General features: G+C 36.4%; 3 protein-coding genes and 1 pseudogene across 6 annotated transcripts; 3 read left to right on the top strand and 1 right to left on the bottom strand.

Moving 5' to 3' along the window:
- Positions 1-65,567: 65,567 nt before the first annotated feature.
- ROCK1 (Rho associated coiled-coil containing protein kinase 1) lies at positions 65,568-193,515 on the top strand (the record flags this gene model as incomplete). Its single annotated transcript, XM_084252683.1, has 33 exons — positions 65,568-65,660; positions 103,254-103,335; positions 113,933-114,033; positions 114,553-114,690; positions 117,593-117,768; positions 118,649-118,733; positions 119,886-120,030; positions 120,326-120,464; positions 122,315-122,406; positions 140,470-140,629; positions 141,675-141,735; positions 145,394-145,482; positions 150,443-150,491; positions 154,242-154,377; positions 155,667-155,758; positions 155,853-156,099; positions 161,854-161,960; positions 163,128-163,278; positions 166,670-166,830; positions 168,377-168,561; positions 171,120-171,189; positions 172,791-172,894; positions 175,715-175,880; positions 176,374-176,467; positions 176,882-176,970; positions 179,945-180,133; positions 180,997-181,156; positions 187,173-187,243; positions 187,623-187,711; positions 190,308-190,386; positions 190,534-190,795; positions 191,453-191,660; positions 193,404-193,515. 33 exons carry the CDS (start codon positions 65,568-65,570, stop codon positions 193,513-193,515), a joined length of 4,182 nt encoding a protein of 1,393 aa, XP_084108809.1.
- A 12,597-nt stretch (positions 193,516-206,112) lies between these two features.
- USP14 (ubiquitin specific peptidase 14) lies at positions 206,113-250,645 on the top strand (the record flags this gene model as incomplete). 2 transcript variants are annotated; one of them, XM_084252378.1, is made up of 16 exons in its annotated part: positions 206,113-206,255; positions 209,841-209,986; positions 213,365-213,397; positions 223,598-223,702; positions 225,245-225,348; positions 235,012-235,070; positions 236,726-236,856; positions 237,896-237,976; positions 238,329-238,414; positions 239,268-239,382; positions 243,916-243,981; positions 244,138-244,230; positions 246,205-246,333; positions 249,000-249,060; positions 249,772-249,879; positions 250,497-250,645. In XM_084252378.1, the coding sequence occupies exons 1-16, from the start codon at positions 206,240-206,242 to the stop codon at positions 250,643-250,645; spliced, it is 1,482 nt and encodes a 493-aa protein (XP_084108504.1). In that variant the 5' UTR covers positions 206,113-206,239. The 2 variants fall into 2 exon arrangements, with proteins under 2 accessions (XP_084108504.1, XP_084108505.1); XM_084252379.1 differs by lacking the exons at positions 206,113-206,255; positions 223,598-223,702 and having other exon boundaries at positions 209,846-209,986.
- Positions 250,646-253,395: 2,750 nt separating this feature from the next.
- Positions 253,396-286,972, bottom strand: THOC1 (THO complex subunit 1; the record flags this gene model as incomplete). Of its 2 annotated transcripts, XM_084252530.1 has the most annotated exons (21): positions 253,396-253,784; positions 254,157-254,232; positions 255,049-255,196; positions 257,130-257,213; positions 260,713-260,778; positions 261,323-261,418; positions 261,832-261,902; positions 261,993-262,043; positions 262,242-262,308; positions 264,192-264,292; positions 269,554-269,685; positions 270,760-270,868; positions 274,645-274,718; positions 277,930-278,012; positions 278,754-278,849; positions 279,403-279,451; positions 279,891-280,009; positions 283,267-283,333; positions 284,558-284,618; positions 284,713-284,786; positions 286,904-286,972. In XM_084252530.1, 21 exons carry the CDS (start codon positions 286,955-286,957, stop codon positions 253,489-253,491), a joined length of 1,974 nt encoding a protein of 657 aa, XP_084108656.1. In that variant the 3' UTR covers positions 253,396-253,488. The 2 variants fall into 2 exon arrangements, with proteins under 2 accessions (XP_084108656.1, XP_084108655.1); XM_084252529.1 differs by lacking the exon at positions 261,993-262,043 and having other exon boundaries at positions 286,904-286,957.
- LOC311182841 (ran-specific GTPase-activating protein-like) lies at positions 275,745-276,385 on the top strand (annotated as a pseudogene). The gene has a single exon. The product of its transcript is annotated as a ran-specific GTPase-activating protein-like (transcript).
- Positions 286,973-288,358: the final 1,386 nt, after the last annotated feature.

Here is a 288,358-nt window from a genome sequence, read left to right as displayed (position 1 = left end):
CAACAAGAGATAGGAACTTTACTCCTACACTAGCATGAGTAAAAGACTTCATTCTCATGTCACCTGAGGTTTCAGGGAATGGGCAGACTCCAGGTATTGCTGTGTCCAAGTGCCACATCTTCAGTGGTCTCTCCATATCTAAGTTGTATTTTATTTTCACACCTCTATTACATACAGAGGGCAAAAAATAATTGTAGGATTAATTTTTATATAAAACTAATGATGACTGAAAAAAGAACAAACCCCTATTGTCCTCCAATTTCTCATAATGACATCCCCAAAAGAACTCTGATGGGCTTGACTTTGATCATGTGCCTATTGTTGGTGTACAGATGAGGTAGGTGTACAGAGAAAGGATATATTGATGGTGTACAGAGAAAGGATATATTCTGAGTGGTTGCTTGGATTATGGCACAGCCCATAACAATAAATGTAAAGTCATGTATGATTAGACAGTCCTCTCAGAATCATATGGAATTGGGAAAGCTCAACTCCCCCAGAAAAAGGATTACAATAGAGAAAAAAGGATGGTAATAGATGGCAACAGCTTCTTCTAGTTCACTAAACTAAATCTCTACATAGTTTTGAAATAAGTTTGTACCTTTTATATCTTAAAAGGGAGACTCTTAAAACTCTAAATTTCTTTTAATATTTTAGAATTTAAAGTTGCAAGAATAACTCAGCACCTTTTTGCCACTCCTTTACACTGCTTTCCCTAATGTTAACCAACCTTACCACAATTGCAGCCTTTGTTTAATTCAGGAAAAGAGAGAATCCTTTCTGAAACATTGTGACATGAATTACTAGTCAGTTAAGATGAGCTGCGACGGTTGTATTTAATAACATTCCTCTAAGTTAAAGAAAAATTTAATCTTTTTTACCCTCAGAAACAAGCTTAATTTAATCCTATTAATTTCTTTTAACCCCAATTTTAGTGAGATATAATTGATATATAACACTGTATATATTTAATGTGCACACCATAATGATTTAATATGTGAATACGTAGTCACACCTCAGAGATACTGCATGTTCAGTTTCAGACCACCACAATAAAATGAGTCACATGAATATTTTTGCTTTGCCAATGCTTATAAATATAATGCTTTTACTATACTATAATCTATTAAGTGTGTAATAACATATCTAAAAAATGTACTTAGCTTAATTAAAAAATACTTTATTAGGCCATATATGGCAAGCCCATAGCCAATATCATTCTCAGTGGTGAAAAGTTGAAAGCATTTCCATTAAGATCTGGAACAAGACAAGGATGTCCACTCTCACCACCACTTTACAATATAATAATGGAAGTCCTAGCCAGAGCAATAAGACAAAAGAAAGATATACAAGGAATCCAAATAGGAAAGGAAGAGTCAAACTATCACTATTCACAGATGATATGATAATATACATAGAGAACCCCAAAAACTCCACAGACAAACTAATTAAACTAATCAATCAGTTTAGTAAAATGGCAGGATAAAAAATCAACACATAAAACTCAGTAGCCTTCCTATACACAAACAATAAATCTGAAGAAGAAGAAATCAAGAAAACCATACCTTTTATTATTGAAACAAAAAAAAAATCAAATACTTGGGAATAAACCTAACAAAAGAGGTAAAGGACCTATACAAAGAAAACTACAAAACACTGTTAAAAGAAATAGAAGAAGACACAAAGAAATGGAAAGACATCCCCTGCTCATGGATTGGAAGACTTAACATTATCAAAATGGCCATCCTACCAAATGCAATTTACAGATTCAATGCTATTCCAATAAAAATTTCTTTTTTTTAAATTATAGACTTTCGGGCCTCCCCGGTGGTGCAGCGGTTGAGCGCTGGGTTGCTAAGCCGCCTGCGGCCTCTGTGGCGCCAGTTCGATCCCCAGCTGCTCCCCGGACATTGGAGGAGGGTCCCACATGGCGCGCAGACCTCTCCTGCGCCCGCTGATCCCCTCAGCAGTGTACTTCGGACCTTCTGCCTGCTCTGCTCCCCGCTCTGGCTCTGGTGAATTCTCTCACCCTCCCGCACTTCTGACTGTACCCAGTGCATGTATAAACAAACAAACAAACAAACAAACAAATAAATAAATAAAACATGCCTCTATTAAAAAATAAATAAATAAATTATAGACTTTCCTTTTTTTTAAAGATTTATTTATTTTTATACAAGAGTTGGGGTACAGGCCAAAGGCACAGGAGGGTGAAAAGATTCACTGGAGACAGAGCAGGAAGCAGAACAGGCAGACTACAGAAATACACTGCTAAGGGGAGCAGCGGGCACGACAGAAGAGGTCTGTGGCACCATGTGGGATTCTCACCCGCCAGCCAAGATTGAACACACACTGCCAAGGCTGTGGACAGGTTCACAGCACGGCGCTCAACCCACTGCATCACTGGGGAGGCCCTATTCCAATAAGAATTTCAATGACATTCTTCAAAGAAATAGAACAAATATTGATGAAATTCATATGGAGCCACCAAAAACAGCTGGGACTACATCAAATTAAAGAGCTTCTGTGTAGCAAAAAGACAGAGAAACAAAGAGAAACAAAGACAGAGAAACAAAGAGACAAAGAGAAACCCCACCGACTGGGAGAAGATTTTTTTCACACAACACTAATGATAAAGGACTGATCACAAAAATCTACAAAGAGCTGATGAGACTCAACAAAAACAAAGTAAATAATCCAGTCAAAAAATGGGCAGAAGAGCTAAAAAGAAACTTCTCCAAAGAAGAAATGCAAATGGCCAACAGGCATATGAAAAAATGTTCAACATCACTTGTAATCAGGGAAATGCAAATCAAAACTACAATGAGATACCATCTTATACCAGTGAGAATGGCACATATCAAAAAAACCAGCAACAACAAATGTTGGTGAGGATGTGGAGAAAAAGGAACTCTTCTGCACTGCTGGTGGGAGTGCAAAATGGTCCAACCACTATGAAAAGCTGCATGGAGATTCCTCAGCCTGCTAAAGATGGAGCTTCCATTATGATCCAGCAATTCCACTCTTAGGTATTTACCCAAAGGACACAGAATCATTAATTCAAAAGGCACCTGCACCCCTTTGTTTATAGCACCACTATTGACAATAGCTAAGGAAACAACCCAAATGCCCAAAAATAGATGACTGGATCAAGAAGATGTGGTACATATACACCATGGAATATTACTCAGCAATCAAAAAAATAAGCTCATGCAAATTGCAGCAATGTGGATGGAGCTGGAAGGGATCATGCTCAGTGAAATAAGCCAGAAAGAAAAAGAAAAATATTGGATGGTCTCACTCATAGCAGGAATTTAGAAAACCTAAATAAGGGACCAGGAAAATGACTAATTATGATAAAGAAAAAATCAAAATCAACAAGCAGCTATAAACCAGAGACACATTACGGGGGGTTGGGGGGAAGAGGGATTAGGGTCAAAATAAGGGGGGTGGTTATTGTATGGGGACTATAACCAAGATGAAAATGCATACATTGTGTGAAAATGAAAGTCCTAGATGGCATTTTCTTCCAACAGAAGGTTGTTTTGTCTACATTGAAAATCTATTGTTTGTTTCTTTTAAAAAATTTATTGTTATTTATTTATGCATACAAGAACTGGGGTATAGGCCAGAGGTGTGGGGGCTGGAGGTTGTGGTGGGAGGATTCACCAGAGACAGAATGGGGAGCAGAAGAGGCGGATCTACTGCAGACGCTACTGAGGGGTTCAGTGGGCAAGACAGGAAAGATATGCTGTGCCATGTGGGTCACTAGAGTCCATTGTAGAGTTAATATGTGTCCTACTCTCATTATTTTTCTCTCAGAAAATAGGGAGGCTTGAGAAGAAGAAGAGAGATGGGGGAATGACCAGTCAGCAGAGAAGTCAGAACACACATTTAATTAAGTTCATCCCCCAAAAGTTAACAGTCGTAACATCAAAGATCATTCATTACAGATCACCACAACAGATAAAATAACAATGAAAAAGTTTGAAATGTTGTAAGAATTACTAAAATGTGACACAGAAAGTAAGCACATCCTAATAGAAAAAAATGGCACCAATAGACACAGGATTGCCATAAACCATCAATTTGTTAAAAATAAAAAAGTTGTATCTGCAAAGCAAAATAAAGCACAATAAAATGAGGTATGACTGTAATTGCTTTGCTTTAGAATGCTGCAAAAGACAAGTTACCCAAAATAACACCTTTGTTTTGATACCAAAATTACTGTGCACAAGTACACACACACACACACACACACACTCTCATAATCTTATATACAAAACAGATATGAAAAGCATAAATTAAAACCAATTAACATTTTAAATATAAAATGAGCATAACAAAATGTTCTTCCTCTGCAAAATAAAAAGAATGAAAAAAAGTGGGCCTCCCTGGTGGCGCAGCGGTTGAGCGCTAGACTGTGAAGCTGCGTGCAGCCTCTGCAGCGCTGGTTCGACCCCCGGCTGCTCCCCGGCCACCGGAGGAGGGTCCCACATGGCGCGCAGGCCTCTCCTGCCGCCCGCTGCTCCCCTCAGCAGTGTACTTTGGTCCTTCTGCCTGCTCTGCTCCCTGCTCTGGCTCTGGTGAATTCTCTCATCCTCCTGCACTTCTGACTGTACCCAGTGCTTGTATACATACATACATACATACATACATACATACATACATACATACATACATAAATCTTTTTAAAAAAAAAAGAATGAAAAAAAGAGATGACTGAATTTTAGGAACTATATCAATATGGCACACCAAACAATCAAAGAAAATCAAAGACCCTATTACCTTACCATAACTCCCCTTTAAAAAAAAATCTTCTTAAAATTAAAGTTTTTTTTTAAAAAAAAAGATTGATTTATTTATGCATACAAGAGCTGGGGGTTAGGCCAGAGGAGGTGGGGGGTGAGAGGATTCACCTGAGACAGAGTGGGGAACAGTACAGGCAGATCTACTGAAATACACCCCCTGAGGAGAGCAGTGGGCCAGACTGGACAGGTCTGCTGGGCCATGTGAGTCACCTCCCTGGCCGGGGATCAAGCTCATGCTGCAGTAGCTGGTGATAGCTTGATGGTGCTGAGATTTTAACCACTGTGCCATCAGGGAGGCCCTAAATAGCCCTTTTTTAAATAATCCTAGGACAATTTTGCACGATCTGCTCTTGCTGTTTCAAAATCAGTTGAAACAGTTAGCCATCTCAAAGTGAGAAATTCCATCAGAGAATTTACTGCAGAATCTAGCTCAGTACACCTCTCCATTCCAAAATATTTAATAATAGATTATTCCTCACACTGCTACGAAAGTCTCTTAAATTCCATAAAGTCATCTATCCAACTGGGAAAGATTTTGTTTCTAAGACAATACGGTAACTTTTCCGCACTACTCAGCTTGAGCCTGACTCAAAACAGGTGTGATATACTGCACAGTCTACATATAGCATAGGATTTCTCACTTTCAAAGCTCAATTTTCACAGATCCACAGTAGTAAAGGCCTTATAAGTCATCTGTGAGGCACAATAAAGTGAAAGATAATAAAATGAAGTATGCCTGTATTATGAAATTATTACCATAATAAGTCTAGCTACTATCTGTCACCTCACATAGTTACAATATTTTTCTTATACTGAGAATTTTCAAAATCTACTCTTAGCAACTTTCAAGTATATAGAAGAATATTATTAGCTAAAGTCACGATTCTGAGTTACATTTACAGAACTTATCTATATTGTAACTAGAAGTTAGCACCTTCTGACCCCCTGTCCCACTTTTCCAATGCCCCACCCCCACTTTTTTATTTTTTATTTTATTTATTTTTTATTTTTTATTTTTTAAATAATAAATTTTATTTTTATATTCCCCATACAATTGCAGCCCCCCCATTCTGAACCCAATCCCTCCCCTCCCGCCCCCGCCCCCCTAAAAGTGTCTCTGGTTCATAGTTTTTTGTTGATTTTGATTTTCACTTTCTTATAGTTATTCATTTTCCTGGTCCCTTATTTTAGTTTTCTAGATTCCTGCTATGAGTGAGACCATCTGGTATTTTTCTTTTTCTTTTTGGCTTTTTTCGCTGAGCATGATCCCTTCCAGCGCCATCCATGTTGCTGCAAATTGCATGTGTTTATCTTTTTTGAATGCTGAGTAATATTCCATGGTATATATGTACCACATCTTCTTGATCCAGTCATCTATTTTTGGGCATTTGGGTTGTTTCCAAAGCTTAGCTATTGTAAACAGTGCTGCTATAAACATAGGGGTGCAGGTGTTCTTTGGAATTGATGTTTCTGTGTCCTTTGGGTAAATACCTAGGAGTGGAATTGCTGGGTCATATGGAAGCTCTATGTTTAGTAGGTCCAGAAATCTCCACACAGCTCTCCACAGTGGTTGGACCAGTTTGCACTCCCACCAACAGTGCAGAAGAGTTCCTTTTTCTCCACACCCTCGCCAACATTTGTTGTTGCTAGTTTTTTTAATATGTGCCATTCTCACTGGTGTGAGATGGTATCTCATGGTAGTTTTGATTTGCATTTCCCTGATTACAAGTGATGTTGAACATTTTTTCATATGCCTGTTGGCCATTTGCATTTCCTCTTCAGAGAAGTTTCTTTTTAGCTCTTCTGCCCATTTTTTGACTGGATTATTTTCTTTGTTGTTGTTGAGTCTCATCAGCTCTTTGCAGATTTTTGTGATCAGTCCTTTATCATTAGTGTTGGGTGCAAAAATGTTCTCCCAGTTGGTGCCACCCCCACTTTTTTTAAATAAATTTTATTTTTATACTCCCCATACAATTGAGACCCCCTTATTTTGACCCCAATCCCTCCCCTCCCCGCCCCCCACCCCGCATAGAGTGTCTCTGCTTCATAGTTGTTTGTTGATTTTGATTTTTACTTTCTTATAGTTATTCTTTTTCCTGGTCCCTTATTTAAGTTTTCTAGATTCCTGCTATGAGTGAGACCATTCGGTATTTTTCTTTTTCTTTCTGGCTTATTTCACTGAGCATGATCCCTTCCAGCGCCATCCATGTTGCTGCAAATTGCATGTGTTTATCTTTTTTTGATTGCTGAGTAATATTCCATGGTGTATATGTACCACGTCTTCTTAATCCAGTCATCTATTTTGGGGCATTTGGGCTGTTTCCAAAGCTTAGCTATTGTAAACAGTGCTGCTATAAACATAGGTGTACAGGTGCTCTTTGGAATTGATGTTTCTGTGTCCTTTGGGTAAATACCTAAGAGTGGAATTGCTGGATCATATGGAAGCTCTATGTTTAGTAGGTCCAGAAATCTCCACACAGCTCTCCATAGTGGTTGGACCAGTTTGCACTCCCACCAACAGTGCAGGCGAGTTCCTTTTTCTCCACAACCTTGCCAACATTTGTTGTTGCTAGTTTTTTTAATATGTGCCCATTCTCACTGGTGTAAGATGGTATCTCATGGTAGTTTTGATTTGCATTTCCCTGATTACAAGTGATGTTGAACATTTTTTCATATGCCTGTTGGCCATTTGCATTTCCTCTTCAGAGAAGTTTCTTTTTAGCTCTTCTGCCCATTTTTTGACTGGATTATTTACTTTGTTTTTGTTGAGTCTCATCAGCTCTTTGTAGATTTTTGTGATCAGTCCTTTATTGTTAGTGTGGTGTGCAAAAATGTTCCCCCAGTTGGTGGGGTTTCTCTTTGTTTTTGTTATTGTCTCTTTTGCTGTGCAGAAGCTCTTTAATTTGATGTAGTCCCAGCTGTTTATCTTTGCCTTCAATATCACTGCTTTGGGTGATGTGTCTGTAAAGATGTTTGATGTGCATATCATGGAGTGTTTCGCCGATATTTCCTTCTATGTATTTTATGGTTTCAGGTCTTATGTCTAGTTCTTTAATCCATTTTGAGTTGGTTTTTGTGTATCCCACCCCCACTTCTGGCACCCACCTCTCTGTCTCTGTTTCTGTGATTTCAGTATTTTTAGATTCAAAATATAAGTGAGAACATATAGTATTTAGCTTTCTTTGTCTGATTTAGTTCATTTAGCATATGTAATATCCTTAAATTTCATCCACACAGTCACAAATAGCAGGATAACCTTCGTTTTATAGCTAAATAATATTGTGTGTGTGTGTGTATCACATCTTTTTTTATTGAGGTCACACTAATTTACAACTTTGTTTTTGTCTTATTTATTTATCAATTGATTTACTTTTACATTTTAAAAGAACAGGTTTGTTAGGAAAAGGAGAAAGGAAAAGAGAGACCCCTGCGCAGGGGGGCAGGAGAGCTGCATTCGCCAGGGCAGAGATTGTACTGTGTTGTAGAGGTATAGAATCTCCTCCTGCAAGTGTTGTTTCTACACCACACTCACCACCAAAGAACCCACAGTCATCCACCATAGCCCAAGTCACTTCCACCCTTTGTTCTTAAGCCTCCACACCCCATCTGGTAGCTTCAGTTGTAGAGTCAGATTTCTAGGGTTTATTAGTTTGACTTTAACCCTTTGTTTTATTTCTTTATATTCCACATTTAAGTGACATTCAGTATTTGTTTTTATTCTGCCTTCTTTCAGTTAATGTAATTCCCTCAGCTCCATTTGTAATGGCAAGATTTTATTTTTTTAGTAGCTGAGTAATATTCCATACCACATTTTCCTGATCCACTCGACTGTCTTATGGCACTAAGCTTGTTTCCATAGCTTGATTCTTTTAAATAGGGCTGCAATGAATATGGGAGTCCATATTTCCCCCAAATTAGTGTTGTTTGTATTCTTCAGATATCTAGGAATGGAAATCCTGGGTCATATAGTTGACCCACTTTTAATATTTTGAGAGCCTTCCATACTGTTTTCCATAGAGGCTGGTTTAGTTTACATTCCCACTTACAGTGTAGGAGAGCTCCTTTCATTCTGCATCCTCACTAACACTTGTTTTTGGTTTTTTTGAGATGAGCCATTCTCACAGATGTGAGGTGGTATCTCATTGTGATTTTGATTTACATTTCCCTGACTATAAGGATGAATATTTTTCATGTGCCTGTTTGCCATGTATATGTCTTTTTTTTTTTTTTTAAGATTTATTTATTTATTTATTTATACAAGCACTGGGTACAGTCAGAAGCGCAGGAGGGTGAGAGAATTCACCAGAGCCAGAACGGGAAGCAGAGCAGGCCGAAGGACCGAAGTACACTGCTGAGGGGAGCAGCGGGCAGCAGGAGAGGTCTGCGGGCCATGTGGGACCCTCCTCCGGTGGCCAGAGAGCAGCCGGGGATCGAACCGGCGCTGCAGAGGCTGCAGGCAGCTTTGCAACCCAGCGCTCAACCGCTGCGCCACCGGGGAGGCCCCTATATGTCTTTTTTGGAGAAGTGTCTATTTAGCTTTTCTATTTATTTGTTTGTTTGTTTATTTATTTATATCCCTTCCACCAAACCATCCATGCACATGCCCCAGCCGCCTCCCTCCTCCATTCACAAAACCCTTTCCCCTATCCCCTCTGGTAACCATTATCTTCTTTTTAGCACATTCAAAATTTTTTTCCTATTGTTTGTGTGTAATTGATTTTTCTTGGGGGGGGGCAGTGTTTGTGTTCCACATATGAGTGAGACCATCCTAAATCTGTCTTTCACTTTCTGTCTTTCACTCAACATAATCACCTCAAGATTTGTCTACTTTGTCCCAAATGCCACCATTTCATCTTTCTCCATATTCCATTGAATATATGCTTTACAGTCCCTCTATCCATTCATCTATTGATGTGTTGGTTCCATGAGTTAGCAATAAACAGTGCTTCTATGAACATAGGTAGATCTTTTCATATTAGATTTTTTCATCTTGTTTGGACAATTACCTAATAGCAGCAGTGCTGGTTAAAATGGAATTTTCATTTGTATTTTCTTGAGATATCTCCATACTGTTTTCCACAGGGACTATACCAGCTTGGGAATGTAAGTTCCTTTTTCACTGCAACCTCATCATTTGTTAATTATGTTCTTTTTCATATAGACCGTTCTCACAGGGGTGAGGTGGTGTCTCAGTGTGGTTTAGTTTGCATTTCTCTCTCTCTTTTTTTAAATTTTTAATTTTATTTACTTATGCATACAAGAACTATGGTATAGGCCAGAGATACTGGGGTTGAGAGGAGTCACCAGAGACAGAGTGGGGAACAGAACAGGCAGATTGACTGAAATACACTGCTGAGGGGAGCAGCAGGTGAGTCAGGAGAGGTCTGCTGGACCATGTGGGTAGCTCCCTGACTGGGAATCGAACTTGTGCTGCAGTGGCTGCAGACAGCTTCATAGGCTGCATCCCAACCCCCTGTACCACCAGGGAGGTCCAATTTTCTTTTTTTATACTACCTTTGGTTTTGGGATCAAGTTAATGCTGGCTTCATAGAATATATTGGGGAGTTTTCCTCATTTCGATTTTTCTTTTTTAAGTGTGAGTAGGATAGGTATTAGATGTTCTTTAGAGGTTTGGTAGAATTCACTGAATAAGCCATCTGGTCCTCAGGGTTTTGTCCTTGGGGAGACTTTTTATTACTATTACTATTTCAATTTCAGTGCTTGTCTCTTTCATTCTGGTTAATCTTGGGAGTTAGGGACATCCCTGGTGGTCCAAAGGTTTAAGACACAGCACTATGAAGCAATCTGCAGCCACTGCAGCACAAGTTCAATCCCCAACCAGGGAGATACACACATGGCGCAGCAGACATCTCCTGACTTGCCCGCTGCTCCCCTCAGCAGTGTATTTCAAATGATCTGCCTGTTCTGTTCCCCACTCTGTCTCTGGTGAATCCTCTCACCCCCCACACCTCTGGCCTGTACCCCAGTTCTAATATGCATAATTAAAGAAATCTTTAAAAAAAATCTTGAGAGTTAAACTGTTAACTATCTTATTTTTATATGTGGACTTGTATTGCTATGAACCGCCCATGTAGCACAACTTTTAAAGCATCCAATACTGTCCGGTAGCTTGTCTGTAGAAATTGTTTGTCTCTTCTTTGATTTTTTCATTGACCCAAGAGTTGTTCAGGAGCATATTGTTTAGTCTCTACATGTTTTTGGTTATTTTTTTTTTTGTTCCAGGTTTCCTTTTATGGTTAATTTCTAGCTTTATTACATTGTGTTCTGTGAAGACACTTGATATAATTCCTATTTTTGCATATTATCTATGGTTTGTATTATGTCCTAGTATATCATCTATTCTTTATAATGTTCCATGTGCACTGGAGAAGAAAGTGTATTTATTTTTTTTAGGATGGAAAACTCTGTAGATGTCCAGTAAATTCATCTGATCTAATACTTCATTTAAGGCCTTTATTTCTTTGTTAATTTTCTATCTGGATGATCCATCAGTGGTGAGTTGAAGTTTCCACCAATCATATATTGTTTTAAGTCTGTTAATAATTGCTTTATAGAATTAGGTGCTCTTATATTTGGAGCATAAATATTAATAACAGTTATATCTTCTTGGTGAATTGTTCCCATTATGCCTTTACCATTATATAGTGTCTTGTCTTTGACCCTAATTATCTGGTTTTAGTTGGAAGTCTAGCTTATTGGATATAATACTCATTGAATTATTAGTATGTATGATTTTATTCCAGCCAGTTATTTTTAGATTTTTTTTTTGCCTTGTATTTTTAAATGGGTCTCTTTTAAACAAAGTATTGGAGGCTGGAATTTTTTTCACATTTGGGGTAATTATTGATATAAACATTTTGGTTTTACTTTTGATTATTTTATTTTTGCTGTTTTTTTTTCTCTTTGTTTCTTTCCACTCATTCTGGATGGCTTTCTTTAGAATTTCTATCAGTTTCTTTGCTTCTTCATGTGTGATGTCTATTCTGGATTTTTGGTTAGTGGTTTCCATAGGGGTTTTACTTAAATTAAGTAATTTTACTTAAATTATGTTTTAGATCCTTTATGAGCTGGAGTCTGCTCTCCAACATTTAACCATACCAGTTCTACCCATTTCTTCCTCACCTTTAGTATTTCATGTTGTTGGCACCTAGTATTCTTGCTCTTGGAGTTATTTTGCTATCGTCATTTTGCTGAGGAGTTTGTGCTCCAATTTTTCTTTTCTTGTAGTACTCCTTTGAGTATTACTTGAAGAGCCGGTTTGCTGGTGGCAAACTCCACTAGCTTCTGTTTGTCTGAGAAAGTCTTTATTAACCTTCAGACTTAATTGATAATTTTGCAGGACAGGGAATTCTTGGCTGGCAGTTCTTGTCTTTTAGAATTGCAAATATTTCCTTCCACTATCTTCCTGCCTGGAGAGTGTCTGGACTGAAATCCAGGGAAATCCTTATTTGGGAGCCCTTATGAGTTATTTCTTCCCTTGCTTTCTGCAAAATTTTTTCTTTATCTTTGATTTTTGATAGTTTTACAACACTGTGTCTGGGCATAGGTTTTTTTGCATTGATGAATTTAGGTGTCCTCTCTCCTTACTGTTCCTCCATATTCAATCCTTCTGTCAGTTTGGAAAGTTGTCATTTATTGTCTTTTAAAATAGGGTTTCTACTCCCATTTCTTTTCTCCCCCTTCTGGAAGCCCAATCATTCTGAAGTTTCCTCCTCTAATTGAATCTGATATTTCTCATGGAGTTTCCTCATTTTTCTTTTGTCTTGAGTCTTTTCTAAACGTGTAATTCATTCATTTACATTTTTCTACAGCTGAAATTCCTTCTTATGCCATTTAAATTCTACTTGAAGCACTAAGTATGTCTACATTTCATTCAGAGTCCCTTTGTGTGATCTTTTTAAATATTCAATCTCTTTAGTGAAGAAACTCTTTGTTCCTGGATCTCCTTTCTGAGATCCTGAGTCTACCTTTCTGCCTTTGACTGATCTTCCAGTATCTCATTTAGCATTTTTAATATTGTTGCTTTGAAGTGAATGTCAGATAGTTTCTTTATTTCTGTATCCTTTATAATTTGTTCTTGTCTTGAGATGTTCCTTGTTTCCTAGACATGTATATTTCCTTATTTAGAGCTGTGTGTGTGTGTGTGTGTGTGTGTGTGTGTGTGTGTGTGTGTGTGTGTGTGTGATGCTGGGGATTTTCTTTGCTTGTCTTCTACTTAGTTTACCTCGGTGTGAGTTGGAGGTAGGATGGGGAGTTCTAGGGTTTTTTGGTTTTTTTAAAAAGATTTATTTTTATTTATTTATGCATAAAAGAACTGGGGTGCAGGCCAGAGGTGCGGGGAGTAAGAGGATTCACCAGAGACAGAGTGGGGAACAGAACAGGCAGACTAACTGAAATACACTGCTGAGGGGAACAGCAGACAAGACAGGAGAGGTCTGCTGTGCCATGTTGGTTAGCTCCTGACCTGGGGATCAAACTCAAGCTGCAGTGACTGCTGATAGCATCATAGTGCTGAGACTTAACCCCTTGTGCCACCAGGGAGGCCCCTTCTAGGGTTTTAATACTCAATCTTGGTTGGAAGAGAGATGTTAGTCCCCTCAACCTTCTTGTTTTGTTTTACAGTAAGCTCTATTTTATGCTTAAATTGTCTTTACTTTCCTCCACACCTCCCTTTGTTCCTTTCATCTGAGGGGGGGAGGGGTCATGATCTATGAAGCATGGACCTCCCAGTGGGAATAGCAATATTCTGACCTCCAGATTGACACGCTGGGGGTAATTTTCACTTGGTTCAAAGCAGCACTGTGTGTGCAGAGGGAATGCATGTGCCTATTTAACACTATGGCTGCCCATAATGGCCAGCATTGCCCAGACCTTGCTTCAGCCACTGCTTATGCAGGGCTGGGATGTATAGGTGTCCTTGGTTTGCCTTCCCAGATGATATGTGAATTCCACTGTGGGGCTTGTTATGGAGTCTGGTCTGGCTTGGCCTGGCTTCTCTTTGCTCTCTTCCAGGAGGGAGTAAGGGATGGAGATTTCAGTGGCCATGCCTTCCCAGTTGTGAGTTCTCAATTTCCCAGATTGTACCCAGACCCGCTCTTGTGTCAACAAGATTTCTCCAAGGAATCTCACAAAGTCCTGGTTTCCCTCAGTGTGACTAGAGAAGTTGACCTCTAGCTCAGACACATTCCCCCTTGCCTCATCTTGTTCTTTCCCTTCAGTGGCCACCAACCTTAATTCTTAAACTCCTTCAGGATGTCCTGGGGCTGTGTAGGTGGTGCAAAGCATCTGCATTTTCGTACAAGCACATATCAATCTTTTTTATAATTATTTTCTTTTTTTAAAGATTTATTTTATTTATTTATGCATACAAGAGCTGGGAGTAGGCCAGATGTGTGAGGGGGGTGTGTAAGAGGATTCACCAGAGACAGAGTGGGAGCAGAACAGGCGGATTGACTGAAATACACTGCTGAGGGGAGCAGCAGACGAGCCAGGAGAGGTCTGCTGTGCTATGTGAGTTAGCTCCCTGTTTGGGGATCGACTCATGCTGCGGTAGCTGGTGATAGCTTCATAGCGCTATACTTAACCACTTGCTCCACCAGGGAGGCTCTTATAATTATTTTCAAGGGAGAGGACGATTAAAACTTCTCTATTCCTCCATGTTGTAGGGTGAGGCTCTTTTGCCTTTTGGATTGGGTTATTAGTTTTCTTATTATTGAATTATATGAGTTCTTTGCAGATTTTTGTATCAGTCCCTTGTTGGATGTAGGGTGTCTATTTGTTTTGGTGACAATTTATTTTACTGTCCAAAAGCTCTTTAGTTTAATGTAGACCCATTCATTTATATTCTCTTGTTTTCCTTGCTTTGGAGACAAACCCACAAAGACATCTCAGAAGTATTTTGCCTATGTTTTCTTTTATGTATTTATAGTTTCAGGTCTAACATCCAGGTTTTTTATCCATATCAGTTGATTTTTGTGTATGGTGTGAGCTAATGGTCTAGATTCTTTCTTTTGCATGTGGCTATCCAGATTTTCCAGCACCATTTATTTCTTAAGGAGATTATGCTAAGTGAAATAAATCACAATAAAGTATTGTATGAAGTCATTTATACATGGTATATAGAGATGCCAAACAAGTGGTCAGATAAAGCCAAACTAACAACAAACCCTAGAAAGTTCATTATAGTACAGATGCTACCAGAGGAGAAAAGGGAGGGAGAAGGGTGGGCAATAAAAATATAAAGAGTATCAGGAATATTCACCACCAACATGGCTACATGCTAAGCTATAAGACAAGTATCATGAAATTTCTAAATATTGAAATTTTGAAGAGTATGGTCTCTGACCACATGAAATTGAAGAATAGAAAGGAAGAAGTAAGATTGTCTCAGTTCACAAAAGATATGATCATTTGTACAGAAACTTCAAAATGAATGTACAAAATGCCTAGTAGGTTTAATAAGTGACTACTAAGGTGATGCTAATTTGCAAACATGTGTATGTAAGGCTATCATAAAAAATTAATTTTTTGTATACTGTCAAATATTATAATATGAAACTTTAAAATACCATTTATAATAATATCTAAAATATAAGTTAATTTTTAAGAGTTAATTACAAAAATTGTGTTCAAAACATGATTAAAATATTAAAGAAAATATTTGATTAAAATATTAAAGAAAATCCGAATAAATGGACAGTTATATCATGATCGTGGGTTAGAAGTCACAATATTGTTAAGGTTAATAGTCATCTAAATGTGATCTGTAAATTCAACACAATTCCAGTGAAAATCTTGACTTTTTTTAGAAATTCTAAAATGTATAGGAAACACGAAAAGACCTAGAATAGCTAAAACAATCTTGAAAATGAAAATAAAGCTAGAATACACATGCTATCTTATCATGATTTTGTTTAAACCTATAGTAATAAGACAGCGTGGTAATGATGAAAGAGAAATAGACCCACACTTATGGTCAGTTGATTACTCTGGTTCAATTCAATAGGAATTGAATTGGAAGTAATTCAATAGGAAGAGTAAAGCCTTTTCAAAAAATGTTGCTACACAAATTCTAGTTACCTTAGCCTCCCCAAACTCACCTGTCTCAGGTAACATGGGACAATCAAAGGGCTCACCTTATTGTTTCCTTTCTTTCAGGGATACCAATCCTGTTATACCAGTTGCTTAATATCTGAAAACATTGTTAAATATATTTTGTCTAGTTTTCTAGGATAGACAAAGGGAAACCCATATCCTTTTACTCCATTTTAGCTAAACCAGAAGCTGGAGATATATATATATATATATATTGCATAGAAGAACTGGGGAGTAGACCAGAGGTGTAGGGGGTGAGAGGATTCACCAGAGATAGAGTGGGAAGCAGCACAGGCAGATTGGCTGGCATACACTGCTAAGTGGAGTAGCAGGCAAGACAGGAGAGGTCTGCTGAACCATGTGGGTTAGCTCTCTGGCTGGGCATCAAACTCAGGCTGTAGTGGTGATAGTGCTGAGACTTAACCCCTAGGCCACCAGGGAGGCCCTGGATAGTCACCTTTATATGTGCTTTCTGACTGTTGTATAAAAATGGTTTATCATGGAGCGAATATGGAAGAAATAGAAGCAAAGGGTTCATTCAGCAAGTACTGCAACTGTCTAAGAGAAATGCTGGTGCTTAGACTAGTAGAGCAGCAGTCCAAAACAGGACTGTTCAACTGCTGAATGCATTTTGGTGTTAGAATTGGCAGTACTGTATGATAGATTGGATTTGGGGCATGAGACAAACATGGACATGAACAGAAATGTAGTTTGGGGGCCAGAAAAACTGCATGAATATCATTATGAGAAGACATGAAACTGCATGAATATCATTATGAGAAGAATATCATTATGAGAAGATTCAGGATTTTGGGGATGGGGAGGCAAAAAGTCTGAGAATTCCATTCTTAATCTGGAAGCATAAGAGAAAATTCATGTCCTTCTCCCTATAGGAATATATTTTAAAACTATATTATTATATTTTATAGTATATTGTAATATAGTGTTTATGTCTCTCTCATAGGCCAATAGCTCTTTGAAGAGCTTATTCATGTTTGTGTCACATATAGTGCACATAGTAGTCCTTTAATAATTGTGTGTTCGTGTGTGTGTGTGTGAGAGAGAGAGAGAGAGAGAGAGAGAGGAAGAATCTGATGAACTTGATGTCAGAGATGAAAGCTGAGGGTTCTGGGTTACAGGAGAGATAGTACTGAATCTCTGGAAAAGATCTAGAATCTTCTGCTATTCTTTTTTGGAAACCAACTTAGCCCAGTAAGGACAAAAAATGTGTATTCAATCATAAAAACCGTGTGTTTATATAACCTTAGATGGAAATAATGAGAGAAGATGCCTTGTGATTTTGATATCACTTGTTTCCCTGACGAATAAAAATCCTCTTTGAATTGAATAACACAGAGTGAAAAGGAGAATGGGCTCAAATATGTGTCTAATAACATGCCAACATATCTAAACATACTGCTTAAGAGCTAGTCTTTCTCAGCTTAGTGCTATAGTTTATAACAGAGCTCTCACAGAGCTTTTCATGGTCATACATGGTTTTATTTTTATCATCTTTAGCTACAATGTTAAATGCCAAATAGATGCCGCATTCTGCGGGGGTGGATGGGAGGAAAAAGGTAACCCTAAATGGCAATGAAATCCTTTGCTGCCTAAAACTTTTCTTGTATTTGAATATTTCACTCTGAGGCTCACTGTTTGGTTAAAGTATTGTCTTTAAAAAGAACCATTGAAGCTAGAAGGGATCATGCTCAGCGAAATAAGTCAGAAAGAAAAAGAAAAATACCGGATGGTCTCACTCATAGCAGGAATTTAGAAAATCTAAATAAGGGACCAGGAAAAAGACTAATTAATACAAAGTAAAAATCAAAATCAACAAGCAACTATAAACCAGAGACACACTACGGAGGTGGGGGGATGGGCAGGGAGAGGAAGGATTAGGGTCAAAATAAGGGGGGGGTGCAATTGTATGGGGAATATAACCAAAATGAAAATGCATACTTTGTGGAAAAATGAAAAATGATATAAGAATTATATAAAATTAAATATTAAAAAAAAGAGCCATTGAAAGTTTTTAAACGGCTTTTTGGGTGAATTAGCACAGTAAGTATTTTCTAAGGTAGGGAGTCTTTATGAGATGGTTAAAAGCATTTGTACTGCACACTTTCTTTGACTTGTTAACTTTGTATTCGTTGACAAAAAAGGCTTAACCTCTATAAGCCTCAGTGTATCCATTTATGAAATGGGACTAATAATATATCACACCAAGTTGCTAATAAATATTGAATCAATAATGACTATAAAGTTCCTCTAAGATAGTTCTGGAACATTTTGATAGCTAAGCAAGAGCAGAGTGTAATGAAATAAAACCCTGAAGAAGTAAGTTTGATGTGATGGAAGGGACTGGGAAAGGTCTGAAGCATAGGGTATAGGAAGCTACTTTGGGGGGGAAAGAGCAGATATTGGCTGAGAATATTAGGGAACGGAGGCCATGATGGGGATTCTGAAAGGCATGGGGGACACTCCAGAAGGAAGAGTTGGACACCATCAGTAAATGAAAACTGGGAGCTGGTACCCAAAATAAACCCATGGCTGCTCAGAAATTTTACTTAGGGCAGATCTAAATGAATATTTAGCTAATCTTAACATAGGACAGAGCCTTAAATTTGGAAATCATACAGTGAAAAAATTAACCAAAAAAAATCAAAATTCTGTACTTTAAAGATATTTAAAATTTTTTTAAAGATTTATTTGTTTAAGCATATAAGATCTGGGGTACAGGCCAGAGGTGTTGGGGGAGGGGGGTTGAGAGGATTCACCAGAGACAGAGTGGGGAACAGAACAGGCAGACTGACGAAATACACTGCTGAGGGCAATAGCTGGCGAGTCAGGAGAGGTCTCCTGCGCCATGTGGGTTGCTCCCTGGCTGGCCAGGGATCAAACTCATGCTGCAGAGGCTGCGGATAGTTTCATAATGCTGTGCTTAACCCCTTGCACCACCAGGGAGGCCCTTATTCAAATAATTTAAAAATTACTAGAAACTTCATTAAGAGAAATTTTTTTTTTAAATTTCACCCAAGTTTTTCCACATAAAGATAGTAGATTACACACTGGCATCTACTTTTTGTTCTCTCTCACACTACTAAACCCACACATGATGGAGAGAAAAGAAAAGATAAGCAGCAGAAGTAAGATTTTGAAACTAGAAAACAGATAAATGACTTAGCATCCCCTCTAAACTACATCTTCAGTCAACATCAAGGAAAACTGACAGCTATTCCAATTTACAACACAGGATCTCCACAGGCTCAAATGTAACATCTAGCACCTATGAAGTCAGGGAAGTGCAGTGGGAAGAGACTGAAAATAGGATGAATGGTTGAGCACCTATTAAGTAATTGGACCCTGGAATTCTCCCCATACTGCAGCTGGACCACTGTGCCGCCCCAACGCTGGTGAGACAGTGGAGATTTATTTGTGGGAGAGAGTAAACCAGAAGACACCATGCCTGGTTGAAAATGGGACATCTGGGACTGAAAACAGAAATGAAGCAAACATCTACATCCGGCTCCTGAAACACCATGGCATCTACCCCACTTTACAACCAGAGGCCCTGCCCTTAAGACAGGAGATGAGAAGACTTCTTTGGGGAATTTGATCAGCTCAACAAAACAGATCTAAACATACTATCAGGGGAGGTTCCCAACTATGCAGTCAGGCTAGTTCACCCCATTGTAAAGGTCATATTCAACATGCTTTCCCTCCCTCCACCCCAGCCTGCAAGCAGTTTTTTTTTTTCTTTCCCTACTTTTCAGGATATGAAAACAATCAGGGATTATCAGACATTCAAGGGAATTCTCCAATATGAAAAATGGAAACCAAAAAAGTAAACAAAAAACAACAACAACAAGGAAACAGACCTTGCAAGAGAAAAGAATACTTTTTAAAGGAAATGCTGCCATTACTATCCTGAGAGAGATAAGAAAAGTTATTTCCACATGAAAAAAAATAGGATATTATTTAAAAGAGGGGAGAGGCTGCTCAATGGAAAAAATCTCTTGGAACTAAAAATATAACACAAATAAAAACTCAATAAAAATGTTGAAAGGAAAATAAGGAAATCATCCAGAAAATAAGGTAAAAGACAGGCAGATAAAAGATAGGAAAAGTAGACAAACATTAGAGATCCAGCTGGAAAGTCTAAAATCTTTTTTAAAAAAGATTTATTTATTCATGCATACAAGAACCGGGGTACAGGCCAGAGGTGTGGGGGTGAGAGGATTCACCAGAGACACAGCGGGAAACAGAACAAGCAGACTGACTGAAATACGCTGCTGAGGGGAGCAATGGGTGAGACAGGAGAGGTCTGCTGCATCATGTGGGTATCTCTGTGGCCAGCCGGGATCGAACCTGCTCTGCAGAGGCTGTGGACAGCTTCACAGCACTGCACTAACTGCCTGTGCCACCAGGGAGGCCCAGGAAGGTCTAAAATCTTAATAGGGCTTCCAGGTTTCAGAAGTAAGACAAGGAGAATGTGTCAGAGAGTATTTAAAGAAAAATTCAATAAAATTTCTCAGAGCTGAAGCACATCAGTCTACATTTTAAAGAAGTCCTCTGAGAACACAATACAATGGTAAAAAACAGATCCCTACCCAGGCACATGTAATAGTTAATTTTATATGTCAACCTGGCTGGGCTGTCAGATGTGCAAACAGAATATTTGGTTAAACATTATTCTGGGTGTTTCTGTGTGAAGGTATTTTGGATGAGATTAACACACTGGCTCCCTTTAAGCAGATAGCCTTCCATAATGTGCATAGATTTCATTCAGTCAGTTGAGGGATGAGAAGATTGTTGCACAGTCTGACACACCCTTCAGCAGTAGGGGTTTTTAACCTTCTTCATGATCTGGCTTCTGTCATATATCTACCCCCATCCTTAGTCTATCAGACATGTGCAATTGTGAAGAGAATTCAGCCTTTTTCACAGGTCTCTTAAGCCCCATTCAAATGTGGAAATATGCCTGGGCACCTGTGTGACTGTGCAAACTTCCTGTTGAAAGTAAACATAAGGTCCTTGAAGGAGATGTTTTCTAACATTCAGGGAAGTCTGTCTCAATCTCACCTCCCTTCAGCAATGATAACTTTATTATACAAAACTGTTTATAATTACATGTGGTCTTATTTTATACCCTGGTTTTCTAAACTCTGTGACCATTTTATTTTATTTTTACATAATTATGTTCTAAGTGGATGTTTACCAATTAAGATATTAATGTACAAAAAAATGAGACTCATCATGTTGAAACTGAAGAACAGAAGCAATAAAATTATTCTCACACTAAAACAAATGGTTATAACATTTTTAGAAACCAAGGGCCTATTGACTGTCTCAAAACACATGCAAACCTTTGGCATTTAGTGGTTTGGAGGATTTAACCCACCATTTGGGGGTAGCAACACCTATTTATATAATCTTGATGATTGGTTTTATATATGTTAAACAATCAAGATGAAATTGTATAACCATCAAAGACAGACAAAGGAGGAGAGGCAATATAAGCTTCTAGAACCAGGAAAAGAATTATTAGAGTCACTTTCATTTTGCCTTCAAATTTGTTTTTCTGCCAAGTACTTTTTCCTGCGGGGCGGGGGGGGGGGGGGGGGTCACGTTACCACTAGATGGCAGCACAGTGGCATTCTCGTAGTTACCTTGAGATCGAGTCAGAGCCAGGAAACTGGCTCATCAGCTTGGCTGTAACTTAGAACAGACTCATCGCATTGTGTGCATACATACAAACAAACATGCATACATACATAAGTACTTGCAACCAATATTCATTGCCTTTAATATAACTCCTGATAATGACATTATTGCATTTAAAACAATGTTACCAAAACATTGGAAAAGAAGGAAAATAAATAAAATAATTAATTAACTAATTAAATTTAATGACTAAAGGAGACCAGAAAGGAAGGTAACAGAATGAAGAACATTGTTCCTGAACAACTGGTCTAGATGGAGACATCTAAAGGTATCCACTGGTATGTTTTTAAGGACCAGAAATCAAACACTGATACAAATGAGGAAGCTCTAAGGGCCGTATCTTGGGGTCAGAAATTCCAAATAATTCAAGGTCAAATCATTGAAACTACAAGAAGATAATCATCGTTAGAATCAGAAATAAATGGTCTTAGTTGATAATTCTTTGTGAATGCACCCAATTTTACAGAGATGTCATGTACATGGCAGTTGCCAGACAATTTGATGCCCAATTTACCAGTTTTTATTTGCCATGATGACACTGGAAGAATGACAAATTGCTATGATTCTCTGTTTGTAGTGCACCTTTGTCAGTAGCTAAGTTTCCTCTCTGGCTCTACCTCCAGTCAAAAAGGGGCCCCTATGATTTCAGCTTTTGCTGAATGACCCCAGCTCTGGGATCCAACAATACTATCATCTCCCATGGTCCTCTGGTCTAAAGGTTTATTGGTTTCTGCCGTTGCTAACTTTGCCTCATTGTCTTCTCAGCTTTTTTATCATTTGTGTAACCAGTTTCCTGTATTAAATTCTCTCCATTAAAAATGCACTGACTGGGCCTCCCCAGTGGTGCAGCCGGTTGAGCACAGTGCTGTGGAGCTGTTCGCAGCCTCTGCAGTGCCAGTTCGATTCCTGGCTGGCCAGGGAGATTCCCACATGGCGACGCAGACCTCTCCTGTCGCGCCCGCTGCTCCCCTCAGCAGTGTGTTTTGGTCCTTCTGCCTGTTCTGCTCCCTGTTCTCTCTGGTGTATTCTCTCACCCTCCTGCCCCTCTGGCCTGTATTCCAGTGCTTGTATAAATAAATAAAATCTTTAAAAAAAAATATACTGACTATGGCTTCTGTTTTCTTGATGCATTAATGTAATACACATATATAGATATATATATATATATACATATGATATGAGCAATTTTCACTATTCTTTTTACTCTGATATTTCCTATTCCTTTTTTAAGATTTATTTATTTATGCATACAAGAACTGGGGTACAGACCAGAGGTGTGAGGGGTGAGAGGATTCACCAGAATCCACCAGAGAACAGGCAGACTGAAATACACTGCTGAGAGGAGCAGTGGGCAAGTCAGGAGAGGTCTGCTGCACCATGTGGGTTGCTCCTGGCCAGGGATCAAACTCGTGCTGCAGTAGCTACAGATAGCTTCATAGTTTGCGTCTTAACTCCTTGCGCTGCCAGGGAGGGCCTGATATTTCCTATTCTAATCTATTTTACATTTTTAAAAATGCCAGTCACAACCCATTAAAATGAGTTCACAACTCACTGATGGGTTACAGCTTACTCCCTTTAAGCCCCTATCACTCACTTCTGAGTGTCTAAAAGCAGTGCTTTGCCAAATACAGAGAACAAGAGACCTGAAATAGCCCATAAGGTCAGGAAGAAATGTCTGTGAAACCCAAATTTGGGGACTCCTCATCTAACATCATTAAGTTAGACAACTATTGGTCTCTAAATCAACAAGATGTGACATGGGGATGGAAGGATCCACATCTCCTTCTTTATCATTTCGCCATTTTGTATGACTTTGGATTTTCAAAGCATGTCTAAAAAAAGGCAGCAGGGTACAATAAGAGGAACCCCGGATTTAATGACAGAACATGTTAGTACCAACTTGGAATTTGCCACTTTTTACTGACGTGACATAGAAAGTCACTGAGCATCATTTCTGTACCCTGGTTTCCTCTTCTATAAGAGGGTATATAATATGATTATTTCCCATTAGAATTCCTGAATCAATGTCACTTGCATTGCTTTCAAAATCAACATTTTATTATTATCTTATATATAAAATACATTTGATCATTCAAATACAGTTATTCAGATTTGAATTATATGAACTTTCTGTGATATGATAAATATGGAAATTATATCTGTGAAAGTATTTGTTATTGCTTATATAATAAAGACTGAGTTTATTAAACGCTGTTCCACCCAACCCCTGAATGTCAGTGCTTAATATTTACCAGGCATACACATTCTAACAGCCTTTGTGTTAGTATAATGGACCAGTCAATTCTACTTGCTTCTGGGGATTCAATCATACCCCACAAACAAAGATAGATTGTTTCCAATTAGTGTCTGTTGGGCAAAGATGTTCAATTGTTAAATCGCTTTAACTGTGAATGAATTTTAATCAACATGATCATATTGCTTTACACATTTCTCTTGTAGAATAAAACATTTCTTTACAAATTAGATAAGCTCAATTATTGATATATTTCCATATATTTAAATCACACTTGCAGCATATACCATCATTTTAAAAAGAAAATTCTTTTCAGGGCTTTCAGAAAACCATTTAAATTCTGGTGTTCTTTGGGCCTCCCTGGTGGTGCAAGGGGTTAAGAGCAGCACTATGAATCTAGCCGCAGCCTCTGCAGCATGAGTTTAATCCCCAGCCGGCCAGGGAGCTATTCCCATGGTGCAACAGACCTCTGCTGTCTCGCCCGCTGCTCCCCTCAGTGGTGTATTTCACTAGATCTGCCTGTTCTGTTCCCCACTCTGTCTGTGGCAAATCTTCTCAACCCCTGCACCTCTGGCCTGTACCCCAGTTCTTGTATGCATAAATAAATACTGATGTTCTTAAAAAGCAAAGAAGTACAACCTCAAAGGCTTTCCTGGTATCTTGGCCAATAAATTTGATAAGGGACCTAAAAATGATTATGTGTAATATTTATCCATCTATTCTATTGTAGAACATTTATTATATATTTGGAGTTATGTTGCTGAGGAAAGCAAAGATGAATAAGAGTGAGACGATCACAATCTATTAAAGTGATACAGATATAAGCAACTAATATAGATGTAATACAAAGGATACTATAACTAAGATATTAATTCATTGATACATTTTTCCAAATGAATTTAGTGCCTGCATGTATCAGACCCTATACTAGTTATTATAAATAAGAAATACTACTTTAAGAGCTTGTAACCTAATAGATAAATACAGGACAAATTCCTGAAAAGCACCTAAACTAACCTTATTGAATGGTGCATGAAAAGTCTGTCACAGAAGAAATTTACATAGAATTCTGAAAAACTAACAGGAGAATGAAGAGTAAGAAGAGAGATAATATTCTAGGCAGAAAAGCAGTTTTTACAAAGGTAAAAAGATGGGAAAAACTGGAAATTATTTAGTATGCCTGGATTCCGGGTTACATATTGAATGTATTAAGTCATAGAACTAGGATGAATAGAGGTCAGATAATGAAGAGTTGTGTGTGCTGTTGTAAAGTTTCCTATTTTATACAAACCATTGAAGGTTTTCAGCAGAGGATACACACACAGATATGTATATACATATGTGTATGTTCATATACATATGTTTGTATGCATGTTTTATTGAGATATAATTCACATACTATAAGGATTTTAGCTTATTTACTGAATTGTGCTACCATCATCACATCAATTTTAGAGCATTTCATCATTCCAAAAAGAAACTATACCCATACCAACAATCTTCCATCTTTTATCATGATGGCAGCCCCCTAATTTATTGTGCCTAACTTTGATCAGTAACTAGTATTTAGCAGAATAACTTTAAAACCTTGCCTAATTATTATTTTAATGTGAAGTAACCAGTCACTTTTTGTCACAAAGCTCACAAGCCAAATGTCTCAAGTTCAGAATTTTTTTGTGAAGAAGACTCCTAATCATAGCAAATCTTCATTTATTTATTTATTTTTTTAAAGAGAGGCATGTATTTTTATTTATTTATTTATTTATTTATTTGTTTGTTTGTTTGTTTGTTTGTTTGTTTGTTTGTACATGCACTGGGTACAGTCAGAAGCGCGGGAGGGTGAGAGAATTCACCAGAGCCAGAGCGGGGAGCAGAGCAGGCAGATGGACCAAAGTACACTGCTGAGGGGAGCAGCGGGCGGCAGGAGAGGTCTGCGCGCCATGTGGGACCCTCCTCCAGTGGCCGGGGAGCAGCCGGGGATCGAACCGGCGCCGCAAAGTCCGCAGGCAGCTTTGCAACCCAGCGCTCAACCGCTGCGCCACCGGGGAGGCCCAAATCTTCATTTATTTTGAATTTATCTCACTTGCCTTTAGAGCTTCTCTAACATTCTGTTTCCTCAACTTCTTTCTAAATTCTATTTGGTTAGCCTTTACTTTTCCCCTCACACTTGCAGTTTTTCCCAATTCCTCCTGAATTTTAAAATTCCAAATGGAATATATCCCTGATAGTGTAGTCCAGTATTATCTCAATACGTTAGAGCATACATTGTACACCTAATATTCTGTGAGAAATTAGTTTTCTTTCCTTCTATCACATGGCCACATGCTTTAATTACTAATGTCATCCTTTCCCACTGATAATATAGCTCAGATCACTTTTCTAAGTGTTGATGAGACTCATGTGGGATGGTATCAAACCCTCAAAGAGAAACTTATATTGGCTTGCCCTCCCATACAGGACCCAGAAGGAAATTAAAGTATTTTCACGTGGCTTGCATTCGGATGCACTATGGCATAATATGCTGCTGCCAACACATTTTCCTCTTTTCTGTTTGGATATATCTAAAATTTTTACTGGGAAAAATAGACATGTTTAAAAACAAGACTTCAATATTTTCAAGCAATCAATTCAACTTGCAGAATTTTTATGATACCAGAAATTATCTGGCCAAATTTTACTGAGAATTTGTAGTCTAGCATTCTTAAAACTTAATACAAGAGTTTTTAATCCTTTGGATGTTGACCCAAACAAAAGTAGTAAAGCTCTAAAAAAAATATCTCATGGTTGAATTTTTCCCCAATGATATTTTAAGGAAAAGTGGTATAAAATTTAGAAAACTGGTCAAATCAATAAGTATAATCAGTCTCTATCAGACTAATATTTTTAAGAGAGAAAATAATCATTGTTGTCCTGGGGAGAAGACAAGACAGGCAACATGGTAAAATGCAAAAGGGCAGCAGGCTCAATGTCAGGAGGCTGGATTCTAGTTCTGTTTCCATCGTCTAGCTGTGTTATTGTGGTGATTTCCCCCTCTGAAAGATGGAAGTAATGATGTTTACCTACCTGGCTCCAGAGTTTCTGTGAGAACCAAATTATTAATATGAAAATGTGTCAAATTTAAACTGATCAACAAAATTAGGGAATTGTTGCTGACAATATTTCAAGATGACGACTAATGTGAATAGTATAAAAATTTCAGGGGTTGGAGAAGAATGGCTATATTGGTAAGGGTGGTCTAGGCAGGAGTTCTGTGTATGGGCTCTCACAGACAGTGGTTACATTCTACTTTACAGTAGAAATGCAATTCCTTGCGAAAACAGCTCCAGGCAAACATGTGAAAGAGACCATCTATATTTAACATCAAGAAGATTGACTCTTAGGGCCTCCCTGGTGGCTCAAGGGATTAAGCTTGATCTTAACAGCTCTATGAAGCTATCTGCAGCCACTGCAACATGCGTTCAATCCCAGCCAGGGAGGTGACCCACATGGTTCAGCAGACCTCTCCTGTCTTGATCACTGCTCCTCTCAGCAGTGTATTTCAGTGGATCTGCCAGTTCAGCTCCCACTCTGTTTCTGGTGAATCCTCTTACACACACCCCAACCTGCATCTCTGGCCTGTACCCCAGCTCTTGTATGCATAAAAAATAAATCTTTAAAAAAAGGAAAAGAAGATGGACTCTCCATCTATTCCAGATCTTCTAACATTTCATTCACCATTTAGATTTTTGTGAGAAATATCCCATTTAAAAAAATCAGACCTGAGCCCTCCCTGGTGGCATAAGAGGTTAAGATGCAAACTATGAAACTCTCCACAGCCACTGCAGCACGAGTTCCATCCCCAGCCAGGGAGCTACCCACATGGCACAGCACACCTCTCCTGACTCGCCCACTGCTCCTATCAGCAGTGTATTTCAGTCAATCTGCCTGTTCTGTTCCCCACTATGTCTCTGGTGAATCCTCTCTCACACACCCCCACACCTCTGGCCTGTACCCCAGTGCTTGTATGCATAAATAAATCTTTTAAAAAATCAGACCTATATTCTTTGAGATCCAAACTTAACACACCTGCATTCACTTGTGGGTTGTTTGTACCACTAGACAGAAAGAAATTCTAACATTGAAAGGTTATGTGGAGCAGTGGAAAAAGCTTTAGAGTACCCCACACCTGCTAATATCCCAGTTTTATTCCCCACAGGTTGAGTAAGCTTGAGAAAGTTATTTAATATCTCTAATATTAACCTCCTTTTTCTGTAAACTAGGGATAAATGATCCCTGCCTTGCAAAAGTTCTTTTATATAACATAAAAAAGCATGTATAAGAATCTAGTACTTTGAAGTTGTTTAATATGTGGCCACCACTACTACCGCTACTGTAATTTAGTATCGACACAGTGGGATTTCCAGTATCAATCAAACTGTAAGGAAGGTACTAACGAAGACCTAAAATTGGTGGAACACTTTAAATACACCAATGAATCCCATTGTCAATGAATTTCATGACTGTAATTTATTGGATAATTGACTTGAGACATCAAAAATATAGCTATATTTGAGCAAAGATGCTCATTAAATCAACAGAGCAACATTAAAATTTTTTTTAATTTTAAGCCAGGGTTCTAATTTTTTTTTTAGTTGATTCCCTTTAGATTTCCCCCAGTGTTTCAATTTGTGTATTGTGTGAAATATATAGCAAAACTTCACTTAGTTTATAATTCTATGGAGAGAGACAGCAAAAAAAATATAAAAAGATGGCAAAAGGCAAACTGATATGAGTATTAGAGAACATTCCTCATCTCGTTATTTTTAGTCACAGCAAATAGTATAATTAAGTCCTTGTAAGCAGATGGAAAAGTTGATTAATCCTAATAAGGAAAAAAATCAAACTATTAAAATGGTTAATTGTCATTGTTATATCATTTCGCCTCCTAATTTCAGCCTGGAGACTGCCAAAACTTTAGCAACTTTGCCACAGATTATCTCCCTTTAAAATTGTAAGGGAGGGCCTCCCTGGTGGCTCAAGGGGTTAAGTACAGCACTGTGAAGCTATTGGCAACCACTGCAGCCAGAGTTCCATCCCTGGCCAGCCAGGAGCAACCAACATGGCACAGTAGAGCTCTCCTGTCTCACCCACTGTTCCCCTCAGCAGTGGATTTCAGTCAGTCTGCCAGTTCTCTTTCCCCACTCTTTCTCTGGTGAATCCTCTCATCCCCCACACCCCACACACACCCCTCTGGCTTATACCCCAGTTCTTGTATGCATAAATAAATTTTAAAAATAAATAAATAAAATTGTAAGAGAAATTAACTCTCCCAAAATATGTAGATTTATTTCTGTGTTCTCTATTCTTATTCCATTGGCCTATGTGTCTGTGTTTGTTCCAATAACATACTGTTTTGACAACTATAACTGTGGTAATATAGTTTGAAATTTGAAACTGTGATACCATCACTCTTTCTCTTTTTTATTTCTATTGCCTTGGTTGTTCAGAATCTTTTGTAGTTCCATACAAATTTCAGTAATACAAAAACAGAGCCTCCCTGGTGGTGCAAGGAGTTAAGACGCAGCACTATGAAGCTATCAGCAGCCACTGCAGCCCGAGTTCGATCCCCGACCAGGGAGGTGGCCCACATGGTGCAGCAGACCTCTCCTGACTCGCCCACTGCTTCCCTCAGCAGCATATTTCAGTAGATCCACATGTTCTGCTCCCTACTCTGTCTCTGGTGAATCCTCTCACCCCCCCACACACACCTCTGGCCTGTACCCCAGTTCTTGTATGCATAAATAAATAAATCTTTTTTAAAAAAAAATACAAAAGCACTATGTTCACTGCAGCACTATTTATAGTAGCCAAGTTATGGAAACAACCTAAATGCCCAAGGACAGAAAAGTGGTTTAGAAAAATGTGGTACACATACACAATGGAATACTACTCAGCTATTAAAATAAAAAGATGAACTCTTGCAATTTGTGAAAAATAGATGGAACTGGAAAGGATGATGCTAGGCAAAGTAAATCAGAAGGAGAAAGACAAATGTCAGATGGTTTTACTTTTATATGGAATATAGAGGAACAAAACAAAGGATCAGGCAAAAACAAACCAACAACAAACTCTGGAAATCCGACTGTGGAACTGAGGCTACAAGATGTGGAGGGGACTGGAAAAAAACAAAGTGGGAAAGGGGCACAATGGACTATGAGGAGGAATATGGGTGCTTTGGTGACAGGTGTGGTGTGATGACATGCGTCTGAGGAGGGTGAGCCTATACCCCTGAATGATATACAGCATTGTAAACCAATGTTAACTCAATAAAAATCAATCAATGAACCAAAATAAAAATAAGGGGAGAAAGAGACCAAAAATGGACAGAAAAGAATAAGGCAAAGAGGTTTGATGCCAGCCATGTTTATTCTGCTAGAGGGAAAGGGGTGCCTAAGAAATGTGTGCTGGCACTACAGTGGGGAAGGAGGGAGTAGAATCAAAACAAAGGGGGGTGGGAATTGTATGGGGACTATAACCAAGATGAAAATGCATACATTGTGCAAAAATGAAAAATGATGTAAAAAAATTTAAAAATAATAATTAAAAAACCTAAAAATCAGGAAAAAAAGAAAGAAAAATGTGTGCTGGATCTGAATAGTGAGGACACAATACAAAGGTGTTGAGAGATTCCTGGCACATATGGGTCCAATAAGTAGTAACGATAAGGATTAGTGCATTTCAGTCAATTTCCATGAAATAGATCTTCCAAATTTCTCTTAGCAACCTTCCTTTTAACTCTTATTGCTAACTTATAGCTGGAAGGCATTCTTAGAGTTCTGACAATTATTTTAATAAGGTGGGTGTCCTAGGATAAGGGAGGGGGAAATAAGGAAAATAGAGAAAGTAATGAATCAGTTTTTCTAAGTTAAAATTGAAGAAGATGAATGTCAAAGAATTCATGGCTATGATATCAAGATAAGTGGTTAGTATTCTATATTTCCAGACAAAGTTAAGCAAATGTGATTCATTGGTTTGCTAGTGCAGTACAAGATTTTTTGTGGTGGCAGAACTAATTCCATCTGTTTCAAAGAATTTTTTTTCACAATTACACCTTATTTTAAATTTTATTTACATAGAACAATCATATTTCTTTGTTTCATTCCCCCCCCAAGAATTTTAGGTCAGAGTAATACTATATTTTATGAGTTTCTTTATGTTTATTTTGATATATGATTGGGACAAGGTGTGTGCTTTTTCAGACTGTCTGGCTTCTGGAAAGAATCTTATTTTTTTTTTCTTTCCTGTGCCTTAAATCAGATGCTTAAATAGGTTGCCTTTTCCCCCCTTTAGAATGAAAATATTTTATAAATGGAGAAGGACTAATTTGAATAAATAAAACAATAAGTTTCAAAATGCCCCCATCCTCTTCTCTCCTTTGCACTTCATAAAGTATGTTTGATGCAATGAAAACACAAATTGGTCTTTATTGCTTGCTCATTTTGTCAGACCCTACTGCCCAATGACCTCTATCTAACACAGGTCTTTTACACTAGAAGTGTGTTTAAAAAATGCATTCATTGCAAATCAAAATTACAATGATATACCATCTTACACCAGTGAGAATGACACATATTAAAAAAACTAGCAACAACAAATGTTGGTGAGGATGTGGAGAAAAAGGAAATCTCCTGCACTGCTGGTGGGAGTGCAAAATGGTCCAACCACTATGGAGAGCTGTGTGGAGATTCCTCGACCTACTAAAGATAGAACTTCCATATGATCCAGCAATTCCACTCCTAGGTATTTACCCAAAGGACACAGAATCATTAATTCAAAAGGGCACCTGCATCCCTATGTTTATAGCACCACTATTGACAATAGCTAAGCTATGGAAACAACCCAAATGCCCAAAAATAGATGACTGGATCAAGAAGATGTGGTACATATACACCATGGAATATTACTCAGCAATCAGAAAAGATAAACTCATGTAATTTGCAGCAACATGGATGGAGATGGAAGGGATTATGTTCAGTGAAATAAGCCAGAAAGAAAAAGAGAAATACCAGGGCCTCCCCAGTGGCGCAGCGGTTGAGCGCTGGGTTGTGAAGCTGCCCGCTGCTCCCCTCAGCAGTGTACTTCGGTCCTTCTGCCTGCTCTGCTTCCCGCTCTGGCTCTGGTGAATTCTCTCACCCTCTGGCGCTTCTGACTGTACCCAGTGCATGTATAAACACAACAAACAAACAAACAAATAAATAAATAAAACATGCCTCTATAAAAAAAAAAGAGAGAGAAATACCAGATGGTCTCACTCATAGCAGGAATTTAGAAAACCTAAATAAGGGACTAGGAAAACGACTAATTATAATAAATAAAAAATCAAAATCAACAGCAACTATAAACCAGAGATACACTATGGGTGTGGGAGGAGGAGAGGCGGGATTAGGGTCAAAATAAGGGGGGTGGGAATTGTATGGGAATATAACCAAAATGAAAATGCATACATTGTGCAAAAATGAAAAATGATGTAAGAAATATATAAAATAAAAAAATAAATAAAAATGCATTCATGGGCAATAATTATATACTTCACACTTGTGATATTTGTGGTGGTAGAATATGTGATGCAACAAAGTTGGGCTAGTGAGGAAGAAATGAAGCTGGAAATCCAGGAAGCAAGAACTATATCTTCAAAACTCATCAAACATATACTGAATATTTTTTATGCATGGGGAATTTACAAAGGTATAAAAAAATGTAGTCCTTAACTTTGATGAACTTAACAATCAAATAAAGAGACCAGTCACATACCCAAATCACAGAATAAGTTATAAAAGATAATTGAAGATTGCGCAAGTTTGGTTGTTTGATGACAACTCTGTGGAGAAATAATTTATATGTGATAAAACATTGAACACATACAGTTGAGTGATTTTTAGTAAATTTATGCAATTGAGCAATTCATCACCACAGCCAGTTTTAAAACAGTTCCATCACTCCAGAATATTTCCTTGCGTGCCTATTGACTTCTACCATCAGTTTCAGGCAACTGTTGATCCGCTTTATCAGAATAGCCTTGAGTCTAGGGCTAATCTGAGCTCACCACTAGAATACCTTTCTTTTTTTTTTTTTAAACATTTTTAAAAATTATTTATTTATTTATTTTTTAAAGATTTATTTTTATTTATTTATTTATACAAGCACTGGGTACAGTCAGAAGCGCGGGAGGGTGAGAGAATTCACCAGAGCCAGAGCGGGGAGCAGAACAGGCAGAAGGACCGAAGTACACTGCTGAGGGGAGCAGCGGGCGGCAGGAGAGGTCTGCGCGCCATGTGGGACCCTCCTCCAGTGGCCGGGGAGCAGCCGGGGATCGAACCAGCGCCATAGAGTCTGCGGGAAGGTTCGCAACCCAGCGCTCAACCGCTGCGCCACCGGGGAGGCCCTAGAATACCTTTCTGAGTTACTGGAGCGCCTTTCTAAGGACTCAATCCAGTACTGGTGGCAGCATGGACTATTCCCAGCCCCATCAAATTACCTGCTAGAGATTTTTCCTTCTGCCCCTTTTCTGTCCTCACCCTCTTTTCCTCACACTCAATTTGAAATTCAAGAGGCTTCTCTGCAAATCTTTGACAGCAATGATTCTGTGAAGCTCTCCTTTCTCCAAAGCTTTACCCCATAAAATTTTGTTGCTTTGGCCTCCTCAATCTCTCTCTACTCTTTTTTTCTATCTAGTAAGACTATTGGGCTTCATTTGTGTTCCTCCTCCTTGTTTTGCAACCTGAAAGATGGGTATTTGTTGGGCTCACACCTCATTTGTTCCCTCATATCAGGACTGTGATCTGTGCTTCCTGTTGTCCAAGGTCGGAAAACCATTGGGGGTGTGTTGTGTGTGTATATACACTCATACACATTTAACTAGTTTCTAGCTATTCGTAGTAAGAAGGTAAATCCAGGCTCTGTTGGTACATTATGATTAGTAGACGTTCTAGTTTTGTGGGTATGTTTTCATTATTTATATGTATCACCTACCTATGACCAATTCTATAAAATACAATTAATTGTCAACAGGTCAACAATGGAATAAAACTAGTTTTGAGATAAATATAGGTATACCTACAGACACACTCACATATATGTATATGTTTAAAAATTTGTAAAAATGATAATGAATCAGCAAAAACCTTACATATTTTTATGAACTACAGCATTTGCAGGATTATGCCAATCTAGTAACAGTCCCTCCAATCATATGTAGAAACATGTAATCTTGAATTTCATATAGAAGGGTGGGTCAAATGAGTCACTCATTTTTTAATTTAAAAATGTGTTTCCTTTGTACCTTCTTATATGGCACTACAAATTTGCTTAGTAGACAGGAAAGGAACGGCAGTAATAGAAACATGGGTGTGCTGAGCACCAGAGTCACAAGCTATATGATGCATGTACATGTTCTTTCTTCCAGATCAATGCATTTCATCACACTTTTTAATCACATTTACAGAATGTCAGTTACCATTTTATGATTATTAGTTTATTATCAGTTTATGATTACTAGTGGGAGTGACTCTCCACCCAAAGTAGATAACCAAAAAAGGGAACTAGGTAGCTAATTAAACTGAAGGTCCATTAGTTTCAGATGTGTCTGGATACAGAAGACCCAAAGATGTCATCAGCTTTCTTTTTCCTCTTCCAGTCTGGCTCTATTATCTTTGCTCTTGCTGATCTCAGATAGTTTCTCCCATCCTGGTTGCAAGCTGATTGCCTAGGGCTACATATTTCCACTTCATGCTTCCAACTATTCCAAGCAAATGTCTCAGGGTTCACTCCTGACCAACGTAGGTCATTTTTCTACCCTGACTGCCATGGCAAAGGAAATGTAATGCACTGATTATCTTAAGCCAGGGTCACGGACTTCACCTGAGGCTGGTAGAGAAATAGAGCTCCTTTCAGATAACATGGCCTAAAAGTGGAAATCAGTCTTTGGTTAGAAGATGAATGAGTGGTTGCTGGAAAGGCAAGTAATAAATGTGCTGTCTGTATACCAGATGTAATTGTATCTAGGCTAGTTTACGTGATATCCACTTCCAACCACATTTTGACCAGTGTGTGTTCTCTCTTCCTCCATTCTTGCCCCCCACAACATTCATAGATTTATTTAATTATTTGAGACCTAATTATTCTTGAAGGACATTTTACAATAGGGAAACAGATGAGACTATATGTAATCAGACAATGGCGATCTTGGAAGACCTCACAGAAAAGGGAGAACTTCAGCATCAAGAGATGAAAGGAGGATTACCTAGAAACTAAGGGAAAACCTAGAACAATGAAATGGTGAGTGAAAGCACAGGTTGGAGGTCAAGAGTGAGACTTAAAAAAGCTGAGGAAAGCTGATGCAGGTTCTTGAGTCCCAGGCTAGAAGATTTGAATTTACTCTGAATTTGCTAGTACAGGCCTACAGTATAAAATTATTCTAGAGGATCACAATTTACTTAACTCTATTTCAAAGTGAGTGTGCCCTATCAAGAAATGCATAATAAATGTTCACCTGCTCATTCTTAGTTCACAAGCTACACAAAAACAGGAAGCTAGAGTTGACCCTCTGCTTGTCATTTGCTGACCTTTCCATGAGGGAATCATTTCAGGTTTTGGAGGACAGGTGATCTCATTATAGTATGTTGGTTACATCAGGATGAGACAAACTGGGGGCAATAGACTATAGGCAAGAGACAATAAGAACCTAAATTAGAACAGCATGTGTTTGGGTTGTTGTAGGGTCAGGAAGGACCACGGAGCAGGTTTTCTATGATCCCGCAGACCAGGTAAAGGAGGAGTCAGAGTCCTCAGTGGCTTTTGCAGGTCTTTTATTGGGATTACCAGGTACACGGCATGCAGGGCGCTGGGGGGGGGGGAGGCTGTCAGGCCTCCCAGCCCCCAGCAAGTCTTCACTCTGGGCTCTCCAGCCTTCTCTCAGCTTCTGCTTCTCTTGCCTCTCTCTTGGCTTCTGCCGCTTCTTTCTTGGCTTCTCTTTTGGCTTCTGCTGGCGTCCCCGTGATGCCACCTTAAAAGCCCAGTCTTAGCCCAGGTGAATCCCATCTACCTATGCCCACACCCTACTCCAGGTGCCCGCCATCAGGCATGCATTCAGGACTGCAAGGATCCATCATCTATCCTGCTGGCGTGAGGGCAGAAAAGCCTGACATTTTCCCTTAACCTACAGTTGTCATGTTTAGGGAAGCAACTAAAGTGGAGCAAGTAAGAATCTTGGGTGAAGCCAAAGTATGATGGAGCAGTATTAACTACTCAGATGGAAAAACTTTTCTTGTAAGGGTTGTAAAGGGCTGGACTGGATACAGTGCAGGTTTTCTGATCCCATGCAGACCGGGTAAAGGAGGAGTCAGAGTCCTCAGTGGTTTTTTGCAGGTCTTTTATTGGGGTTCACCAGGCATATGGCAGGCAGGGGTGCTGGCTGGGGGGCTGGGAGGCCCCTGCCAGCCTCCCAGCCCCCAGCAAGTCTTTACTCTATCTGGGCTCTCTGGCGTTCGTTCTGCTGCTTCTCGGCTTCTCTTTCGGCTTCTGCTTCGGCTGCTGCTGCTGCTGCTGGCGTCCCCGTGTCGCCGCCCTTAAAAGCACAGTCTTTACTCAGCTGAATCCCATCTACCTATGCCCACACCCTATTCCAGGTGCCCGCCATCAGACATGCATTCAGGACAAGGATCCATCATCTATCCTGATGGCGGAAGGGCAGAAAAGCCTGATATTTTCTTTACCCTACAGGGTTCGCTTCCTTTTCTATTCTATCTTGACTGTGTGGTGTCTCTTTTTGTATTGGGGGAAGGAGCTCAAATACCTGTAGGCAAGTAACTCTGAAGCAGAGTAAGAAAAACTAAGAGAACTTCAGAATAAAACATTTCATAGATGAATTGTCTGCGCAAAAATAAGGGAAATTCTCTGAGCTCTGTTTTCAGGCACTGCAGAAACCCTTTGAAGGAAAGAAATAACTTCTTTCTGAAGCTAGCATTGTAGCTACAATGAGTCATCACATCTTTCCAATCCAGTCTGTTTGGTTATATAATCTTCTCAACTGGGTCAAACTCTCTGTTATCTAGTAGACATCATAATAATCAACTGTGTTTAATGCCCCAGTAAGTAGAAACTGTATCAAGTAAAGCTGCTTTCCAAAAAGTGGAACTATGTACTGTTGAAGTTTCACTTTGAACTTGAACTTTATACATCTAGAATCTATGGTGAACAAGTGGGCATGTTTCAAGAAACAGTGTCTGGGCACTAGAAATCTGTTTACAAGGAGGACCAGGGGACAATGTTGGTAGAGGAATATTTCTGAATGTCTATCATCTAAATTGTTCTCCAGACCAGATACCACATACTTTCGCTTGAGTCTTATGAGTTTTGTGGAGACAGTGTAGAGGGACTTAAAATTGACTTAAGAGGGCCTCCCCGGTGGCGCAGGCAGTTGAGCGCCTCACTGTGAAACTGTCCGCAGCCTCTGCAGCGCTGGCGCGGCAGACTTCTCCGGTTGCGCCCACTGCTCCCCTCAGCAGTGTATTTCGTCAGTGTAGGGTAAGGAAAAATGTCAGGCTTTTCTGCCCTCCTGCCATCAGGATAGAAGATGGATCCTTGCGGTCCTGAATGCATGCCTGATGGCGGGCACCTGGAGTAGGGTGTGGGCGTAGGTAGATGGGATTCACCTGGGCTGAGACTGGGCTTTTAAGGGCAGCGTCATGGGGACGCCAGCAGAAGCCGAAACAGAAGCCGAGAGAGAAGCAGAAGCCGAGAGAAGGCCAGAGAGCCCAGAGTAAAGAGTTGCTGGGGACTGGGAGGCTGGCAGGCCCCACAGCCTCCCAGCCTGCCGTGTACCTGGTAATCTAAATAAAAAACCTGCAAAAAACCACTGAGGACTCTGACTCCTCCTTTACCCGGTCTGCTGGATCCTAGAAAACCTGCGCAGTGGTCCTTCCTGCCCCTACAGTCAGTCTGCCTGTTCTGTTCCCCGCTCTGTCTCTGGTGAATCCTCTCACTCTCCCACACATTTGGCCTGTACCCCGGTTCTTGTATAAATAAATAAATCTTTAAAAAAATAAGCAAATCTTTTTAAAAAAATAAATACATCTAAATGTGAATGTTCACTGGATGGAACTTTAAAAAAATTGACTTAAGAGGTTGACTTAACCTTAGTTATTAGTGATTTCCTTAGTGATTGGAAACTAGTTCTTGACAAAGATCTTGGCACCTTTGACTTAGATATTTAACACTTTAAGGTAGATATTGGCAACAGGCCAGATGCGCAGGAGGGTGAGATGATTCACCAGAGACAGAGTAGGGAACAGAACAGGCAGATTGATGAAATACACTGCTGAGGGGAGCAGCAGGCATGACAGGAGAGGTCTGCTGCGCCATGTGGGACCCTCACCAGTCAGCCGGGATCGAACCAGTGCTGCAGAGGCTGTGGACAGCTTCACAGTGCAGCTTCAACCACCTGCGCCACCAGGGAGGCCCTATGCTTTTGCCTCTTTGCCTCTTTAAGCCACAAACACCTGAGGAAAGAAGAGAGAATATATTCTGGTAATGATTTGAAGGCTGTGATTTCTCTTTTCCCACATATTTTCATTACATTTCCTAAATTCTGAGCATTATTAATATTTTTAATATGTAAAATGCTCAAAATATCTCATGAAACCCATAAGAAATGATTAAAACTAGCTATGGCATAGCATATAGGGCAAGTTTTCTGAGACCAGTACAGAAGATTTCATAAGATTTGTACCTTGCCCCCTAAGCCCTCTTTAAAAACCCCTTTCTCTTCCTCTGGCTCCTTTTTTCATATTTATTTAATATGTGTACTGAATCATCATTTCTTTCTCTACAATTCTGGAGATTATAAAAATATTAAGTATCACCCAAACAAAAACTGAATTTAAATTCAATAACATTGATTAGCTTAATGTTAGATCTATCCTCAGAGAACTAGACAAATTGGAAACTTCAGGGTTGCTATTGGGGAATTATGGCTTTTTAATGCATTATTGTTACAGGGCAGGGAGAGGGCCACCCCAGAACCCCCAAACCTGCCTGCACTAAATAGGCGTGCCATCCGCCACGTCAACATAAAACATATGAGACTTTAATGGGAAGGAACTTTAATACAATTAGTAAACAATACAGAAAAGACAAAGAATATGGTTTTTAAATCAAGCACACAAAGTTACCCCTTGTGTGTAAAAGTCCACCCAAACAGGATTGGCCCAGAGCAAGGCCCAAAAGCCCGCCCTGAGGCTAAAACACCTTCTGTCAGGGACTCATAGGAAAGGATCAGAAACAACCAGAAAAGTCTGGGAGGAAAAGAGCAAAATCAAAATCAAGATAAAAGCTGCCATTGTCACATCCCCACGGGTCTCTTTAATTTTTTGAGTAATTTGAATCAAAATGATATCCTGAAGTCTTAGTGAATTAGCATTTTATTTTATTGAGGTAGCATTGGTTTACAACACTGCATGTGAATTAGAGGAATAGATTTACACTTCCTCAAATGTAGACCACACCACACCCACCACCAAAGCACCCATAGTCCTTTACCCTTGGCCGTTGGACTCCCTTGCCCCTTTGTTCCCTCCCCCATCCTCTCAGCCCCTCTAGTAGCCTCAAGTCTGCAATTGCCTTTCTAGGGTTGGTTCTGATTTAATTTTGTCAGTTCCTTTGTTTTGTCTCTCATATGAGTGATATCTGTGATTTGTCTTTCTCCTTCTGATTTATAAACTAGTGTTTTGTTTTTTATTTTAAGATTTATTTATTTACGCATAGATGAAAATAGGGTGTAAGCCAGAGGTGGGGGGCGATGAGAGGATTCACCAGAGAGAGTGGGAAGCAGAACAGGAAGATCCACTGAAATACACTGCTGAGGGGAGCAGCCAGCGAGACAGGAGAGGTCTGCTGCACTGACCAGTGTTTTAAAAAACTAATAAGCAGACAATTTATAAAAGTAGTTTAAAAATTCCACTCCGTGCCTGAAAAATGTCTTTGGTAACTGGGAAACAATTGTTTATGACACCGAACACATTTAACAATATTGTTATCAATGTGACAACTTGGCCTTTTAAAATATAGTTTGCACAGAAGGAAATAATTTCCTACCTCCAAGTGGTGACCAAACCACCAGTTCAGAGATTAAAACTATAAGTGAATTGTATTATATTTCAGCTCATTATAGTTAATTAGCTAATGAAATGAAAGCACAAATAGATGAGAGAGAGGGTTTTTTTATTTATAAATATTTTACATCATTGTTCATTTTTAAACAATATTTGCTTCCCCTCACCCCTCAGGTGTAGTCCCCATAGAGTTTCCTTCACCAATGCACCCGTGCACCATCACCTCAGTCCCCTGTGCTCCTCCCTCCCTCCCTCTGATTCCTCTCCCTCCACCTCCCCTGCAGGATGTCTATGGTTTATAATTGTCTGTTTGTTTTTGTTTTGTTGTTTTTTGTATTATTTTTTCCCTTGATGTTTTGGTTTCCCTATATTCCTCCTTTAAGTGAAACTATCCAATTTTTTTTTTTCCTTCTGACTTACTTCACTGAGCATAATTCCTTCTAGCTCTATCCATGTTGCTGTGAACAGCATGAGTTTATCTTTTTTGATTGATGAATAGTATTCCATTGTATATATATATATATACCACATCTTCTTGATCCAGTCATCTATTTTTGGGCATTTGGGTTGTTTCCAAATTAGGTTTTACCTAATATAAACAGTGCTGCAATAAACCTAGGGGTACAGGTGTTCTTTTGAATCAATGTTTTTGGGTCCTTTGGGTCAATCCCTAGGAGTGAAAATGCCCAAAAATAATTGCCAGGTCATATGGTAGCTCCATTTTTAGAAGACTGAGGAAACTCCAGAGTGGTTGGACCAGTTTGCACTCCCACCAGCAGTGCAGGAGAGTTCCTTTTTCACCACATCCTCACCAACATTTGTTGTTGCTAGTTTTTTTGATATGTGCCATTCTTGGTGGTGTAAGGTGGCATCTCATTGTGTCTTTGTTTTGCATTTCCCCGATTATAAGGGATGTTGAACATTTTTTCATATGCCTGTTGGCCATTTGCATTTCCTCTTTGGAGAAGTGTCTTTTAAGTTCTTCTGCCCATTTCTTGACTGGATTGTTTGCTTTTTCTTGTTGAGTCTCATGAGCTCTTTGATTATCTTTGTGATCAGTCCCTTATCAGTTGAGATAGGGGTTTTTTTGGAGTCTGATTGATAAGCAAAATAATAAATGATGCTGAGTAATGGTATGAAGCAAGTTTCAGCACAAAAGAAGGAGGAAACTAGGAAATAAACATAGAAAAAGCTAATCAATGTAAGGGCAGGATATTTTTGTATTAATTAATTAATTAATTTTCTTACATCATTGTTAATTTTTGTACAGTATTTGATTTCTTCCCTCAGGTGGAGTCCCCATAGTCCTCCCACCACCATAGCACCAATGACTAAGGCAGAGTCTTAAAGAGAGCAAAGATAAATTTTGTTAAAAGTAAATAAATAGAAAGTTAGAAATATTTATGTTGTTGATAGCTGAACCACCCAAATATATTTTAAGTAATGCCTTTAATTGAATACAAATGGCAAACTAAGTAGTTATGCCAACTTCTATTTTAGTAACATGTCTAAAGCAGATTACAAATCTAGTAACGATGTAGCCACAGTTTTTCTTGAAAAAAAATGTTTCTCTTTAACAGTTGGATCTGAAAGGCAATGTATTTGTAGAAACTTAATTGAACACCAGAGTTATTATTTTGTAGGCAAAGGATATGAATTTTGACTTGCAGTACACTCACTGAAATGCATTTAATTTTTCAAAGGACAATTCTACACTAGGTTAAAGAAAAAGTTTAACAAACTTAAAGTCCTGTTAAAGATTTCCTAAGAGTTCTCATCCTCTTGCTTCCATTGACTTCTGCTTCTCTGTGGTCACTACTACTGCGCAAGAAGTAATTTTGCAAGCACTTATATGGCTATGAGCCATGTATGAGTCAAATAGATTGTCTATTATTTAAATCTAATAGTTTATAGAACACACTAACCCCTTCTCTCACACCACATCAGGCCTGGATTCTGTCCTTTTGAGGAAGAATACATTCACCAAAAAATTTTTTTCAAAAAGGCATCTCAATGGGATCAGGGCAGAAAGTATCATACCCTTCTCCTTTTCGTTCTTTGAACATGACATAGAAACTCTTTTTTATCTATTTGAAACACATACATGTGGTCAGAAATAGTAATTATTCAGTAACAGGACCCAAGAGATTTTCTTCATCCCTATCGCATACTCTTATTCTAGATTTGTTTTATATTTACTAAGGCATGTTGCTTCTAAAAATTGCAAATAATTCAGCAATCAAAAAAGATAAACTCATGCCATTCACAGCAACGTGGATGGAACTAGAAGGAATTATGCTCAGTGAAGTAAGCCAGAAGGAAAGAGAAAAATATCGGATGGTTTCACTTATAGCAAGAACATAGGGAAACCAAATAAGACATCGTGTAAAAAAATAATAACAGTACAAAACACAACAAAGCAAAAACAGACCATTATAAATCAGAGACAGCTTGCAGGGGAGGAGGCGGGAGAGGGATCAGAGGAGGGAGGGAGGAGCACAGGGGACTGAGGTGATGGTGCACGGGTGCAATTGTTAGGGAGAAATGATGTCCTGAGCTAATCCCATACAGGCTTTGTGGACCCACCCCTACTCCAGACTAAAGCCATCAAGACATTGGGAAAGACAAATCCCATCACCACCAAAGGGAGGGTGGCTGGGACCTGAGGATGGAGTTAAGCAGCCAGGTTGGGTATAAAAACCAAACACATGGGCCTTGGGGTGGCTCGTTATTGCTCGCCTCCTGGCTTCATGGCTCCTGGCTCGCAGCCAGCTCTCAGAGTGCCATTTTGGGATTCCTGATTGGCGGATCGGGTAGGAGTCATTTAAAACTTTGTCTCCCGGGCCTCCCTGGTGGCACAGCGGTTGAGCGCTGGGTTGCGAAGCTGCCCGCAGCCTCTGAGGCGCCGGTTCGATCCCCGGCTGCTCCCCGGCCACCGGATGAGGGTCCCACATGGCGCGCAGACCTCTCCTGCCACCCGCTGCTCCCCTCAGCAGTGTACTTCGGTCCTTCTGCCTGCTCTGCTCCCCGCTCTGGCTCTGGTGAATTCTCTCACCCTCCTGCACTTCTGACTGTACCCAGTGCATGTATAAACAAAACAAACGAATAAATAAATAAAAACACATGCCTCTTTATAAAAAAAAAAACCAAAAAACAAAAAAAAACTTTGTCTCCCACTTTTTTCCCTGAGCTGTACATTTTTTCATTTCCCCTTCCCTTGTAAATAAACCTTTTATTAACTTTTTGCATGTGCCTGCAGTAAAGCATTGATAAGTCCTTTTAAGCGCGGGTGAGGACCCACAGTTAGGCACCCCGTTTTGTATCAGGGTTGTTCTACAACATTTTGGCGCCCAGAGTGGTTTCCAAGTTACTCCGCGGTTGACCAGCCCAAAGTAACATTCCTTGCGTTGGTCACCATAAGCACACTAGTTGAGCTGTACATTTCCTCATTTCCCCTTCCCTTGTAAATAAACCTTTTATTAACCTTTCGCGTGTGCCTGCAGTAAAGCATTGATAAGTCCTTTCAAGCGTGCGGGTGAGGACCCACAGTTAGGCATCCCGTTTTGTATCGGGGCTGCTCAACAACACATTGGTGAAGGAAACTCTGGGGACTACTCCTGAGGGGGGTAGGGAAGCAAATATTGTTTAGAAATGAACAATGATGTAAAAAAATTAATATAAAAAATAAATAAAAATTGCAAATAACTTCCCATAAGAAACCCACATTAGAAGGATATAGATTCATATAGCTAGAATAGAAAATCAGTGATGTGAGACATAGTCTGTTTAATATTGCTCTGGCTCTGGACTAGTATTTAACTAAGCTACATATATAATGGATTAATAATAATATTAGCATAGATAGTACAAAAACAGGAGTTAAAAAAACATTTTTAATCGCCTTTGGAGGCAGAAGACTTGCCTGCCTTCCTCTTTTCTTCCTTCCTTCTGCCCTTCATTCCTATGTGCTGATCAAGCTAATATTAGCATTAGTTTGCATTTCTGAAGTCCAGGGCAGTGAGCTGAAAGAAATTCAGCATGGAATTTCTGCTTTATTTCATGAAAAATATTTGGTCTGTCTTGATATATTTTTATTTTATTTTTTTAGGTTTATTTAGTTTATTTCACAACTTCGCAATAAATATTTTTTTTTTTTTAATTTTCTAGAGGCATGTCTTGTCTTATTTATTTATTTATTTATTATTTGTTTGTTTGGTTTATACATGCACTGGGTACAGTCAGAAGCGCGGGAGGGTGAGAGAATCACCAGAGCCAGAGCGGGGAGCAGAGCAGGCAGAAGGACCGAAGTACACTGCTGAGGGGAGCAGCGGGCGGCAGGAGAGGTCTGCGCGCCATGTGGGACCCTCCTCTGGTGGCCGGGGAGCAGCCGGGGATCGAACCGGCGCCGCAGAGGCCGCGGGCAGCTTCGCAACCCAGTGCTCAACCGCTGCGCCACCGGGGAGGCCCCTCGCAATAAATATTTTTGAAGAGTTTTTGCCATAAGCACTTTTTAAAAAAATTCTTACCATGTAGTTCATTTTATTTTTTTATTTTTTTTTCAGTTCCAAGAGAATTTATTTATTTCTTTTTTTTCTTGGAAATTCTTTTTTTTGTCTTGATATATTTAGATGCTATTATATTCTAAATAAATACTCTGAATGAGTCAATACAGTAATAGAATGTTGTTCATTGGCTCCGTAGGAGTAGGAATTGGATCTCTTTTTGCTCATCAGTATAACTCCAAATCTAGCAGAGCATGGCATAGAATAGGCACTCTGCATATTCAAGGGTAAAGTGGCTTGGGTTTACCTTTTGTGAGCATTTATAAATGCAAATAAATAGATAAAATAGCATTAAAATAGCCATGCTAAAACTACTTGCCCATAGCAAAACAGATAATGTTCTATCTCCCAGTATTTTGACACTTAAGCTTATTTGATGTAGAATGTCTTTTAACTAATCTATAGATTTCTACATAGATCTTAAATTTCAGATGGAGGACTAATACTCCTGGATGCTTTCACAGACTCCTCTGGTTTGTGATATTTCTTCTTTACACGCACGGTGTCTTATACATACTGCTTTTATATGGCATTGAGATTGCTTATTAACCTAAAAGCGTATCCACTGCTTAGGTTATAAATTACCTAATGGTAGAGAACATAGCTTTTCATCATTGTAGCAACAATCCTAGCATGGGTCTGATTTGTTACAATTTAGGCAATATCAATTTAATGAAGAACATTCTCTTTCACATCCCAAAAGAAATTCAGACACCCAAGCAAATAACTGGGATAGTAACATAAAGCATCTGATAGTAAAAATAAGGTACAGTAAGGCCCAGGTACAGTAAGGAGGAAATACTTTTTCTTTCTGCAGGTTGGGATTAGATTATATAAAAGAGGTAATGTTTGACCTGTACTTGGGAAACAAGAAGGAGTTCATCATTTCTTTATTTTTTATTTCATTTCTTTCAGATGGACATGGATTCTCTTAGTTAGACTTATTTGATATATTTATTTCTCCTTCATTTCTGAAATATATTTTTGGTAGATATGGAATCCTGCGTTGACAATTCTTTTTTTTTTTTTTAAGATTTATTTATTTATTTATACAAGCACTAGGTTACAGTCAGAAGCGGGGAAGGTGAGAGAATTCACCAGAGCCAGAAACAGAACAGGCAGAGTGACGAAATTCACTGCTAAGGGGAGCAGCGGGCGGCAGGAGAGGTCTGCGCGCCATGTGGGACCCTCCTGTGGCCGGGGATCGAACCGGCGCTGCAGAGGCTGTGGGCAGCATTGCAGCCCAGTGCTCAACCACTGCGCCACCAGGGGAGCCCCAACTGGGTTGACAATTCCTTCCCATCATTTAAACATAAACAATGTTGATCTTCTGTCTCTGGCCTCAATACTAGGAAGTTCATCATCATTATTAATATCATTGTTTTCCTATATGTAATGGGTCATTTTTCCTCAGCTGCTTCAAAGATTTTTTCTTTACATTTAATTTTCAGTAGTTTATAATGTGTCTGTGTGTGGTTTTCTGAGTTTATTCTGTCTTATGTTCACTAAACTTCTTGAATCTGCAAGTTAATGTGTTTCACCAAATTTGGGAAGTTTCCAGCCATTGTTTCCTCAAATATTTTTCTGAATTAATTTCTTACAGGATTTCACTATTAAAAATATTAGAATTTTGATGTAGTCCCTGAAATTTTATTCCATTTAAAAAATTGTTTATCTTTGTTCTTCAGATTGGATAATTTCTATATATCTTCAAGTTTACCAACTCTTCTCTCATCTTCACACTGCTATTGAACTTAATCAGTACATATAAAATTTCAGATATTGCATATTTTAATAGTATGTTGCTCTTTTGTTACAATTTTACTTCCTTGCTGGTAAATTTTATCTTTCTATTAATTTCATTTCATGTGTGTCTATCTTTACCTCATGGAGTTTATTATAGTACTGCTTTACACTGTCTTACAATTTCAATATCTGAGTCATCTTAGGGTAAACATAGATTGTCTTTTCCTTTGAGAAGTGGCCATCTTTTCATGGCCTTTTGTTTAAAGAAATATCTGGACTTTTGGAATATTAAACTGTATAGCTAGTGAATCCTGTTAAAATTTTTTAAGGGATGCCATTATTTATTATTATCATTATCCTCATCTTCATTTTCCTTATTATTACTGTTTTAACAGGTGATCAACCCAGTTAGCTTCAGACTGCAAGTTTTAAAATCACCTTCAAGACATTGGGCAAGACAGCGGGGTGTGCAACATCCTCAAACCCTTCAGCAAACACTCACATCCTCTGAGCCCCAGAGACTCCAGCCCATGCTATGGAAAATTCCCTCAACAAATGTGTCAAGTGCATCAAATCACTGCGTTCTCTAAAGAGATTTCTCCTGCTCACTGAGATTATTTTATGCTTGGTGATAATATACTTTTCTATGGATTCATCAAAATTATTGGTCATTGTGGCCATAGTTGAGGGAATCCTTGCTTCTTGCTTCTATCATATCCAGTGGTGTGATGTGGCAAACAACTTACTGTGTATCAATATAACTTGGTGTGATTTCTTTCGAGCCTTCACAGCAGCAATCTTATTGCTGTGCATCTCCATTCTTGTCCTTGTCAGCAAAGAAAGTCACCAAAGACCCCAGAAATAACGAGCCTACTTGCTTCATGCATATTTGCTGTAGATACCTTTGTCACCTGTCCTCTGCAGCAGTAAAGATATACAATGACACCTCCAAAACACTCTAATATTGCAGATGGCCCTGTGAAGGTGAACTCTTCATTCCTTTCTGCAAAATAAGTCCTCCATCAAATAATCCATCAAACTCCTTCCAGCCCCTGCAATACTTGCAGCCAATTCTTAGATCTTTATTGAGGTAAAAGTGCCTTTATTTGAAGAATTTATCTTCTAGGTTACCTGTCAATCCTCTGGGTTTGGCTGCGTTAATGGGTATGCTTAGGTCCCCCTTCTGTCTTCAGTATCTAAAAGAAGATATCATTTCCACTTGGATTATGTCCCTGACTAAGTCACAAAATCAGGGAGGAATGAACATCAAATATCAGATTGCACTCTCCAGGCTGTGACCTACTCCAGAGAATCTTCTCAGTGGGGGGAATAGTTCTGTGGATGAATAAATGAATAATACACAAACTCAGAAAATCTCCTTTTTGTGGGCACTGATTCCAATCAGTTCAGTAGCCAAATCTTATTAATGCTACTCTGGGTCTATTCAACACATCTTTAAGAGTTTAGTCTGCGATCTGGTTGGAAGTTTAAATCTTAGTTCAATTCTCAAGACTTTTGCTATGCAACTTTGGGTCTGACTCATGTATATGCAATTCATGGGTAAACTGGGGACGCGTATACTTTCTTACACAATGTTAAGGCATTCTCTTCAGTTTACTTCTCTCCAGGATTCCGCCTATCCTTTCTGTCTCATTAGATAGCCCTTTTTCCAGTTCCTCTGTGCAGAAAGATGAAGTTTCTTTTAGAGTTTTAATGAGCCATTGTATTACTGTTGCTGAGTGGAAAATGTACTTGGGGTCTGAAGGACAGGATATAAAGGGGAAAGGATAGAAAACCAACTCTCAAATGTGTTATTTATTTGAGTTTTGACTCCATTCCACAATTTGTTTGATTTTGTTTTAAACGTATTCAGGTAATTGCTTTTGCATATTTGGTCCAAAGTTTTCACTTGTAATTAGCAACAGAGATAACTCATAGTGAGTATACGCCTAACTTGGCCACATTCTGATAATTGATGTAAGAAAAAATATTTAAGGATGTTTGCAAAAATATGTAAAATGAATATAATGGAAGAGTAAGATCTTAGAATTCACATAGTCTAGTGGAACTGTCTCAGAGGTTACTTGGGGGTAGGAAAAAAGTAAGAGTGCTAATCTAATGTAATTGTAAAATAATTGACAGAAATCAGAAGTCAAGAATTCTAGTTATGCTGAGATGACTTGATGATGTCCTTTTAAATATTTTTCATCAGAGGGTAGACTTGAATAAACATCCCTCATTGATGTCTAGGATAGTGATTTAGAGATTATGATACTCAGAGTTCTAGGGATTCCAAGTGTGTGAACACTAAACAATGCAATATTAGCTGTCATCAGCTTTTGTGTTTCTCCCCCACTCCCCATTGCCAGAGTAAACTAGCTTTGCTTTATGACTTAATGTTATCAAACCATGATTATACTAACTTGTTTTACTTCCCTTTTTGGAGAATCAAAAGTACCTAACACAAAGAAATTGTTTTAAACCTGTGCCTAAAGTTATCAGGCTAGTGGGAAAAAAATATTCTTCCTTCGTTATTTTATAATAACCAGGTTATATAAACTAAGTTATACAATTTTGGGCCCACATTTTAGGGTTAGGATGATGGTAATTAGTAATGTTAATGGAAATTCATAATTAATAATTCTCCCAACTTCCTATTAAATATTCATGAAATAGTACAAAAAGATAAAAATACATAACAATCCCTGAAATAGGGATAAAACTCAAACATAAAGGAACTTTCTGAAAGTATTTCGATTATTGAATTTTCAATAGTACCGAACTTAAAAAGACTTAATATGAAGGCACATAGCATCATTTTTTTTTTTAAGATTTATTCATGCATACAAGAACCTGGGTACAGGCCAGATGTGCAGGAGGGTGAGAGGACTTACCAGAGACAGAGCTGGAAACAGAACAGGAAGACTGACGAAATACACTGCTGAGGGGAGCAGCGGGCAAGACAGGAGAGGTCTGCAGTGCCATGTGGGATTCTCCCTGGCTGGCAAGGATGGAACCCGCGCTGCAGAGGCTGCGGACAGCTTCACAGAGCTGTGCTCAACCACCTGCGCCATCAGGGAGGCCCCCACATAGCATCTTTTGACTCATGAAAACATAGCTGGTAAAAGGGTAGAAAGAACTGTGTCATGCTTCTCATTGGGTCCCCCCACTGACTGCCCAAAGTCTGAGAACACAGAGCTTCTCTAATGAAAACAAGGTAGCCATGGCCTTCACTATGTGAAACATTTCAGAACAGTGTGTCCCTTCCTGTCATTAACAGTCCCTTTTAACCAATTCAGTTTATATATTGTCCAGTGCATAATAAAGTTAAGATAAAGAGAATGGAGACCGTGGGATAAGTAGTCCTCACAAAGGTAAAGAATTTCAAGTGATGTAATCAGGGAAATGCAAATCAAAACTACAATGAGATACCATCTTACACCAGTGAGAATGGCACATATTAAAAAAACTAGCAACAACAAATGTTGGTGAGGATGTGAAGAAAAAGGAACTCTCCTGCACTGCTGGTGGGAGTGCAAAATGGTCCAACCACTATGGAAAGCTGCGTGGAGATTCCTCAACCTACTAAAGATAGAGATTCCATATGATCCAGCAATTCCACTCCTAGGTATTTACCCAAAGGACTCAGAAACATTAATTCAAAAGGGCACCTGCACCCCTATGTTTATAGCACCACTATTTACAATAGCTAAGCTTTGAACACAACCCAAATGCCCAAAAATAGATGACCGGATCAAGAAGATGTGGTATATGTACACAATGGAATATTTCTCAGCAATCAAAAAGGATAAACTCATGCAATTTGCAGCAACATGGATGGAGCTGGAAGGGATCATGCTCAGCAAAATAAGCCAGAAAGAAAAAGAAAAATACCGGATGGTCTCACTCATAGCAGGAATCTGGAAAACCTAAATAAGGGACCAGGAAAAAGAATAACTATAATAAATAAAAAATCAAAATCAACAAGCAACTATAAACCAGAGACACACTATTGGGGGGGAAGAGGAGGGATTGGGGTCAAAATAAGGGGGGTGCAATTGTATGGGGAATATAAAAAAAAATCTTAAAAAAAAAAAGAATTTCAAGTAAGTAGAGGTGAAGTGATCTTAAAAGTAGTGAAAGGTGAAGAAGAGGTATAGTTGTCATGCACCACTCAGTGTCAGTAAATGCAGTGAAATTCTCTAAGCTAAACATCTTTTTTTAACTGAATCAGGAAGCGAGTCTATTTCATTTCAAAGGAACTATACAAGATAAATGCCTGTTAAGCAATAAAAACTAGAACAAGGCCTGTGTGTTTCAAATCACCGAGTATCTGAGGAAAGTTCATCAGTACCTAAGTTAGTGAGGGAAATGAATAGCAAGATTCTGTACCTTATCTATTTTTGAAATTTGAGTCTAGATATTTTCCTTTCAGTTCAAATTTGAAAAAATGGGGGGTGGTGGTGGAGGAAATAGGGGCCTATGGAATACATTTCTCAATATAAGACAAGGAAAATAATCTCCTAGAAACTTAACAAGAGTCTAGAAATATTGTTTAAAAAATGTGTACGTCCATTGACAGAAGAATGGATAAACAAATAAATCTTTTTGAAAAATGTGGTCCTTTCATATAATAGAATATCATTTAGCATTAAATGAAATGAAATTTTTACACATACTGCACTACCTAGATTCTAGTACTTAGAATAAATTCATAGAAACAAAAAGTAGACTACGAGTTGCAAGCAGCTGGGAGAAGGGGAAATTGGTGTTTAGTGGATACAGAATCTCAGTTTGCCAAAATGGAAAGTTCTGGAGATGAATGATGGTAATAGTTGCCGAACATCGTGAATATTCTTTTTTTTTAAAGATTCATTTTTATTTATTTGTGCACACAAGAACTGGGGTGTAGGCCAGTGGTGTGTGGCAGAGGTGGTGTGAGAAGATTCACCAGAGAAAGGGTGGGGAACAGAACAGGCAGATCTACTGAAATACATGCTGAGGGGAGCATCCAGAGAGACAGGAGAGGTCTGCTGGGCCATGTAGTTAGCTCCCTGCTGGGAGATCGAACTTATGCAGCAGTGGCTGGCGATAGATATCCCTGAGACTTTAAACTCTGAGCCACCAAGGAGGTCCCAGTTGTGAATATTCTTAATGCCCCTGAACTGTACACATAAACAATTATTAAAATGGTAAATTTCATGTTACCTGTATTTTATCACAGTGACAAATGCAATAAACTAATATAGAGGAAATTTCACACTTTTGAAGATTTCCCTTTTAGCAGGAAAAAAAAAAGTATGAGAGCCACACTAAGATTATCCTAGTGAAGTTTTTTAATTTCAGAAACACACAAATAATCCTAGAAGAGTTAAGAAAGTATTAAGTACAAAGTAGCAAAATTGGGCCTCCCTGGTGGTGCAAGGTGTTAAGTCTCAGAACTATGAAGCTATCAGCAGTCACTGCAGCCACTGCAGCACAAGTTGGATACCCAGCCAGGGAGCTAACCCACATGGTGCAGCAGACCTCTCCAGCAGACCTCTCCTGTCTTGCGGGCTGCTCCCCTCAGCAGTGTATTTCGGTCTTTCTGTCTGTTCTGCTCCCTGCTCTGTCTCCCGTGAATTCTCTCACTCTCCCACACCTCTGGCTTGTACCCCAGCGCTTGTATAAATAAATGAATCTTAAAAAAAAAAAAAAAAGAGTAGCAAAACACAGGTTGGTGATTTACTTTTCCTCACTAGCACTATGTTTAAAAAAGTTAATGGAGCAAATTTAATGAATTTTTAGGGCAAAATTTTGTGGAGCAAATATATATGTATATATCTTTATATATATATAAACAAAACACAACCTACATCTATCCATGTTGTCTTTCATGTGAGGAATAACATTTTTAAGACGTCTATTTGTAGGGTACTGGTTAAATAAATAGTTATGCTTGCAAAAAATGAACTACTCTGTTGATGTTTTAAAAGAATAAGATAGTTCTACAATCCCTACAGAATTCATAATGGCATTATTCAAGGAAATAGAACAAATATTACTGAAATTTATATGGAACCACAAAAGACCCCAAATTGCCAAAACAATCGTGACAAAAAGAGTGGCGATTTCACTATACCACAAAGCCATTGTAATCAAAATACTATAATACTGGGCTAAAAATACACCAATGGATTATAATTGAGAGCCAAGAAATAAGCCCATACTTGTATGGAGAGTTTAATCTATGACAAGGGGGCAAAGAGTATACACTGGAGAAAGAAAATTCTCTTTAACAGATGGCGTTGGGAAAACTGGACAGGCAGATGCAAAAGAACAAAACTGCACCACTACCTCACACCATACAGAAAAATTAATTATAAGTGGATCAAAGACTGGTATTTATACCAGATATCATGAAATATATAGAAAAAAACATTGACAAACACTCCACAACTCTGGCTTCATGAAGTCTTTATGGATTGGACTTTACTATAAGGGAAACAACAGTAAAAATAAACAAATGGGACTACAAACTAAACATCTTCTGTACGGTAAAATAAATTATTAAAATGAGTACCCTACTGAATGGGAGAAAATACTTGCATATTATTCATCTAACAAGGGGCTGATCGCCAAGCTACAAATAACGTATACAACACATACAAAAGAAAACAATTAAAAAACGTGCAGAAGACCTAAAGAGACACTTCTCCACAGAAAACATACAGATGGTCAGCAGACATATAAAAAAATGCTCACCATCACTTACTGTCTGGGAAATGCAAATAAAAACCACAATGAGATACCATCTAACATCTCTAAGAATGACCCATATCAAACAACAATTGTTGGTGAGGATATAGAGAAAAAGGAACTTTCATACACTGTTGGTGGGAATGCACTCTGGGGCAACCCCTATAGAAAACATTATGAAGGTTTTGCAACATATTAAAAATAGATCCACTATCTGATTTAGAAATCCCACTCCTAGGAGAATGCAACAACACTAATTTGAAGGGATGTCACACACTCTTATGGTTGTTGCAGCACTATTTACAATAATTTATGGAAACAACTTAAATGTCTCACTAACTTAGGCCAATTTAAGGAAGATGAGTGGACAGATGGGTCGACTAAGAAGATGTGGTATATACACAAAGTAAAATAGTCCTCAGTGCTCAAAAGAGACAAAATCTTGCCATTTGCAACAATATGGATGGATTTGGAGGGGTTATGCTAAGTGAAACGAGTTGGAAGGAGAAAGACAAATATTGCATGATTTCACTTATATGTGGAAACAGAGAAAGAAGACAATGGTACAGGAAAAAATGAAATGAAAACAAACCCTCAGAAATCTAACTGCCGAACGGAGGCTACCAAAAAGGAAATGGGCATAAGTAGCAAAGTATGGAGGAGGCACAATGGACTATAGTGGAGGACTATAGGTGCCTTGGTGGTGGCTGTGGTGTGGTAACAAACATCTGAAGAGTTATGTATTTATACCTCTGAATAATATGGTGTTGTACACAAAGTTCCCCTCGATTAAAAATACAATTTTTTTAAAAGATTTATTTATTTATACAAGAACTGGGGTACAGGCCAGATGCGAGGGAGGGTGAGAAGATTCACCAGAGACAGAGTAGGGAACAGAACAGGCAGATTGACGAAATACAATGCTGAGAGGAGCAGCGGGCACGACAGGAGAGGTCTGCCATGCCATGTGGGATTCTCCCTGGCTGGCCAGGATGGAATCCGCGCTGCAGAGGCTGCAGACAGCTTCACAGCGCTGCGCTCAACTGCCTGCGCCACAAGGGAGGCCCAAAAAGTAATACAATTTTTTAAAAGAACCAGGATATATTGTTAAGAAGGGAGGAAAGCATGGTGGAGAAAAATCTATATAATAAATGTAAATGATTGTGTACCTGTGAAAAGAAAACAAGAAATGCAACCGCTATTGTCTTTTGTATAATAAACCAAGTGACTTGTGTACAGAAGTGGGAGGAAGAATTCCGTTTCATTGTGTACCATGTTGTATCTTTTGGATATATGTATTCATGTGCACTTATTAACTGTTCAAAATAATATTTTTTTAACTTTTTTATTAAATTAAACAAGTACATAAATATTCCGTAAAATTTACAGAATTTGAATTGGAACTTCTCAACCTATGTTAGTACTTAAGTTGTCTGTATGTGTATGATGCTGAAGCTGCTGCATTTGACTTATGTGCAGGGGGAATTAGAGAAAACCAGTTGATGGACATAGGGAAAAGAATAACATAGACCCACAGGAAGAAGGGATGAGAGCCATTTAAACCTGTAACGACTGAGAGAGTATCCTCAGTCATCAGAGCTTCTCCATTCATGGCTTCAATCCCTTTTGATGATCAACTGTACTTTCTGCTCTTCCTTAAGTTGGCCTAAGTTAGTTTCTGTTTCCTGTAACAACCATAACAAAATTCCTAAAACCTTGGCAATACAATTATAAATATAAATAGAAAAATCCTAAATAAACAATTAAAAAACAGAATCCAATTGCATATTAGATGCATGTGTATGTGTGTAACATAATAGTAGGAATTTAATTTACATGAATCATACATTATTAGCTTAAGTAAAAACAAAAGCTATGAAATAAGCTCAACATTATAACAAAACAGTGTTTGATAAAAAAAATGAAGCACATTCCCAACAAAGTTTTAAAATAGATTGGACAGATTATTTTAGATATGACTCACACATAGTTTTAACTATAGTGAGAACATTAGTCTATTTCAATTCTGCTTGTAATGTGATTACTTCCAAGAGAAAGTTTCAGTTTGGTGCATTAGTATACTTGCTAATGTCCCCCCTCCTTTTAAAAACAAAACAAGGAAGAGTTAGTATTAAGCTCAGAGCCTCAAGCAACAGAAATAAATAGAATTTTATAAAATTGTTAGTAACAATTGTTACTAACATAATTTGTTACTATCCCCACCTTTTGGTAGTACAGAGAATAATTTTTTTTGAAGATTTATTTATTTATGCATACAAGAGCTGGGGTACAGGGCAGAGATGTGGGTGGGGGGGTGGCGGTGAGAGGATTCATTAGAGATAGAGTGGGGAACAGAACAGGTAGACTGACTGAAATACAATTTATATATTTTTATGGTTACCTTCCATTTAGGGGAAGTGATTCTGTTTTCCAGCTACAATAATATAAGGTTTCCTTTTGAACCAATGTACATCTAACAAGTGATATGATTTAAGAAAATTGTTAAGCAAATAAAAGTACATCATGTAGGTGAAGTTAATATTTGACTGACAGCAATACATTCGTGAATAAAAGGCACCATCTTAGCATGATAAAGAGTACTTTAACCAAAAGTTAGCACTGCACTAAAAGATGAATTATTTCTGAGGAAAACTGGCAAAGAACTAAAGTGACTGTCATATGCCTCTAATCACTCTGGTTAAAACACTAAGACCTGAAATAGATATGAAGTATGATTATTGAAAAGAAAGAAACCAAATTATGACTATTTAGAAATACATCTTATTAAATCTAAGATTTTGCCATTTTCACCTTCCAAAATGGAATCAATGGTTTTTAGAATCAATGGTTTGCCATAATTTGTTAGTATCCCCACCCTTTGGTAGTACAAAGAATAATTTTTTTTGAAGATTTATTTATTTAGGCATACAAGAGCTGGGGTACAGGGCAGAGATGTGGGTGGGGGGGTGGCAGTGAGAGGATTCATTAGAGATAGAGTAGGGAACAGAACAGGTAGACTGACTGAAATACAATGCTGAGGGGAGCAGCGGCAAGACAGGAGAGTTCGGCTTAGCCCTGTGGGTTGCTCCCTGGCTGGCTGTAGATCGAAATGAGGCTGCGGATTGCTTCATAGTACGGTGTGTAACCCCTTGCGCCACCAGGGAGGCTCCCATAGAATAATTAATTTAAAATATATTATATTTCTTATAATAGGTGAAATATGGTTGTTATAATACATATTTTAAAATTTGCAAATAATTGAAAACATCTGACAGATTCAATAACAGTTCAGAAAAATGGTAAAAGATGCTAAATATATCATACTCAACAATACTCCTTTATGTCAACAATCCTGAAATAACCAAAAGCAAAAGAGTTAATCAGGACAGTAACAAAATTTTAGCATATCCAGAAGTAATCTCATTGAGAAATATGTGTGGCCTAATTGATAAAATCCATAAAACTTGATCAAAGTTACATTTTTAAATTCTTTGAATAAAAGTTACTAATACTTGGTTGGGAAGATGGGATACAATACAGATTTTCTTCCCAAATTAAGTTATAAATTTAAAATATTTTCAGTTAAAATGGCAATGGAATAGAGAGTAGAGTGGGAATGTTTGAGAATCTGTAATAATTATATGTAAGAAAAATTGGTTAAAATAGTTTAACACATTTTTTTAAAGAAAAATAACAAAGGAAAACAAGCTTTTCTGGGTTACTAAAAGACACCTCATCTCTGTAGTTATATTATTAAGCTGGGAGAATAAATATATCTATAATAGTATACACTAGTTCTGGAACAAATAGAATTACATATTACCCTCAGTGTGTAATGAAAATAACAATTGTTAAGGAAAGACAAGCTTCTTAATAAATGGGGTTAGTAGAATTATTTAGCAGTTTGAAAGAGTACATTCAGATTCTCCCTTTGTTCAATATATCCAAATATATTTCAATTGGGTTTTTTTTTAAAGATTTATTTATTTATTTTTGCATATTAGAACTGGGGTGTAGGCCAGATGTGCAGGTGTGTGTGTGTGTGTGTGTGTGTGTGAGAGAGAGAGAGAGAGAGAGAGAGAGGATTCACCAGAGACAAAGTGGGGAGCAGAACGGATGAATTGTCTGAAATAGACTGCTAAGGGAGCAGCAGGCAAGACAGGAGAGGTCTGGTGCATCATATGTGGGTTAGCTACCTGGCTGGGATCGAACTCAGGTGTGGTGGTGATAGTGGTGAGACTAACCCCCCATGCCACCAGGGAGGTCCTCAATTGGGTTTAAAAGCAAAACAAACAAACAAACAAAAAACCATAGCAGTGGAGGAGTGGAGAAAGAAAAAAGAAGTAAACATAAGTCAAATTTTTAGTAGGTGGAAGAACTTTCTAAACATACAAATAAATAAAAGTTCTTTATAAAAGTTTCAAAAAGCAGGGCCTCCCTCGTGGCCAAGGGGTTAAGATGAAACCTATGGGGCTATTGACAGCCACTGCAGCATTGAGTTCGCAGGGAGCTGCCCACATAACCTCTCCTGACTTGCTCCTTGCTCCCCTCAGCAGTGTATTTTGGTCAATCGGCCTGTTCTGTTCCCTGCTCTGTCTCTGGTGAATCCTTTCACCCTCCACACCTCTGGCCTATATGCATAAATAAATAAATCTTTAAAAAAAGTTTTAAAAAAGCAAAGATTTTGGATGTCAAGAAATACATTCAAATTTTTGAGTTAGTAAAAATGTTCACTTTAAGAAAAACTATAATAAGACCCAGTTGATGAATAGGCACAGATCATAAACTAATTTCATAGAAAAAAGAAAAGTAATTGGTTAACAAACAGCAAAATATTCAACCTAACAAAGATATGGAAATTAAATCAACAATGAGGTAAAAGGTCAATAATGACACCCCAGAGCTGGGGAGAGGATAAACAAAAGGCACAAAAACATTAGCAGTGGGAGAGTAAACTTGCATTATTATTTTGTAAAACACTGGCAAACATTAAAAAGTATAAAATGCTTTAACCCACTTCTGAGTATCATTTCTAACAGAATAATTCTACAATAAGAAAAACTTTATGTACAGGAATGTTCATAGTAGCATATATACAGAATGACAGGATGAATAAATACATTATGATAAATTGCTGTGCAGTCGTTAAAAGTTATGTTTCAGGGCTTCCCCTGGTAGCGCAGGGGCTGAGCGCTGGGCTGCTAAGCTGCCTGTAGCCTCTGCAGCGCTGGTTCAATCCCGGCCGCTGCGAGGGTTCCACATGGCGCGGCAGACCTCTTCTATCTCGCCCGCTGCTCCCCTCAGCAGTGTATTTCCTCGGTCTGTCTGTTCTGTTGCCCGCTCTGGATCTGGTGAATTCTCTCACCCTCCCACGCTGCTAACCTTACCCCAGTTCTTGTATAAATAAATAAACACATTTTACAAAAAATAAAAATAAAAATAAATTAAAAAAATAAAAGTTATGTTTCAGGTAAATATGCTTACAAGATTATGGAAGCTGAAAAAAAGTATATAAGAATTATATACAGCATGTAAAACAAACAAACCTTTGCAGGGGAAAAAAGATTAAAAGAAAAATTTCAACAATATCAATAGTGATTTTAATTAGAAATATGAGTGACTTTTGTTTTCTGTCTTTTCATAATTTCCAAAAATTTTAAAATAAACAATGTACTATTTTTATAATGAAAAGAAAAACATGATTAATGTTTTTAAAGCCCTAGCCTATGCCCTAGGGAATGTATGACGCAGCAATGACAAGAACACATAAACAAAAACAAATGTATAAATTCAAACAGCAGTTTATTTACCCTGTCTACAAATAAAAAGGGGTAAAGTGCATAAGGTGTCATGGTTATTAAGAAATATTATACAGAGTGCATATGTCTATACATATATAGGTAATATCTATGTTGATGGGTGGATATGAGGAATCAGTGTCTCCCAGTTACAGCGATTTTGGGGAAGATATTACATTTCAGGAGGTGCATGAATTGTAGAGCAGGGAAGGGAAACTGGAGAAATATCAGAAATAGATACTTTTCTGTTTCCAGGGGGTTTTACTTAGAATTTTTAAGTGTGAGACTAAGATGAGTGAGAAAAGTAGCAGTGAATAAAAAAGGGAAGTAAACATTGGGTGAAAAGCCCATCACTGCCAAAAAAGGCAAATTAGCCAACTTGAGAGCCCTAAAGAGGAACATAAAAGAACCTAAAATGCAATGGGTCAGAAAGTACACTCAGACCTAGGGCTCAGTAGAGTAGTGCTGGGAGGAGGGGCATGTTTGAATAGGAGGCTGTATCAAAAAATGGGAGCATATGTGACCAACTACATGTACCAGTTATTATCTCCTTGATCGGGGCTTCCCTCTACTACTATGGACACATGCATCATTTCAGGGGGTGCACAAACCTGTTTCCTCCTGTAGAATACATCCTACTATCAGTCATTTGGATGCTTGGGCTTGTGAGTGTGCTACCAGAGATGGTAAATGGCATCGAGCAAGGCAACAATTGTTTTATAGAAATCTGTTTCCCTCTATTTCTCCATTCTGTTTCTAGGGTCAATGCAAGTATTTTTGCAGTTGAATGGAACAGCAGCTTCTAAGAAATAAAAAGCAGATGTTAGAGGAAGGCATTCCAGGGTGAGTCAGGAGAAGCCCTTAAGGGCACTCCATGCTCACTGATTGCCCTACACTTTTCCTTGCTATAATCCTGATGGAAGTCCACACCCCTAATTCTGCCAAAGCAGCATGAAGGCTGTCGTAAAATGTCTAACTACACTAACTTGCAAGCCTTTTTCTTGTAAAATGAAAAATGGCTTATCTCAAAAGGAGCACTCTGATGTAAAGGAACATATTCTTCCTCATTCACTTCTCAGATCTAGAAAAATATGTACATATAAACTACTTAGGGACAAATATTAATCATATAAAGCTAACCTCTTAAAATAGAATGGAAGCTAAATCTTTATAACTTCTGTACTAAAACTGCTGAGAATCAAGAGAAGTTCTACATTTAAGATAATTTCCTTATGGAAAGTTATATTAAACATATTAAGTGTCATACTTTCTTGGGAATGTTAGCTAAAGTTTCTGTAGGAAATTAACCACATCATTCTTAACACATTTGTGGTATGCATTTTTGAAATTACATGAAATTTATGGGACTGAATTACAACTGATGTCTAGTTTGTGGTATGTACCTGAATTTTTGGTATATTTTTGATGTGGAATAGACATGATTATGCATTAAATAGAGAAAAGGTGTTTATATGGGAATATGATAACTTTTTAATACTTACAAATCTGGTAGCATTTTATCTGTTTAGAAAACTTTTACAGTTCTTTTCTACATAGTTTTACTTTAAGACAGTAAACACGAGTTAATTTGTCATTATAATGCTCCACTGTGAACAGTTTCCTTGCATATAGGATTATATAAAAAGGTATAATGGGCAATCCCAAAGTATATCTATATTCATAATTATGAATAATTTTTTTCCTGAAACCTGTTTTAGCTATCTATTTCTGATACCCTAAAACTAAATGGCTCAAAGCAAAGAGCTATTTATTATTTGCTCATAATTCTGCTATATGGGCAGTGCTTGGAGGGATTAACTTGTTTCTATTCCATGTGGTATCATCCAGGACATTTCAAATGGCCAAGGAATGCTAGGATGACTCACCTTGGGTCAAGTCTAGAATCTCTGTTCTCAAGGTCTGTTGTGTTCTTCAGTTATCCTTCAGGGGATCTCTTTGTGTGGCTAATTAGTTTGGGGTTCCTCACACTATGGTGAAATCAGTTCAGCTGGACTTGGCAAAGCACTAATCTGTGAGATGCTAGGCAGATGCTCAAAAGTTTAGACCTGATGCTGGCAAAGTGCACTTTTGCGGCATTCTATTGATTAAAGCTGGTCACAAGACCTCAGGCCAGATTTGGTCTAGGTATGAACTTCACTATGGCATGAATACTGGGAGTTGTGGTCCATTGGGTGCCACATTTGGAGGCAGACTGCCACTTCAATGTTTATAAGAGAAATTCCCTCTTAAAAATTAAAGTACATTTAAACATTAAACTGAGTGTATTTCCTACTAAATAACCAAAAGCAAAGAAATGTTCTACTTGTCTTTCACTATACATAAATCTAAACCAAAATTCTGTTTTTTTCATGATCTCACCCTAATATTCCTCATTCAAATTCTTTTAGCAATGCAGTCTCTCTCTCTCTCTCTTTTAAAAAGATTTATTTATTTATGCATATAAGAACTGGGGTACAGGCCAGAAGTGTGGGGGGTAAGAGGATTTCCCAGAGACAGAGTGGAGAACAGAACCGGCAGAATAACTGAAATACACTGCTGAGGGGAGCAGCTGGTGAGACAGAAGTCTGCTGTGCCATGTGGGTAGCTCCCTGCCCAGCAGGGGATTGATTGAACTCCTGCTGTAAAGGCTGTGGATAGCTTCATAGTGCTGTGCTTCACACCTGCACCACCAGGGAGGTCCAATGCAGTCTCTTCATTAAGTTGTAGTATGATTCTCATCAACATAAAACATTTCCACATGTCTGAATTCCAAAAACCAGAAAAATTAAGATATAACTACCTTAACTATATATTTTCATGGATGCCAAATTTGTAATTTAAAAATTTCCAAGTAAGAATATTAAAAAAACTGTAGGAAAGTACAGTATTATATTTTAAAAAGTATCAAAGGGAATTTCAGGCAGAAAGATAGTCTTAAATTAGAACTTGTTACTTTATGAAAACATATAGAATGTCTTTATACTCACATTGTTACAGGTCAGGAAAACTCATGAAGGACTTACACTGGTTCTTAGATCAACTGTTTGGGAATCTCTAGTCAAACCACTGTTATTGAGGGCCTCCCCTGGTGGCGCAGCAGTTGAGCGCTGGGCTGCAAGGCTGCCTGCAGCCTCTGCAGCACCGGTCCCACACACACACAAAAAAAAAACAACAACAAAAAAGCCCACTGTTTTTGAGCACCATTAAGTTCCTTTTTTCCCCAGAAAATTGTAAAATCATGTCATATCTTTTCCTAGGGATTATGCTGTGGCTCTGCTAGGGAAAATACTGATCACATTGCAAATTCTGTAATTCCCTCTTTTACATAAAATTTCTTACCTCTCTGATAATATAAATATAAATAAATGCAAGTGTGAAATATTTGTCACTCTATAAGGTTTTGCATACTCAGTAGTTAGGAGTGGGAACTCTGGAATCACATTGCTTCTGTTCCAGTATTGACTGGTCATGACTTTGAGCAAGTAACATATTTTTCTGTACCTCATTTCCCCTATCTATGATGTAGGTACTATCATAACAGAGCTCTTTTGAAGTTTTAATGAGCCACTATGATTAATGCACATGGAATAGTACACATGGTCAGCACTCAATATATATAATTAATATTACAATCTTATTATATTTATACATATCAGTACTTTGCAATTGCACTTAGGATCTTAATATATAGTTTAAGAGTGATCAAATAGCCACAAATGTTTTTGAAGAGATTAGTTCCAACTAGGTAATAGAATTTTTAAGATTGGAACTATAAAGTCAATGATTCTGTACTGTTATAGATGAGGATTTTTTTTAAAAGAAATCAATAGAGGGTCTTCCTGGTGGCACAAGGGGTTAAGAACAGCACTATGAAGCTATCCGCAGCCACTGCAGAACTAGTTTGATCCCTAGCCAGGGAGGTGACCCACATGGCCCAGCAGACCTCTCCTGACTGGCCCACTGCTCCCCTCAGCAGTGTATTTCAGTCAATCTACCTATTCTGTTCCCCACTCTGTCTCTGGTGAACCCTCTCACTCCCCACACCCTCTGGCCTGTACCCCAGTTCTTGTATGCATAAATAAATAAATCTTGGGCCTCCCCTGGTGGCGCAGAGGTTGAGCACTGGGCTGTGAGGCTGCCTGCAGCCTCTGCTGCGACGGTTCTGTTCCCTGACCTCCAGGGAGGGTTCCCCCCCCACACACACACACAAAAAAATCTTTTTTTTAAAAAAAGAAATCAATACAGTTATCTACCATATGGTAAAAGACAACTAGTGGTGTGTTACAATCATTAGATAAATCTTGTAGAAAAGTAAAATATGTAGATCCCAGATATGTTTCTGGTAGCTTTGCCAGATTGCTTTTCAATTCTACTTACATTTATCAGGACAACGTATTATCTTAGCTACCTGCACTTCTTCATGTGTCCAAATGGAAAACAACATAATGTTCAGTTCTCTGAGAAGCAACAAAATTCCTAAGAATACCTAAAAATGGTAATGAAAAAGCACAAGCAGGGTTTAGGAAGTTTATTTTAGTGCTACTGCCAAATTTATTTTAAGCCCTATGCTTAAAAATAAATTTAATTCACATGACTGGCTTAACATGCTGGTGACAAGAAAAGTCACTGAAGAAACATTTAATGAAAAAAACTGAATTTTTTCTTATAGGCTTTAATATTTTTGTGAAGATTTACTTTCTATCTTGATCTATATATAGGACTTCATATCTAAACAGTCCTTGTACCTTATAAAATGAAAATAGAATAGGCATTTTCCAAACAATACCTTTTCTTAACCTGTGCACGCACACAAGAGCATTGGTTTAGATGCTGTGCTAAGCTTGACATACAGAAACAAAGTTGTAGCATTTTTCCAGTATGGGGTAAAACAACCCTATTTTCTACTTTTGGCAAACCCTAATTTGACCTATAGGCAAAACTAAAGATTGATCATAATTAATGCTGAAAGTAGTGAAGAACATTACTGTATCAGCAGATTGAGCAACAAGTCTTCCACTTTTTCTCACCACAGTCAATGAAGCAATTGAATTAGCAGGAAATACCCATTATTTTCCTGTTCTACATTAGTTCTGGTAAAATCACAATTCTAGGTTTAACTGAAGTTTTGAAATTGAAACGGCAGGATTACACATTAACAAGAAAATTACAGTGCCAGTGTTAATAGTGTGGGAGAACAAGTATGAGTAACTTAGAAATATTGCTTTATTTCCATGACATTATTTCCCTCTTTTGTTTTAAACTAAATTGGGCCTGACTTCTAGAGACTAGATGGGTCAAACGCTTTGGGGGGGTCACCAGGGGCCACGGTGCGGCATTACTGAAAACCAATCTCCGCTGGTGCTAAATCGCTGATAACCTGTCGGCGAAAAGGCAACCTGCGTAAAAGAGAACCTATCTCCTCTACAACAATAACAAGCACTTTTCCTTTCTTCTCAGAATTCCGCGGACCGCTTGCAGCCCAGAGCAGATCCCAAGCAGTTGCCCGCGCGACCGGAGCGAGGCCAGAACTCCACCCCCGCCGGCCCATCCCTGCAGCTCCGCGCCCCAGACGCTCCCCACAGCAGTCCCAGGCCATCTAGGGCGGGGCCGCTCGCCGCGCCCTGTCGGCTCCTCCCAGCTGCCAGTCTTCCCCGAACGCCCCGCCCCCCGCCCCGGCAGCCCGCCCCCGGGAAGACGTTGGTGTGCGCGCGCGCGAGGGAGCGCGCGCGCCTCCGCCGCGCCGGGCTAGTTCCCCAACGAACGTCCGCGCTGCGCATGCGCAGTGGCCAGCGGACTGCATTTGTTTCAGCGGAAGGCGGACATATTAGTCCCTCAAGGCCCCCCTCGCCCCACCCCCCCCAGGCATTCTCCTCAGAGACTCGCCCTTTACCAAGCCCGGACTGCAGCCCCTCCCAGGAGCTCCCCGTTTAGCCGTCGCCGGGACCCGACTCTCTTCGTTCTCACCGCCAGCTCTCCAGCCTTCCGTCTCCGGATCTGCATCGGGCACCGACCTCGCCCTGCCCAGGCGGTCACCGCAGCGGCAGCCTCAGCGGCGACGCGACAAAATGGGAGAGTGAAGCTGTGCCTCGGGGACTAGCTCTTGGTCGTGACGGATCGGTACCTCGGGTCGGACCTAGTAGAGCCAGGGATGCGGGACTAAATCGCCTCCGGCGCCTCCGAGCAGAACGGGCCGGGCCCGTGGCCCAAGCAGCGGCGGCGGCGGCAGCAGCTGGCACAACTCTGCACCCGCCCTTTCCTTTTCTCTTCCCCCTCCCCTCTGCCGAGGAGTCTCCACCCTGCTTCTCTTTCTCTGTCCTCCTGCCCATCCGGGGACCGCGAACCCTCGGTGGTCGCCGGCGGCACAGGCCCGCTAGGCTGACGCACCTCGCGGGAGGGACGGGGCCCGTGGCTCCCGCGCCGTCGGCTGTCGGGAGGGGCTGCCGGGTGGGATGCGACTGTGGGTGTCGGAGCGGCTGTGGGTCGCTGTTGCCCCGGGCCCGGGGTCTCGAGAGCGGAGTTCCCCTCAGTGAGGAGCAGGAGGGGGAGCCGGGCGCACCTGGTGACCCTAGGTTTCGGCCCCCGGCCCTGCCGCAGCCAGCGCACCCCCGGAGGAAATTGGCTGAACTTGCTTTCCGCTGCTGTGGCTGGTGTCGGGTGTTGTCGCAGCAGCCGCAATGTCTACTGGGGACACTTTTGATGCGCGGTTTGAAAAGCTCGATCACCTGCTGAGGGATCCCAAATCGGAAGTGAATTCGGATTGTCTGCTGGTGAGTAGTAGCGCTGGCCTCTTATTCGTCTGGGGGTCTAGAGTGTGTTTTTGTCTAGTTATGTGCGGGGAAAACGTCAGGTGTGCATCATCTCGGGGAACGCCAAGAACCTGGTGTTTCATCCGAAGAATTTGGGAGTACCACTAATATCGCGAGCGTGTCCCCGTTTATCATTGGTTGGTATGATACTAACGGTTCTGAATTCCTAGCCGTGATTCAGTTCATCATTACACAAAAAATAGTTATAAACTACGATTCCAGGCATCATATAAGAAGTTACCACGTCAGTGTTATTTTTTTACCACGTATATAGACTTGAGTGGCGATCTTAGTAATATTCATCTTTTGGTCAGCTTGATTAGTAATGCTGGAAAGCTTACTTTCTACTGACAGCGATTTAACTCCTAAGGGTCCAGTTTTTAGACTTGGAACTGACAATGGAGAATCGATATTGAGGAAGTGATTTTTGAGCCAAAATGTCGTAGGTGACTGGAGTCTGATGGGACTTTTTACTGGCCTGTTAAGTGTAAAAACTCGAGATAACTGATGATAGATCATCTCAGTATTAAGGTCTTTTACAATATTGTAGATTACAAAAGTACCACATATTTTACCATAACTGCCTTTTTTGGTAATTGACAGTTGTTTCTTTTAAAACATTTTAAAGTTTATGATTTAAAAAGACAGAAATTCTATTTTAAAAATCTTTCACTGGTTTATAGCATATGCAATTATACGTAAATAATTGGGGTTCTCAAGTTTTGTCAGTTTGCTTACAAATTCTGTAAGCAAGTTTCTCCATTTAGTGAATAATTAAAAATTATAATTCTGCTTTAGTAGAAACAAAACCAGTCTCTAAAATTGCAGAAAGTATGTATATGAATAGTAATTTACTGCCTCTTCAGAAAATTAATGTCAGATATAAACAGTATTTCAGATTAAGTGAACAAAATAATGCCATCCATAGAAATAATACAATTTAAAAATCTCATCTTGAATCAGGAAAATCATGTAGCCTGTTTAAAATTAGCATTCATTTCAGGGTTTCTAAAAACCCCTGTAGATTTTTAAATGTTTATAGTTCTATAAGAAGGTTTCTCCCAAAAGCTTTCAAAATTACTCTTACATGCTTTTGAGTGTGAAATAAGAGTATTGTGGGTTGTGTTTCAAATATCACCCACATTACAGATACTCTTCATATTGAGAAACAAGAAGATTAATGCTTAATGCAATTTAAAACATTTTATTGAATGAAAGAAATGGAAGGTTTTAGGACACATCTTTCTATTTAGCCAATTTCCATAAAGTTTGATTTTACTTTGCTTTTTGATTTCCAAGTTCCATGAAGTGGTACTGTAGGGAGGGTTTAGTAGTTGTTTGTTTTTCTTCAGTTGTCTTCTAGCCTCTTGGTATAGTTTCATTTGGTGATTTACTGAAATGTGGAGACTACAAGGAACTGTAAGTCATGGATATTTTCCTTGAGAGTCTAATCTATTTGAAATTGCTGGTCTGGCTACAAGCACCTAATCTCATGTATACAGATCTAACAAGACAAGACCTAGTTTCGTACATGCACTGAAAAAAGCAAAGCACTTCACAGATTGAGAAAATTGATGATAAATTTCAAGTAATTGGTATAGGTAATATAAGCTTTGGAAATGAAAAAGAAGGTATCACTGTGAGTTGAGAGAATCAGTATGTTTTTTGATGGATGAATAGGATCTAGATAGAAGAGATTCAAAAGGAGGGTAAAAGATACTATAAGTGAAGGGTGGAGACATGACTATGACATGTTTAGGGGAGCAGAAGATAAAGTTTGGGATAGATTTGTGTTTGATTGCTAGACCTAGGAATGTTTAGATTTTCTTCAGTATGTTGTGGCTCTTAAATATTTGTAAACAAGACCGTGCCAGGATGAATGAAGAAGATTAATCTGGCAGTTGTGGGCAAAGAGACTGTAGATGGGCTAGGACTGGAGAGTTTGTAAATACTTTTATTAACAGTCCAGAAATTATTGAAGCCCAAAACTGGGGCATGAGTATGGGAAGGGAGTATTGCTGAAACATGATTGGCAAGGTTTGGTAACAAGAGGGAACCAAAGAAAGAGAATCCATGATTCTAAAAATTTGAGCCTAGATTATATAGAATGATGAAAAAACATGGGCGAGAACAGCAAAGTTTTTTGAAATTGCTTGGAAAGAATAGGTAATTTTAGATGTGGTGGGTTGGGGGGATAGTGGAACAACCATCAGTAGACTGGAGATACAAAACTGAGTTCATAATTAAACGATTTGGAAACATTTGTACAGTCGTGCAAGTTGAAACTGATAGGATAGAGACCTTAGAGAACTAGGGATAAAAGAGGAAAGTTTATACAAAGTGGAAAAGTCAAAGGCAATCAAGGGTTTTCAAAGTTAGAATAGTCAGGTATCATGGAGCCCAAGACTTTTTTAAAGATTCATTTATTTATCCATACAAGAATTGGGGTACAGGCCACAGGTGCAGGAGGTGAGAGTATTCACCAGAGACAGAGTGGGGAACAGACAGGCAGGTCGACTGAAATACACTGCTGAGGGGAGCAGTGGGCAGCAGGAGAGGTATGCTGAGCCATGTGGGTAGCTCCCTGGCTGGGGATCTAACTGGTGATGCAGTGGCGGCTGTGAGCTTCAGAAGTTGCTTTGAGCTTCAGAGGTTATGTCTTAATCCCTTGCGTCATCAGGGAGGCCCCGCCTTTGTTGATTTCTGTAACTGATATTTATTGAATGCACTTTATGTGCCATGTGCAGCACTCTAGGTTTAGGGCTTTTGGGGGAAAGACTAAAGTTGTCAAATTAAGTTTATTTACTTTTTTGAGCAGCGCCACTTTTCAGAAATGAAAGTTCCAAGCCTTTTGATTTTAGAAGAGTTTGCTGACAAATGTTTTTTGAACCACTTTGCCCACAAAACATTTTTTGTTGAGAGACTAGTTGTAGTACTAATAGTTGTAAAGTAATGTGGCTTCAAGAAGCTCTGATAAGTGGTTATCCAACCTTTCCTTGAATACATAAAATTTATTTCAAGAACTTGATAAGTCTAGTTTTCATATTGCTAATGTAATGCTGAAGTATTTTGCAGATATTAAGATAACATTATGGTAACTCTTCACTTCCTAGATCATTCAATTACTCAATCTTGGTTTTCTGTAAGTTAGATTCTTTCCAGTGCCCTTTCTTCCATATTATCAAGAGCTGTTTTCCTTTTCTCAACTTTTTTTTTTTAACCTGAGAATGATAACAAATTGTCAGTAGTTTTGAGTACCTTTGAAAACAGAATAAGGGATAGAAAAATAGTCTTAATTTTTCCAGAGGGAAAAATGCATATGATTTGTAAATTAAAAAAGAAAAACAAAAGTAGGTGGTAGGAGGGTTAGGCATGTATTTGTCTGGAAGTTTGACATACGTTTCCTGAAAATACAGCTATCTTGCCTATAGCATGTTTACTGTACTTTTTAAGGATACAATAAAGCATGATGTTTCCAATTTTTGTTTTTTGTTGGTGGAGGTGTAGCAATAGATGAATTGAAGGGAGAGACGGGAATCAATGTTAGTTCAGTAGTACTGAGTTTTAACAGTGCTGTTTCCTATGTTCATATTTATTACAACCATTTCCCATTAGTTTTTTGGAGTGTGGAAAATAAATGTAAATCAAGTTTCAGGTGATTGATTTTTTTTAGTTTTCTTCATTTAAATCCTTTCCTGGATTTCCTTGATCCACTGCTTCCCATCTTTCCATTACTGACTTCTTTTCTCATCCTCAATCTTTGGCCTATAGTACTTAACTTTTTCTTGAAGTTCATCCATTCTTGTAGCTATCATCTCCATGCTAGTGATATCCAAGTCTTTAATTTTTTATCTGGTTTCAGGTCCTGAATATCTAGCTGCCTACTAGGCATCTCTATTTAGATGTCATCTTAGTCATATTCTTTCTCTTATATGCTTAACTTGTTTTGTTTTTAATGTCACTACTATCCCTGTCACTTGAGTAGATTTTTTGCTGTGAACATTAAAGTTGACAATCCTGGGCCTTATTTTGGATTATTACAACAGAAGTTGGCTAACTTTCCAGATTCTAGATTGTCCTTCTGTCCTACTAATGGAATTGATTATATTAGGGTTTATGTCACTTTCGGTGGAATGAAAAGACCCGAGGTCATGAAATCTTTGGACCTTTAAGCTATATATACCTGCCAGTGTTATGAATAATGGGTGCTGCCAAAATCAGTTGCATATCTGGTTAGTTTTGATTGATGTTAATATGTTGCAAGAACTTTAAAAAAAAATAAGTTACTCTGTTAGTTCATTTACTTAGCAAATCTTTGTGTAGGGTCTAAACTTGGATTCAAATCTAGACTCTGTTGTGTACTTTGTAGGTGAGCTATTTTAACCTCTTAAAGCTGGTTACATTTTCAGGAAAATAGGGGGGTAATAGTACTAGATTGTTGTAAGGATTAAATAAAACAGACAAACCAATTATATGACACTAAATAGGAATTTGCCAATGACAACTATTATTTTTGTCACATTTATGGTATTCCCATTACATACTACTCCCTGTGTTTAGACTGGAAATCATATTGTTTTCTCTGAGTGAATAATAATTTATATGGCACCTCAGAGCCTTGTCCATAAATTCATAACCCAAATGATCTTCCTTGTAACTGAAAATGGAGATATTTAGATGGGATTCAGTACAATGGGGAGGGGCTTTTGGAGTCTGTCTATTGACTTAGTTATGATTTATAATATACCTACTTTCTGCCGAGGATTTAGATTAATAAGAAGGGGAGTTGGGAGCTGGTTTATGGAGATTTAGTTGTTACATTGCTCTCTTTCTGTATTTTTTGTACTTTCAAGTTGCATGCTGTAAATAGGCCCTCTTACTCTGCAAGCATCCTGTGGGTGTATAGGGAGGTGGCTCAGAGTAACAGCAGAGACATGAATTGACTCATTCATTAATCTCTTGAGTCAAAAATGTTTTTAATCCAGAAGAAGGAAGCACATATAAAATTTTATAATGAACAAAGAATAAATTATCCATTTTAGATTAAGTTTTACATAACTTTACAGTTTAGTTTTATTTCATGGTTGTAAATTTTGGTATTGTGTATAATATATGTTAAAAACTGAAATTGTTATGATAAATGACAGAAAAGCCCATGTATCAAAAAATAGTACTTATGGAGTTCTAAAACTGAAGGTTGTTCAATAGCGGTATACCCTCATTCCCATCCCTGCTTACAAAAAGGGTATATTGGGGCCTCCCTGGTGCGCAAGGGGTTATGGCACAACCTATGAAGCTGACCGCAGCCACTGCAACATGAGTTTGATCCCCGGTCAGGGAGTGACCTACATGGCGCAGCAGACCTCTCCTGACTCTCCCTCTGCTCCCCCTCAGTGTTTAGGTCGGTCTGCCTGTTCTGTTTCCCAATCTGTCTCTGGTGAATCCTCTCACCCCCACACCCCCCACACCTCTGACCTGTACCCCAGTTCTTGTATGCATTTTAAAAAAAGGGTATATTCATTTAGTTTAAATCCTGAGTGTGAGTGTAGTGATGGTTACCATACTTGTATGTCCAAGATGTGCAGATAATACTGCATTTCACAATGAAAAAATATGTTAGCTTTGTGTAATGAAAGAACATTGGATTGGAAATTCAGAGGATTGGCATATCCTTGTTTTACTATTAATTCTATAAAGTGAATCTTTTTTGTCTTTGGGCTTCAGTTTCCCTCTTTGTAGAATGAAGAGTTGGATTATGTAGTAGACTTTCTTTGTGTGTCTAAAAAAATTTTCTTCTCTAACGTACTTGGCTCTCCCTATTTGGAATTGTGAAATATGAGTACTTTTTTTTTTTTTAATAGTTTCTAAATTAGAGGAAGTTAAATGTTCAGATTAATGTACAAAGTATATCTCAGGGAGGTTTATGTAAACTTGTGTCTTATTTTATTTTTTTAAAGATTTATTAATTTATGCATGCAAGAACTGGGGTGTAAGCCAGAGGTGTGGGGGTGAGAGGATTCACCAGAGAGTGGGAACAGAACATGTAGAAGTACTGAAACACACTGCTGAGTGGAAGCAGGAGGGCAAGAGGCAGGAGAGGTCTGCAGTCCTTTGTGGGTTGCTCCCTGACCTGCTGAGGATGGAACTTGTGCTGCAGTGGCTATAGCTTGATAGCGCTGTCTTTAACCCCTGTGCCACCAGGGAGGTCATTGTGTCTTATTTTAAAATGTAAGCTAACCTATGCCCCCTCTTTATACCCATGCTTATTTATTTTTATTTTATTGTTCTTCCCCTATTTTATTTATAGTCTTTGTTCCATACTCTTTATACTGACTTTTGGCAAGAAATAGACATTTTATCTCAGATTATTTTCTGGAACTAATTTTGAATTGGTGAACTGCAGTTGACTTTTTTTTTTTCCTTTGCTGTTATTCTTCCATTCAACAAATGTTTTGTGTCTACTGTGTGCAAGGTATTTTGAGAGGCACTGTGAACACCATGAGCAAACATTGTTCTTGCTTTTGTGGAATTTACTATCCTGGGAAAAGGATAAATTATGAATAGATAGGAAGGGGAGGTAAGAGATGTGATCATATCTTTCCTTTAAAATTTGGAGGATAGATGTGATCATATCTTTTCCTTTAAAATTTGGATAAAATTTACCTCTCCGGTGGCACAGCGGGTTGAGCCCTGCGCTGTGAAGCTGTCCGCAGCCTCTGCAGCGTGGGTTCGATTCCTGGCCGGCCAGGGCGAAACCCACACATGGTGCAGCAGACCTCTCCTGCCTCGCTGCTGCTCCCCTCAGCAGTGTCTTGGGTCTGTCTGCCTGTTCTGCTCACCGCTCTGTCTCTGGTGAATTCTCTCACCCTCCCGCGCCTCTGACTTGTACCCCAATTCTTGTATAAATAAATAAATCTTTTTAAAAAAATGGAGGATATATTTAAAAACTTGTAAAATGGTCTCAGTGAATAATTTCAGATGTGAGTCTGTACATTGCCTATCAGATTCATTTGAGGAACTTGTTAAAAATGGAATTGGGCCCATGTGTAGACAAAATCAGAATATTTTGGTATTATTTTTAGGATTCTGCGTGAGATATGGATTCTTAAATGCACTCAAATTTGAAAACTGGATTTTCAGTAGAGAGCTTATTGATCTGACAGGAGAATCAGGGGTATATGTCCCCTGCCCTGATTGGCCTCCTACCCTACGCTCTCCTGTTATGATTTCCCATTGCCTAACAACTGAATATGCTAAAGAATCCATTCATCCGGTCCATAAGAGTCAGCAAACAAAATATACTCAGAATTTTTCTCTCTCTTTTTAAATTTTTGTCATCATAGAAACTATTTAAAAATACGTATTTTGTATGTTTCTCAGTTTTTGTCATCCCTGCTAGTGTTCTCTTTGTTGATATTTCACTAATTGGAAACGCTTTCTGTTGTTTTATATCTATGACCCTAATAATTTTGATACAGTTTACTTGTTATTTAATGAAATAAGGTGCCCGGACTCATCTTACACAATTCTTGCCCCAGACTTGGAAATCAGCCAAACTTTTTCTTTTAGTTGGAATGATATTGTGAGATCACAATCCAGATACTAGCAGTACTCATCACAACTAGGTTGAAATTGTTTCTTGTTCTTGTTTAATGAATAGAGCTATGGAATTTTATTTTTGAAAAAGAGAGAAACACTTTATGCTGGTAATTCTAATTTCCGTTTATCATTACTTCGTTTTCTTTTACACGAAAAACTAGTTCGAACAACATTAACAGAATTACTCATTTGTTTTATCCTATATATAAAAATATATCTCGTAGTAAGACTACTAAATGAAGTTTACAGTTTTATTGTACCTCTATTTGATTTTAGAATGTTTAATTTGAGAAAATGTGATCAAAATACTATGTTCTGAAGTTACTTTAAGTAATTTCTCTGTTATTGTCACCAACTTGACATCATTTAGGCTCCTTCACTTCAGTTTTCAAATTTTAAGAATTGCTTTCTTTTTGGCTTTAATGTTAGTTTTTTATATATGTAAAACATTTATGCATTTTAAAAATAAAAACTATACAAGATATGTATGGAAGATTCTTACTTCTACCCATGTCATCTCTACCCTGTTCTTTTCCCTCTTCCATTTTTTTTTTTAAAAGATTATTTATGCATACAAGAGCTGGGGTACAGGCCAGAGGTGTGGGGGGGGGGTGAGAGGATTCACCAAAGTGGGGAACAGAACAGGCAGATTGACAGAAGTACACTGCTGAGGGGAGTAGTAGTCAGAAGAGGTCTGCTATGCCATGTGGGTTGCTCCCTGTCTGGCCGGGAGTCGAACTTGTGCTGCAGTAGCTGCAGATTGCTTCATAGGTTGGATCTTAACTCTTGCCCCACCAGGGAGGCCCCTTCCATTTTCATTTTTTGATTTAATATTTCATTGTTTCTTATTACAAATATAAGCAAATATGTGTGTGCGTGTATTTCTATTTCTATGTGTATGCCTTTCTGCCAGAAAATGTGGCACACACCATTCCCCATATTGGTGCATGGAAATCTTCCTTATTCCTTTTTTTTAAAAAAAACAAAGGCCAAGTTTTTTTTTTTTTTTTTTAAAGATTTATTTATTTATTTATACAAGTACTGGGTACAGTCAGAAGTGCGGGAGGGTGAGAGAATTCACCAGAGCAAGAGGGGAGAGCAGAACAGACAGACTGATGAAATACACTGCTGAGGAGAGCAGCGGGTGGCAGGAGAGGTCTGCGTGCCATGAGGGGCCCTCACCCAGTGGCCTGGGATTGAAGAGGCGCTGCAGAGGCTGCAGGCAGCTTTGCAACCCAGCGTTCAACCTCTGCACCACCAGGGAGGCCCCCCCTCATTCCTTTTTGCAGCTGCTTAATGTTCCATTTTGTGGATGTTAGCATTGTTTGTTCAATCTCCTATTGATGGACATTTGCTATTTAAGATACTGCTGCTGTGAGTAACATCGTATCTAAATAATTTCATACTTTTGCCAGTGTGTTTTTGAAGTAGACTCTTAAAACTGGGATAGCAAGATCAAATTTTATTGTTGCAATGCTTTCCCCCTCCAAGATCTTTTATTTTAAATGTCTGTCCATAATATATGAGATTGTTTGTTGCCCTCACCAACAACTTATTGATTGATTGATTGATTGATTGATGTATTTTTTACATCATTGTTCATTTTTAAACAATGTTTGCCCTCCCCCCCAGGTGTAGTCCTTATAGAATTTCCTTCACCAGTGTACCCATGCACCATCATCACAGTCTCCCTCTCCCTCCTCTTCCCCTACAGGATGTCTCTGATATATAATTATCTGTTTTTGTTTTGTTGTGTTTTGTATTGCTATTTTTCCCCCGATGTCTTATTTGGTTCCCCTATGTTCCTCCTATAAGTGAAACCATCTGATATTTTTCTTTTTCCTTCTTACTTATTTCACTGAGCATAATTCCTTCTAGCTTCATCCATGTTGTTGCAAATGGCATGAGTTTATCTTTTTTGATTGATGAATAGTATTCTGTTGTGTATATATACCACATCTTCTTGATCAGTCATCTATTTTTGGGTATCTGGCTTGTTTCTAGGTTTTACCTATTATAAACAGTGCTGCAATAAACATAGGGGTACAGATATTATTATTTTTTAAAGATTTATTTATTTGTGCATGCAAGAGTTGGGGTACAGGCCAGAGGTGCAGGAGGTGAAGAGGATTCACCAGAGACAGTGGGGAACAGAACAGGCAGATTGACTGAAATACATTGCTGAGGGGAACAGCGGGCAAGTCAGGAGAGGTCTGCTGTGCCATGTGAGTAAGTCACTGGCCGGGGATCAAACTCATGCTTCAGTGGCTGCAGATAGCCTCATAGGTTGTATCTTAAACCCTTGCGCCACCAGGAGGCCCCAGGCATTATTGTATCCTTTGGGTAGATCCCTAGGAGTGGAATTGCTGGGTCATATGGTAGCTCCATTTTTATTAGACTGAGGAACCTCCAGACAGCTTTCAATAGTGTTTGGACCAGTTTGCACTCCCACCAGCAATGTAGGAGAGTTCCTTTTTCTCCACATCCTCGCCAGCATTTGTTGTTGCTAGTTTTTTTGATATGTGCCATTTTTACTGTGTAAGGTGGTGTCTCATTGTGGTTTTGATTTGCATTTCCCTGATTATAAGGAATGTACCAACAACATACTGTTTTGAAATTTTATCAATCTAATAGACGAGAAGTGTAATTTTAATTTCTGTCCCTCATATAAGTTAAGATTGAATATTTCTTCATATTTTAAGGGCTGTTTGAATTTCTTTTCTGTGAACTACCTGTCCATATTTTTTGTTTATTTTTATTTCTTTTTCTCAACTTTCAGGAGCGTTTTATAAATATTAGGGATCTTAACTGTTTTTAACTTACAAATGTCTGTTTTTCTTTTTTTTTTAATTCATTTTTTTATTTTCTTACATTGTTGTTCATTTTTGTACATCAAGTATAGTCCTAATTTTCCCACTACCACAGCACCTGTGAAGCATTACCGTAGCCCCTTGTGCTCTTCCTGTTATGGGTCAGGGAGAGGGGCACCCCAGACCCCACAAACCTGCCTGCTCTAAATAGGTTCTGTCATCAACACAAAACATATGAGACTTTAATGGGAAGGAACTTTAATACAATTAGTAAACAATACAGGAGAGGCAAAGAATATAGTTTCTAAATCAAGCACCCAAAGTTACCCATCCCTTCATGGGTAAAAGTCCACCCAAGCAGGATTGGCCCAGAGCAAGGCCCCAAAGCCTGTCACAAGTCTAAAGCATCTTCCAGTGGGGACACACAGAAAAGGATCAGAAACAACCAGACAAGTCTGGGAGGAAAAGAGCAAAATCAAGATAAAAGCTGCCATTGTTAACCTCCCCATTGGTCTCTCACCCACATCTGTTTCAGCCAGACCACGACCAGAAGGCAGGTGCAGTTTCTTCATGTCTCTCTGTTCCACATGCCTCCTCCAGCTCTTCTTGCTCTCCATCCTGCTTCCTTCCTTTCTCAGTCTCCTCTGCAGCTTCTTCTCCCTGCTCAGCTACACCCTCCCTTGGGTGGAGCAGGGAACCTGGATCCTCCCCCTTTCCTGGGGACCACCCTGTTACATTCCCGCCCCCATTTGACCCATCTCCTTTCCCTTCTCTTGCTGTATGCCTCAGATCTGTGGTTTGCCTGCAAGTTTTGTCTTTTTCCTGACCCTTTGTTGGGTACCCTATAGTCCACCTATAAGTGAAATGATCTGACAATTTTTTTCCTTCTGACTTATTTTGCTTAACATAATCTTAGGAATCTTAACTCTTTATCTTTGGTATAATTTGCAAATTCACAATTGTTTTTATTGATATATAATGACATATATTATAGTTGACATTTACATTTTATTTCCTTCAGGTATACAATATAATGAATTGATATGCTTCAATCGTGAAATGGTTACCACCGTAAATCCAGTTAACATTTATCACTGTATAGAGTTAAAAAAATTATTCTGTGATGAGTACTTTAAAGATTTATTCATGGGCCTCCCCGGTGGCGCGCCGGTTGGGCGCTGGGTTGTGAGGCTGCCCGCGGCCCCTGCAATGCCAGTTCGATCCCTGGCTGCTCCCTGGCCACCGGAGGAGGGTCCCACATGGTGCGCAGACCTCTCCTGCCGCCCACTGCTCCCCTCAGCAGTGTACTTTGGTCCTTCTGCCTGCTCTGCTCCCCGCTCTGGCTCCGGTGAATTCTCTCACCCTCCCGCGCTTCTGACTGTGTCCAGTGCTTGTATAAATAAATAAAAATAAATCTTAAAAAAAAAAAGATTTATTCTTTTGTCAACTTTCAAATATGCAATATAGTGTTATTGGCTATTGTCACCATGTTATGTATAACATTCCTATGATTTACTTATTTTGTAACTGGAAGTGTATCTTTTGAACCCTTATATATTTTGTATACCCTTCAATCTTTGTCACCCACCAGTCTGTTGTCTGTATCTATGAGCTTGGTATAAAAAATGGCAGGATTTTATTCTCTGTTTTTGACTGAATAATACACACACACACACACGCACATTTTTTTTCCCCATTCATCCATTGATGAAAACTTAGGCTGTTTCCATATTGTGGCTATTGTAAATAATGATGCCATGGCCATAGGGGGTGGAGATACTATCTTTATGGGTTAGGTTTTTCATTTTCTTTGGGTAATTACCTTTAAGTGGTATTGCTGGATCATATGGCAGTTCTCCATAGTGTTTTCTAGTGACTGTACCAAGTTACGGTCCCATCAGTATTACACAAATCTTCCTTTTCCCCACATCCTTGCCTATATTTATTATTTATCTTTTTGATAATAGCCATTCTGACAGATATGGTCATTTTGGGGTCTTTTGGGGTTCCAAACAAATTTTAGGATTGTTTGTTCCTTTCCATTTCTGTGAAAAATGCCTTTGGATATTGATAGGGATCACACTGAATCTGTAGATTGCTTTGGATATTATGGGCATTTTAACAATATTAATGCCTCCAATTCATGAGTGCAGAATATTTTTCCATTTATTTGTACTTGTATGGGTCTTTTACCTACTTGGTTAAATTTATTTCTAGGTGTTTGATTCTTCCTGATGCAGTTGTAAATGGTACTGCTTTTTTAAATTTCTCTTTCTGATAGTTCATTATTAGAGTATAGAAATGTAACTGATTTTTGTATATTGATATTACATCCTCCATCATTGATTTTTTAATTAATTAATTAATTAATTAATACAAGCACTGGGTACAGTCAGAAGCGCGGGAGGGTGAGAGAATTCACCAGAGCCAGAGGGGAGAGCAGAACAGGCAGACTGACGAAATACACTGCTGAGGGAGCAGCGGGCGGCAGGAGAGGCCCGTGCGCCATGTGGGACCCTTGCCTGTGGCCGGGGATCGAACTGGTGCTGCAGAGGCTGTGGGCAGCTTTGCAGCCCAGTGCTCAACCGCTGCGCCACTGGGGAGGCCCAACTCTAAAGGCTTTTTAGTAACTTTCAAGTTTTTATTATCTGGTAGTACAGTTCTCTACCTCCCAGTCCCATTCACATACACTTTGATATTTGAGGAACATGGTTTTTTCCAGTCAGGGGTAACTACCAATCCTGCCTTTGTTATTTACCAGTCCTTGGTCTTTGGACAATTTACTCAGCCACCATAATGTCTGGTTATCACATCTCTGGAATGGGGATAATGGTAACTACCTTAGGAGATTGTGAGGATAAATGACATAAGCACAGCTCTCTTGTCAATTACTTGACAGCCCAGTAGATACTTAATGTATACATTAATTTCTAAGAAAGTAGATATGGTGTGATATAATAAAAGAAAAACTGAAGTGGGGAATTTGAAGCCTGAATTCTACTCTCTAATTGTGTAAACTGTAAATTGAAAAATTGTATGATCTTGGACAGATAATCGTTCACTCTCTGAACCTTTGTTTTCTTTAGAACTGTAATTTAAAAATAACTAATGTTAAACCATCTTCAAATGAATTATCTTTATTACAAGTTTATTTAAATTTCCAACCTTACCAAAATTTGTTTTACAAGTTTTCTTTCTTCTCTTTTATTGATTGCTTGAATTTTGCTACTTCTTTAACAGCAGGACAAAGAAAATGCTCCTCTGACTTTTATCATCTACTCTAAAGTTGTTTGTGTGCTCATTGCTTCCTAATTGTGTTTCCTTTGCTGATTTCTACTGAGGTAGTGTGTTCATTTGTAGTAATTTCTGGTCATGGAAGCAATATAGCATAGTGGCTAAGAGTATGAGCTCTGGAGTCAGATTATGTAATTTTTTTAAAATATCATTTGTTTACAGTAAGTACTGTATATGATTCACGAATATAGGATTCTGCCTCTTCAGGTATATTTTACCATACCACATCCACTACCAAGGTATCCATAGCCCTCCAAGGTTCCCATAGTCCATTGTGCCCTGTTCTGCCTTCCTCTCCTTCTTCCCCTTCTGATAGTCTCAGTTTTACAGTCAAATAGCTAGGGTTTGACTTTGGTTTGGTGTTGTCTGACTCTGTTTTCTCTGTATTCCACATGGAGCAAAGACATCTGGTATTTGTCATTTTCCTTTTGTCTTGTTTTGCTTAGCTTAATTCCTTCATGTTCATTCATGTTGTTGCAAATGGCAGGAGTTCATCTTTTTTAAATAATTGAGTGGTATTCCATTGTGCATATATATACATCACATTTTTTTTTTTAAAGATTTATTTATTTATTTATACATGCACTGGGTACAGTCAGAAGCACGGGAGGGTGAGCAGGCAGAAGGACCGAATCCTCTCATTTGTCTCTGAGCACTTAGGTTGCTTCCGTAACTTGACTATTGTAAATAATGCTTCAATGAAGGAATAAATATGTCCCTTCAAATTAGTGTTTTTAATTCTTCATTGTTTATTAATATTTGCCTGTATTACTATATATTTACCTTTTAGTCCTGTTTTTGCTGCATCCCATACGTTGTTGCAGTTTGTGTCTTCATTTTTGTCTCCAGGTTTCAAAAATTTTTTTCTTCAATACTCATTAATCCAGTAGCCATTCAGTAGTATATTGTTCAATTTTCACATACAGAGGTATTTTCTGTTTTCTTTATGTGATTGATTTCTATTTTGAAACATTGTAATCAGAGAAGATATTTAATATGATTTCAAATTCATAAGTGTATTGACATTTGTTTTATGACCTAACATGTAGTCTGTCCTGTGGAATGTTTGATGTGCACTTGATGAAATTGTCTACGCAGGTTTTTTGGGTGCAATTACCTGTATATGTCCATTTATCCTGTGTGGTTTACGTCCTCATTTAAGGCTTTTGTTTCTTTGTTGATTTTCTGTCTGCTAAATTTGTCCATTGATAGAGTGGTGTGTTGACGTTTCCTACAACTGTTTCCAGTGTCTATTTTCAAGATTAATAGTTATGTTAAATATTTGCATTCTCCATTTGTTATTTGTTGCATATATATTGAGGAGTGTCATATTTTCCTCATATATTGTTCTCTTAATTATTATATAATGACGGTCCCTGTCTCGTCATCTTTTTTAGGTAGATTCTATTTTATCTGATATGTTTGTCATGTCTCCCCTTTCTGGAGTTTTTCCCCAACCATTTACTTTTCAGCCAATTTTTACCTTTGGCGCTCAGGTGGGTCTCCTGGAGACAACATAAAGTTGGGTTTTATTTTCTTAGCCAACTGGCAACTCTGGGGCTTTTGATTAGTGAGGTAAGTTCATTTATATTTAGGGTGATTCTTGACATATGAGGATTTGCTACCACCAGTTTTGAGTAGTATTCCATTGTGCATATATATATACACAATGGAATATATATATATATATATATATATATATATATATATACACACACACACACACACACCAGTTTGTCTTCAGTTTTCTGGCTTTATCTGTTTACTTGCTCAGGTGTTTTTGTTTTTGTTATTTTTTGCTTTTTTTGGTGGGTTTTCATCTCTTCAAATTAGATAGCAGAACTTTCAACATTTCTGTTGTAGATATGTAGTGTTTGCAAACTTCTCACCTTCTTTTTGTCTATAAAGGCCTGTATTTCTCCCTCCTACCTGAAGTCTTGTAGGATATAGTATATTCTTGGATGACAGTTTTTATCTTTATTTTGAATATGTCATTCCATTCTCTCCTTGTTTCTGTGGTTGCTCCAGAGAAGTCTAATGTCAGCTTGATGGGGGTGATTTCATTGATTATATGCTTTCTTCCATCTGTCTTCACTGCTCTTTCTTTGTCTTTAACTCTTGGAAGTTTAACCGGTTACGTGTTTTGGTGTAGGTCTCTACATTTTAGATAACCAGGCATTTAGCTTGTATTATCAGTTCCTTCTCTGGGTTTGGGAAGTTTTCCTCAATTATTTCTTTGAATAATATCTCTTGTTTATTTTCCTGTCACTTGTGCTTCTGCAATACCCATTGTTCTTACATTTCCTTTCTGACTGGAGTCCAATAATACTTTTTTTTTTTTAAGATTTACTTACTTATGCATATGTAAGTAAGATTTACTTACATAAGATTTACTTACTTATGCATACAAGCACTGGGGTACAGTGCCAGAGGTGTAGGGGTTGAGAGGATTCACCAGAGACAGAGTGGGGAACAAAACAGGCAGATTGACTGAAATACACTGCTGAGGGGAGCAGCAGGCAAGTCAGGAGAGGTCTGCTGTGCCATGTGGGTTTCCTCCCTGCCTGGGGATTGAACTGGTGCTGCAGTGGCTGCTGATAGCTTCATAGGTTGTGTCTTAACCCCTTGTGCCACCAGGGAGGACCTGAGTCCAGTGATTCTTAAAGTGTTTCGTGTGTGTGTGTGTGTGTGTATTTATCTTTCTAACAACCTGGTTTCTTTGTGCATTATCATCTTGAGGTCCTTGATTTGATCTGCCATTTGATCTGATTCTCCAGAATTTTCTGTCTCCTCTGTTGATCTTTTTACATCTTGCATCTGTGTTATTTTCTTATATAAATTTTCCATTTATGTTCTTTGATCATTGGAGTTATTTTCAGGTCATTCACTTATTTTTCCGAGTTTTCTTCCAGTTCTTTGAATTTTTTATGATGGCAATTTTGAATTCTCTGTCTGATAGGAGAATAAAATCTCCCCCTTCTTTGTGGTTTGGATTCTAGAAGTTCTGTCCTTGTGATGACACATTCCCTTGAGGTGTCATGATTTCATGTGTCGTGTATCGCTGTCTGCCCATTTTGCTTTAAATTTTCCTATTTTTTTTTTAAGTGACTGTACTAGTAACTGAGAGGCTTTTCCAGTAGATGGTGGATGGTGCTGTGGGTTTTTTTTTTTTAATTTCTCCCAGCTTTATATGATTTTATATGTTGGGTGTTTCTTGTCTTCTATAGATCTGGCAACCTGGTATTGCAGCTGGTCAATTGGACCAGGTGCACATTTTCCAGGAGTCTAGATGTTTGTGGAAGTGGGGACAGGGAGTTGACTCATGCCTGTGGCAGCTCCAGTATTGCACCTCTCTGTGGTTCCAGACCTGAATCTCTGTGTACTGTGCACTTTGAGCTCCACAAAGTCAAAACCATCCTTGAAGAGTGGAGGGGAGGGGATTATAGTCCAGCACACTGTTGGGAACTGGATCTGCTAGGAGCACCCCAATTTCTCCTCATATATCTTCCTTCAGTCAGTGGTCTGTGATTTCATACCAGTGAATGCTCCCCTTTCCTGGGCTGTTAACCAGGCAACAGAACTGTGATTTGTTAGGCAGCCTCCCATTCAGGACCACAACTTCTAGGTGTTTCTCCCCACCCACCTTTTGTGTAATGAAGTGTGAATCTCTTCTGGTGCTTCTGGTGCTGTCCGCACTGGTCTTCAGTATCCATGAGGTGTTCCAATTTCACTCCAAGTCAAGGGACCATCGGTTGCAGCACCTCTTTGGGTTAACTTTCAGATTATTCTCTCAGTAGCAAAGCCTGGAATCTACTCTGATGCCACCTTTGGGTTTGTGTGATTTTGAATCCCAGCTAGGTCAGTCACGAGACTTTGGGCATTCTTAACTTATTTAGGACTCAAGCACATCATGTTCAAATAAGATTAGTCATAGACTCTTAGAAAGCTGTTAGGAATATTAAATGTGATAATGCATGTAACATGCTCTGCATAGTTCCCAGCATTTAGTAAATGGTAGCTTTCATTATCATCATTGTCATCATTATCTACTTCATAATTTGTCCTGGGAAAAAGGACGTTTGTGCTGACCAAGTGGATTATTATCTACCTCCTCACTCCACAGGCCAATTTTTTATTTAGTTGTGTGATCTTGGACAAATTATGTAACTTCTTTGAACCTGAATATATTTAATCTGCAAAATGAGAATCATGATAATACTTCTTAGGTTTTAATTATTAGGATTGAATGAAATAATGTATATGCAAGGGTTGTAGTGTCATACAGGTGTTATACTTAAGAAGTTTTTTTTTTTAAGATTTATTTATTTTTTATTTTTTATACAAGAACTGGGGTACAGGCCAGAGGCACTGGAGGGTGAGAGGATTCACCAGAGACAGAGCAGGGAGCAGAACAGGGAGAGGACCAAAATACACTGCTGAGGGGAGCAGTAGGAGAGCTAGGAGAGCTCTGCCACACCATGTGGGAATCTCCCTGGCCGTCCAGGAATCGACCCCACACTGCAGAGGCTGAAGACAGCTTCACAGTGTGGCGCTTAACCCACTGCACCTCCGGGGAGGCCTCAGGTGTTAGTATTTATTTCTTTTCTTGCTTACCTATGAAGGTTCTGCTATAGTTAGAAATGTGAGTTGGAAATTTGGGAGAAGAGTAGTATGGGATTATTTGTTTGAAACATTTCTTGATCTGATCTTTGCTTTCTGTTATTGCTACCATACCCAAGTTCAAATTTTCAACCTAATGTTAGTGGATCAGTGAGGTATCCTAATAGTTTGCCAGTATAATCTATACTGTATCTTTCTTTTTCTTAACTTTTTGTCATGTGGTTTTTATATACTATTTACTTGGTAATAATTCCTACCACTTCGTGAAATGGACTGTGTGCTCCCAATGAATTTTCTCACTCTCTGTAGCATGTTGCTAGCTCTCAAAATTCTAGGTTCTATCTCTTTCTGAGTGCTTACCTATGTCTTCCCCATTTTTCTTATCTTTACAGACTAACGAACGTCACAACTGTTTTACATTGCTGCTTTCTATTTTGAACTCTACAGTATTATAATTTCTCATTTGCTAGAACTTGCTTTCATGAGTGAGTTTGACTTGAGTTTTAGTCTTCCCTCTCTAATAAGAATTTCTGGAGGACTTAACAATTCTAGGCATTATTGTTCAGTTAATACTTATTACTATGAGTGACTAGCTTCCCACCCAATATCCCTGTTTTTTCCCATTTGCTTTTTAATTGAGTTACTATTTTCTCAGTTGTAAGTGATATTACCCAACTTGAATTTTCTTAGGCAAGAACTTTTAGATTCAGGGAAAACCAGTTGTCGTTAACAGTAAAGATTCATTTGAGCTTCAATGAAAACTATAATTTGGGCCTCATGGGCAAACCAGTTTTCTCTGTGTGTGTCTTTCTTTCTCTCTGTATGTGGGGGTTATCATTCACTCTGATTGTAGACTGATTTTAGTCACCTATGTAAAATATGACTTTTATGTCTAATAGCTCAACTTTAACCACTAGCTTTAAATCTTTGAGTTTCAATCCAGAGCTCTGGGTTAGCTTGGGTCAGGTGCCCACCCCTCAGTAATCAGTTGTGATAAGAAAAGAGGGTAGAATCTCCTGGGAACTCTCTCAATGGGGGAAGCAGTTTCTAGGAAAAGGAGGGCAGTGTAGACAGTAACTTAGATATTCATTATGTCACCCCTCCTTGCTTCCCTCTTTTCTTTGACCTTGGATAAATCATCTAAACTCTCTTCAGTAGCAGCTCACTCAATTTGTAAAATGCAGTTAATAATAATTTACTTCATAGAGTAGTGGTGACTGTTTCATGTGTAATCTGTGAAGCAGGGTTTGAAACCTCAGAAAAACAAGTATCAGCTGATGATAAAAGGCTGCCCCTTTGTCTATTTTACTTTCATACCTGTGCTTATCTGTTCTGGCCCCAAAACTTTTTATTTTTATTTATTTATTTATTTTTGCCTGTTGGAGCTTATCCTGCCACTCCAGTTTGCTGACTTCGTGGTATTATCTCTCTTAATACCATCCTTGATAGCATCTACCATTTTTGAAAAGAAGAGGAAGAAGTTATTAACTTCAAACAGGTTTTTCAGATAGTCTTAGTGTAAATAAGTATTTATTATAATTAAATGAATTATAATGATGGTAGAAATAAAAGCAATGGATTTGTTTGGTGATTCTAGCATTTAGCTCAGTCCCTACTCCTTTCTTATAGTAGTTTAGAGCAGCCATTGACCAAATCTAGTGTATTGGTGGCTAAGGGCTTATTGAAACTTCTTCTCCTCTTTACCTACATTAATAAGGAATCTTTTTGATGGTAAAGGACTAAAATTCAATCCAAATTAGCTTAATCAGTGAAGAATTTTTTTCCCTCTTACTATTTCATAGGTCGATTCTAGCTTTTGAAATGTCTGAATCAGGGACCTACTGATATCACTCAGCTGGTTTTCCAGAACTGCTTTGTTAGTATTGTCTTTTTTCTTGGATGGACAACTTTTGGTATTGCTAGTTATCTTTCACCACTACTTGTTCTTTCACCACTACTAGGTACTTCCCACTACAGTTTTCTAACCTTCAAATTGACTTTCTAACTGATCTGACCAACTCAGATCATGTACACATACCTGAAGTAATCATTGGGGTCAGAAGAATGGTATGCTAATAAGTTTAGGCCACCATCATGTGCTCCAGTTTCAGGACAGGGGAGAAGTCAGCTTTTATCAAGACGTAAGGATTTCTTGATGGGGTTGGGTTATAAATCAGAATTCAGTTACAAAGAGAATGGGAAATGACATGCTGCGTAGTCCAAAACAACAAATAACTACTATATTAGGTGAAGTGGAGATTCAGCACCAGGAGTAACTCAAGTAATGATAGTTTATTCTTCTTTTTCTTTTAATGTGTTTTTTTTTTTAACTGAATGAAGTTACCTGACATTGAAATTAGATTAAGAAATTAGATTATGGGTTCTCTCCACTATCCAAAAGTAGAATGTGCATGTTTGATATGATTTGGCAGATTTCTGTTCAGTGTGGGAATGTATTCCTTCTTCAGATTTTCCATATAAATCAATGGTAATAGCATCTGCATACCCAAAGATAGCTTATTAAATCATATCAAATAGGAACATACTACTTTTGTTTTTGTTTTTGTTTTTTTAAGATTTATTTATTTATTTATACAAGCACTGGATACAGTCAGAAGCCCCGGAGGGTGAGAGAATTCACCAGAGTCTGAGCGGGGAGCAGAGCAGGCAGAGGGACCGAAGTACACTGCTGAGGGGAGCAGCGGGCGTCAGGAGAGGTCTGCGCGCCATGTAGGACCCTCCTCCGGTGGCCGGGGAGCAGCCGGGGATCGAACCGGCTCTGCAGAGGCTGCGGGCAGCTTCGCAACCCAGCACTCAACCGCTGCACCACCGGGGAGGCCCCCATACTACTTTTGGATAGTGGGTGGGGACAAACCTGTATTGCTAACTAGTTGCCAAAGGCTGCCAACTTCATATCACAGCTTGGATAACATTTAGTCCCTTAATGGAAAGATGCCTGTGTGCTACTTTGCCATAATGATAAGTCTTTGAGTGACATAGTGAAGGATTCCCAAATATTTGTTCATAGATTAACCATGTCAGAACCAAATAAGATTCTTATTTCTCATTACAGTCTTTTACCATATGGAAATTTGGGTTAGAAGATTAAGTGTGTTGAAATTTGTATTCTTTTTCTCCATCTTTATAGTAGTTTCATTTTTATTCTTTCCCCCATAGATTATTTATTTTATTTTATATATTTTTTACATCATTTTTCATTTTTTCACAATTCCTTCTATGAGTGAGACCATCCAGTGTTTTTCTTTTTCTTTCTGGCTTATTTTGCTGAGCATGATCCCTTCCAACTTCATCCATGTTGCTGCAAATTGCATGAGTTTATCTTTTTCGGTTGCTGAGTAATATTCCATTGGGTATATATACCACATCTTCTTGATCCAGTCATCTATTTTTGGGCATTTGGGTTGTTTCCATGGCTTAGCTATTGTAAATAGTGCTGCTATAAACATAGGGGTGCAGGTACCCTTTGGAATTAATGTTTCTGTGTCCTTTGGGTAAATACCTAGGAGTGGAATTGCTGGATCATATGGAAGCTCCATCTTTAACAGGTTGAGGAATCTCCACACAGCTTTCCATAGTGGTTGGACCAGTTTGCACTCCCACCAGCAGTGCAGGAGAGTTCCTTTTTCTCCACATCCTCGCCAACATTTGTTGTTGCTAGTTTTTTTAATGTGTGCCATTCTCACTGGTGTGAGATGGTATCTCATTGTAGTTTTGATTTGCATTTCCCTGATTACAAGTGATGCTGAACATTTTTTCATAAGCCTGTTCGCCACTTGCATTTCCTCTTTGGAGAAGTTCCTTTTTAGCTCTGCCCATTTTTTGACTGGATTATTTACTTTGTTTTTGTTGACACTCTTCAGCTCTTTGTAGATTTTTGTCATCAGTCCTTTATCATTAGTGTTGTATGCAAAGACTTTCTCCCAGGGCTTCTCTGGTGGCGCAGGCAGTTGAGCGCTGCACTGTCAAGCTGTCTGCAGCCTCTGCAGCGTGGGTTCCATGCCGACCGGCAAGAATCCCACATGGCGCAGCAGACCTCTCCTGTCTTGCCCGCTGCTCCCCTCAGCAGTGTATTTTGTCAGTCTGCCTGTTCTGTTCCCCACTCTGTCTCTGGTGGATCCTCTCACCCTCCCACACATCTGGCCTGTACCCCGGTTCTTGTATAAATAAATAAATCTTAAAAAAAAATTTCCCCCAGTCAGTGGGGTGTCTCTTTGTTTTGGTACTCTCTCTTTTGCTGTACAGAAGCTCTTTAATTTGATGTAGTCCCAGCTGTTTATCTTTGCCTTCATTATCACTGCTTTGGGTGATGAGTCTTTAAAGATGTTGCTGAGATGTATGTCATGTAGTGTTTTGTCTATATTTCCTTCTGTATTTCCTTCTTTTATGGTTTCAGGTTTTATGTCTAGTCTTTAATCCATTTTGAGTTGGCTTTTGTACATGGTGTGAAGTAGTAGTTAAGCTTCATTCTTTTGCATGTAGCGACCCAGTTTTCCTAGCACCATTTATTGAACAAACTTTCTTTGCTCCATTGCATATTCCTTGCTCCTTTGTCAAAGATTAGTTGACCATAAATCTGTGGGTTTATTTCTGGATTTTCTGTTTGGTTCCATTGGTCCGTGTGTCTGTTCTGTTCCAATACCATGCAGTTTTGACTACTGTGGCTTTGCAGTATAGTTTGAAGTCTGGGCGTGTGATACCTCTGTTTCCTTCTCTTTTTTTTTTTCCAGGAGAGCTTTTGCTATTTGGTGTTTTTGGTGTCTCCCTATGAATTTCATCAATATTTGTTCTATTTCTTTGAAGAATGTCATTGAAATTTTTATTGGAATGGCATTGAATCTGTAAATTACTTTTGGTAGGATGGCCATTTTGATAATGTTAATTCTTCCAATCCATGAGCAGGGGATGTCTTTCCATTTCTTTGTGTCTTCTTCTATTTCTTTTAACAGAGTTTTATAGTTTTCTTTGCATAGGTCCTTTACCTCTTTTGTTAGGTTTATTCCCAAGTAGTGGATATTTTTTTTGTTGTTTCAATAATAGAAGGGATGGTTTTCTTGATTTCTTCTTGAGATTTATTGTTTGTGTATAGGAAGGCTACTGAGTTTTGTGTGTTGATTTTGTATCCTGCTACTTTAACTGATCCACTAGTTTAATTAGTTTTTCTGTAGAGTTTTTGGGGTTCTCTATGTATATTATCATATCTGCAAATAGTAATAGTTTAACTTCTTCTTTCCCTATTTGGATTCCATGTATGTCTCTCTCTTGTCTTACTACTCTGGCTAGGACTTCCAGTATTAAAAAGCAGTGGTGCGAGTGGACATCCTTGTCTTGTTCCAGATCTTATTTATTTATTTTTTATTTTTTATTTTTTTTTTCTATGTATGTCTATCAACTATTTATTTATTTATTTATTTATTTTTTTAAAATAAATTTTATTGTTATATTCCCCATACAATTGCAGCCCCCCCTTCTGACCCCAATCCCTCGCCTCCTTATTTATTTATTTTTTAAAGATTTATTTATTTATTTATTTATACAAGCACTGGGTACAGTCAGAAGCGCAGGAGGGTGAGAGAATTCACCAGAGCCAGAGCAGGGAGCAGAACAGACAGACTGATGAAATACACTGCTGAGGGGAGCAGCAGGTGCGGGCAGGAGAGGTCTGCGCGCCATGTGGGACCCTTGCTGGTGGCTGGGGATTGAACCTGTGCTGCAGAAGCTGCAGGCAGCTTCCCAGCCCAGCGCTCACCTGAACCGCTGCACCACTAGGCCCTTGTTCCAGATCTTAATGGAAATGCTTTCAGCTTTTCACCATTGAGAATAATATTGGCTATGGGCTTGTCATGTATGGCTTTTATGATGTTGAGGTATGTTCCTTGTATCCCAAGAATTTCAAGGGCCTTTATCATAAATGGGTGTTGTACTTGTGGAAAGCTTTCTCAGCATCTACTGATATTATCATATGGTTTTTATATTTCTTTTTGTTGATGTGTTGGATTACACTGATTGAGTTTTGGATGTTGAACCATCCTTGTCTCCCTGGAATAAATACCTCTTGGCCGTGGTGAATTATCTTAGGGATACATTGTTGGACTCTTGATAGCTAAAATTTTATTGAGGATTTTGCATCAGTGTTCATTAGAGAGATTGGCCTGTAGTTTTCTTTTTTTGTGTTGTGCTTGTTCAGTTTGGTATTAGTGTAATGTGGCTTCATAGAACGTGTTTGGTATTATCCCTTCCTTCTCACTCTTTTGAGAGAGTTTATGAAGAATAGGCACTAATTCGTTTCTGAATGGTAGAATTCATTTGTCAATCCATCTGGTCCTGTGCTTTTGTTTTTGGGGAGGGTTCTGATTACCATTTCAATTTCACTGATTGCAATTGGTCTATTTAGGTGTTCTATTTCTTCTTTATCTAGCTTTGGGTGATTGTAGAGTTGTAGGAATTTGTCCATCTCTTCTAGATTGTTGAGTTTGTTTGCATATAACTGTTCATAGTAGTTTCTGAAAAATAAGGAATGCTTCGCAAATTTGCATGTCATCCTTGCGCAGGGGCCATGCTGATCTTCTCTGTATCATTTCAATTTTAGTATATGTGCTGCCGATGCAAACACTGAAATTTGTGTTCTTAACAGGACCTAGGTGGTTGCATAACCAGGTTTGGAAGGACTGAATACTTTCCAAATAACTAAAGATTATGCCTCATTTGGGAAACTGCTGTGAGGAAAAAAAAATAAACTGAAATAGAATTGATTAGAAAAGACCTACCTTCCATTTAAGAAACTCCTTTGGTTTCAGAAAACAGGTTATTTGTAAGTCAGTGAACATTTTCTGAAAAATCTGACTTTTATCTCAGATTTTTATCTCAGAGTGGTGAAGGTAAGTCAGATTTGATGAAGAATCCAAATGTCATCTGTCATCTTTCTAACTCCCCAGTACCTTGTCCCTTTTCTTGTCAACAGGAAAGGATTGGCTGTTTTCTTAGGAACTTATAGAAAATAGTTTAAATGTGAATGGGCTGTAAAAAAAGAGTTTGCTGTGTAGAAATCAGAATTTTTTTTGTTACAAAATCAAAAGATAATGGAAATGTGCTTTTCATGCGAGATTAAAATGTTATTCCTAGATGATTTATTTATTTATTTATTTATTTTTTACAATTTGCTTACCTACAGAGCTCTGGGCTTTTTAGTAATTGTATTTTGAGATGTTGTTTCTCTCCATGTAAGCTCTATGAGGGTAGGTACCTGATTGTTTTGTTCACAGATGTATCACTCGTTTTTTTGGAACATCAGTGCCTATTGACATATTTAATGTTTCCACAAATACTTGTTTGTTGTTGGATTACTAGAGCATGTCTTCTCTTTGTTTCTGTGAAGAAACCAAGAATGCCTGACCTAATGTTAAATGATAGGGCATAATTGGTAATTTGTTTAAATCTGTGCTACCTCTAGTGCAGTCAGATAACATTTTAAAATTATAAGCAGTACAAAGATATAGGTTGGGTTTTCCCTTCCTGCTGTCTCCAATTTTTTTAAGATTTTGCACCTTCATTAATTTTATCTTTTTTATGATAAAACCCCCCTGGGATTGGGTGAGGCGGAAATTATTCTCACTTTGCAAATGAAATTTTTTTTTTTTTAAATAGAGGCATGTTTTATTTATTTATTTGTTTGTTTGTTTGTTTGTTTTGTTTATACATGCACTGGGTACAGTCAGAAGCGCGGGAGGGTGAGAGAACTCACCAGAGCCAGAGCTGGGAGCAGTGCAGGCAGAAGGACCGAAGTACACTGCTGAGGGGAGCAGCGGGCGGCAGGAGAGGTCCGCGCACCATATGGGACCCTCCTCCGGTGGCCAGGGAGCAGCCGGGGATCGAACCGGCGCCGCAGAGGCCGCGGGCAGCCTCGCAACCCAGCACTCAACCGCTGCGCCACCGGGGAGGCCCGCAAATGAAATTTAACCTTAGGGAAGTTTAATGAATTGCCTAATAGCATATAGCTAGTAAGTGGCAAACTTTCTGATCCTTAGGAAAAAACACCAAAATTGTAGATAACATACCACAAGAGAAGTGTTACCATAGCACTTAGGAGAGTGCTTTGTACACAGAATGTTCTAAATGGAAAATATTTAAATTTGCTGAAAAGAATGGGGATTAGTAATAGAATAGGAAGCTGAGATATGAAATAATAAGGAAAGGTATTAAGAAGTCTATTTTTACTAGATTGGAGAGGGAAGGTAAGTCTTATTTCAAAAGCAGTGATCTCAAATTTGACATACAAGAGCTAGAAGCCAGTTCTTTGAACCTGCAGTATATTATTGCAAAGTTCTAATAGCTGCCTGCTGAAATATCTTTGTTGGATTTGATATGTCTGGAAAGTGTTGATAAGCAATCTAAGCTATGAAGCATGGTGATCGGATGTAGAATAATAATGAATAGTTAGCTATGGTGATTATTAATGACATTGTTATACACATCACTTAACATTAGACAGTCGTTTTTCTGGATTGTTAATGAGGTAAGATACTGGGTGGCTTTGGGTTGATGTTTAAAAAAAATCCTTGTATTTGGTAAAGGGGTTACTGTCTTATGACAGAAGTAAACATTCATCAGGGGCTAGTGTGAGAGGGAATTTGACTAGATACAAGGAAACATTTGGGGTGATACAGGTGTTCTGTATCTTGATTTGTGGTGGTGGTAGTTATACAGCTGTGTGTTTGTCAAAAGTTCATAGAGCTGTAAACCCTGAAAAGGATGCATGTCATAAATCATCCATGAGTAAGAGGTACACTCAAAGTAGATCAGAAAAAAAATAATTATAATAAATTAAAAAGTTAAAAAACAAAATTAACATAAATCAGAGAAGTTCTACAGGGGAGGGGTAGGAAGAGGGATCAAAATGGTGATGGTGCATAGGTGAATTGTGGGTGGGAATTTTACAGGGACTATACCTGAGAGGAGAAAGCATGCATTGTACAAAAAGGAAGAATGATGTAAAATATATATACAATAAAAAAAATTGGGGGCCTCCCCGGTGGCGCAGCGGTTGAACGCTGGGTTGCGAAGCTGCCCGCGGCCTCTGCGGCGCCGGTTCGATCCCCGGCTGCTCCCCGGCCACCGGAGGAGGGTCCTACATGGCGCGCAGACCTCTCCTGCCGCCCGCTGCTCCCCTCAGCAGTGTACTTAGGTCCTTCTGCCTGCTCGCTCCCCGCTCTGGCTCTGGTGAATCCTTTCACCCTCCCGCACTTCTGACTGTACCCAGTGCATGTATAAATAAATAAACAAACAAACAAACAAATAAATAAAAATATATGCCTCTTTAAAAAAAAAAAAGTTGGGGTTTAAGTCTCCTGTTTGTTTTGTGCTTCTTTGCTTTTTTGTGCCCGTTTCCTTTTATTCTTAGTTTTCCTTCTCTAAACGTTTTTATTTATTTTTTTTTTAAAGACAGTTTATTTTTATTTTTTTAAAGATTTATTTATTTATACAAGCACTGGGTACAGTCAGAAGCGTGGGAGGGTGAGAATTCACCAGAGCCAGAGCGAGGAGCAGAGCAGGCAGAAGGACTGAAGTACACTGCTGAGGGGAGCAGCGGGTGGCAGGAGAGGTCTGCGCGCCATGTGGGACCCTCCTCTGGTGGCCAGAGAGCAGCCGGGGATCGAACCGGCGCTGCAGAGGCTGCGGGCAGCTTCACAACCCAGCGCTCAACCGCTGCACCACCAGGGAGGTCCCTCTAAATGTTTTTATTTCTTCATTTCTAATGGATATTTTCAATGGCTATAGAATTATGGGTTGACAGTTCTTTTGACACTTAAAAATGGTGTTCCACTTCTTTCAGAGGTCTCATATAGTTTCTGATGAAAAATTTGCATTTTTCCAATTCATTCTTACCCTGTAAGTAATGTGTCATTTTTCTGTGGTTGTCCTCAAAATATTTCTTTGTCTTTAGTTTTCAACTTTTTTATTGCAGTATCTGGGAATGGATACTTTTGGGTTTATCATGTTCAGAAATGCTGAACTTATTCAATCATTAGGTTTATGTCTTTCAGAAAATATGGCATTCAAATATTTCTTCAAATTTTTCCCCTGCACTGTACTCTTTTTCTTGTCCTTCTGTAACTCAAATAACAGAAATGTTCCCTTTTTTAATGTTGCTATATAATGTCGTGTAAAAACAATTTTTTTTTCTATTGTTAAGATTGTATAATTTCTTTTGACTGCTGCTGTGGAACTTCTTGACTGTGTGTTTTTAATTTTGGTTATTGTCCTTTTTTATTATAAAATTTTTGTTTAGTTCTTTCTTTTTATTGCCTATATTATCTAACTTTCCATTAATTAAAAATGGTTACCCTTATTTTTGGGAACAATTTTTTAATAACTGTTTTAAAATCTTTGACAGATCCCAGTCTGTGTCATTTTTGTGTAGTCACCTGTTTTAGCTTGTAACTTTTATTTTTAATAATTGTAGATTCATAAGAAGTTGTAAATATAGTGCAGAGGAAGACTGCACACCTTTCATCAGTTTTCCTCCAATGGTTATATTAGTTTGCTTGCATTTTGGTCAGAGAACACACACTTTGATTTTAATTCCTTATGAATTTATAGAGGATTGAAGTATGGCAAGGATATGTTCTATCTGTTTATGAGCACTTGTAAAGAATATATTTTGCTGCTGATGGATGAAATGTTTTATAAGTGCCTGTTAATTCTGTTGGCTTATGGTACTGTTGAGTTTTCTTGCTGCTTTTCTTTCCAGTTCTATCAGTTGAGAGGAGTTTTGTCACTAAAATTATGAATTTGTGTATTTCCCTTTTTGTGTATTTTTTTGCTTTATGTATAATGCAACTTGGTCTAGAACATACACATTTAAGGTTGTTAATGACTTGGTGGATTGATTTTTGTCATGTAATTTTCCACTGGTAATATTCTTTGATGTGTAGTCTACTTTATTTCATAATACTATAACCACTTCAGCTTTCTTATGATTACAGCTTGTATGATATATCACTATCATTCTTCCAACCTATCTTTATTAGTACATTTGACATGAATTTCTTATCTATAGATAGGTCATATTTTGTTTATTGCTTCTGTCAATCTCTTAACTTGAATTGCTGCTGTTTGATGTAGTTGTTATGTGACAAATCTACTTTTGTCTGCTGAGAATATTATATATGTATTTTTCAGGATATAGAATTCTAGTTTGACAGTTTTGTTGTATCTTTTGCCAAATTAGGGAGAAATTTTAGTTTCCTTTATTTAAGTCCATTTTAGCCTGTTCTCTTCTCTCATTTGGGTCTCCAGTGATATAAATTTTGAACTTTTTGTTACAGTTTTACAGGTCTCTGAGCCTCAGTTCTTCTCTGCCTCCTGCCATTTCCCAGTGATCAAAATCTGGTCTTAAAACTTGTATACAAGATTTATAACATGATGACGATTAGCTGGTGTTTAAAAAATGTTTTTATATTGCTGCTAACTAAATGTGTGGCATCTGTTTATTCTTCCCCAAAGAAGAGAATCAGACACTTAAAAGACCAGTTTTTATTTTTTTAACATTTATTTATTTACGCATGCAGGAGCTGGGGTATGGCCCGGGGGCAGGGGGGGAGGCGTGGTGAGAGGATTCACCAGAGACAGAGTGGGGAACAGAACAGGCAGATTGACCAAAGTACACTACTGAGGGGAGCAGCGGGTGAGACAGAAGTCTGCTATGCCCTGTGGGTTGCGTCCTGCCTGGCTGGGAATTGAACACATGCTGCTGTGACTGCGGATAGCTTCATAGGTTGCATTTTAACCCTTGCGCCACCAGGGAGCCCTTAAAAGACTAGTTTGAAAGATGACAAACTCAGTCCTCCAAAATAAAATTGAACCATCTGAACTTTACCAGTTAGTCATCCCAAAAGAAATCTTAGTTTGTATTCACTCATATCTATATACCTTTAATGTAATAGCAAGGATAATCCTCTTTGAGATTATCCATTAATATATTTTTATGATTTATTAGGATATGTCATTTTCTTACAACAGTCCCCTGTGGTAGTTACTATTATCATCCTTATTTTGCATATGAGAACATTGAGGCTATGATGGATTGAATAACTTGTTGATGATATATGACTATTAAGTGCTCTGTCTTAAAATAGCACTTCATGTTCTTTTGACAGGATACACCTTACATAGAAATATTTTCCTATTATTTTACAAAGTTAGTATCTCCACTAGATATCTTGATTCTCTGCTCCTGTAGATGTTTTTGAGCCTCATTTTTTTCTTAAAAATATGTTTCTTCTACCAAAAATTATTCCATCAAGTTCACATTCTAAATCATGTAAACATGTAATCTTTTCTCATTTCTTTCAGCCATTATTTCATTTTCCATTAACTTTCTACCTTCTGTAAGATATTGTAGGCCCTTTCTACTCTCATGAAACATTTTCTTTAAGGTTGATAGTGACCCTCTTTTTTTTTTTAATTGTAGTAATATATATATAACAAGACATTAGCCACTTTAACTATTTTTAAATATACAGTTTTGTCATGTTATGTCAAGTATGTTTATCACCCCCTTTTCTAGATTTCTTCATTATCTCAAACAGAAACTCTTAATCAGTTTAAGTCCCAACCCTTTACCCCTTGATAACTTACAGTCTACCTTTTTTGCATACACTACATTTTGTTTTTCCATTCATCTCTTGATGGGCACTGGGTAGTTTCCACCTTTTGGCTATTTTCAATAATACTATGAATATAGGTGTACAAATACTATTCAGGTCCCTGCTTCCCACACTTTGGGTTGTATATTTTGAAATGGAATTGCTGGATAATAATTCTTTAACATTTTCACACCGTAGTTACACCATCTTACTTTCCCCTGAGCAGTGCAGTAGGTTTCTAGTTTCTTTATATCCTCATCAATACTTGTTTGTTTGTTTTTTAACTTTGTAATAAGTCAGCTTAAATGAGTGTAAAGTGGTGTCCCTGTGATTTTGATTTGCATTTCCCTAATGATTGTTGATATTGAGGACCTTTTCATGTGCTTCTTGGTCATATCTGTTAGCTGTCTCTGGAGAAATAGTTATTCAAATCCTTTGTCTATTTTTAAATTAGGTCATGTGCTTTTTGGTTGTTGAGCTGTAAGAACTCTTTACATATTTGGATATTAATTGCTTCACAGATGTGTTATTTGCAAATATTTTTTACCATTCCATTGGTTGCCTTTTTACTCTGTTCATATTGTCCTTAGATGTACAACAGTTTTAAATTTTGATTAAGTCCAATTTGCCTTTTTTTCTTTTGTTTACACATTTTGGCATCATGCCAAATCCAGTGTCATGATACAAAATTCCTTTATATTTTTCTCAATGCATTTTATTTTTCTAACTTAGGTTAAGTTTTTGATCCATTTGTAGTTAATTTTTGTATTTGGTCTACAGATAAAGGGTCTATTTTTGTGCTCATACATGTCAATATCCAGTTAAACACCATGCATTGGAAATCCTTCCTTCCCTGTTGAATAGTTTTGGCACTCTTGTGGAAGTCAGTGGACTATATGTTTGAGAGTTTATCTGTGAACTCTTTATTCTTTTGATTTTATGTGGCTAATGCTAGAATCACACTGTTTTGATTTTTATAGCTTTATGTCCTGTGTTTTGAAATTAAAGTCTTCCAATTTTTTTTTTTTTTTTGACATTGTTTGGCTATTTGAATTATTTGGAGATTCTCATATGTGTTTTATGGTGGGTTTTTCTGTTTCTGAAGAAAATCATTGGAACTTTGATAATGATTTGCATTGAGCCATAGACTATTTACCATAGTATTGTCATTTTAATATTTAGTATTAATATTGTCTTTTCATTTGTCTTTAACTTCTTTCAGCAACATTTCATGGCATAAGGAAAATAAAAGGTCACTATCAACCTTAACAACTAGAAGGGGCATAAATCAGTTTGCAGTAGAAAAGTTTTTGAAAAATGAACACATGAATTAATGTTTGAGAGAAATGTTATTAGAAGATTACATGATTTCGAACCTAAACTTGATGAACTAGTTTTAGTGTGAAGACACATATTTTATAGAAGGTAAATGATTAAATGAGGTCCCCAAAAATGTAAAGGAGGACAGAATCAAGATACCAAGTCTAGACATTAACCTTGTAAAATAGTAAAAGGACATAGTAAAACGTAATCATATTCCAAGATGTAATGTTTACTAGTCATGCCCCCACTTTCATTCTGATTTTAATAATTTTGACTTCTCTCTTTATTCCTAGTCAACTTAAAGGTTTTTTCAGTTTTGTTGGTTTTTTCAGAAGACCACCTGTTGGTTTTGTTGGTTTTCTTTTTTATTCTATTCCCAATTTTATTAATCTCTATTCTAGTTTTTCTTTCTGCTAGCTTTGGGTTTAGTTGCTCTCTTTTCCCCCTTTGTTCATTAAACTGTAAAATTAGATTATTGATTTGAGATCTTTTTTCTTTTTTTAATATAAGTGCTTATAGCTATACATTCTCTCTCAGCATTGATTTCCCTGCCTTCTCTAAGATTTGGTATGTAGTGCTTTTGTTTTCATTTGTCTTGGGCTGTTTTCTGATTTCCCATGTGATTTCTTGACTTACTGGTTGTTTTAAGTGCGTTTTTTTTCCTTTCCACATATTTGTAATTTCCCAGTTTTCCTTCTATTACTGTGTACACAGTAATTATTATTGTGTACACAGTAATAATATATAACTTATTTCTTTGTAATAATTACTGTGTACACTTCTATTTCCTTCTACACTGTATTAGTGTGTAGTTTCATTTCATTATGATTAGAAAAGATACTTTGATTTCTTTCTTTTAAAGGTTATTAAGATTTGGGCCTCCCTGGTGGCGCAGGGGTTGAGCGCTGGGCTGCGAAGCTGCCGGCAGCCCCTGCAGCGCCGGTTCTATCCCCAGCCACCACTGAGGGTCCCACATGGCGCGTACACCTCTCCTGCCGCACCCTCTGCTCCCCTCAGCAGTGTCCTCCGTCTGTCTGCTCTGTCTCTGGTGAATCCTCTCACCCTCCTGTGCTTCTGACTGTACCCAGTGCTTGTATAAATAAATAAATCTTTAAAAAAAAAAATAAAGGTTATTTAGATTTATTTTATGGACAGTGTCCCATGTGCACTTGAGAAAAAAGTGTATGCATCCATTGTTGGTTGAAGTACTGTGTATTTCTGTTAGATCTATCAATAATTGATTATATGTTACTCTTTTTTAAAAAAAAAAAAGACGATTTACTTATTTATGCATACTAGAACTGGGGTACAACCCAGAGGTGTGGAGGGATGAGAGAATTCACCAGAGAGAGTGGGGAACAGAATAGGCAGATCGGCTAAAATAAACTGCACAGGGGAGCAGCGGCTTAGACAGGAGAGATCTGCTGTGCCATGTGGTAGCTTCCTGGCTGGCAGGCAGGGGATAGAACTGGTGCTGCAGTAGCTGTTGGATAGCTTCACAGTGGGGTGCTTAACCCCCTGGGCCACCAGGGAGGCCCTGTATGTTACTCTTTTCTTATTGATCTTTTATCTGTCTGATTTGTCCAAAGTTAAAAATGGGTAATTGAAGTCTCCAACTATTATTTGTAGATTTGTGCATTTCTCATTTAAATTCAGTAAACATTGTGTATTTTGAAACTTAAGTTTGGTTTATAGGTTTGTAATTTTTATATAACCTCTTAATTGAATGATGTTTGTTAATATATAACATCTGTTTCTTTTATTCATTTTGACATAAACTCTATTTTGTTTGTATGAGTTTATAACCATTAGAGGTTTTTTTTAGCTATTTGCTAAAATTATTATTTTGTCTTTTTACTTGTAAACTATTTGTGTCTTTAGGTCTAAATTGAGTTTTTTATAGACAACGTGTAGTTGTCTAAAAATCCACTTTGTCAGTCATTCTTTTAATTGGATGATTTAATGCAAAATAATTACATTTTAGCTACAAAATTTGATTTTAAATTTTTTTATTTCATTGTTGACATTCTCTTTTACTCACCTTGAACATTTTTAAGAGTTGTTTTAATGTCTGTCTAGCAAGTTTAATGTTTAGACTTCCTTGGAATGGTTTCTGTCCATTGACTTTTTCTCCTCTGAATCAACTGTTTTCCTTTTTATTTCTATGTCTTGTGATTTTTTATTACTGCAAATTGACCATTGATTATTATAATTGGTAACTTAGATATCAGATATTTTGTCTTCTCAGTTCTTTTGTTTTTATTGTTGATAGCTATAGTAATCCATTTGTTTTGAGACTTTTTCAAATTGTTTTTGCAAAGACTATTTTTTATTGTATCTGATTACTGAGATCTCTTCCTCCAGTTCATCTTTAGCTAATGTTTGGACAGAGATGTTCTTGAATACCACATGCTAAGATAAACAAACAAAAGAAAACACATTCTCTGCCCTCTCAAAAAAAGACAGAACCACCTCTTCCAGTCTTTGTAGATTGGCTCTATTCCAGGGCACTCCTTTGCCACTTAAACTTGCTCTGAATTTAGGATCAGTCTGAAGTGAAAGGTTAGGGTTTTAGGACTTAGTGTATATTTTTGCCTGAGTGTTTGCATGACTTTCTAAATTCCCTTGTATTCATAGCTGCTTTTGAATGACCTGCTTTCTGAAAGAATCTCACTTCAGTTTATCCCCTGGATCTAAGTGATCTCTTGTATGTCTCTACTGTAATCTCTTGCCTGAGATAACTGTGAGTTTTGCCTAAAAATACATGATTTTTATGTATAGTATATCATTTTTTCCTTGTGTCACCGCATTCTCATACCTAGTAAACAAGCATGTCCTTACTAGTGCATCTAATCCTGAATGATATTTTACCAGGAGTCTTATTTTTGTAATTCAAAACTATCCAGAGAACTAAAATTTACAGCAGTATTCAGTTGAGTAATTTTCTTCTGCTTCGTCTTTTGCTTAAGTTCTGTTGAGAGATAACATAACTGGTTCTTTCTCCGTCCTAATTAATAGCTGACACTTAAGAATTGTGAAATGTTCATTCTTTAGGAATTCTTGTAAAATGTTATATTTGCAACTAATTATACCTATCTTTGTGTGTTCATGTGGAAGTAATTCTTCAATGTCACTTGGCTTTTTTCAAAATACACAACTATAATTGGTCTCCTATTAGAAGGCAAAAGATTTAGTTTATTGTAATTCTATGACATTGATTGGTTTCTCACTGTTGATCATCTCCTCTACAATCCTTCAATTGATGATTAAGCTGTATGAAAGTAGAAGGAAGCTTTGCTTCATGCCTAAGTCATAAAATTAAGTGGAACAATAGGACTATATGCTTTGGTTGTTATTCCTAGTAAATTGTTTTTGTGCTTGGATTACTATTAATTTCTATTAAGGGCTTAATTTCTAATACTAGAATATGGACTTTAGGTTTGGGGAAGTATTATTCTTCAGTATTTTATAAAACTTTAGAGTATTGAATAAAAGGAGTCATTTCCCCAATTTTATGATTGGCTATAGATATCTCATGTATTGTATAACTTTTCCTCTACATTTAAGTGGAAGCCTGTGACCCTCTCCTCATCTAAGTGTCTTGATTCCCTTTAGCCTCTCGTGTGGTAAGCTTTAGTAATGCTAATAGATTGCTTTTTGCCCATTTTATTTCTCTGATAAAAGTTCATATAATTTTTGTTTATGGATGATACTGAAAAAGCTAATAAACCATTTCACATGACTATAAAATTAAAGTGTATAATGATACACTAGGTTCAAACACCTAGTGGCCATGTACAATTAACAGAGGTAGCTGGTTTTCCATTAACAAATGCTTGGTCAAATTCTATGGTCAAGCAAAAGTCTGATATCCCTATGTGAAAACAGAAATCATAAATAGGATTACTGAATTGGAGAAGGATTTAACATAATGACCTAAGAATTAAAATATAATCAGTTTTTTTGATATTCATTTTAACTTAGTCATTTATTAGGAGATGGTGAACTCAACTACAATATTGATTTGATTTTTCAAATCAGCATCAGCTGATCTTCCTAAAATTCAAATTGTCATGTAAAGTTAAAATATTCAAGTGAGCCTTATATTCTAAAAGTCAAAAATATGTATCACAAGGAAAAAAAATTTTTCTTCAGATCTGCACCTCTGAAATTTGAAAAATAAGTGTAGGGTGGGTAGGTTTTTTTCCAGGCGGTAAACAGAATTGATATTATTAACAATTTTCTCCATGATCAGTTCCCACTTGTACATTGATACATTTTAAAAACCATTTAAATTGACTCTACTTTTTGGTCTTCTAAGAAAATATTTTAAGTGTTCTAAAATCGAAGAGTGATTTACACCTGTGACTTAACAAAGAGTATAAAGTTTATAATTGTCTGGTTTTAATTTCTCTTTCAACTTTTTCTAGTTATGACTGTACATGGTCTGTAGAAGGTGGATCTTAATTTGTTGTTTCTTTTTTATTCTTGAACTCTGGAGAAGCAAACTGAATTTTCCTAACTAAGTTAAATGAAGAATACTTGGGATTATTTGTGTGTTACTCCTGCTCCTGCCACACAACACAGAATAATGTGAATTTATGTATTTCCACTTAACACTGGCTGGTACACCTTCACATTGCTATGTACTTGCTTATATTAAATCTAAATAACCACTTCAGAACAAAAGCCCATGTTTCTTCTTTACTAATGACATCCTTAGAAAGTGCTTCGAGAAAGAGAACCCTTATGAAAACCCAATACATTTTTATAATTAAAAATGTTTAAGTTCAGAATTTTTTAATACTAAATTCTACATTTTAGAAATTGCTTTTTACTTATTGCCTTATAAAATATTTGTAGTCACAAATATACGCCATTTGTTTTTGATGAGTGTTTCTCAAATGAAGATAAATGCAGTAGTAGTAAGGGAAAATGAAAAGTATTTGTTTCATTTCTATATGAGGGAAAGAGAGCATATGTTGAAGTCACTTGCATAGTCAGTTTGTGGTGATTTTGCTGTTTTTCTACCTTAGAAAGTTAGAAGGTAAAAAAAAAAAAATCTATATATGGAGTAAAAAAGAAATTTTCTCTTCTCCCAGTACTCATGTAACCTTATAGAAGATGTTAAGTACATATAATATGTAACGGAGAGGGCAAATTAATGCTTAAGGTTATGCTTTATTCTTAAAAGAGGAAGTGCTTATAGTATGATCCAAAAACTAACTGTGTGTTTATTTGTTTAGGATGGATTGGATGCTTTGGTATATGATTTGGATTTTCCTGCCTTAAGAAAAAACAAAAATATTGACAACTTTTTAAGCAGATGTAAGTAATTTTTTGTGGTGGTTAATGAAAGACTGTATATAACTAAATCTTGACTTTAATATAAACCCTTTTCCCTGTACTTTAGATGCTTTGGTTATTTTGCTAATAATTCCTATATAAAATGAGTAGGAAATGTGAAAGAAACCTTATTAGTTTGGATCCTATCAGGAGAATCTATAAAATATTTTGTAAAAAAGAAAATGAAAGTTATTTAAGTTTTATAGATGTTCTTTTCTAAAATACTTTTTTGATTTGATAGGATACTGTCATTCTAAAATATGTTTAAAAAACTAGTGATAAATGTTAAAAAAATAATTATACAAAAAATAAAATATGATTAAAAACTTATTAAAATAGTTTCATACTTTTGATTTTAAGAATTGATAATAAAATTTAGATCATAAAATTCTCCCCATCCCATTACTTTAATAAGTTCCTAAGCCATACCTGTTGATACCCTTAGGTAGGGTTGGTTTTAGTTTTATCTTTCAATTTTGGTTACATATGTTTGGCTAGAAAGTTTTATTTTTGTAAATAGTCAGGATTTTACATTGTTGTGATTTTTTTTCATCATTTCTGTACTTTGTAATCTTGCTTTGAAATCTTTGTGATGTGTGTATAAAGTATACTTTCCTGTACTTTGAAAAATTTACGTACTGATTTTACATTTTTTAAATTTTGTATTTTATAAAAATATTTATTAATCCTTAATTTTACTTTGGAATATGTTTGCAAGATTTTGAATTTTGAACTTTTTACCTGTAAAAGTTTTCTTAATTTCTTACATCTTACCAATTGCAGGAATGTTTTATTGCTGTCCACATTATTTACCCCTCTGCTTGGCAGTGTAGTAAAAGAACTAAAATGATGGAGAAAGATGACCATTTCTCATTCAGTGGGGGGCGGGGCAAAGAATAAATGTGTATTAGCACTAAAGGGGGTAGATAATTTTGTATAGATGACATAATAAGGAAGTAGTGGTATCCCAGAGGAAGGCGTCAACCCAAGTGCTTGAGGGGATAAGTAGTGGCTGAGGAGGCTATACAGGATTAGATCTTGTTCAATAAGTAAACCGGTCAACTAAAATAGAGGGGCATGTCATTTTATTTATTTATTTATTTTTTAATTTTCTAGAGGCATGTCTTATTTATTTATTTATTATTTGTTTGTTTGGTTTATACATGCACTGGGTACAGTCAGAAGCGCGGAAGGGTGAGAGAATTCACCAGAGCTAGAGCGGGGAGCAGAGCAGGCAGAAGGACCGAAGCACACTGCTGAGGGGAGCAGTGGGCGGCAGGAGAGATCTGCTCGCCATGTGGGACCCTCCTCCGGTGGCCGGGGAGCAGCCGGGGATCGAACCGGCTGCAGAGGCTGCGGGCAGCTTCGCAACCCAGCACTCAACCGCTTCACCACCGGGGAGGCCCGGGGGCTTGTCATTTTAAGTTGGTGATCAACATCTGCAAAGAACTGGAAATGTGCAGCAGTATGCAGTTGCAATATCTAGGCACTGCTAGAGTATTATTTGAAAAATACCTAGAAATAAAACTGCAGAATTAATACAAATATCTAAAAACTCTTTTGTGCTATTTTTTTTTTTTTGCCGATCTTTTTGTCAGATTGGGTATGTGGATGAGAGATCTTGAATTTTATTCGAAGGTTTGGGCACAAAATAATTTTTTTGCATTAAAACAGATTTTTATATACTTGAATCATGTAATTTTTTTTTCAGATTAGTTTTTGATAATTTTAGAGCTCATTAGGACTACTTTTGACTGCTTTAGAATTATGTATGGTATACTAGGTTTCTTTAGGCAAAGAGTAGTAGTATTTTGATCTAACAGTATATTATGTGTAACTTTTACTACCGTATTTTGCATTCTGACATTTTTGAAACATTTTTAACAATTGGGGTATGTCTGACAATCTGTAGTGGTACATAAATTTATGATGCTTATAGTCTAGACTCTTATGCTAGCTAAAATATATTATTTTCTTGTTAGAAAAGCAATATAGAATCATTTTAAATTTGAAATATAATAGAAAATGTGAGAAATAAAATAATATGTAATTCTATCACATTCAGAGATGACTTGGGGTTATTATTTTGGCATTTTTTCCTTCTGATCTTTTTTCTATTTGTAAATATCAATATATATATTTGTGCTTTTAGAAAAACTCAGTTTCCATACCACATACAGCTTATTCTGGTTCTTTGCTCAATATTGTATGTTGAAGCTTCCCAAGTGGCCTAGGGATTAAGTCTCAGTGCTATCACTGCTATGGCCTGAGTTTGATCCCTGGCCAGCGAGCTAACCCACATACAGGCACAGCAGACCTCACCTGTCTCTTCTGCTGCCCCCTTTAGCAGGGTAATTCAGTAAATCTGCCTATTCTGTCCCTCACTTTGTCTCTGGTGAATCCTCACATCTGGCCTACACCCTAGTTCTTCTACGTAAAAGGTAAGCACTGTATGTTGAGCATCTTTCTATGTAATTAAATATTCTTCAACAACAATTTAAAATATTGCCTAGTGCTCTCATATATAAATATATATATATATATGAAATTATTGGATCTTAACATTGAAAAAAATAAGCATTGTAGAGATCTGTGCTCCATAACATATCTAATTTTCTTAGGACAAGTTCCTAGAAGTAGAATTTATTGAGTATAATGTGTGGTTTTTAAAATGTTTTGGATAAAAATTACCCCCCCTTTTTTTTTAGAGAATTAGATTGAACAATCTATGATTGACATCTTTCAAAAATTTTTGTGATCCTAAAATTAGAACTTCTTAACTTTTCTGCCAAGGCTTCTTTGCTAATTTGTGACTATTTAGAGACCAAATAGCTAGTTACTGGCCTGTCAATACTTGTGTTGTCTATATATGAGATATGACTCCATTTGCCTTTTTCATTCCTTGCTAATTTTGCTTTGTAGTATTATCTCCCTTATGTGAAACTGCCTTTCTAGCACCATTACCTGACTCAACTCAGTTGATAACCATAAAAACAATAAAAATACTATTCATTGGTCTTATAATTAAAGAGGGCTTACCATATATATAATTTTGCAGAAACAAATTCTAGTTTGATGTTTACTATGGAAAAAATACAATACTATAGGAAAGCTTTGTCATTCTGAGAATTTTGCAGTTTTAGATAGGGTGACTATGGTAGAGCACACATTTGAGAAAAGAATTGTTTGAGAGAGTTAGCCATGCAGATGTTTGAGGGAAAACAATAGCATAGAGGAACAACTAATGCAAAGGCCAATGTATTTGAAGAGCAGCAAGGAAGACATTGTGACTGGAAATTATTAAGCAAGAGATGATATCAGAGAAGTAAGGGAATATGGAGTGCTAGATTATGTAGAGAGTTGTAGGCCTTTATAAGATCTTTGACTTTTGCTCTGCATGAGATAGCAAGACACTGGAGAGTTTTGAGCAGAGGAGTAAAATGGTCTGACTTGTGTTTTAAAGAATGTCATCATGTGTTAAGAATAGAATTTGGAGAGGCAAGTATAGACACAGGGAATAGGTTAAGAAGTGGTTATAATAACCCCAGGAGGAGATGATGCTCGCTTGTTGCAGCATGGTCAGTGTGTAGAGGATAAAAAGAGATTTGAAAAACAGAGAGAGCATGTTTTCCTGGAAGATGTATTGTGGAAGGGGGTAAAAAAAAAAAAAGGAGTCAAGAAGTCCTCTTGGCTTTGTCACTGATAAAATTGAGCTATCAACTGAGATGTGCAAATCATAGGTAGAAATTTGCGGTGAAAACATCTATTAAATTTCAAACATTAAATTTAATATGCTTGTTATTCAAGTACATGCCTTTTGTAAACAGTTCAACATAGAGCACACAGAGGAACAAGGTCATGAAAAAGTGTATGTATAGCTGTTTCTTCTGTCCTTGGTCTCTATCTTTCACAGAGCTTTTGACTACGCAGAGCGTCCTGGAGTTCAACAACTCTGTGGTCTGCAGGAGTCACTATGTGGAGGGTTCAGGGAAGGATTTGTCATTTTCAGTGGAAAACAAGTGTGAGTTACTAATTATGATGACTGTTCTTTGGTTTGGCATTTGCTGGACCTTCTTTATAGTAAGATACCAAATGCTTAGGAAATAAGGACATTTTAGTTCATCCATGAAACAGATATGAATAGGAACATTTTAAGAAGTACAGTCTCTGAAAAATTGAACTCTTGAGCTCAGCATACTGGAAATGTTTGTAAATAAACAAATGGCACGAAAAACAATTGCATGTATAAATGTGAAGAGAAAAGTCTGAACTCGAGATAAAAATTTGGGAGCTGTTGACATGTCAATTTTTACAACACATCAGAAAAATGAGTGTCAATAAAGAAGAAAACATCATCAAAGACTTAACTTCAAGATGCTTTGGTATTAGTAAATCTGGGAGAAGAAGAGGAACCAGAAAAAAAAACGGAGAAGTAGCAATTAAGATTGGGAAAAAACATAAAAAACTCTTAGAATTGTTGGAAGAATGTGATATCCTAGAAGTCAAGAGAGTATCTCAGGAAAGAGTGATCAAGCTTTCAAAAGCTGTTATCAAAATGAGGACTGAGAATTGGTTGTTGGATTTAGCAACATGGTGGTCATCTGTGACTTTGATAAGCAGTTTCTGGTGGAAAGCCTTTCTGGCATGGATTTAAGAGCAAAGATAGGAAAGATTTAGAAACAAATGATAGGCAACCTTTGAGGAATTTTGCTGTAGTGGAATTGAGTAATGCAGTACTAGTTGGTGATAGAAATGGGATCAAGTATTTGGTTTTTTTTTTTTTTTTTTTGCTTGTTTTTTTGACAGTTTGATTAAGATGGAAATGAAAATAGAATGATAAGATTCAGCTAGAAAGGGAGAAGTTTAATTTGTTTTACAGGAGAAAGAGGGGAGAATTGCTGGAGCAATAATCTTGCATGAGTGAAAAAGGATATCACTCATGGAGGAAATGATATAAAGAGCACCACTTTGCTATAGTAAAAAGTGACAAAACCAGATATACGTTGACAGTTGAAAAAAACTTATGTAATAGTAAGTTTATGGTATTTTTCTTTCTTTTGTTTCAGGGTAGTAGCCAGCAAAATCATTAGCTGTGCATATGAGGATCAGTGGGAGAGCTGTGGGAGGTTTGAAAAGAAAAAAATGAAATGTCTGTAGCAGAGTGGGAGAGTGAATAGACTAGGGCAATAAATGATTGCCAAGTAGATTTCTAGGCCAGCTTTCTGTTTGTGATTTTTGAAATTAAAATGGGATTAGAATATGGTCTTTTGTTTGTATATAGACATATTCAACAGTTGGGTGCTGATATTTTTAGTTGGAGAGTTGGATTTCACTAGGATTGTGGTTTTCACTATAGTGAGATGGAAGAGTGAAGGCATTGAAGTTGTATATAAGTGATTGGTTAAAGTAGGTAAAGAAAAGCTATCAGTGTAGTGAAGTACAGTAAGGGTAGGATTAGTGGATTATAAATCTTGGTGGGGTTGTAGATTGTTAGAGTTAGGATATTAGACAGAGTGAGCAGGAACGCTAAGGGAGTGCTTTCAAGAGTATAAGATTCGAAATGGAAATTATAATTACTAATAGTGACAAGGTCTAGTATATGACCATGAAATGAGTGGCTGAGATAAGATATGAAGGATAGTGTTATTGAAGGAAAGAAGTAGAAATATTGACAAATTGGGCTATAGGAAATATTTATGGGCACATAAAAAGATGCTTGTCATCACTAATTATTAGGGAAATACAAAATTTTAGTTGAGGTTTCAACTCAACACCTGTAACACCAGTTAGAACGTCTGTTTTCAAAAAGACAAGAATCTACAGGTGTTGGTGAGGTTGCGAAGCAAAGGGGTTCCTTGTATATTGTGGTTGGCATGTAAATTGGTGCAATCACAATGAAAAACAGTATGGAGGTTCAGTAGCCAAGGTATGGAAACAACCTATGTATCCATCGATGGATGGATGGATATAGAAAATGTACACAATGGAATGCCACACAGCTATAAAAGAGTGTGGTATTACTATTTGTAGCAACATGGATGTGCCTTGAGAACATTATGCTAACTGAAATAAATCAGACAGAGAAGGACAAATAAAACATGATTTATCTCACAGATGGAACATAAAGAAAAAGAGCAAATAAAGCAAAAGCAAACTCTTAGATACAGAAAACAGATTAGCGATTACCAAAGGGAAAGAGAGTTGGGGTAGGGGTGGAATGGGCAAAGGAGGTCCAGTGTATGGTGATGGAAAGTAGATTTGATGGAATAATGATGTAGTGTGTATATATAGATCTCAAATTATATTGTTTTACACTAGAAACTTAAATAATGTTATAAATTAATGTTACCTTATTAAAATTTAAACAATATAGCAATAAAAATTGCTAGATTCTTGACAAGATTTCTTTCCCAAAAGTTGTTGTAAAAATGATTAATGCATGGATTGAAATAAAAATTTACAATAGATGTAAAACAAGTAATAAAGGCAAATAAATATTTAAAAAATAAAAGAATTACAATAGGAGAATATTAGAGTGATGGTCAGTAAACCAGGAACTAATATTTGGTAGCAATGAGATGTGATGACCTGACAGATTACAAAACCACAATTACGTGAAAATCAAAGCTGACAGATTTAGGCTGGGTTTGTAGTGATAGCAGTGGAGTTCACCTATTCTACATTCGGAGCCAGTGGTGTAAAACCAGGGTCACTGGCCTTCACAGGGAAGCTCAGTTTCTCTTAGAACAGGGCTTGATAAAGTATAGCCCACAAGCCAAGTCTTGCCTTACTTCTTATTATATGGCTCATGGACTGACTGTAAGGCTTTTTGCATTTTCAAACGATTGATTAAAATGTCAGCTGAGGGCCTCCCCGGTGGCGCAGTGGTTGAGCGCTGGGTTGCGAAGCTGCCCGCGGCCTCTGCGGGCGCTGGTTGGATTCCCGGCTGCTCCCCGGCCACCAGAGGAGGGTCACACATGGCGCGCAGACCTCTCCTGCTGCCCGCTGCTCCCTTCAGCAGTGTACTTTGGTCCCTCCGCCTGCTCTGCTCCCCGCTCTGGCTCTGGTGAATTCTCTCACCCTCCCGCGCTTCTGACTATACCCAGTGCATGTATAACCAAAACAAACAAACAAACAAATAAATAAATAAAACATGCCTCTATTAAAAAAAAATTAAAAAAAAATAATGTCAGCTGAGAAACAGTATTTCATAATGTGAAAATAATAAGCAATTTAGAGTCCAATGTCAGTAAATATTTTTATTGGGACATGGCCATGCTTATAACGTTTATATGTTATCAATGGCTGCTTTTGTGCTACAACAGCTGAGTTGAGCAGTTATGATAGAAATTATCCATGGTATTGTCCTTTCTTCACACTGCTGCTTAACAAACTATAAATGAATCACAGTGACACAGTTAGAACTCACTAGTGTACTATGTGTATCACCATACCACATTTTATCTCTTACTACCGTTTTATACCCATGGTGTCAAAAAGGGGAAGAAAAGTTATCTGAATGTTATCATTTTGGGACACAATAGAGTTTGAGTTATTTTATCAATTGTCAATTGAAAAACAAGACAAACAACTGAGAGTGATTTTCTTTGACTCTTTTACTGAGGAGTCAATGCTAAATTTGAAGTTACTAAAGAATTACCTTCTGTGTACAGTCTGCGTGGAACTGGTATATGCAAAGACGTTGAGAAAACACTAAGTACAACTTGAATTAGTCTAAGATGTGTTTGAAGTAGAGTCAAAGGTGTGTTTGAAGTGGTGGTAATGAAAATTATATATGGTTTAGAAAAAGGCTTAGTTGACAAACTTAAAAAGCTTGTGAAAACATAGATTTTAAAGGTATTTATTGTGTTATGCATCAGCAGGTACTTTGTAGAAAGTAGTTGCGTCTATCATGTGTTTATTGAACTGGTGTGAATGGCAAACATAATTCTCATGGACTTAGCCATCAATTCTGGAAATTTTTGTCAGAAACTGAAACTGAGCATCCCAATTTAATTGTAGCATACAGCAGAGGGTAACCTTTTACTGTTATCTGAGTAGTTTTATGAACTAAATTGTTGTCTACCCTCGGCTTCATTTATTGAAGTCCTAACCCACTGTATGACTGTGTTTGGAGATAAGGCCAATACGCAATTCAGGTTGAAAGAGATCCTAAGGGTACCACTCCGATAAAGATAGAATTAGTGATAGGATTAAAGTCCTGTTCCTCCCAAGAAGCCAGGAAGAAAGACCATACCAGAAACCAAACATGCCTGCCCTTTATCTGGGAATTCCAGCCTCTACAACTGAGGAAGCGAATGTCTGTTGTTCAAGCTATGTAGTCTGTGGTATTTTGTATGGCAGTATGAGTAGACTAGGACAAAGACTATTATGAAGGTTTTTTTCTAACAAGAAGAGCCATTTTCAACTCTCATTGTGAAATTGTGCGAACATTGTGGTGTTCCATGGGGGTAAGGAGTGGGCAACTACCTGACTGCAGACCTGTCTCCCCACCATGTTTGCTGTGACCAGGCAAGTCCTGCCAGTGCCCCTGCCAGAGAGCTAGCAGCCACAAGGGCTACTCTTAATAACTGGTTTAACAGACTTTGAAAATTAATTTTTGCTTCAGATTTAATGTTTCTTAATGAATTCAACTTCAAATTTAAAAAAATAAAAGGAAAAACATTTTCCTTTTTATGCAAAACTTAATTTTTTGACAACTAATGTTTGAATTATAAGTAATATCAAACTGCTTACTATACTTCCTGTGCTGTTAGGAATTAAAACAGGAAGCAAGAACTCCATTCCCACACAAATTTGCAGCAGATATATTTTCTGAGCTCGAACTACAAACTTTGTAGCCTGTTTATGACTCTGAGCCTCCTATAACCAAAGCCAGGGATTCTTTCTCATCTTCACAGTCTGTTAAATAACACATTATCCTGGTTCAGTACTTTTAAACTCTTTATCTGGAGTATTACAATATTTTTAAAATTATCTCCTGCCTCCAGTCTAACCCTTATTGAGTTCATCTTTTACATATTCCCTAGAGTAGTTTAGCTGAAATGTAACTTTTGCTTATCTGCCTTATTGCCTTTCATGACTTCCAACATGTGGTAGTATTCAAATTGTGCTTCTCAATTCCATATGAATCCTACAGGCTTCTCAAAGGCTCCATTATGGAAGAATAAAGGTAGATGAGGGTCCAACCCCTCTCCAACACTCCTTATCACCAATACCCTCATGGAGCAAAGTACTTTTATCCATTTTACCTATTGAGCTGTTTTAAATTTACTGTGAAAAGGATTTTTGATGATTAAATAATTTGTAATTTCTGACCGACAGTTCATCTGTGCTATGACTTACTTACATTGCCCATTGTCTGTCTTAACTCTCTTTTCCACGCTAGACTGACCTTTTTCTTCATTTTAGACTACTTTCAGCAAGTATCATCTCTAGAAAGAAAACTCTGTATGCTTTTAGCCACCTTCCTCCCTTGGGTTAGGTGTCCTCCTTAGTACTTTAAAAACTTGTGCTAATCTCCCTTATTGTGTTTTTTTTTTATTCTTTCGTTTCCTTGTTTGAACTCCTTAAAAGCAATTACTGTTTTAAAGTTATCTTTATGATCTACAGTGAGCTCCTGCAAAGTACATATTTGTGTAGCAGATTATTGTTTACATCTCTCTGATAATTCCTACAGTAGTAGATACATAGCCAAAAAATGAAGGTACTTATGTTACACCTCTGTGAAAATTTGCTCTCTGTTGCATGTTTTTATTGCTCTTAATGTATGCCAACACTTGAGTTTAAATGTACATTTTAAAAGAAAGACAAAAGTATTATATGCAGCTTTTATTAGAAACTAGAACTAAAAGTTTAATAGCTGTTCTGTATTTTGTACAACTCTGAAATGTGAGGCTTTTCCATGTAATCTCATGCCAATGTTGACCCATGTGGATTAAAATAGCCCTATTTTAATCTGTGACCAAATTAGGAATTAGAATATCTATCCAGTGAGGGTTTGTAAATTATTGTAGTTTGTAGCATGACAGTTTTATATAAATAATTGTAGTGATTCCCACTGTGTATTTTAAGTTGAAAAATCTAGGTTTAATTAGTGAAATTTTGTGACTTAAGTATATAATTCATGTTTGCCTTTTGATATGTTTATACCTTTTTAAAAGATCTTCGAAATTGAATTTATAAAAAGAAAATTTTATTTCATTAATCTAAAATACCAACCAATGATCCCTAAATTCAAATTTGATGTGCACTTAAAATAACAGAACTAATTAATTATCCACAGTGTGTGTGTAGTATAGCATAGCATTTGTTTTGTAAAACATTCTATTAAGTCCGACTTCAGTGAAAACATTTTAAAAGCTATAGTGAATTCATTCCAGAATATACTTAAAGCAATTCTTAGTCCATTAGCCATTTCTCTATTTTATGACGTTGCATACTTATATATTAGTAATGATTTCTTTGTTTTCATTGTGTCTCAAAAACTTGAATGTAAAATAAGTTGTTTCAGTTATGTTTCAGTGATTTAATATTATAAACTTTTCTTTTCATACAGATAAAGACACAATAAATAAAATTAGAGATTTACGAATGAAAGCTGAAGATTATGAAGTAGTGAAGGTGATTGGTAGAGGTGCATTTGGAGAAGTTCAATTGGTAGGTTATTTTAATGAGATTAAAAATCTTTTTGAAATTAAAAAATCCATTTGTGTGTTTGACATATTTTTAGGGAGAGTATCATATTTATAAAATTGTTACTTTAAATTGCTTGAGACATTGTTTTCTAAGGATGGGAAAGCCTAGAGCCAAATGGCAGTAATACAGCATATTTTACTCAGACGTCCATAGGGAGAAAAGTTATTTCAAATAGCACAAATCTTTATTGTGAACAGACTGTCTGAAATGTTATGTCATAGTAAGTTTTATAAGTAGGAAGCAACATACAAAGCAGGGAGTGAAAGTTAAGATTTTTTCCCCTAATGTTCTTTACTTCTGGTAATTAAAGCCTTGTTATTACCAATTTTGGATAATTAATTGTAAGAGAAAAAAAATAGCTTGAGCAATAATGCAGAATTATTTAACAAGGTCTTAAAATCATTTAGTAAATTTTTTTTTGGAAATTCGTGCTTTCAGTGTTAATGAAAGGTTCATTATTTTCTGTTTTCAATTTTAAAGGTAAGGCATAAATCCACCAGGAAGGTATATGCTATGAAGCTTCTCAGCAAATTTGAAATGATTAAGAGATCTGATTCTGCTTTTTTCTGGGAAGAAAGGGACATCATGGCTTTTGCTAATAGTCCTTGGGTTGTTCAGGTATGATTTGCTACCATTTCGTTATTGCTGTACTTGTTTGTAATTAAATATATTTGAGATCTTATCTTGTTTTTTAGGACGTAATAGCAATTACTAATAGGCCATTACTTTTTAAATCATAAAATTGTACTGAATCATCTCTTGCAGGAAAATAAGGTCAAAGCAAAATTATTCATGTTTCTATAGAATTTAAATATTAAAAAGTCAATCTGCTCTGATTTGAGAAGTCATTTGATTATACTCTAGGTAGATACTTTTATTTAATAATTGAAGTTTAATTTTTTCCCAAATATGAAATCTTTATTTTGTCTTTCTCATTTTTTAGAGAGGAAGGAATGGGAGAAATTAAGGGAAAAGTGAGTTAGTTTTGCCTTCAAATATTGTATGGGCTGTAAGTTTTTCAGTGAAAAAAAAAATACAATAGAAGTCGGTAGTTAAGTCCTAGTGTTGACTGCCAGAGGCCTATGAAACAGTGGCCCAGTTCTTTACCCTCTCTGAGCCTGTTTCCTTCCTCATAAATGTTAAAGTTGGCTTAAATTAGTCAATTGTAGAGATACTTCAGGTGAAGTCTTGGAACTTGGGTTGAAGGAATTTGGGTAGGTATAATTCTAGGTTTTCTATTTCTGCTTCAACTAGAACAACTCCTTGTGTTTTGTTTTTTCAAATCTGTTTTAGATATTGGAGTCTTTATGTAAGAATTTGTATGGAGACGTAAAGTCCTTTGTTTAAAAAAAAGGAAAAACTATTGTTAGACTATTTCTAAATTTCTAGCATGTATTTTGTGATTTACTTATAGTTTATAATGAAGATTATTCTAAATAAGTGTACTAATAGTTCAGATAAAAAAGATACGGAAAATTTACAGATATGTATTACATAATAAGACTTTATACTTAAAATGTCAGCTCTGTTTTTGTCAACTGTGTAGGCCAGGGTTTCTCAGGCTCATTACTATTAGCTTTTAGGATCGGATAGTCTTTTGTTGTCAGAGGCTATCCTGTGCATTATAGAATATTCAGTAATATCCCTGACTTCCGTCCAAGTGATGTTAGTAGCAGCTGTCCCTACCCCACAAAACCAAATGTGTTAAATAACCAAAAATGTGTTTAGATTCAGATATTATTGAATGTTTTCTTTGTATAGGTAGAGGGTGGGACTGGGAATCACAATTAATTACTTATATAGATAATATTCAGTGTTCTGTAGAGTAAAAGACACAGTTGTTATTTTTAGGGTTAAATTTGCAATTTAGGTACTTGAAGCTACATTTTCTTGTAACTAGGGTAGAATGCTGACATCATTTATTTATAGTGCCCAAATTATAAATTGTACAGTTCAATCTAGGATAGTCATGAGATGATACTTGAATTTGTAATCCTTCTCCAAAATACATTTTTAATTAAAATAGCTAAATGTATAATTAAAAGCATTGAACTCTGTTGGAAAAAATGAAACGTGAAAGGAAAATTCTAAGATGTCTTTCAAGATATCTAGGTAAATTAGTTATTTTCTTCAGGGCTTATTTTAGTTCTAATTTTTTTCAGTTTAATTAAAATGTCATTTTGTAAAGTTGCTTGTCTTTTAACTTCAACCTTAGACCCATATATTTATCCCTGGTGTTCTTGCCAACTTCATAATCAATGGACTTGACTCCTTTTGCTTTGCCTCTAACTGCTAACCTTTTCCGGCTTTGTTGACTGTATTGCTCCTCCTCCTGACTGCTATTGTTTTTTGAGAATCTTTTGTACTAAGTTCTTTCAATATTTGCTAATCTTTGAAACTAATCTTAGGTTCTTTAAGCTGAAAAGTAGTTAATTCTTACTAAAGATTAAAATTAAAATTAAAGATTAATATTGTGGGGACTACACCTGAGAGGAGAAAGCATACATTGTACAAAAAGAATGATGTAAAGTATATATAAAATTAAATTAAATTTAAAAAGTAAAATTAAAGATTAATAAATGTTAATTTTTGTTTTGTCATTTTATTCATTAAACATTTATTAAACATTTGCTAATTGCCAGTTTTCCAGATGCTGATTGAGCAGAAGTTATGAAAGTCAAGAAGACATCTTTACATTTTAAGGGGATTGTAGTTAGGTTGCAAAAACTTAGGCAGGTTAAGTAAATTGCCCAGTCACACAGCAAATAAGGGACCCCTGAAACTGTACTCCAATATTAGACTTCTTGAGAATTGTGGTGTTGATATACATTGAAAAATAAAATGCACTATTGCACGTTTAAATTAGAACTACATTATGTCTTTGCTTAGGAGACGTGTATATTCTTTTTTTTTTTTTTTAAGTTATTTATTTATTTATTTATTTATTTATTTATTTATTTATTTATTTATTTATTTATTTATTTATACAAGCACTGGGTACAGTCAGAAGCGAGGGAGGGTGAGAGAATTCACCAGAGCCAGAGCAGGGAGCAGAGCAGGCAGAAGGACCGAAGTACACTGCTGAGGGGAGCAGCGGGCGGCAGGAGAGGTCTGCGTGCCATGAGGGGCCCTCACCCAGTGGCCTGGGATTGAAGAGGCGCTGCAGAGGCTGCGGGCAGCTTCGCAACCCAGCGCTCAACCGCTGTGCCACCGGGGAGGCCCAAGACTTGTATATTCTTTATTGAAATTATTGTAATTAAATTTTCAGTTAAAAATTTCAACTCATATAGAAAGGTATAGATAGAAAAGGCATAGATATAAAAATTTTAAAGTTAACTACGTTATTAGTTCATTTGCATATGCAAAGGTCTTTGTGGTATTAATGTTTTGTGTTTCTTTTTTAAGTGTACTTAACATTACTGCAGTTTGATTATGTTAATTAAATTCTACATTAGTATTTTTGCCAATTCTGCAATAAAATAATTTTGCTTAATCATAGTTTGGTTTTGTATTTTTGTAGCTTTTTTATGCGTTTCAAGATGATCGTTATCTTTATATGGTGATGGAATACATGCCTGGTGGAGATCTTGTAAACTTAATGAGCAACTATGATGTGCCTGAAAAGTGGGCACGATTCTATACTGCAGAAGTAGTTCTTGCATTGGATGCAATCCATTCCATGGGCTTTATTCATAGGTAAAGATAAAAATGCTTTAAGTTTTTTCATTTGTTGAAAAGTGAAGCTGAAAAGTACTTAAAACCTTATTTGATTAGTATTTCAGACTCTAAATCTACTTACTCTCCTCCCATATGCTCTAAATGGTATTTCACAATTTAAAATTTTGAAATTCATAGTTTTGACAGTTGATTAATGTTGATATTTTGTTTTATTTATTATCCTTTACTATGGTTATATAGCTTTTATCTGGTATTCTAAACAGTAAAAATTATAGCTTCTCGGCCTTTTGGCTAAGATCAAGTGTAAAAAGTAAATATTATAAGCTAGTTTTCTAGTGACTGTGCCAGACTATTAAATTTTATATACAAAAATTTGCTTTTGATTTTTTTTTATATACATTTAAAATATATATTTGTTTCTGATTAGTGAATAGGTCATATTTATTCACTAGAAGAATAATTTCATTTGTTTGCAAACACCAGTGGAATCCATTGCATAGTTGCTGTGCTAAGTGCCAGGGATACAAATAATAAAATGACTTAACCCTGTCCTGGGGTTATCATGTACTTTTCTATTTTGTGCCTTTATATTACTTTTTAATGTTTTTTTTTTTTTTTTGTGGTTATTCTCAATGATTGGATTTTCCTCTGGAATAATTGAAGTACTTAAAAGGAAAGAGAACATATGACTTCTGATGCAGTATATATGAAGGAGTTTCCCTGATGAAGTTTAATTTATAAATATGGCTCGAGAGCACTAAGTAGCTCAAAGATGGCTTTATCTAGATAGAGGATACATGACCTAATATAAGCACCTCGTCTAATTTTTATCAGTGTCTAATCTGTTTCAGTAAAATCTGTTTCAGTAATACTCTCCTGTTTTTTTCCGCCCCCTCAGAGATGTGAAACCTGATAATATGCTGCTGGATAAATCTGGACATTTGAAGTTAGCAGATTTTGGTACTTGTATGAAGATGAATAAGGTTAAATAATTAGATTTTAATTTATTTTTTCCAATTCCCACTAGATGCTTTTTAGAAAACACTGTAGGAATTTACTAATCATAGCTTGACTAGTACAGAATTGATGTGAAATGTTTTATTTGTTGAAAGAGATGCCATTGCTTCAATGTTGTATTAGTAATGTGTTAGATGACTTTTTCCTGTCTATTAATTTCACAAATAATAACCAATGTTAAATTAGACTTTCATAAAAGTGAGATTTCAGTATTATGTATATTTTTAAGTGTTTTACTTCAGCCTTTTGTTAGTATGTGGAAGATCTTACTACTTATTTTAGGAGTCAACCTTAAAATACCTGTCCTTACTGTTTATGTAATAAATAGCATATACTTATCTGAAGGAGCAAGTAGACTATTTTATATTCAGTTGAAACAGTTTATGTTCTTTGAAAGTTATAATTTCAGAATAATCTCCATGAAGTTGCATTATTATTTTAAAAGGAAATTAATTGGTTAGAAGGAAACATAAGAGTTTTTGTGTGGAAATTTAATTATAATTATGTTGCATTATAATTAACAAATATATAATCAATAACTAACAATATTGTATCATTTTTCTGCTTTTGGAGAGTGTTAAAATGCATATTAGATAGAAATTCATTGGGTTTAATGATTATATTTTTTCTCATACACATCATCATTTTTTTATTTGCATGGTCAATTCTTTGTTCTCTTTGAAATTTTTAACATGGTTAAATCAATTGACTTCCAGCAGCAAAACCAAAATTACCATTTATTTATTAATGGTGTCAAATGATTCATCCCACCAGGCACACAATCTCTTTGCATGGGCTTATACACTGTTCTCTGCTATTAAGATGAGATCATAATGTTGCCCAAACTGGGACAGTAATAAATGGTGGCAGTGTGACTTTCTGATGAGTGTTAATTATTATGAAATAAGAATAATTAATATATCCATAACACACACAGTTATGAATATATTGCATATGTAAAATGTATATGTGATTAAACTCTTTGTTAATTTTTGGCAAGTTTGCATTAGGTTTTTATATATATTATCCAAACATTTAGAGGTAGTATTAAGAAGAAAATAATTTAAAATAAATGAAACTTTAGATCCTAATTTAAATTTTGATCTGCCCCTTCTTAGGAAGGTATGGTACGATGTGATACAGCAGTTGGAACACCTGATTATATTTCCCCTGAAGTATTAAAATCTCAAGGTGGTGATGGTTATTATGGACGAGAATGTGACTGGTGGTCAGTTGGGGTATTTTTATATGAAATGCTTGTAGGTGAGTAAAGCATGGTTTCCCAAAACTTACCACTTGGCTTCTTCCAATAACATTGAGAGTACTTATTTTGTTTGTAGGAAGCAAACTGATGTAAATTTCCTTTGTGTTTTCAAAAGCTATTTAAAGGCTTAGAGCAATTTTGTGTTGTGTTGCTTTTTTTTATTTATTAAATGTGTGCTTTTAGTTTAATGAATATTTAATGCTCTTTAAACAGATAACATTGACTCTTTTCCTTTGAAACTGAGTTTTAAAACTGTATCTTGTTTTGCCTTTACATTTCCTATTGATTTTTTAGGTGATACACCTTTTTATGCTGATTCTCTGGTTGGAACTTACAGTAAGATTATGAACCATAAAAATTCACTTACCTTTCCCGATGATAATGACATATCAAAAGAAGCAAAAAATATTATTTGTGCCTTCCTTACTGACAGGTAAATATAGTCTTAATATTAACTCACCTCTTTATTTAAATATTTTGGGAGGTTTAATACTTTTAAATATTTCAATTTGAGATTCATTTTAATTAAAATTAACTTGTGTTAATTTTCAATGTGTCCTTACAATGTCTGAAATGTGTATATCAAATTTACATTTTCATGTAAGGGCTATCTAAATAAATAAATATATATATATATATATATATATATATCCTGCTTATATCCTGATACACACACACACACAGTGCTTTAGGTGCTCACGATACAGAAATGAACAAGACACGTAGTCCCTATTCTCCACTGTCTCATAGTCCTTTGGAAGAAACAAACAAGCAAATCAGATATTTATCATACTGAGAGATAAGTATTCTGAGTTAAGTAATGTGTGCCACAGAACCAGAGTGGTTTCCTACTCCAGTCTGGGAGAATCAGTAAAGGTTTCTTGAAAAAATGTCATATTATACTAAAGCAACTTATCTTTTAACTCATTAAAAAAAATTGGAAGTCAAAGTGTTCTTATTGTTTATAAGCTAACTAGAGAACAAAGGACATTGAGTTTCTATTTCCAAATCAGCTTCGTAGCCACATATTTTAGACATTTTATCTCCATGCTCTCTGATGAGGACAGGTATCAATAACTTGTTCCTTTAAAGCTCTTGATTTTGTCATAATGTCAAGAGTTAGATGTCATTGATTTTTGATTGGTCAAAAATAATAGACTATAAAATGGAAATTTTACTGATAAATTTATTTTATGAAATGGGGCTTTATTTATATATGAATGTCTGTATTAAAGGACATGTGGGACCAGAATTCACAGACCATATGCGTCTATATTATTTGCCCAAACTCTGTTGGTCTCATTGCTAATCAAGTGACATCTAATTATAATTAAAATTCATTTTTATTATTTATTTTCATTATGACTTTAATACATGGGCAGTCCTCATTTGTGTTTCTCCTATTTAGATTTGTTGATCAGTTTCCTTTTTTAAAAGTAATTAATTTAATTAAATCGAGGTATAATTGACATATAACTGACATATAACACTATTAGTTTCAGATTTACAACCTAATGATTTGATATTTGTATCATTAAGTGACTACCATAGTAACTCTAGCTAACTTCTGTTCCAATACATTTTATTTTATTTTTAAAGACTTATTTATGCATACAAAAACTGGGGTATGGGCCCGAGGTGCGAGAGGGTGAGAGGATTCACCAGAAACAGAGTTGGGGAGCAGAACAGGCAGATCTATTCAAATACACTGCCAAGGGGAGTAGTGGGCAAGACAGGAGAGGTCTGCTGTGTCATGTGGGTTAGCTCCATGCTTCCAGGGATCCAACTCGTGCTATAGTGGCAGGTGATAGCTTGATAGCACTGTCTTTAACCCCTGTGCCATCAGGGAGGTCCCCATGTTCTTATACATTTTAAATTTAAGGTATTTTTTAAGAGTTTTTGTTAACTTCTGGTGTGAAATAAAGTTGTTGATTGCAAGAAATTTATAACTTTACTGTTAAAAAATCAAGAAAATGTATTTTATTGTGCTAATTAATCAAAGTGAGTGATTCATCAGGATTTTCACTGTCTAAAAGTTATGGAGTATCAACAAATAAATATGTTTGTTTCTATATTTTTAAAATATTTTAAAAATACTTTAAAATAATCTCAACTTATTTTTTATTTAAGCTGAAAATTATGCTGAGAAGCAGTATAATTTCAAGGTGATATGGGAGAACTATATTTATCATTCTGCAGAGTTTTTATGTCCACAAATAAATCTGGGCAGGTTATAATAATACCTTAAATGATTAATAACTTTTGCCTTTCCTTTCTATTCAGAGAGGTGAGATTAGGGCGAAATGGTGTAGAAGAAATTAAACGACATCTTTTCTTCAAAAATGATCAATGGGCTTGGGAAACACTCCGAGATAGTAAGTTATATTTTACTGCACTTTTCAGCAAATATTTTAAAAGTAGTTTGGTAAATAGTCTGTTGAAACTGCCTTATAATATATGTAATATATACACTTGAGCCCCTTATCTGTGATTTTGCCTATTGTGGTTTCAGTTATCCATGGTCAACTGTAGTCCAAAAATATATAAGTATTTTGAGAGAGAGAAGGAGAGTCCACAGTCACATAACTTTTATTACAACATATTGTTAAAATTATTCTATTTTATTATTAGTTATTATTGTAAATCTCTTACTGTGCCTAATTTAATTTCAAATTTCCTATATGTATATATAGGAAAAACAACAGACTGTATAGGACTCTGTGCTCTCTATATTTTCAGGTATCCATGGGGAGTTCTTAGAACATGTCCCCCACAAATTAGAGGGGACTACTGTATATTATATCAAAATTCAGAATATACAAATGCTTTTTGGTTTAAAATTACATTTTAATATGCACTTAAAGAGGGAATATTGGATAATATTGAGAAAATTGCTCTGCTATTTCTCTGATATCCCACTCAAGATACTAAGATGCAATAGTAATAAACACATAATGAATTTGAGCTTAACAGTCATAATTTGATATTTTCTTTCTATTTTATTGCTCTTTTAGACTTTAATATCTCATTGTAGAGAAAGATTATAGAGAGATTAAAATATAATTCTTTTGAAAAGTTATTCTTTGGTCTTTGCTAAAAATATACAGAAGTTCTATTAATTAGTATCAGAATTTAATTTGTATGAGTACCTAGGAAATGCAGATATATTTGATTTGAAGCTTGTAGTTCAAAAATAAGAATAGGCCATATGCAAGAAGTTCAAATTTTCAGTCACTTTAGAACATTTCCCTATTAAAAACCTAAATTGTAAAATATTTTCCAGAAAACCTTGTTTAGCATACCTGACTCAAAATTATAATGGCATTGAAAGTTCCCATCATCTTCATGGATTTGGGAGGTCAAGAATTTTTCTTTCCTTTTTTGAAATCTTGGGAATTTTTTCTCCTTTTCAAGCATCAGAAAAGGAATAATGAATATTAGTCCCTAACTTTAGCAATAGCAATGAATAGTTATAATGAAAGTGAATTCAGCTGTGTAGAGTTAGAAAGTAAGTATTTTGAAATTCAGAATTTGTCTTAAGGATTGCCTATCTCATTGAGAAAGTGAGAGTTAATTTTGGAGAGAAATTTTACTAATTTTGTTTAATTTGAAGAAATAGATCATGGAGATTTACCAGTATTAATGAAGTATACTAGCTATCATATATTTTTTAAAAAACACCTTTATATTGCCTCCAAGTATAATATATTGTACTAAGCTATAAAATTACCTAGAAGGAAACAGCATAAATAAGAAACTCTTTTGGAAATTAAGAAATTATCCTACTACAGAGAATGATAGGAGCAGTTTAACCTTGAGGAAATTTATTAACTGTGTTTAAACAGGGAAATAAGGCAATTCTCCTCATGTAATTGTGACATCATTCTTGTCTTCATTCTGTAAGAGAAACTTGTAAGAGAGATGTGAGTTGATGAAAAGCTTTGTTTTTTATTGAAGTTATGCTCTTAGTAAAGTTTTAAAAAGTCTGAAAACATACAAATATGATTATAAATCTGATTGGAATCTAAGAGGGGACTGAAGAAAATATAAAGTATCTCTTGTATTGCTCTAAATTCTTTCTCAAAATAATGTACAAATAACTACAGCAGGTATCAAACCAGCAAAAGCTCTTTGCCTTGTGGAACTCTTTTTTTTTTTTTTTTGTCTTTTTAGATTTTTTTTTTAATTTGACAAAGTTTCTTATGAGCTATCAATTATGCATGAAATGAGCTTTGGATTGCAGGCCTACTTGCTCTTTTTTAAAAAAATGTTTAAATAATTTTTTACATCATTTTTCCATTTTTAAACAATAATTGCTTCCCCTCACCTCCTCAGGTGTAGCCCCCATAGAATTTCCTTTATCAATGCACCCATGTACCATCACCTCAGTACCCTGTGCTTCTGCCCCCTACCCTCTCCCACCTCCTCTCCTGCATTATGTCTCTGATTTATAATTGTCTGTTTTTGCTTTGTTGTGTTTTGTACTGTTAATATTTTTTACACTGATGTCTTATTGGTTCCCCTGTATTCCTGCTATAAGTGAAACCATCCGATATTTTTCTTTTTCCTTCTGGCTTATTTCACTGAGCATAATTCCTTCTAGTTCCATCCACATTGCTGGGAATGGCATGAGTTTATCTTTTTTGATTGCTGAATAATATTCCATTGTGCGTATACACCACATCTTCTGGATCCAGTCATCTATTTTTGGGCATTTGGGTTGTTTCTAGGTTTTATCTATTGTAAATAGTGCTGCAGTAAACATAGGGGTACAGGTGGTCTTTTGAATCAATGTTTTTGTGTCCTTTGTGTAGATCCCTAGAAGTGGAATTGCCGGGTCATATAGCTTTCCATAGTGGTTAGACCAGTTTGCACTCCCACCAGCAATATAGGAGAGTTCCTTTTTCACCACATCCTCTCCAACATTTGTAGTTGCTTGTTTTTTTGATATGTGCTTTCTCTTTTCTTTTTTTAAAATTTTAAAATTTTATTTATTTATTTTTGATATGTGCCATTCTTACTGATGTAAGGTGGTATCTCTTTGTGGTTTTGATATTCATTTCCTGATTATAAGGGATGTTGAACATTTTTTCATATACCTGTTGGCCATTTGTGTTTCCTGTTTGGAGAAATGTGTTTTAAGTTCTTCTTCCCATTTCTTGACTGGATTGTTTATTTTGTTTTTGTTGAGTCATGTGGATTCTTTGTGTATCTTTGTGCTCAGTCCCTTAGTTGAATGGAGTGTAAAGATCTTTTTTCCTGATGAGTGGGGTATCTCTCTCTTTTGGTTAATGTCTTTTTTGCTGTACAGAAGCTTTTCAGTTTGATGTAATTCCAGGTGTTTATCTTTTCCTTGACTATCTTTGCTTTGGGTGACGAGTCTTTAAAGATGTTATTGCGATGTATGTCGTGTAGTGTTTTACCTATATTTTGTTCTATATATTTTATGATTTCAGGTCTTATGTCCAGTTCCCTTATCCATTTTGAGTTGATTTTTGTGCACAGTGTGAGGTAGTGTTCTAGTTTCATTTTTTTGCATGTGGTGGTCCAGTTTTCCCAGTACCATTTATTGAACAAACTGTCTGTGTTCCATTGTATGTTCTTTGCTTCGTTGTCAAAGATCAGTTGTCTATGTAAGTGTGGTTTATTTCTGTGCTCTCTGTTTGGTTTCATTGGTCTGTGTGTCTGTTTTTGTTCTAGTACCAAATTGTTTTAATTATTATGGCTTTGTAGTATAACTTGAAGTTTGGAAGTGTGATACCTCACTGTGATACCTCCTTTCTCCTTTGTTTTCATCAGTAGGACTTTGGCTATTTCTGGTTCTTTTTAGGTTTTTTTTTTTTTTTTTTGTGGTTCCATATGAATTTCATCAGTATTTGTTCTATTTCTTTGAAGAATGTCATTGAGATTTTTATTGGAATAGCGTTGAATCTGTGTATTGCTTTTGGTAGGATGGACATTTTAATTATGTTAATTCTTCCAATCCATGAGCAGGGAATGTCTTTCCATTCTTTGTGTCTTCTTCAGTTTTTTTTTTTTTTTAAAGATTTTTATTCATTCATTCATTCATTCATTCATTTATTTATGCAAGCACTGGGTACAGTCAGAAGCACGGGAGGGTGAGAGAATTCACCAAAGACAGAGCCGGGAGCAGAGCAGGCAGAAGGACCGAAGTACACTGCTGAGGGGAGCAGCGGGCGGCAGGAGAGGTCTGCGCACCATGTGGGACCCTCCTCCGGTGGCCTGGGAGCAGCCAGGGATCGAACCGGCGCTGCAGAGGCTGCGGGCAGCCCCACAACCCAGTACTCAACCGCTGCGCCACCGGGGAGGCCCTTCAGTTTCTTTTTTTTAAAAAATATTTTATATAATTCTTACATCATTTTTCACTTTTGCACAATGTATGCATTTTCATTTTGGTTATATTCCCCATACAATTGCACCCCCCCTTATTTTGACCCTAATTCTTCCTCTCCCCCCTCCCTACCTTCTTCAGTTTCTTTTAACAGTGTTTTATAATTTTCTTTGTATAGGTCTTCACCTCTTTTGTTAGGTTTATTCCCAAGTGTTTGATTTTTTTTTGTTTCAATTATAAAAGGGATGGTTTTTCTTGATTCCTTCTTCTTCAGATTGATTGTGTATAGGAAGGCTACTGATTTTTGTGTGTTGATTTTGTATCCTGCTACTTTAGTGAACTGGTTGATTATTTCTAGTATTTTTTCTGTGGTTTTTAGGGTTCTCTACTTATATTACCCTATCATATGCAAATATTGATAGTTTTACTTCTTTCCCTATTTGGATTCCTTGTATGTTTTTCTCTTGTCTTATTGCCCTGGCTAGAACCTGCAGTATTATATTGAAGAGCAGTGGTGAGAGAGGACATCCTTGTCTGTTCCTGATCTTAAAGGAAAGGCCTTCAGCTTTTCACCATTGAAAATAATATTGGCGATGGGTTTGTCGTATATGGCTTTTATCATGTTAAGTTATATTCCTTCTATCCTGAGAATTTCAAGGGCCTTCATCATAAATGGATGTTGAACTTTGTCAAATGCTTTCTCAGCATCTGTTGATATGATCATATGGCTTTTATTTTTCTTTTTGTTGATGTGTTGGATTACACTGTTTTCGTATGTTGAACCATCCTTGTGCCCCTGGGATGAATCTCACTTGATTGTGGTGTATTATCCCTTTGATGCATTGTTGGATTCTGTTGGCAAGGATTTTGTTGAGGATTTTTGCATCAGTGTTCATTAGGGAGATTGGCCTGTAATTTTCTTTTTTTGTGCTGTCTTTGTTTGGTTTTGGTATTAGTGTAATGTTGGCTTTGTAGAATGTATTTCGAAGTATTCCTTCTTTTTCAATTTTTTGAGTTTGTGTAGGATAGGCACTAATACACTGCTGAATGCTTGGTAGAATTCATTTTTGAAGCCATCTGGACCTGGGCTTTTGTTTTTGGGGAGTGTTTTGATTATTGCCTCAATTTCGCTGCTTGTAATTGGTCTGTATAGTTGTTCTATTTCTTCTTTGTCCAGCTTTGGATGATTATATTGTTCTAGGAATTTGTCCATCTCTTCTAGGTTGTTGAATTTGTTTGTATATAACTGTTCATAAAAATCTCTGATAATTCTTTTGATTTCTACTGAGTCTGTTGTGATTTCTCCTGAGTCTGTTGTGATTTCTCCTCTTTCATTTATAATCCTATTTATATGTGTTTTCTTCCATTTTTCTTTGTGAGCCTTGCTAGAGGTTTGTCTATTTTGTTTATTTTTTCAAAGAACCAGCTTTTGGTTTCATTGATCTTTTGGATTGTTTTTTTAATTTCCGTTTCATTTATTTCTGCTTTGATTTTTATTATTTCCTTTCTTCTACTGGCTTTCAGGGTTTTTTTGTTGTTCTTTTTCTAGTTCTTTAAGATGTGATAGGTTGTTTCTTTGAGTTCGTGTTTCTTGCTATATATTTTCCTCTTAGTACTGCTTTTGCTGCATCCCATACATTCTGGAAAGTGGTGTCCTTCTTGTTGTTCAACTCAAAGTATTTTTTAATTTCTTCTTTGATCGCCTCATTAGTCCAGTGGTCTTCGAGTAGTGTGGATTTCGATCTCCATGAAGTGGGAGGGTTACTTGTTTTCTTTTCTTGATTTATTTCTAGTTTTGATGCCTTTATGAATAGAGAAAATAGTTGGAATGATTTTGATCTTCACATATCTGTTGATTTGTCTTCAAGTACCTGTTGTTTGTGTTGTGGCCCAGTATGTGATCAATTCTGGACAATGGTCTGTGCACGCTTGAGAAAAATGTGTACTCAGATTTTTTTTTTAAATAATAAATTTTATTTTTATATTCCCCATACAATTGCAGCCCCCCCCCCATTCTGACCCCAATCCCTCCCCTCCCGCCCTGTACTCAGATTTTTTTAGGTGCAGTATCCTCTAGATGTCTGTTAAGTCCATGAGTTCTATGTCTTTATTTAGGGCTCTAGTGTTTTGTTTATTTTTTATCTCATTGATCTGTCCATTGGTGAGAGTGGGGTGTTGAAGTCTCCCACTATATATGTTTTTTTTAAGGTTCTTTTTTTTCTTTTTTATACAAGAACCGGGGTACAGGCCAGATTTGCGGGAGGGTGAGAGGATTCACCAGAGACAGAGCAAGGAACAGAACAGGTAGACTGACGAAATACACTGCTGAGGGGAGCAGCTGGCACGACAAGAGAGGTCTGCCACACCATGTGGGACCCTCGCTGGCCTGCCGGTATCGAACTGGCTCTGCAGAGGCTGCGGACAGCTTCACAGCGCTGCACTCAACCACATGTGCCACCAGGGGAGGCCCTATGTATTTTCTTTAATGTCTGTTTTCAGAGCTGATAATAAATGTCTAAAATATTTTGGTGCTCCTTCATTTGGTGAGTATATGTTGATAAGTGTTATTCTTCCTGGTGTATTGTCCCCTTGATCATAATGTAGTGTCTGTCTTTGTCTCTTTTTACCTTTTTTAATTTGAAGTCTGTTTCATCTGATATAAGTATAGCTGTCCCTGCCTTCTTTTTTTGGTCCATTTGCTTGTAGGATTGTTTTCCAACCTTTTATTTTCAGTCTGTGTTCATCTTTTGTGGTTAAATGTATTTCCTGGATACAGCAGAATGTTGGATTTTGCTTTTTAATCCAGCCTGTTACTCTCTTTTTATTGATGACTTTAATCCATTTACATTTAGAGTTAATATTGATATGTTGGCATCTGTATTTGCCATGTTGTTTGTCTTCTTTGTGATTTAATTCCTTCTTTATTCTGTTCTTGTTCATTCCTCTGTTGGTTTTGGCTTTAGGACTTCTTGTAGAATTTTTTGGAGTGGGGATTTAGTTATGAATTCTTGGAGTTTCTGTTTGTCTGAGAAGATCCATATTTTTTCTTCATAGAGGAAGGAGAGCTTTGCAGGGTATTCTTGGTTGTCATTTGCTGTGTTGAAGTTTGTTGAATATGTTACTTCATTCTCTTCTTGCCCGTAGTGTTTCTTCAGAGAAGTCTGAAGTTAACCTGATTGGTTATCCCATATAAGTTATCGGTTTCTTCCCCCTTGCCCGTTTCATTATTTTTTCCTTGTCTTGGATTCTTGCAAGCTTTCCTATTATGAGTCTTGCTGTAGTTTTCTTTTCATTGTGGTAATTGGATGTTCTTCTTGCTTCCTGTATGTCTATATTCATCTCCTTTTTCATGTTTGGGAAGTTTTCTTCAATTATCGCCTCAAATAATTTCTCAGTTCCTTTGTCTCTCATCTCACCTTCTGGAATGCCTGTAACTCTTACATTTCTTCTCTTCATGGAGTCTAATATCGAAGAATGTCTTCATGTTTCTCCCTTTGCACTTCTTTCTCTTTTTTTTTTTTTTTGGCTCCTTTTATTTCTGTATCTTTCAGAGTACTGCTCCATTCTTTCATTTCATCGATTTTGTTTTCATTGCTTTTCGCAGAGTTCTTTATCTCCTCTAGTAGTATTTTAATCTCCTGCATTTCTTTTATTTCCTTTCTTGAGGTCTCAATTTCGTTCTTCAGTGATTATTTGTCTCAAATCATTTTTTTCTTTTCATTTTCTTTCTACTTTTTAATCATGATGATCATTAACCCTTTGCACTCCGAACCATTTTACGATATTTTTATTTAATTTCTTGTGCCATTTCAAGTTAAAACTTCAGGGAAACATGCATGTCTCAAAAAGTTGAGTTGAAATAATCTTAATTCCCTGTAATCACTAATAAATTGCAATGTCCCCTGAGAGGGGACATCCGAGTGATATGCTAGAATTCCGATGTCTCCTGAGAGAGGACAGCGGAGTGCAAAGGGTTAATTCTCTATTTGACAGGCCAAGAAGTTCTTCCATGTCATTGTTGAGCTCTGGTGACTGTGTGTGTGTGGGTGGGTGGGTGGGTGGGTGCGTGGTGTGTCCTCCTGCGGGCTTGCTTGGTTATTTATATTTTTCCTTCTCCCTGCTGTTTGCTTTCTAATTAGCTCTGTGCGTTGTGACGGTGTGCCACTGGTGTTGAGGGGCTTCTATTTGGGGTGCTCCTTCAGTGGTATTGGAAACTGTTTACCAGACCGAGTCCAGCACTGTATGCCAAAACCCCACCAGGGCTTGATGCTGTGTTGTTGGGCACTGTCCCTTACAGTTCCCTCCTTCTGTATTTACTCAGATACAGCAGAGAATCAGCTAGCTGGTGATTTTGTTCTTGTCCCTAGGTGGCGCCAGAGACCTTTACTTGATGACCTGTGCTGTTTCTCAGTGGTTCCCTGAGAAACGGATGCGGGGAGGGGAACACCTCAACACAGGGACTCTTGTTCAAGCTGGGTGCTTTGTCTGCCCCATGCTCATCCAGTGCTGTGCCAGCAGCTGTATGGCTCCCATGCCCTGAATTCTGTGCTCTAGGTCTCAGTTCCAGGGCTATCAGATCCAAAATGCTTGCTGTTGGGCCTCCCTGGTGGCACAGCAGTTGAGCGCTGGGTTGCGAGGCTGCCCGCAGCCTCTGCAGCGCCGGTTCGATCCCTGGCTGCTCCCCAGCCACCGGAGGAGGATCCCACATGGTGCCCAGAACTCTCCTGCCGCCCGCTGCTCCCCTCAGCAGTGTACCTCGGTCCTTCTGCCTGCTCTGCTCCCCGCTCTGGCTCTGGTGAATTCTCTCAACTCTCCCGCGCTTCTGACTGTACCCAGTGCTTGTATAAATAAAAATAAATAAATCTTTAAAAAAAAAAAAGCTTTCTGTCACCCTGTGCTGTGCCCACTGTTAAGGCGGGTCCCACACCCAGGATCCTGTGCTTGGCTCTCAGTTCCAGAATGGGGTCTTGCTCCACACCTTGTTTCCCGTCTTACCCCAGTTTGCATGCCCCACCCTCTCTCAGAGCCTGACCATGGTGGTTTTGGGATCCCTGGCTTCCAACTATCAGGAAGTTGGTGATTTTGTTCTGGTCACTAGGTGGCACCAGAGAACTTATCTAGTATCCTTCCAAAACTGCGTTTTTCCCTGTGGGTCTCTGGGGAATAGAGTGGGGGTGGTGTGGAGCCCCTTAGTGGCATGGGGGAGCTATGTCTGTCCCATGCCCCACCATCGTGGGGAATCCCAGGCCCCGGATTTCGAGCCCCGGTTCTCAGTTCTGAAGCCCTCAGATCCAGGATGGGGATGGTAGCCCAGTTCAGTGTCCGCAGAATGTCGCCTTTTGCACCCCGCGCCTGTGCCCAGGCGCCTGGTTTTTGACTACTCAGTGAGGGTCATTCACCTCAGTGACCGTTCACAAGTGTCTCCCCACGAACCTAGTCTCGGGGATGTGGGGACCTGGGAACCTGTGATCTGCGTATGCTTTTCCAGAGGGCATGCTTTTCCGCACAAGCTTAAAGGCTGGCTTTGGGCTATTAGCAGGTCTCTCTGCAGAGTCCTTCTCTTCCTGTAACGGCGCCCAGAGCCGTTAGCTCACCGCAGTGGCGATTCCTGCATGGTTCTCCACAGTTCCCATCCGCGTGGTGCGGTGTCTGCTGTAGTTCCTTTCCACTCATTGTCCCGCTTGATCTGTAGTGTGTTCTTTTTTTTTTTTTTTTTTAATAGAGGCATGTTTTCTTTCTTTCTTTATTTGTTTGTTTGTTTATACATGCTCTGGGTACAGTCAGAAGTGCGGGAGGGTGAGAGAATTCACCAGAGCCAGAGCGGGGAGCAGAGCAGGCAGAAGGACCGAAGTACACTGCTGAGGGGAGCAGCGGGCGGCAGGAGAGGTCTGCGTGCCATGCGGGACCCTCCTCCGGTGGCCGGGAAGCAGCCGGGGATCGAACCGGCGCCGCAGAGGCCGCGGGCAACTTCGCAACCCAGCGCTCAACCGCCGCGCCACCGGGGAGGCCCTGTAGTGTGTTCTTGTTGTTGTTTTTGTTTTTTATTTTTCCTTTTCCTCCTTTCTGTTGGTCGGAGTGTGCCGGCTTTGTGGGTGGGGGAGGGCAGCAGGCTTCTGAGCTTTCATCCCTTCTAGTCCTCTTTTATGGCCACTTTTCCTCTTCTGGCACTTTGACAGAGTCGCTGTTTATCTTCTGTGTCCCGGTTCTCGCAGGGACCTGCTGCTTTTCCTCCCTGTAACTTTTTTTTTTAATGGAAGGACTTACTGGCAGCGTTCCTCCCCCCCCCCCCCCGTGTTGATCCTCTCCCTAGTTTTATTTAAAAAGACTCCACTGCCCAAATGCCCAAAAATAGATGACTGGATCAAGAAGATGTGGTACATATACACAGTGGAATATTACTCAGCAATCAAAAAGATAAACTCATGCAATTTGCGGCAACATGGATTTGCACTGGAAGGGATCATGCTCAGCAAAATAAGCCAGAAAGAAAAAGAAAAAGACCGGTTGGTCTCGCTCATAGCAGGAATTTAGAAGACCTAAATAAGGGACAGGAAAAAGACTAATTATAATAAAGTAAAAATCAAAATCAACAAGCAACTATAAACCAGAGACACACTGAGGGAGGGGGAGGAATTAGGGTCAGAATAAGGGGGGGATTGTATGGGGACTATAACCAAGATGAAATGCATGCATTGTACAAAAATGAAAAATGATGTAAAAATATATATAAAATAAAATAAATTATGAAAAGTGAAAAAATATAAAAATAAATAAAAAGACTCCACTGGGTGAAGCAGGTTGAGCCAGGGCAGAGATGGTGCTGACTGGTCACCACTATGGCACAAATAGGGACAGCACTAGGAAAGCTGCCTTGTGGAACTCTTAGTCTCGTAGAATTGGAGAGTCTAAATCAATGACAATTTATGATATGATTATACCTCTTATATAACATCGATGAAAAGGGTAGTGAATTACTTCATTTATGTAAATTTTATTTCAAGAATTAATATATTTGGTGATTTTATTAGGTTATTGTTGCTTTCTACCTCTTAAAAATCTGTATTATCATCTGTGGTTTTGTTGTAGTATGCTTATATTTAGCATACTTATAAACATTTTGCTATCTTTTTTAAATCCGAATAGCCCCTATTTTGTGGTTATTAAAAAGGAAAAAATGAAGTCTGCAGAACTTTTCTTTCTTACCACTCTTCTTACCCCTTCTCTACTTCCCACCCCTAAAATACCAAGAATGCTTTTATTCTGAGCTGACCTCACTGACCTAAGTTTAAAAAAATTATATAACGCAATTCTTTGTATTTTTTTCTTTAGACTCTCCAATTTTCTTTGGCAGATTTGCTTACTTTTTAGTAAATAATCCTTTTGATTGTTTTACAACTTACATGTCTACAGATTGCAGTGACACTCTTTACCATCTGTTCCTTGGTGTGGGAACTGGTAAAAACTAGTTTGATTTTTAGCAGAATTTCCATGAATTTCTTACTCTTAATTTAGAGACAAAAAGTGTTAAGATTGTAAAATTACTTTTTCCACTCATTTGAAATAGAGGTGAAGAAGTGACAAGAGATTAAAGATAGAATGCTGAAGAAATGAAAAGCCTTTTGCACACCATTGTTCAGAGAAATATCTTTCACAAAAACTTGCTACAGGTCACACTGCTAGGAAATGACAGTGTCAGTATAATGGTCATAGTCTCTCTGAATCCAGAATTGTTCATCTTCTGGAATACCATGTACCTTTTAAGATTTCCAGTATTAGAAATGTAGGGAATTGACATTTGTTGGCAGTTTATTTGGGGCAACATAACATTTATTATATAAAGTAGCATTATCAAATATTATGTTAAGTGTAATGCTTGCAAAGCTTTACCATTCTTGATCTCACTAAGATAAGATATTACCATTACTCTTGTAACCTATAGTTGGTGGGAAATACACAAAATGATAACACTGGTAACACTGTCAGCTCATGTACTAAATTTTCAGTTTAGTTAAAAACAAACAAAAGAAGGATGGGAGAGAGAGAGAAAGGAACGGAAAATGTATTTTAAGAAATAATGGAGAAAACTTCTCAAACCTAGAGAAGGGAGTAAATGTATAAATCTAGGAAGCTAAAAGAGCCCTGGGTTGTCCAAACAAAGTCAGAGCTACACCAGAGCATACAGTAGTGAAACTTCCAAGAGTTCAAGACAAAGAAAGTATTGAAGCTGTCAATGAGGAAAAAGCAGAATTATACACCGTGACCAAGTGGGATTCATACTAGGAACACAAGGGTAGTTCATATTTCCAAAAATAAATCAGTGTAATTCATCATCAACAAAAATAAAGATTAAAATCATATGATCATATCAGTGCTGAGAAAGCATTTCATAAGACCCAAGATCCATTTATGTTGAAAAATGGGGCATAAATGGAACATGTCTTAACCTAAGAAAAGCCGCTTACCGCAAACTCACATCTAATATTCTCAGTGGTGGAAAACTGGAAGCTTTTCCAGTCAGGTCTGCTACAAGCAAGGATGCCCACTTGCACCATTACTATTCAACGTATTGAATAGTATTTGGAAGTCCCAGCTAAAACAATTAGACAAGAAAAAGATGTTCAGGTTTCCTATTTCTTCACTATGCATCTTGAATAATGCTACAGTTCTAAGAATTTGTCTACCTCTTCTAGGTTATTGAATTTGTTAGTATATAGATACCATAGTAGTCTCTAACTGTCCTCTAAATTTTTGCAGTATCTGTTATTTCTCCTATTTCGTTTTTGGTCAGTTGATTTCAATTTTGATACCTTTATAGTCTGAGAAGATGCTAGATACAATTTCAGTCTGCGTGAATTTGTTAATATCTGTTTTGTGACCCATAATGTGGTCTATTCCAGAGACTGTCCCATGTGCACTTGAGAAAAAATTGTATTCTGCCTTTTGGGTGTGCAGTGTTATGTAAATGTCTACTGGGTCCATGTGGTCCAATTCTGTGTAAAGCTATTGTATCACTGTTTATTTTCTGTCTTGTTGATCTATCCATTGTGGAGAGTGGGGTGTTGAAGTCTCCTCCCACAGATGTGTTTTTTCCAGCCTGTTTTATGAGTTACTTTAGCTGCCTAATGTATTTTGGTGCTCCTTCATTTGTTGGGCATATGTTGATGAATGTTATGTCTTCTTGACATATCATTCCCTTATCATTATGTAGTGTCCACCCCTGTCTATTGTTACCTTTTTAAACTGGAAATCTATTATATTTTGTCTGATTGAAGGGTGGCTGTCCTTCTTTCTTTTGAGAGTTTACTTCGGAAATAGAAGGTTGGATTTTATTTCCTAATCCAACTAGATACTCTATGTCTTTTAATTCCTGAGTTCAGTCTACTTAGATTTAGAGTGACTATTGACATGTGATAGCCTGTTGCTGATGTTTTATTCTTAATTTTTATGTGTCAGTCTATTTTCTTATTCACATTTTTGTTTATGTTCTTCTCTTTGAAAAGGTGTATATGTTCCTCCCTTGGAAAAGTAGTTTAGTGTTTGCAAACTTCTTGAGTTTTTCTATGTCTGAAAATGCCTTTATTTCTCCCTCATATTTGCAGTATAATGTTTTCTTGGCTGGCAATTTTTATCATTAAGTATTTGGAACACATTGTTCCATTCTCTCTTCATTCATAGTGTTTCTTTAGAAAAGTCTGATGTTAACCTGATTGTGGTTAACAGTCTACTTCTTCCCCTCTGCCAGCTTCAATATTCTTTTATACTTTGTTCAGAATTCTTGGATGTTTTATTAATATATATCTTAGTTTTGGCCTCATTTTATTTAGGTATGCTGGGGTTCTTTTAGCTTCCTGGATTTGTACATTTATTCTCTTCTCTAGGTTTGGGTAGTTTTCCTGTATTTCTTGAATTACATTTTCTGTTTCTTTCTTTCCTGTCTGGTATCCATTTTTCTTGTGTTGCCTTTCTTCATGGAGTTGAATAATTCTTGGAGTGTTTCTTCATATTTTTTCACTTTGTTTCTCTTTCCTTTTCTACTTGGCTTCTTTGTACATTTGCATCATTGGTAACAGTAACTCATTCTCCCAATTTATCTTTTCTACTTCTGTGACTTTCTCCTGAATTAGTCATATTCTGTTTTTCTCTTTAAATCCTAAAACTCGGGCCTCCCTGGTGGCGCAAGGGGTTGGGACGCAATCTGTGGAGCTTTCCTCAGCTACTGCAGCGCAAGTTCAATCCCCGGCCAGGGAGCTGCCCACATGGCACAGCAGACCTCTCCTGACTCGCCCGCTGTTCCCCTAAGCAGTGTGTTTCAGTTGATCGGCCTGTTCTGTCCCCGCTTTGTCTCTGGTGAACCGTCTCACCCTCTGCATCTCTGGCATGTGCCCCAGTTCTGTATGCATAAATAAATAAATCTTTAAAAAAAAAAAATCCTAAAACTCCATTTTTATATTATTTAGAGCTTCATTTTCTGTGTTCAGTTAATTGATTTTATTTCTAAGGACATTCTTTTGTTTTTCTCTGTTTTTTCTCCCATTTTTTTAAATTTATCATGGTAATTTTAACTACTGTATTTGATGGAAGAACATATTTTCCAAATCTTTGAAATTGGGTGGGTTCTGGATATTTGTTCTTTCTCTGTCTTATATTATTCCTTGAGGACCCATGTTGTCATTTGTTGGATTTTACCTTCTCCCCATTATTTGCTTTGGGGTCCAGATACTGTAGATGGGGCTTCGTATAGGCATGACTCTTTTCCCCTTCACTGGTCAGAAGTCTCACCTGTTTGTGCAAACAGCTGGTTGGGCCTCACCAGAAGTCACAGGCTTATGACTACTCTGGCATCTCCTCTGGCACTGGTCCAGGGCCTCACTAGTTTGGGTGGACACTGATGGAGTCTTGCAGGAATTTGTGAGGCCTCTGGCTGCATGCACCCTTTAAAGTACATTATGAAGCAATAATAATTAAAACAGCCTGGTACTAGAATAAAAACAGGCATGCAGACTAATGCAATAGAATTGAGAGCCCAGAAATTAATCCACTAACTATATAGCCCGTTAGTCTGTGATAAAGGGGCCAAGACCATACAGTGGAACAAAAGTAGTTTCTTCACTAAATGGTATTGGAAAAACTGAACAGCTGTATACAAAAGAATTATACTTGACCACTCTATCTAACCATATGCAAAAATCAACTCAAAAACAGATAAAAGACTTGCATGGAAGGCGTCAAGCCATAAACTACATAGAAGAAGACATAGGCAAAACATTTCATTACTTAAACTTCAGTGATGTCTTCAGGAATTCATCCCCCCCAACAAGGAAAACATAAGTGAACATAAACAACTCAGACTATATCAAACAAAAAAGCTTCTGCACAGCAAAAGAAACTGCAAAATGAAAAAACAACCTACTGAATAGAAAATATTTGTACACTATATATATGACAAGGGACTTAAGTCAGAGATCTACAGGGCGCTCATACAATGCAATAGAGAGAAAACAAATAACCCAATCAAAAAATGGGCAGAAGATATAAAGAGACACTTCTTCAAAGAAGACATCAGATTGCATATAAACACATGAAAAAATGTTCATCATCACTTATCAGGGAAATGCAAACCAAGACCACAATGAAATACCTCCTCAACCTGTGAGAATGGCTCGTATTGAAAAGATCAGAAAAAACAAACCCTGCTTAGGATATAGAATAAAGGGAATCCTCTTTTGCTGATGGTGGAGATGCAGACTGGTCCAGCTCTTATGGAAAGCAGAATGGAGGTGTCTCAAAAGATTACAGATGGATCTGCTATATGGCCTAGTAATTCCACACAGGCATGTATCTGAAAAATTCAATAGTACTAATTCAAAAGGAGACTTGTATCCCATGTTTTTTGCAGTGTTGTTTACAATAGCCAACTTACGGCAAAAGCCTAAGGGCCCAAAAAGAGATGATTTGATCAAGAAGATATGATGTATATATACAATGGAATATTATTCAGTAGTCAAAAGATAAAATCCCTGGTAATTGGGGTGATAAATGTGGAGTAGAAGGGATAATGCTAAGTGAAGTAAATCAGAAGGAGAAAGATAAATACTGGATGGTGTCACTTACATCTGCAATATAGAGGAACCAAACTAAGGGCCAGATACAGACAAGCTTAAAAAGTAACCCTTGAAAGCTGACAATAGAACTGAAACTTACAGAGGGGTAAGGGGTGTGGGAAAACAAAGACTGAAGGAGGCACAATGGATTATGGTCATGGACTATGGGTGATTTGGTGGTGGGTTCACTACAGTGGTGATACCTGATAGTGGGTTCCTATTGTTACCCCAAATTTAAAAAGTTTAATAAAGTTTAAAAATACTTTAATTGAAAAAAAACTATTCTTCAATAGTATCATATATAAAAAAACTAAATTTATCAGAAGCTATAAAAGAATATGCACCCAAACTAGCTCTGCTGCCTTTTAAAATCTTACTTGCATGATAATTTTAATGCAGGATTTCTCAATCTTGACCTTTGGAAGGTAAATCTTTTTTTTTTTTTTTTTTTGGTTGGTTTTCCCTGAACGTTGAGTATTTTTAGTGGTATTTCTGTTCTCTGTCCACTACTAGATGCCATTAGAACATTTCCCCCATTTGTAACAACCAAAAATACACCCAAGCATTGCCAAATGTGACTTAGGGTATATTTATTTTCCCAACATTTATCATATTGAGGAAATTCTACATTTGTTGACTGGGGTTTCTTTTTAATCATGAAAGGGTATTGAATTCCAGATTTACTGTTTTAAAGTAAAATATATGTCAAGAATATAATTGATTTATATACTTCTCACAAGGAGAAGATGCCCTTTTATTCCTGTCGCTTTATAAATAAGTATTTATTACTAGAAAACTAAAATTGTTGAGTCAGGCCATTCTCTAGGCCATTAAGAAAAGAGAATGATGGAAAAGCTCTTTTCTCTTTCACTGTTTTTAATACTACAGCTTCTTTGGGTTGAATGTTGTTTTATTCCTATCAAGTAGTTCAATGTATCTGAAATTCACTACATTAGTTCTTTTTGCGTGAAATACCTAGATGATTCAATAGAAATATGATTCTGTTACTTAAATCTTTGAAATCAGGTTTTTGTTTTTTGTTGCTCATCTTTATCTTCTTTCTTAAGATGAATGAGATGATTGTGTGTAAAACAATTATTCAATATTTTGATGATATTTTGTGTTGTTTATGTTACTTGTATTTTTAAAAAACATTTTTCAAAAATATATTTTTAGAGATATACTCTAGCATATTCAAACTTCAAAAGAAATATTGGTAGCATTTGTTTTATATAGCATTTTCTGTGTTACGAAGATTTGAACATTGCATATGTGACTTTATAGTTAGTATATATGAACCTTGCTCCCCATCAGGTTTATAACTCTTGATTCTCTGTCCATGTTTGGTATCCCTGCCCTCTTTCCCTAACAACCACTTCACAAATACTTTAGTGAATTGTTCCTTAATCATCCATACAATTCAGAAGAGGTAATTTGTCTAAAAATGTAATTCAAAATACTGTGCTCCTCATGATTTAATATTATACTAGGGGGTAATATGGTCATCATTTATATTCTATTTTTATTATTTGGAAATACAGTCCAGTAACAAATTATTAATTGTATCCAGAACACTAATAACCAACCTTTCTAGTCTTCTGTAGAGCTGATTAGTGAATAAAATGCTGTATTTGAAATGGATCGATTTTAAAGTATGGCTTCTGAAAAATTTCTGTAGTCCTAATTACTGTTGCATATTTTATGCTACGATGTATTATAAAACCTTAAAATACTTGACTTATAATATTCAAATTAAAATAGATGATAATCTAAATGACCTTGAGGACAATCATTTCATAGAATTACATAATGATCAATACCAGTTGATTGACAGTAAAACTCACTATAATGGGATTCAACCCATTTGGAATTTGTGGTTCACAAATTATTTGTATATGAAAACCAATAGTAATTGGTATGGAATTTTTGCTTCACTTTATTTTTGTATTAAATTTGAAGTGAACTAATTTTACTTCTGTATTCAGCTGTAGCACCAGTTGTACCTGATTTAAGTAGTGACATTGATACAAGTAACTTTGATGACTTGGAAGAAGATAAAGGAGATGAAGAAACCTTCCCTATACCTAAAGCTTTTGTTGGCAATCAACTGCCTTTTGTAGGATTTACATATTATAGCAATCGTAGGTAAGTATGCTGAATATTGATGTGTTCAGGTGGTTTCCTTATATTGCAGTTCTGCATTTAGAGAACCATATATTACTAACTTTGTAGTTATAACTTCAGTTATATAGCATACTAAATTTAGAAGATCTCTTAGAGATAAAATGCTCTGATTTCTTTTTTAACTCATATTCCACTGGCATGTTGTATTTGTCTTTATTTACATTATGTAATACATATTGCATTCTTTGACACATTAACAATCAGTGTGATTAAATGGCATCACATCAGGATTTGTCATTTGTTAATCGATCTCTTCTCTACAAAACTGCTACATAACCCCTATTACTATCTTCTGACTACTAGATTCTCTAATTAATCTGAATAATTTTCCAAGAATAACACAGGAAGCAACATTTTTGTTTCTATTAGAGCACTGTTATTTGTTTAAAAGTACTTAAAGAACACTTGATTAGCTTCTGTTTTTCACTTTGAATATCTGGTACATTAGTAGTTTCTCCATAATAGCTGTGAAACATACTGTATAGCTTTTGATATCTTTTTGAGAGAGCTCTACTGATTAGCCAAGGTGGTAACTGTGGTTGTGATTTAGTTGTGACTGTAATAGTAATAATGGTAATTGTAGCAAGATAGAGATAGTAGCAGAAGCAGCAGCAGTACAGTAGCAGTCCCTTTATATAACATTTGATAGCTTAGAATTTTTCAATAAAATCTGTTTGATAATCTCATAAAATGTATGAAGAAGACCTTTAAAGATCACTAACAACTTGTCTTTATATGTTATTCTAATTTTATACTGAATTCAGAGAACTCTGTAATACTTAAGAGTCCCAAGTTTTGCTGCTTCACACCTAAACAGTGGTTTTATGTATCATTTCTCTATTATGTTTCTAAAGTGAAAATTATAAACCACACTCAATTTAAAAAAAAAAACAGTATAAGATTGGAAAAAATCATTTAATATTTCTTACTAGTTATTATATATTAAAGATTGAATAACTTAAAAGTTATTGAATGTTCAAAGTTTTAAAAACTTTTTTCCTCCCAGATACTTAACTTCAGCAAATCCTAATGATAATAGAAGTAGCGCCAATGTGGATAAAAGCTTGGTATGTATTTTAATTTTTGTTTAAATTTATGGTCAATCAATGTATCAGAGCAAGGGTCTTAACAGGAAAGCATCATATTCAAAAGATTTAAGAGAGTTTTATGTGTGACAATAGCAAAATTTGCCATTCTAACCATTTCTCAATATACAGTTCAGTGATGTTTGCACCGTCACATTGTTATGCCACCAGAATACTCCATTTCCAGAACCTTTCTTCATCGTAGACTAAAACTTTGTACCCACTCTCCAATATACTCACCCTCCTAGTAAACACTATCCTACTTTCTGTCTAGATACCTCACATAATATTTGATGTTTTGCGGCTAGCATATTTTACTGAGCATAATGTCCTCAAGTTTTATTCATGTGGAATTTTTCAGAATTTCATTATTTTTTAAAATTGAATATATTCCATTGTTACATATATAGGATATTTTGTTGATTTATTAAATGAAGAGAGTTTAATGAAAGGGACTACTGATAGATCTGTGGGTAAGGTTGAGGGGAGCAGTAAATAAAGGGCACTAAAATCACCCATTGATTAACAGCAGTGATAAGCCCTTGCCCCTAGTCTGAAAGGACAGGAAGAAACAAATCTTGTTACTACAGTTTAAAGAAAGCATAGAGTTAAGGAAGAGGAAATATAGAACATAGACCACTGCCAGAATCAGGGTAAAGCAAGAGCGTGGGGAGAATAAATACTTCATTTCTCCCATCTTCTGATTTTCTGCTGTTATCTCCCACATCCTGAAGCCAACCTTAAAATCAGAACTGTAGAGTCTAGGTAATGTGGTCTGTAGATTTTCAAGCAAAGAAGGGCAGAGGATTTATCTTCAAGACTGACAGGGGTTGGGAAGGGCGTTAGATAAAAACCATTACCTACAGTCAACATTATCTAATTTGTCCAATGAAAAGTAAGTTGTTAAATAATATTAGAGATATGAGTGCTTTCTATTATGGGGTTCATGAGACAGAGGTTAAAAGAAAATCTTGCTTACAGTTGAGAAGATCCTTTTGGATTAACCAGGACTTCTCTTAAAAATACCAGAAATAATGGGCCTCTCTGGTGGCGCAGGTAAGGTTGAGCGCTGCACTGTGAAGCTGTCCGCAGCCTCTGCAGCGGAGCTCTCCTGTCTCGCCCGCTGCTCCCCTCAGCAGTGTATTTCATCTCTCTGCCTGTTCTGTTCCCGCTCTGTCTCTGGTGAATCCTTTCACCCTTCTGTGCATCTGGCTTGTACCCCGGTTCTCGTATAAATAAATAAATAAATCTTTAAAAAAAAATACCAGAAATAATGACCTTAGTGCAGTCTGCACACTCTGTGTACTATAGCCTTCGTATTTTTAATTGAGGAGTAGAATAGCTAGCAATTATTTTTTTAATGCTGACATAATTCTTTCTCTGATATATTTACTCTTAAATGTAATAGAACATGTGATAGCAAGGGAAAATGGAATAAAGGGGCCATGAACCAGTAGAGCTATTTGCTACGTCATATAGCTGACAGGGTCTCAGAAATAAAATTAAAGCACCTTTGACCTAGGGAAGATGATGATAGGGAGCTGCTATAACTCAGTTCTTATTGTATTACTTGTCTCTTGGATTAGAGATAAATTAGAACTTCAATTATATTCAGTGGGATCATGTTGTCTTAGGACTGATCTTACCAATGGTGATTGCTCTAAGTTTCTGTCAGTGACTGCTATCTTTTATCTTTCGCTCTGGTAAAATCACAGGGGAAGAAGATATTTGTGTCACTTTTTATTGACCCAGAACTAAGTAAAAAGCTAACTAATTTTCAAGCTTTTCTTAAAAGCCTTCTAGAAGACTAATGAACAACTTTATAGTTGTCAAATACAATAAGCTATTTTCATGCATATCTTATTTTTCTTTTTTACTGCATCTGATACTGATTAATCCTTCCTCAACTGAAACGTCAAACTTCTTTTTTTAATTGGGTAAACATAATAAGAATGTTGAATTATAACACCATATACCTAAAACCTATATAATGTTATAAACCAGTATTATTTCAGTAAGAAAGGGGAACGTCAAATTTTTCTGATTCTTTCATTCTCATCATTTCCTTTCTTTTTCTTCCTGCCTCTTTGAATTTTATTTTCAGTCCTCTGCAAACTCGTTATCCCCTCTTCTACCCATTCCTCCCTCTCTCTGTTCCCTGCTTATCCTCCCTCCCCCTTTCTTTCCATCTTCCTTTCTTTCTCCTCTCATTTCTCCCTTTAATTTTTTTCCTTTTTTAAAAAAAGACTTATTTATTTATGCATACAAGAACTGGGGGGTACAAGCAGAGGTGTTGGGAGGGGGTGAGAGGATTCACCAGAGAGAGGGTGGGGAACAGAACAGCAGACTGACTGAAACACACTGCTGAGGGGAGCAACGGGCGAGAAAGGAAAGGTCTGCTATGCCATGTGGGTAGCTCCCTGGCTGGGGATTGAACTCATGCTGCAGTGGCTGTGGATAGCTTCATAGGTTGCGTCTTAACCCCTTGCACCACCAGGGAGGCCCTCTCCCTTTAATTTTTAAATGTTTTTCAAGAATCTGATCTTGGCTTTCTAATAATTTTCTGCAAATGAACATCTGATGCTGGTCTACTTTGCTTCCTCTGAATGTGTTGTTTGAATCTCTCCTCTCTCGCTACTCTTCGTGCACATCTCTCAGGCACTTCAGCTGAGTCCAGAGGTAAACTCAAGAGTTTTCTTCATATTCTCTCAGCAGTTCATTTTGTGTTTACCTATCTTTTGTAATGCTACTGTGCCGGCTCTTTTTACTTTAATCAGTTGCTAGATCATAAGTTGTTTTCTTGTTGATATTTATCCATATTCTCTTCATTCCTACAGCCTCTGCCTTAATCAGACCTATGTACTCTCTTAACAGAACAGTCTCAGTAAGCTAGTAACTAGTTGCTTTATCTAGAATTTCTTTTTCCTTTAATCTGTTTATTATTACTGAAATGATGGTTCTAAAATGCCCGTACTGTGTCATGTCCTTTTTTAAGATGCTTACCCATTTATGTCCCCAAATTCTGTTTTTGCATACAAGCATCATGGTCCCACTAACCTTTTCAGATTTTATTATGCCATTCTTCTGTTAGGTTTTGTGCTCTGCCTATACTAGCTCTCTTTCCATTTTCCAAATATACCATCTTTCGTGTCTCTACTTTTAGACTTGTTTATTCTTTTTTGTGCTTTCTCTGCTTGGTACTTAATGTCTTTTAAGTCTCACCTCAAACATATCTTCCTCTCACAAGCAGATATGACCTCTTGTTTCTTTCAGAGCACCTTATGTGTAATTTTATTACTTAACCACATTGTAATTAAATGTGTTATGTATATGTTTTTAGGGTTATTGTAGGCTTAATTCATCATCCTATTCCTCTACGCCCCACTATGTATCTATTAACTTCATAAGAACAGGAACCAAATCTTATTTTTTGTATTGCTAATGCCTACCACAGTACCTGACATATTTGTAGATGTGGAAAAAATGCTGTTAAAATAATATAAAAAAATTTGGATAGAAAGGACGGGGCTGAGATAATAATTCCCTCTTAACCAAGTATAAAGTACATAAACTTGCTATTCTTAAATTCTCTATGCATATTCTTAATAGAATGAGGTTTTTTGTTTGTTTTTTATTACAGCAGGAAAATTTGCAAAAAACAATTTACAAGCTTGAGGAACAGCTACATAATGAAATGCAGCTCAAAGATGAAATGGAGCAGAAGTGCAGGTGAGAATATATTTATATGTTCATCATATTAAAATTTATATAGCAAATGCTTATTTTCAAGCTTGTACTCTATAAACACTTGAAAAGTACACACAAATAGGTAAAGTTGTAAAGTTTGCTATTGATGTACACTCAGTGAAGAGTATCTTGGCTACATTTGAAAAGTAGTATATATGTTAGCAGATTAGTTATAGATGTGTTTTCCTTAGAATATTTAAAGTACATTTAATTTGCTGCTGACAGTCTTTTTTCTTAATATAATTACAGTGATGATTCACTTACCACCTGATCAGTTGCTTTTCTGTCGCATTTAATTTTCTCACTGAATGGACAGTTATTTACATTAAATAAGGTGCTTTCTAAAAGATGAAATATTGTTGAAGATTAAAATTCACTAAATTTTGCTGTAAGCAAAATTGATTATATTTTCTTTGTATTATTGATTATATTATTTGATTATATTATCTTTGTATGCAGAAACTTCTCAACAGCTATACAATAATTATTTATCCATTTTGTCTCATTTCCATATTTTGCATTTAGAAATTCCATTCCAAACCTTGGAATGGGTTATACTAACTTCCATTTTTAATTCTCTAGTGCAGTAACTAAAGTTTTTTCTCTGTGAGTCTAAACCTAATAAGAGCCTAAGTATTTATGAAAATATACAATGGTCAAGACAATTTTAAATAACCTAGCATAATACTGAGTTGCAGTTTTTATAATTATATTTTTAAGGGATAATATTGACTAAATGATACACTGTTGTATCATGTTGATTATGTATTCAACAAGTGGAATTAGGAATATTGGTAATTTTCTTACTATGGGAGAGAGGAAATAAGTAAAATTTTCATGGGATACCATTTCTAATAGACAAAATTAGGTAAATGTATAAATACAAACATTATTTATTTATTTTTTTAATTTTATTTTTATATTCCCCATACAATTGCAAACTCCTTATTACAAACATTTTTTAGAAAAAATCTTGAATATAAATAACCCATTCCAAGGTTTGGAGTGGAATTTCTAAATGCAAAATATGGAAATGAGACAAAATGGATAAATAATTATTGTATAGCTGTTGAGAAGTTTCTGCATACAAAGATAATATAATCAAAATGAGGCAGATGACAGCTGGTGATAGTGGTTGTAGTGGTGATTCAGTTTGAGGAAGAAATAAGAATGGCCCAAGTGATCAATGTAGGAAAGAAAGGCCTGAGACCAGGATAGGAAGGTTGACAGAGTCTGATCTTTGGAGGATGTTGTTTTTGACAAGGTAAGATATTTGTTATTTATGTTAAGGGCAATAGAAAACACATTAGAAGTTAATTAAGCTAATAAAAAAATGGCTCAGATTTACTCTTTAAAAAGAATGCTGTTTAATTGGCATCACTTGGTATTTATCCAATTAAATGGGAATAAGGGAGCAAGATGTGTTAAGGGTGATTCCCAAGTGTTGTCCTTTACTGGGGGGATTGCTAGAGCAGAAGCTAATTGATACTGAGGGAATGGATGGAGAGCAGAAGGGAATAAATTAGTTTTGCACATACCAAATGATGTATTTGATGAGACATTCATTTGAAAACATTGCATATATAGATTTGAAGCTCAGAATTATTTCTAAAGCCAAAGTACACGAGTTATGATGAGATAATTAACTTTCAGTTTATCTCAGTTTATTTGCCCAGGTTTCCAGGTGGTATGTTGTATTTGAAATTTGCCACATTTCTCTTCATTTATTTAATCTTGTATTAAAGTTCAAGTGGCTAATTTTTTTTTATAGTAGCAAATATTGCATGAGGGAGTTTAAGGGTCTTTACTATGGAATTCATATATTTCCTGCCAAAAAGTCCATGGATAAAACTTGAGATCCTTAAATTTGGACGAGGAAAAAAAATATTTTCTCTGATAACTTAATTCAGCTTTCCTACTATTTTGAACATGGGCAATAATCCACAATTAATAGTAGCTGTGAATTTTTATTACCAGTGAAAATCACAGATATAGTCTTATTTTTCTGATTTTTTCTATGATTTATGCTTATCATACTTTCAAATCCTGTCAAGTAGATCTTGTGATTTATTATATTAACAAAGAAACACATTTTCAATTCATTAGACATTTTCTAAAAGTTTAAGACTATATTTCAATATAATTTTGGCTTCTTTTAATCCTATGTATTTTATGCTTAAAAATACATTATTCTGAGAAAATTCCATAAGCTTCACCAACTCCCATAGGGATTCATAGCATGAAAAAATGTTTAAAAATCTAAATATGTTATGAATTCTATCAAACATTCAGAAATGAATGAGTGCCTATCCTTCATAAACTCTCTCAAAAAAGTGAGAAGGAAGGGATAATACCAAACACGTTCTATGAAGCCAACATTACACTAATACCAAAACCGAACAAAGACAACACACACAAAAAAAAACTACAGGCCAGTCTCACTAATGAACACTGATGCAAAAATCCTCAATAAAATTTTAGCTATCAGAACCCAACAATGTATCCATAAGATAATTCACCACGACCAAGTAGGATTTATTCCAGGGGCACAAGGATGTTTCAACATCCAAAAATCAATCAACGTTATCCAACACATCAACAAAAAGAAATATAAAAACCATATGATAATATCAATAGATGCCAAGAAAGCTTTCGACAAAGTGCCACACCCATTCAGGATAAAAGCCCTTGAAATTCTTGGGATACAAGGACATACCTCAACATCATAAAGGCCATATATGACAAGCCAACAGCCAGTATCATTCTCAATGGTGAAAAGCTGAAAGCATTTCCATTAAGATCTGGAACAAGACAAGGATGTCCACTCTCACCACTGCTTTTCAATATAATACTGGAAGTCCTAGCCAGAGCAATAAGACAAGAGAAAGACATACAAGGAATCCAAATAGGAAAAGAAGAAATCAAACTATCACTATTTGCAGATGATATGATAATATACATAGAGAACCCCAAAAACTCCACAGAAAAACTAATTCAACTCATCAATCAGTTCAGTAAAGTGGCAGGATACAAAATCAACATGCAAAAGTCAGTAGCCTTCCTATACACAAACAATAAATCTGAAGAAGAAGAAATCAAGAAAACCATCCCTTTTATTATCAAAACAAAAAAAAAATCAAATACTTGGGAATAAATCTAACAAAAGAGGTAAAGGACCTATACAAAGAAAACTATAAAACACTGTTAAAAGAAATAGAAGAAGACACAAAGAAATGGAAAGACATCCCCTGCTCATGGATTGGAAGAATAAACATTATTAAAATGGCCATCCTACCAAAAGCAATATACAGATTCAGTGCTATTCCAATAAAAATTTCAGTGACATTCTTCAAAGAAATAGAACAATTATTGATGAAATTCATATGGAATCACCAAAAACCCCGAATAGCCAAAGCTCTCCTGAAAAAAAAAAAAAAAGGGAATGGAGGCATCATACGCCCAGACTTCAAACTATACTACAAAGCCATAATCATCAAAACTGCATAGTATTGGAACAAGAACAGACACACAGACCAATGGAATCGAATAGAAAATCCAGAAATAAACCCACAGATTTATGGTCAACTAATCTTTGACAAAGGAGCAAAGAATATGCATTGGAGCAAAGAAAGTTTGTTCAATGAATGGTGCTGGGAAAACTGGGTTGCTACCTACAAAAGAATGAAGCTTGACAACTACCTCACACCATGCACAAAAACCAACTCAAAATGGATTAAAGAACTAGACATAAGACCTGAAACCATAAAATACATAGAAGGAAATATAGGCAAAACTCTACGTGATATGCACATCAAAGACATCTTTACAGACACATCACCCAAAGCAGTGTTAGTGAAGGCAAAGATAAACAGCTGGGCCTACATCAAATTAAAGAGCTTCTGCACAGCAAAAAAGACAGCAACCAAAACAAAGAGAAACCCCACCGACTGGGAGAACGTTTTTGCACACAACACTAATGATAAAGGACTGATCACAAAAATCTGCAAAGAGCTGATGAGACTCAACAAAAACAAAGAAAATAATCCAGTCAAAAAATGGGCAGAAGAGCTAAAAAGAAACTTCTCTGAAGAGGAAATGCAAATGGCCAACAGGCATATGAAAAAATGTTCAGCATCACTGGTAATCAGGGAAATGCAAATCAAAACTACAATGAGATACCATCTTACACCAATGAGAATGGCACACATTAAAAAAAACTAGCAACAACAAATGTTGGCGAGGATGTGGAGAAAAAGGAGCTCTTCTGCACTGCTGGTGGGAGTGCAAAATGGTCCAACCACTATAGAAAGCTGTCTGGAGATTCCTCAACCTGCTAAAGATGGGGCTTCCATATGATCCAGCAATTCCACTCCTAGGTATTTACCCAAAGGACACAGAATCATTAATTCAAAAGGACACCTACACCCCTATGTTTATAGCAGCACTATTTACAATAGCTAAGCTTTGGAAACAACCCTAATGCCCAAATATAGATGACTGGATCAAGAAGATGTGGTACATATACACCATGGAATATTACTCAGCATTCAAAAAAGATAAACACATGCAATTTGCAGCAACATGGATGGTGCTGGAAGGGATCATGCTCAGCGAAATAAGACAGAAAGAAAAAGAAAAACACCGGATGGTCTCGCTCATAGCAGGAATCTAGAAAACTTAAATAAGGGACCAGGAAAAAGAATAACTATAAGAAAGAAAATATCAAAATCAACAAACAACTATGAACCAGAGACACTCTATGGGGGATGGGGGCGGGGAAAGGAGGGCTTGGTGTCAAAATAAGGGGGTTGTAATTGTATGGGGAATTTAAAAATAAAACTTAAAAAAAATCTATATATGTTAGATAGTAAGGAATATGGTCTTTTATCCTTGTATAAGAATAGATAAACATTTCTAATCTATATTGTCTTTGCTTTTACAGAACTTCAAACTTAAAACTAGACAAGATAATGAAGGAGTTGGATGAAGAGGTACTTGTTTACTAATCAGAATTTCTCTTTTGAGAGTTTCTTCTTATTTCAAAAAAAATTTTTTTTTCTGAGAAATTGCATTTAATCCTTGGGTTGACTTATGGCCTATATTGATAGAACAGAACCAAAAAATTATAATGAAAGCCTCACTAACTTCAGTTTGGAGCTGTAGATTCAAATGGTGCAGATTACGGTGTACTCTAGTTTTTTGGTTTAGTTTTATTCTAGAATCTTATTTTGGTTCTAATCATGAAAATTAGTACTTAAATTTCCATTTAGTGAATCTTAGTAGTTGAAAATTGAGGAAGAGGCAAGAGAATCAAGAGATTAGAAATAACAGACAGAAACAAATATGAGAGTAGGATGAGTATAACTTAAATAGAACTGACAAAACATAATTTCAGTTAATCAAATGAGAACTATATTGATTATAGAATTCATATTTTCCAGTCACCTAGCTCGAACTTTTTATCATCAGGAAATACAAGAAAAACATTTCATGAATCAGATTTTTGTTAACAAATATGAAATACATTTTCAATCCTTTAGTGTGCAAATATCTTTCTACTGTATATATGAAGAAGCCCTGAAAAGATATATACTCCCTAAACTTTTCTCATTATTAATTCCTTTGTACTTTTTAGATTTAATCTTTCTGATGTTTATTGTGTTGCCTTAATTTTTTCTTGAGGAATTGTATCTATCACTGATGTTTTATTCATTGGTAGGTTTGGATATATATATATCTGGAAAGACTGAAATAATATTTTACCACTTGTCATTGGTTAGTATATACTTGACCACCACTGTTTGATTGTAAGAAATCCTTTTTGCCTGGCCTCTACTTTCATTTCATTTCTAAAATATAAAATTCAACTGTGGTAGTTGTTAAGCTTTCCAAATTGAAAAAGTAGATCTTAATTATAAAATAAGGATAGTCCTGGAAAGATGGAATAAAAGGACTTTCCCCATTCCTCCTAATAAGTACTGCTAAAAACCCTAGACATTAGGGCTTCCCTGGTGGCTCAACGGTTGAGCAGTGGGCTGTGAAGCTGCCTGCAGGCTCTGCAGCGCCGGTTCGATCCCCAGCCCCCGGCAAGGGTCCCACATGGCATGCAGACCTCTCCTGCCGTGCCCACTGCTCCCCTCAGCAGTGTATTTCGTTGGTCTGCCTGTTTTGTTCCCTGCTTTGGCTCTGGTGAATTCTTTCACCCTCCCGCGTTTCTGACTGTACCCAGTGAGAGAATTCACCAGAGCTAGAGCGGGGAGCAGAACAGGCCGACTGACAAAGTACACTGTTGACGGGAACAGCGGACGCAGCAGGAGAGGTCTGCACACCATGTGGGACCCTCACCCCGTAGCCGGGGATCGAACTGGCACTGCAGATGCTGTGGGCAGCTTCGCAGCCCAGCGTTCAACCACTGTGCCACCAGAGGAGGCCCTAAATAAATAAATCTTAAAAAAAAAAAACAAACAAAAAAAACCCTAGACATTAAATATAAAACAAATATAGAAAGATTCTGAAAGATGAAGAAGACTGACGTGCTGGAGTACAACGACCCAAAGAACAATATAGGAATGAATACTATGGGTTGTCTTTCTTCTGGCATATATTCCAGACCAGATGCTAGAGAAGCTAGCTAGCTACCTGGAAATACCAATAAGCACAAACAAGGAAGGCAGTTCAACTAAAGGACTAAAAAAGTAGCAGGCAAACAAGTCAGAAGACTTTCACACAATCACTGCTCTCTGTAGATAACCAGAATGTGACAAATATAACTCCATTCCTACTAGGAAAGACTGAGTGGGAAACCTAGATTTCCAGCTCTATGATTTTAGAAAAGGCCCAGCAGAGGAACTTCATTTCCCAAGACATTGTCACCCATGTGGGGAATCTTGTCTTCTATCAGTGCTTGCACCCATCAGTAATGAGATATCCCATCACTTTCTACTAGTGTGGTTCAGAAGAGACCAAGTAGAGAGTCCAAACTTTCAACACTGAAATAACAAGCTATCCACCCCCACAGTAGTGTTTGCATGAGTTTATCTTTTTTAATTGCTGAGTAATAGTCCATTGTTTATATGTACCATATCTTCTTGATTCTGTATCTATTTTTGGTCATTTGGGTTGTTTCCATAGCTTAGATATTGTAAATAGTGCTGCTATAAACATAGGGGTGCAGGTACCTTTTTGAATTAATGATTCTGTGTCCTTTGGATAAATACCTAGGAGTGGAATTGCTGGAATTTAGAAAACCTAAATAAGGGACCAGGAAAAAGTCTAATCATAATAAAGTAAAAATCAAAATCATCAAGCAACTGTAAACCAGAGACATACTGTGAGGGGTGGGGAGAGAAGAGGGATTAGGGTCAAAATAAGGGTGTTGGGAATTGTATGGGGAGTATAACCAAGATGAAAAATGATGTAAAAAATATATAAAATAAGATTTAAAAAATTTTAAAAAACACCATGAGATAGCACTGTATAACCATTAGAACAAGTAAATAAAAAATAACTTCAGGCTTCTTTTACTGAGCATAATTCCTTCTAGCTCCATCCACATTGCTAGGTATGGCATGAGTTTATCTTTTTTGATTGCTGAATAATATTCCATTGTGTATATATACCACATCTTCTTGATCCAGTCATCTGTTTTTGGGCATTTGGGTTGTTTCCAGGTTTTACCTATTATAAATATTGCTGCAGTAAACATAGGGGTACAGGTGGTCTTTTGAATCAATGTTTTTGTGTCCTTTGGGTAGATCCCTAGGGTGGAATTGCCTGGTCATATGGTAGCTCCATTTTTAGTAGACAGAGGAAACTCCAGACAACTTTCCATAGTGGTTGGACCAGTTTACACTCCCACCAGCAATGTAGGAGAGTTCCTTTTTCTCCACATCCTTGCCAACATTTGTTGTTGCTTGTTTTTTTTTGATATGTGTCATTCTTACTGATGTAAGGTGTTATCTCATTGTGGTTTTGATATGCATTTCCCTGATTATAAGGGATGTTGAACATTTTTTCATATGCCTGTTGGCCATTTGCTTTTCCTCTTTGGAGAAAAGTCTTTTAAGTTCTTCTGCTCATTTATGCTCAGTGAAATAAGCCTGAAGGAAAAAGAAAAATATCAATGGTTTCATTTATAACAGGAATATAGGAGAACCAAATAAAACATCAGTATAAAAAAAACAATAACAGTACAAAACATAACAAAGCAAAAACAGACAATTATAAATCAGAGACACACTGCAGGGGAATGGGGGGAGAGGGATTCGAGGGAGGGAGGGAGGAGAACAGGGAACTGTGGTGATGGTGCACGGGTGCATTGGGCAAGGAAATTCTATGGGGACTCAACCTTGGGGGGGGGTAAGCAAATATTGTTTAAAAATGATCAATGATGTAAAAAAAAAATACCATTAAAAATAAAGAAAAAAGGGAAAAAAAATAACTTCAATACCAAAAACATGATGATGTGGAGAAACTGGATCACTCATACATTGCAGATAGAGGTATAAAATGGTGTAGCAGCCATTCTGGAAAATAATTTTTGCAATTTTTTAATATACTAAATATGTAGTTATCTTGCAAAGCAACAAGCTAGTTCTATTATTAGGAAGCTGTTTCTAGGAGGTACTGATTTTAAACAAAAATTCCATTGTAAATCTTTGGGTTGATTTTTATAAAAAAGCAAAAGGTTGCCTCAAATCAGAAAGTGTTAATTGCTTTGATAATTTTTGTTGCAATTTTAGGGGAATCAGAGAAGAAATCTAGAATCTACAGTATCTCAGATTGAGAAGGAGAAAATGTTGCTACAGCATAGAATTAATGAGTACCAAAGAAAAGCAGAACAGGAAAATGAGAAGAGGAGGAACCTGGAAAATGAAGGTAACTTGTTACCTCTTTTGAAATTTGTTTTGGAATTTCTGCCTAACACTGTGCTTCAGGTCTTCGTCATGAGGTAATCTTAAATTTAAGGTGTACGATATAGTTTTGAAACTACAATCCTAAGACATCGCATGAGCTAAAACACCCAGGTCCTCCCAAAAATTTATGACAGTTTAAAGTCAGTGGTAATATTTTAACTAGAATGGTGTTTTTAATCCATGTGTATATATTGGAAACTACGGTAAAGTTTTAAAGACTACTAATGCCTAAACTCTATAATTTATCTAGACATGTGGCCGCTATATTTTAATAAGTTCTCTAGGCAGTTCTGACAAGCAGCATATGAGAACTAAAATGGAATGTCATGTTTTTTAATGTTAATGTTGAAAAATTAGAGATGATTTTTTACATCGTTTGATCCAGTGATTTTACTTCTAGGAATTTATTTTACATATTTACCTGTGTACATACATGATGGTATATAAACAGGATTATTCATTGTAGCTTGTTTGAAGTGGCAAAAATTATAAGCAAGGTAAACATAACCAATGATATAAAATTTTGGTGTACCTCTATGGTAGACTGCTATTCAGCTTATAAAATAATAAAGTATCTCTATATGATGCTATGAAAGGGGGGGGTATAAGGTATATATTTAAATGAAAAACAAACAAACAACAAAAAAACCCACAGATGGTTTGTCTACAAAAAGAATGTTGTTCATATGTGCTTAATCATATGTTTATTTAGGCTGAATTATAAATATGCATTTTAAATCATATATATGTATATATATAGTGTGTGTATATATTTATATATATTAAGGTATGGTACCCAGTATTTTAGGAATGATACACAAGAAATAAGTAATAGTTTTTGCTGGGGAGGTGAATCAAGGGACTGACAAATGTGGCAATGTGGTACTATTTGGTACCCTTTGCACTTTTAATCATTTATTTTTTTCCCCAAAGATTTATACTGTTCAAAAGTAAATAATATTAAAACTAGTCTTGCAATGTTTAACTAATAGATTGACCTTATTAAGGAAATAAAAAAACTTGAAATATTACAACAGTGGAAACATCTGTTTTTGCATTCTATATTATAAAATAATGCTCTCCTTTTAGATAAATTTAAATGTAAGTACTTCCAAAATGGAATTTGTTTTTGGGAATGAACCTAAAGTAATTGACTATTTTGATCTAAGACTGAATTCAGTTTTTAAAGGGATTTGTATGATTCCCTATGAAAACTTTCTGATTTCTGTATTCTATTCCTTAATTTTCTAGTTTCTACATTAAAGGATCAGTTGGAAGACTTAAAGAAAGTAAGTCAGAATTCACAGCTTGCTAATGAGAAGGTGGCACAACTGCAAAAGCAGGTAAGTTTTTGGAATGAGGTTTTTAAAATATTATAATTAAAATGAGTTTGTATTTTGGTCAGAAACCTATTTTCTTGCTTTCTTTTGTAAATAGCTAGAAGAAGCCAATGACTTACTTAGAACAGAATCAGATACAGCTGTAAGATTAAGGAAGAGTCACACAGAGATGAGCAAATCAATTAGTCAGCTTGAGTCCCTGAATAGAGAATTGCAAGAGAGAAATAGAATTTTGGAGAATTCAAAATCACAAACGGATAAAGATTACTACCAACTGCAAGCTGTATTAGAAGCTGAACGGAGAGACAGAGGTCATGATTCAGAGATGATTGGAGACCTTCAAGGTAGTATCTTTTTTTACTATGATAAATATACTTTATGTAAAATTTATCTTTTATCTTTGAGAGTATATATATATATATATATATATATATATATATGGCTTAAAATACATTTCACAGTATTGTGCAATATATCACAACAACTCACCTCCAGAACTTTTTAAAATTATACTAAAGTAAAACTGTCCATTAAACTATAACTTCCCATTCTCCATTCTTCTCAGTAATGGTAACCACCATTCTACTTACTGACTCTAAGATTTCACCACCTCATGTATTCTTTTGTGTCTGTTTCACTCCTCTTCGCATATTATCTTCTAAGGTTCATCCATGTTGTATCTTGTAGCAGAATTCCATTCCTTTTTAAGACTTAATAGTATTCCTTTGTATGTATGTACCACATTTTGTTTATTCATTGATCAGTGGAAGGTAATTTTAAAAAAATAATTTATTGTGGTTAAAAACATACAATTAATACAATTTGCCATCTTTATTGTTTTAAAAGTAATATAATGTAACTTTTATCATATTGCCTTCATGAAGAAAATGACTTTGGTGGAACCGGAAATGGTTTCCATTCTTTCTCTTTCAGGATAATGCCTGCATTTGTATCACACTGTAATTTCTTCACTTTCACAAGCCACTCTTGTGAGATAGGTAGTGAGGATATTTCTAATTTGGAATTAGATTGCTGAAAACTTCATTTTAAAACATATATAATTCACAGATGCCTTACACAGAGTAAGACTAATCTCAGCATAGAAGATTTTTACTGTTAAAACTAGGAATTCCTCGTGTATTGTTGGTAAAAATAGAAACACAGTTGCAGAACAGAATCCCATTACAAATAAAAATGTAGTCACTTAGAAAAGGTAGTATTAGAGATATTGGCAATTTTTGTGAATCTGAAAGGCAAAAGATTGTGCAAATGAAAAATATTTATAATAGTAATAAAATTCAGTTTGTTTTAAAAAGATGTCTAGTAGTGCTACCCACTTCTTATGTATTTTTTTCCATTTTATATTCTTATTAGCAGTAGCATCATACTGCCTAATCAAAATAGCTATGTATGGAAGTTTCCAGACCTCTCAGGAAATAATTGTCAGTAGGTTTGTCCATTTTTATCTTAGTCATAGCATAAGGCCATACCATAACTGTGGGATCTTATGGGGTTTGGTGATTACCTTTTTTTCTGTGGAAAGAAGTCATGGTCAGTTTTGTGACTGTAAAAACAGAAATTAACATCTCCTTTTGGTTGTTAGCTGAGGAACCTTATTTCTTGGGATTTAGGCTTAGATCTGTACATAACCAAGAAAGTAACCTTATAATATGTATTTAAAAGTCTTATGCTTGACCTCCATAAGTTGCTTTTCTTGCGTTTTTACTCACTGCTTACTAGCTGTGTAAAAGTCACTTCATCTGCCTTTTTAACCTATAAACCAAGGAGATTAGAATAAGTGATTTCTATAAATCCATTTAATTATAAAATGCTGTAATGTAATCTGATCCTTCTAGATATGATTAAGCTTTGAAATGCTTGCTCTCAAAGAAGAGACTGTTTATCCATTTGTTTATCTACTGTGGCTTTAGGTGAATCTACTTTTTTTTAGACATTGGTTAAGTTAAAGAAAATTTGTACCGTGAGTTATGGTTGCTATTTGTTCTTTTTCAGTGCTTCTTTAAGGTTTAGTATTTATTTAAATGTGAAATAAAGCTCATGTGCATTAAAAAAAAACACAACTTATGAGCTTCAACATACATGTAAAGATACATTCTAGTTAAAGAACAGGAAAAAAAGCCCACAATATTTTATAGTCACTAAGAAATTTCAGATCCTGCAGGTATACATTCCTCACAGTTTGGAATGCTGGGCTTCTTCTAGCAGTCATTATTTCCTTTTTGAATGTCCCACATGTACACTAGTAGGTGGAAGCTTCTTTGTGTGTATGGGAAATGACTTCCCAAATACAATTGGTTAGTAAATACTTTAGACTTTGTAGACCACATGAGCTCTATTTTAACATATACTTTTTTACTTTTTACAACCTTTTAAAAATGAAAAAGACATTCTTAGCTTTATATATACAATAGACAGCCTTCAGGTCTGAAGTTTGTCAACATTTGTACTGGTGTATTGGTGAGGTTGCTGTGAGAGACAAAAGTTAAGACCATAGTGGCTTGAACAAAATAGACAACAATCAAAATGTCATGGAGGAATGAAATTTTTAATTGAATTGACAGTCTCTTCATCTCATAAGTTTATATGTGATTCTTCAAATTGAAATGCAAAGAAAAAAAGCCCTTTAAATCTTCAAAAGTCTATTGCTTAGTTGTTTTTTTCCTCCAACTTTTTATTTTGGCAAATTTCAGATATATGCCATAGTAGAATACTGTAATGATCCTTTCAGTCCAGCTTCACTAATGTTCATCTAGTAGTCAGCTTTTAATTTATACCCACTTTCTCCTTTTCCCAGTCTTCTCACATTAAATTATTTTGAAGCAGATCTGAAACATCACATTGTTTAATTTGTAAATATCTCAGTATCGCAAAAATAAAGACTTAAAAATAATAAACACAGTATCACTATCAAATCTTGAAAAAAGTTCATAGCTATTATTATAAAATATCTAGTCAATGCTCACATTCTTCCAGTAGTTCCATTATTTTTGTTGTTTTTACTTTGCTTGAATGAGAATCCAGTTAATGTTTGTACATTGCAAGTCATTATTGTGTCCTTTAAGTTTATTTTAATATATATGTTTTTCCTGCCTTTTTTGTTCTTTGTAGTTTGTGGTTACTGTTGGTTGAAGAAACCAGTTTTTTGGGGTACTATTGAGTATCTCCTATTCTGGATTTTGTTCATTCCATCTACTGTTGTCAGTTAACATGTCACTCTGTCCCATGTAGTTCTAGGATCTTGATCTATTTACAACAAAGGACTTTAGCAAGAATACTTGATAGTATTATTTAGACATTGGAAATTATGTGAAGTCTGTCTTTTTGTTGTATTAGCAGCCATTGATAATGATTACCTAGATCCTGTGTTTCTTTAGGAGATTGCCATTATCCACTTTTTATTCTTCCTCATCTATTTATTAACTGGAATGCTCCTATAAACATTTTCTCATCAATTATATAGAAAGGGTAAATATTTGTTTCTTTTCTTTACCATTTTTCAGAATGGTAACTTCAAAGGTAACCATTGACATTTTTTAATATATTTGTGAATTTATGAGTTTTAATATATTTGATATGTGTTAGCCCATTCCACTATTCTTATTGAAGCTTATTTGAGGCTAGTGAGAATCTCTTCAAATTGAGACCCTGCCCTATTAGTCTTAGGTAGATCTTTTCCTTTTGTTATTCATATTATCTTTTCCTGGATTACTTTCTATTCCAGACTTGAACTCTCCCATTTTCAAAGGAACCCTAGTCCATTTTGTGGCATATGATATTTAGAGATTAACCTAGATTCTGTGGATACTCACTGTTATTTTATTGGTTAGTTGTAGGACTTTTTAATGAATAAAGGCAGGAAGTACTCTAATTGCTAATATCTTAATATATAATGATTAGAAACTTACCAGATTTCCATTTTTTTAAAAAAATTTTAGTTTTCTTTTTCTGAATTAGTTCATAATGCATTTTTGTTTTATTTATAACTTAACAGGGACATTTGGAAATTGTGTAGGTTTTTTTTTTTCTTAAAATGTTTTTAGAAGGAAGACAACAGATCGCTTTTCTAATTTAATCAATCTGTTTTCTAAACTGTTTATTCTTTGACTCTTAAATCTACCAAACTTTGAAACATGTTTTAAAGTAACCACTGTGACCCAAAAATAGACGACTGGATCAAGAAGATGTGGCATATATACACATATTCAGCAATCAAAAAAGATAAACTGGGCCTCCCTGGTGGCACAGCGGTTGAGCGCTGGGTTGCGAAGCTTTCTGCAGCCTCTGCAGCGCCGGTTTGATCCCCGGCTGCTGGACGAGGGTCCCACATGGCTTGCAGACCTCTCCTGCCGCCCGCTGCTCCCCTCAGCAGTGTACTTCGGTCCTTCTGCCTGCTCTGCTCTCCCCTCTGGCTCTGGTGAATTCTCTCACCTTCCTGTGCTTCTGACTGTATTCAGTGCTTGTATGAATAAATAAATAAATCTTTAAAAAAAAAAAAGATAAACTAATGCCATTCGCAGCAACATGGGATGGAGCTAGAAGAGATTATGCTCAGTGCAATAAGCCAGATATCAAAATATCAGATGGTTTCACTTACAGGAAGACTATAGGGGAAACATACAAGGGATCAAGGAAAAAATAATAACAATAAAAAACACAACAAAACAGTAATAAACAGACAACTATAAATCGGAAACATTCTACAGGGGAGGGGGAGGGAAGGGAATCAAAACCAGGGCGGGAACAGCACAAGGGACTATGGTGATGGTGCATGGGTGAATTGGTGGTAGAAATTCTAAGGAGACTATATCTGAGAAAAGAAAGGAAACATTGAAAAAAAATTATGTAAAATATATATAAATAAATATTAAAAAAATAAAATTACCACTATGGTGGTTTTTTTCCCCATAGCCTCCTTGTATTCTAAAAACTTTTGCTTTTAATATTTTTTTTATTAAAGTAATACTTATATAACAAAAGTAATCATTTAAACACATATAATTCACTGGCATTTAGTATATTTATAGTGTTGTTTAATCACCTTTTTGTCTCATTCCAGACATTTCCATTATCCTAAAAGAAAACTTTGTAACCATAAGCCATCCCTTACTATATTATATATTTTAAGAAACAGATAAAAATAAGGAAAATAAGCTATATTTTATTTTAAATGTCCTTCACAGGGTTATTAGGAGTTTGCAGTGGATTCAACCCATAAATTTTCATCCCTATTTTCTTAGGAGTTGATTTACATAAACTTTTACATGAAAACTTCAGTTTAATCTAAATTTATTGTCTTTATACAGATCTTAAAACATATCACTACAAATGCAGTTGTAAACATTTTTAATAGCACTTTAACATTTAACATCTTGCCACATTTCATGTATCCTTGCCTATATAAACACACAGATACTTTGTATTTTGGTTTAATCATTTAAAAGAAAATGCAGGTGTTTCTTTCTCATACATGAGCATATCCCTATGAAAACATAATGTCTTTATTGTGTGTATAGTTTCATTGCTCTCTATATCCTAGAACTGGCCTCCCAGATAAGTATTTTCAGGTGCTAACTGTAAATTTTTTCCTGGTCCTTTGGCATACTTTATTCATTATTCTGTCAATTCCTAAACCACTTTGAAACATAAAATAAGAATGTAGATTCTTTCTTTTGAACTCTACAATATAATTAATTTCATTTATGTTAGAGTCTACATGTATTAAGTGTGTGTGTGTGTCTGTTAAATATATATGCTCTAGAAACCTGTAAGGTCTAAAGCATGTTTTAATGAGGGGCTATATTGCTAATCCCATTGCATGGCATGAATCTCAAGTAGGTTAAAGCTAGACTTTGTTAGAGCACTTCAAATTCTTAAAACTCAGTTTTCTATAAAGATGGTTCCATTAGGTTTACAATTAAACACTTTTTCATAATGTTTGACACATAAAAAGCACTTACATATTTCTCTTAAGTAACTAAGAAAAAGATGTCACTCTTAAAATGGTGGGAAAGCATTAATGGTTGCACTGAAAACACTTTACTTTGATGACGGACTTGAAATTTTTTTCTATTTGATAGCTCGAATCACATCTTTACAAGAGGAGGTGAAACATCTCAAACATAGTCTTGAAAGAGTGGAAGAAGAAAGAAAAGAGGCTCAAGATATGCTTAATCATTCAGAAAAGGTAAATTAGCTCACATGCACCATTTATGAGATGGTTTTTACAGGTTATCATATGTTATAAGGTGATTTTATTAAGTAACATTCATTCCTAATATTTATTTATATTCGTAAAACTTTTTATGGTTGATTGGTTACCTTGTGGGGGTATATGTATGTTTTATTTAGTGCTTCTTAGTGTCTTTTTTTTACTTGTTTGTTTTTAAGCCTTGAAGGGTATTGATGCTTGATATTACCTGATCATTGCAAATTGCTTTGGTTTGGAAATACCTCTTCGTATAGAATATTCTTTCATTTTATTATATTTGGATAAGATGAACCTGGTAGCCTTATGAAGAAGGAAAATGAAGGATCAGTAGATCGTAGACCATGCATGCTTTATTCCTTGTAGTTGGTACCAGTTAGAAAAATAGAAAAGAGCATAAAGTAGACTTTGCATGTAGAATTTCTTAAATAATATATTATTTGTAGCCTCTGTTTCTACCTTGTTAGAAAAGGATTAAATAGATAATATTCAGATCTTGCTCTTACTTTGTCAGTGCCTCTGAAATGTTATAGGCCAACCACATCTTCAGATCAGGAAATCCACCACTTTACCTTGTCCTTTGGACATGTTTTAGGATAATCAAAATATAGTTTTCTGATGTCTAAATCCAGTGTAATTGTGAAAATAGGATGATAGAAGGAAGAATAGAAGAAACAATCAGACATTTTGACTTGTTTTCTTGTCAGTAATGTAAACCTAGGTATGGATGCAAATGTAGAATACAATGATTATTTTTTAAGGACCTGAAGAATTGTCCCATTCATTTCTGGTCCTAACAATAAAATCTCTTATATATATATAACTACCATCACAGCTCTGTCCTGCCATCAACCATATACAAATGGGAAGTGGCAGGGGTTTTAAAAAAGTAATATTTTGCTTTTAATTATATGCGCTCACTGTGATTTTAAAAGTAAGGCACTTTATATATATATATATATATGTATACATATATGTGAAACATGTCAGAAAGTATAAAACATTAAAACTATAAGCTAAATAGAAATATTTAAGTATGTGGTGTCATATATCAGGCCAGTGTGATCATATATTATCATAGGAATATTATTTAAGATTTAGTAGTGTATTTTTTGCACAATGTATTATGTTATTCTCATTTTACAGGAAAAGAATAATTTAGAGATAGATTTAAACTACAAGCTTAAATCATTACAACAACGGTTAGAACAAGAGGTAAATGAACATAAGGTAACCAAAGCTCGTTTAACTGACAAACATCAGTCTATTGAAGAGGCAAAGTCTGTTGCAATGTATGGTAAGTGTCAGTTTTAATATTTTTACATCATTAGTTGTTAAAAATTGGCCACAAACATTTTTCATTTTGATCAAAATTTCATTTTATAGTAGTGTAAACTTAAAAACAATAAATTTTGATCTAGAAATGTGATTGCTTTTTTTGATGCCTTCCATTTTTTTAAAATCGCAATTTCACCATTCCATTTCCTTCCTTTACTATCTTATACTCCTTTCACTACCTTATATACCCTATTAAAGTCAGTGGCTCATTTCTCCCAATTTTTCAGCCTGTTCCTTTTTATTTTTTATCCATTCTGGAGCATTTCTTACTTTCTACTCTGATTTTTCCCATTCCTTTGTGTTTCTGTTGGATTATGCATCTAAATAAAACCATAGAGCAAACCACTTCCAATAGTTCTTCAGATTGATGTTAGCCCAATGCATTATCATCAATTTTTTTTGACATAGCAATCATCATTTCCTTCTCCCAGACTTTTATTTCTCTTCTCCAGCTTCCTGTGCTGTTTCTTTATCACTCTACTTTTAGGTGAACTTATCTCCTGTTTCAAAAAGAAATGAAAACATAGGTGTGAACTCCTCAAAATCTAGATAATCAACCTGTCCTACTTCTTTTCCCCTATTAATTATTCTTCCCTCTCATTTTGGAAGGTGATATTTTGTCCTGGCTAATGCCTTCTAGTTGCACTCAGATTCAGTCCCCTCTTTTCACCGCTTAACTTACCTCTTTTGTTCCTCTTTATCCTTAGCTTTTCCTCTTCTACTGAATCCTTTCTTGTTGGAAACAAGTACAAGTCTCTTCCACTTTAAAAAAAATTTAAAAAATTGGCAAACCCTTGCAGCAACCTGGGATCCTTACTAATTGGCACTGTTTTACTACTTACCTTTATAGCAAAATTTCTAAAAAGATGAGCCTTCCTTTGTTTTCACCTTTTATACCGTAACTTCCTACAAACTGGAAATGTCACATAACACCTTAAATTTGGTTTGTTCAAGGAAAAACTTATATCTGTCAAATCTGCTTCTACCCTTTATTTTCACTATCCTGGTTAATGATTATATATTATGGTTTTAATGAACCCAGGCTTGGACAAATCTATTTTGCCTTTTAGCCACTCAAAGACTATTAAAAAAAAGTAAAATGAGAAAAAATGTATTTGAAGTGTCTGTGCATAGAAAGCTTTTCAATAATTGGGATTATTATCATGGTTGTAGATGTTGGGTAATAGTCACCATCCAGAAGCCCATGCTAAAAATTTTGGAAATATTTAGGAATTACATTTTTTAAAATTACATACATTGTAACATTCCTTTTACATTTATGGTAATGTTACCACTCTGCTTTATCTGTTGCAATAGAAGTAATTTTTACTATGCCAAGATTTGTTTTATTTACCCTTCTAATGTTGTTACTTAGACCAGCATGTGCTTTTTAAAATTTAAATCTTACTATATTAGTCCTTCTTAAAATCCTTTTTAAGGCTTTTTACTGTCTGCATATCAAACTCCTTATGATATACAGAGTCTTTGAATTCCCACTTAACCTTTCTTTACACTTTTACTGCTTTGCACTTTTAATGTGTGCATCAGCTGTATTGAACTCCTTTTATTTCTTTCACATAAGGTAATTATTGATGGCCTACCATAAGCCAGGAATAAAGCAGAGACTAAGACTGATAGGAACCCATCCTCTTAGAGATATATTCTGAGGGTAGTGATAGACCAATAAAAGCAAATAAATGAAAATACATATAGATTGTAATCACTAATGTGAAGGAAATTTAATGCGATAGTTAGTTGGTGGTACTCCCTGAGCTGCGGTTCTGAGGAAAGGCCTATGTGAGGTAATAATATATTAGGTAAGAACTGAAGTCAAAGAGCTGATGAAAGAGTGGAAGAAAGAATATTCCAGGCAAAAGAAAATGGTAAATTCAATACTTTTAGTCTAAGGATAATAGGAAGCCATTGTAATTTTTTGAACTGTACTGGGATGTATAATTTATGTTTTTAAAAGGCTACTTTTATTGCTGCATAGAGAATGCTTTTGAGAGAGGCAACAATTTAAAAAGGGGAGATCAGTTAGAAGGCTGTAGACCATAGACATTGGTGATAGTAGAGCTGGAAAGACGTGTATATACAGAAGACAATAGTTTATGATAAATTGGATGGAAAAGGAAAAAAATGGAATTACACCAGACTCAGGTTTTTAATTTTAACCACTTGGTGGATGGTAATATATTTTGATATGGATATGACTGAGGTCAGAAAAGAGGAATCATCATAATGGTGCCCTAAGAAAGTTTAGCATTGAAGGTCAAGTAGAACAGGAAAAACCAAGAAAAAAACAGCTAAAGAAATAGTGGAAAAACCAAGAGAACATGGCGTTAGAATCTCAAAGAGTAATTATTGAAAAAAAAAAAAATGAGGAAATGGTTCAATGTATTGATTCTGCTAAGGTCATTTACTATGAAAACATGGATATTGCATGTCCTTTGAATTTTGTAAGGTTGTATTTCACTTGTCAAATACAAAGAGCAGTTTTAGTGGAGTGGTAGAGATAGAAGCCAAATTGTAAAGAGAAGAATATATAGTGGATTAGATACTAGAGATAGTAATTATAGAGAACTTTTGCAGACATTTGGCTGTGAAAAGAGATGGGATGGTAGATGTGAGCTTTGTGAGATCATAGAGGATATTTTAGGAGGGAAAATGGTTTATTAGTGTATTGTGTTGATAGGAATGATTCAGTTGAGAGTGAGAAATTGTTGGGGCAGGAAACAATTGAAGGAACAAAGTCTAGAACAGAAATTGATGGATTTGTATCTGATTAGAGACAGGTGTTGAGAGGAATGATCGTATTGGTACTTGCAATTTTGTGGGTTTGGGAAGAAAGACGAGGAAATTCCATTCCATTGGTCTCTATTTTGTCAATCTTTTGGAGTAAGAAAGCTGATTTACTAAGTTTGAATCCCAGTGGTGTAATCTACTAGTTGCAGACCATGGAAAAGTTAACTTCTCAGAACCTTAGTTATTCTACCTCAAAAAAGGAACCTCATTATAGACTATACCTTCTGGTAATTAAAGTAGATGTTATACTACCATGGAATCTTTTTTTTTTTTTTGACTTGCATAAATTAGAATTCCTATCATATCTTTAAGCCTCTTGAAGTGTTTCTGGAATAATGAAGGGTATAGATTAGTATCTCTCCCCAGAGGTCCCACTATATAATTATCAATACTTCAAATAACATTAGCATTTAACATAATGAATAGCTCTATTGGAGTTAAAACACAGTTGGGAATTTTGGTACCAATTTATCTTATAAGCCTATGAAAATGAAAAGTACTATAGGGTCTTTAAGTATATGTTTGTAACTTTTTTTCTTTCACAGAAATGGAGAAAAAGCTGAAGGAAGAGAGAGACGCTCGAGAGAAGGCTGAAAATAGGGTTGTTCAGATTGAGAAACAGTGTTCCATGCTAGATGTTGATTTAAAACAATCTCAACAGAAACTTGAGCATTTGGCTGAAAATAAAGAAAGGATGGAGGATGAAGTAAGAAAAATGGACAGTAGTAAATTTGTTCATCTTACAAAAGATAAACAATCATAAGTTGTGACTGAAAAGTCAGTTGTCTATCATTTAAACAACGTGAAAGAGATTTGAATGAAATGAACTATATTGATTTATGTTAACTGCTACATGATCATCACTATATCCCTAGCTCCTAAAATTTACATCTTCAAATATATATTGAACATTCACACCTCAGAGTCTATACCACTTTGCACTGTGACTATACAGTTGTGTGTAGAGGTGTATAGAGGTGTCATTGCTCCTCCCTGAAATAACTGAACAACTGCTTTTTTTTTTAAGATTTATTTATCTATCGATCGATCGATTTATTCATTCATTTATTTATTTATTTAATTATTTATACATATAAGCACTGGGTACAGTCAGAAGCATGGGAGGGTGGGAGAATTCACCAGAGCCAGAGCGGGGAGCAGAACAGACAGACTTGATGATATACACTGCTGAGAGGAGCAGTGGGCAGGCAGGAGAGGTCTTTGCGCCTTGTGGGACCCTTGCGGGGGGGATGGAACCAGCACTGCAGAGGCTGCGGGCAGCCTCTCAGCCCAACGCTCAACCACTGTGCCACCAGGGGAGGCCCACAACTGCTTTTTTAAAAAACAAAAACGAAACTCTATTATAAAGACTGTTGTGGTCCCAAAGAGGAGTTTGCTCTTAGATTTCAGGGAATGTAAAGCTGCAGTCCTGACCGTATACAGAGCACACATTTATGAATGAAAAAAAGGACATTATAGGTTTGTTATTATATGTTTTTTATAAATTATTTGTAAGTCTTGAAAATAACTAGTTTACATATGTAAGTTAGAAAAGGGAGAAAGGGGAAACCAGGATAGTCAGGAAAAGCTTCATTCACAAAGGTGAAAAACTTCATGGATTGTAGTCTACGAGTACATTTAAATACTCCCTAGGAATGTCTCCCGAAAAGTGGCATCAGGGCTTCCCCTGGTGGCACAGGTGGTTGAGCGCAGCCCTGTGAAGCTGTCCTTAGCCTCTGCGGCATGGGTTCGATCCCGACCGCCCAGGGAGATTCCCACATGGCGTGGCAGACCTTTCCTGACTCGCCTGCTGCTCCCCTCAGCAGTGTATTTCATCAGTCTGCCTGTTCTGTTCCCTACTCTGTCTCTGGTGAATCCTCTCACCCTCCTGCACATCTGGCCTGTACCCTGGTTCTTGTATCCATGAATGAATAAATCTTACAAAAAAAAAAGTGGCATCATACTTACCTTCTATTTCTTCTATTCCAGAATTTCCATACAAATGAGGGGTAGAAAAAAAACATATTCCACCCCTGTTCTCCCCAATATCTCATATTTAAATTTGGAAATTAATTTGACTTAATAGTAAATTCTATAGTAGTAAACACCTGAAACATTGGAGATGCTTTAAAATACCAATATTCTCTATTTGTATAAGTAATTATAATGTACTTAAGGTTTGATTAATTTTCTTTTAAATAATGTCTGATTGTTAAAGATATTTAAAGTCCAATAATTTTTCTCATTCATAGGTTAAGAATCTAACACTGCAACTGGAGCAGGAATCAAATAAGAGGCTGTTGTTACAAAATGAATTGAAGACGCAAGCATTTGAGGCAGACAATTTAAAAGGTCTAGAAAAGCAGATGAAACAGGAAATAAATACTTTATTAGAAGCAAAAAGATTATTAGACTTTGAGTTAGTACAGATTACAAAGTAAGTCTCAGAGACATTTTTTGTTTGCATATTCATTTAATTTTATTGGTTTACAATAATGTACATGGTTTTGGGAAACAGAGTCACAGCTCCTTAGATGCTTGTCACTATACCACACCCACCACCAAAGAACCTGTACTCCTTTACCGTAGACAGTTGGGCCCCCTCTCCCCTTTGTTGCCATCCCCACTCTCCCTTCCCTTTTAGTTGCCTCAACTCTGTACTCATATTTGTTTTGATTTAGTTTTGTCAGCTCCTTTGTTTTGTTGCTCTAGGAAAGAAACAAATTATTCTATAAGAAAAATTATCGAGACTACTGACTTTACAGAAATTTACTTATGGTGAAAAAAGCTACAGTTTTCTCATAAGATTTCCATATCCACAAAAGTCATCATGTTTCTTCACACTAGAATAAAAAAATAAGAGATAAACTACTTTTTAGTTATGATTCAGTGCTGGTACTGAATTATGTATTATTTTTATTATTTTTTAATATATATTTTTTATAAATATTTATTGAAAAACTTTATTATTGTGGTAATATTGGTTCATAGCACTGTATATATATAATTAAGGGGAATAGTGTCACACAGATGGGTATATCTTATGCCAACTATGCCAAGGTGTTTTTATAGCTTCAAAATTTGTTATAATATCTTCAATTACAACACAGTAATTCATAGATAAAATTGCCAGTTTTACGTTGGTGAAATTCTTTTCCCCTTTAATAGCCAGCATTTTAACTAAGTAATAATGTGTTTTATAATTTTACTTCTCCCCAAATACCTTTTTTAAAATTTTTATATATATATATATATATTTTTTTTTTTAGATCATTCTTTCTTTTTGTACAATGCATGCTCTCACCTTTCAGGTGTGGTCCCAGCAAAATTCCCATCACCAATTCACCTGTGCACCATCACCATAGTCCCTTGTGCAAAAAACACTCTTTTAATAGTTGCCTGTTAATTTTGCATTTTAATTTATTATAATTATTTTTTTTTCCTGGTCCCTTACTTGGTTTCCCTACATTCCTCCTGTAAGTGAACCCATCCGCTATTTTTCCTTTTCCTTCTGGCTTATTTCACTGAGCATATTTCCTTCCACCTCTATGTTGCTACAAATGTCATGAGTTTATCTTTTTAGATTGCTGAGTAATATTCCATTGTTTATATATAATACATCTTCTTGATCCAGTCATCTATTTTGCCCCAAATACTTTCAATGAGCATTTATCATGTCCTTTTATGAATTATATACCTTAGGAGTTAGGATTTGAAAATACAAAGTTATTAACATATATTAAAACCTAGCAGCCACAGATGAAATTATTAGTCCTTGAAAATCAGTGTTTGGGAAATATAGTCTGTATGTCTTATTGAGTCTGTTCCTCCCTATGTGAATTATATTTATGTGTGTATATTTTATATACAAATGTGTATGTAGGTGTCTGTGATCCTGTTTCTTTGCCAATTTATTGTTCTTGCCTCCCTCCTCATTTTTATCCAATTAATTCATTTCCAGTAGCATTCTATGTTTAATTGGCCATAATATGTAGTATGAATTATTATTGTTATTATTATTACTTGAATTTTTTCAAGTCTTGTTTTTAATTGCTTACTTACTAGATAATACATTTAAAATATATCCCTAAGGATTTACCCAAAGGACACAAAAACATTGATTCGAAAGAACACCTGTACCCCTGTGTTTATTGCAGCACTATTAACAATAAGTAAAACCTGGAAACAACCCAAATGCCCAAAAATAGATGACTGGATCAAGAAGATGTGGTATATATACACAATGGAATATTACTCAGCAATCAAAAAAGATAAACTGATGCCATTCGCAGCAACGTGGATGGAACTAGAAGGAATTATGCTCAGTGAAATAAGCTAGAAGGAAAAAGAAAAATATCAGATGGTGTCACTTATAGCAGGAATATAGGGGAACCAAATAAGATATCAGTGTAAAAAAAATAATAACAGTACAAAACACAACAAAGCAAAAACAGACAATTATAAATCAGAGATATACTGTAGGGGAGTAGGTGTGAGAGGGATCGGAGGGAGGGAGGAGCACAGGGGACTGAGGTGATGGTGCACAGGTACATTGGTGAAGAAAACTATGGGGACTACACCTGAGGGGGTGGGGGGAAGCAAATATTGTTTAAAAATGAACAATGATGTAAAAAATTAATAAAATAATAAAAAATAAAATGTATCCCTAAGAATGCTTTTCTCTGTAAAAATTTAAAAATATTTATTTTCAATTTTGCTGTTTAGATTAATGCACATTTAATAGTCTCCTGAAACTGACCTTCACTAGGAAAGGGAGGGTTCCCTTTACTTTGCATAGTATTGTTTCATAAGGAGAAAATGGAACCAGACAGACAGTATGATCTAATCAAATACAAATAGTTACTTACCATAATATAATGAATTATGATTTTTAAAAACTGTTAATAAACCTTTTTTACCATAGCACTTTTAGTAAGCAAAATAAAGTTCTAGTGTAAATAGCATGTATTTTCTATTTTCTCTTTTTTTCTGAAGACAATACAGAGGAAATGAAGGACAGATGCGGGAGCTACAAGATCAGCTTGAAGCAGAACAGTATTTCTCGGTGAGATACATAAAGACTGTCAAAACTTGACTAAAAAGAAGGTGTTTAGAATTTTCATGGGAACTGTGATTCTTTTTCAAATGACTCTGATGTGGCTTTCATTCCCCCATCTGTACATTTTATTTCTGAATCTGAGTTTGTGGTCTGTTTAACTTACAAAGAAATGACCATTATATGCTAACTTTCCAGAATGCCCTCAACCTAAGGTTTCTGTTTGCCTGATAGCAAGCTCAGGTGATTTAGCGTGCTAGTATTATCAAGTATGATTCATGAATACACATTGCATTTTTAAGTATAACTAATACTCAGAAGCTTTTTCCTGTTTTAGGCCTATATGCACTTTATAGATCTGCTTTGCACATAGACATTTTCCTCATTTGCTGCAGGCCAATTATTTCCACTACTGCTATTGATGAGTGTTTATAGTTAATGCTTTGAGAATTTATTGAGTACTCTGAATTTTTTATTTCTTTGGGACCTTTATTGTTATATGCTTCCCTTATAATACTTCCTTTGCTCTGTCTCATATGCTCTGGACGGTTGTGTCCTCATTATAAATTGTTTCAAGGTGTTTTTAGATTTCTTTTTTGATTTCCTCATTAACCCAGTGGTCTTTTAGTAGTGTGTTGTTCAGTCTCCACATAATATGGTATCACCTGGCTTTCTTTCTTTTTTTTTTTTTTTTAAGCCTCAATTTCCTTATCTGTAAAATGGAGATAATTATATTGCCTTACCTCATAGGGTTGTTGTGAGAATTAAAAGAGCTGAGGGTGATAAAGAATTTGCATTATTCTTAGCACATAAATCTTCAATAAAAAGAACTAGTTTTATTTTACTGGTAATTCATAAAATGTTTTGTTAAGCTGACTTCAGATAATTGCTTCAAGTGTCCTCAGTGATGTTTTTATCTTACGTGAATATTTTAAAAAATATAACCTCATCCAAATGAGACTATTCACCTGGCTTTCTTTTTGTGGTTGATTTCTAGTATACCTTTATGGTCAGAGAAAATTCTTGGTATGATTTCCGTGTTCATATACTTAAATTGTTTGTTTTATGACCCAGTATGTGGTCAATCCTGGAGAGTGACCCATGTATACTTGAAAAATGTATTTTCAATTTTGGGGTTTTACCATCCTATAAAAGTCTGTTAGGCCCATGTGGACTAGATCTTTGTTTAGGGTAATTGTGTCCCTGTTTATTTTCTGTCTCATTGATCTGTCCATTGGTGGGAATGCGGGGGTTGTAGTCTCCTACCATGTATGTACTTTCCTCTGATGTCTGTTTTCAGAGACTATAGTTATTGTGTAATGTGTTTGGTGCTTTCTCATTTGGTGAGTATTGTATTGATGAGTGTTATATCTTCCTGGTGTATTGTCCCTTTGATCATTATATAGTGTTCATCCATGTCTCTTCTCACCTTTTTTAGTCTGTTTTATCTGATATAAGTATAGCTGCCACTGCCTTCTTTTGGGTGCCTTTTGCTTGTAGAATTGTTTTTTACTTTCAATTTTTGTTTATCTTTGGAGCTGTGTGTCGTCTTTCTTTGCTTTGGTATTAGAGTAATGATGGCCCCATAAAATATTTCACTTGTTTTGCAGACACTTTATAAAACCCAGGTAAAGGAGCTTAAGGAAGAAATTGAAGAAAAAAACAGAGAAAACAGAGAAAATTTAAAGAAAATACAAGAGCTACAAAATGAAAGGTATGACTTTAAAACAAGAATCAGTAGCACAACAAAACATTCTTAAATTTAAGTTTAATGAGCCAGGTTGTATCAGAACAGACACTGGAAATAATTTCCATGTTACCACCTTTGAAAGAAATTTTAACTTGTTGAATGAAGCAAACACATAGAATAGCTGAACATGTATAATGTTATGAATATGACAAATACCATTATAACCACCACCCTTGAAAGAGAAAGACCTTGTTGTCTACGTCATTAGTGTACTGTATTCCCATTCCTAATATTCCTTAATTCCCTGCCCTACCACAGTAGTCATTATCCTGACATTTATTGAAGGAACTGGATTATTTGTCTTTTATAGTTTCCCTTAGTTGTGAGTTTTCTGCTTCTATTTTCATAGTTAGTTGAACATTTTTATTCTCTTCCTGTGTTTCTTGTGAATCAGTAGTTAATGTGGTACTGTGCAATATGGTAGCCACTAGTCATATGTAGCTGTTTAAATTTAAACTTTACTTCACTTAAATAAAGTTTAAACTTTTGTTTCTTGGTGTACTAGCCACGTTTCAGATGCTTGATAGTCATATATGGATACTTTGTAGAATATTGAACAGCACAAGTATAGAACATTTCCATCATCATGGAATGTTTAAGTGGGCACCCCTTATCTGAAAATTAATCAGATTGAAATCTTACTTTTCAAAGGGGAGAAGACTATCTCATACCTAACTTTGTAATATTTGGTTATGTCTTTATTTGTATTGCTAGCAGTCACTGACATTCAATATTTAGATTCATATTACATTAAATGGAATCTAAGGCACAAAGGCACAATTAAGTATATTTTCTGGTTATTCTCTGTGATAGTGGTAATCTGTTCCCTATCATCTGTATGGTATATTACACAATCCCATGTTGTATGCATTCACTGTGGAGGAGAGTACCCGATATTTGACATTCTGTTGTTTCACAGGGTTATGTTTGTCCTTGTTTAATCTATTTAAGAGAAATGTTTTCATCATAAGTATTGTGCTAAGCACTGTACTTCATGCCAGTGATTTAATTAATAGTAAATTAAATTAATTAAATTATTAAATGCTTCAGAATCTAGTCTAGAAACATGGTATACCAACTATGGCGAAGTGCTAATGGAATATTTTGAAGGACTGTATACATCATCTTACTATGATCTCAGGAATTCAGAGACCATTTCCTCGGTCGTAACTAAGAAAAAATAGAATAGGGAATGTACCATTGTACAGAGTCCAAAGCCACTCTGTGATTTAGAGAACAACAAATGTTTTAGTTTGAGGTAGACAGTAGGTGACAGAGAAGGCTGGACAGGTAAATATGAGTCAAAAGACTTTGTGTGTTGTGCTATAGAATTTGGAATTATCAAACATTGAAGAGTGAGGAGTGTGTTTTGTTATTTTTCTGTGTTGTATAGCCTAGATGTCCAAATAGAACTAGATACTATGCAGTTAAGTTTACTGTTTCAGAAATTAGAGAAAGGTTGTGAACTTGAAAATGATTTGATAATCATTTGGTAGAATAGTTTATAGTGGTTTGCAAATCTATTTATAAGTCTTCATAATCTCATTGAATTTCAAAGCTGGAAGGGACCTAAAATATAATTTAGTTTTGGCCCCCCTGGTGACACAAGGGGTTAAGCACAGTACTGTGAAGCTATATGCAGCCTCTGCAGCACGAGTTCAATCCCCAGCTGGCCAGGGAGCTACCCACATGGCGCAACAGACCTCTCCTGTCTTGCCTGCTGCTCCCCTCAGCAGTGTATTTCAGTCAGTCTCCTGTTCTGCTCCCCACTCTGTCTCTGGTGAATCCTCTCACCTCCTGCACCTCTGGCCTGTACTCCAGTTCTTGTATGCATAAATAGAAAAATCTTAAAAAATAATAATTTAGTTTAACTCTCACTTTATGGATTTGATTAAATTGAGCCCCAGGAAGGGTAAGGAACTTACCCAATTAGTTTGTGATAAAATGGGGATGCTGACCACCTGATAACAAGCTAGCTTTTCCACTGGGCCATGCTATCTTCCATTAAATTCATAAGATTCCTTTGCAAAAGTAGACTGCTTTAAAAGAAAAAAAAAAAAAAATAGAAGTAGACAGCTTGCCATTGCTTCATTGGCTTTTCTTAAGCACAATAGCAGAGTTCTTTACTTTAGTTTTTCAAAGTGTGTTAAGTTCATTACTTTTACAGAAAGTTTGTAATGGATTTGTAGTTTATTTTAAGCAATGAAATAATTCTTTTATCATTTAAAGATAATTGTTTTTACAACCCAAATGCCCAAAAATAGATGACTGGATCAAGAAGATGTGATATATATACACTATAGAATATCACTCAGCAATCAAAAAAGATAAACTCATGCCATTTGCAGCAATGTGGATGGAGATGGAAGGGATTATGCTCAAAGAAATAAGTCAGAAGGAAAAATATAAATATCAGATGGTTTCACTTATAGGAGGGATGTAGAAGAACCAAATAAGTGATCAGGAAAAAAAATTATAATAAATTAAAAATCAAAATCAACAGGCAACTATTAATCAGACATTCTGCAGGAGAGGAAAATGGAGAAGGATCAAAACAGGGGAGGGAAGAGTACAAGGGTCTATGGTGACGGTGCACGGGTGAACTGGTGGTGGGAATATTACGGGGACTACACCTGAGAGGAGAAAGCATACATTTTACAAAAGTGATGAATGGTGTAAAATATATAAGATTTTTAAAAATAAAGATAATTGTTTTTAAGTATACGATTAAGTTGAAAGAGTGAATTGGTTTTGTTTATATCCATTCTCTCATATCTATTGTAGAGAGGCTCTTGCTACTCAGTTGGATCTAGCAGAAACAAAAGCTGAGTCCGAGCAGTTGGCTCGAGGGCTTCTGGAAGAACAGTATTTTGAGTTGACCCAAGAAAGTAAGAAAGCTGCTTCAAGAAATAGACAAGAGATTACAGATAAAGATCACACTGTTAGTCGGGTAAGTGTGATAGTCAGGTAAGTTATGTGACTAAAATTAATTTAATAATCTTTTGAATAGGATATTTATGAGGATTAAGTGAAATGAGATACATAGATGAAGAGTAAATATATTACTAAAAGTAATCAATATGCTTTTTTGCTGTTTCACCATTATTCAGCTGAAAAAACTGAGATCCAGAAAGATTGAGGTTACACAGTTAGAAGTAACACAAATTTTCTATTTTCTAATGTAATTCTTCCTTTTGTTAATATCTATATGTATATTCACATTTCATTGGTGTTTGTTTGAATATTGAAATAATTTTTGGAAGGTAACAATCATTTCAAAATATTTTAAACGAATATATTTTAAATTGAAACTGGGAATTTTCTGTTATTAAGCAGTGTCTGATAGTCACCTGTGGAAAATGAGAATTATCATTTTAAAGGTTACTGCTTTAAATATGAGACTAGCATAGAGGCTATGGTAATCCTTTGTGTGTTTTGTTTAGCTGGAAGAAACAAACAGTATGCTAACCAGAGATATTGAATTATTAAGAAAAGAAAATGAAGAGCTAAGTGATAAAATGAGCAAGGCAGAGGAAGGTATGTCCTCTTTAAAAAAAAAAATCATGTTAAATCAGTTTCACAGGTAAATCTTTAGCTATTTATATTGTTTTTGTTGAAATATTTGTTTTTGTTTTTCTATCTGTTAAATAACTTCCTTAACCTTAGGAATTATCCTAGTAGAATTTAGATGTTAAGAAAAAAGAGGTAATGGATGTGTTAACTGAGGGGGGTGGCATACAGTTCTTTTACAGTGGTACATAAATCAGATCATCACATTGTGTACTTTAAATACCTTATAATTTTATGGTCAGTTATACCTTAGTAAAGCTGAAAAAAAGATTTATTTTAATGAAGTTACTGAAAGTTGCTCGGTAATATATACTAACTTGAATAAGAACATTGTTAATTTGGAATGCAGAAATTAATGCATTTTATATAATTTATTGACAGAATATAAATTGAAGAAGGATGAGGAGATCAATAATCTTAAGACTGCCTTTGAAAAGAATATCAATACAGAACGAACCCTTAAAACGCAGGTATACATACATATGCTATCATTCTTTTCCATGTGTTTCTATTTGAGTACTATATATTCAGAAGTTATTATTTGTATATTGTGTACATTTTTTCAAACTGAGGTTATAAAGTTCAAGCTTTTCATTGGAACAAATGAAATACTCTTTAAATATAGAATTCAGGAAATAGGATTTATACTAAGTGAAAGTAGTTAACTTGTTTAATCATTGATTAGTAAGAACATTTTTTAAATTATATAGAAGACCTATAATTAACACTTGGAAAACTTAATGAAGAGAGAAAAACTCTTATATGAAACCAAGATAGAGGAATTGGAAATAAGAAACTGTAAGAGTTGGCATAGTATTTTGCTTTTGTATTTTTTGATGTAGCAAGATCAGATTTTTTACACTAACACTTGATGCCTTGTCATTTTACTAAGTTATCCAATAGTTTAAATCTTCATAAACTACTTTGTACCTCAGTGGATTTTTATAGTAAGATAAATACTTTCTACTTTTTAGTAATAGATTACAATAGCTTCCTTATGACTAATGTGTGCTCCTTCAGCAGTCCTTTGTTTTGCAGTTAGGATAAACTTTCAGAAATATACTTGATACCTGTTAAAAATTCATCAGAGGAGGTTTTGCTTATCTTTATGCTAAATTAGAGATCATGAAACAAAATGACATTGATTACATAAAAATTCAAGTCTAGAGCCCAAAGCAATATAAGTTGAAAGAAAACAAAGTAGGAATAATATTTAAAATGAATATAAATATAAAGAGCATTTGGATATAAGAAAAAGACAATGTAATGGAGGGGGAGTCAGGAACAATTGAAAGAAAAAGAAACAGCAAAGTTTAAAAAATGATCAGGGCCTCCCCTGGTGGCATAGCGGTTGAGTGCTGGGCTGTGAGGCTGCCTGCAGCCTCTGCAGCACGGGTTCAATTCCCGGCTGCCTGCAAGTGTCCCTCATGGCGCGCAGACCTCTCCTGCCACCCCCGCTGCTCCCCTCAGCAGTGTATTTTGTCAGTCTGCCTGTTCTGTTCCCCGCTCTGGCTCTGGTGAATTCTCTCACCCTCCCACACTTCTGACTGTACCTAGTGCTTGTATAAATAAATAAATAAATCTTTAAAAAATAAAAAAAATAAAAAATGATCAACCTCAATATAAACCAAGAAAATTAAGAAAGAGATACCTTTTCACAGTGAGACCAACAGATTTTAAAACACAGGTTCATCAAGAAGATAGAGGAAGAGTTCATTCCTATACTATTTTAAGAAATAAACTATAAGAACAATATGACAGAACACAGCATTTTCATGTCCATCTTCTTCGACCTCATAACTGCCAGTTTAGCAATTTTTATCATATAGAAATAAATATGGTCAAATATATATATAAATAAAATGTAATTGCTGCAACATTATTTTTAATAGTGAAAAATCAAAAAACACCTAGCAGTCCATCAACATGGTATTGATAAATCATGATAAACCATGTACTGGAATACACAGGAGCTATTAAAAAATTAGTAGATTTACATGTAATGAAATGGATAAATAATTATTTTCAATGATAAATTACATAGTATTAGGGTTTTTTTTTTTTGAAGATTTATTTATTTATACAAGAACTGGGGTACAGGCCAGATGCTCAGGAGGGCGAGAGGATTTCACCAGAGACAGAGCAGAGAACAGAACAGGCAGGTTGACCAAAGTACACTGCTGAGGGGAGCAGTGGGCGAGTAAGGAGAGGTCTGCTGCGCCATGTGGGTTGCTCCCTGGCTGGCCAGGAATTGAACTTGTGCAGCAGTGGCTGCAGATTGCTTCATAGGTTGCATCTTAACCCTTGCGCCACCAGGGAGGCCCCCACATAGTGTTAGATTTAAAAAATAAGTTGCGGCAGAGAATATATAAATTGATCCCATTCTTAAACATAAACATATATGTTATCGATTTATATGTGGATAAAAGAAAGACTATACATTGTTTGAAAGAAAAAGAAAAGCTTTAAGCAGAAATGGACTTTAACTTTCTTTGTAACTTATCTCTGTATTTGGATTTTTTGTAATAAATATATCTTAGATGTAGCATTAGAAAAAGCCAAATACACATTTATGAGTGCAATGATTCAGCTTTCACTGTATTTAAAAAATACAGGGTCTCTTCATCCTAATCTAACCTAATCTAACCTAATGCTAATGTGACCTAATTTGTATAGAAATGATGATAGTGGTTAGGATTTTTTCTGTCTTAATAGAAAAATCTATGATTTTTTTTTTTTACATTACTATAGAACAAGGATATCATGACATGTTTTACAGTTTATATAGCTAATATCATGTACTTTAACAAATTCTGTCTTGTTTTGAATGTATTGTTTTCTTCTGTTGTTTCTTCTATTCCATTTCTAGTCAGGGTCTCTGTTCCTGTACTTTCCTGTGTATTCAAAAGAAAAAAATTATCTTTGGCATTTTTGCCTGTGTACTATTTCCTTCCATTTTAATACCATCCTTGGATTGTCTCTTTAATACCATTTCTTCTTTGCTTATTCAACTCCTGTTTGTCTTTTTAAGATCTATATGTGAACACATAAAATGCAGGCACTCTTATTTCTTACTGCATTCCTCTTATCATCCTACTGTAATAATGCTTGCATGTCTGATTCCACCAACCTAGAATGCCTTTGGGGTATAACTGTATTTTCTGTCTTTATATCTTGTGCCTATCAGAATTTTCTATATAATAAATGCTAAATAATTGTTGAACAGCAAATGGATTTTTGCAAGCCTTGTATGATTGTTACAGTAAGATAAGTCGATAGTTACTTGTGCTACCAGTTATCATATCTCAATCTTCATTAGGTTTTCCTAATTTTTACATAAACAAAAAGTCCTGAGTTTGCTGGAAAAATAAATTTCAGTGCAGATTGAAATTGCTGGTACAATAGAGATGCTCATTAACATTTTTTTAAAAAATATTTCAATAGGCTGTTAACAAGTTGGCAGAAATAATGAATCGGAAAGATTTTAAAATTGATAGAAAGAAAGCTAATACACAAGATTTGAGAAAGAAAGAAAAGGAGAATCGAAAGCTACAACTGGAACTCAACCAGGAAAGAGAGAAATTCAACCAGATGGTAGTGAAACATCAAAAGGAACTGAATGACATGCAAGCGGTAAGGTTTGTGCACATGTGTGCATGTAGGGTTACTTTCTTAAATTATTAATACTGTAATACATTTATTATCTGTTGATCTTGTTTATATTAGTATAAAATGCATATTTTGGTATATATTCTCCCAGATTTAACCATTACTATTAAAATATGAACCATGATCTTGAAAAACTAGTAAGATGCTCTGTTTATTAACCATTGAAACATGAGTAATTTTTACCAATTAACATCTGCTTAATTAGAGATGCTATTTTTAGAGAAACAAGGATTTTGACTGAAACTAAGATATGGTTGGATTAACATTAACTATAGTTGATCTAAAGGCTTGTTGACATAGTCTAACTTGTTTTCTCTAATCAAGACTCAACTTTTCTGAAATCAGAATATCAGAACTTAATATTTAGTTACTTCTGGATTGTTAGTAACACAAAATTGAGAGATCATGGTCTCTCACGCAAGCATTGACTATCATTTTTGGTTTTACCATCCTGAGTAGTTTTCTGTACCTTTTGAACAACTTCATTTGTACTCATAAGAGCATCTTCTGTTATTCAGTGTTTTGTATTAAAAAAAAACACGAAAAACCCCCATTTAAAGCAAGGAGTAGAGGAGTGAGTCTAAGCAATGAATTACTGAGGAAGAGAACTTTCTTTTTTGGAAGTTTCAAAATTGTGCATGTAAACTTTCATGAATTTTACAGTAAATTCTTAGTCTTAGCAGTTTTATTTTTTTAACCTTCCTCCCCAATATTAACAATTTTAGATTGCTTATTTGTTTTAGATTTAAATTTAGATCATTTATTTAGAGTTCCATTGGTTCTTAATTTTGGAAGCTTGATCTTGATTCAGTGTTTTTCAAAAATAGCAATTGGTAGAAGAGTGTACACATAGGAATGAGCTTCAGATGCAGTTGGCTAGCAAAGAGAGTGATATTGAGCAATTGCGTGCTAAACTTTCGGATCTTTCGGATTCTACAAGTGTTGCTAGTTTTCCTAGTGCTGATGAAACTGATGGAAACCTTCCAGGTAAGAATATTTCCATTACTTTATTAAAGTTTGCTTAAATGTCATGGAAGTTAGTGTATGTTTATTTCATTTTGTTTTATACCTTTCTCATTTGTCAACTATTAAGAAGGAATTTGTTTCTGATAGCTAAAATATGATCTTTATGCACTTAGTGCATTTTATGGAATAAATGCAATAATAAACAATCTTAGGCTGCTAAAATAAATCTGAAAAGAAATAAAAATAAAATCTGAATAGTAACCTAAAGAAGTTTATGAACTTACATTGATTATTTTAACTCCCTAGTGAAAGTTGAAGCTGTTGCTACACTTTTCACTATTTAAAAAAAATTGTACATTTTCATGAGTAGTAGCTCTTTAATGTATTTTGCAGTTTTGTACTTAAACTAAGAACTATACTTCATCAGAAGCACAGCAGCTGTATATAGCAAGCTACCCAATATAGTAATGATAAAGTTTAATCAGGCTTAAGTTTCAAGTTGGAGGGCCTCCCTGGTGGCACAAGGGGATAAGACACAGACTATGAAGCTATTTGCAGCCACTGCAGCACGAGTTCGATCCCTGGCCAGGGAGATACCCACATGGTGCAGCAGACCTCTCCTGGCTTGCCCGCTGCTCCCCTCAGCCGTGTATTTCAATCAATCTGCCTATTCTGTTCCCTACTCTGTCTCTGGTAAATCCTCTCACACTCCCCCCTTCACCTCTGGCCTGTACCCCAGTTCTTGTATGCATAAATAAATAAATCTTTAAAAAAAAAGTTTCAAGTTGGAGAAATAGTTTGGGAGATGGCACTGAGGAGGGAGGGAGTCAAGTAAAGGTAAAAGTGAGTAGCTAGGATTTTAGACTTTTTTCTCTGTCTTTTTCTCAGTGGAAAATCAATTAAAAAATAAACACAGACTTGTTCTTTGGTTAATTGTAGTATAAGCTATTATATACACATAATTAACAATAACTATTCTTCGAGGTTTTGGAAGTTAAAGTATAAAGTTCAAAATAGATTTTAATTGGTATAATTCCTGATAATATAGGAATAGAAAGATATTTTTGAGTTCTATTTTAATGAATATTACTTGTTGTTTTTTGGGTTTTTTTTTTTTTGAAAATTTGACTGAATAATTTGATAAACTAGTAATTCTTGACCAGTAGTTCTTGGTGGGACTCATGGTGGGAAGTTAATTCAGCTCATACTTGTAAACCATTTGCTTCCCTGGAAAGGGAATGATAGGTAATATATTATTTCTTATTTCAATAGTCAAGAAATACCTTTTCTTTTCCCATTTTTGCCTTTCTGAAGCTTCTTGCCTATTGAGAAACTTTTAGATACATATTCACTTGATTCTGGTTAGAAGACCAGACCACCTTGGATTTGAATTTAACTGGAACTTGTAGCTTCAACTGCTTGAAAACTTTCTAAAGTTAGATTTAATCATCAGTAATAGAATGACCTATAGGAGTGTTTGGCTACATCTTCCAGTTGTTGAACTGAAATTAGAATTTAGAGTTTAGTTTCTCTCATTAATACCAGTGTAATTCTAGAGCTCTTTAGTAAAGAAATCCTTTCTTTATTTAGTATAGGTTAAGTATCCTAACCAGGGGTTGTGTCCTTATTCCTCCCACTTCCCTTTATTATGAGTGTCTGGGTTTTCTTTGTGTTAGGTTAAACATTCAGAGACTTAACCATTATAGGGTTTATGCTATTTAGAAGATTTAAATTGAAAGATGAATTTGGGGAACTTGAAGAGAAAGATGTGAGTGTTACCCTTTGCCCTGGCCTATTCAGCAAGGTTAACCGCAAAGTATCATCAGATGGTTTGATTGATAGACTTAGGTTAGAAATTCATTTAGATTTTAGAATTCTGAACCAATACATCCACCTAGGAGTCAGTCAGCAAAGAGATTTTAAAATATTTCTACTAGAACTATTCTGAGTACATTATTTAAAATAGCTGTATATATTCATAGACTGTTTTTAAAGTTTTCAAAGTCCAAACCAGAGTGGACTTTTCCTAGCAATGACTTTTTGCTTTGAAAAGTAGTGTATTGGGGCCTCCTCGGTGGCGCAGCGGTTGAGCACTGGGTTGTGAAGCTGCCCGCGGCCTCTGCGGTGCCGGTTCGATCCCCGGCTGCTCCCCGGCCACCGGAGGAGGGTCCCACATGGCGTGCAGACCTCTCCTGCCGCCCGCTGCTCCCCTCAGCAGTGTACTTCGGTCCTTCTGCCTGCTCTGCTCCCGGCTCTGGCTCTGGTGAATTCTCTCACCCTCCCGCGCTTCTGACTGTACCCAGTGCATGTATAAACAAAAACAAACAAACAAAATAAAGAAATAAATAATAAAATAAAAAAACATGCCTCTAAAAAAAAAAAAAAAAAGTAGTGTATTGAGGCCTCCCTGATGGTGCAGGGGTTTAAAGTCTCAGTGCTCTCAAGCTATCTCCAGCCACTTTGGTATGAGTTCCATCCCAAGCCAGGGAGCTAACTCATATGACCACTTTGGTGGCCACTCTGCATAGCTATAAAAGGAAATCAAGGCCTTCCTGGTGGTGCCAGGGGTTAAGTCTCAGCACTGTGAAGTTATGGGCAGCCACTGCAGCACGAGTTCCATCCGCAGCCATGGAGTTGACCCACCTGGCACAGCAGACCCCTTCTCTCTCTCCTGCTGCTCTCCTCAGCAGTGTATTTCAGTCAGTCCACCTGTTCTACTCCCCACTCTGTCTCTGGTGAATCCTCTCACTCCCGCTCACCCTCGTACCAGTTCTAGTATAGATAAATAAATAAAATAAATCTTTGAAAAAAAATAAAAGGAAATCAGCTAGGTATCTTTTACTCTATTACTGTTTTCTCAGTGTTGAAACTTGCGAAGATCTCTATAGTACTATATATATCCTTGATTTTCATACTGGAGGTAGAAATTAATGGATAATCTTTATCAAAGTTATTTTAATCTTCAATATTTCTTTTATTTATCTGGAGAAACTGATTTCTCTTTATGATTTGAAAGATGAAATTTTAGGGCATTTTACTTCTAGATTGCCACTTAGCTTGCAAGGTCATAGTTTTAAAGGATATCTTTATATAAAAATAGTTAACTTTCATCTAAGACAGGAATAAGTAAACAGAGGAGAATCTAGTGTGTGTGTATATATATATATATATATTTAGTTATCATCAGTTTTCAGGAGCTTCTCTGAGGGAATTCACCAAAAAAAAAAAAAAAGTAAAATTGTTCTCTGTAGTATTGTTTTAAGTTGGCAAAAGCCTTAAAATCTTTTCAGTGGTCCATATTTCTTCATTTAATTTAAGTTAGAGGGCCTCCCTGGTGGCACAAAGGGTTAAGCATAGCGCTGTGAAGCTATTCACAGCCACTGCAGCTGGAGTTCTATCCCTGGCCGGCCAGAGAGCTACCCACAGATGGCAGCAGACCTCTCCTGTCTTGCCCACTGCTCCCTTCAGCAGTGTATTTCAGTCAGTCTGCTTGTTCTGTTCTCCACTCTTTTTCTGGTGAATCCTCTCAGACACACACCCCCACACTTCTAGCTCTTGTATGCATGAATAAATAAAACTTTAAAAAAGAATAAGTTAGAGCAAATATAAATTGGCCCAATTTGATTCATAAACTGTCTTTGATATATGCATTTCTATAGAAACTCTGAAATGACAAGTGAAGTTACAACATTTCATTGAAAATATATTAAAGAAAACACTGGTGTAATTTAATTCAAGCCTGAAGCCAGAAAGCATAAATATTTTTGATATTTATTCTCATAGAAAAATGAATGGGGGAAGATACAAATGTAATTTTCTATCACTGTCAAGCTTTCAATGACTGTCACATCTTTTATTGTGAGACTTAAGTAGATTTAGAAGTGTCATCAGATTATAACACTATTTTCATTTTTACTATTACTCATTTTAGTATTGTCAAAATTGTTCTTTAAAATAAGAGCTACAATTTTTGGTATATTGAGAGGAAGTTTTCCTAGCAATAACTTTTTGCTTTGAAAAACAGTGTATTGAGGCCTCCCTGGTGGCGCAGGGGTTAAAGTCTTAGTGTTATCAAGCTATCTCCAGCCACTGTGTCATGAGTACCATCCCAGGCCAGTGTACTAACCCAAATGGCATAGCAGATCTCTCCTGTTTCCCCCGCTGCTCCCTCAGCAGTGTATTTCAGTAGATCCACATATTCTGCTCCTCACTCTGCTTCTGGTGAATCCTCTTAACCCCTGTACCTCTGGCCTGTACCTGTATTGTACTCTGGGCTATATTCTGTTCTTGTATGCATAAATAAAAATAAATCTTTTTTAAAAATTAAAAAGTAAAGAAAAATAGAGTATTTGTGAATGATCAGTAACCTTCACATGTTATTTAATATAAAACTGCCCTTTGGTTTTTAGTTATGGCCATTATTTACAAAGGATAGCTTTTATTTATTGGCTAATTCAGAAAAAAGTAAAATTGCAAAATAATTATCAAGTGCCTGTTCTCTGTGTAAGATGCCATTGAGGTATATAAAAAAAGCATTAGATCCCTATTTTCACACACTTTACCAAGGAACTACATAAAGAAAATAATTATTGCTGAACTAAATACTGAGAAGAAAAGTTGGGGAAAATGAGGGATCATTTTGAACTGAAGTTTTTAATTTTCTCCACCTTAAAAACAGCTGCAATTTATCTCAAAGGGAATAACAAAAGCAAAGGACATTAAGTACATGGAAGAAGTTGGAATATAAAGTCAGAAATTAGCCTGACTGGGTGAATACTAGAGTTTTTAAAGTTATTGATAGCGTACCCTGCGATAAGTGAATTCACCATGTTAAACCTTCAGTCTCTTCATTTGGACATGGAGAATAATAGTAGAACCTAATGTCCTGTAATCTTCGAATTATATATGAACTATTTCTTGTAAGGCACTTGGCAAATAATACATGTTCAGTAAATGTTACTTATGGTTACTATTACTGTAAGACTAAGTTGTTTTATAGCTTTTTAGTTATGTGGAGAAGGACAGTATATATTTTCAATAGGGTCATGATTTGAACCATAGTATATATAATCTGTCACATGATCTCATTGGTACTTTAAAATTGGTTACTTTTGTTCCAAAAATAATGAGATATAGAAAATATTTTAATCTCTTTAATTTGATTATAAAACATTTCTAATTAGGTGATTTCATCACAAATCTCTCCCAGCCCCCAGATATTTCTAATATAAATATTTATTCTATTTAAGTGGTAATACTTAACCTTGGTCAGATTAATCAAGGAATTTCAGGTAATCATGCAATAAAGTATTAGCAATTGACCCCTTGAATTTTCTGTCCTTTTATGATTTATTAAATTCTGATAATATAAATATAAAGGGCTTTATTACACCTCTCTAGTTTAATAAGAAAATTGGACTCACCCTCTCCCAACTAAATTCAGACAGTTTTATCGAAATTGTTGTCAGTGTATTACCAAAAAGTTTATCAGAATATTGTACTGAGAAAACAAATAAAATGCTTGTCTCTTATTCTTTATATCTAGTTGGTTCTGCCTGCATTCCTTATTTATTTATCTTCTTACCTTCTGTGAGTAATAGGTCACTTCTGTACTTTTGCTTGCTCTTTCTTGTGTAAATCATGGCTCTGATTTGTTCCACTTGCTGCATAATTTTTTTTTTTGCTAAGTATTTTTATATGAATGTTAAATTATATGTAAAGTTTTCTGTATCATATCCCATTTAAGCTGCAATCCATTCTAGTCCTGTCTGGCTCTTAAGGGTATTGTTGTTACCTCATACTTTTATAATTGGGTACTAAATGTTAATTTTATGGGAACAGTGGCTTGGAATTTTTTTCTGCAATATTTGTATGGCCATAAAGTTGATTTGTGTGATTGAAGCATGAAAGAGCAAAGTATAGCATATATTCATTTAGCTGTGTTCAAATGCTTGTTGCTGCATGCGATCAGACAACTTGTAATAGCTTTTCTTTTTGTTACAATTTATGACTGAATAATATATATTCTTATTCTCAGAGTCAAGAATTGAAGGTTGGCTTTCAATCCCAAATAGAGGAAATATCAAGCGATATGGCTGGAAGAAACAGGTACCGTGTGCCTCACTTTATCTAATTGGTATCTTTTCATATATTTTACTTTTAAAGCATAATACTTGATTTAAATGCTCTATTACTAGCATACTAGTAGTATGGTATTCAAGAGAAATATAAACTTCAAATGAAATGTTACCACTCCTTTGGAATTAAACATTTGTGGAGTCCTGTTAAACTTAGAATGAAAAAAGAATTGCGCAACTACTAGAAAGTACTGATACTTTTATTTTCCAATTAAAAAAAAATTAGTTGTGAGAATTTAAATGATTTTAGATTAATCCATTATAATCTAGACATAAATGATAATTTTTATGCTGTCACTTTAAATCAAATTAATGTCCTTATACCTCATCCCAATTTTTTCTCATTTCAGTATGTTGTGGTAAGCAGCAAAAAAATTTTGTTCTATAATGATGAACAAGATAAAGAACAATCCAATCCATCTATGGTGTTAGACATAGAGTAAGTTGCATGTTACTTACTTTTTTCCTTAACAAATTTTTAAGACATTATACTAAATCTCACTTAGCAAAATGTGAATGGGAAAAATTTGTATACCTGATTTATGTATTCTAAAGAGAATTTATTTTTCAGGTGTTATTGGTTTTAAGGTCAGAGAGCTGTCTTCAAAAGTATGTGACTATTTGATCGTGTGTATGTGTATGTTCTCTTTCAAAAAAAAGGTCAAAAAGGTCTGTAAAAAAAAATTAGGTTTTTCTCCTTATATTCAATCTAAAACCACTCTGCCTGCATTAACATACACACTGTGGATTGTATAAAAATCAGTTAGATAGTTCTGTATTTAAGGAGCTTACAGATAGTAGTTGGAGAGGTGAAGCATAAGTAACAAAATATAAATTCAATGTGAATTGTAGTGGATGCTAGTCAAGAGAAATATAAACTTAAAATGCAGTGTTGCCATTCCTTTAGTATTAACATTTGTGGAGCCTAGTTATACTTAAAGTGAAAAAAGAATTGAGCAATTATCAGAGAGTACTGATATTTTATTTCCTGATTAAAAAAATTAAATGATTAGCTCTAGTAGATCAGCTCTACATAAACACTAATGATATATATATCATCTGAGTTAAACAATTTAGATTGATACGTTTGCAGCTGTTTTACCTTTTTAATGAGATGCAATTTTCATACAATAAAATGCACAAAGTTTAAGTGTTCTCTTCAATAATTTTTGACAATTGTAACATCCATTTAATCACCCGATGCAAAATAAATAACATTTCCATCACTCTGCAGAAAGTTCACTTACACCCCTTCTGGGGAATTGGCAAGGAAACTATGAATTCTATAATTGAGATTAGTTTTGCCTATTCTAAACTTCACATAAATTAAATTATACCATATGTATTCTTTGTGTGTCTCACTTCTATCATTTGGCATAGTGTTTGTTATGTTGTTCTTTTTATTGATGAGTAATATCCTGCATTGCTTCCAGTTTGGGGCTATTATAAATAAGACTTCTGTGAACACTGTGGACTTTATTTCTCAAGAGATTAATAATACCTAAGAATGGAATCCTGCCTGTAGTCTTTAACCTTTAAAACAAATACCAAATAATATTTTTAAGTGGTTTATATATATATATATATATATATTTACTGACAGTGCATGTATTTCACAAACATTTGGTGTTGTCAGTCTTTGATTTTTGATACTTTAATGGATATGACATGCTATCTCATTATATGTATTGTCTATTAGTAATAATGCCAAAAAACTTTGCATTTTATGATATCATTAGTGTTGAATCCATGTCTTCATTGGCCTTTTGTATAGCCTTTCTTAAATGTCTCCAAGTCTTTTGCAAATGTTTAAACTGGGTGCTTATATTTTTAAGATTTGTGCAAGTTCTGTATGTAATTCTGATACAAATCCTATGTCAGAAATATATAGTACAAATATTTCCCAATCTTTGACTTGCCTCTTCATATTCACTATGGTATCTTTAAATGCAAACCAATTTATCTTTTTTTTTTATTTAGAGGACATTGCCTTTTATAACCCATCCAAGAAATTTTCACCTGCCTAAAGGTCATAGTGTTTTCTGTGCTTTCTTCTAGGATCATTCTCCTTATTCTAGGTTTGACATTGAAGTCATAATTTATTTCACATTTATTTTTGTGTTTGGTAAGAGGTAGTAGTTGAGGTTGATTTTTTTTCCCCCCATTTGTTTTCTGATTATTCCAACCCAGTTTCGTACATTGACCTTGAATGCTATAATCATGCCTTTTACTTAGCAGTTTTGTAGATTCTTTCATGGATTCCACAAGCCATTTCTACAAATTTGCAACCAAATTTCCAAATGGTGAAAGGTTTACTTTTTTCTTTTCAATCTGTATGTCTTATCCTGCAGATAGATTCATATGACCACCACCCCAGTCAAAACACAGATCTCATGCCACACTTTTATAGCCACAAGAGGCACCCTTTTTTCATTCCTCCCTAATTGCTGTCAGCTACTAATCTATTCTACATCTCTATAATTTTGTCATCTTGAGGATACTGAATAAATGGAGTCAAATAGTGTGTAACCTCTGGATCAGCTTTTTTTTTCACTCAGCATAAATTCCCTGAGCTCCATTGAAGTTATAATTTGTTTTCTTCAGTTACTGGGTAGTATTCATGTTAGGTTGTACCACAGTGTAGTCATTCATTTGGGTTGTTTCCATTTTTGGTGTTTAGGACTTAAGCTGCTATGAAAATTCATGTGCAAGTTTTTACAAACTTAGAACTTTTCAATTTTTTATAGTTAAAGGTCCAGGAGAGCACCTGCTGTGTCAGATGATAAGCAGATACTTCGTTTTATAAGAAACTATCATACACTTTTCCAGAGTGGTTCTGCAACTTTATATTTCTGCTATAATTGTCTGAATGATCTAGTTTCTATATATTCTTATCATTATTTGTTTTTATTATTGAAATTCCAGTAGATGATGTGATTTTTTAATTTGCTGTACCTGTATAACCTCTTTAATGAGCCCTATGTCTTTTTCTATAAATGAGTTTTATAATGGCCCATATCATGTTTTTATTTTAGTAAATTGTTTCACGTTCGACCTGTTACACAGGGAGATGTGTACAGAGCTGAAACTGAAGAAATTCCTAAAATATTCCAGGTAAAAATTTGAAATTATAATTTTAGAACATCTTTTATTTTACCTGAGTACTAAATGTATTTTATGAAGTATAAATATACAAATGTTTTAATACATTTGAAAGAATAAGACTTTTTAAAATCTTCCTTTTATCATTTCTGAATGTAGATTCTATATGCAAATGAAGGCGAATGTAGAAAAGATGTGGAGATGGAGCCAGTACAACAAGCTGAAAAAACTAATTTTCAAAATCACAAAGGCCATGAATTTATTCCTACACTCTACCATTTTCCTGCCAACTGTGAGGCCTGTGCCAAACCTCTCTGGCATGTTTTTAAGCCACCCGCCGCCTTAGAATGTCGTAGATGCCATGTTAAGTGCCACCGAGATCACTTAGATAAGAAAGAGGATTTAATTTCTCCATGTAAAGGTAAGGCATAAAAATTATTTTTATAACTTACAGCAAATTAGAGAATTAACTCCCAATGAAACACTTCTTTAGGTATAGTGTTTTCTGTACCAAATTGGAAACAAGTATTATAAGAAACAATATTTTGGCATGCATTAGTCGAGCAATGTGCAGCTGTTTCACAGCTGCAGATTTAGCTTTGATAACATATTTTTAAAGGGAAACATCTTTTTGTAAAATCAAAGGTGCCACAAAGAAATTATTCTAAATTGGAGAGCAGAGGTATATAGGTGAGTTCTACTGTAGTCTACCTTTAGTTTTTAACCTCCTGCATTTTTTGTCTGGTTTTCACTGCCTGGACTAACATATTTTATATGCTAGTTTAGCCTAGTAGTTCAATCAGAATAGCACAAATTATAGTTATTTTAACAATACTTTTGTTTATAAAAATACATTTGTTTGCTTCATGGCTGCATTTTATATTGTATTTTTGATTTTACTTTCTTATTAGTATATAACTAATGTTTTCTTTTAGATTTTCAGCCTTATTTAAATTGAGAGGGGGATATTGTCCAAATATAGTGAATCTTTCAAATTCTAAGAAACTTATAAAATTAGGCATTCAATAGGCATTTTAAAAGAAATTTTAACTTTCGTTCTTTTTCTTTCTTAACATAGTAAGTTATGATGTAACATCAGCAAGAGATATGCTGCTGTTAGCATGCTCTCAGGATGAACAAAAAAAATGGGTAACTCATTTAGTAAAGAAAATCCCTAAGAATCCACCATCTGGTTTTGTTCGTGCATCACCTCGAACACTTTCTACAAGATCCACAGCAAACCAGTCTTTCCGGAAAGTGGTGAAAAATACATCTGGAAAAACTAGGTAAGGATTGAAATGTTAACCTTTTTAATGATATAGTATAACATCTATAAACATTTTAAATTTAATTGCTTTTCTCCCCATAGAGGACATCATTTGTAAATAGGTATTTATATGTGACTTGAAATGAAACTTGAAACTACAAATTAACTGGTTCTTTTAGAGAAGTTAGTAATATTTATAAATCATGTATTTAGTTCTCTAGCAAGTGATATTATCATTTGTTGGGATGTGTGGTACTTTTTATCCCTTAATGTTTTAAACAAAACGTGGTTTATTCATTTTTTTAAATGTAAATAGAGTCATACAAAGCTTTGCTCACCTTCATTTTTAAGCACATTGGCTCCTTTTTTAGAGAAATTAAAATTAGTTGGTATTATCAGTGACTGTGGTGTTACAAATAAAACTTCTGAGAGTAAAATAAATAAATAAACTTCCGAGTTACATACCCATTTTGTGGGGGTCAAGAGAGGTTAACTGGTTTTGATGGAACTTAAAAAAATATATTTATATGCTGTAACAATGACAGAACATAACTAAACCCTTTATTGAAGAAAGGTTATGATATCTCAAGTTCTCATCTTGACATGAACAGGTGAGATTCAGAAGAACTACGCAACTTAGAAGAACTAAGCAACTTACAAACAAGATCACATAGTAAACTAATGGCGTAGTCAGGTTTAGGAACCATTTTCATCCCATTCTAAAAAGCCTGTATGTTTTCTCTTTTATCAAATACCAACTTTCTCTAGAATGTAATCCTTATATGAAAGAATATATGGATATTATATGAATATAGGGATAATATATGAACCTAGAAGTTGAAACCTAACACTGATTTTGCTTCTCTGCTCATGTCACCCAGATCTTCCAAGTAACCTGAAAACCATCTTTAATTCATCCTATTTCTTTACTACATACTGTCAAAGCCAAGTCTTATGCTTTGAAATGACTTGTATCCTTTGGTCCTACTCTAGTATCATTGCCTCACTCCTGACTTATTTCTGTAGATTGGTGTATTAATCCTCTCCTGTGTACAAAAACCGTATCTAAAATTATTAAAAAACAGATCTTAACTTTGTAAAAAGAATGTGCTGGAAATTGACTGGAAGTGAAAAGGAGGCAATACTAAGTGTATTTTTCCATTTTCCTAATTTTGTGTATTAATTGTATGTAGGGATGATGGATATTTACCTTTCTATTTAATTTTTGTTTTTTATTTTTAAACTGAATGCATTTCTTAAAATACATTTTTTTCTTTTTTTCCCTCAACAGCTAACCATATGACCTAGCACCTTGTGGAATCATGTGGGATGCTACCTGATAAAGATAAACCAGGCTTCTTTAACCAGGCAGAGCAGACAGGCTGTTCCTTTGACACAAATATCACAGGCTTCAGGGTTAAGATTGCTGTTATTCTGTCCTTGCTTTGGCACAAAAGCATCTGAGGGTTTTTTTTTTATTGCGGGTTTGCCTACAGGTAGATTAGATTAATTATTACTATGTAATGCAAGAACGATTGGGGAAGCTTAGCTAGACGTATTTTTTAAAAAGGTGCTGCCTTTTTGAATTCTAAGAAAATGCCTGTCAATCATGATAGAACATAATTTTCCTCATATAAGTCAGAGGAAGGGACTTTCACTTTCAGGTGGAATGGTTATCACTATCATGGAAGGACTAATGAAAATATCTCAAAATGAGACAACTGAAATTTTTTTAAATGATTCAGTTTTTGTGCTCTTGCAGGACTATACAAAACTATTTTAAGATAGCAGTGATATCACTTGACTTCAGTGCTCTCACTGTAGAATATAAGAGCCTTACTCTTGATTGCCCATCATGGACTTGTGGAGAATAAATATCTTACATATGCTTTACAAAATACTGTATATGTTTCAGCAAGTTTATAGATTGGGGAATATGAGAAGGCAAAAAAAATTTACATTTAATCTATGCATTTTTTGCCAAGCCATATTGAGTTATTTTACTACTAGAGACATTAGGAACTAACTGTACAAAAGAACCCAAGTTTAAAAGCATTTTGTGAGGTACATCATTTCTGTAATTGTATAATGTATTTCTTTGTGGTTTTAAGTGATAGACATTAAGTTAACAAACATATAAGAAATGTATGCACTGTTTGAAATGTAAATTATTCTTAGTACACTTTCAATGGGAGTTGCATTGCCCTTTTAGTGCCTTAATTTGAGAGAATTACTTTACTGCCATGGCTAAATATGGAAATTTCAAAAACACATTTTCAAAAAATGATGTCTGGGTCTTTTCATTGATGGTTATTGGACTTTAATAAATTAATTATATTCTTCATTGAACTACCTGCAAAAATAATGACTATAAAATTCTGCAAAATATGTAGAAGGTTTCACCAGTATAAAATTATGACAATACATCTGATGTTCTCCATCTAGCATAGGAAATACCAGATAAATACTATTACACTTATGTCCAGTAACAAGAGATGATTCATATGGGCAGTATGATTTGTTGTTATCTTTTTAACCAAATACCTCCTCAGTAATTTATAATGGCTTTGCAGTAATGTGTATCAAATAAGAAGCACTGGAAAACTGATTGGTCTTTATGATGATGCATGTTTCAAGTGGTATCGAAAGCCGCACTGATGGATATGTAATAATAAACATATCTGTTATTAATATGCTAATGACTCTGTGCTCATTTAATGAGTAATAAAAGTAATTTATGGAGAGATACTTTTAATAGTGACTACTATGGTGTTTTCTTATGGCTGAAAGGAATGGAAACCAAGGTATAAATAGTCCTTGCCTGTATACAAATGTTTGTTAAATTCTAGATTAAAGTGAATTTTAAAAAGATAAAACCTGGTTTGGGTTCTGAAACAACCGTGGTTATAGTTGAAACACAGGGAAACAGTTTTCCATGGTTCTCTTGAATTTGTCACATCTTGATAGCACAAGCTCTGGCAAGCCAATTTCTAGAGTCTTTTCCAAGGAGATTTAATTAGTGAACTTGCTCAGAAGATACTGTATCTTCCTTCAGAGGAAGGAATATAATAAAAATTATGTATCCCTTTGGGTAAAAGTTGACAGATTTGCTTATTCTCATTATAAAAGACTCTGGTACATAAAACTTGGGGTTCCTCAGCTATGATGTAAACCCACTGCATATTTAGCACCTAACTGGACACTCTGTGTCACCACCATGGGATAATAGAATGAAAAATTCAATAGAGCACTTGATAAGCAGACTCAATCAAGAAGAAGAAAGAACCAGTGAATTCAAGGACAGATCATTTGAAATTATCCAGTCAGAGAAAAAAAAAAAAGAAAAAAGAATAAGAGTAAATAAACCTATTGGATTTATGGTACATTATCAAATAAAACTATATCCATATGTGAATCCAGACAGATTATAGGAAGAGAATGGGGCGGAAAGCTTACTTAAAGAAATAATGGCTGAAAACTCCCCAAATCTAGGGAGGGAAATAGACATCCAGACTTTTAACATCCAAATTCCCAAATAGGTTGATGCTATAGAGGTACATTAAGGCACATTACAAACTAAATTGTCAAAAGTCAAGGAGTAAAACAACTCATCACATACAAGAAAATGCTCATGAGACTATCCATATATTTCTCAGCATAAACATTTGCAGACCAGATGAGAGTAGGGTGATTTATTTGAAGTGCTCACAAAAGAAACCAAAACAAAAACCTAGCCAATCAAGACTACTATACCAACCAAACTCTTCTTTAAAAAAAGAGACACGGGGCTTCCCTGATGGCACATAGGGTTAAGTCTCAGCACTGTGAAGCAATCTGCAGCCAGGAAGCTAACCCACATGGCATAGCAGACTTCTCCTGTCTCGCCCGCTGCTCTCCTCAGCAGTGTATTTTAATCAGTCTGCCTGTTCAGCACACTACTCTGTCTCTGGTGAATCCTCTCACCCCCTGCACCTCTGGCCTACACCCCAGCCCTTGTATGCATAAATAAATAAATCTTTAAAAATTAATAAAAAAGGAGACTCTTCCCCAGGCAACACTGAAGGAGTCTGTCACCACGAGATATGCTGTACAAAAAGTGCTAACAGTTGTTGTTCAAGTTGAAAGGTGCTAAATAGCATCATAAAAACATAAATCTCACTGGTAATGATAATAAATATATAGGCAAATTCAGTGTTAGGTATATTTTACTAATGGTACACAAGTCACATTAACCTTTGTGCAAAAGTTAATAAAATATTAATACTTTCAGCTACAAAAATCTATACATACATAACATAAAAATGTGAAATCAATAATAAAGTATGTCATGTAAAAATGAAGAGTTTTTATATTCACTTGAAGTTATCAACTTGAAATAGACTTATGCTTTATGAAGTTACAGGATAGCCATGAAGGAAATACCTACAGAAGATGCACAAAAGAAAGATACAGGAACCAAAGCATATAATACCAAAAAAAAAAAAAAAATCATTAAATCACAAGGGAAAAATAAAAGAGGAAGGGAAATCTAAAAACAGAAGAATTAATATCACAAGACAAAGCCCCTATTAATAATTAAATATAAATTCATTAAGCGTTCCAATCAAAAGACAAAGTTGCAGAAGGATTAAAAAAACTATATACAATTGTCTAAAAGAGGCTCATTTTTATAATTAAGGAAACAGTCTTAAGTGAAGGAAAAGATATGTCCTGCAATGGTAACCAAAGGGGAGCAGAAGTGGTCACACTTTGTAGGTATAACTCAGAGATATTACAGGTTTGATTCTAGACCATCACAGTAAAGCAAATATCACAATAAAGTGAGTCATGTTACTTTTTGTTTTCCAGTGCATATAAAAGTTATGTTTATAGTCTAATAGGTGTGCGGTATCATTATGTCTAAAAACATACATACTATAATAAAATATTTTGCTAAGAAAATGAGCACATGCTGTTGGAAAAATAATGCCAAAAGACTTGCTTGACCCAAGGTTAACACAAACCAACAATTTGTAAAGTTTGCAATAATCTGCAAAAATAATGACATGAAGTGCAAGGAGATAAGGTGTACCTGGTAAGTAGAAAACTGCAATGAAAGACACAAATCATACAATGATTAAAAAGGTTAATTAAACCAGAAAGATAGAACATGCAACTAACATCAGAGCACCTAAAAATACAAAGCAAACATTGAGGGACAGATATGTTACAACACAATACAATTCTTGACAAATTTAACAAGGTTGAAATCATCCCAAATAACTTTTCCAGCCACAGTGGAATTAAACTAAAAACAATATAAGAAAAGTGGACAAACTCAGTACAATGAAGTTAAAGAACACTCCTACAATACTCTTGTATAACCATTAGTTCAAAGAAGAAATCAAAGGGAGATATATAAAATATGAGACAATGAAAACAACAACAACAAAAAACTTATGGGATGCAGCAAAAGCAATACTAAGGGCAAGTCTGGAGTGACAAATATATAAATGAAGAAAGATCTCAACTAACTTTACACCTCAAGGAACTATGACTAAAAAGGAAACTAAGCCAAATTAGCAGAAGTAAGAAAGATTAGAGCAGAAATGAAACAAACTATAAAAACAATAGAAAAATTGACAAAATGTTTTCTAGAAAGAAAAATCCTTAGAAAAAAGTCATATGAAATCATAAATGAAATGATACAATATTACAACAAATAAAGATCTTAAGGGACTCTATTAGGCAATTACATGAAACAATTTGGATAACCTATAAGAAAATAAAAATTCTCAAATACAGTCTACTAGGACAAAATAAAGAAGAAATAGAAATCTTGCACAGACCTAGAACAATTTTAAAAAGGGTTTGAATCAGTAATCAAAAACTGACCGACAAAGAAAAGTCCCGGGAATAGATGGTTTCATAGTTGAAATCTACCAAACATTTAGAGAACTGATGCTAATCTGTCTTAAAGAGTTCAAGAAAATTTAAGAGGGAGCACATTCATGAGGTCAGCATTACTGCAATACCAAAGTCAGACAAAGATACCAAAAGAAAAAACATCAATATCCCTGATGAATATGTATTCAAAATTTCTTAACAAAATATTAGCAAATTGCACTGAATGAATATAAGAATATACATCATGACAAGTGGAGTTTATTCCTTAGATGAAAAGATAGTTCATATAAATCGATGTGATATACAATATTGATGAATTAAAGATAAAAGTCACACAATCATCTCAATAGATGCAGAAAAGGCATTTGATAAATTCAACACCCCTTTAAGATAAAGCCTCAATGAAATGAACATATAAGACAGAAGAAGACCATACAGAAAAAGCCTACAGCTAATATACTCATTGGTGAAAATGGAAAGATATTCCTCAGAGCAAGACAAAATAAGGATGCCCATTCTTAATACTTCCTTTCAACACTGATATGTTTTGGGAGCCTGCTGCCATAAGGAGCTGGAGTTTATGGAGAATACCTGTTTGCACTGCATACAGAGTTCCAGGACATTAGAAGTTCTTTTTTTTTTTTTTAATTTTTTTTTTAATAGAGGCATGTTTTATTTATTTATTCATTTATTTGTTTGTTTGTTTTTGTTTATACATGCACTGGGTACAGTCAGAAGTACGGGAGGGTGAGAGAATTCACCAGAGCCAGAGCAGGCAGAAGGACCGAAGTACACTGCTGAGGGGAGCAGCGGGCGGCAGGAGAGGTCTGCACGCCATGTGGGACCCTCCTCCGGTGGCCGGGGAGCAGCCGGGGATCGAACCGGGGCCGCAGAGGCCGCGGGCAGCTTCGCAACCCAGTGCTCAACCGGTGCGCCACCAGGGAGGCCCAGGACATTAGAAGTTCTACAAACAGAACTTCTTCCCACAATTGACTCCTGTTCCCTGAGGATGTACTGGCTTGTGCACATGTTCCCTACTAACCAAGAAAACTTTTTCAGCAGTAACTTATTAATCTGTATAAGCAAAAACACAATTGCGTGCTATTTTCTTGTTCCTTTGTTCATATCTGTAATAAAAGTTTGGGCTGGGAGAGTGAAAAGCAGAGCCGCTCTCAATGGCACTCTCCCTCGTCTCCCCCTGCTGCAAATTCATTTAGACGCCAAGTCTTTGTTAACCACAGAGGACTTACTTCATCAGCTGTCCTGACTGTGGCAGTAATGGAAGACTTAACCAGAGAAATTTGGCAAAGAAAAGCCAAATCAAAAATTCCATTTACAATAGCATCAAAGGGATAAAATCCTTAGGGATAAATTTGACCAAAGAATGAAAGATTTGTACACTGAAAAAATTGCAGCATTGAAGGAAGTTTTAAAAACATAAGTAAATCATGGGCCTCCCCGGTGGCAGAGCAGTTGAGCTCTGGGTTGCGAAGCTGCCCGGCCTCTGCGGCGCCGATTCGATCCCGGGCTGCTCCCCAGCCACCAGAGGAGGGTCCCACAGGGCGCGCCGGATGCTCCCCTCAGCAGTGTACTTCGGTCCTTCTGCCTGCTCTGCTCCCTGCTCTGGCTCTGGTGAATTCTCTCACCCTCCCGCGCTTCTGACTGTACCCAGTGCATGTATAAATAAAACAAACAAATAAATAAATAAAACATGCCTCTATTAAAAAAAAATAAGTAAATTAAAAGACATCCTATGTTCCTCAATTGGAAGAATTATTGTTAAAATATCTATACCTTCCAAAGCATTCTACAGATTCAGTGCAATCTGTTAAAATCCCAAGAGCATTTTTACAGAAATAGAAAAATGATCGGGGCCTCCCTCGTGGCGTAATGGGTTAAGACAAAACGTATGAAGCTGTCCACAGCCTTTGCAGCATGAGTTTGATCCCTGGCTGGCCAGGGAGCAACCCACATGGTACAGCAGACCTCTCCTGACTCACCCACTGCTCCACTCAGCAGTGTACGTGTGTCAGTCTGCCTGTTCTGTTCCCCACTCTGTCTCTGGTGAGTCTTCTCACCCTCCGCACCTCTGGCCTGTACCCCAGCTTTTGTATCCATAAAAAAATAAATCTTAAAAAAAAGAAAAATAATCATAAAATTCATGTGGAATCATAAAAGACCCTGTGTAGTCAAAGCAGTTTTGAACAGAAGACAAAGCTATCATACTTCCTGGTGTCAAAATATGTGACAAAGCTACAATAATCAAAACTTTTAATACTAGCATAAAAACACATATAAACCAATGGAACTGAACACAGGGATCCCAGAAACAAATCTCCACATATATAGTCAACTGTTAACTATATAGTCCACATATATAGTCACCCTTTGCCAAAGGTGCCAAGACTACACAATGGGAATAGGACTGTTTCTTCAATAAATAGTGTTGGGAAAAGTTTCAAAAAAATAAGTGCAATTGGACTCAACACATGATACAAACATCAACTGACATTGGATTAAAGACTTCAGAACTGTAAAAATGCTAGATGAAAACATAGAGGAAAGCCACTTGACACAGCCTTGGCAATGATTTCTTGGCTGTGACATCAAAAGCACAGCAAAAGCAAAAATTTTTAGAAGATGGGATTATATCAAATTTACACAGGCAAGGAAGCAACAAAGTGAAGGAGAACCTATGGAATGGGAGAAAATATTCACAAACCCTGTATCTGTATCTTTTCAATTTAGTATAGAAAATACTACACCTGGGCCTCCCCGGTGGCGCAGCGGTTGAGCGCTGGGTTGCGAGGCTGCCCGCGGCCTCTGCGGTGCCGGTTTGATCCCCGGCTGCTCCCCGGCCACCTGAGGAGGGTCCCACAGGGCGCGCAGACCTCTCCTGCCGCCCGCTGCTCCCCTCAGCAGTGTACTTCGGTCCTTCTGCCTGCTCTGCTCCCTGCTCTGGCTCTGGTGAATTCTCTCACCCTCCCGCGCTTCTGACTGTACCCTGCGCATGTATAAACAAACAAACAAATAAATAAATAAATAACATGCCTCTAAATTAAAAAAAAAAAAAAAGAAAATACTACACCTGAAGAAGTTATTTCACTGGGAATTAATTCTCTAATTTGTTGTAAATTATAAAGTGGATTTGATGACTAGGTGTTGAGTGGAAAATAGTATGGGAAAGATTATATAAGAAGTTTTAGCATATACAAACTTTTCTGTGGAATCAAATCTGAATGTGAGAATCATAAGTCACATGGGAATGATACATAAAATTAAGAATCTCTTTTCCTTTGTGTGGCAGAGACTGCTGATTTTCCACTGAAATCCATTTTCTCCTTACTTAAGAGTAGAGTTTAAGATTATATTCTTCTCCCCAGTTAGAGATTACATTTCCCAGACTTTCATATAGCTATACCATGTAACTGTTTTCATTAAGTGAAATATGTATGGGAATTGTTAGGTGTACATTTCTCCAGTTCTTGTAAATGGGTGTGCTGCACTTTCCCCCCTTCTATTATTTCTTCCTGTGTGCTGAAATCTATATTTAACCCAACAGGAAAAAAAACAGCCCCTTAATGTGTTGCTGCTCATAACGGCGTTTTTTTTTCAGGCTGAGTATGAACATTTCCTGAATTTGTTAGTTTGTTAAGGTTAATTTAAGGATTTTAATGGGAAAATATTTCCTGGATGATTCATTTGGGACCAATGTTGTCAGAAGGTTGTTTATAAATAGGAAGGTAGAGGATCAAGGTCAAAGAAGGAGCTGTGATTGTTACAGGGCAACCCCGATATAAAACGTGTTGCTTGACTGTGTGTCCTTACCCACATGCTTAAAGGGGACTTAAACTGCAGGCACACACAAAAGGTTAATAACAGATTTATTTTCAAGGGAAGGGGAAATGAGGAAATGAGTACTTCAGGGAGAAAAAGAGGGAGATAAATTCGTAAATGCGTCCTACCCGTTCTGCTGACCTGGAATCCAAATTACCTGCTGAAAGGTGGCAAAAAGCCAAGAGCTGTGGGTCCAAGAGGTTGACCCCAGTTCACATGGCTGGTTATATATACAAACAGGAATCATGACTGCTTAACTCTGCCCTCAGGTCATCACAACCCTCCCTTTGGGGATCATGGGATTTGTAGTTCCCAGTATCTTGATGGAGTGGGGATGGGGTCCACAAAGCCCATATGGAGTTTGCTCAGGACATCCTTTCCCCCTAATATGATGATGGAAACAGGTTGGAGTGATGTTGTTGCTGCAGTGGGTCCTGAGACTGGTATTTGTGGGTAGCCTCTAGGATCTGGAAAAGGATGAAGCGTAGATTCTCCCCTAGAGCCTACAGAAAGCTATGGTCTTGCTAACACTTTAAGGTGAAGAGCATTCTTGAACTTGTTTGCCAGAACTGTAAGATGATAAAATTTGTATTGTTTTAAGCCCTATATTTGATGTGGCATTTTTTTTTTCTTTCAGTGGGAATAAGAAATCAATACATAGCTCTTCTGTTTTGGGTAGCTCATGTCCTATATCCAGTGTGTCTATGTGAGAGGTAGAACCAGACATTCTTTTCCTCATCATTGGACAATTACATAGTCTTGTCTAGGATGTGGAATCTTGGGGCAGTGAGGCAGTCACAGAATTGGAAATTACTCATGAATGTGGTAGCGCAAGTAGCAGACTTTCTGTGACATAACCTTGCCAATGTTCCCTGCTGCCCATCTCCCTTTGTTCCTATCCATTTTCTGTGCCTGGATTGCTGGTTTTCCTATTGATTCTGTTAGCTATATCAAGTCCTCTAGTTTTTGTTATTTATAGCCAAGAGTTCTAATTCAGAGTTACATGGTCAATGTATGCATATTTCAATATTCCTACCATATTCTCAGTCTTATGAGAGCATGTTTATCTTTGTACTCATAGCTTCTATACTGTCTTGCACTCAATAAAATGCTTGCTGAGAGCAAACAGCTACAGTGTAATGCTACTGATAGCAAGAGGTGATTGTAGGAGTAGCATTTAATTGTATATGAAACAGCACTGGATGAAGATTTTATTTTACTTTTTAAAAGATTTTTATTTATTTATGCATACAAGAGCTGGGGTACAGGCCAGAGATGTGGGGGCGGGGATGAGAGGATTCACTAGAGACAGAGTGGGGAACAGAACAGGCAGACTGACCGAAATACACTGCTGAGGGGAGCAGTGGGCAAGACAGGAGAGGTCTGCTGCGCCATGTGGGTTGCTCGTTGGCCTGCTGGGGATCAAACTTGTGCTGCAAAGCCTGCGGATTGCTTCATAGTGTGGTGCTTAACCCCTTGAGCCACCAGGGAGGCTGTAGATGAAGATTTTAATATTAGATATGATTTCTGTTGGCCAGATAAGGAGGAAACATTTTAAGCAATAAACTGTAGATTCGTCACCACTTAGCTTTCTGATAGTTGACCACATTTTTAGGAACTTATTTATTTGTAAACATGCAGGTTAAGATATTACCAATATATTTATTATTTAAAGAACTCAATCTTAAGAAGACGACTAGTCTCAAGACCCATATAGATCAGAACTTAGTACTGTATAGTATATGGGGCAAGGTTGCGCATCTACAACTCTTGTTATTTCTTTTTATGCCTCCTTTCAGTTGCTAGCACTGTGTTCCAAATCCTCACTCTGCTCTATTTATGTTAAATTCAGATCTTGTATTATTAAGGAGGGGAGATGCACTGAAAACAAAGTTGACTGAGACAAATTCCTGGTCATATATGGAATAAGTAAGTTAAAAATAGGTTGATCTCACATTCGCTTCTTTTGGTGTCAAATAATTCCATTTCTACCAGACAACTATGATTCCTGTTTATAGTATGTTGAAGGAATACAGATGTTTATTCTGTAAAAAGAAGTATGGTGATACCTACTGAAAGAGAGTCACAGGGTACCACAAGAGCACAGCACAGAGAAAGATTTGCACTGGCATCCTTCCATCCTTAGATCTTATGTCTAAGGATGTCTAAATTGACTTTATGTCAATTTCAACAAAGGGCAGCAAAGATTTTCCCACACAGGACCAATCCAATATATTTTAAAATATCTCTTTAATGAGAATATATTATTGGGCATTCAGAGAATAGAAAATAAAGCTACCAATAAGCCACTACACTAACCATACCCTACAGTCATTCTCAAGCTTTTACTGTGTAATCATTATGTTGCATACTATGTGTAATGCACTGTGGTAGGTGTCATGGTATCATTTAATAAAAGTAAAACCTGGTCTCTGCACTTCACTCAGCTGAACAATGCTGGGAGACAAAATAGATAAGGAAGGGGAACCCATAGAGTGCCATGGGAACTTGGCCATGGGTCCACATGACCTATTGGGGAGGGGGGGGGGCTATCACAAATTCTGGGAAATGCAGAAACGGGGTAAACAGAACCAGGCAGGACACCTATGTAGAAGGCCCATGGGATAGCAACTAGCCCAGACAAATTTCTCCAGTCATGAAAAGCCTCAAAAACAGGTTATAAAAGGGATCACCAAATCCTTCCTGCAGACTTCTGTCTCCCCACTGCTTCTCCTAGCAGTATATTTCAATAAATCTACCTTATCTGTTCTCCACCGTCTCTGGTGAATTCTCTCAAACCCTCACACTGATATTAGCCAGCCACAGAAAGTATCTTCTACACATGATCTTATTTAATTCTCACAATAATCTTATTACATAGATACTATTCTTTCCATTTATAGATAAGGAAATTGAGGTTCAGAGGTCACTCAGCTAGTAAGGAACAATGGGATTCAAAACAAGTCTGGATTCATTAATGTTCTTATAATCACAAAGTTCAATACATTTTTTAACAGTAAATATTATACACCACCTATCAAACTTTTGACTATTTATTAGTAAGTAAAGGTGTTGCAGTATCTTTAAAGAATTTTTTTTTCTTAGGCCTCCCTGGTGGCGCAGAAAGTTGAGCTCCACACTGTGAAGCTGTTCGCAGCCTTTGCAGCACGGGTTTGATCCTGGCCGACCAGTGAGAATCCCACATGGCGGGGCAGACCTCTCCTGTCTTGCTGGCTGCTCCCCTCAGCACTGTGTTTTCTCAGTCTGCCTGTTCCGTTTCCCGCTCTGTCTCTGGTGAATCCTCTCACCCTCTGGTGCATCTGGCCTGTACCCCGGTTCTTGTATAAATAAATAAATCTTAAAAAAAAAAAAAAAGAAAAAAGAAACAAAACCCAACCTTTAAAAAAAATTTTTTTTTTCCTCTCGCCTTCCACCCAACCACCTGTGCCCATACTTCTTTTGCTTTCTTTCCCCATCACCTCTCCACTTTCCTCTGGTAACCATTATATTTTTTGCTGACTTCAAGATTTATTCCTACTATTCTTTGTGTATAAATGTTTTTGGTTATTTGTACAATACATCTGATACACTTCCTAGTGTATTACTTACATTATTTTAAATAATATTCTATAGTATCTTTGTGTCATTGTAAGTCATATTTTTCCTAGTTGGAAAAATTTAAATGTGCAAAATAAAAACCCACATTTTCAGCTGGTTACATTTTGGATCATATTCTTAGGATAGGTTTTGAAGTAGCTAGTAAAAAATGAATAAGGCTTCTGATATTGATGAGATCACTCTCCTAAAGGTCTGTATTATTTTGAAATATGGATTCATTATGAGAATAACAATTCAAACTAAACTTTTCTAGCATTTGGGATTAATGTAAAACTTTGCTTTATTTCATCAGACAATCTCAATTTTAACTTGCCATTTCTTTGAAAATCCTCCGTTCACGTACAGGTTCTTTTCCTTCTTAATTCACCTACAAATCTGGGATCTAAACTGCTACTGCAATATAGAGTTGGAAGAAACCTCAGAAACCTTCCAATTTAATGTCCTCATTTTCCAGATCTGGGGACACAGTCCAAGACATCTAAGTGGTGGGTTAGGGGTAACTTCCACCAGGTAGTCTGGAGCTGGACTCCTGGAGAGTTTTTCCCCATATTTAACCTCACTTGGTCCAACCTAGTGAGGGGTTGTTAGAAACAACAGTAATACATGACAATCAAGGCTGACCTTTCATTTAAGTGTTCGAGGTGCGTCGACATTTATTTTTGTCCCTAAACCCTTAAATCCTACTTCTCATTAATAAGAAGACCCAGTCGAGGGGCCTCTGCTCTCAGCTCTTCTATTGGCCACATTAACATGAGAAAACCTCCGGCTTGTACGGACCTGCCGTTTTAAAAATAAGTAGGAAGAGACATTTTATAAAAATCTTTCTTAAGAAGGGCCGTCAGGCGCCGACACCGACGGCAGCACGGCGCGAACCCGCCCAGCCCACGCGGCGGGCTGGCGCGAGAGGCGGCGTCCAATGCGCAGGCGCGCCTTGTATCCGTGCGGCCGCGCGTCAGCCCCGCGCGCCCCGCCCCCCCAGGCTTCCCTCCCATCTCCCAGCCTCTCCACTCTCCTGGCCCCGCCTCGCCGCGCCGCGCCTCTTCTCCTCCCGGCACTCGCCCCTTGGCTCCGCGGACGAACTGCGTGTTGCTGCGTCATCGCCAGTGGCCGGTTTGAATGAGGCTCTGGTCGCACCCGAGCCGCCACCACCACCGCGCCTCCGCTTCGGTCGCTGCCACAGCTTCTTCGTGTCCCTTCCCCTGGCCACCCTTGCCGGGGCCGTTCTGTCTGCGCCGCCGCTTCCCCTAGGGCCCCGCCATGCCACTCTACTCCGGTGAGCTCCCTCCTCGCCTCGTGCCCAGCTATCCGCCCGGCGCTAGGCCTCTGAGTAGGCCGGGCCTGAAGGGCGGGTGCCCGACCGGCCACGGGGCGGGGGAGGGTCTGGGGAGGTGTGGACTAGGGTCAGTGGCGTGGAGAGGACCCTGGCCCTTTTTCCTCTCTTCCTGCTAGTTCTGAGCCCTGCTTCGCGAGGGAGAGCCGCCTCTCCCTGGCCGCCGGGTGGGTGGGGTGGGCGGGGGAGTGGAGGTGGGGAAGCTGCGAGCGTCGGCCTCTCGGAGTCATGACTCTGCAGAATAGTTTCTGTCGTCGTCCCAGCCTGCAGGGAAAGGTGAGGGTGTGTCCTGGGCTCTGGGACCAGGCTGGAGGAGGGATCTCCTGGACCCCATCGGTGGAAGGGACGGGCAGGGGGGGAAACCTGAAGTGAGGGCGGGTGGAGGTACCCGGGATGTAAGGTTAGCCTTTATTACTCTTGGAGTTACATCAATGACTGTATTCACTTTGCGCTTTCCCCTTGTTTTTGGCTTAACCGCCCCTTTGGTACCTGTTTCAGTTTTCTCCCGAGGCAGATTGCCAATTTATCTTCATTTTTTTTTCCATCAAACATTGTATTGCGCTTTTATGTCCGAAGCGTACTGTTAACTTGGACAGGTAGCTGAGTACTAATATCCGCAGGCGTCATTTCCTTTTGATTGGTGTGTGACAGGTTTTTTTATTTTTCGTAATTATATGGTGGCACTTCAAGGTATTGCCAGGGATCACGTTTTCACTGCGTTAATAGACCCTGCTGTTTCCTAGTCATATTCAAAATGGCACCTAAAATGTACGTGTTGGCTCCAGTTGGCTGTGGATGTGCGATTCGTTCACAATTCCTGACTCTGTACTCTCTCATATTCCTTTAAATAAGAGTCATCATTAAAGAAAAAGTCAAAAGAGTAATGTTTAATCAGTCTCCTGGTGGATTCTTGATGTTTTAGAAAATTTAATCCAATTCTTTAATAGTGATTACTTAACCTCTCTCTAAAGTCACAGCAATTAACAATAGAATGGAGCTTGAGATATTCTATTTATACATTATAGAGTTAAGGGAACACTACTGGTGAAAAGTAAGTGTACGCTAATGCTTAAATCGCTCACCTCACACGCAAGCAAGACCAACCCCTTGAAAAAAATGCCTGTATTCACCAAACTTTCTATCTTAAAAATGAGTTACATCTTAAATATTGAGTGAGATCTTTTGCTCATTTCCAGCATGAGGGAATGAAGATTTCAAAGGTCTCTTTCCTTGACATCATATTGTGAATCTGTATTTTCATGTTTTGCAAAAATGCTGCTGTTAAAATGAGGACATTTAATACACTGTTTCTAGTAGAAAAGCACTGTTTTCAGTAGAAAGTTAAATATCCAGATTCTGACCTGGATTTTTATTAAGTGCCATAAAAATTAATGAACACCTGTGTGGCTGTCACATAGCTAGTGTTTTTATACATGTTGGTTTATTTTAATCTTCAATGTAATCATATGGTATTAGTATAATTTTCTTTTATAGGTAAGTTTAAGTTATTTATGGTTTTACATTAAATAAATCATATATTTTCTCCATCATTTCTAATACTATTTTGGTTTCATTCTGTTTCATTCTTGCTTGTACTCATGTTTGTAGTTTTCCTGATTGAAATTATGCCCTCTTCAAACCCATTTTCCTTGCTGCAGCTCTGATGTTCAGGCCAAAATGTCCTTTAATGAAAACATTTCAGGGGTTGCACATTTCTTACAACAGAAAGCCTGTGTGTTTTAGAATGACTGTGTTACCTTCCTTGACTTAACCCTTGTTCGGTTTCCAGTTTTAGCTATTTCTTTTCTCTAGGTTTACCTGCATATCAGCACCATGTTACTTTAGGCTTTTGAATTTTTTTCTTGTCTATTCCAGGAATGCTTTTAATTCTCTTTTATTCTCTGGCTAACACCGAATTTCTCAAAGTTGATAACGGAAACAAAAAGTTATTGCTTCCTTCAGGGAACACTTTCTTACTCATCAAGCATTCCTCTGTTCCTGTATACTTATATTTATTTTGTATGCTAATTATTTTAACCTTTTTCCCTTGTCTCTTTTATTAGACTATAAGTTCATAGAGAATCACCTGCTAGACTATTGTGTCTGGTCTTATCATTGAAGTAGGGCTAAACATAGTAACTGAACTGGTGAAAGGGTTGGGATATGGAATCAGGGTCAGCTTTTCAAATTCTGATTGTAGTGGTGGAAAATCAGACAATTCTTAGTTGTGAGTTTCTCATTTTTGAGTAGGTATAAAGATTTCCGAGTAAACAAGCAGTATGTATCATATACATACATCCTTGAGTTTGTTTTACATATTTCAAAAGTAAGCTATATAGGGGTTGACTCATTCTTCAGAACTTTTTCATGTTCCTAAACTGAAACGCTATACCCATTTAACAGTAATTCTTCATTTTTCCTTCCTAACATGCTCCTGGCAACTTCTATTTTATTGTCTCTCTGAATTTGTCTGCTCTAGGTACCGCATATAATATCTGTCCTTTTGTGTATATGACTTATTTCACTGAGCATAATGTTTCCAAGCATCCTCCATATTGTAGCATGTGTAAGAATTTCATTAATTTTTAAGACTGAATAGTATCTATTACAGGTATAATACCACATTTGTTCATTTATCTTTTGGTGGATCATTGCTTGTCCCCATCTTTAGGCTGTTGTAAATAATGCTCCAATGTGTATGGATATACAAATCTATTTTTGAACATCTGCTTTCCATACTTTTGGGTATATAACTAGAAGTGGAACTGCTGGATCATTTGGTAGTTCTATGTTAATTTTTTCAGTGATTCCCATGTAGTTTTCCTCAGTGGCTACACCATTTTCTCAGCATCAGTGAACAAAGGTTCCAATTTTTCCATAACCTCAACACTTGTTATTTTCTGTTTAAAAATTTTATTTTGTAATTACCACCTAAATTGTTATGAGGTAGGGTTATATGTTTTTTAATGATCTTTGTAGTCTTTTTAATATTTGACCACTTGTTGCTGAGGAACCAAGACTTTCAGTTCTTCCATATCTTTCTCTTACGAGACAGTATTGTTTAACCTGTTTTAAAGGTGCCTTACTATCCCAAGACATTTTTCTTCCCTCAAACTATCTTTCTAACTTTTCTTTCTCCTCTCTATTTTTAGTCTTTATAAAACATTTTGAAATCTGAAACTTACCCTAGGAAATATTTCAGTATGATATTTTGCAGAGATTATTGGAGTAGAATTCCGAACAGTAATACTTATCCATTAGTTTTGTAATATTAGTAAATCAGTCAACTTAAGTGTCAGTCTTATTTAGCAAAGGAGAGCTTGGATTAGATACAGTAAGATTTTATTCAAGGCCTACTGGGCCCACTGTGTTCAAGTCACTCCTGATTTGGAAAGCATTATAAGCATAGAAAGATGAGTGACAGTTCAGTTTTTAAGAAGTAACCTAATAGGTCTCCTAAAGATTTTCTAAATCTAAAGTTTTGTCATTTTATAAATGAGAAAAAATAAGTTGTGCTTTTGTTTGCAGTTACTGTGAAATGGGGAAAGGAGAAATTTGAAGGTGTAGAATTGAATACCGATGAGCCTCCAATGGTGTTCAAAGCTCAACTCTTTGCACTGACTGGAGTCCAGCCGGCCAGACAGAAAGTTATGGTGAAAGGAGGAACATTGAAGGTACAATATTCCCCACGTTTTCATTATTTGATGTTTTTATAGGATAGGTCAAAATAACACCAGAAAATGTAGCATTTGAGGTATTTTTTTTTTTTTTTAATTTGTTGAGAGTATATAGAATCTGGGATTAAAACTGTGTTATTCATGTTAGTGAGAGGAAAGAATGTTGTAGCCACTTCAGAGCACTATGTTATAAATAAACATTTTAGGGCCTCCCCGGTGGCGCAGCGGTTGAGCGCTGGGTTGCGAAGCTGCCCGCGGCCTCTGCGGCGCCGGTTTGATCCCCGGCTGCTCCTCGGCCACCGGAGGAGGGTCCCACATGGCGCGCAGACCTCTCCTGCCGCCCGCTGCTCCCCTCAGCAGTGTACTTCGGTCCTTCTGCCTGCTCTGCTCCCCGCTCTGGCTCTGGTGAATTCTCTCACCCTCCCGCGCTTCTGACTGTACCCAGTGCATGTATAAACAAAACAAACAAACAAACAAATAAATAAATAAAACATGCCTCTATTAAAAAAAAAAAAAAAATTTAAAAAAAAAAAAAAAAAAAAAAAAAATAAACATTTTAATTTTAAAATCCATTATGCCAGTGAATACCTATAGGTATAAGAGGCCTGGGGCCCTCCACATACCTATATTGCTTGAATCTTTTTTCCTATAAAGGTGTATTGTATTTTATTTTGTGTAGGTATTTGTATTTCCTTAGTAATTTTCTTTTATAGTGATGGGAAATTTAACTGTTAAAAATGTGGAATAGTATGGTAGTTGTTTGCTTTTTTTTTAAAGGACTTTGACAGAATGTATTTTTGTACATACAGTTAAATATTAGAATTTAAAGTACTTCAACATCTTTACCAAAGCTCTGGTAGTGGAATGTTGGAAAACTGAATTTTTTTCCTTTGGCCTTTTGCATCCTACCCGTTAAAAAAGAGCCATTATCTTTTAAAAATAATAGCTATCTAATACCTATCTGAACATAGGAAGAAGAGAGAACATAGGAGGAAGAGAATTTAAGTATATCTTTTTTTTAAAGATTTATTTATTTGGGCCTCCCTGGTGGCGCAGGCGGTTGAGCGCAGTGCTGTGCAGGGCAGGTTTCCATCCCCACCAGCCATGGAGATGCCCACTGGGCGGGGCAGCCCTCTCCTGTCTCTCCCACTGCTCCCCTCAGCAGTGTATTTTGTCAGTCTGCCTGTTCTGTTTCCTGCTCTGTCTCTGGTGAATCCTCTCACCCTCCCGCACATCTGGCCTGTATCCCAGTTCTTGTATAAATAAATCTGGAATATATTTATTTATGCATATTTATTTATGCATACAAGAACTGGGGTAGAGGCCAAAGGTGGGGGAGGTGAGAGGATCCACCATAGACAGAGTGGGGAACAGAATAGGCAGGCAGACTGAAATATACTGCTGAAGGGAGTAGCATGTGAGACAGGAGAGGTCTGCTGCACCAGGTCTGCTGCGCCATATGGTAGCTCCCTGGCTGGCAGGGGATTGAACTGGTGCTGCAGTGGCTGCGGATAGCTTCACAGTGCTGTGCTTAACCTCTTGTGCCACCAGTGAGGCCCAATTTAAGCATATCTTTAGTTTCCTTTAATTACTTTGGAGTGGTTGTATTTATTGTATTTAAAGTTGATGAAGGACTATGAAAATGTTGTGAAGATATTTTCTCTATTAATGTTTATAATATAGAAGTGTAGTTTTCTAAAAAAAATTCTTTAAGAACTAGACATGATTTGCTTAAGACTTGTAGTTAACTTTAGAGATAAGAACAGACTGTTCTGATTAGGTGGGCAGTAAAACAAATGTTGGTTGAAAACATTGTTTCCCATATAAGTTGTAATATGATTTTTGGTCATTAGTGAACTTGAGAACCAAATTTGTGCTGAGTCTTATATTGGTTGTGTACTGGAGGAAATATAGAATAATGCCTACTGAATGAAAGTATGACTAATAGCTAATATTTATTGAGGCTTTTCTAAAATTCTCATCTGCATTTTTAAGGTGAGAAAAGTGTTTTTTATATATTAATGTATAAAAAGCGAGGAAGTACATTTTATAGATGAAGAGACTTAGCATCTGAGAGGTGTAAATAGTATGTTAAATCATCAGAGGAACTCAGTTGGGTCTGGATTCATTTCACAGTTTTGTGTGACCTTGGATAAATAAGTGATCTGAGGGGACATGTATAGTTATCATTCCTTATGAGTAGCAGTCATATTCCTTAAACTGAGGAGAGCCTTTAGATAGTTGTTGTTCTACTTTACAACAGTGACCAAAGAGATAATTAACACTACGAAAGGGGGGCATAGTGAGGGCTTAGTACCTTTTGTAAGAGGAAAAGAGTAATCTGGAGGTGACTATCCCATAAAGGGAAGGACTTAACCACAGCAGTCCAAACTATCTTTGAACTAAGAATGGAATTAAAAAGTAAAATCTTGATTTAATTGAACATATTGAAGTAGATAGATGTGAAATTTAAGACTTAGGAAATATTCATGGACATGGCAAGTATTTATTAAGGATTGGTTTACCTTAGGGTAGTCTTGTTAATTCTTGTTCATTCTTCTGGTATAATTTTTAATAATACTTCATTCTAAAAATCTCTTGGTTTGGGTGATAAATCATCCTAGTATATAGACTTACTTCTTAAGTTACTGTTATTCTTGTTACATAAGCTGGTTCTTATGTGACAGTTCTGCTGCTTCCAGACAAGCAAAAAGTTGGCATCTGTTATTTGTCATCAAGTATTTTTCATTACTTTTGGCACTGCCAAGTTTATGCAATTTAAGACGTTGATAAACTTAATAGCTTTGATTTTTTTTTCTTAAAAGCACAATTACAGTAACTTTTTTGAAATTGTGCTTCACTTTGTTTTACGTCACAGATACTGCATTTTTTTCCTATTTTTTAAATTTTATAAATATTTTGCATCATTCTTCCTTTTTGTGCAATGTATGTTTTCTCCTCTCAGGTGTAATCCCTGTAAAATTCCCACTACCAATTCACCCCTGCACCATCACCATAGTCCCTTGTGCTCTTTTATTCCCTGTTTTGACCCCTCTCCCTCCCCTGCAGAATGTCTCTAATTTATAATTGCCTGTTAATTTTGTTTTTTTAATTTACTATAATTATTTTTTTCCAGATCCCTTATTTGTTCTCCTATATTCCTCCTATAAATAAAGCCATCTGATATTTTTCCTTTTCTTTTTGGCTTATTTCACTGAGCATAATCCCTTCCAGCTCCATCCATTGTTTGCAGTAACTTTAGTAAAATCTGCATACAGAAAAAATTCTATTGAAGGAGTTAAAATTAGGTGATTATTAAATTATGTTCAGATTGTACAGGGGTGCTTAACTGTTTCTTTTTTGCCTTTAATACAGGATGATGATTGGGGCAATATCAAAATAAAAAATGTAAGTATTATCTCAACATTTATAATACAGTTTTGTAATTATTAAACCAAAATATATCCACGTCATTTTTTCCCTATGTATATCCAGTTATTCCAGCACCATCTGTTGAAAATAGTTCATTTTTTGCATTGACTTGTTCTGGGATCTTTCTTCTTGAAAATCACCTGTTATATTTTTGTGTTCTTGTTTTATTAATATGTTTTTAAATTATTTTATTTTTATTTATTTAAAAAAATTATTTATTTATTTGTACAAGCACTGGGTACAGTCAGAAGTGGGGAGGGTGAAGAGAATTCTCCAGAGCCAGAGCGGGGAGCAGAACAGACAGACCCACAAAACACACTGCTGAGGGAAGCAGCGGGTGCAGCAGGAGAGGTCTGTGTGCCATGTGGGAGCCTTGCCTGCGGCCAGGGATCGAACAGGTGCTGCAGAGGCTGCAGGCAGCTTCACAGCCCAGCGCTCAACCTGCTGTGCCACCGGGGAGGCCCCCCAAATTAATTTTCATTAACCATAGACACTTCCACATTGTTTTTATTAATAACACATCCCAGACAATGCTTCCCAGAAGCACTTATGTCAGTTCCCATTACATTTTGAGTACATAATTTCTACAGATGGTGCCTATGCCAATTTCTACAAAGGGGAAGACAAAGTCATACAACATGTTACAGAGGGCTTTCTTAATTTTTCTGTTTAGCCCATGTTGAATACCTTTTGTAAGTACAGTTATACTCATATTTGCAAAGACACGGAGCTTTCTCTTTGCTTCCCTATGAGGACAGACCTTAGTCTGAGGCTAGATTCTTTTTATCACTGTCTGATTGAATGTGTTTTACATACATTGAAGTAGACTGCTGTTTGTTCACCTGACCCTCACAAAGGGGATATTCCTCCATATAGAATCCCAGTAGCTTTAGGGTGTGAGTTAGTCTTGGGATTTTTCTTCGTGTATAAATGACAATGGTAGGGTGTCATTGAGCTACTTGGGAATAAGGGCTCTTTTAATATGGGGGCACAGACTCTAGCAAGTCTTCACTCCCATAGAGAGACCCCTCATGTAGATGTTTCAGCATTGGTATTCTAGGCCGTTGGGAGGAGTGTCGTTCCATCTGAGTTCATGCTCCAAGTGTAACTCCAAGTGAACTGTTCATCAACCTTTTCATCCCGGTCAGTGTAATAGGGAACAAACTGAGATAAAGTCATTGGAGAGATGAGTGCCTCTTGTAGAGCAGAATGAGCAGCACCTTTAGCTGCAGTCAGCTGCTCTGTTGATGTCTGCAATTTCAGATCATCCCTTTGGTAGACAGTGCATCATTGCTACAGCTGATGGCAGAGCTACTACTCTTAGCCAGACCAGCATCTCTAGTGGGTGCTGAATATATTTGTTGCTGACTATTAGAAGCCCCCTTTCCATATAGCACTATGTTTGTATAGAGCCATGAAGACATATTTCCAGTTCCTGTACCTTCTTACTCAGGACTTGAGTCAGAGCTATCAATTTGGCCTTCTGGGCCAAAGTCCCTACCAGGAGGGCTCTGATTTTAGTGGTGTCTTGAAGCATGACGACTGCATATCCTGTGTGTTGATGACCCAGTTCCATAAAACTCCAAATTTTAAACATCTCAATCTGAATCTGGCATAGCCTGGCCAGACAAATCTGGTTGGCTTCGACACAAAGTAATTTGTATACATTTGTAGGTTAAAATGTTGTCTGCATTGATTGGGAGAAAGATAAATGGTTTTCAAGAGCTAATGACTTACAACTGTATATTAAGATTATTTAATAGAGCTGCTTGATAGAATAGAAGTGAAAGTCCACCTTTATGTTTGGGCAATGTCAAAACTTGATGTGCATACACATTGATGGACTGAACTAAGGTAAGCTCTACTTACTGTATTAGGTCAAATTTGCAGGTGTAGCCCCCAAACATGGAGGCCATTCCTAAGTAGTATGCTCCAGTTATTTGGAGAGATATTTTGTGGGCTGCATTTTTGATCCTAATAATTGAATTAACACTCCCAGGCAAACTTTGTCCATTGTGAATAGAGTTGGAAAGGCTTCTTGTAGTCTGGCACCCCTTAAGGCTGGTGCTGAAGTCAGCCTTCCCTTTATTTTATGAAAGGCCTGTTGGCAATAAGGGGTCTAAAACAAACGTTCAGAGTCCAGGCCTTTGAGAACTTCATATAGAGTTTTGCAATTAGCAGGGTATAAGAAATAGGCATGGTTGAATGTATGTCCTGGAGAGTCTCATTAATGGCTCTCAAATCCTAAGCCAAGTGGTACCTATTTGGAAAAATTGTAGTGCTGTGTAAGGTGCAGCAGGGCCGGTTTTGACCAGATTGGAGAAATTTCTATGAGATTTATATTTTATATCTTTTTTTAAAAAGATTATTTATGCATACAAGAGCTGGGGTACAAGCCAGAGATGCAGGGGGCGGGGGTAGGGGGTGAGAGGATTCACCAGAGACAGTGGGGAACAGAACAGGCTGACTGATTGAAATACACTGCTGAGGGGAGCAGCGGGCGAGTCAGGAGAGGTCTGCTGTGCCATGTGAGTTGCTCCTTGGCTGGCTGGGGATGGAATCCCTGCTGCAGTGACTGTGGACAGCTTTATAGGTTGGGTCTTAACCCATTGGGCCACCAGGGAGGCCCTTGTTCATTTTTTAAACAATGTTTGCTTCCCTCCTGCCCTCAGGTTTAGTCTCCATAGAATATCCTCCACCAAATACCCGTGCACCATCACCACAGTCCTATGTGCTCCTCTCTTCCTCCCTCTGATCCTCTCCCTTGTCCTCCCCTTCAGGATGTCTCTGGTTTATAATTGTCTGTTTTTGTTTTGTTGTGTTGTATTTTGTAATGTTATTATTCCCCCCACCCCCAATCTCTTACTTGGTTCCCCTATATCTCTCCTGTAAGTGAAACCATCTGATGTTTTTTTTGCTTCTGACTTATTTCACTGAGCATAATTCCTTCTAGCTCTGTCCATGTTGCTGCATATAGCATGAGTTTATCTTTTTTGATTGCTGAATAGTATTCCATTGTGTATATATACCACATCTTGATCTAATCATTTGTTTTGGGGCATTTGGCTTGTTTCCAGGTTTACCTGTTATAAATAGTGCTGCAACAAACATAGGGGTACAAGTATTCTTTTCAATCACTGTTTTTGTGTCCTTAGGGTAGATATCTAGGAGAGGAATTGCCGGGTCATAAGGAAGCTCCTTTTTTAGTACGCTGAGGAGCCTCCATACAGTTTTCCATAGTGGTTGGACCAGGTTTTTTTGTTTTTTTTTTAAATAATTCTTTTTAAAAGATTTTGTTTTTATGCATACAAGAGCTGGGGTACAGGCCAGAGGTGCCGGGGGTGAGAGGATTCACCAGAGACAGAGTGGGGAACAGAACAGGCAGACTGACTGAAATACACTGCTGAGGGGAGCAGTGGGCAAGACAGGGGAGGTCTGCTGCGCCATGTGGGTAGCTCCCTGGCCAGCCAGGGATCAAATTTGTCTTGCAGAGGCTGCGTATAGCTTCACAGTGCTGTGCTTAAGCCCTTGTGCCACCAGGGAGGCCCCATGGTTGGACCAGTTTGCACTCCCACCAGCAATGTAGGAGAGTTCCTTTTTCACCACATCCTCGCCAACATTTGTTGTTGCTAGTTTTTTTTTTTTTTGATATGTGCCATTCTTACTGGTGTAAGGTGGTATCATTGTGGTTTTGATTTGCATTTCCCTGATGATAAGGGATGTTGAACATTTTTTCATATGTGTGTTGGCATTTGCATTTCCTCTTTGGGGAAGTGTCTTTTAAGTTCTTCTGCCCATTTTTTTTTTTAAAGATTTACTTATTTATACCAGAACTGGGGTACAGGCCAGATTCGCGGGACGGTGAGAGGATTTACCTGAGACAGAGCGGGGAAAAGAACAGGCAGACTGACGAAATACACTGCTGAGGGGAGCAGCAGGCGAGACAGGAGAGGTCTGCCTTGCCATGTGGAATCCTCGCCAAGATCAAACTGGTGCTGCAGAGGTTGTGGACAGCTTCACAATGCGGCACTTAACCGCCTGCACCACCAGGGGAGGCTTCTGCCCATTTCTTGACTGGATTGTTTACTTTGTTCTTGTTGAGTCCTGTAAGTTCTTTGTATATCTTTGTGATCTGTCCCTTATCAGTTGTATGGAGTGCAAGAGTTTTTTTTTCCCAATCAGTGGGGTGTGTCTTTGTTTTGGTTAATGTCTCTTTTGCTATACAGAAGCTTTTCAGCTTGATGTAATCCTAGGTGTTTATCTTTTTTTTAACTTTCTTTGCTTTGGGTGATGAGTCTTTAAAAATGTTACTGAGATGTATGTCTTGCAGTGTTTTACCTATATATTCTTCTATATATCTTATGGTTTCAGGTCTTATGTTCAGATCTTTTATCCATTTTGAGTTGATTTTTGTGCATGGTGAGAGGTAGTGTTTTAGTTTCATTCTTTTGCATGTGGTGGTCCAGTTTTCCCAGCACCATTTATTTTTTTATTTATTAATTTTTTAAGATTGTTTATGCATATAAGAACTGGGGTATAGGCCATAGGTATGGGAAGTGAGAGGATCCACCAGATACAGCAGGGAACAGAACAGGCAAACTGACTGAAATAAACTGCTGAGGGGAGCAGTGGGTGAGACAGGAGAGGTCTGCTGTGCCATGTGGGTAGCTCCCTGGCAGGCCGGGAATTGGCCTATTGGTGCAGAGGCTGCGGATAGCTTCATAGTGCTGTGATTAATCCCTTGAGCCACCAGGGAGGCCCCTCCCAGCACCATTTATTGAACAAACTGCTTTTGTTCCATTGCATATTCTTTGCTCCTTTGTCAAAGATTAGTTGTCCATATATGTGTGATTTTATTTCTGGGCTTTCTGTTTGGTTCCATTGGTCATTGTGTCTGTTTTTGTTCCAGTACCACAATGTTTTAGTTATTATGGCTTTGTAGTATAATTTGAAGTTTGAAAGTGTGATACCTCCATTCGCCTTTGTTTTCGTCAGTAGGGCTTTGACTATTTGCGGTTTTTTTGTGGTTCCATATGAACTTCATCAGTATTTATTCCGTATAGTTTAAGATTCTTATAGTAAACTCCATTTCAACACTTGTACCCTTTGTATTATTGTTGTCATGCAATTTGCTTGTATTGATATATATGTTAGGTGCTCTGTATTATTTCGCTATTGTTTTTCCTTTAGCTATCTTTCAAAAAGATTTAAAAATGGAGAAAACCCTTATTTGTTATTTTTGGCACTTTTCTTTTGGACCCAAATCCATATTTCTGTCTGTTGCAATTTTTTTTTTTTACCTAAGGAACAATCTTACATTTCTTGGATAGCCGATCTGTGAATTTTATCTGCTTTCATTTTTCTATAAAGCTGTTTACCTTCAGGGCCTCCCTGGTGGCGCAGCGGTTGAGCGCTGGGTTGCGAAGCTGCCCGCGGCCTCTGCGGCGCCGGTTCGATCCCCGGCTGCTCCCCGGCCACCGGAGGAGGGTCCCACATGGCGCGCAGACCTCTCCTGCCGCCCGCTGCTCCCCTCAGCAGTGTACTTTGGTCCTTCTGTCTGCTCTGCTCCCCACTCTGGCTCTGGTGAATTCTCTCACCCTCCTGTGCTTCTGACTGTACCCAGTGCATGTATGAACAAAGCAAACAAGCAAATAAATAAATAAATAAATAAACATGCCTCTATTAAAAAAAAAAATTAAAAAAAAAAGCTGTTTACCTTCATCTTTGAAAGGTATAGCATTCTAAATTAACACCTTTTCTTTGAATACTTGAAGATATCTTGATTGACATAGTTAATTGTCATTCATTAAATTTTGAAAATCTTTAGCTATTCAAATTTTTTTTTCTGTCTGTGCTTCTCTTTTATTTTTTAATTAATTAATTAATTTTTGTGGGACCCTCTCCGGCAGCCGGGGAACAAACAGTTGCTGCAGAGACTGCAGGCTGCCTCACAGCCTAGCGCTCAACCGCTGGCCACCAGGGGAGGCCTTATTTTATTTTTTAAAGATTTATTTATTTATACAAGAACCGGGGTACAGGCCAGATACGTGGGAGGGTGAGAGGATTCACCAGAGACAGAGCGGGGAAACGAACAGGCAGATTGATGAAATACACTGCTGAGGGTGGCAGCGGGTGAGACAGGAGAGGTCTGCCGCGCCATGTGGGACCCTTGCTGGCCGGCCGGGATTGAACCGGTGCTGCAGAGGCTGCAGACAGCTTCACAGCGCGTCACTCAACCGCCTGCACCACAAGGGGAGGCCCTCTTTTTTTTTTTTTTTAAATTTAATTTTATTTTTGTGTAAAAGAAATGGAGTATAGGCCAGAAGTGTAGGGGTCGAGAGGCTTCACCAGAGACAGAGTAGGGAGCAGAACAGGCAGATTTACTGAAATACACAGCTAAGGGGAGCAGCAGGTAAGACAGGAGTGTCTGCTGCGCCCTATGTGGGTTAGCTCCCTGGCCAGGGATCCAACTGAGGCCTTAGCAGTAATAGGGCTGAGACTTACTCATCCACCAGGGAGGTCCCTGTGCTTCTCTCTTTTTTTTTTTTTTTTTAAAGATTTATTTGTTTATTTATTTATACAAGCACTGGGTACAGTCAGAAGCGCTGGAGGGTGAGAGAATTCACCAGAGCCAGAGCGGAGAGCAGAGCAGGCAGAAGGACCAAAGTACACTGCTGAGGGGAGCAGTGGGCGACAGGACAGGTCTGCGCGCCATGTGGGACCCTTCTCCAGGGGCCCGGGAGCAGCTGGGGATCGAACCGGTGCTGCAGAGGCTGCGGGCAGCTTCGCAACCCAGCGCTCAACCGCTGTGCCACCAGGGAGGCCCTTCTGTGCTTCTCTTTTTAAGACTAATTTATACGTTTATTGCTATTGTAGTTTTCCCTGGTCTCATATTTTTTGATTCATGCTCTGTGTGTGTGTGTGTGTGTGTCTGTTCATCTGTTGATGGATATTTGTTTTTGTTTTTTAAGATTTATTTATTTATTTATGCATACAAGAACTTGGTTTCAGGCCAGAGGTGTGTGGGGTGTGTGTGAGAGGATTCACCAGAAACAGAGCCGGGAACAGAACAGGCAGACTGACTGAAATACTCTGCTGAGGGGAGCAATGGGCTAGACAAGAGAGGTCTGCTGAGCCATGTGGGTTGCTCCTTTGGCTGCAGAGGATCGAACTTGTGCTACAGAGGCTGCAGATTGCTTCATAGTGCTGTGCTTAACCCCTTGTGCCACCAGGGAGGCCCAGGTATTTGTGTTTTTAATTTTAGATTTTTTGTATAAAACTTGGGAACCTTCATCTTCCTAGATGGTGTGCTTTTCATTTTTCTTCAGTAAATAGCTAGGAGTGAAATTGCTGGGTTATTTGATTAAGTGTATGTTTAACTTTGTCACTTTCCAAAGTTCTACCATTTTACATTCTTTTATTTATTCTTTTTTAAAGATTTATTTATTTATGCATACCAGAGCTGGGGTGCAGGCCAGAGGTGTGGGGTGTGAGAGGATTCACCAGAGACAGTGGGGATCAGAACAGGCAGATCTACTGAAATACATTGCTGAGGCAAGAAGCGGGCGAGACAGGAGAGGTCTGCTGTCAGGAGAGGTCTGCTGCGTTAGCTCCCTGGCTGGGGATCAAACTCTTGATGCAGTAGCTGGGGATAGCTTTCATAGTGCTGAGACTTAACCTAACGGGGAGGCCCCCATTTTACATACTTTATACAGTGTATGAGAGATCCAATTGCTCTGTATTACCATCAGCATTTGATGTTTTCAGTCTTTTTAAATTTCCCATTCTGGTGGATGTCTAGTCACATTTTTTGTGATTTGAATTTGTGTTTATTTCATTTATGGCTAATGATGTTGAATATCAATTCATGAGCTTATCAGGCTTGTTTTCATCTTGTGAAATGCCTAATCAAATCTTTGAATATTTTTAATTGGATAGTTTTAACTTAGTATTAAATATTTTTTATATCTACTAGATGTGTTTTGTGATGTATATGTGCTGTGGATTTTTTTTTTAAAGATTTATTTATTTATACATACAAGAGCTAGGGTACAGGCCAGAGATGCGGGGGGTGAGAGGATTCACCAGAGACAGAGAGGGGAACAGAACAGGCAGATTGACCGGCTGAGGGGAGCAGCAGGCGAATCAGGAGAGGTCTGCTGGGCCATGTGGGTTGCTCCCTGGCTGGCTGGGGATCGAACTCATGCTGCAGAAGCTGTGGATTTCTTCATAGTGCAGTGCTAAACCCCTTGCGCCACCTAGGAGGCCCAATATTTTCTACCAATCTGTTGCTTTTTTATTCTTTAAAATTGTACAATTTTAAGCATGTTGAAACTTTTGTCAATGTTAACCTTTTATATTTAGATATATCATCTGAGCAAATATTCTTTAATTCTGAAGTTTATAGTGCTGTTTTTGGTTTTTTGCACTGGGTATTGGCAATTTGTGATTTATCTGTTTCTTCATCTACAATGGTTTTGAATTTACCCCCCAAATTAGCTTTTGTCCCTCTTTTTTTAATGCCCTTCTTTTTACTTTGGTTTTCATTTATGCTTTTCTAGCTTCTTAAGGTAGCAGCTTACTTAATTTATAAATCATTTTTGTTTTCTGTTTATCTCGTCCATTTGTTCTATTATGTGTGTTAACTGATTCTTTTTTAGGTGCTCACTGTATACAGCGTAATTTTTTTTCTAGTTTATCAAACTAGACTCAAAATTAAAATTTAATCAAAACGAAAATTTTGATTGTGTTAATGGTTCAAGGTTTATGTAGTTGGTAACGTAAGTCCTTTAATCTTTTATGTCAATTTTATGAAATCTTTTTTTAACATGGCAATCTTTTGACCCTGCTTACATGATTTTACAATTATTTGTTTCATTTTCTTATTAAAATTTTAATTTGTAGGGGCCTCCCTGGTGGCGCAGCAGGTTGAGTGCATCCCTGTGATTGTCCGCAGCCTCTGTGGCTTAGGTTCGAGTCCTGGTCAGCCAGGGAGATTCCCACATAGTGTGGCAGACCTCTCCTGCCTCGCCTGTTCTGCTCACTGCTCTGTCTCTGGTGAATCCTCTCACCCTCCCATGCCTCTCGCCTGTACCCCAGCTCTTGTATAAAAATAAATAAATCGTTAAAAAAATTTAAATTTGTATTTTTATTTGTATATGGCATGTGATGAGATGGTGAACTGATAGTATCCAAAGGGATGTCATTCAGTCAGATATTCTTCTCTGGCCTTTTTTTTAAACCTCCACTTATGGTTCTTTTTTTCTTTTTTTTTTTTTAATTTAAACTTCCTTATTCTTTCTTTCATGTGCTATGTCTTCCATTTAAGATATTGAGCAAGATGTTCACCTTTCAGGATTGTGAGCTTTAGGATGACAGTTTCTTCATTGTGTTTCTATTATGAAAAGTTATATTTGTATTGAAAATAAATATTCTCTGGGTCCTCCCTGATAGTGCAGGGGTTAAAGTCTCAGCAATATCAAGCTATTGCACACTAACCCACATGGCACAGCAGACCTCTCCTATCTTGCTGCTCCTCTCAGCAGTGCATAAATAAATAAAATAAATCTTAAAAAAAAAAGTATTCTCTTAGTTTAATAGAGTTAGGAAATTTGATATTTTAAATTAATTTTATGTTTGGTCTTATTTTTCTTACCAATAATTATATAAAATATTTGTATTCAAATGTAAACAATTATTACTTATACAATAGACATTCATAAAAAAATCTTACTAGTGCTAGTTTATTTGCTATGGAGCAAAATTAAGCCACTTCATGTTAATGATTATTTGAATAATTCTTTCCTTTTCAAAATTATAAACTGTATTCTCAGCTTTTTTATGACAATATTTTTTACTCATCTATATTGAGGTATAATTTACAGTGTACAAAATTGACCTATTTCCAGTGTGTAGTTTGATGAATTTGGTAATTTTATGCAGTCATCTTACTACTACTGTGATCAAGATGTAGATGTTTCACCACTCTTTAAAGTTTCCTCTTAACCTTTTTGCAGTTAAGAAGGTAATTTCTGACCTAAAGTAGCTGCCCTAGTACTTCCTTTTTTGTTGACTAGAAAGATGCAGAATGTGTTTTCCATGTCTCGCTTTTGTCATTGGACATAAAGTGATCAGCTTTTGAGCATTTTTGTGAAATTAACTTTTTTTTTTTAACAGGGAATGACTCTACTAATGATGGGGTCAGCAGATGCTCTTCCTGAGGAGCCCTCCGCTAAAACCGTATTTGTAGAAGACATGACGGAAGAACAGTTAGCATCTGCTGTAAGACATACTACATTTTATATATTTGATCACTGCTTTTCAGAAGTACATTTTATAGATGCCTTTCAAGGAGTAGCATCTGTATGTTTTGAAGACTTAGTCACAAACACTAAGATGTATGTTTTTAGTTTTGAAATTGACTTAAGAAATCCTATAATGGAATAGTTAATAAAATTACTTGCTGTTTTGATTGTACGCTTTGATTATTGTTTTTCTGACTTTCAAATGAATTTACTTAGGCTTAATTTATACTTAACATTAAACAAAGTTTGTAATCCAGAGTTTGGGCTTTTAAGTCTCAGAACTGATGTAATTACTATAATTAACTTTATTATACAGATAAGGGTTGTTATAAGATACACACACAGATATTATAAAGTCAACATCTGTAATAATTGTGTCTGGTAAATAGTGTTTATTTTGAGTGTTTACTTTTATGGAAAAATGGGCTCAAATAAGTGAAATACTCAAATAGCTCAAATAGCTTAAATAGCTAATATTAAATAGCTTAATATTTAAGCTTAATAAATAGCTTAAGTAGCTTAATATTTAAGCTCAAATAGCTTAAATACTGGGGCATTTAAGTGCTTAAAATGTTCCATGCTGGAAATACATTAGTTTATCTTTAATTTAAATGCAAACTTGGTTTAGAAACTGGTCATCACATGTTTTGAATATTTATTTAAATCATCCAGGTTTTATATACTGCCATTTTTTTTGGTGTGAAGTATTTCTATGTATATGTTGCTACTCTGTTTAAGTAAGTCTACAAAGGAGGCAGGACTAATGGATATGATTGTTCTTTTAGTATTTTTAAGAAGGGAATTAAAATAGAGAATGATTGTCAGTGTGATGCAAATGAAATTTTTTGTTGGAGAAATAAAGCATTGTTACTTTAGAGTAAATACAAATTGGTATGAGTGGTAAATTGTTCTTGCATCAAAGTATATGTGAACTCTGGTGACTCATTCAATAAGTCCTCACTTAATGCCCTTGTCTTCGATAGGTTCTTGGAAACTGTGACTAAAACTAAAAAATGTGTAATGAAATCAGTTTTACTGTCGCCTAATTGATCTTAATAAGACTTAAATTCCTATGGCATATTTCTAGTCACAAAAACATCAGCAAACTTGTAAATGAAGGTCAAAAACACTTATATTAAAAATAATTTGTATTTATCCATTCACTTTCTAAATCACTTATTCCAGTTCAAGGTTTCAGGTACCTGGAGCCTGTTCTGGCAGCTCAGGGTACAATGTGAGACCCAAACCTGGACAGGATGCTCTCATACACACACCCACTCTCACTCCTACTGAGACAGTTTAGAAACACTAATGAATCTCACATGCATATCCCTGGGATATGGGAAGAAAATGGAGTACCTAGAGAAAATCCATGTAGACAAGGGAAAATATACAGACTCCACACAGACAGTGGTCCTGACTGGGAATTGATTTTTTTTCCTCATTAACACATGATAAAATGTTATTCATAGATCTCTGCCTCATTTTATAAAAATGATTTAATACTTTTCCTTATCAGATGGAATTACCATGTGGATTGACAAACCTTGGTAACACTTGTTATATGAATGCTACGGTTCAGTGTATTCGTTCTGTGCCTGAACTCAAAGATGCCCTTAAAAGGTAAGACTGAAGAGAAATAGCTTTAAGTCTTTTTTGGGTAAAGGAATTCCATATTTGGGTGAGTAGGGTTGTTTTGTGTATATATTTTTAGTTGCTTTATTGAGAAGCACAGATCTTTAATTTATGATGAGGTTACATCATGATAAACCCATTATAAGGTGAATATTTACTGTAAGTTAAAATACGTTTACTTAAACCATGGGCATGCACTGTCCTGTGCAGTCCTGTTTGGGAAGGAATGCTAAAATCAGGTCCTGTCTTGGTGTGGTTTTATATATCTGGGCTCTGACTCAGTTTCTTGGGCCTCAGCACATGTCTGTTGCATTGAACTATTAACATTGGGAGTTGAGCCATTTATATTAAAAGTACCTTCCAGCTAGGCTGTTTTGGGAGCTGTGACAAGAAAAAGATAGCCACACTGGATGGGAGCTTTTGAAAGCCTCCTGGAGTGCAGATTTATATATATTTTTTCTTCACTGTGTCAAGTGGAAACAAACACTTTTTTAAAAAACAAGCAGGGGTAAATGAAGACCTAGAACATGATACTGTTCATGAAAATTGGAGACTTTGTAGTGACTTGCCTGTATAATTTTTTTTTTTTTAATTAAAAGAGCAGGTTTATTAGGGAAAGGGACAGAAGAGTAAGACACTTGCATAGACACAAGTGGGCAGAAAGAGCTGTCCCAAAAGGGACAGGTTTGCGAAGAGAGCCCTGCATGGTTGCAGGCAGGTGTCCTTGAGGAGAGCTGCCTCTGCTGAGGGAGGTCAGTGAAGAGAAGTCCCTACAAGGTACAGTTCACAGGCAGGCAGCAAGTGCTGCCCTGCTGAGGGAGAGAGTGGGTGAAAAGAAGCACCTGCATAGTCACAGTTGGGTAGAGGGAGTGCTGCCCGGAGCCTGTGGAGAGACTGCACTCACCCCATATAATTCTTCAAAAATTATTATGCAGCATTGTTTAGGGAAGAAAGTCAGACATCCTTGTCTAGTCTTTATTAAGGAATTCTATATCTTTTTAGTATTGTGATATTTAAGAACTGCTTAGTCTCTTCTTGCATGTTCCCCCGTAGTATATTTGTAGTTTTTATTTTGAATGCTTGCTTGCAGAGAGAAATGAACTTGATTCCAGTACACTATCCTTAATTCTTTACTTTTAAATTGATAACCCTAATGGGGAGGGTTAAAGGTAAAGGGTAGGGAAAATACATAAAATTGATGCATTTTACCTAGCTCTGAAATAGGATTCACGATATCCCTGTTTGGTAATTCTCTTGCTTATATATGCGATGAAAAGGCTTTTAAAAAGAATAATAAGTAAGACTATTAAAAAAAACAAAGCAAATACATTTAATATACCTAATTTTACAGACCTCCTATTTTATTCTATCCTACCTTAAAAGTGCTCAGAATACTTACATCATTAGCTTACAGTTGGACAAAATCATGTAACACGAAGCCAGTTTTAAAGTATACTGTTGACTATCTCATGTAATTCATTGAATGCTGGAATGAAAATGAACCCTAATTAAAAATTCAAAATGTGGTTTCTACTGAATGTGTATTATTTTATACCATTTTAAGGTGAAAAATTGTAAGTCAAAACATCCTAAGTTTGGAACTATCTTTTATGATATAATTCACCCTTCTAACATGTTCAATTAGATGTTCTATATTATATTTTCAAGGTTGTGCAGTCATCACCACAGTCTAATTTTAGATTAATTTCTTCCCCCTGAAAAACTTAAACTCATTAGCAGTCATTCCTTATACCCTTACCACCTACAGCTCTAGGCAACTGTTAATCTACTTTCTGTCTTATAGATAAGCCTATTTTGAAATTTCATATAAATAGAACCACACATATGATGATTTTGTGACTGCTTTTACTTAGTTTCATTCACATTGTCACATGTATCAGTATTTCATTAGTTTTTGTATTTCATTCTGTGGTTATTCCTGGTGTGTTTTAATCATTATCATTTGATGGGCATTTGGATCATTTCTACATTTTAACTATTGTGAATAATGCTGCTATAAACATTTAAGTACAAATATTTGTGCAGATGAATTGTTTTCATTTATTTCTCTTGCTTATGAGTAGATTATTTGCTCATATGGGGTAACTGTTAAGCAACATTTTGAGCAACTGCCAAATTAGTTTCTAAAATGGCTACACAGGGCCTCCCCTGGCACAGCTGTTGAGGGCTGGGTTGCGAAGCTGCCCGCAGCCTCTGCAGCGCCGGTTTGATCTCCGGCCATCGGGTGAGGGACCCACTTGGCGAGCAGACCTCTCCTGCCGCCCGCTGCTCCCCTCAGCAGTGTATTTCGTCAGTCTGTCTGTTCTGCTCCCTGCTCTGTCTCTGGTGAATTCGCTCACCCTCCCGCGCTTCTGACCAGTGCTTGTATAACTAACTAACTAACTAACTAACTAACTAAATCTTTTAAAAAAATAAAATGGCTGCACTATTTTACATTCTCACCAGCAATGTAACAGTGTTCCAGTTTTTCCACCCTTCTATCAATCTTGTTATTGTATGTTTTATTGTATTCAGTAGTCATCCTAAGAGTGTAAAGCAGTATGGTAATGTGATTCTCTTTTGGGTTTACCTAATGTTGAGTATCCAGTTGGGCAATTGGCCATTTATATGTCTTTGGAGAAATGTCTCTTTCGATCCTTTGTTTTAAATGGTTTGTCCTTTTATTATTTAGTTGTAAATTTTATATATTTTGGATACAAGTCCCTTTTCAGAGGGTACTTTGCAAATATTTTCTTCCATTTTGTGAATTTTCTTTACTTTTTTGATAGTACTATGTGTAGTGCAAGCATTTAAAATTTTGATACATTTCACGTTTTCTTTTCTTGTACATTTTTGGTGTCATATGTAAGAAACCATTGACTACTCCTATATTACAAGGATTTTCTGCTATGTTGTCTTTTTTAAGAACTATTTAGTTTTAGCTCTTATATTTAGGGCTATGATCCATTTTTAATTAATATTATGTATATAATGGGAGATAGTTATCCTGTCCCGTTTTTTGCATGCAGACCAATTCTTATAGTACCATTTGTTATAAAGACTAATCTTTCCACTTTGAATTGCTTTAGCACTTTTTCCAAAAAATCAGTTGAGGGCTTCCCTGGGGGCCCAAGGGGTTATGCATCAGTACTAGGAAGCTATCCGCAACTACTGCAGCAGCAGCACAAGTTCAATCCCTGGCCAGGGAGGGGACACACATGGAGCAGCAGACCTCTCCTGTCTGCCCGCTGCAGTGTATTTCAGTTAACCCGCCTGTTCTGTTCCCCACTCTGTCCCTGGTGAATCCTCTCACCACCAGCACCTCTGGTCTGTAACCCAGCTCTTATATGCATAAATAAATTAAAAAAAAAAATCAGTTGACCATAACCTATGTGATAAATAAGATTTATTCTGGACTCTCAATTCTAGTCTAGAACAAAATACATTTATTTGTATGCCTGTCCTTAAGCCTTTTATTAAAAAGAAAAATCTTGGTTTTTTTTTTTTAAATTTTATTTTTATATTCCCCATACAATTGCAACCCCCTTATTTTGACCCCAAATCCCTCCTTTCCCTGCCCCTCTCCCCCAAAGTGTGTCTCTGGTTCATAGTTGTTTGTTGATTTTGATTTTTTTCTTTCTTATGGATACTCATTTTCCTGGTCCCTTATTTAGGTTTTCTAGATTCCTGCTATGAGTAGACCATCCGGTATTAGAAAAATCTTGTTTTTACGCCACTATAAAAAAAGGAAAAAGGAGTTAACTATTACCCATAATTTGAGAACTTGTGAAATAGTCTATAAATAATGGTTCATTTGCAAATGTCTTGATGCAGACATTGCCAGTTGTTAATATATGATAGAATTCTAAACTACAATTTGTATATAGATAGCTTTATCATTCTGCTGTCCTCCCCTCCCTCTAGTGACTTGTAAAATGCTTTGTTAGAACTGAGCAGTAGAGAAGAGAGAGAAATACTATGCAAAAATGTGTGAGTAGCTGAAGTATTTCTGCATTTCTCTGTAGTAAATATTTGTCAAATATTTATATGAAGTAGCCTAAATTAAGGCTGATGTGTTATCAGTGAGCCAGACATGTACTTCTCTTGAAGGCACTTAAAATCTAATTGAGAGAGGCTATCAAGTAAACTGGTATTGTAAAACTGCTTTGATGGGAAGTTTTAAAGTTACTTTTTCTTAAAGGCTTATAGTTATTTCTCTACTATTTTAGTGTACTCATGGCTATTGATGAGAGGTCTAATATCAGTCTCGATTCTCATTTGTTTTAATACTTTTTGAGTTTTTGCTATATTTTTATTTTTCAGTGTTTTCCATTGTAAGTGTGACCTTTTGTTTTCTTTAATGCTCAGAGGATGCTCTCAGTCTGAGGACTTTATCCTAAACTCTAAGATATTCTTGGCCATTACTTCTTCAGTTATTCTTTCTTTTCTCTACTTCCTTTCATATTCCTATTATATACGTAGACTTTCTGAATCTATTTCTCATGTCTCTTTTTTTTCTTCTGTACTTTCTATTTGCATGTTCTGGGAGAATGCTGCAGTTCTGTCTTATATTTCACTGATTTATACGCTAGCTTTGTTTTACAACTCCTTATTTATCATGACATTCTGTTCTTTTTTAAAATAATCTTCGGTTTTTAATTTCTGCTATGATTCCTGCTTCTATTTCTCTGAGGCTCTGAAATGTTCTTATTTAAAGGTCCTCCCTCACCTCCCCACTGGTCCTTTAACTCTGGTGTCTTTGAATGGGTTTGAGCTGCCCTCAGTTGGAAGATTATATATGCATTTTATTTAACCATGTGTAAAGCTATATTCTCTTTTGTCCTGATTGCAAATGATCTGAATGAGAAGCTTATCAGAGAGCTTCTTATTTTGGAGTGTGATTAATTGGTAAAGATATGAGAGAACTTCTTTTAGAGTGTGGTTAATTGATACAGACCTGCCTTACTTTCAGGACTTTACTTTTTTTTCATCTGGCATAAGTCTCTAATTTAAGGGTAGCCTTATTTTTATTTTTCTCTAAGTTTTGTTTAAGCTGGGGAGATTTCAACATGTTCATTCTGTTTTGTTGAAATGAAATTACTTCTATTAAATTTTCACAAGAGGGTGGAAACCCTTATACTTTCTAACATAATACAAGATGACATGGGTGGCAGCAATTCCACTTCTAGGTATTTACCCAAAGGACACAGAATCATTAATTCAAAAGGACACTTTGCACCCCTATGTTTATAGCAGTACTATTTACAATAGCTAAGCTATGGAAACAACCCAAATGCCCCAAAATAGATGACTGGATCAAGAAGATGTGGTATATATACACAATGGAATATTACTCAGCAATCAAAAAAGATAAACTCATGCTATTTGCAGCAACATGGATGGAGCTGGAAGGGATCGTGCTCAGTGAAATAAGCCAGAAAGAAAAAGAAAAATACTGGATGGTCTCACTCATAGCAGGAATTTAGAAAACCTAAATAAGGGACCAGGAAAATTACTAATTACAATAAAGTAAAAATCAAAATCACAAGCAGCTATAAACCAGAGACACACTGCGGGAGCGGGGAGGGAGTAGGATCAAAACAAGGGAGGTAGGAATTGTATGGGGACTATAACCAAGATGAAAATGCATACAATGTGCAAAAATGAAAAATGATGTAAAAAATATATAAAATTAAAAAAATGATATGGGTGGGCTTGGTTGTCTTTGGAAAAATGTCAATAACTGATATTAAAGAAAAAGAGAACCTGGAGATGCTAAAGATTATCCTCAGCACTTAGAATTTTTATTTGGCAGGTTCTAGAGACTGTGATGCATTATGAATGAAGGGTAGAGAAAAGTACATTCAAGGGGAATAGACTGGATTAGCTGAAGAGGCAGTGAGGACAAAGAACTGTAGCTACAGATAAAATCTGGTTTACTCGCTACCCTGTGTAGAGCTCTATCATAATTGTAGAGTTTTAAAATTAGAACTTATAGCGAAAAATATATATAATTAAAAATTATTTTTGAAAAATCTATTAGTTACTTATAAAAGACAGTATTATTTGGCCATATTTGTGTCTTGGAGACTGTCATGCCAGCTCTTGATAAATGCAACATACTTGGTTTTTCGAGTAGTAATTGCTAGATTGCTGTTTTATTTTCAATTTTTCTAGAGGAATTATCTGGTTGTTTTTTTTTTTTTTTAAAGTTTTATTTTTATTTATGCATAACAAGAACTGGGGTGTAGGCCAGAGGTGCAGGGCATGAGAGGATTTGCCAGAGACAGAGTGGGGAGCAGAATAGGCATCCACTGAAATACACTGCTTAGGAGAGCAGCTGGTGAGACAAGAGAGGTCTGCTGTGCCATGAACTCATGCTGCAGTGGCTGACAATAGCTTGATAGTGCTAAGACTTTAACCCTTGCATCGCCAGGAGGCCCAGGCATTATCTGGTCCTTATAACATCTGTCCATAAAATTGACCCAACCTTTTTTTGCACTTTAAATGTACACTTCTATTTCCTTTAAAGTCAATTTGGTAATTTGTTTTGCCTCAAAATTTTCTAGATGTCTTTAAACTATTTTAGCAAAGAGTTACTCTTTTTTTTTAGATCTGTAATCCCCTCCCCCCATTTGCATTCCTTATTACATTTTTTTTTTTCCTGCTAAGGTTATCATGCCATAGGGTTGTGTATTTTATTTTTCATAGAATCAGCTATTTTATTCATTTAGTTCTTTTTATTGTCTGATTTATCCTACTTTGTTTGTATTACAAACTTCTGTTTTCCTTAGTCTTAATTGTTTTCTAACTTTTGAAGTTGCATGCTTGGATCATTCATTTGTTCTTGTGTACTAATTTAATCTGAGGTTCTATTATTGTTCCCTATGCATTAATTAAAGCTGTTCACATGTTTTAGAACAAATTGTAAACTCTTTTCTCTTATCCAGAGTTTGTTTTTAAATATTGAATCATAGCTTATAGAACAGTATACAAATGACTTACCTTAGAATGAACACATCCAGGTATCCAACATTGTTAGAACCTATCAGCATTCCCGAAATCCCCTCACCTATTGTTCCCTTATTACTCCTCATACTTCTTTCCGAATGTGTTAGTACTAACTTGACATCTAACCTTACAGATTAATATTGCTTATTTTGAATTCCTTATCAGCAGAAACATACAGGTTGTGTTCATTTGGTTCTGACTGATTATCTTTGGTTTATCAGTGTTGTATGTGGGTAGTTGTAACTTTTTCTTTTTCATACTGTATAGTATACTGTTGTACCTATAGACTACAGGTTTTCCCTGCTGTGAGAAAGTAGAACTTACCTAATTGGTATGATTTGATAGATTTTCTGGGGGTTCTGGGAATGTTACTATTAATTGATGTAGAAAAATTTTAAGCATTCCAGTACACCTAAAATAAACTATCAGATCACACCAAATAGGAGCACTTTACTTTGCAATAGCAGGGGAAAACTTGTATTACCAAATAAACATTTTCCCTTTTGATGATGGGTTGATCTGGTAAATGGTTGATTATTTTGAATATTTCACACTTGATAGAAAAGTCACATTCTTTTTTGCAGGTGATAACATAATAAACATTAAGTTAACTTTATACAGATTTTCTGTATCATTTTTTTAATTTACTGACTTAACAAAGACTAGGAAAGGTAGGTTCTCTTGGTACTTTTCTCTGTAAAACGTCCCAATACTCAGAATTATATATTTTCCAGTATTATTAGGAGCTTTTGGGGAATGGTATTAAATTATCTATAACCGTTCTATTTTTAGTTTCAAAATATTTGACAATTAGTGTAGTTTTTCCCATAAATATAGACACTCATATTACCCTGTAAAATTGTTACTTATGTTACTCATGTTACGAGAAGTAAAATTCAGTAATGGCTGCAGTTATGTAGAATAATTTATATACTTCAGTATATTCTGTGATATATGCACTTTATTAATATTTCATTTTTACTTCAAAAGTACTTTTTTGAAAAGGTCACTAAAATGTCTAACAAGCTTTCAATTTTCATTTTTTAAATGAATATAATTTAGACATTATTATGAATTATTGCATATTGAAAAATGTAGGAAATACTTAAGCTGTACCAGTTTCCAAAAGAACTAAACAAGCAACTGAAAAGAAAATTCTTCTGTTGAATGTAATTAAACGTATTTTCTGTAACTACTTTCATTCTACTTAACATGAGCACAGAATTTTTTTAATGAAATAGCAATTTACATATGGTGAAATGCATGTATCATGTTTTGGTGTGATTGATTTTGACAAATACAAATTCTCTGTAACCCATTTTCCCACTAAATTATAGAACATTCCCACCATCCCAGAAATTTTTCCTTTTTCCCCAAGATTTATTTATTTATGTATAAAAGAACTGGGGTACAGGCTAGAGATGTGGGGGTGAAAGGATTCACCAAAGACAGAGTGGGGAACAGAACAGGCAGAATGACTGAAACACATTGCTGAGGGGAGCAGCGGGCAAAACAGGAGAGGTCTGCTGTGCCATGTGGATTGTTCCCTGGCCGGCCAGGGATCGAACTGGTGCTGCAGAGGCTGTGGATTGCTTCACAGTGTGGTGCTTAACCCCTTGTGCCACCAGGGAGGCCACAGAAATTTTTCTTAAACCACTTCCCAGTCAGTTCTCGTGTCCTCCACTAACCAACTTCTTACCTTGTTCTATTTTTGTTCATTCTAGCACTTAAATGTACTGAACGGACTTTTTTGGGAGGCGGGTCCTGACTTTGTTCACTCAGAATAGTTTTTGAGATTCATCCATGTTATTCACTGTATACATAGTTATGGTTGCTCCACATTCTTACCAATATTGGGTGATACATATCTGTCATTTTACTTTAGTGGGTATGTAGTATACCTAAACTTAGTTTTAATCATAGTGAATGTGAATAGTGACTAGGATATGGGAATATCCCTTCACCCCTCAATATTTGACATCTGGATGATATTTTCTGATCCTTTATAGTAAGATGTGTATGAGTAGTGACTGACTTGAATATTGTGTCTGATGGGCAGTCCTTGTTGTCAGTAACTGAGAATTATAAAGCTGAAAGTGGATTTAGAAATCATTTAATAGAAAGTCCTCATAAACTCATTTTATAGGTGGACAAGTTGAGTTGAAATTTAAATGACTTATTTAATCTTATATAGCAAGTTCATGGTGAATGCAGGTATATTGTTATGTTTTTGATCTAATACTATTTCCCCTGTTATTTCTGAAATTGCATTAATTTTATTTCCTTTATAATAATGGACATTAAATATGTACTTTTTGGTTTTACACTGTTTTAAGCAAATCATGAGAAAGGGTATGTTTTCCTAGTTCACTGAGACCTTTAGAAAATGTTTGCTTTAGAAGTATTAGCAAAGGAAAATAATTTAAAGTAGGCTTCATGGATCTAAATTCCCGTGTTTCTTAGTACTCTTTTTTTGCCTATTTAATGCTTATAGCAGTAAGACCAGAAGAGAAGATAGAAAGGTTGGAACAGCTTTGAGAAACTTGCAGTGACAGTGCTATAGTCATTGTAACTGGTTTCTTTATTTGAATTTTATAATCAGTTGAATCCTATTATTTAATTCTATCTTAATGTTCCTAGGTATGCAGGTGCCTTGAGAGCTTCAGGGGAAATGGCTTCAGCACAATATATTACTGCGGGTCAGTATCTCAAATATTCTGCTTTTCAAGAAGGGGTACAGTATAAATGTTAACTTTTCACTCAATTTATTTAGTACCTTTCAGCTTACAAAATATGTTTTGTGTAGCATAATGCTCATTATAATTGTAGTATTTAGACTTACATTAAACAACTTAGAATTTACCTAAATTAGAAACCACTAATGGTCCATTTTGAAAAATAATTTTTGGATCTTTTGGATTATTATTTCTACGTCAGAGTCTGCTAGTAAGATATATTTTTGGGGATAACCTTAAGGATATCCAGAAATAGGTCTTATTACAGTCAACGTTATCATAATCATTGTAAAGGAGAGTCTTAGGGGGTATTCCGTATATCAGAATTACTTCATTTTTGTCTTTACACAAATGAGTCCTCGTTGAAATCATAGTGTTTATAGCTGTGTGTATGTGTGTGTGTATTTATTTTTGTCACATCTGGTCTCTAATGCATTTTCTTATTTTTTTTTTCTTCTGAACCATTTGAGAACCATTTATTTTTTTAAAGATTTATTTTTATTTATTCATATAAGAACTGGGGTGTAAGCCAGAGGTGCGGAGGGTGAGAGAATTCACCAGAGACAGAATGGGGAACAGAACAGCCAGATCCACTGAAATATACTGTTGAGGGGAGCAGCTGGCGAGGTCTGCTGTCCCATTGTGGGTTAGCTCCCTGCCTGGGAATGGAAATCATGCCACAGTAACTGGTCATGGCATGATAGTGCTGAGAATTTCACTTCTGTACCACCAGGGAGGCCCAGAGGAACAATTTTGAAAAAGGAAAATTAACTGGATCTCAGCTGTCTGGTAATGTCAGCAAGTGTGTTTAAGGAACCAGATTTCATTACTAGAGAGTGCAGTAGATGGAAACCAAATATGGGCTACAGGGTGGTTGGTTGGAAGTGGTAACCTGATGGTCAGATAGCAACATGGTATTAGAATAGTAACATTATGCCTATTGGTCCCTAAACAGGTTATGTGTTCTCTGTATTAAATGAATATACCCTGCTTTGTTTGGGAAGACAAAACCTGGCAAGGGGATTGAGAGAAGAGTGGAGAGGGGCAATGGAGGAAGGAGACGGTGGATAGAGGAAGAGTCGGTAGAATAGGGCAGGGCTCAGAAGTTGTTATAGCTAGTGATTGTATTATAAAGTCTTCTAGTGATTTTTTTTAAACTGTAAAACCACATTTTTTGTTAGGAATCCAGCAATTGCAGAAGAAAAGATACACTTAAAAATAGTTTTGAAGGGGCCTCCCCTGTGGCACGGCAGTTGAGCACTGGGCTGCGAAGCTGCCTGTAGCCTCTGCAGCACAGGTTCGATCCCCAGCCACCGGCAAGGGTCCCACATGGTGTGCAGACCTCTCCTGTCACGCCCACTGCTCCCCTCAGCAGTGTGTTTCGTCAGTCTGGCTCTGGTGAATCCTCTCACCCTCCTGCGCTTCTGACTGTACCCAGTGCTTGTATGTATGTATGTATGTATGTATGTATGTATGTATGTATGTATGTATAAAAATAAATAAATAAATCTTTAGAAAAAGTTATGAAGGGGGTTTTTGTATTATTGAGAATTAACTTTTACTTGCCTGTTTTAAATATGTCATTATTTTACTAAGACAGTATTTGCTTTGTTTTTAAGCCCTTAGAGACTTGTTTGATTCCATGGATAAAACCTCTTCTAGTATTCCACCTATTATTCTACTACAATTTTTGCACATGGCTTTTCCACAGTTTGCAGAGAAGGGTGAACAAGGACAGTATCTTCAACAGGTAATCAGGGTAAAGGCATGTGGGTTTTCATTTTGTAAATGTAAAACTTAGCTTTCCTATACCTAACCATATTTTTTGGATTGTGTTTGAAAATACAAGTAATCGGTACTCTTTAGTTCACTCCACCGTTATATCTTGTCTGAACTGGTGCAGTAGCCTACAAACTGATCATCTTTTGCTTTTGCCTTTCTGCAGTGTTTCTCCACACAGCCCCTGGACTCCTTTTTAAAATGTAAATAAGATTATGTTGGTCCTTGTTCAAAACTCCCTAGTGATTTTCTTTCTTTTTTTTTTTTAAATTTTTATTTTCTTACATTGTTGTTCATTTTTGTATAATATTTGATTTCTGCCCTTAGGTGCAGTCCTCCTAAAGCTCCCATCACCACATAACCTGTGAACCATCACCATAGTCTCTTGTGCTCTTCCCTCTCCTTTCCATCCTCTCCTGTATGTCTCAGTTCTATAATTTGCCCACCTAGTGATTTTCTGTCCCAGTTCTAGTCCTTGACTTCCTCTTATCTCTTCATTTGCCACTGTCTGCTTTGCTCATTTCTCTTTAGATACACTGGCTTTCTTGTTATTTTTTTAAACATTCCAGTTATCATGACTTGCTTCCTTGCCTCACTCAAATTTCATGGCTTATATGCCAGGTTTTCCTTGACCATCCTACTGAAATAGCACACTTCCCTTCCCCAACCTTATTTTCCCATGTAGCTTTTTTTTCTTCATAACCCTTCTCTTTACTGAATTTTTTTTATCTATGTTCTCCATTAGGAGTACTTCCATTTACTTCACTGCCATGTATTCCTGGAGTCTTGAATAGTGTTAAACTCTTAAGTAAAATTAGGAACCCAGTATACTAACATCTGCTGTTATGTTAAGAGTGAATAAAATATTCTGAAATTCTTTATTTCAAAGATCATATAATAACCTCACTTGGCTTAATATTTTTAAAGAAGAAGACAGCCCCTAAGGAAAGTAATTATCTTGAAACCATGAAAGCCAAGATTGACTTACTGTGTCACTTTTTAAAATGCAGGATGCTAATGAATGTTGGATACAAATGATGAGAGTATTGCAGCAGAAATTAGAAGCCATAGAGGATGATTCCATAAAAGAGGTATTGAAAAATATTTGTGATTATAGACTAGTATACTTTGATTCCGTTCTCCCAATACCCCAAGATCTTGAAATGAACGTATTGTAATAGACATGTAATTGAATACTTTAAATGCTCAGTCTATAGTCCTAGTTTGAAAGCTTTCATTTGACATTTGAATTGAGTATATTCTTTGTGAAGCTGAATTGATTTCGTTGAGCATCTATATTCCTTCAGGAATATTTTTGAACAATAGAAGGATTTTACATTTTCAAAAGCTTGAGTATGTATTATTAAATTGGATTGTGTGGGAGGATATAAACATCAGTATCTTCATAAAGTAAAACTGGAATATTTAATTTTATTTTTGCAGACAGATTCTTCATCTGCGTCAGCAGTGACACCATCTAAAAAGAAAAGTTTAATTGATCAGTTCTTCGGAGTTGAGTTTGAAACTACGTATCCTTATAAGCCAAGATCTATATAGAGTTTACTCATAATTTAGTAGAACTGATTAGTATACATAGCGCAGTTTACTGATTGGAGTGGTGGGATGGATATGAAGAAAAATTGTTCAGAGGTAGAAATTAGGAATTTGGAAAAATGTACCTATTGGATTGTATACTTTAAAACTATTTTTTCCCTAAATACATCTTTACCAGAATCTACCTCATTAATTCACCTCATAAAGAATTAATTTTTTTTCTTCTATTACTGGTTTATTAGAATTTTAAAACATTTACAATGTAAAAAACAACAAATTTAATTCACACTTTTTAGCATGTTTATTTTTTTAATATTTTTTAGTAATATAAAACATCCTTGTTTATTTTCTCACCAATAAGATTTGTCCCTTCAAGTGCAGTCACCATAGTTTTTCCATCACCAAAATATCCAGTCTCCCACCACATTCCACTGTGCTGTCCTCCCCTCCCTGTTCTAATTTTAATGTATGAAATGTAGTCTGTTCAACTAAATTATATACATTAGATTGAACAAATTAATAAAACATGAATTTAGGGAAGTTCTGTTTTCATGAATAGAAATTGAGGGTCTAAGATTTCTTGTTTATGTGTATTTAGGTTATTAAGACCATTTTATGACCAGATTAATGTGTTATAACCAGTGTTTATGTGTTATTGTAAACTAATTACTCCGTCTTGTTGGTAGATGAACTCTTGTGAGACCAAAATGTTTTAAACACCAATGAAAGGTGTTACTAGTTTTAATGACATTAGGATAATTTATTATAGTCAAGATTATATAACAAATTGAATGCCTGCTTGCATATTCCTTATCTTATTTTGCAAAGCATGAAGTGTACGGAGTCAGAAGAAGAAGAAGTCACTAAAGGAAAGGAAAATCAACTTCAGCTTAGTTGTTTTATTAATCAAGAAGTCAAGTATCTTTTCACAGGACTTAAATTGGTAAGGACAATTACAACTGATTCTTGTTATTTGGAGATTTTGTATTTGCAGATACACTTAATTTTTTACTTTTCTCATATTTGTGAATGCTAAACTTTATTTGTAAACCCAACATCAATACTCATGGTGCTTTCATGGTTGTTGTAGACATGCTCAGAGTGCCACAATTTTGAGTAGCTGACACTTTATTCCACTTAAGGCCCCCAATGGTGATGCTTTGTTTTTATTTCAGCTCTCATTCTATAAACAAGTGTCCCTTTTATATTATATATATATATTTAAAGAACCTGTTTATTAGGGAAAGGGACAAAAGAGTAAAAGATACTTGCATAGACACAAGCGGGCAGGAAGAGCTGCCTGAAAGGGGCAGGTTTGCTAAGAGAGGCCTGCATGGTTGCAGTCGGGCAGCCTTGAGGAGAGTGGCCTCCGCTGAGGGAGGTCAGTGAAGAGAAGGTACAGGTCACGGGCAGGCAGGAAGCTGCTGCCCTGCAGAGGGAGAGGGTTGGTGAAAAGAAGCACCTGCATAGGCACAGGTGGGCAGAGGGAGTGCTGCCCCCCCCTTTTTTGGTAAAGACTGTTTTTACAGAGAGGAACTGAGGTGCAGGCCAGAGGTGTGGGGGTAAGAGGATTCACCAGAGACAGAGTGGGCAGCAGAACAGGCAAATCTACACACTGAAATACAGAGATAGAGCGGGGAGCAGCAGGCAAGACAGGAGAGATGCATTCGCTCTCTGGCCCAGAACAGACTCAGTCCATCATGGTGGTAGCTCTGAGACTCAACCTTTAGACCACCAAGGAGGCCCTAAATAGTTGTCCTTTTTTCAATAATTTTAGTGCCATATTTCTTGCATTTTTATTGGTGTCTTTGCTGTTTAAAATGACTATAGGCATAATACTGAGGTGTGCTGTCTTAATGTTTAAAGCACAAGAACTCTGATATGCTTTAAGGAGAAAATAACATAAGCTAGATAAGTTTCATTTAGGGGTTAATTACAGTGTAGTTGGCTGTGATTTCAGTGTTAATGTTAAGTAAGGAGTCATTAAACAGAAACACATGAAAAACAAGGTTGTGTGTTTATCAGTTGATAAAAATGTGCTGAGAGGACATTGTGAGGCATAATAGCTTTTAGAGAAGTTCACTTTAAAAACACAAATACTAGCTAACTAGTAAGAGTCCTAAAACAAATTATGATGTACTAGTTTCAGGCCATCAAAGCATGAAGTGTAAGTGTTAATTGGAGACTGGAGTAGAATGCTTTGACAAGGTATCTCCAGATGATGTTTTCTTCATAATTTTATAAAATTCCAGGAAAACTAACAATACTTGGTACTTGTAATTGATAGTGATATTTACGATTGGTGATGATATGATAACTTACCTGATGAATAATAGTCACCCAAATTATTTGTAAACGTCTGTTCCTGAGATGTATTTATTGCCATGGTAAAATTTTTAGATGCTTTACTATTATTTGTTCTGATTGTTCTTGAGTAATTTTACTCCACATTTCTCTACCTCTCCAATACTGACTATACTTATTTAAGCATTAAAAAGTGACTTTACAAGCTGAAAGCAATTCCATTAAGATCTGGAACAAGACAAGGATGTCCACTCTCACCACTGCTTTTCAATATAATACTGGAAGTCCTAGCCAGAGCAATAAGACAAGAGAAAGACATCCAAGGAATCCAAATAGGAAAAGAAGAAGTCAGACTATCACTATTTGCAGATGATATGATACTATACATAGAGAACCCCAAAATCTCCACAGAAAAGCTAATTCAACTCATCAATCAATTCAGTAAAGTGGCAGGATACAAAATCAACACGCAAAAGTCAGTAGCCTTCCTATACACAAACAATAAATCTGAAGAAGAAGAAATAAAAAAACCACCCCTTTTATTATCGAAACAAAAAAAATCAAATATTTGGGAATAAATCTAATAAAAGAGGTAAAGGACCTATACAAAGAAAACTATAAAACACTGTTAAAAGAAATAGAAGAAGACACAAAGAAATGGAAAGACATCCCCTGCTCATGGATTGGAAGAATAAACATTATTAAAATGGCCATCCTACCAAAAGCAATATACAGATTCAATGCTATTCCAATCAAAATTTCAATGGCATTCTTCAAAGAAATAGAACAATTATTGATGAAATTCATATGGAATCACCAAAAACCCCGAATAGCCAAAGCTCTCCTGAAAAAAAAAGAAGGAAATGGAGGCATCACACTCCCAGACTTCAACCTATACTACAAAGCCATAATCATCAAAACTGCATGGTATTGGAACAAGAACAGACATACAGACCAATGGAATCGAATAGAAAATCCAGAAATAAACCCACAGATTTATGGTCAACTAATCTTTGACAAAGGAGCAAAGACTATGCATTGGAGCAAAGAAAGTTTGTTCAATAAATGGTGCTGGGAAAACTGGGTCGCTACATGCAAAAGAATGAAGCTTGACCACTACCTCACACCATACACAAAAATCAACTCAAAATGGATTAAAGAACTAGACATAAGACCTGAAACCATAAAATACATAGAAGGAAATATAGGCGAAACACTACGGGATTTGCACATCAAAGACATCTTTACAGACACATCACCCAAAGCAGTGATAGTGAAGACAAAGATAAACAGCTGGGACTACATCAAATTAAAGAGCTTCTGCACAGCAAAAGAGACAATAACAAAAACAAAGAGAAACCCCACCAACTGGGAGAACATTTTTGCACACAACACTAATGATAAAGGACTGATCACAAAAATCTGCAAAGAGCTGATGAGACTCAGCAACAACAAAGAAAATAATCCAGTCAAAAAATGGGCAGAAGAGCTAAAAAGAAACTTCTCTGAAGAGGAAATGCAAATGGCCAACAGACATATGAAAAAATGTTCAACATCACTTGTCATCAGGGAAATGCAAATCAAAACTACCATGAGATACCATCTCACACCAGTGAGAATGGCACATATTAAAAAAACTAGCAACAACAAATGTTGGCGAGGGTGCGGAGAAAAAGGAACTCTTCTGCACTGTTGGTGGGAGTGCAAACTGGTCCAACCACTATGGAGAGCTGTGTGGAGATTTCTGGACCTACTAAACATAGAGCTTCCATATGATCCAGCAATTCCACTCCTAGGTATTTACCCAAAGGACACAGAAACATCAATTCCAAAGAGCACCTGCACCCCTATGTTTATAGCAGCACTGTTTACAATAGCTAAGCTTTGGAAACAGCCCAAATGCCCAAAAATAGATGACTGGATCAAGAAGATGTGGTACATATATACCATGGAATATTACTCAGCATTCAAAAAAGATAAACACATGCAATTTGCAGCAACATGGATGGCACTGGAAGGGATCATGCTCAGCGAAATAAGCCAAAAAGAAAAAGAAAAATACCGGATGGTCTCACTCATAGCAGGAATCTAGAAAACTTAAATAAGGGACCAGGAAAATGAATATAAGAAAGTGAAAATCAAAATCAACAAAAAACTATGAACCAGAGACACTTTTTGGGGGGTGGGGGGGCGGGAGGGGAAGGATTGGGGTCAGAATGGGGCATTTGCAATTGTATGGGGGAATATAAAAATAAAATTTAATATTAAAAAAAAAACCAAACAAACATGCTGATTAAAAAAAAAAGTGACTTTACAATGATTCTTACATATTGTAATTAGTGATTTTTAAAAATCAAACTTAAATTTTTTGCACATGTGTAATATGTCTTATTAAAAAAAAATAACAGTAAATTGTTTTAACTGATTGGTATGTTTATGTTAAAGCAAAGCACATTAGTAGTTTTGATTTTTTTCTTACAATATTAGAAATACTAGCTAATGTTTACTTGATAAAGAATATATGCCAACTCGTTTTCTGCGTAATAATTCATGTAATTTTAACAACAGCATTATATGTAGGTACTGTTATCACCATTTACAAATGATGCGCAGAGATGAAACTGTCTTGCCTAAGGTTATATAGGCTATAAAGGAAAGGCAGTCATGTTGATTAAGATGGGTGCTAAATGTTTTCCCACATTTGTTAAATTAACTGAGGTTTTCTGTTAAGACTTTTTTCAAATTTAATAATAATTGATTGGAAGATGTATACATAAAACAAACAAGAATTTCCTTGTCTTAATTTCTAATATAGTATGAATATTCTGGTAATATGTAAGTGGAAAAATGCCATAAAAGGCTTTAATGTATTGCATAAAATATAATATAAACTCTCAGAAACATTTGGCTCACAATTAAAATCTTTCAACCATTATTTTACATTCTGAGGACCTCACGCCATTATGTTATTTTGATATATCAAAGAACTGAATCATATTTCAAAGCATTGTGTCTGTATTCAAATTATTCCTCCCTGGTACAAATCCATACTGGTGTGTAGATATTGTATGTTTTCTATTGAGGAATACTAATTTTTAAAAAAATTAAAGGTAGTCTGTATTGCAGGAAAAAAATTCTTCAAACTAATGTTTGATTTGACGTTCTTTTTTAGCGACTTCAGGAAGAAATCACCAAACAGTCTCCATCATTGCAAAGAAATGCTTTGTACCTCAAATCTGTAAGTTGTGCATTCCTTTTGAAATTGAATTTCCTAGCATTCAAAGGTTTCTAGTTAATTAATGTTACCCAGTCTTTGTGCTTTACTAAAGCATGGAGTTAAAAATTTTTGTGGCATTTGCATGTAAAGGGATTTTTTTCTGTGTTTCCTTTTCAGTCCAAGATTAGCCGACTACCTGCTTACTTGACTATTCAGATGGTTCGATTTTTTTATAAAGAGAAGGAATCTGTGAATGCTAAAGTTCTTAAGGTTAGTAATGAGCTTTTAGTATAAAATACGAAAATTCTTTAATTTACAATAAAACCTGTTACTTATTCCTTTAGGAATAGTTGAACTTTCTCTGAAATACTTTAAATGGGAGAGTTATTAACATTAGGAAAGTGGTTTTTAGTCATGAATATATATTGTATTGAAATTATGCATTGTATTATTTATTTATTTATTAAAAGATTTATTTGTTTATGCCTACAAGAACTGGGGTACAGGCCAGAGATGCGGGGGTTGAGAGGATTCACCAGAGACAGAGTGGGGAACAGAACAGGCAGACTAACTGAAATACACTGCTGAGGGGAGCAGCGGGCGAGTCAGGAGAGGTCTGCTGCGCCATGTGGGTTGTTCCTGGCCGGGGACTGAACTCGTGCTGCAGAGACTGCAGATAGCTTCATATGTTGTGTCTTAACCCTTTGCGCCACCAGGGAAGCCCTGTATTTTTTTTTTTTTTTTTTTGTGGTACCCTTGCCGCTGGCTGGGGAACGAACTGGTGCTGCAGAGGCTGCGGGCAGCCTCGCGGCCCAGTGCTCAACCACTGCGCCGCCAGGGGAGGCCCTGTACTTTTTATTTTAAATCATATGCATGCCTTTCTACCCCTGCCCTCCAAGCATCTGATTAAGTGGAGCCTGAAATCTTAAGTATTTCAAAAGATTTCCAGGTAGTTCTGATGGGTTTTCTCCACTACTCGTAAACAGTGCTGTAGACCAGATCCTCAGCTGTAAAGATGCTGACCCAGTAGTTTGGGGATGGCAGTGGGGTAGGGCATAGAATAAAGGCAGTACCTTTCTTCTAGGTGAAAGGAGTATAAATAACTGCTGCCCAAAGAATACTTAAATTGTAGTCTCTTGATGTAGGTACCAACCTTACTATTTTGCTGTTTTGTTGCCTATATATCTAAAGTGCTGGATCTTTGGGATATATATATATTTTTATATATATATATAAAACTATAACTATATACAACTTTATTCAACAATATACAACTTTATTCAACAATATACAACTCTCTCTATACATATATATATATATATATATATATATAAAACTAGCATCTTGAGCTGCAGTTTATAGTATTTTCCTATATTAGTATTACATGAGGAAGTTAAGTATAGTTGAAGTATCTACTAGTGTTAAATTTATTTTATTACATTTTAAAAGGACAGATTTATCAGAAAAAGATGGAAGAAGAGGCACCTGTGTAGTCACGTGGGCAGGAGAGCTGCCACTCCTATTTTGCAAAGGGAAAAGTTTTATGAAAAGAAACACTTGCATTGTCACAGGTGGGCAGGAGATGCCTAGTGTTAAATTGAAATATTTATTAATATTGAACTTTATCGGGCCTCCCTGGTGGTGCAGGCAGTTGAGCGCCGCACTGTGAAGCTGTCTGCAGCCTCTGCAGCGTGGGTTTGATCCCAGCCAGCCGGCCGGCGAGAATCTACATGGCATGGCAGATGGCTCCTGTCTCACCTGCTGCTCCCCTCAGCAGTGTATTTCGTCAGTCTGCCTGTTCTGTTCCCTGCTCTGTCTCTGGTGAATCCTCTCACCCTCCCGTGCATCTGGCCTGTACCCTGGTTCTTGTATAAATAAATAAATCTTTAAAAAAAAAATTGAACTTTATCACTGTTTTTAATAGTAAAATTGTATTTCAGATTTAAATGTCATGTGAATCCATTTGCAAATTGACTCCTGCTGGTTTTAGGTATATTGATTATTTTTACAGCAAATGGTCTTAATAATTCTGAAATACTTCTTTTGCCATATAAATTCTAATCATTCTTCTGTGGTCAGTTTTATGGGTTAAAATGTGTGGTTTATTTGTAAAATGGTTTATTTGTAAAAGATTTATCTGTAAAAGTTACGAACAGATTCATTCTTGAAAACAATCACTGTAGGTTTCAATGCACAGATTTCCAAGAGATTTCTACAAATTTTTATTCTTGTTTTTGTATATAGGATGTTAAATTTCCTCTTATGTTGGATGTGTACGAACTGTGTACACCAGAACTCCAAGAGAAAATGGTCTCTTTTCGATCAAAATTCAAGGATCTAGAAGATAAAAAAGTGAATCTACAACCAAAGACCGTAGGTTCTTACTGAGATTTTCTAATCTTAATATTTTAATATTTTATCATTGTTTAACAATTACAAGTATTGTTAATCTTTTAGCAAAAATGTACAAAACTATTTTATTTAACATATATAGAAATTCTACATGTATTGTTGCAAGCGTGCCTTTCAAGTTTTAGGTATTTGTAGCATAAGAAAAACAACTATTTGTGGTAAATGGTACTTTATAATAGAGTAAGACTCAATATTTTCTTTCCTCCTATAATCTGTAGCTTATAGTCCTCTTATTGTACTTATCTCCTTAAAACATAAAATCTTGCATAGTACTTTCTACATACTTTATTATTGTTCCTCATAAGACAAGATGTTGCCTCCATTTTTAATGGAATTGTATGAAATAACGATTCATTCATACCAACTGTCACAACAAAGTTGTATCTTTAGTCAGTGCTACTGTTGTGCCTATGACTGGTATAAAATTATAACAGCAAATTTATATGTAATGCATAATTGTATTTTATAGTTAGATAAGAAACAGCTAAATTATAAGTTGGAATTTTTTTGTCAAAATGAAAATATTTCCTTGTAACTAGAAATATTTCCAAATATTTATATCAAATATTTATTGATATTATGTATTGAATTTAAAATTTTCTGTAGGTTATCGTTTGTGTGTGTTAAAAGAAAGTTTTTTAAAAATTAAACTTTCAGAATTGTAGAACATGCTGTTGTAAGAACTAATACAAAGAGGTACCTTTCACAGCTTCCCCTTGTGATATAACACGTTATAACGCTTTTGGTGTTATGAGACCATTGACTCATACAAGGCCATGAAGATTTCTTTGTTTTCTTCTAAGAATTTTATAACTTCCATTTAGACCTGTGATCTATTCTGGGTTAATTTTTGTATATGTGATGAAGTAAAAGTCCAAATCCATTGTTTCGCTTGTGAATATCTACTTGTGTCAGCACCGTTTATTGCCTATTGTATTGTCTTGGCACACTTGTAGAGTCCAGACTTCTCTGGACTCTCAGTTTTATTCCTTTGGGCTATGTAGCTGTCATTTTGGCGGTACCATGTTTGTGATTATGTAGGTTTGTAGTGGGGATTATAGTTTTGTGGTAAAGCTATATTAAGGATTGTAGCTAAGTGTGAGTCTTCAGACTTTATTTTTTTAAGATTGTTTTGGCTACTCTGAATTGTATGTATTTCCATTATTTATTTTAGGGTCAGCTTGTCCGTTTTTTTCAAAAAGAAAGCAATTGGAATTTTGATACACGTCATGTTGAAACTGTTGATTAGTTAGGAGAGTATTATCGTTTTAATAGTATTAAGTCTTCCCGCCAATGAACTTGATAGTCTTTCTGTTGCATAGGTCTTTAATTTTTCCAACACTGTTTTACAGTTTTTGGTGTACAAGTTTGTATTTCTTTGGTTAAATTTAAGTATTGTTATCTTTTTTATTTTTTTTATTTGTGGCATTGCTTGCTTATTTTTTTTTTTGGATTGTTAATTGCAATTAATTTTTATAAATTGATCTTATATTCTTTACTCCCTATTGATTTATTAACTGTTTGCTTTTTTGAAAGTCCCCTGTGCTCCTCCCTTCCTCCAATCCCTCTCTCTCCCGCTCCCTTGCAGCATGTTAGAGACTACTTTTTAAGTAGGTTGGTAGATAGGTAGCTAGGTAAATAGGTAGGTAGATAGGAATGATTGACCTACTTGACATTTTTTGTTGTAGGATCCTTTGACTTCTTGCCACTCAAGCTATTTTTAAACAGCTGGCATCGTTTTCATTGCCATTGTAGTTTTCAAGAATTTTGTGCTCATATGCCTAGATAAGTTAATTTTTTTTTTGTATTACACATTGAAAATGGGTTGAGGCAGGGAGTTTCCTCTAAATATCCTTGTCTAAAATAGTCTTAACTCTTTTATTGATAGTAAATATAATTTACTGTGAAGTGCAGGTTTCTAGGGCTTTAGTAGATTTAATATTAGTCATGGCAATTTGGCTTTTTTTTTTGAGGCAGTTTTTTTTGGTTTTTTAAACTGTGTGATTCAATAGTGATTTGGTAACATTTTAGAATTGGGGTTCCCTTTTTCTGCTCTGGAGCACCTGTATTCATGTATATTCTGTAGCTTTAGTGGTTTAAAGTTGATCCTATAATCAGAGGGCCTGTTACTATACATATAATTATTGTTTTTTTTGGTAAAGATTTATTTATTTATGCTTACAAGAACTGGGGTACAGGCCAGAGGTGTGTGGGGGGATGGTGAGAGGATTCACAGAGACAAATGGGGAGCAGAACAGGCAGATCTGCTGAAATACACTGCTGAGGGGTGCAGCGGGCGAGTCAGGAGAGGTCTGCTGCACCATATGGGCAGCTCCCCTGGCCTGGGATTGAACTTGTGCTACAATGGCTGCGGATAGCTTCCATAAGTTGCATCTTCACCATTTGCGCCACCAGGGAGGCCTATAATTGTTTTTTGTTGAAGTGAAGGACCCTCTGGGTTTAGTTTTTTGTTCACTGTAGTAATTTGTAATGTAGATTATTTTTCTTTGTTTTGCCTTGGTGCTTTTCATTGTAGACAGGTAATTATTTGTGGAATTAAATACTCATCAAGAATACAAATTTTATTTCCAATATCATGATTTAAAACTAAATATTTTTTTCCTCAGAGTGACAAAAAAAGTAGTCCGCAGAAGGAAATTAAGTATGAACCCTTTTCTTTTGCTGATGGTAAGTAAGATTATCATTTCAATTGGGTTATTGTGGGGTTTTTTTTTTTTTTTTTTTTTTTAAGGTAAAATTACTGTCTTGCCATGTTTTTTCAGATATCATGCTTTCAAAAAAAGTTGTGTTTCTGGAAATATTAACCTTATAAGGTATATAGTAATATTAGTTTATATTAGTATATATAGTAATATTGAAATATTAACCTTATAAGGTATATAGTACAGATCACCTTTTAGTGTGTAGTTACCTAAATGGTACCGTACTTTTTTTTTTAAGATTTATTTATTTATGCATAGAGCTGGGGTACAGGCCAGAGATGCTGGGCAGGGTGGGGGTGTGAGAGGATTCACCTGAGAGAGAGTGGGGAACAGAACAGGCAGACTGACTGAAATACACTGCTGAGGGGAGCAGCGGGGAAATCAGGAGTGGTCTGCCTCGCCATGTGAGTTTCTCCTTGGCCAGCTGGGGATTGAACCTGTGCTGCAGAAGCTGCGGATTGCTGCATAATGGGGTCCTTAACCCCTTGTGCCACCAGGAAGGCCCCTGGTATTATACTTCTTAAGAAATCTTTCATGATGTGTTAACTTTGATTGGACAGTAGTATCTTACTGAATTCTGTTAATTCCTAAGCTTCAGAGTTGTTCTTATTACCTGGCATGGAAAAGTACTTGTGTGTTCATTATCTAATATTACTGGATTCACATTTTTTTTTAGACATTGGCTCTAATAATTGTGGATACTATGACTTACAAGCAGTGCTAACACACCAAGGAAGGTCTAGCTCTTCAGGTCATTATGTGTCATGGGTGAAAAGGAAACAAGGTAAAGATTCCATTCTTTTTTTCATTTGCTATATCCTGTGTTAAGTATGATTAGTATAAAGTTTATATAGCACAGTGGTTCTTAAACTTTTGGTCTCAAACACCCTCTACATTTTTCATTTCTGAGAACCCCTAAGGATTTTTATTTATTATTATCTACTTTAATAAAAATTAAACTCATAAACTCAATGCCATAAACTCAATGAGTTTATGGCAGTAATAAACCCACTATATATTAATGTAACATTAAAAAATATTTTCCAAAGCAGAAAAAAAATTAGCAAAATACAGTACTGATTTACATTTTTATAAGTATGTTTTGTTTGGTTTAATAGGGAATTGTTGCATTCCCCTTTGTCTTCTTTCGTTCTGCTGTTTATTATACTTTGTGTAGTTCCTGGAAAATTCCAAAGCACTCTGTAGAGAGGGGAAAAGGCAAATGTTTTAGTATTGTTTCGGAAAGTCTTCGTGGATCCCCTGAAATGCTCTTTATCCTGAGTAGTCCAGGGACCATGCTTTGAGAACTCTCAGTGTAACAACATAAAACTAGCCAGTATTTTTTTTTTTTTAAACTCTGAAAAATTCATAAATATTAATCATTTTTGTCTCATTTTTTAGATGAATGGATTAAGTTTGATGACGATAAGGTCAGCATCGTGACACCAGAGGATATCTTGCGGCTTTCTGGTGGTGGAGACTGGCATATAGCTTATGTTCTACTTTATGGGCCTCGCAGAGTTGAAATAATGGAAGAGGAAAGTGAATAGTAATCTTCATTTTAGCTATTTATGCTTAGGTGTGAAATAAATGTTATTTGTTGATCTTTTCTATAATCTAGGGCTTTAGAGGAAGATGTTTAGGTGGTTTTATGTTTCCCCTTTACCTGGGACGAAGGAGGGTAGAAGCAGACCACTCTATCTAAAAACTTACAGAAGAGAAAATGTCTTTGGACTGTGCTGCCCTTTGTAAAGGTGGCAGGGCGACAGTTTTTTTAAAAGTTTATTTCTGCATTAATTTTTTAAAATTCTGGGTCAGAATCCTTTGAACCATTATCTTCTGTGATAACTTTTCTCCCTGCTCTTTTCAGCCCAAGATTCAGCAATCAGATGTTTATTGCACACCTATTACTCTATTATTTGTTGTTGTTCTTGCATGGTTTAAACCACCATTCAGTAGCTGCCCATCCTTTGCCTTATCTAACAAATTTTGCCAGGAAGGAGGAAAGGAAGTGTTGCTCTCATTGTGTAACTCAGTGCTGCTGTCCACATCCCATGGAACATGGGTACAATCAAGTATTTACCCAGCCTGACTGTGCTGGCTTTTCATGACTTTGAAATAAATTGTGATCAATAATAGTACATTTGATTATACATTATTACCTTGTCTCTCTGATGTACTATGGTTTGTACATTTAACTTTGCAATGGTTTTGTAGTAATCAACCTTAAAAAATTGTTGATAAGCTCTGGCTGCTTATTTTTAGAAAATGAGGATATTTAATAATAAAAATATAAGAGGGATTAACAGCTTTGACCTCAAGTCTTTTGTCTGTTGAGTGTTGGAGCTTGGGTGAAGTACAGGTATGTTTAATACTATAGCTTCTGCAGATTTACATAATTTTACTTTGCTGTTAAGCATCCATTTACAAATGTTTGTTATCTTGTTTGCCTGCTCGCATTATAATCTGTTTAAAAAAATACATTCTTGTAAAAGTAATGGAGTTCTTTGGATAATAATTGCAACGATATTATCAGTCATGTCTGTGGCTCAGTTGGTGTGTTTGTTTTTACTGTCTGTCAATTCCCAAAACCTTAATGATTCTCTCGACTTAATACCAGTTTTTACAATGATGGTAGGAATACCAAGAGTACAAGGTATTTCAATATGGTAGGATTATTACATTTTAATATCTTCCAATTCTTCATCTTTGTTTCAGGAGCCTTAGATTACTAGAGAAAGAATACAATATTAAGTTAATTTGTCTCTGCAGGATATTTATAATAAAGTTTTGGGGATTATCATAAAATCTTACATCTTTGCTTATGCTCTTTCAGTGCTCCACAGAGCAGAATACTGGTAACTGTTAGATCCTAGAGAACAGTTGCCACTTTCCTCAACTTTGAACAATATGGTATAATCTGAGAATACGAGGGTATAAGATAATAATTTCAGGGAAATATCTGTAAATATCTTCTTTGGCTAAATTCTGATTATTGGCAATTGATACTCTGTTTTGAGGGAGGGTGCAGAATACAATGGGGAGGATGAGACTGTAAGAATTGTAGTATCTACTGATATGATGCTAGTAACTGCAAGTTTTTTTTTAATCCAGTCTTATTTGGTCTGAGTAATTTTGAGGACATAAATTTAGCTACAGAATGCTAATTAATTCTCTGGTTTAGAACAAATTATATATATATCTTCTATGGAATCAGTATTCTAAAATTATAATTCCTTAATTTAAAAAATTTGATTTCATTTTATTTCAAACAAGCATTATTCCAAAGATATTTTAGGTTTTTTAAATTAGTAAGACTTCTTTAGAATTTGACCTTGCATATAAGGTCTTTGAGAAAGGAAAGTAGGCAAGAAAATGTCTGATTCCTGAGTGTGCCTTATATGCTGTGCCACTAGCACTGAGGCCCTTTTGATATTAGCGCATCATGGTTGGACTAGCAAGTGAAGTTAAGCCTAAGCAAGAACATTTATATGTAATATGCAATTAAACATCCTTTTTCAGGATTCAAAACAATGATGACCTAATCTTAGAGTCCCAAAGGGTAATGTTTATGTGGGATCAGGAAAGGTAGAAGGTACTATCTCCAGCCATTACTGCACAGTGCTTTGCTATTTCTAGGATGTTTTCACCTACATAGCATTTGAACATCACAAAAATCTCTGAGCCAGGTATCCTTACTTTAACAATTTATAATAACTAGGTTTGAAATGCCCCTCATTTCTTTGAAAGTTGGTGGTTTGGCAAACATTTTTTGTATTGGAACAGATAGTGACCATTTTAGGCTCTGTAGCCCATACAGTCTTGTTGCAGCTACTTATCTTTGCTGTTGCAGTCTGAAAGGAGCCATAGATACTACCTAAAGAATGAGCATAGCTGTGAACTGATAAAATTTTGCTTATTAAAAAAAAAAAAATAAAGCCACGATGAATGGACCATTGTTTGCTAATCCTCTGCTTTAAATTATGAGTGATACTGGAACAGTGAGTTTCAGGAAGTCTTACTCTGGGAAATATGGAGAAGTCAGTCAAATTTTTAACTACTAATTTGATATAGCACATCTTAGGAAACACCATGCTCCTTAATATCACTTACTGACTTTATTAGAAATATATTCAACAAAAATATATTATGTGACCTTGAGGTCACGTTGGCTATTTTCCCAGTCCACCCCTACTTTCCTCTCAAACCCTGAGGTCAGTTATTAAGAGCCAGTATGTGTTCTGTTGTTCTTGGAGCACCAGCGAACTAACTGTACAACAACTGTTATAAAAATGTTTATTGTTTACCAAAACCAGTGGACCTCTATGAAATGCTGTGTGGTAACAAAATCTTATCACAGTTTTAATAAAAAAGGAAAAAAAAAAGAAAGAAGCTAACTATTTGTCTCGTTGTCATTAGTTAGACTTTCTGCAAGGTCACTTAATCCAGACTTATTCAGTGCATTAATCAGATTCTCAGGTGTTGCATGTACTCCCTCTTGATCTTGCCAGGCAACGAGTAGCTGCTTAGCTCTCATCTTCATGTCTTCACTGTCACACTCAATCTGTCGAATTTCTGAGTCTTTCATTTCCAAATAGGGAGCCAAAATCTTCCATTGTTCACCCAGTTTGTTAGCAAATACCTCTATTTGTTCCCCTGTTACAGGTTTGTCTCGCCGAACATCAGGACCTAGAAAACAAAGGAAAGGTAATTATGTATGAAAAGCGAGGACATACACAATTCAAAGTATACAACAAAACTGAGAAGATACAGGGCCACTGAAATATTAATTACCTTTAGTAAGTAAGCTTTATTTTAAATTAAAACACTTCTTTCTTATAGTCTCCTTGGGTGAATATGGTTCTTAAATCAAATTTCTCATTGTGTAAAATATTTAGAAAGCTATTGTCAAGCAGTGTTTTAAATCCTCAATCCTCACTATAAGAAATAAAGCTGAGATAAATGGTAGATGTTGACAACTATATCAAATTAAATAGCATACCTCTCAAAGAACCACAATCTTTCCCGCTTATAAAATAACCAAGAAAATTCAATTCTTACTTTCATTTTCCTTCAGTAAGGCATCATTATCTTCCTCATCTTCATCCTCACCTGTTTTTATTTCTTCAGAAGGAGGCTAAAAACAAACAAAGTATTGACTAAAAGATATGCCAATTTCTAGAGTTAGATTGCTGGGGATGGACAGCTGTGGTTTAGATAAGAGTGGTGAGACTCCAAGTATAGGATAAAAAACCTTAAGAGTGTTAAAAACGAATGTGGGATAAGAATTGCAGATGGGACAGTGTTAATAACCCAGAGGAGTAGTAGACAGAGGAAGACGACTTGAGAGTTGGGAAGACCCCTCCCCCCAACCTGGGACGAAGGGGTGCATTCAAGAACACAGTAAATTGGTTTGCAAATACCTAGCATGTGATAATTATAAATGCAAGCTCTAGGAAAGATTGCGGGGGGGGGGGGTTGGAGGGGGAGCAACTGTGTCCTTAAAATTTGAGAAGTTTACTAGGTATTAAGGTATAATTCTTACTGTATTGGAAAACTACATAGGAAAAGAGAACCATGTAGAAAGAATGACCAAGTTGCCTACTTTGTGGTAACAGACAATATAATATAATGTATTGGCAAACAGGAAAAACTCATGTCTGAGTTTACAGGTGGCTAATAGGTTTCCCAGAGTATTAAGGACTTAGATAAAAATATATACAGTATAAAAAATTATTAAAGTTTCCTTATCAATTTAATCCTTTCCTATATATACTCAAATGGATTTTTTTCTTCATTCAAAAATAAGGGCTGGGGGTGGACCACAGTTTTCTTTACATAAATCCAACTTTCTGCTCAAAATAGTAACAGCAATCTTTATTGTGTGTGATGGTAATTTTAAAGCAGATAACAGTGAATAAAGGCTATGAAAAGTTTGATCTTTATTACTTACTGGTAATTCCTTGGCTAGCTTTATTACCATGTTTTCAAGATACTCTGGCAAACTTTTAAACTGCTGGTTGGTTGGCTGGAAAAAATGAGGGCTTCTCCGTGCTAGTAGTCTCAGGGCTCTCCAACCATAATTTGAATTGTTCACTGCCCTATAAAGAGAGAGATGTCTCATTATAGGTTTCTGTTCCTGTATTTCCTTCTAGTCAGTCAGTGTAGTTATCTTCATGTGAAACTGTATACGGTATGTAGCAGGAGACACCATTCTTTTCATTCTGATCCTACTGCTAATGAACCTCTCTGTATTCAGTTCACTTTCACTTGCAAATAACAGCAGAAACCAACAGTCTGAAGAGGCAGGTTCATATGCAACAAATACATTTTAAGTTTGCATACATTTTACTTAATTTTAAGATCAATTATGAGTCCAGTACTGGTTAGATATTGTATGTACGGATCATCCACCTAAATATATGGAATAAAGAAAAAAATCACAGTTGGTTCACTAGGTTCAAAGAGTGAATTTCATATTTTATAAATTCATTATTGAGTTTTGATGATATAAATTTAGCCAATATTTGCTCATCTACCTATGTAACACCTAAGCTTTTAATTCAGTCACTGTCAATCTCAATGAATAAGATGGCTCCAATACTCGAAAGGGAAACATTCAGTAGCCAACACAATAATCACTGATGCCAAGAATACAATCTGAATTGTTTCCCTAATGAGCACAGCAATAATAGGTGGTATATAGTAAGGTAAAAAATGGAAACCTCAGACAAATTCTTAAGATAATTATTTGGAAGTGGGCAAGCCTCAGAAATCTCCTGAGCATAATTTCTTTCCCCTTATGAATGTCTGCGAGTCATTTGGAAGTGCCCTGAAGTTCTTCAGTAGCAATCTGATGTATATAACAATGCCTATAAATGAGTCTCATCATATCTGAGACATGCTGGCCACCTGCAAGGCTACTCAGACAGTGGGGACTCTTAGTTACACCAGGCTACCAGATTTTGCCCAGAATGTTCCTAGTCTTTCTCTGACATGTTTAATTTGAATCTTTTATAAAATTAATACACACAAATTGTTTTTCCCCAGAGAGCCATACCATTTGCAATCTTAAACCTATCCTAAAGAATTATTACTTTCAAGAATGCATGCACCCAATCTTAGCAAATTCAACAAATACTTGTTGAGCTGGACCCTTGAGTGTGGTGAAGACCATAGAGTACTCTGAACACTCAAGATACTCTAACATAGTTAAGAGAAGGGCCGGAGTGATTTTCTTGGCTTTTGTGACTTACTAGCTGAGAATTCAGTAAATACATTTACTCTCTGCCTCAATTTCCTTTGCTGTAAAATGGAGGTAAAAAGAGTCCTACCTCGGAGATATAGAAGGTGGGTGCTGAGGGAGGACCTGACATATAGAAATGGGGGATGTGTTGGCAATCATTGATATACAAGGTATAAAACAATTTCTGAAAGTGATAAGGGTGAGAAATGGGAATTTCAGATGATATGTGCTATGAAATACAACAAACAGTACTGCATTATAGAGGGAAAGCAGAGAGGTATTGCTTGAACAGGAAAAAAAAACACTGAGGAACTTTCTTATAAGAGCTGAAGTGAGACACGAGGGAAGTTGCCCTGGCAGAAGTTTCAAAGCAAACGGGATAGTAGAAAGAAACAAAAGTACAAAGGTGAGGTAGACAGACCTGAGTTGAAGAACAGAAACACGTCTAGAGCAGAAAGAAAATTGCAAAGAGGAGGAGATATGGTTGGAGAGGTAGGTCTGAGCTGGATACAGAAGTCTTTTAGGCTCCAGTAAGGAACTAGGATTTCATCCTAACTGGTAGGTATTGTAGTTACTGGAAGATTTTAAGCAGAAGATCTGGCTTGTGAATTTATTTTAAAGATCACTGGTTGATAACAGGATGAAGAACTGGGCAGACTCTTAACTCCAGTCAGATAGGGTCACACTGTTCAGAGTGCTAACTACATGTCATAAATAGTTCAAAGTGAATAATACAACTCTTATGAAAAAAATATTGAGAAGAGTAGCTCTTGAGGAACAGTACTTACTTATATTCATTTTCAACCATGTTTTCAGGGTCCGCCTGTTCAATGGCTTCTTCAAAGAAATCCTCCAAAGTTGGCATATATTCCCTGGGCATTACAAAGTAACTAATGAGGATTATGTATATTATTAATAGTAAATACTATTGGTAGCAACCTAATTCTAATGTTACTTACCCTTGAGCTACAGCTACATTATAGGTACTCAGAATTTGAAAGAGGTATAAATGACTCAAAACTCAAATGTCTCAAAGGGCAGTGTGGTATGCCATATTATTACTATATGCCATGTAGTGTAAAATGCATTATACACTCACTGCATTGTGTGATTCTGCTAGTGGTCACAGGGCTACAAGGGGTTTAACAGCAAGCAGGAAATTTCACACTATGTCCACATTCATGGATAGCTCTCTGTAAACCAAAATTAAGCCAAAATTTATAAGCAGATAAAATTTATAAGATTTCAAAAATTTAACTTTGAGTGTATTTTAGATTGTTAGTATGCATACTTGGTTTTTAATTGTAGCTTTAAGTTTGTTTTTAGAAGTAAAATTTGCAAGCAAATATATAAAAGCTCATCAGAGGACACATGTGACAAAAACTAGAAAAATGGGCTCTCTAAGAGAAATCAAATATCAAATCTTAGGACTTTCATTATACTAACACACTCTCCAGCTGGTAAACGTGCCCGAATTTACTACCACTCTAATCTTCTACATATCACACTACACAAAATAGGGTACACACTAAAATTTCAACCAGACTATCATTCACAAATGTTTGGCACCATTTGTTAGTTTTAAAATTATGTATGGGCCTCGCTGGTGGCGCAGGGGTTAAAGACACAGCGTTTTCAAGCTATCGCCAGCCACTGCCAGCCACAGCAGCATGAGTTTGATCCCTGGCCAGGAAGGTGATCCACAATGTGCAGCAGACCTCCTGTCTCACTCAATGCTCCCCTCAGCAGTGTATTTCAGTAGATCCACCAGTTCTGCTCCCCACTGTCTGATGAATCCTCTCACCCCCCGACACCTCTTCTTAATACCCCAGTTCTTGTATGCATAATCTTTAAAAAAAAAAAATGTATTTCAAGCAATCAGGACTAATGTAATGAACTTAACAGGCTTTTGTCATACCCTTTTTGAATTTTAAAAACAACAGATAGGGTTGCGAGAGCCTCCTAAACTCGTCCTCTTATCTCCCTAGAGATGGCCAGTCTTTAGAATTTGGTATTTATTATTTTCATGCTTTTAAAACAATTTAGGTATACTTTTCTGAATCCTTTCGTTTTGAATCATTCCAAGCTTTTTATTAATGGAGTCCTGCTTATACCCTGCTGCAACCCTGTGTTTTTCTGAAGTAGATCTGTGTTGACATATCCTCATTTCCTAGTGACCTATACATAGTAGTTCATCATAACAATTACAAATTTCCATATTCTTGATATTTAAGTGATTTTCCCACTTTCTGCTAAGTGAACATTCTGATAGGTCTTCTGCAGATGAACTAGTTTCTTTAGACACTGGCTTTCAAACTTACAATGCAACTGCCAGTTAAGAAATTTATTTGTATTGCAAACTAATACACATAGATATACACAAGTATGTATATCATGTATAAGCTAATGTTTCATAACAGTATATTTTCTATTTTCATAAGAGCCAGGTTTCAAGTACTAAATCAACTTCCGAAACCACTAGTGATTTAACCTGAAGTTTTAGCTTCAAAAGAACTCCTTTAGAACCAATCTACCTAGAAGTGGAATTGCTAGATCTTAGAGTATATAGTTTTAACTTTCAGATATTGCTAAATTGTTTCCCAATTGGCTGTAATAATTTAGTAGGCTTCTAACAGTTGCACTGGCCAATTATTTTTATCATAATTCTTTTTTTTTTAAGATTTAATTATTCATGCATATAAGAATGGGGTACAGGCCCGAGGTGCAGGAGGGTGAGAGGATTCACCAGAGACAAAGCAGGGAACAGAACAGAGGGGAGCAGCGGGCGAGAAAGGAGAGGTCTGCTGCACCATGTGGGATTCTCACCAGCTGGCCAGGATTGAACCCACACTGCAGAGGCTGTGGACAGCTTCACAGAGCTGCCCTCAACCACCTATGCCACCAGAGGAGGCCCAATTTTTTATCGCATTTCTTAAGAAACCTTGGTATTTTAAAATTATTCAATTTCCTAGTTATGAAGTTGACAGCTATGGTCTGTATCTGCCCTTGTGGTTACTAGTAGACTATCTTATTTTCTATTCAATTTTTAGACCTCCTAGATCTGTGGTTCTTCCTCTCGTTCATATTTTCTGTTCATCCCTCTGTATTTCTTAATCATTAATTCTTACTTCACCTGTGTCTAGTCTGCTTTTTAACCTGCCAATATAATAAAGTTTTATAGTTCCAGTGACTATACTTTCTATTGCTGGAAATATACATTAGTTTTTTTTTTTCAAATTTGACTTTTTTTTAATAGTGTCCTGTTCCTTTCTTTTGTTTTCAATTCCTTCTTTTATGCTTTTAATTATCTTAAATATACTTATTTTACAATCTTTATGTGTTGGGTTTATTATCTGAAGTGGCTAATTTCTGTTGTTTGTTCTATCTGCTAATTCTTATACCTAGTATTCTCTTGAATTTTTTTTTTAAAGACTTATTTATGCATACAAGAGCTGGGGTGCAGGCCAGAGATGCAGGGGGGTGTGAGGTGAGAGGATTCACCAGAGACAGAGAGGGGAAAAGAACAGGCAGACTGACTGAAATACACTGCTGAGGGGAGCGGCGGGTGAGACAGGAGAGGTCTGCTGTGCCATGTGGGTTGCTCCCTGGCTGGCCGGGGATCGAACTCGTGTTGCTGAGGACAGCTTCATAGTGCGGTACTTTACCCCTTGTGCCACCAGGGAGGCCCTTGAATGCTTATATTTAGGTAGTGAACTTCTCTTTAGATCTGTAAGATCCTTCTGTGGTTTAGGTTGAGGTGTGAACTCCAGAAAGACTTAACAACCTAGGGCTTTTTAGTTTACCCTCTTTGTGTGGGGTTTTCTTTATTCTGCTGTAGGTATAAATTTAAACTCTAAGACTTCATGAGAGAGCGTTCTTGGCTATAATTTCTCAGGGAATACACGTGCCTTTCCACCTGCATCCTGGGAAGAACTAGATTAAGCCTCCTTGTTTCCTGTGTCAGTGAGCATGTATCCTCTTCTACTCTTATTTTTTACATATAATATAGTACTTCGAGGGTCTTAGCTATAATTTCAGTTGTGCAGGCCTTTCTGTCCTTGTGGCAGTCAAAATCAAAGTTTTCTGGTTCTAAAACTGGAAATTATCTGCATGGCTCCCCAGCTATAAGTAGCATGAAATTATTTTCCCTCTTGTTTTGTGAATCCTTTTTTTGTGATTTAAAAAAATGTTCTAAAAAAAAAAAAAATTGTTCTATCCACACCTCTAGGTTTTACAAAGGGAAGTCATAGTCCACTGTGCCAAAGTCAACCACAATAAATTTTTTAAACTTTCTTTGAGCTCTAGTGGTAGCCAACATATGGCTCCATTTTACTCTACATAAATTTGAGAAAAACAACATTTTCAACTTACCTTGTCTCTGATTTACAGGCTTCCATATTATCAGGACAGAGATTCCAAAGCCTTGTTAACTCATCACTACAAAACAGACATGCAAAAATACATATTTTTTAATGGACACTATCCTTATATGGTTAAAATTGAAGAGAAAAATGACGATTATTTGGATGGTGATAATATGCATTTTAATTTCTTCATAATTTTTGGCATTTAACAGAATTTCCATGTCAGCATATATTGATCAATAATCATTTTTTTGTAAAGGTTCAATATAATATAAAGCAATGAATAACTAACTGGCAAGTCACAGAAATGGAAGGATTATGGTACCTTGTAATAACAAGTAAGTTTGATCAATTTGACAGTAATTGTGTTTATCTCTGACATGGAAAAAATGAGATAGCCTAGAACCGTGAATTTTGGAAGGAAACAATGAAAATTTATCTTCAAGTTGCATGCACCTATATAGTGGCTTCAATGATATGAAACCACATAATAAGGGTGTGGCCAGCTTTAGTTATCTTTATACGTGTCAAACACAAAAAACTGGAAAAACACAAAACCTGGTCAGTTGTAACAGTAACAATAGTAACAGCTCACAGATGGAGAAAAGTTAACCTACTTTCCCATCAGAATTTTCTTGGTAGGTCCTTTCCCTAAGAAGTCCTCTGGTGCTGTTCTCTTCCGTACTATTCTTGTTGGCTTGGTATCTGAAGTTCTGAGGTAAACAAAACACATTGGAATTACAAATGGACAGCAGAGATAGAAGAGTGTTGAATGTAAAAGAAAATTTAGTTACTACTTTCTTCCTAAAAAAGATGAAAGCTTCATATTATTGTAGAACACTCATCAGATAAAACACAAAAATGGCACACCAGAGAAAAATGACAAAGGATGCGTATATTTTTCCCCCAATAATTTAGAATAGATTAAATTGTTCTGGAAACAATGATATGAAACAAGGTAAAAATTCAAAGAGAGGTATATCAGTGTGTCTGGATTCTTAGAGTTCAGCTTAACCTTTTTTATATGAATACATATACTCACATCTGTATATAATGTAAAATAATCATGTCACACTACAATTTTCAAATTCCTTTCTCATACAGCTTGAGATGAGTATATAGTTACCTTTCTTTTACAAAACTTGGGCATCCTTCATTTTTCCATGAGTTCCAGTTTTCTTCAGTATTTAATATATGCTGGGAAAAACAAAGAAATCACATTTACTTAATGGAAGACTTTGAAATATATTCGGTGCTAAGAAGACTAGGTAAATATAAAACACATACCTCTACCATCTTTGAAAATCTTTCTCCATCGGGGGGGTTTTCAGATAGTAGCTGTGATTAGAAAGAATATACTAAGCTTTCAACAACTTTCTGCATCATAGGAGTGGTTTGTAGGCAGAGAACCAAGAAGTGTTTGTGATCTTGTACCTGAGCTTAACTTTATCCTTATTTTCCTATTTGGGGCTGAAACAAAGAAAATTCTAAATTTCCATTTTGTTCAACCATAGGTTTGTTGCGTGTTGAACTTACTTGATAAACTGATTTTGTAGTATCTTCAATCCAGAGTGACTGCTCATCAGTTAAAACATAGTTTGAACTGGGAAAGAAAACAGTAAAAACATGCTTGTGTTACAGCAATAAACGTTCAATATTAAGATTTATGTTATGTCTTGAAAATAACAATGCAAGTAATAGATAAATGTAATTCTGACAGTGCCAAAATTACTAAGAACAGTCACAAATGAGAACATTTTATTGTTTTCAATTTGGAAATTTAGTTTGTTTAATCTACAATCTCTGTATAGCTGTATTTAAAACAAACACACAGTGAAAACAATATACTATTTCAATGTTGGGGCCCTTCCAGCTTTCCAAATATAAGAGCTCTGAAAGTGGTATATAGGAACTGTAGGAACAAGACAAAATTAGGACCAGAGCCATGACATTTCCTAAAAACAAATTTTATGTAACGGAAGTATCCTTCCTGTGACTAATTTGTTGTTACCAAAAAAACAAAAACAAAAACAAAAACAACCAAAAAAATACAGCAGAGTAGAATGAAATTTCAGCATTTCAAATCAGCTTGCTAAACCTAGTGTCTGGCAAACAACATTCCTTTCATTTTCTGAAAAATGAGAGGGTTTTAAGTGAAAATTCTCATACTTCATCTCTAAGATTAAGAGGGCCCAGAACTGAACACATGAAGATGTATGAAAGAAAATAAAACATTCAAGTAATCAGTATTAACTATAAGCACAGGAGTGAATGTTTCCCAAAATAAGTTTAATGTGGGATGAGTCCTGAGACAACATTAACAAATTCCTCTACAAGATGCACTTTCATAAGGCGTGCTACATTCCTTCAAAGAATATTCAAAATACAATGACTAAAATACTAAGAACCCTAGAGAAGGCTGAAGACAGAGCCAAACTTAGTAACTGCCATTAATTCAGATCTCATTATGGACCTGGTATTTTTATAACCACTCAATGAACACAGACAGACACCATGTGTCAGCATCTGAGCATCATTCATTTAATTCTCAGAATGACTACATATCCATATTAAGCAGAGACTACAGAGGCTCAATGATTTACTCAAGAGCACAAAGCTTGATTTCGAGCTTAGGCCTGGCTCCAAAGTCCTTGATCTTTCTATTATGCTTTAACTAAGCATTCATGATAGGCAGAAGTGTAAGTGCTTGATCTTTATAATAGTATTCAATATCCAGTACCTAAAGATGAGGTTGGAAAATGAATCATAGCCTCTGTTGTAAGTGTCTGCTACTTGTTATCTGAAAACTGTAAGTTTGAAAGAGCTAACCCATAGCTATTGATGAACACGGGATATCAAGCCAGTAGCTAGTAAAGTCACATTCTTCACACAATTAACAAAAATACCTTAAAGTCATGGTGAAATGTCAATTATGGATAGGACAAAAAGGAAATTGTCTATGCTACAGGTGGAGGTATTCAAACAGAGCAGAGCTCTTCATTATGTTTAGTGAAACCCCAAAGAAATTGTAACTTCAAAGATTTACTTTGCCTCTCTCACTTCTAATGTACTAGATACTGCCACAACTCATCAGACAAGTATTATTGGCTTAGCTGGCAATCAGGTTTGGACAAGTCTAAGAAAGGAACAAGTAGAGATATTCAACACCTTTTCTCTAAAACAAATATACCAATATCTGGTGTCTTTAACAAGTCTCTTGATTGTCTAATGTGATGCAAAAGAAAGGTTTCAGGGATGTGACCCTTAAACAAAAAAAAGAGCCTGATGTATATGACATATGCATTCTTTTTTTTTTTTTTTTTTTTTTGTGGGACCCTAGCCGGTGGCCGGGGATCGAACTGGCGCTGCAGAGGCTGCAGGCAGTCTCGCAACCCAGCGCTCAACCGCTGTGCCACCAGGGGAGGCCCGACATATGCATTCTTTTTGCTGCTGCTTCTTAGTTGTTTACTACCCATTTTAACTTACCTTTTGAATTTGACCTGCCCCTTGAGATATTGGAATAAAATGAGATACTGCAACAGGATGTGTCGACGAAAGTTACTGTCGCTCAGCTGTAAATCCATTAACTACTCAAAAAAACAAAAACAAAAAATACACAAAACAATACATTAGATTCAAGTTTTCCTAAGATACAAGTTACATGCTATTACAGAAATGGAAGATTTCAATTCAAATACATTTGCTATTTGGTAATGGGAATGGCACTAGAACTTTGGTGGTGGGTATGGTGACATATATATAATCAAGCTGCACTCCTGAAACTTGAGTATTATAAACCAATGATAAATCTATAAAAATTAATTTTAAAACATTTGTTGAGAGCTCACTGATTATGAGGCATTACTGCTTGATCCCCAAGATAGAGTAGTGAAAGCTTCATTTGGATTTCTTAACAACTTTATGTTGTGAGATATTTGTCAGTGCATGATATATCTAGCTCTGTGAAAGAACCTACCACATAGCTTTGAAGATGGCATCATTGCTCTATTATTGTTTCTACTTAAAAGTCTGTCTCTAACTGTCAATTGTTCTTTATTCCCCATTGTTATTCTAAATCTCTGCAGCAACTATTTCAACTCTTTCCCACTTACCAAAACCGCTATTTACCCCGCTCCACTCTCACTAGGTAACAACCTTCACCTTCAAAGTGGAGAAAAATACATTAAATTGGAATTTTCAGCTGCACCCACATCCTTGTTCTACCTGACTGCTAAAGGTAGTGCTTTCCATCTGGACATCCTTAACTCCCTAACTTTACTGAGTTGCATCAATTAATTGTCATGATGCCTCTATATTCAACCCTTTCTTTCAAGTTCCTTTCCACTGGCATTAAAGAACTTTGACTCTCAAAGAAATCCTAAATCCTCACCTTATTGTCCCCGAACAGCAAAACTTCTTGAACTAGCTATACTCACTGTTTCCAATTCACCTCTCAACCTGCTCAATCACATCTCAATCTGGTTCCCCAATCCACTGGCAGTGTTTTTGCCAGGAATACCTATGACTTATATGTTGGCAAGTCCAACTTGATATGCTTAGATTCCAGAAAAACTTTCTTAGTTTTTCTCCAATCTCACTGCCTATTCTTCAATACTCTTCCTCTCTCCTACTCCCTCAAATGTTGGTTTTCTTCAGGATTCAGTTTGATGTTTCATGGTTTCTTCTCTGCGCAGCCTAAACTCTCCTTTTGGGCTGACTCATATTCTATAATTTTAATTATAACTTGTAAGCTGGTATCTTCAAAATCTATACTCTCAGTCAAATACTGTCCCTCCCTAATCTCCAGATCTGTACACTCATCCAGCTACTAGTTGAACATTCAACTGACAATCAGATTTCATGTTCAAAATAAAACCACATAAATTTCCCTCAAAAAGTCTGCTCTTCTCCAGTGTAGGTTTATTCAGCCAGAGGTTTAACCATTCACCGATTCTCCTATGTAATTCTAGGAAGACTTCCTGGAAGAGCAGCAACTATAATAAACCAGGAGCAAACCAAATAAAACAGGAGCAAACCTAAAGTCAGAGAATGAGAAGAAAGAAACAGGGTACAAAGTCTGAGACAAGAGACTGAGCTCTCTAAAGACCCTAAGTAGTTCAACAAGTCTGGGGTGGAAACAGACTGAAAATGAAGACCTACAGTGGCGAGGCAATGTTTAAGAACTCTTCATCTATCCTGAGCTTTAAGTCCCCTTTATTGCATTTATCTTTTATGTCAGAAGATAATTTTTCTTGACAGAAACAATGTATGGAAAACAAGAATCAACAAGATATTGAATCAGAGGTGGAAAGGGACTTGTATGATTAGTCCAGCTATTTGCTTCACATTTTGCTTAGGAAAACCAGGCCTCAAAAAGTTAAAATTTTCTTTGAGGTTTAAAGCTAGTGTCAGGAATAAAACTAATACATTCAATTGTATTTTTCCCCAGAATACATATTCCCAAATTCTACTTTTTTGAGTTATTTTAAAAATTAAACCATTTACACTACACAGTAGATCAAAATTTCTGTCATTTTTTGAAAAAAGATTTTTTAATTTATTTATGCATAGAAGAACTGGCGTGTAGGCCAGAGGAACTGGGGGGTCAGAGGATTCAGAGACAGAGTAGGGAGCAGAACAGGTAGATCTACTGAAATGTACTGCTAAGGAAAGCAGCGGGTAAGACAGGAGAGGTCTGCTGTGCCATATGGGTTAGCTCCCTGGGCAGGGATCAAATTCAGGCAGTCTTGGTGGTAGTGCTGAGACAACCCCTAGGCCACCAAGGAGGCCCCCATAATTTTTGTTTTTTGAAAAAAGGTCTTTTACTGCACATCTTAGCTTAGTCCTCAAACTCCCTCTTATTATTTCAAATGAAAAGACTCACGTCATTTTTCAGTTATATTTATATGTCTGTATATTCCTGCAAAGTTAAAGGGTGAAATTTTCCCTTCCTATCACTTTAATACAAAGTAACTTAGAAATCTGTACTAAGCTGTCTTTACTACAGCACTATTTACAATAACCAAGTTATGGAAACAACTTAAGTGAGCAATGACAGATTAAATGGATAAACAAGACATGTGATATATACACAATGGACTACTACTCACCATTAAAAAAAAAAAGCAAAGGAACTGACAGAAACAAAACAAACCCTTGAAATCTGAGAGCAAAGCTGAGCCTACAAGAAGGGTAGTGTAGGAACAAAGATGGGGCTAGGGGCTCAATAGACTATGGCAGAGTATCTCTGCTGGTTTGGTGGTGGGCACAGTATTAGAAGATGTATCTGCAGAGGTATGGACTTATACCCTGAAACATATACAGTGCTGTAAATCAGTTATTTCAATAAACATAACTTAAAAGATAAATTTATAAAAATCTGTGCTAAGAAACAAAATATTAAGTGCATTCTTATCAATCAAAACCTTAAAAATCTTAAACTGTCAATGACAAATCAGCTGAGGTCAATTTATCCAGTTTTCAAATTATGATGTATTTTAAATGTTCAAAAATGCAGTTAAGTGATGCCACTTTCATGTCCCACAGTTACACAAGTTACAGTTTCATATCAAACTACATTTACACAGTTGCAGATCAAACCCTAACATTTTAGCTTATGCAACAGCTGTTAGGGAACTAAAATACTGCCATGACTGTTAAGCCCTATCTATAAATTTTTTTCTTCTCTCTCTATTATGGTAAACACCACCCATATTTAATGGGTATGATTCCTATGCGTGTGTTACACTATTACTGGATAGTAGCTGTCTGTAAATAATATATTGAGGTATTTTGCATGTTTTTAAGCTCTAATACACTTTATTCTGTAATAATCCATTTTCATGCAACACTGTGTTTTAAATTTATACAACTTAACTACACATGGATCTAGTTCAGGGGTTGGCAAATTTTTAGCAAATGATTTTAGGTTTTGTGGATCATATAATCTCCATCACAACTACTTATTTCTGCCATCACAATGAAGAAGCATCCACAGATAAGACATAAATAAAGGTAGAGAGCTCCAATAAAGCTTATCTATAAAAACAGGGCAAGTCAGACTGCTGTCTCTCCTCTAGTTCACCTAGTCTCAGTGCATGACTAATCACAAAATATTTTCCAAGTACAAATTAAAACCCTGATGGAGGCTTAGAGTAGAAAATTTAGGACGGAGGCTTCACAAGACCAGCAACTGGAGGTGGAGGTAGAAATGATTAACCTAGTCATTAAACCAGCAAAAACATAAAGGAAAAACCCATGGGCAAGGGAAATCCTCCAGACTGCTTTAAAAATAGAGTTTTCCAGTCTACAAAGGACTGAATTGCCACAAAAGAACAAACTTTCAGAACAATTCCTGCCCTGGCGAAAGGCAGTTTTTATCACAAGACTATGTCTTGGGATATGTGTCTATGCAGCATCTCTTTTTAAAAAAAAATTATTTTACTTATTTATGCATGTAAGAGCTGGGGTGCAGGCCAGAAGTGTGGAGGGTGAGAGGATTAACCAGAGTCAGAGTGGGCAGCAGAACAGGAAGATCCACTGAAATACACTGCTGTGGGGAGCAATGGGTGAGACAGGAGAGGTCTGCTGCACCATGAAGTTAGCGCCCTGGCTGGAGCTCGAGCTAGTGCTACAGTGGCTGTGGACAGCTTCACAGTGCTGAGACTTAACCCCTTGCACCACCAGGGAGGCCCCCATGCAGCATCTCTTTTTAAAATCTTTTTTATTGGTAACTAATCATATTTATTGTTATTTTTTTAATTTATAATTTTTTTTTTAAAGATTTATTCATACAAGCACGGGTATAGTCAGAAGCGTGGGAGGGTGAGAGAATTCACCAGAGCCAGAGCGGGGAACAGAACAGGCAGAAGGACTGAAATACACTGCTGAGGGGAGCAGCGGGCAGCAGGAGAGATCTGCACGCCATGTGGGACCCTCGCTGGCAGCCGGGGATTGACCCGGCGCTGCAGAGGCTGCGGGCAGCCTCGCAGCCCAGCGCTCAACCACTTCGCCACCAGGGGAGGCCCTTATAATTTTTTATTAAAAATTTTTTTTCACATCATTGTAGTCCCCATATTTCTCCCACCTTCATATCACACCCTGTGAACCATCACCACATTCCTTTCTATTCTTCCCTCCCTTGTTTTGAACTCTCTCCCTCTTTTGTTTGCTGTGTGCTACGGTTCTATGGTCCAGCCTGCAAGTTTTGACTTTTTCTTGATCTTTGGTTTTTCTATATTCTACACATAAGTGACACCACCTCGTATTTATCTTTTTCCTTCTGACTTATTTCGGGTAGCATAATCCCTTCCAGCTCCATCCACGTTGTATGTGGCATCTTTTTAAACCAATCTTTTCCTTTGAAAAGCAGCACCACCAGCAGCAGTTCTCTGCCCACCTCTGTCTATGCAGGTGCCTCTTTTTCCTTCCTCCTCTTCCTAATAAACCTGTCCTTTTAAAATGTGTCCTTTGCCTCTCTGAGTTTATCCCATGTCTCTTAGTAAACTCATTGTGTGCCCCTGAAAGAAGAACTGTCAACTTTTCTCAGAGGTAACCCAAGGACCCCTCTGCTCACAGAACCCCAACATCTCCTCAAATCCCATCAATCCTGTAGTTCAAAATATATACACCAGAAAGTAATTAAAAATAAGTTGACAAAATAGATTTAATGCAGAACAACCTTGGAAATCAAATTAGTCTTACTTGTATGAAGAAATGGAATTTTCCAACTAATATTTATCATCTTTAACCAAAAAAACCCACATCTAATAAACTTTACTTTGAAAGGATATCAGCTAAAGAGAAAAAAGAACCATTGCTTATTATGTTTAGCAAAAAAGATTTATACCTTTTCACTTGTTAAAAATTTTGCAAAATATACATGCTCTCCTCCTGTTTTTAACTCTTCCATCTTTTTCCTTGAAGCCTGAGTATCATCTAGTTTATAACTCTTAAAAACAGCTAGAACTTCTTCAGAATACTGCAAAGTAAAAACATGAATTAGTTTTATTTGGCATTATTGCCCAAAATGTTTATAGATTTTTCCTCTAAACATACTCTAAAGCACATTAAGTAAGAGAAATTAGGATAGCAAAATAGGAGTGAACTATTTTGTATAAGATTACTGTAGGAAGAAACTGTTCCTGAAGAAATGGGATTTTTGATGCAGTTTGTGTAGAGAGCTAACAGAGAGAGGAATACCTTAAGAGTGTACAGAAATTTACTAGTGAAATTTGAAGAAATGCCTAAGCATTTCATTTGCTAGACAGCTGCAAATAAATAAAACAATGAGGTCAAATTCTATCCAGTTGAGCAGCAATTCAAGATGATTAGTCACATACTCTGAATTTGGATGGTAGCCTCTCAAAAGATATCACGTACATAATAAAAACTAAAAAATAACATAGAACACACCACGCTGCTTTTAAGAGCTATCTATTAACTTGGCGTTTTGGAAGACAATGAAACAGGACAGCTGATCTTTGAGTAGCCAAGAAAAAAATAAATACAAAAAATGTTTGTATAACTGGGGTTGGCAAACTTTTTCTGTAAAGGGTCAGATAGTATGAATTTTAGGCTATATGGCTCAGATGGTCTCGGCCTGCCATTATAGCACAAAAAGAGCACAGACATATGTAGATGAATGGACATAGTTGTGTGCCAATATAACACTGTTTACAAAAGCAGGCAGCAGGCTAGATTTGGTCCAAGGCTGTAGTTTGCGCACCCTTATTCTAGCACAAAAGCTGAAATAATTTTGGACAAAGTAAAAATGCATTCTTCAAAAATCTGTTAATTCATGTTAGCAATACCTACCATATAAAAAACAAGCAAAACCCAAAGCTGTAATTACCAACTTTGAAGTCCCCAAGTCATTTATAAACTATTCCACAAAACCAGTTGTATTTATAATTTAGCTCCTATATAATGCAAAATGGATACAAATGTAAGAAGTAGAATTATATAATGATAAGTATGCTTGATAAGAGTCAAATTTTAGCTCTGCCATTATCAGTAAATATTATGATTTTGGTAAATTTGACTTTTTTCTTACCTTAAGAAATGTCTTCCATGAAATCTTCTCATAGCATTGCACCGGGTTCCTGAAGTAATCCTGAAGTGACCAGAATTTTCTATATAGGTTGTAATCAATAGGAATGGAGCTAATAAAATAAATGTTATATGAATTAAATTATTTAAGTTCTTTAAAGAATATCTAAGTATTCCTAACTTTTCTTGGTTCAAAAACCCATCTAAGAAACTGATAAATGCTATGGCTTCTTTCCCCAGAAAAATGCACATTCATATTTAAATTTCTACAAAAAATTTCAAGGGACTCATAGACTAAACAGACTTTATCTCCAGTGGTGGAACCATTAAATTTTGGCTGGACACATGATTATTCAGAATTAAATACTATGTTTCCGACCTGTCTTGCAGTTAAATGTGACCATGTTTTACCCATTTTTCTCTTTTTTGCTCTTAGAATGCAGATATGATAAAGGACAATCTTGGACTATTGGAAAAAGAACAAATAGGAACAGCTGGTGGGACAAGATGTTGTTACAGAGACATCTAGATAAAAGGGAGTGGTATCATGTTCTCTGCCCCACTTAATGACGGGCAGAGCTGAGTGCCCAGGTGAAGTTAGGTAACGCAGGTGGGCTCAGAAAAAGAAAGAGTTCTTATTCCTGTGGCCTGACATGTGGAGAAGAGACATGTAGATACATTTGGAAGAGACATGTAGATAAGAGACATATGGAGAGGCTGACAATGACACCATTTTCTTGATGTGGTATCTCTGTCACCTCAGCTTTCTGTAACTGGCTCAGAAGCCCTTTCCTACAGTTTACTGTCAGAAGGTGCCTTAGACTTGTGGCAAGCTTTTAGGCTTCTGTGATCCCACTTTAGGCAGACCCTATTTTGGCTGGGCATTTGCCCAGAAGGGGATAGGTAATTTTGGGTGTTTTACTGGGAAACTAATATTCTTTCTCCTCCTCTTTCTCTATGTGAATAAGGAAAATAGTCACAGAGTTCATGTATTTGATTTTTCAAAAGAGATTTGAAACTGTGTTACCCAGATGATAAAGATTTTGAATTATGTGTTAAGTCAGATAAAGAATTTGGCAGGCTTAGCCAATTTTTGTAAAAGAATGCTAACTTTGCTAGAGCAACTGCTAATATTTGAAGTATGTAGATCCTTGCTTCAAACCAATAGCGATGAATACTGACAATTTTTAATAGACCAAAATCTATCTCCTACCAAAGTTGTATCAAGAATGAGCAGTATTCAAAAGAATCTAATGGTATGCTAACTCACTCTTTCTAAACTCTTCTCTAGCAACATACAACTCTAGAAACAGGAAAGCAGTTAACGGAGCAGTAAGCTCTACAGTGAAAGCAACTTCACTGTTTCCAACAATAAGATTCTAGGATTGGGTTTTCTATGGATCAAGTTAACAAAAGTAACAGAACATTTCCCAAAATGTGAAAGTAAACTGAAAAGAAGAATCCACCTACAATTTATTTATACCCATGACTATTTACATAATTTCACACATATATTTATTTTGAAATAAAATATATCTGAAGATTATATAAATAAGTTTATATGCAGACTATACACATAGAGTTACTTAGCACATAAATTATCTCTTGAAATATACCAGGAAAGCTTGTCTCTTCAAGAAAAAAATGGAAGGCTACCTCTAGTCATAAAATGAGAATTATGTAATTATTGTATGTCCTTTATTATCTCTGTTGCCATGAAACTCATGTCCAAGTTAATGCAGGATACCAACAAGAATCTTACTCCAAGTTGCTTTATCACCTCCTTCTTGTTAAGACTTAATTTCTTTCTTTCATATGTCTGAGATGTCTCATAGTATAAATTTTGAATATATTAATATATTACTGCTAAGAAACTTTAATGGCTGAGAACCTAATATAGTTTTAAAAAAACCCTCCCCTCTTGATGGTTCTATTACTCATCATTATCTGCTGTCCCTCTCTTTTTTCCTTCATGGCTAAAGTTGTTAAAAGTATTACCTACATTCGAGGTTATCACCTCAAATTTTTTCAACCCACTGCAGTTTGCTTTTCACCTTTACCACCCCACAGATTTTTTGAATTTTATCTTTATCCACATGAAGTAAATGTACTACTTATATATGCAAACAATAACAAGTTAGAGGTGATATCATATAAAATAGAGTCTACTGTAACTATTTTATATAAGATACTCTGTAAAATGACCTATTTTTTTAAACCTTGAGCTAATAATTTACAGAACTTCACACATGGGAATTATTATACAAACATTTTTACTCATATAGGTGAGCCAAATGTGAAATGGACTTTACATTGTACAATCATGACTAATGTATTCTTCTTTGTAAATTACAATGCTTGGGACAGTTTGGTGATGTAACTGGCCACAAAGTAATCCTTCATATAATTTCTTCCTCAAAGGAAAATAGTTAAGTGATTTTCTGCAGCCAAAACTGATTTAACATAACCAATGGGGCTGAATTGTTTACACAGGCTTACACACAGTCTAACTAGAAAAAACAGCATTGGCCAGAGTTTGTTATTGGGGCTCTGTTTACAACTCAGGTGACAAGTTAATTTTGGAGGATGAAACTTTTGCTCAGAACCCCAAACCCTACCTTATCCATAACACACATGAACTAATAGATCTCTTAAAAACAACAACAACAACAAAAAAAACAAAACTATAGCTAAAAAAAAAAAAAAAATAAATAAATAAAAAGCTACTGCACAATGAAGAGACAATTCTGAGTACCCTAGAACCAACAACTATGGTAATAAGGATAACTAGTAAATAAGTAATTCAATAGACCATTTCAGATCAGCATCTCATTAAATCCTCTCAAGAGTAGTAGGGAGAAGGTGGCATTACTACAATTTTAAATATGTTGAAACTAAGTTGCAGGGGATTTAAGTAGTTTACTCATGGTTATACAACTGGGAAATACCGAAATTATGTCTGAAACCGTACTATTTTCATAGTTCTTTGGGTTTATGTTTTTGAATTTGAAATCTGGGATGCCAGAATATATCTCCCTATGCAGATATAGGAAACACTTATTGGTCTTCTAGAAATTCTTATTAAAAAAAAAATTATTTACTTTGTAGAAGAACTGGGGTGTAGACTAGAAGTATGGGGGGGTGAGAAGATTCACCAGAGACAGAATGGGGAGCAGCACAGGTGGATTTACTTAAATACACTGCTGAGGTGAGCAGCGGGAGAGACAGGAGAGCTCTGCTGTGCCACAAGTGAGTTAGCTCCCTGGCTCAGGCCTTGGCAGTGATAGCAGTGAGACTTAAACCCTACGTCTCCAGAGAGGCCTCTTCCAGAAATTCTTTCAATGAAAATAATGATAACTTGTCTTCTCAAACACCTACAAGACAGCTAGTGGAAGTTTTCTTTCATATCTTCCCTTTTCTCCTCCTCATTGCTCCAGTCAGCATTAGAAAGAAATTATTCAGAAAGCAAGCACAGGGTTAAATATGATGAGCTAGGAAACGAATAGGAGAGTGCGAAAGAGTACATTTCTTTCTTATGTCTCCTACACTGATTTAAAAAAAAAAAAAATCAACCTAGTACCTAGAGGCACTGGATCCACAAAGTTAAATGGAAAGAGAAGGAGAGAAGCACCTAGGTTACCTGGTGCTTGGTTTTTCAAATGTTAGGAGAGTTCATTAGATGATCAATGTATGTAAACACAGTAAACAATGATCTGTCTGCATATAATTTAGAAACAAACTGATTTAGGATTTATAATTTTAAGTAATATAGATGAAAAGTTACAAATAAATCTATAGGCATGATTTTCTTCCTTCTTGCCAACAACCTCACTCTAGTATTAAACTATTATCATTATAAAACAAGAAATTTGAACTTCTAGAAACTTACCAAGTTGTTGGTGCTTCGTCATCTCCCATTTCACCTTCTTCTACATCCATTCCTTCTTCTCTATCCTCAGTGTGCTAAGTTTGAAAAACATGTAGTTTGTCATGAAGCAGTTATTAGACAGAAGGAGGTAAATGCTGGAATTTACCTTCACTAATGGGTCACATTAGTGAAGTCTAGTCACAGTAACTATCTAGGCCTATAGTTAATCTTTAAGGCAATGGGAATCTAATTTTATGTTGACATTGATCTGAGAACTCAAGAGTGGTGACAATGACTTAAGTTATCATGAAGACATAGTGGAAAATTTTAAACCAGGATTTCTCCAAACATGTTCAGTACATTCTTTCTGCGTAGAAAGGGTCTATGGCTAAATACATTTTGGACAGTAACTTTTTAGAGAATTAAGAAGATCATTAATAATGTAGTTCCCTTTCATCTATGGGGGTATGTTAAAGAACCCCAGTGGATGCTTAAAACCGCTAACACCGAACCCTATATATACTATGTTTTTTCTATACACAAATACTTATGACAAAATTCAATTTATAAATTAGGTACAGTAAGAAATTAAAAACAAAAGTTAAAAAACTGTAAAAAAAAGTTGTGTCTGTGGTCTTTCAAAGTATCTTACTGTATGTTTATTTTTATATAAAAAATATTTCACATGAAGTATGAAAAAGTCAATTATGTTCAGTTGACTGAAAATACAGATAAAGTTTGTATACAATTAAATAATGTATATTAAGGACTCTAAGAACTATAGTAAGTACATAACTCTTAAAATGAATTTAAGTAGTTATTGTCTCCAATTTTAATCTGACTGTGGAAATCCTCCACCCCAACACAGAACACTTATTATCTGGGAACACTTTATTTTTGATTGGAAACTTGTGGATATGCTCAGTTTCTAGCTCTATATTGAAAAATTCAAAATAAGAAGTTTACATGAAATAGCCAAGAAGTACTAAAATATACATGAAAGTGTAAGACCAGATTTTGAAAAATCTTTGGGCAGCATTATTTCCAAATTGATTGCTGATATTTTAAGGGATAAACTACAAAAACATAGTTTGACTGGCTAGAGGTGGGGGGAAGGAACTATGAGCCCTGAGGGCCTGAGTTGCTGCTGCTATACCCCATTAGCACCAGGCCAGGACACCCAAGAGGATAATAACAACTCCACCAAGAATGCAGAGGAGTCCAACCATGACCCCTCCCCCCCCAATGTAAGCCTACAGTTTCTCTTCCTGAGCAAGAACTTAAAACACTGGAGGAAGATGAAGATAAGCTTTTTAAAATGTGGGCAAAACTATTCAGATTTGCATAAGAGCACAATCTCCCAGAACGGAAGGAAGCAGGCACTGGCAGCACCAAGCTCCTGAAGCATGAGGTGAAATGGCCATCCCCCTGGTCATAAAGAGGATGAAGACTCTAAAGATAAGCATCAACCATAATATAACACTAATGATGGAACTGAAGCAGATGTAGTCAGTAACCATACAGACTTTCCTGATGAGTGCCCTAATAAGCCCAAACTGCTGTAGTAAGCTTCCTAAATGCGGAAAATGCATAGAAATTCAAAACAAAGTTCTAAGAATGTATGAAAGAGATCAAAGAGAGAGAAAAGAAAGGATAAGGCAGAAATGATAATGCCATGAATGTGGCAGAAAATCTGGAAGCTCTTTCAGTAGAGAGCAAGCAGTCAGAAGATGACGAGACAAAGGAGAAAGCTGAGGAATAGCAGTCTTCCATTGCTTTCTTTTCCTTCTTTTAAAAAATATTTTCCCTGCCCCTCCCACATATAGTTTGTTTTTGTTGTTTTGTTTTTACAAGGGACTTCATATAAAGAAATTAATTCTGACATTAGAAAAGTCTGATTAATCAAGCAAGGTATCAGTTACATCTAGTAATTAATATCTTAAATTTTATAACTTGTTCCTAGATAAAGAGTATGTGCTGAATGTCTACAAATTTGGCATCTAGGACTGCTTTCTGAATATATCATAAATAAATTAAAAAGAAGGCTGATTACAGCTGAAGTCCTTTTAAAAACCAGTGGGCAAAGATGGACTATGTGACAAGTGGTTCTGAGATAACTGCCTCACCATTTAGAAAAAATAAAATTATAACACAGAACAAATTCCAACATTCTTTCTGGGTAAAGGATTTTCAAGAAAAAATAAATTATAAAAGCACCAGAAGAAAGAAAACAAAGGGGATTATTATAATTTGGGGGAGTGGAAACCTTTAACATGACACAACATCAGAAACAGAAGACTAACAAATAACAATATTAAATCCAACTTTTAAAGTTCTATACAGCAAAAGTACCATCATGTTATGAGAACTATAAGGTAAGAAAAAAAGATGTCAGCACGATAAGCAGTAAATATTTTATATAAAGAGCTTTATATGCAAATGAGAAAGACATTTCAACAGTAGAATGAGCAAATGGCTTAAATGGGTAATTCTCTTTCTCACTGCTTCTAATAAGCATGAAAGAAAGATAAGTTCTAGTAAACATAAAGTTCCACCATTTAATTAATAACCAGGAAATGTAAAACAAAGATGACTTGCTTTTCAAGTACATATCAAGGAAAAATTAAGCAAAGATTTTTAAAATCCGATAACTCTTAGTGTTGGTGTGAGGCTGAGAAAATATAGGCATTATCTACCCATCTGCCACTGGCAGTAGTATAAATGGGTATATCATTTCTGAGAACTAACTGGGAAATAATTATCCCAAATTGATAAAGGCATATTATTCTGACATAGCAGAATTTATCCTGTGGATACACATGTACAATTTAGGACAATATACACAATACAATCCACTGTAACACTGCTAACAAAATGCCAACTAATGGGATTCTGATATATCAATTTACAGACTTATGAAGAACCATTAAAACACTGAGAAAGATTTGAATGTATTGAGTGCATCCAATCTATACTATTAAAGAGGAAAGTGAGTTTCAGAATAGTATGTATTACATGATCTCATTTTAGGGAAAATAACTACACACACATACATACAAAGTACTGGTAGTATCAATGGAAAATGCTAAGAATGGTTCTTTGAATTCTTGGATTATGGAATAATTGTACTTTGTATTTTAAATATTTCTATTTTGGTTTTTTTTTTTTTTTACACAGAATACATATTATTTCTATAAACTGGAAATAAAGATTTTAAAATTTTTGATGATTTAGAAGACCTATTCACATGAGTTATTCAACAACAAACTTATAAATATGTTGTGTTAGGCTAAATAAAAGTCTTACCTTCTGACCCAAGGTGCTTTCCTGCTCATTGGTATTGAAAACAGTGACATTTTCCAGATTAAATTGGCTCTGTAAGTTAAGACCTATTTAAAAAAAAATTTTTTTTTTCAAAGCAAACTCACCAAACACCTAAATTTGTTTAAGAATGTAACTTTGTGATTATATAACCAAAACGTATAAATTGGTAAGTCCTTTAGTAAGTAAAGATCAAATTAGAACACCAGTATTTCCCTCCAAATGTTTATTAGTCACAAAGAGGAAAAGAGTAACATTGTAGCAGAGAAATATGGTGACCAAGGAGAACACTTTAACTAAGTAAGCAATGATAACATAACCAGTAATAAAACATAACAACCTCACACCCAAATGATGCATTAAGAAGAACACATCACCTCTGAGTCTTCCCTAAAATCCATAACCTTAATCTAGTAAGGAAAAAAAACAAGAAAAACCTAAATTGATTCTACAAAACACCTGACTAGTACACTTCAAAATCATCCAGGTCATGAAATAAGCAAAGACTAAGGAACTATCATTGATTAGAGGAGATTAACGTGATATCAAAGCTAAATGCAATGTGGGATCTTGGATTGGATCTTTAACAGAAGCAGTGCTAAAGTTGATAAAATCTGTAGTTTAACAGTCCTGTACCAATGTTGATTTCTGTGTGACTCAACTACACATTATTAATAAGCTTTGAACTTAAAGACTTTATTTAATACCTGTATTATATACTAAGACCGATATTACTATTGACCAATAAAAGAAAATAAATAACTGAAGATGATCTTCCAAAGCATTTTATTTAATGTATAAAAGCTTACCTGATTTCTCAGATAAAGGGAAAAGCCGAGCCAAAAAGAGTTGAATTCGTCCACAGAACACTGTATTCTGGGATTTTGATAACCTTCTTAGGAGATCTAACAATATACAAAAATGAAGGTTACATGGAAGAAATCCACGATACACACTTGTTATCCAGTTTGTCAAGAGTTATTTCATAAAGCAGTAGTTCTTAAAATGCATGTGTGAATTATTGTCACAAAAAAGCACTCGAAAATTAGGAATGAACAGGAATAGTTTAATTAAATGTGAATGATAAGTTTTAATAGAGATTGTTACTTTAAAAAAAAAAGGTAACATTTTAAATTTTGTCACTCGGGCCTCCCTGGTGGCACAAGGGGTTAAGACGCAACCTATGAAGCTATCCGCAGCCACTGCAGCACAAGTTCGATCCCGGGCCAGGGAGCTACCCACATGGAGCAGCAGACCTCTCCTGACTCACCCGCTGCTCCCCTCAGCAGCGTATTTCAGTCACTCTGCCTGTTCTGCACTCCACTCTGTCTCTGATGAATCCTCTTACCACCCCCTCACCTCTGGCCTGTACCCCAGTTCTTGTATGCATAAATCAATAAATCTTTAAAAAAAAAATTGTTACTCATATTTAACTCAACAAATTGTTGAGTTACTTACCATTGCACATACGTAGTAAATAATTTTTCCCAGCAGAATAGAATGTATTCTGAAATTAAAACAGAAAATATTATTACTTTTCAGAAGTTGTTGCACATCCATCAACATTAAGTCACAGGAAATAAAATATTAAAGAGCATTAACATGTACTAAGAAATCTACCAGGTCACACTTTTTATTAAAAGCAAGTGACATTTTCAATGAAATAAAAATATTTTCAGATACCTAACAAATTTACTTAGTCAAATTATTACTTAGTCAAATTTTACACTTCAACTTTTTCTCTACATGACTCCTACATGATTCCCCCAAGAGAACAGAATATAAAATTCTCTCACAAGGACAAACTTTTGGGCAATCAGCAGAATTAGGAATTTAAGCCAACCTCCACCCCCCTCAAAAAAAAAAAAAAACCCAAACCAATTATCCTCAGAACTCTGGATACTTAGAAACATAATGTTAGTAGAGAAAGAAACCAAAGCACTTACTGATTTCCAAGTAGCAACATTTTTTTCCACAAAAGTGAATATTGTGTCACACAAATCCAAAGGAAGACAATCCAAAACATCTCCCAACAATACAAAAGGTGTAGATGCAGTACAAATACCTTCAAGCAGAGCACAAGCCAATTAAAAAGTTTAAAATGCTACTGAGTAAATAGTTCATGCAAAATAATTCTGAAGAACATCTTAAGGGTACACTTTGTCAACCCTAACAAGACTTTATGAGATAAGAAATGAAAGCAACCTAAAAGTCCCCAAAATGGGACATACTTAGTTTTGGTATGTACACTCAGTAATGATGATGATAAAATCATTCTTGGTAACACTTCTAGCGCATTTGTCAGGTATCCTGAGTGCTTTACATATACTAACATATAAATCTTTATATCCCTACGAAATAGATATTATCTTTAGCTTATAAAAGGGGAAAACTGAGACACAGAGACGTTAATTAACCTGCCCAAGGTCACAGAGCCAGAGAGTGGTAGAGCTGGGATATGAACCCAGGTAGTCTGGCTCCACAGTCCGTTTTCTTCACCACTAAGCTATTCAAAAGAATATAAAGCAGCCAATTAAAAACGATGGTTATGACGGCTATAAATTGGAAAATGCTTATGATATGTTAAGTGAAAAAGGCAGGATTCAAAATTGCATATATATTATGGTTATAACAATAATTTTTTGAGACTGATTTTATACCAAAATGAATGGTAGTTTTTCAAACCCTTTCTCTAGTTTCCAAATGTTCTATAATGTTGCCAAATTATCTTTTTTTTTTTTTTTATAGAGGCATGTTTTCTTTCTTTCTTTATTTGTTTGTTTGTTTGTTTTGTTTATACATGCACTGGGTACAGTCAGAAGCGCGGGAGGGTGAGAGAATTCACCAGAGCCAGAGCGGGGAGCAGAGCAGGCAGAAGGACCGAAGTACACTGCTGAGGGGAGCAGCGGGCGGCAGGAGAGGTCTGCGCGCCATGTGGGACCCTCCTCCGGTGGCCGGGGAGCAGCCGGGGATCGAACCGGCGCTGCAGAGGCTGCGGGCAGCTTCGCAACCCAGCGCTCAACCGCTGCGCCACCGGGGAGGCCCGCCAAATTATCTTTGTGATTTGAAAAGATCAGCTTCAAAAGAGATAATAAAAAGATGTGATACTGATTTCAACTAATATTAAACATTTAAATAACAGTATTATTCAGGGGAATGAAAGATAAAAAGTTATTTTGAAATTATGTTATAAAAGTAAAGCGATAAATTAAGGATTTTTTTTAAAGTCATGCATGCTAACTAAAACTTAAGTGTTTAAGTTGTCACTTAAGCACTGTACATAAAATCTAAGAGGCACTAGAAGCCAAAAACACTGTATTAATAAAGTACGTTCAGAAAAAGGAAGTAGTATTTCCAGTTCTACTCTGCACTGGTAGGATCACATCTGGATTGTGATGTGAGGGATACTGCCCAGAACCAGTATGTGGATAAGGCAGCAGATTTCAACTCAATTCTAGGGAAACTCAAAGAACAGATCTATCTAATAGAAATCAAGCAGTGAGTTCCATCAACTGGCATCAGAACATTACAGAGAAGTAGGTTAGACCAGAGATGAGACTGGAGATAATAAAGTCCCTTACCACTTAGATTCTGTGATACCATATGCCCTGGACACCCAAGAGATTTGAGAGGCATACTCCCTGCCCTTAGTTGCAGTATAGTTCAGTATAAGTTTATTCACATTTATTAATTACAGAACTTAAGAAAATCACCTAGCTTCTACTCCCAAGGATTTTAATTCAGTAAAAGTCTCCCTTCTCTCTTTTACATAGTAAATTCCTACTTCATCTTTTGGAGCATTGAGCAAATGTAAGCTCTTCTAAAAAACTTTCCTAATATCTCACCTATGCTTCTAAAGCACAATGCACATAAATCACAGCATTTATCAAAGCTTGTTTTTTTTTTTTTATGTAGGGTAGACATTCTTGTGTGTTTTAACCAGCATAGTGTCTGACACTGAATAGAAACTCAATAAATATCTGCAAAGTTAAATTTAACAAAATATTTATGGACAATTTAAAAACAAGTCACCTAAGCGATACAATAATAATCTCTCTCAAAAAAGAATTTTCCCCAATCAAATAAAAAAGCATATAAGCTTTTATTTTAAAGTTTAAGTTTGTAAGTTCTCATGTTTCTCAAGTAAATTAAAAGTTTTAAACATAGACTCTGCACAACTTCAAGTATTAAAAACATTACCAGTCTACAAGAGAAACATTTCAAGTTAATCAATGAACTAAGCATTTGCTGCAACCTGTTTCACAGAGACTGGGCACTACACCATGTTGTAGAACTCACTTAAGTTTTATTTATTAATGAATGAATGAATGAAAGAATGGGCATCTCACATAAAAGTTTAATATGTAAAGTGAGAATTTATGAACTATGCTGAAACACACAAAATATCTTGCTTCTACAGTGCTTCTACATAACACTATCATGTATGTTCCAGTTTTTTGTAGGAATAATTACTAGAATAATATGTTTTGTAGATTAAAAGGCACTTTTCAAATAAATTATGTGTGAATCAAATGAATATTTTAACCAATTGGTTAAGAGTATTGAATTATTTTTGCATTGCTTTCTGCAATTATTTAGTGTTAGGTACTGTGTGCTTAATTACGTGTCTTTTGAAAAAGACTCTTGGAAATATCCTCCACTGCACTGATCACTATCCTTTGATAGTTTTCCTGCCAGTCTCTCCCAATTCAATTCTTTCTCCATAGCTGGCTAGCATGGCATTCAAAACTTTCACAAATCTAACTTATCCCTCCAGCTCTTTTCTCGCCATACTTTCACTGCTGCGTTCCATGTAGTTCTTTAGTCATGCTGAACTCAGCCTATACATAGCTTTTCCTTTCTGTTTCTGTCTGACAAGTTCATCATCCCTCTGGACATAGCTGCCTTTCTCAGGCTTTCTTTTAGATTCTGAAATTTAGAGAGTCACTTCAACATCTCATTCTCACTTCAAACACAATAATTATACCACAATAAAACATTTATACATATGTCCCTTAATTAGCAGAGACTGTTTCATTCATCATTGAACCTCTAAATCGCAGCTCAATTCCAGGCACACTGTAGATGCTCATTATTTACTGAATGAAACAACTGGAGAACAAAGTAAGTGCCAAAATATGTACTGCATAATAGAGATGGAAAAAGTGTGAGTTAATTTCATTGGACAACTTCTTGGCAAAGGTAGGATTCAGGTAGAATTTGAAAAATGAAGAAAATCAGATAGTTGAAGAGACACAGGGAAAATTTTAAACATAGCATGTCATGTCCAAGGTTACTTTAAAAAAACAAAACCACACTTACCTTCAGTTACTCCCCCAATAGCAAGAGAAATAATAGCTAAAACATTTTCACATGATGAATGATTTATCTACCAACAGAGAAAACAAATTAATTTAGGAGCCAGGGTTTAGAATATTTTGATAACAATAAAAAGATACCCTCTGACACGAAGTTGATTATCATAAATATGGGATAAAAATGTTTCTTGAAGATAAAATTATGCTTGAGGATGAAAATACAAAATAAACAAGAATAGAATAAGTAACTGTAGGAGTGTATCAAGTAAATAATAAGCACGTAACTCACAACAACCCTACAATTCAGAAAAGCAAAGTAACTTGCCCAGGGCTTCATAACAGGTAAGTGACTAAGCCTGAAGAGGAAAAGAGTTTTGATAGAGAATTGTCCAAAATAAAGGGGACACTCCATTAAGGCCATTAGGGAAGGGAATCAACCTCCACCTAACTAAGCCTAAACTGTTAAAACTTTCCTTATTCAGTTGCCCCACCAATGGTAAATAAATTGACTGTTCATATTTAGATTAGATTTCTCTACTGAAGTTGAATAGGCTTTAGTTATTTTTGTAAGCTTATTTTTTTTTAAAGATTTATTTTATTTATGCATACAAGAACTGGGGTACAGGCCAGAGGTGCAGGGTAGGGGGTGTGAGAGGATTCACCGGAGACAGAGTGGGGAGCAGAACAGGCAGATGTACTGAAATACACTGCTGAGGGGAGCAGTGAGCAAGACAGGAGAGGTCTGCTGCGCCATGTGGCCTATACATAGCCTGTACATGGCCGGCAGGGACTGAACTCGTGCTGCAGAGGCTGCGGATAGATTCACAGTGCTGTGCTTAACCCCTTGTGCCACCAGGGAGGTCCTATTTTTGTAAGCTTATTAATGAAGAGGATGCCATAGGAGAATGAGAGCATGAATCCCAGCCGAACATTTTTGGACTAGTCCTTTCATGACATTATAGGATGAGTCACTATTTACATAGCAAAGTAAAAGGGCCCAACTTCAACTTCTAGTTCGTGCCCATCAAGACCTCATGTCAACTTTTCTTATATTCACTTGGAGAGGAATCTCTTCATTTATCAAATCAAACCCTTAAATTGTACCTGTGCTGTTAAAACCCCTAATTATTACAAAACTCCTACACTAGAATCAAGTCAGCTTTCACAGAAGCAAGTTCACTCTAAGAAGAAATGGTCATGTTTAAATATCCATTCTAAGGATAGGAGTAATTTTTTGTAATTTGATTTATTAATTTGCCAGCAAAATTTTAACAATAAAGGAAAAACATACTTACAATTTCTTCTTCTAGAACACCTCTGAAAGCCTGGTCAAGGGTACATTTTTTTTCATTTTCACTATTGAAAACAAAACACACCTGAATTTTCTTGAACAGTTCAGGGAAATTATAAATATTTAGGTAAGCATATTTCATGGATATGAATGCCTTACCTGCCAGGTAACTGGCCAAAAGTACTCAACAATGGTTTGATATTTTTGTTGTTCAGAGCCTCCCTGGTAGACTTCTAGAAAAAAAAAAAAAAAAGCTAATAATTGGAAAGATTTTGTATATTATTTACTGAAAAGCATTACACTCTAACAGCCTAAGTAAAAATATTTATATCTGGGAATAGTCATTCTATCAGTCATTATTCAAATGCCACTGTTAACATTCTCATCACTTTCAACCTGGCCAGAACTTCCTACCTAGGGTTTCTCATTCGAGGTTTTCCCTCATACTTTTTATCACATTCACGAGAATACAGTAAGTCCTCATTTAATGTCATTGATAATTTCTTAAAAACTATATCTTTTAAGTTAATGACAGGATGTATAACAAAAGCAGATTATCAAATAATGACACTTTGTTCAATGTTGGCAGGGATTTTTTTCTCACAATACCATAATAAACACAGAATGGGACAGAACCTCAAATGTTTTCATAGCTCCCTCTTGAGGTCCTTGATGTTAATCTATCTAATCTTAACTCCCCACAATCCCCTCACACATATTCTCCACTATCTTGTCATTATTTCATCATTTTCTATCAAGTACACGCTAGTGTATTCATACCTTCATGCTATTCTTCCCACCTGCTTACCCAAATTCTATTCATTCTTGAAGACCTATCTTACGTGCGACCTTCTCTAGGTAGCTGGTTTAGTATAGTCCCTCACACATAGTAAGTACTGAAAAAATTCTTGCTGTCTTAGTCAAAACTGAAGACAGTTTTTGAGAATTATACTGGAAATGTCCATTTCTGACTCTGCAACTAGTAGGCTGTGAAGTCTTGGGCATATCTCTTTATTTCTTTGTGTTTAATTTTCCTCACCAGTAAAGAGGGTAGCTGTAGATCCTTTCTACCAGCAGCATTAGTGGCATCACCTGGGAATTTGTTAGAAATGTAAAATCTCAGGCCTCATTAGACTCAAGAATCACAATCTATATTTAACAAGATTTCCAGGTGATACCACTTCACACAGAAGCTTGAGAATCACTGGACTATATGGTCTCCAATTTGATGATCCCCTCTCGAACTAATATTTTGGACATTCTGAACAGTTACCATTGGCAAAATTTTCAGAGCACCATGGGTTACAGCAAAATGTGCAGAATGAAAATGATCCTGATGACATAAACAAGATACAATTTGATAAAAACCACACTACATGAAAAAAACACCTGCACGTAAGAAAACTATTGCCTGTAAAGAATACATTTTTCTTTCACAGAATTTTCACTCTGGTATAACGACATATATGCAGTTAAAAATCTGTGTAGTTGAACCGTGGCCTGAAACGCCAGTGCAAATCTAAAGACGAATACGGTCACACAAGTTAAATAGGGTTCTTCATGCTGGAGGCTGTGACTGACAACATAAAAATATTGGTTTTAATTGAGAAAAACGAAGTAAATCGCTTAACTTGGGGAGGGGTGTGAGTTTGTGTTTAGCTTCTATTTCATTACCTGGGGTAATAAAACAGCTTATTTCACAGTGCAATTCTTAGAGTTAAAAAAGCTGGCACGACGCTTATTTACTACAAACGCTCTGTAAGGAATTCCCAAATGCTTTCACTACTCTTACCTAATGTGTAAGCATAAATAAAAAGCACCTGCAACCCGCCCCAAGCTGATCTCCGTCTTTTCTCCCTTAGGACCTCCTCATGGATCTCTCAGGAGGGCGAGGGGCACAGGTGTGGTTAATAGACAAAAAGAACCACCACCGGCCCTCTCAGGAGGCGGGGCGAGAGCCGGTTCTCAAAGACAAAACCCCTTGTGCCCTCGCCCTTCAGCAACTACCCTTCCAGTGTGGAGACGCCTGCCCCGCTAAGCAAGCACTGCAGAGGAGCTGGAACCCCAAGAAGCTTTGGGGTGACCCCTCCACGCAGGAAGCCAACGTACCAAGCACGCGGGGTTCCCAAACCTGTCCGCGGAAAGGCGGAGGCCGACAGCAGAGCACGCCCGGAAGAGGCAGGTAAGGTGAATTTCCCACCTCCCAGCCCCCGACGGGGCCGGGTGCTGGAGTACCGGCGTTCACATCTCTGCTCCCACTTTACCTCACAGCAAAATTCGAGTAATTTCAGGGAACGTAGGGCAAAGATCAGTGCAGGGTCAGGCCCGCACCCTCCCACCTTCCACTCACCGTAAACCGCGTTCGCGCTTCGGGCAAACTAAAGAGTGGCGGCGTCGGAGACATCTTCTCGGTTGCGCGTGCCCGCCACCGAGCTGCGGCGCTTCCCGATGACGTCAGGCCGGGAGCAAAGAGATAGCCTGCTCGGGCTAGAGCGGCCTTGAGCCGAGGGGCAAACCTGTTGGCCGCGTGGGCTGTACCAAATTCTAGTGGGCGAGGGAAACTTGAGTCGTCCACACAAAGCGTAATCCGGGTTCGTGGGTAACCCCTAGGGTGACGGCTTACGGGCGACCTCGCCCTGAAAACTGCACGGGTAGGCGGGGACGGCCACCAGCGCGGGGTTCCTGGTCTGGGGAAGCCGGGTGAGCGTCGGCTGGTGATGACTCACGGGGCCGCGCGGGAATGTAGCCGCTGCCTGAGAAGCCGAGGCAGGTGGGTTGTCTGGGAAAACGTCAGGTTGGGGAAGTTTTGGCAGTTGGCGTGGACCGCCGGACCGCGGTCATTTTCACCCAAGGAGAATTTTCTTTTTCTTTTCTTTTTTTTTCAGTTGCATAAAAATTTTTTTTTATTTTTATTTTTATATTGCCCATACAATTGCACCCTCCCCACCCCCACCCCACCCCCGCCCCTTGTTTTGACCCCAGTCCCTCCTTTCCCAAGGAGTATTTTCAGCTTCGGATTTACATGCCAGTTCGTGGGCTCCGTATCTGAGGAGCAGTTCCCTTTTCTGTGAAAGAAGAAAGAAAAGGCCTATGTTTCTGGGCAGTTGTACAGCGCGAATGAAATAATGCTAGTTGGGCTACTATGGCCTGTAATGGTATCTTGGAATTAGTTGCTCGCGCCTAAAGGTTGCCACTGAAAGAGGAAAGATCGTGGAGGAATACAGTAATTGGAGAATGGGTCACGAGACATTTAGGGCAGAGGCACCCTCTGTAAGCTCATTTCCTCCTTTGACTCCCCTCACTGCGGAGACTTGGCTAAAGAGAAGCCAAGTGGCAGAAACTTTATCATTTGGAATTATACAATGGAGAAAGAAGCACCGATCCAAATGCTAAAAAAATGTCCCTCCAGTTCCTATTCTTTTACACGTGTATCTAAATAAAGCTAGACATGCTTTATCTCGTTCCTTTTATTGACATCCAATGAATACAAGAAGCTAACAAAATGACAACTTTGCAGAGTCATACCTTTTCGTGGGAATCGTAAATAAACATGGCTACCTGGAGAATTAGTCGCCCCCCTAACCCACCCCACCCCAATCAACAGAACCATTCAGCTTTAATTGTATAACTTAAATCTACAAAATGACAAGCTGGTATTAATTGATTTTGTAGGTAGCTGATGTAATAGGATTATTATCAACTATTTGGGAAGAGGTAAATGAAATACTTTATATGGACATGTAACATTAGTTACAGGTGTACAATATAATGACAATATCTGTGCAGTGAAATAGGTTCTAAAATA

The sequence above is a fragment of the Talpa europaea genome (genome assembly GCF_964194135.1).
Source record: "Talpa europaea genome assembly, chromosome: 13".
Taxonomy (NCBI): domain Eukaryota; kingdom Metazoa; phylum Chordata; class Mammalia; order Eulipotyphla; family Talpidae; genus Talpa; species Talpa europaea.
The sequence above is the reverse complement of the archived record's forward strand: the minus strand, read 5'-3'. Positions and strand labels throughout refer to the sequence as shown.